This window comes from Xiphophorus maculatus, chromosome 4 (genome assembly GCF_002775205.1).
Source record: "Xiphophorus maculatus strain JP 163 A chromosome 4, X_maculatus-5.0-male, whole genome shotgun sequence".
Classification (NCBI taxonomy): domain Eukaryota; kingdom Metazoa; phylum Chordata; class Actinopteri; order Cyprinodontiformes; family Poeciliidae; genus Xiphophorus; species Xiphophorus maculatus.
This window is the reverse complement of record NC_036446.1, coordinates 8,974,393-9,223,190: the sequence shown is the minus strand read 5'-3', so window position 1 is coordinate 9,223,190 and position 248,798 is coordinate 8,974,393. Positions and strand designations below refer to the sequence as shown.

General features: G+C 38.6%; 7 protein-coding genes across 12 annotated transcripts; 4 read left to right on the top strand and 3 right to left on the bottom strand.

The window, feature by feature from the left end:
* Nucleotides 1–15,868: 15,868 nt before the first annotated feature.
* Nucleotides 15,869–48,173, top strand: kctd15 (potassium channel tetramerization domain containing 15). 2 transcript variants are annotated; one of them, XM_005796131.2, is made up of 5 exons: nt 15,869–16,720; nt 19,021–19,196; nt 27,070–27,214; nt 33,729–34,034; nt 44,660–48,173. In XM_005796131.2, exons 1-5 carry the CDS (start codon nt 16,712–16,714, stop codon nt 44,816–44,818), a joined length of 795 nt encoding a protein of 264 aa, XP_005796188.1. In that variant the 5' UTR covers nt 15,869–16,711; the 3' UTR covers nt 44,819–48,173. The 2 variants fall into 2 exon arrangements, with proteins under 2 accessions (XP_005796188.1, XP_005796187.1); XM_005796130.2 differs by lacking the exon at nt 15,869–16,720 and adding an exon at nt 16,736–17,055.
* Nucleotides 48,174–49,821: 1,648 nt separating this feature from the next.
* LOC102224043 (transcription initiation factor TFIID subunit 4-like) lies at nt 49,822–151,670 on the bottom strand. 5 transcript variants are annotated; one of them, XM_014472916.2, is made up of 15 exons: nt 150,260–151,670; nt 145,340–145,494; nt 139,816–139,962; nt 138,749–138,901; nt 137,583–137,705; nt 137,099–137,188; nt 136,474–136,683; nt 128,005–128,080; nt 126,979–127,093; nt 118,401–118,570; nt 113,130–113,260; nt 108,986–109,111; nt 101,084–101,140; nt 82,401–82,523; nt 49,822–53,127 (listed from the first exon to the last, which is right to left on the bottom strand). In XM_014472916.2, exons 1-15 carry the CDS (start codon nt 151,626–151,628, stop codon nt 52,954–52,956), a joined length of 3,219 nt encoding a protein of 1,072 aa, XP_014328402.1. In that variant the 5' UTR covers nt 151,629–151,670; the 3' UTR covers nt 49,822–52,953. The 5 variants fall into 5 exon arrangements, with proteins under 5 accessions (XP_014328402.1, XP_023188746.1, XP_023188749.1 ...); XM_023332978.1 differs by having other exon boundaries at nt 139,816–139,959; XM_023332979.1 differs by lacking the exon at nt 49,822–53,127 and adding an exon at nt 77,763–78,370.
* A 1,725-nt stretch (nt 151,671–153,395) lies between these two features.
* Nucleotides 153,396–161,350, top strand: lsm14a (LSM14A, mRNA processing body assembly factor). Its single transcript, XM_005796128.3, has 10 exons — nt 153,396–153,738; nt 154,752–154,915; nt 155,492–155,630; nt 156,036–156,227; nt 156,554–156,634; nt 157,269–157,445; nt 157,738–157,894; nt 158,064–158,090; nt 159,204–159,444; nt 159,630–161,350. Exons 1-10 carry the CDS (start codon nt 153,615–153,617, stop codon nt 159,651–159,653), a joined length of 1,326 nt encoding a protein of 441 aa, XP_005796185.1. The 5' UTR covers nt 153,396–153,614; the 3' UTR covers nt 159,654–161,350.
* Nucleotides 161,351–162,606: 1,256 nt separating this feature from the next.
* ss18l2 (SS18 like 2) lies at nt 162,607–164,688 on the top strand. Its single transcript, XM_005796127.3, has 4 exons — nt 162,607–162,754; nt 162,906–162,982; nt 164,366–164,450; nt 164,530–164,688. The coding sequence occupies exons 1-4, from the start codon at nt 162,686–162,688 to the stop codon at nt 164,584–164,586; spliced, it is 288 nt and encodes a 95-aa protein (XP_005796184.1). The 5' UTR covers nt 162,607–162,685; the 3' UTR covers nt 164,587–164,688.
* Nucleotides 164,689–164,877: 189 nt separating this feature from the next.
* On the bottom strand, nt 164,878–199,069 carry kiaa0355 (KIAA0355 ortholog). Its single transcript, XM_023332098.1, has 14 exons — nt 199,001–199,069; nt 186,223–187,599; nt 176,691–176,903; nt 175,896–176,036; nt 175,126–175,221; nt 174,860–175,021; nt 173,786–173,944; nt 172,271–172,368; nt 171,418–171,543; nt 170,269–171,344; nt 168,671–168,836; nt 167,105–167,242; nt 166,836–166,911; nt 164,878–166,731 (listed from the first exon to the last, which is right to left on the bottom strand). The coding sequence occupies exons 2-14, from the start codon at nt 186,709–186,711 to the stop codon at nt 166,408–166,410; spliced, it is 3,264 nt and encodes a 1,087-aa protein (XP_023187866.1). The 5' UTR covers nt 186,712–187,599; nt 199,001–199,069; the 3' UTR covers nt 164,878–166,407.
* Nucleotides 199,070–201,437: 2,368 nt separating this feature from the next.
* gpi (glucose-6-phosphate isomerase) lies at nt 201,438–210,457 on the top strand. Its single transcript, XM_005796125.2, has 18 exons — nt 201,438–201,627; nt 201,810–201,900; nt 202,047–202,115; nt 202,223–202,342; nt 202,428–202,511; nt 203,866–204,012; nt 204,170–204,241; nt 204,329–204,373; nt 204,450–204,503; nt 205,786–205,846; nt 206,160–206,203; nt 206,324–206,476; nt 207,692–207,821; nt 208,141–208,217; nt 208,445–208,573; nt 208,812–208,887; nt 209,709–209,775; nt 210,055–210,457. The coding sequence occupies exons 1-18, from the start codon at nt 201,509–201,511 to the stop codon at nt 210,176–210,178; spliced, it is 1,662 nt and encodes a 553-aa protein (XP_005796182.1). The 5' UTR covers nt 201,438–201,508; the 3' UTR covers nt 210,179–210,457.
* An 8,141-nt stretch (nt 210,458–218,598) lies between these two features.
* On the bottom strand, nt 218,599–248,492 carry wtip (WT1 interacting protein). The gene is made up of 8 exons (XM_005796186.2): nt 246,561–248,492; nt 237,494–237,595; nt 226,248–226,315; nt 225,054–225,116; nt 223,960–224,090; nt 223,726–223,777; nt 223,209–223,277; nt 218,599–221,936 (listed from the first exon to the last, which is right to left on the bottom strand). Exons 1-8 carry the CDS (start codon nt 248,053–248,055, stop codon nt 221,784–221,786), a joined length of 2,133 nt encoding a protein of 710 aa, XP_005796243.2. The 5' UTR covers nt 248,056–248,492; the 3' UTR covers nt 218,599–221,783.
* Nucleotides 248,493–248,798: the final 306 nt, after the last annotated feature.

Genomic DNA, 248,798 nt, shown 5'->3' with positions numbered 1-248,798 from the left:
TGAAGACAAACACCATAATTTTAGACGCTTGTCTTCAGGATCCTGTTCTGTCATAATCCAAATTAGGGCTGATGTTAAAGAATATTTTAGTAATCGAGCACTCTATTGAATATTTTTACGATTAATTGAGGAATCAGATTTCTCTCTCTCGTCATCACAGTTCAGATCGTGATGACGCGGTTCCATCAGCAGAAATGCTGTCCAACCATCGCGCCACGCAATTCAACAATACTTATTTGCCTTCAAGTCCTGACAAAACACCACACAATTCATCATCATCATCATCATCATCATCACAACAACTCATAGGCGTTAGTAAGAGCGCTGCCCACCACAAATAATGATCAGGGTGGAACACGGTTCGCTACATAATAAAACATAATTTAATAAAGCTTCGAGTGAGATAAATTTTCCTCGAGGAATTTTAATAATCGAGGTACTCGAATCATTCAAGGAATCATTTCAGCCTAATCCAAATCCTATGACCACAGGTAAGGCTAGAAACATTAACAAACCAGTAAATCAAGATATCTCCTACCTATCTCCAATTTTCTATTCTCTCAAACTCTATGAGTGGACATCAAGATGTTTGACTTCCTCCAATTGAGGCAGAGCCCAAAATGGAAAGAGAGAAATACGTAAGCTCAGATTTAGGAGAGCAACTATGAACTGTTACTTTGCAAACTAAAAGTCACGGTTTAATGACACCAACAAAATCAGTTATTTGCAAAACAAATGCTTAGACAGAGAAGTTAACAACCAGGCATACGCCTATTAAATCTGCAGTACATAACTTTTACAAAAATGTTTTTTTTTTGTATTATTTTTTAAGTATTTATTGAAACTGTCATGTTGTGATAATATGAGACAGATACTCTGAAAAAATTAAACTCCTTCATCTCCTTCTACTGTGGTTTCAAAAATGCACTGGTCCCAGTCAGAAACAACCAATCAGAGCCGGGAGGCGTGTCTTACTGATGTCAATCAACCTCCCCTACTCTGTTCAACTTACCATTAAAACACCTTACCAAAACAACTTACCATTACAGGAAAACCGTTCATCGTCAGTGGCCATGCTAACTAGCATTGGTGGCAGCTTATGTTGTGGTGAAGCATCTGTAGCTTAGCAAAGAGCAAGCAGGAAGGGGGTGAGCACAAGAGTGATTGACAGCACTAAAACCCTCCTCCTGTCTCTGATTGGTTGTCCCTGACTGAGTGCTGTACTAATGTAGGTAGTACTGGGAGCTCTGGGAGCAGGCAGAGGAGCTTCATTTTTCTCACAGATTATCTGTCTTATATAATACTGTCATAATGATAATTTTAGCAAATATGAAAAAATACATATTTTTACAAAAGCTACATAATGCAGCTTTAACTCACTGAGATCCTGTCTGGGAACAGTTCATATTCTGACACAACTATGACTATAATGACACAACTCCTTCGAAGTGTTTCTAAGGAGTCTTTTGTCATTTTTATTCAGAAAAGGGTTTTTTTTTTAAATAAAAACAACCTTTTATAAAACTTTGCTTAAAAATGAGAAATTAGAATTATTTTACAAAACCGATGCTGTTTGTACAAAGAGTAAAAGCAAAGTATCAAGTCATATAAAGACTTGATACTTTGAGAACAACCTTTCCATCTTGAGCATCCATAAATTAAATCCTCATATTTGAAGGTTTCTGTCTGCGACTCGTAAGTTGTTCCACATCTTTGTTGGCCCATAAATTCCCCTAACTCTGATCCCCATCAGATTTTTCTGTTGCTGGTAAATATTCACTCCAGCACAGGCCTGAGGTGCTGAAACCAGCTCTAAATGATTGTTTGGCATAAAGAAATCAAAGTTGTATTAAATTCCCTGAAGGTGCTCACATCATCTCACAAATGCATGTTTAATGTCTACAAGTGCAACTTTTTTATTCTGAGATGCAAGTCATTTCAAATTGCAGCCTTTATTCTTCCATCACATTGCTGGTGCTTGTCGGTTCTGAGGGAAAGGATTTGTTTCATTTCCATTCTGTGATTAGATCAGAGCCGGTACTTTACGGTCTCTGAATGTACAATCATGTTCAGAAACAACTCTCTCTGTGGCAGCAGCCGCATTTTTAAATCACGCTAGCATTTCATCTTGTAAGATGCCATTGTTTTGATAAGACAAACAGTGGTGCTCTCTCCTTTGTCGAGCTGTTTCTATGAATATGAGATCATGTGTGTGCTGCTGTGGCAGATGAATATTGCAGCATAAATTGATCAGACTGTAGAGTTAGAAATTGATTAAATGCTCAAGGCTTATTTTGGCAGCAGTATTGTGCAAAGTCGTGAGAGCACTTTGGGCGAAGCTAAAACTGCATGGAAAACAAAAGCCATCCATTTACCTCATTAGTGTGCATGGAAAATCTTGACATGCTTTGAAGAGAGCATGCTTGTGTTGCTAAATCAGCTTAAGGGCCCAGAGCAGACATACAAGAGAGGCAACCAAACATTTTCCCAAAGTAATAATCAACCTTCCCTCGGTTGGCAGGACTGACTTTGCTCTATTTTTCAGGCATTATTGTACTGACTTCCTCAGTTAATCTTCATGTTTGCCTTCAAGACAGCATTAACATGGCAGATGACAGGTTCCTGCTGATTCTCTGACGACAGCCCTCTATCACACAAACACAACACAGACACACATGTGTACTGTAGACAAAAGAGACACTCAGTCAGCTGCTTTCACACCCTCATGAGTATCAGCGCCTTTGAAAAAATCACCAACTTGCTGACAGAAGTAGCTCAACTTTAGGTGTTGACTTTTCAAACATGACTTTCTGTCAAGGTAATTGATAAAAAAAAGCCCAGGTTTATTTAAAATCTTTGAATCTAGGTCATGGCTCAAACTACTGCAGGGAAGGGGAGAATTTATTCCTCCTATTAACGATGTGAATACTTTAACAAAAAAAATACTTTTGTTTCTTTTTATCTTGTCTTTTCTTGTTTCTTGTTCACATTAGTGCTCAGCTAGATTGAGATTTTATCTTATTGGTATCTCAAACCATTTCTGAACTTGAAAACATTTTTTGGTAAAGTTTCTTGAGATGACATTTGTTGTGAATAAATAAACTTGACTGAATTCAATTGAACAGTTTTCACAGAAACAGTTCAATGCTGAAAGAAATCACAGCCATCAGGAAAGAAGTATGTGTACACTTCCCAATAATCTTATTTGGGTAAAAAAAAAAAAAACAATTTTTTTTTTTTTTTTTTTATTTATATGAAATAAAATAAAAGGTTAAAGTTTTTATTATGAGCATATTTAGACTGAAAAAACAAATTGTTTTCCCAGTTCCTGTACAGAGTCAATGCTAATATCACAATGAAGACTTTGAAAAAAAATTATCACCCTGCAGTTTGTCTGTTTTTGTCTCATCTGAAACCTCAATTTAGTTCATGGATATTATCTGCAAAGTGTAACTGAAAGGTCTTTATTCTCACGTATTAAATCTAAATAAATAATCAGTGTTTTTTCCCCCTTTTCAGTTGTCAGATCTGTTTTTATGCAGATTTCATTATCATGCATGCTGTAAACGCCACACATTCTTGAACAGTATTTTCTCATTTTTCCCAGGACATATGAAGCACAGCCACATGATGGCAGTGCTGCATCTGATATGCTACAAACTCCGAACACTGCTACTGCGTTTCCCAGAGCGATGCTCAGTCTTTGACATGGAGGTATGCACAGTATAGAAATGAGCACTTTTTCAACCAATTTGCCGTCAGCATCTGTCAGACTGCTATCTTGACACTAAAACATCCACAAAAGTCCTCTAATTAGGCTACACACTGAAATAGACATAAATTATGCAGCAGCTTTGATGAAGTCGAATCAATAAACACAGGTTTTATAATGAGGTCACGTAAGCTACTGTGGGCTGAGTGCTTCTTTAACCTTGAGGCAGTTTTGCTACTAAGCTGACACAGCTGTCAAGAAATCCTGAAACATTTGAGTTGATAAAATGCTGCATTGCTTTGCTTTCTCGTATTTATACCATCATGCCTCCCCTCAGGTTTAATGACAGCATATTGCAGATGTATTTTTAATATGAAAACACACCGAGAGTTGAGGAGAACATCTGGATGATGATGTTGATGGACAGGAGAAGGAAGGAAGGGCTCTGTCATGAGAGTGCTAGAAGAGAATGATTACACATCGCATGTTATTATTTCAAACTCACCTTTGACCCTTGCAAACCAACTTGCGTATTTTCACAGTTAAGACATCTGACATGGATGCTGAATGAATTAGCATGCTTTCATTTTATGGCATCAGAACAGAGGTGTGTGAGTTTTTTCTGATGATTTTATGCTGCTGTGTTTAACATTTGTTCCTGACTGTTCCTTCCTAAAAGGAGCACGGTGTTCCAGTATTGAATGCAGTGATGCAAACTCTCTTGGCTGTGCAAAAGGCACTAGGGTGCTTAGAAATGTGAGGAAGAAACAATTTAACAAGTAACTCCAATTTGTCTTGAAAAACTAGAGTTTTTAATATTAAAAATAAAAACTTATATCTTTCGCTATCTTTTGTGTGGATTTTGAGGAGAAAGGTATTTGGTGTGACCAACATTTGTTTATAGACCCTTTTAATCTGATGCCCCTAAATAAAGTCTGATGTAACCAGTTTCTAACAGAAGTTATCTAAATTAACTTAATAAGAAATATCACTGTTCTGTGAAGGCCTTAGCAGTTTGTTTGAGAGCATTAGTCAACAGGAGAACATTATGGAGACATAGAGAAATGTCAGAAAGGTCAAGGATAAAGTTAAGGAAAAGAAAAATTCTGTTCTGAAATCTTTTTGACAGGACAGCTATGACCCCTGCATTAGCACTTTTCTTCATCTCTCACCGATAAGCTGGTCAGAACTGATCAGAAAATGAGTGAATGAAAGTAAAAAAAAAATAATAAAGCTGCTCAAGCATTGATCATTACATTAGATTTAATTTGTGAAAAAAGGTAATCAGACAGACATAAATATAAAGTTAGTTTGTTATGTTAACGAATAAAATCACAAATGACTAAAAATAGCACTCCATGGTTAAGCAAGTAAAGACAATGGATGAATGGATTGAACATACTTATTCTTCTTTTTGATGACGTAATCAGAGGTGGGTTGAGTTGTCAGAAACTGTATACACGTGACAGTAGTGTTATTTCAAGATCATATAATCAGAAGTAAAATGTAAAGCAAGTAAATGTAACGAGCTATCAACCTTCTCTATTTAGAATGACTCAGGCGATGTTAAAATGCAAATTCTTTCATCCTCAATCATTCAGAAAATCCAGGCCCAAGAAGTGGAAGGCTTTACTGAACAACTAAAATCAGACAACAAGTTCAGGAAGGAGGATGCCAAAGATAAAGAACTACCTACATCCAGTTCTCGAGGGATACTATTCTGCAATTTTTAGCTGCATCCCTTTGAAAATACATCAGAATCAAATAAGTGACTTGTTACCAGGCTGCTGCTGAACTGAATAACCTGCTGATGAGGGATTTCATCCATTTTATTCAGGTGTTTTGGAGAACAGATGCATCCAAACATTGTTGAACTATGGCTCTGGAGGACTGGACTTGGGCACCCTATTAGGGTTTATAAGATAAAACCCTAATAAAATATGTTGAGGTTTGTGGGTATAATGTGACAAAATATCAAAAAATGGAAAATAATTTTAAAAGGTATAGTTTATCTGTATTCCTGAACATTGTATCAGTAACTGACTTTCCATTACAAATGTGCACAAGCCTTTTCAATATTCTGCTAATGTCAAATTTCACAATTGCAGTGTTTCTATTAAAAAGAAATGTGATTAAAATCACATGTGCATAAGTTTGTTCACAGGATAAGTCATTAAAAAACATCCTGCGTTATGATCCTCCAACTACTTCCTGTCATCTTCTTCTTTGTGGTTTTCTGCAGTGGCAACATCCGGTTGTTGATTATGTGAATCATGGTTTGCCAAAAAAAATTTCCATTGCGGTTTTGAGAACTAAACGAATTTTAGTGCGGCCAAAAAGCGACCTTATCCCACCATCAAAACTTTTGATCAAAAGACAAAAGTTATTTCAAAATTTGCGTGTTTCCATTAAACAAGTTTATTTTTCAAATATCAAATTGTGAAAAACTAAATGTGTGGGTTTCCTCACTCTTATCTCCCACAAACATCCAAAGGTTCACCAGCTTTAACCCTCTCCTGCTCCCTTTAAAGATTGAAGGAGCTTTTAATGAATCATCCTCCTTCTCCCATCTTGTTCAGAGCTGTGCCTTCCCTTCTTCAAGCAGCGTGAGTGATGAAAGTGACAGAAGAGACACCTGCCCTAAACCACAGCTGATAAAGGGGGCGAGAAACAACGAGGGAAGTGGAGGGAAGTGGGCGCCATGCCTGATGGGAGAAACACACAAGGAGGGAACAAACTTGCAGAGACTATCACTTATAGTGACAGGCCAGGAGGTGCCGTGCTATTAGCAGGCCGAAGGGCAGGCCCAGAGCACAGCCCGTCCCACCTAGGATGGATGGGCCTCTCTCTTGGGACTAAATTAATACTGGGAGTCGAGTGAATTGCTTTTGGAACAATGTCCTCCTAAGGAGCTAATCAGACAGGAGTTATCTAGGAGCGCCTGGAGGCTGGCTGCAGCGCTGTGGCTGCCTGGCAGACGGCAGGTGCACCACGCCGACTCACAGCAGCTCGCTCATGAGCAGGGCACAGTGTGGTAGTGTTCATTAGACAATGACAAAGTTTCCAAAGAGGAGAACTTCCAGAGCAAAAAAGGCAAGGCAAGGCAAAGCAAAGCGGAAGCCTGAACAGAAAGGTTCTAACCATGAATAAAAGAAAGAAGAAGTTTAATGTTCAGGTAAGATTTTTGATGATGTGGCATTAAAATGGATTTATATTCTGTGTGATTGTAAGGGGCTACTTTGCTTCTTCAGGATCAGGATGACTTGCGGTTTTTGAGGAATTCTGCTGTCCACCAAAAAAAATCAGAAGGAGAATGTGCGGCCATCACCTTGTGACCTTAAGCAGAATCTCATTGGGGATTTATGGCAGGACAAATGATCTGAAGCACATCACAAAAACTCAACCATGATGCTTTTGAAGTGGCCTATTCAAAGTCTGACATCTCAGATTGAAATGCTGTTGCATGACCTTAATGTATTTAATATCTCAGAAAGCAACTTAAGAAAGCATTTGGTTCTTTACTAAGAAATGTTTACATTTCAGTGGTTGATCTCATTTTTAGATACAATAAGCATCCACTTAAATAACATAAATAAATGTTATTTTACTCGAGGAACAAAACTTGACATAACGAAACTGTGCTTTCTAACTGAAAAAAGTTAGAACACCCTTCAACCAAATTGGCACTATTACACTCTTTAGCTGAAATAACTTCATTTAGACATTACTTGGAAGTATCTACCAGTTCCTGGCATCAATTTAAAGAAAAGTTGCTCCACTCCTAAGTTTCAGCTGTGACATAATTGAAGAGTTTCCTTCATGAACAGGCAATAATCTCAATTAGACGTTACATTTCTTGATTTTCCGCCAGTTCCTGGTGGTTTTGCTGGTATATTTTGGTCATTGTCATGCTGTGGAACTCAGTTCTGCATAACCTTACATTTATTTCCAATTGGTATTTAATTTTTCTCAAGAAATGTCTGATAAACGATAAAATGAATGGTGTATTCAATGACATATGTTCACATAGCAGGCAAATGTGACACAAATCCAATAATTCAAGATTACATCAGTGTGAAAATACTTTAATTATTTCATTTTCAGAAGTTCTCACTGAAAGTAAAGAAACAAAACATATAAACAATTGGTTATTAGGTGGTTTTATCAACACATTCTGACACAACCGGCACTTTAAGGACATTCATGATCTTGAAACCCTAATGGTTTAGATCAGATCATATTCAGGTGTTGGAGTGTTTGACAGGCCTAATTACAATCCAGAATCTGTCACAAAACTTGAAAGATGTGTCTACTTTACAATTATTTTCCAGGAGAACTTGTTGTCTGTCACCTACTTTATTCCTTTTTCAGCAGGAGATGATGTCAAATAGTAGAGCAATAAACTGACAGGATTTCTGGCTCAAACTGACAACTCACCTCAGAGGTTATACACAGGAGTTAGACCTAATGTTCGAAACCGTCAGTAGTAGTTTTGGGTGCAGAATGGAAACTTATGGTACTTATGACCACTTATCACAAAGTGAGCGACTTGTTTTCTCACCTTGCATCAGGCTCTCCCAGAAGCAAGAAGTTCCTCCGGCTAGCTCCAGGCTCATTCCTGCCTGGATCCCCAAAGGATGGAGAACATATTCAGTGAACTGATTCACTGCAAAAAACAAAAACATCACAAGTGACTGGCCTTGTATAACTCTGTAAAAAACACCAGGAGGTTAGATACTTATACTATGAGTTATAGTTTCTCTGCACTCAATTTTGTACCATTAATATTGTTTTCTTAACTCTTTATTGTGAATTGTAATCATTTCCAAGATCCAAGATGCGATTCACAGGAATTATAATCTACAATTTAAGTTACAATAAACTCACACATTTTTCTGCCCTCCTGTTTTTAATCTAGCTTTCATTGTTTATCCTCTGCAAAATAATGCTTTTGTTGCCCTCCTCACCCAACCTTCTCTCCTCCTGCAAGTACATATTCTTGATCCAATATGTAGGCATTACTTTAATCAAAGTTTTCTTTAACCAATTTTAATAATAAATTGTACTTTACTGCTTTGTTTGATAACTAGGATCAATTTGAATGTATGTATAATCAGATTGAATTGATTCTTTTTTGGCAAAGTGCCTTGAGATGACGTGTTATCAGTCGGACTGTAAAAAGAAACTGATACCCAGCAACATCTCAGATGAAAAAGTTGATGTGTAGAATTTAAAGGTTATGAAACACTTTAAAAAAGTCAAACTGCTTTTGGCCCTTGGACAACCTTTATGATACGATATAATGTTCCTTTATTGAGAAATTATGTAAAGTAATATTAATGTAATTCATTAACTGGTTCTCATCATCTACAATTACAACTTGTTCATGTTTTAGATAATATCGACAGAGAAATGTAGCATATGTAAAATATTTTTTCATCTTGTTTGAACTAATTTCTGAGTTCAGATATAAAGTTAATGCACTTCTATGGTTAAAATAGCAATTATTTAAACAACTGTTTGGAAAAAAACTTATCTGCTGTTTATAAACAGGTGAAAATGGCTCATAATATAATTTACTTAAAGAAAATGTATCTTCCTAATGTGCTTTTTAAGAATTCATTTTAATTTTTTAGTTTTATTCTATGTCAAAACTGTGATATACAAGTTTTTTTTTTTTTTTTGCTAATTAAACAACTTCAGATCAATGGCAGCCAAATGGTTTCAGGTTTGTCTTAGAAACATTTATGCCACACAATTACTTGAAAATATGAATACTTAAGGACATATCACTTTTGGTTTGATTTTTAGACACTGTTTTACCCCCTACTGTTTTGTTTATTGGAAAAGAAATAACATAAAGACAAGCAAAACTGCATCACTCTATATGAAATTGAAACAACAAAGCAAAAGAAGAACAAATATCACATCTTTCGTGTATGAAAACTGGATTTTCACCAGCTAAAGTTGGTGGGATTGCATGTTGTGACCATAAAATGTCATCAGCCAGCAGCCTCAGTCCCTATCAGGCTGTCTGCTGCACAGAGCACTCTGCACTAGCCTTGGGCGCTGGCCACACTAGCAAGCACCCTTCCCCCCCTTCGCCTCTCTAGTCTCTCTTACTCTGTCTGTCTCCTTTTTTTTGCAGTGACCCACCCTTCCCTTCTACACCCACCCCCTCCGCTGTCACCCTCAGGGCGCTTGGCTTCCATAGTGTCAGTGCAGGGGCCTCAGTGTTGACAAAGCAGCGGGCCTTCAGAAGACACATCAAACCCTGTCCCTCCTCTGTGCTGTTACTGAGCTCCGCGAACAACAAAAGGACAGGGACTCCAGTTCAAATCTCAGCCCTTTATGGGACACAGCAACATGGCTGCAGACAGAAGAAGGGCCCTGGAGGAGGCCGAACGTAGTGGGACTTCCAAACATCAGTTCCAACCATTCAAGATAAAAACCCATGTTTTTTGACTGTTGTGATGACAGTGTTCTGATGGATGATTGTAAATATAAAGCATAAGTCAAGGCTGTGGGTTGATGCCATCATGACACATGCACTCTAATGAGGACTGTGGGTGCTCCGCAGTGCCAGGGACTTCCCCTCGAGGCACACAGAGTGGGGAGGAATGGTATGTGATGCATACCAGATGTGATCGGAGACATCACACTGTTCACGTTGTTACTGCTAACCAAATAGTAGCAGCAACCAAAGCAAAAGATCATTTTTCCTCTGTTCACACATTCAAGGCATGAAGCTGGATTCTCTGGAAGCCAGAAGCAGAATAACACATTTCACAAGATTTACAAAAAAAAAACTTCAGAGAGGATTACAGTTTTGGGGAAAAATAGAGACGGTGATGAAAACAGCAGCAGACGAGGAAGAGTGAGCTGGCCTCATCATGAGGATGAAGAGGAAATGTCAAACTTTTTAACATTTCTGCCGGTGTTTTTGTAGCATTCGTACTCTAGCATTTGAAAAAAAAAAAGCGTGTAAATGTAAAAATGATGATCAACGCTTTGCTACCTGACCACACAGAATTAACAGGTTACAGGTGTTCATCAAAGGTTGTACATTGGTTCTGTGATTAGAGCTTTAGACCACTTGATGGCAGCAAAAGAGATTATTTAACTAAAATACAAGATAGATATAAAACATCCTTCAAATGAGAAGATCGATGCCATTGACAGTTAAAAAAAACACAATTTGTGTTTTAATTTATTTTTCAGGCTCAACTAATTCTAGTTTAAAACAAAATAGCAGCAAATTATTGTGATTGACTCTTAAATCAACACTTGTCCTGGTGTGAGAGAAGTATAATAGACCACAAAAGAAAGAAAGATGTACTTATGTATTTACAGTGGTTTTGAAAAAGAATTCACACATCTCAAACTTACAATTACAAACTTAAGTTGGGGTTTCATGTTGTATACCAGCACAAAGTAGCACAGACCTTGACTGTCTACCTACATTGATAGGTTGTGCAAAGAGAACATTGATAAGAAAAGTAGCCAATATGACAGTGGTATCTTTGGAGGAGCTACACCTGTAACTCTTAGAGAGAAAATCTGTTGTAAAAGATTTAACTTTTTGGTCAACATGAGGCTGCACTTCTCTCTGGGTCCACTATCTCCACAGTGATACACAGTGGTGGCAGCTTCATGTTTTGTGAGATGTTTTATTAGAAATGGAGATTGTCAGATTTCATAGGAAGGTGTCAAAGTCCAGATGTAAATCTAATCAAGAATCCCCCAGCAGAGATTTTAAAGGTGAAGCTCTCCATCAAATCTGACTGAGCTTGAGTTGTTTCTCATAGAAAAATTGGTAAAAGTTTCCGTCTGTAGATGTGAAAAGAATTACATTGAAGTTTGTGGTGCAACAGGACGACGTATAAGTTGTGATATGGAATCTGCCTAACATGCAGAATTTTGTGTTCGTTCCATTTCTCTGTTAATTCATGTTTACTCAGTGTCTCAATCAATCACAGGAGCATATTCAAGGCACTGAGGAGAAATCCTGACTGCCTTAGCGCCATTGCCGTTCAGCCTGTTAAAGTAGAATTGACTCATAACACCATCTCTCAGAAGTATACAGATAGTAAACACTCTCTTTGTGCTGCCGCTTTTTCGGAAACTTAATTGCTGGCCTTAAGCACTTGAGGGAATTCTGCATTGTGCTTGTTAGGTGTTTGTGTGCAACAAAACGCATGTTCTATTAATAAACTGGCACCCTATTACCCCCTCCCCCATTCATCCTCCATCTCTTTCGCTCTCTCTCTTCCGCTCTCTCTCTCTGAAATAATGAACAATAAGTGTCGCTGCTGCACCTCAGACACACACCAACATCAAGCAGAATGTCAAATGGCTCCAAGAACCGAGCGATTGACAGCAACCGGATCCACAAGGCATGCAGATGACTTAAAGCGAGTTCTGAATGTTCTTTTCAAACTTTCTCCACCTGCCAGAGGGGAAAGTACAAGTGTTGATCGGATATGATAAGCTTGAAAGACATTCTTGCAAATGCTCGTATTTAAGGGGTTAGCTGACTGTAATGTACCTACTGTTTTCACCTAAATGTACAGTATATGAGACACTTGGTCTGGGTGAATCAAATAATATCTGGTAAATGTCCTCAAGGTTTGAGCCTCATAGGGGAAAAACATTAGAAGATGATACACTTAGAAATGAAGCTGTTTGTTGGATGCTTTTGACAAAATATCTAAATATATTATATTCTTACATGCACTGACGACAATACACACATGAATGTCTAATTTTAATCAAAATGCATTGCTTCAGGATAATCAAGTTCAAGTCAGGATATAAATGTATGGAGCTTTTACGTTTGTATGTACAGTACAAATTAAAACAAATGAATGAAACAAACATGAAAACAAATACAGCAGGATTTCAGAAAGATGTGTATCTGGAAAGATACATCTGGTGTTATGGGGTAAAAACTACACATTAAATAAATGGAAGAATTACTGGACTCTGGACACTATGGGAGAACAATTTTTAAAGTTTTCTACATCTACTGTAAACTTGTTGACTAATAGTGCGGCATCATGATTACAAATTGGCTAGATTACAATAAAGTACCACTAACTGTACTATGTTCTGGAGTTCCCTTCCATGCTACTAAATTTGCTCTAGTGTTTTGTTTTTTTACAAGAAAAAACTTGAAGTTATTTCTGTTTCTAGCAAAAGATTATTCCGTGGTCTGTAAATGTTCTTGTAGTGAGAGAGTGATTTCAATTGGCAGCACTGAGGATGCAAATAAGAAAGACTCCCTGATAGGAAGTAGAAAAGCTCTAGAGCTTTCTTTTTGCTGCAAGAACAACGCTGGAAGCAGAGACAGACATGGTGATGTCCTCTGTGCCACTTTAAGCAGCCGGCACCACTAATGGCACCTGCTTTTGGACCTAGAGGCAAAGTTATTACTGGTATAGGGTCATGCATTAATTCATCCATGTCATTAGCATATGAAGTCTGAAAGAGACTTTGATATTTTGATGGATTTATGCAGCATCTTGCTGCAGATTAAACATCTTAATTCATAATTATGGAGAAATCAATATCAGCCCTTTCATGCATGAATTACGACTACTTCATTCAATATTATTATGTTTGTAATCATTTTTGATGTAGACAAATAATTTTCTTTTTAAACATATTTGAAATTATTTTCAGAAGCACACACAAGAAGTTAAAATGCCTGTTATATTTTAACATATATGTGAAAGGGAAATGACTAAGCATACTTTTACATGTAGATGAAACTAAAATGTGGCTAGGCGCTATCCTAATATTTTTTTTACTAGCAAAACATTCCTTACCGCTGAAATAAGCCACATTTTTACAGTAGTGATTGCAAGTGCAGTTTAAATATGGTTCATTTGTTCATCTGCATGTTGTTCATAAATGATTTACCAGTAGCTACATTTGGCATGCAAAGGGCAAATACTTTGGAGTAACTGGGAAAATATTCCAAATGTGCTATGCATTTCTGCCAGACTATTGGTTATGTGTTTGAAGAATGTTTTTGCATGACTGACCAGTAGGTGGCAGTGTCTAGAATAGCACACTAGAGTCCAATAAGGTAGCTAATATGCAAATGTACCACCCTCGCGCAGAAGAAAAAGCTTTTAAGTAGCGGTCCGTTGTCGTAAAGGGTTAATTGTACTTTAGGCTTAGAAATGCATTTGAACCCGTGTGTATTCAGCGGGATAATCCTTTAATGAAAACATTAACAGAGTTGCACCTGCATCCTGGGGACCAGACATCAATAATCTCATTACTTAGACCAAATTAACGTCAGCTCTTTCTTCGTTCTCCTTGTTAAAGGAGGGGGAATCTGTTTAACCCTTTACTCTCCTCAGGTCATGGTCAAGAGGGCAGATATTTTGGATTTTTTTCTGAAATCTCAGAGCTGTATGCAAATACTCAAGATGACCTACTTCCTCCTCTCAGACACTGATAAAATCCATAAATTAAGGAAATTAACTGATGGGGCCTGGGGCCACTTTGTAAGCTATTTAAATCTTTAAATTTACAACATCCCTGCATACTTCATGTAATTGAACTTACTCCAGGCTTGTTTCCTTTAATGAGAGAAAAAAAAATCTGTTTCTCCCCCCTACAGTTTTTTACCTCTGGAAACAACAAATCTGAGCCAGAGGGTTCGACGCGGGAACGCTCCGAGGCGTGCTCAGGTCCCTCTAATTATACGAAAAGTTGGCCCGCCTCTAGCAGAAACGCATGCTCACACTCCTATCACCACGGCTGTCATACATCACTAGCAATATCGCTTATTTTTTATCATTTAATTGCTTCTTTTTTTTTTTGCAAAAAGACAGGTTGTAATGCGACAAAATCCCCAAACGTTCAGTGGGGGGGGGGGGGGGGGGCTCCCATAAACATGTGGATGTTCATGCAACATCCTAATGAAGTGGATGTTGCATGAACAAGTTGCAGTGTTTATTCATTTATGTTTAAAGTGCACTTATTATACTTTTTACAACTTTTTGTTTCCAGCGAGCTTGAACAGCATGAGAGTTTGTTTAATTTAATGTCCAAAAAAGTAAAACATGTTTTTAAAAAAGTTAAAGTTCAAAAAGGGAAGGTTCGTGCAGGGACTTCTGTATAAAGGAGGAGGAAGTCTTTTTTTATTTTTTATGATTCAATACGAGGAAAGACATGGGCACAAACAACAACCAGGGGAGTATTGCAAGGTGAAAACTACTGCTGACAAAAATACTTTTGTAATAATAACTGCAACCATCCAACCAAGCAAACTCCTTGCTGCTTCAGGACTTGGACAACTTCCTGTGAATGGTGACATGAATTCTACCAGAAATTGATCAACAACTCATCCAGGAGGTCAAAGATTAACCCAAAAACCACGTCATTAGCTCTGACGTCATGTGACTACAATTTGTTTGGTGATCTGAAACATTTAGGTGTGACATATTGAAAATAAAAACAATTGTGACAACAATTGAGTCATTAAGGGGAGTAAATGTTTAGCAGTTCTGTGTGTAAATGTTGCCTGGTATAAAAATCTAACAAATTAAATAACTCACAGTGATAATAACTGGCAAGATTTTTGGGTAACACTTCATTGTTTTCACAACTCTAGAGTCCACGGAAGGTACTGCCTTGAAGAGTCCTCGCTAAAATCCTGTTCAGGGTCAAAAGAGACTAAAGCTCTGACTGCTCCGCGTAGATCCTGTGGACCAGTAACAAGTTTCTACACTGGTTGGCGCCAAATATCAAGAAACCAACGTGACACCTCTGGAACGAAGCTGGTACAGGGTAATTACTGGGCTCAATGCTGCATCAATTATTCACAGTTATTTACCCACAAATAAACAAACACACAAATAAATAAATAATCCTTTCCTAAGGTGCGAACACCTGCTTCAGCCACTCTTTCTCCTTCTTCATTTCTGCGCTCGCTTTATGTCACTCTATGCTGGGTAAAATACAATAATCAGCCTCTATCTTCTTTTCCAAAAAATAAGAAAAAAAAAGTCTGGAGGCTGCCTGGTTTTTCACTTGGGAGAGAGGAGGAGGAGGGAGTTGAAGAGGAGGGGGGTTCTGTGCAGATATCTCCATCTAAGCCCTGCGCTATAATTGAAATGGCGCATTTGGCTGCAGGCAGGTTGTGCGGGCGCTTTCTGCAGCAGCATGCATGCATGTCCATGAACGTCATTTGATTTTAATGGCCTGCAGGAAATTTGGCGTTACAACTCCAGACATTAAGGCAGGAGAGGGAGAGAGGAGGAAGGAGTGAATGGGGGAAGAGAAGGGACACTGAAAGATATTGGCTCAAGGATATCACTTCATTTTTACATTTTTTAACCTGAGACTTTATCAACAAGTTATATGCTGTCTGAGTGAAGGACTATGGCTGCTTGCGTGGTTTAAAACTTTCCATTCAGACTGGAGATGGAACTGTATTCCTTTTAGCTGGACTGCCTGAGGACCTATTACATCAGACGAAATGACAATGATTAAAATCTGCTAAATCTAAATCTGAATCTGACACTTCACTGTTTGGATTCCTGCCCTCACTCTAAATCTCAACTTCACGCCGCTCCACTTTTTCCGTCAACAAAAAAAAAAAAAAAGAAGAGAGTTTTTCTATCTGTGAAGTCATAATTTGAGGAATAGTGGGGTATCACGTTCTCTTCCTTGAGAAAATTGCCCAGGCGAGAGAGTGGAGTTGAGCTAATTGTAGCCTAATCCCCGGCCCAGAGGCGCTCGGGCAGCCCGGAGCGAGAATTTTCTTTTTTAGCTCCGCTCTGTTATTTAGAGAAGGATTATTGGCTTTCTTTCCTCTCATAACAAACCACAGGGGCAGTTTTCATTTAGGCAAAGAAAAAAGACAGACAAGAGACAGGAAAAGGGAAAAAAACCGGGAGCAGGATTCCAACAAGAGCGCACATTTTTTACGCGTATCCGAATAAGAGCGGAGAAGGGGGGAAGGAGATCATCTCATCTATGTTCAAGGTAAGGACGCTTCCTGTGCGCTTTGGTACAAAGCAGCTCCATGCGGACAGGTCGAGACAGCCTTGCAAATAGAGCCTTTAAAGCCACAGAGACTCCCCCCCTCTGAGAGCAGTCGACTTCGGCCACATCTGAACGTCTCTGATAGGAGAAAAAAAAACCAAACTATTTTGCGGGATTTTGGTTTGTAAAAAAGAAAAAAGATTCGTGTTAGCTCAGTTTCGGTGCGGGGAGCTGGATGCGTGTGTAGTTTTTGGAGAAAAGATTGCGGGGGTTTTAACAGCTGGGACTGACCGCCGGCACGGATTTCATCTGGACTCCCTACAATGTTTGAAACGGTAGGGTGACTATTATATCACGGAATCCAAGGCTTTTTTTTTAGTCAAAGTGCGAGCTTTGCGACTGCGCTGAGCTGCATGGGGGCTGCTGCTGGGAGTGAGGAGCCAGCAGCTGCGTTTTTTGTCTTTTTTTGTTGTTGTTTGTGTTGTCTGAACGAGTGTGAGTTTTAAAATGCAGCAGGACATTTCACGTGTATATTCGGCTTTTAATTGTGGGGCAGCAATGAGACGCCATATTGAGCATTTCGGAGATTAAAGGCAGAGCGTAGGCTTGTGATGTTCGTGCCTATCGAGCTCTTTATGTTTTCAGCCTCCCGGTGGCATTTTTGACAAGAAAATATGTCTAAATTATGAGACATCCGAGTTTTGAAAGTTGTTGCTGTGGTTTTGTGGAGCGATCTGCCACATATTGACTGCTGGTAGGTTAGAAGAAGCAGTTTAAGTAAAAAAAAAAAAAAAAAAGACTGTGCTGATTGAGTGTGATTAGCAAGGCAAGAACGTGAATTATGGGTCTAATTTTCCATTTGTTCTTTATGCAAATCTTTATGCGTGATGTAGGTTTACTGACCGGACTGGTGCGGTGGATTTGAGAGAGAGAGAGAGAGAGACAGAGAGAGAGAGAGAGAGAGAGAGAGAGAGAGAGAGAGAGAGAGAGAGAGAGAGAGAGAGAGAGAGAGAGAAAGAAATACCGGTGATGGGACAGGCCCATGTGACAGGAGCAAAAACTTTAATGTTTCTCCAATTTGTTTTTCTTCCCCTTTTTTGACCTTGAATTTGAAATGCAACCCAGTCCCCCCGTGGCGTCTCTTTCTGAGCCGTAGGGATCATTTGGATTCCTGCGCAGCTGCAAACTGATCAGTTCTGTACGTTTACTTGAAGTTTTCTTTCGTATTTTAGATATTTATAAAGTTTTTGTGTTATTTTAAATCACAGTCAACCGTGCCAGGAACTCTCATCCTTTTATGACCTACAACTCGTTGCTAAAATGCTGCAAATCGTGATGAGGCTTTCCAGACAGCAGGGACGCATTTTGTGGCCACGTAGTGGTGTGTTGGTGAACCATTTGCGCGCAGGTTGGACACTAGACCCTCTCATCCAACCTCTCCTGTTCCTCTTCAGCCACTACCAGAATCAAAACTCGCCGTGGTTGGAAATATTTTCAAAGCATTTAATCAGTTAATCAGTTTCAGCTCACTTTTCTGGCCAGTCATGCCACAATAAACTCCCAAACACCAGGCGTCTCAGAATTCTGTCAGGGTTTTTTTGTTTGGTCTTTAATGTGTTGTTGTGTAATTCTCTCCGGAGTTTTACTCACAGCATATCAACTAACTGATCATTGCCTGTCTTGTCCGTGCGTTTTGTTGCGATCTGGTGCGTTTTTACGCGCTTGGTCCCTATAAATGCAGTCACGTGAGAAGCGATCACCTGGGAGTTTTGTGCATTGGATGAGTGTGTGTGTGGTGTGTGTGTAGCTAAGGTAAAGTTGCACCCCCTAACTTCCCTGCACTCCTCCCGCTTTTACTCCCTTCCGTCTCAGATTGGTGCTTGGTGCGTCTTGGCGCATCACGTCTAACACATAAGGCGACCTTTAATTAGAATATTGCAGCAGCAGTTTATTTTATCCCCCTGGAGGCTGACACCTAGCATCACCCACACCCCTCCTTTTCTCTCTCTCTCTCTTTCTCTCTCTCACTCTTCCTATCTGTCTATCTCTCTCTCAGCCCTCTTCTCTAATAAGCATCCTCCTATCCTAGCCCGCGGTGCTGCATGAAAAGATGCAAACATACTTAATTAGAGCGGTGGCAATAATTTCCAAGCTAAATATGCGACCAGACAGACATGGAAGTGATCTGATAGCATTCAGAAAGGATATACCCTCTTCTTCCCTGTACAGGCTCACTGTGTAGTGTTTTCCGCCCCTCCTTTACCTTTGTTCCCATGGCTTTCCTCTACACTTGCTTTCAGGAGGGAAGAAGCATGTCACGGCTGTCTCTGACCCGGTCCCCGGTCTCTCCCCTGGCCGCTCAGGGGATCCCTCTGCCGGCTCAGCTGACCAAGGCGAACGCCCCCGTGCACATCGACGTCGGAGGACACATGTACACCAGCAGCCTTGCGACCCTCACCAAGTACCCAGACTCCAGGTAAGAAGGGTGCATTTATTATCCCTTTTTTTTTTTTTACCTGATTGACTAAGTTCAGTGAATTAGGTTTTTTAAAAACAGCAACTCATTAACAACTACTGACAAATGAACAAGTGATTACTAATTATCAAACCCATTTAATTCAATCAAACAATGGAAAACACGCACTTATTTAAAATCGAATAAACTGATGGTATTGTTTCTTTAATTGAGGAACCGGATATAAAATTATTTAACCAGCGTCACTGTCGCTCAGCTGCTGTGTAACTTCCACAGTTTAACAGCAGAGATGCACTGATCGGGTTTTTCCTGGCCGATACCAATTTTCTCTGAGTTTTTTTGTTCTGGTTCATAATAAGGATTATAGCATACAAATAGTTTAATAGTGGGGGACGTTTTGACGGGGAAAAAAACTATATTGAACATCATAACTATAAATCAAATCATTTGCTTATGTATTTTTAAAATGAAACTTTAGAAAGAGCCTCTGAGTAAAATATTTTTGCTGATCAAATTAAGGATAGAAAATTGTGGATGTTTTTTTTTTCTTGAGTCATTTATTGAATAAATAATTTTTTGCTGTGTTTTATTTGCTGATTTATGGGTCCATTTCTGACCAATTGAGCAGTGCACTCCTGTTTCAAAACTTGTGAAGCAATGTATAGACATTTTAATTCCTCTCTAATCTGAGCTTTTAAACATTTAATTTGATGGTTGTTAGATTGGTTTTGTTATTTTTACTGTTATTAAACTTAATATGTCTCAGTCAAGAACCCATTGAATAATAACAAACTGCCTTCTGAGGTCAGACGTATCGGTCTTTGAAATTTTTATTTATTAATTTATTTCAATATAAACTCAGGCTCGTGAGGATGCTACATATTGACCTTTTGCTGATTTATGATCGGTTTTATTATTGTTATTATCTGTACTTTAACACTGACTTGGCCTCAGGACAATTTAATACTGTCGAGTGATTTAGTAAATAATGTTTTAGCCTGTGCTCCAACTCCTGTCTTACTTTCTGTTTTCTGCAACACAGGATTAAATGACAGATTAAGTTTAGCAGGAAAACTTTTACTTTTTGAACTCCAAGTTTTCCGCCAGACAATCTCGTATACATAATAATAATAATATTTTACGCATAAATTTAAGAGAAGAAGGAAAGGACAAGGTTTGATGAGTAGCAAAATTGATTTATTCTTTATTCTTTCTTTTTTATTAACATAAATATTCTTTATTTTTATGACCAGTTTTTAATGTCACTCATTCCTGAAACCACCTTTCAATGCTATCACATATTTAGGTGAGATAAAGAGAGATACAATAATTTAAAAATGCTGTACAATTTGTACCCCAGGAACTAAGCAAACATATTCAAACATATTATTGAAAAAGGTTATCTTTGTTTTTGAAAATATGAATATACAGACTATTATCCTAAAATGACTAAAGACTTAAATTTCAGGTTCTGGGATAGCAAATAAAACTTCTTACCTTCTGTTCTAGCTTTTGGTTTTAGTGTCCCACTCCACTTTTTATAGTGGCCCACATCTGGACATAGCTTTCTTTAGGCACAGCTGCCAATAAAGCAGTTTGATACTGGCTCTTCAAGGTTTTAGCTGGGATGATTCAGATTTGAAAGAACTAGTTGAAATAATCTATTTCATCTCATTATTAGCTCCATCCTGAAACGGTTACTCCACAATCCATAGCTCTGAAAGCAAACTAAACTAACTCTGGAGCCTCCACTGATTCGAAATGTCTCCCCTTACGTTTTACAGCGTTTATGTCTAATGCACAGTGTCATTTGTTGCATTGTAGTGCCTTCAGTTGTGCATCAGCTGAGTCCCCAGTGGACCAAGGTAAACATGCACCAGAGGATTTGCCAAATTGGCTACAAGAAAACCATCCGTGTAATCCCTTGGTAATAAAATTATGATATTCAGTAAGTCAACTGACAGAAAATCCCTGACAGCTTATTCTTTTATCCCACTGCAACATAACATGAGTTTAAAAAAAGAATGAAAGACAACGTCTCTGCCCAGGCAGCAGTTTAATGTTGTGTTTTTTCTCATCAAGATGATTTCCTGCGCACACTTTCAGCTGTACTTCAGGTTCATGCAGTGGGTAGTTTATTGTTTATGCTGCTGTGCTTCTCCACTGGTGTAAATTTACACCATACAAAGAAGTTACTAAAGCGGTGACACACACACACATACACACATGCATGCACAGTTCAAAGTCAGCACAAAGCCAGTCGGAGCATCCACACTGTGCTTTTACAGTGGGAGTAAAGACTAGATATCAGTGGAAGTTGGTTGGAGCGCTCTTTCCTCTTCCTCTTCTTTGCACACATGCTCCTTTCCTTCTTTTCTCTCACTCCCTCTATCTGTCTCTTGCTGTTTCTTTCTCACTCTGGATCACACACACAAACACACGCACATATGCATACACTCATTGTTTCGCTCCCTCTCCCAGCCTCCTCAGCGTACAGTTGCCCTCAGGGCTCCACTTTCCACTGAAGCCAGAGGAAGGAGGGGCCCCTTTTGTGTGAATTAGGATAATGGCTGACAGCAGAAAGCAAAACAATTACACTGGCATGAGCATGTGTGCCGCGCTGAGCCGCGTTTGGTCGAGCAGGGCACCACGGGCGGAGCGCTGAAAACGTGACAACCGAGTGAGAGCGGGGCTAAAAGACTTTTGAAGTCGCTGATTACTTTTAATAGATTGGCCCCTAAATAATGCAGCGTGCCAAGAGAAAGTTAGTCTAGTAACTAATGTGCGGATATTCATCTTCTTCTGTGTGGGCCATATTAAGGGACAGGGGTCATGAAACATTGATGTGCACTCTGTGTAGCTCTCACAGAGGACAGCCTCAGCAGTCACTCGAACAGAAGCTGAAGAAATTAGGGGAAATGTTCCTGAGACATAGAAACTGTTCTGGACATTTTTATTTTCCTGTAAAGTTTTTAGTGGGCAAAAGCGAGACATCAAGAAAACATTTGTAGTCTCTACCAATTGACCTGACTAATAGTGAGATTCTTCAGCTGATGTAAGCTTAAGCAAAAAAAACAAAAAAAAAAACAGTAATTTTCCTCCATTTTTGTTGTATTCTACTCTGAAATGTTATCTAACAACATTCAGGTGTTTCAATGCACCACAATTAAAGAAAAGTTGTCCGAGGTACACTCTGGAAGTTTTCCCACCTAAACAACACTTGTGATAAACTGGTTCTTGTGCTTAGCTCCAACTCTTTGTTCTTTTCTGGCACCGAAAAACTGATGCCACCTTGGCTCCAATTGTAGGCTGGAGCAGAGGAAAGAACTGGAGGCGAAATTATAAGAAGCAACAACCAATCAAAATGTAAAGATTGCAATGTCTAAAACTTCAATGCTGCTATTGTTTTTCATTTAGTAAAGTGTCAAAAACAGTGAGAAACAACAGCTTTAACAAAACTTTAAAATGAACGTTAATTTTGATATCAAAGTCAGGGTATCAAAATGTGCTTACAGTCTATAAGCTAATCCCATAAATGCAAAATCAAACTCTATTCTTAAGATTGTAACGCATCACTTAAACATATCATTTATATGCTGTAATCCCGAAACCTGTACCTTTTTAACAAAGTTAGTACATACTTAAAAATCAGCTGAATCAAAAACTATACTTGAGTTATGCCTTCTGGTGGAGGATCCAAGTGCTACAGGTGTTATCTGTCAGTTTTATTAAATTTAAATAAGTACATATAGATATAAATTATATTATCCAAAGAGAAATATATAAATAAACAGATATTAAACAAAACAGCAACAGGTAAAAGCAACAGAGTCATTCAGTAAATATTAAATGTCTATTAAAAACAAATGTGATTTTCTAATCATATAGTTGTGTGTTTTACTGGTCACTACATAGGATGATTTGTAGCGGCGTTTTGATGTGTCTTACCCTAAATACTAAAGTAGAAACAGCTGTTTATGTTTAGATTTGGTTGTAAAAATATGATTTTTGTTTTAAAGCACCTCTCTTTGCTGTGATCCTTATCTATAATTCAATATAAAACTGACAGAGGATCAAATATTTAATGGATGAAGTATTTGCACTGATGTAGCACTGTGGCTAGGAGTTGCCTCTGTGGTTGTGGAAAACCAAACCAGCTAAGATTCACACCAGCCTCAGTTAGACTCAGCATCCTTAATTGTTTAATTGTCATAAATATCAGATTAATTGTCGTAAATATCAGATTTGAACGAAGGACGAATTAGGAATCAGCTGATTTTAACCATAGAAGACGTGTCGTTGTCAGTGTTGATTGTTCTGATGTTTAAAATGGAAAAGCATTTAGACTTTGAATGAAGCTTCAACTTTTTATATCTGATTATGTTTAATATGACCATTAATTATTGCAAAATAATAAAACTAATATTTTAATTGAGATGATTTAACCATACCGAGGTACTTTGTTGGAAATAAATTTCAGTTCTTCAAACATATTTTCATATCTAGCTTTACATTGTGATCAATACATTTTGTTTCTGGTAAAATACAAATTTAGTAATTCTTGGCATCATTGTATTTGTCAATAAGCTTCAAGGACGTTTTAGAGTTTATATTCTTAAAATCTGCTATTTTGGACCAACGCTTTCTTGTGTAGTATATGTTTTGGTTAGTTTTTTAATTTGGGCATTTGGTAGGAATATTTTCCCCTTAAGTAACTTAAAAACAGCGCCTTTAGGACTGATGACTGTTAATGTAACACATACAGTCATATCATGGTTATGCAGTAGGAATAGGTTAGTAAACCTTAATTGGTCAGCTTTTTGATGAAAAGTTTTAACTACTACTTGAATTAATGGGTAGTGGAGAAGAGGGGTAAACCATTGTGCTTTAAAAAAGTAAAGCTACTTTTTAAAATCTGATTTCAAGTTCTTGTTTTTGAAGAACCGTCCCTTAATGACTGAATGACTCAGAATCAGGCAGGGCCACCTTCACTTCCTGCTCTCTAGTTTCCATCTTTTAGAAACCTTCAGATGTCAGAGCGATTTGACTTTCAGAGATCTGTTCGTGTGTTTGTGCTCCTCCATAGTGAGTTATCTCCATTAGGTGACCGTTCGAGGTTTAGCTTCCTTATAGCATAACAGAAACGAGGGCAAGGTCTTATTAGCACAACATCAGAGGGTGATCTGCTCTCTCTCTCCTTACAGTGGTCAATAAGACAGGAAATGCATGATATCAGTTCAGTCGATTTGCCATTTAGAGTTGCTGTCTGAGATTTAAGCGTTCCCTCCATGTGATAAACTCAAACACCCAGCTTCTTCCTTCTCTCTGACTCTGTTTTTATTTAAGTTTTACATTTTTGTCTCAGTTCACCACTCCTTCATTCCTAATCTTTGTTCTACTCTGTTTTCCTCTCTTAGCCCACCCCTCCCTGCTCATCTGTCTGCTCTTTTTTTGTTGTTTATCTCATCTCTTAATTTTTCTACATAACCACTCCCTCACCCTTTTCTCACCACCTACCTGTTAATAACATCCCCTCCGTTCATCCCCCCTCTACTCACCCCTCCAACTCAGGGATTTAACAAAAAGGGAAAAAATGAACCAACAGACAAGAGGGAGTGGTGGAAAGGGAAAGAAAAAGAAAAACAGGCAGCATTTTAATTGCTTTTTAAAAAAAAAAAAAAAAAAAAAGTGGAGATGAAAAACAGAGTTAGCCTGGAGGGGTATGGTGAAATTCTAGCTGGAAGAATTGCAAGACCATATGAGAAAGGAACACCTCGGGCCAAACAGGGAGATGAGTATTGGTTTTTTATAAAGCATTTTGCATCGATTTCCAGAGAGAAAGCAAGCAAGGGAGAGGATGGAGACGGGGTGCGAGAAAAGAAGAAGGAAGGAAAGAAAGAGAAAAAGAAAGAAAGAGAGACGGAGAGTGAAAAAGATGAAGAATGGCAGGAGGGGAGGGAGAAGCGTCTTTGCTTCCTCACACAGTCGAGTTAAAGAAAACAGAGGCGGCTAGTTTGACTTGATCACTCAAGCTAAAAGAATTCATAAGACACAAGCTGGTTGTAAATTCAATAAAGTGAATTTGTGGTTGGAAACACGACTGCTTTTGGTATCCTGACATTCCTTCTCTATTTTTAGTGGAGATGCACTTATCAACCTTTTTCTTTGAGGTCTGAGCTGCCAATTTTGAACAGTTCAGTTTTATTCCCTGAAGAAACATCTATTGCTTGTCCTTCGATAAGACAGAATTTATGCATCAAAATATTTGACCATAATCTTAGTCTGATATTTACTAAACCTAAAGAAGTCAAATGAAAGTACATGCTGCAAGTTACAAACCAAATATGTTGAAAATGTAAAAAGTAGGATTTCTCAGCATTCAACATTTCAATCGTCAGAGTCAATCTAGAGAAAAATTGGCTGACTGACTGGAACAACTTTAATTTTAAGTGTCTCCAACTAAGTTTATTAACTCCAGGACTGAAGGAAGCATCGGCTGGCCAATTTGTACATTTCTTTTATGATTTCTCTTGTCACCACCGGTTTGTCAGCCAGCCTGGAATCTGTTGATATGATTTAAACCCTGATTACTTCAAAAAAACCAAAAAATAAACAGATAACGATTGCAACGCAGTGGCCTGCCAAGACCTCTTTGTCAGTGAGCTGCAAATGTGTACTGAATTTGTAAAAGTGGTTTCGTGCTGCAGATTGTCCACATTGTTTATTCACACCAAGCAGACAGTTACAGTTAACGGTTAAATAAGGATATGTAGCAACTACAAATGAGCAAACAGATAAAGTGGAGGTGTTTAGATTAGATTATTAAAGTGAGAGTTGGACCTGCAGGACACCCGCATGAAGGCAAGGGGTTGGGGATAAATATCTGTTCATGGGTATCTGGAGGCGTGGGCCAGCACTGTGTGATGAAAGTTTAAAGATAATAACAATTTCTACTCTTTGCCTTGATGAGCCCCTGTAGCCAACATCAAATAAGGTCTTAATCATGCAGTACACTGAAGGACGGAGGGGGGGGGAATCAAGATACTGAGCAGCAACAAGTGTCTAATTACTAAAACAAAGTTGGCTATATTTAGGTGAATGCTTAAAAGTCTGAATCTAACTAATGTTTTCTTGTTAATTATCATGATTTATAATATGTAAAAAAAAAAAAAATACTGCAGTATGTGCAATGTCAGAGTCATTCACTGAAATGTATCTTTGTTGAGGTTTTTTATTGGGTGTGCATGTCTGCTCTACAACATTTACAACAACATATGCATTTTCAACATATTTAGTTATTTGTTGTTTTGCTTTTTGCTTTAGGGTCATCTCTCTCTTCCAGTGGCAGATTTGTTAAACATTTTCCAAATTGCAAGTCAGGCCGCTTTGCATACAGTAGAGTGCTGCTACTAAATTCTATTTAAATTCATAAGAAAGTTAAACTGTAACAGTAAAATATATTTTTTTTCCGCATGCTTCCCTCATTTTAGCATGTGGCCCTTCCCCATTTCCTGCCTCTGATTCATTTGCACCCCTCTGACAGATGGAATAATAGAGCTGTAATGCTACATTCATACTATTAATTTCTGTAAGTACACGCAGCAGACGTGTGTGTGCGTGTGTGTGTTGTTTTAATCTCTCTGCAGAAGGGACACTTCAAACAAGTCTGGAATGGGGGAACTGTGCCTTAAGCCCCTTGTTTCAACCTGTGATGCTAATGCATTTCAAGCTTAGTGCTAATAAAATTGAAAAATAAATGGAGGGTAATTGTTTCATGCATTTGAAGGGAGCTGGCTCATTCCATTATGTGGTTGTGTTTGTGTGTGCGGCTGTCTCTCGGCGTGTGTGTGTGCGTGTTTGTTTCAATTTTCAGAATCAGTCGCCTGTTCAATGGCACCGAGCCCATCGTGTTGGACAGCTTGAAGCAGCACTACTTCATAGATCGGGACGGCGAGATATTCCGCTATATTCTCAGTTTTCTGAGGACCAGCAAACTGCTGCTTCCAGAGGATTTCAAGGTATTTCTGGATTGTGTGTTTCTGTCCGTCTGTCCTGGAAAACCTGAAGTAGTTAAAGGCATAAGTGATTGGAAAGTGAATTATTTTAGATTTTATAAAAATGACACACTTTGGTTTACTCACGTTTGTCCTCTCAAGGAATTTAAAAAATATATTCTATTCAACTACAATGCTCTGCAAAATTGTGCATAACATTTGAACTTTTTAGCATTTTATTATTTTACTGCTGCAAACCTCAATGTATTTTTTTAAATGTGTGTAATTGTCTAACACAAAGTAGAATATATATTTTTTAATTATAAAGTGGAAGGAACATAGTTTTGAGAAATAAAACTGTTTTGCATTATGTTCTGCCCCTCTGGGTCCATGCAAGGTCAAACAATCAATCAATCAATCAAGTTTATTTGTTTAGCACATTTCAGCAACAAGACAGTTCAAAGTGTTTTACATCATAAAAAACACAAGAATGCAAAGTCATAAAATACAACGCACAGTAAACCAGTAAACATTACAATTCGTCAAGTTCCTTCGTTACACATCAAAATGTCGTAAGCAACTAAACAGAGTTTTTAGTCAATCTTTTTGGGCACCAGCTTCAATATCTACAGTATATCTACACAATAAAACATCATCCAGTTTTCTGAAGAGTTTCAATGAACAACAATTTTCAAGTCTTATCACACAATTTTAATTGTATTTAAGTTTGAACTTTAACTAGGCCACTCTTTTAATACATTGCTATGCTTTGCTCTAACCATTATATTGTTTGGCTTCATGCTCATTGTCCTGCAGGAAGGTGAACCATTAGGGTGAAGAAGATTTCTTTTAGGACTTCTTCTTTTAACCTCCACCATGTTCACATGAACTCTTTACCATCTTCTTGGTTCCTTTTGAAAAATTCATCCTCAACAAAGTGCTGTTACTACCATGTTTTACTGATGCGTTCAGAATTCATATGCAATGTTTCTGTGAAACAGTGTTTTGTTTCTCAGATAAAATGTTTAATGTGGGACTGCACAGCTGGCAGCACTGTTGCCTTGCAGCAAGAAGGTCCTGGGTATCCCGCCTCTCGCCCGAAACGTTAGCTGGAGATAGGCACCAGCTCCTCCCGCCCTCACTAGGGACAAGGGTGTTAGAAAATGGATGGATGGATGTTTAATGTGGTTCTCAGCTGACTGGAGCATCTTCTTCCACAGGTTACTAGATTTTTGTGGCCTTCGTTCAACAATTTGATTTTCTCTCCACTCTTCCATAAGAGGCCAGATTTGTAGAGTGCACACCTAATAGTTCTCATACAGACGTATTCTTCCACTGTGGATATCAGTGGAACCTTTCCACAACTTCCTCGGTCTTCATGTTGCTGATTACTCACTAATGTTCTCGAACAAACTTCCAAGGGCTTCAGGGAACAGCTGTTCTTAAATTACACACTAGTGGGCTTTATTTGCTCACACTCAGATCTTTTTTATAGTTAGTTGATCTATCACATAAAATGCCAATAAAATACATTGTAGTTTTTGTAACATTTCTAAACTGTGAAAAAACTTGACTGATATTGTTCAGTTTAACTGTGAATGCATTCATCAGTGCACTGCTCCTTTACACTTTATGAACCACCAGATCCACTTAAGCCTTACTGAGAACTCACACTGGGTTTGTGTTTCAGAGCTTGATTGATGAAGTTTACTCTAAGTAGAAACAGGCACCATAAATTATAGTTTCTTATCACACTTGGCCTGTATTAGCCAATCCAAAGCTCATGTTCGTATCAACCAAACACACACTATCTAGTTGTGTATCAAATAATGTTTTGCACATGTCAGTTTCCTATTGGTGATGTTTTTCTGTACAACAGCACATCTTTTGAAATGCACTGCATATAAAAAGTAACATTTATGCACAATAGCATACTGTATATGGCTTTGCATTAATGACTATGCCTACAGCTGGATCCTTCTCAAGGTTTTATTTGGTGCTACGGTTTCCTAGGTGTACACTTCTTTCCGTTGCGCAACCTAAAGTGACCTTTTCACTCGTTCATCTTTCCCCACAAGGTAGCAAGGCGAGGCCAAGCCACTCAGAGCCGGGGGCCTGCTCCCTGGGCCCCATGGATAGTAGGAACAAGAGCCAAACCTCAGACAACAGAACATGACATGAAAGCCCTGCATATTTTGGCAGAGGATTGCCTGACTCATAGCTGATTACTTTTTTCCTTTTGCATCCACTCTCCCCTTTGCTGCTCTACCCTCCCCTCCCCCTTTCCCTTGCTTTCTGTGAAGTCTTGACAGTCCAATCAGGCACCACGGTTTACACAGAATGCGTTAGACTTCATTGTTTCGACTCATTACGACCCACTCGCATAAGCCTGTGTTGATCTGCATACCTTTCAATTTGCGTGAAGCCAGAAGAAAAAAATGCAAATAGTGCGAGGCGGAATTGAGCATGTCCTTATCTGAACACAATCAGGCTTGCCGTCGCCGCAGGGCCGGGTCTGTTTCTGCTGCTGGCAGCCGCGGCGCAGTGTGTTTTGCTAAATCAATGTGAAAGTCTGAGCAGAATAGGAAAAGACTTTTTTGCAGCTTCTATCAGTGGAACAAAATATTCCCTATTAATATCCTCCCCTGGACTCATTATTCAAACCACAATTAATCAGGAGAGTGTAAGCAATGCTCAGTCACAGGGAGGGCATGGTTTAAAAGTGGAGCGAGTTAGTGGTGTTCATGTCAGATTATTCAGTTAAATCGACTTCTTCTTTCTTTATGTGTTGTGTTGTTATTCTTGCGACTGATCTGCATTATATGGGAGTTGGCTGTATCTTACTTACAGCGGCTTGTTTAATCAACATCCTGCAAGCTTCTACTTGTGTGGTTTTAGTCACTTTTTTTAGTTTAAGAGACACAGCAGGTCTTTATTAGTCAGACTCCCTCATAGTGACATCCTCCATCATTTTTCTCTCCTTCTTGTCTTTATCCATCTGTCCCTCCCCCTGTCCTTCCCTGAAATGTTGCCTTGCCGTAAGGCTATCAGGTCGGATCATTATTTTGAAGCTCAAACGGGCTGTCTGGACACAGGATTGGGGGATGAATTGTCTCGTAGAGCTGGCAGCATTAACAGCAGCTTCAGCAACCAGGACAGAGCTGTTGGCCTTGTCTCCCTCTCATCCTCACCTCAGCACTTAGGATTACTCTGTTGTTTTCTACGCTGCTCAGGATGACTAAAGTGCCTCGCAGACAGACCCCTGTTAAAAACATATCCATCCATGGCTTCAGACCTGTGAAGGATGAGGAGCTACACTTTGATACAGAGAGCCGCCTGAAGGGAGGCGTCTCGCTATGAGTTTTGTCAGCAGCAGCAAGAAGGCCGACAGAAAGGGGGAAAAAAAGAGAGAAAAAGGAGGAGAAAAAAGGGGAAGAAATGGACCCACCATTCCTCGTTCGCGATCTGAAATCCTAAATATTAGAACTTGAGCTTAAGATGTGTTGCGTCAACTCTGAGACCAGATGGAGCTGTGTTTGGGTGTCGCTCCCACATCTCAGATGAAGGCACAATTCAGATGAAGGGGTGAAGAGTGACAGGATGTGACAGAATTATGTTTGCTGCCATCTTTTGTTTGTGTGTCCTGCAGTAGGCAACAGAGGTAAAGATAAACAAATGAAACACTATCACAACTACAGTGCTTTTAAAAATGTTTAATACCTGTTTAGCTACCACCACAATCCTAAATATGTTTTATTGAACTTTAATGACCAGCAAAAATCAGTGCCAGGTATTTTGAAGTTGGCACATTGTTTCCACATTGCTTTACAAACAAAATTTCAAAAAGGAGGAGGGTGTGCATAGGTATTTAAAGTCCCTACATATAACACTTAAGAAGTCGCCTAATTAGTGAATAGAGTCCACCTGTATGTTACTTAATCTCATTATAAACCCAGCTGTCCTGTGAAAGCCTCAGAGGTTTGTGAGAGAACATTAGTGAACAAACCCAAAGACCAAAGGATGCAGCAAACAGGTCAGGGATGAAATTGTGGACAAAATTTAACACATAATTAGTTTATAAAACAATTTTCCGAGCGTTGAACATTTCATAATGTACTGTTCAATTTATCATTTGAAAATTGTAGATTTTCAATGATGGATTGAAAATCATTTGAAGATGGCAATGCTGTAAAACTACCAAAACATGGCTGTTCACCATAGCTAACAACCAAGAGGTTTGTGGTAACCGTGGGAAAGCTGCATAGTTCCACAGGTCAGGTGGGATAATTTATTGACAAGACAAATATTCTCCATGAAAATACACTTCTAAATGTGGAAGAAGCTGACATGGTCAGATGAGTCTAAAAGCAAACGTTTTTGGCCTAAATGTGGACAGAAACAAGGTTTAATCATATCTCTTCTACGATGTCTGTCAGATGTCACAGATGAGACACACGTGATTTCCGTCTCAGGTGATTTCACTGAGACGGAAAAAATGGGCTCAGTTTCTGGATGTGCAAATCCGTTAACAACATGTAGTGGATTTTAAAGAAAAGTAGTTCAACAATATGTCGAATCAGTTAGACTAAAAAGCAAAAGTACTTCTGCAGCATTGTACTTGTTGCGTTCACTGGATGAAGCATATACAATTCATCATAAAAAATTTGCATTCTTACTTTTCAAAGGTTTTTCGGATGCTGTTGTACCTCATGTTCTTGTTTGGCTAATAAATATAAACAGACAACGGTTCCAGCATGGATCTCAACAACATGCGCATAATGTAGAGAAAATATCTGCGTGTCAGGGATGACAGTTCACAAACAATGACTGGATTAAGCTGTCATTCTTTTTCCTTCTGAGACACTAATCAGAACAGAGATGGATTAATTACTGATTGTTTAGCAAAAAGATTTGCAGGGTTTAGGTGTAACCTAATTAGATCTTGTTCTAATAGGAGCTTAACATCTCAACACAAACCTTATTAACATAACCCCTGATATTCCCAACCCTCCCACCCCCCTATATGAGGAATCTATTAAAAGGCTCCTTGGCTGATGACTGTCCTCATGTTCACTTGCACATTTCTTACTCCTCCCCTGTATTTTCTATGGTAGTGGTGAGTGATGGTGCCATCTGGTCTTGTGGGAAATTAGAGGCAAGCGCACCGGGGCAAATGGCCCCCAGCTAGCCCTGCCCAGGAGTGAGAGGGAAGCAATCTGCTGCAGACTGTCTGCACACAGGAATGCACCATCACACTTTGCTGGAGCACCACTGATGGCCTTTCTGGAGTCAGCTAGCCAAAACATGCTAAAGGCCAGCACTGCTCTGCCAAGAGCCGCAGTGGAGGAAAGCTGCTATGCTTTGTTAACTGAGAATGTTGTCCTGCTGGTTGCAGGCCATCACTGATCATAGTTTATTGTTTCTCTCTGCCGAGGATGTGTTGCCACTCCTGAAGGCAATTAAGTTTACATTTTGGCTACGTTCACACAGCACATCTTGAGCTGCAATTCCGGTTGTTGCTGAAATCCATTTTTTTATGCTTGGTGATTCATACCACTAATTAAACCACACCGCAATGAAACTCCTGTGTGAAAGGTTTACGTTCCCAAAGCGACATGCATGTGCGGAAGAGGAACTCTGACATCACACAGCAGCGCTTTGTTTACGGAAATAATAGATAGAGCCGTTTATGGATCAATTTTAAAGTTTATTCAACAATGAGAGCAGAAAGTCACAAGACGATAACAACATAAAACGAGTTAATAACACGAAAGCGTAACTAATAGCAATGATCCTTTGTGAAGCATTGACTGCAGCTTCTTTAGAGAAGTCTGTTTAGATATGTACACAGACTTCTGTGATAAGTTCACAGTCATAGTTTTCAGCTGCTGTTTACATCCTGATGTACTGTTTGTTTCTTCTGGTGCAGAATTATGATGCATGTCTCACATCAATGACATAAAAACTGGATAAAATGTATCATGTCCGTTAAGACTGCCGATGTTTCAAAAATAATCAGATATGTATCCAAATTAGTGCTGCATATGGAAGCGACACAGATCCGATTTTTTGAGGTGGTGAAAAGATCACAATTGGGTCGTATTTACCTGCTGTGTGTGAACCTAGCCATAATCTCCTCAAAATGACTTCTGTTCTTCTGCTTCCATCTGAGAAGTTCTCTCAAGTCCACACTGCTCTCATAACAGGAGAAAACCTGCAAAGATATTGAGCTATTATGGTTTTCACTACTACTGGAAAGTACTACACAAAAAGGTACAGAAAGTAGAACAGTCTTTCTTAAGTATTCTTTATCATTACTTTGTGAAAGAGAGGCAACAAGGCCACCGATGCTCTTTAAAAACACACACACATACAGTGTAGCCTCTTAATATTGCTTAATATTGCACAGCACTGTATTGTTTTCTGTGTGACCTTGGTGAAGAGATGTAATATAGTGAAAGATGGTGTGTTAGTAACACATATAGCCAAAAGGACTGTAACTCACTGCTGTAACTTAGATGTTCATTTGTCTGTGCAGGACTTCCACCTGCTGTACGAGGAGGCCCGTTACTACCAGCTGACGCCCATGATCAAGGAGCTGGAGCGCTGGAAGCAGGAGCGCGAACAGCGGCGGATGGCACAACCCTGCGACTGCCTCGTGGTCCGGGTCACGCCCGACCTCGGTGAGAGGATCGCCCTGAGTGGGGAGAAGGTCCTCATAGAGGAGATTTTCCCTGAGACCGGAGACGTTATGTGTAACTCAGTCAACGCCGGCTGGAACCAGGACCCAACGCACGTTATCCGCTTTCCTCTCAACGGCTACTGCAGGCTCAACTCCGTGCAGGTAAGGCATCAAAGAGAGTATTTTTGATACATTACAGATATTTTAAAAAATACATACCCGCAGTTAACAGTCACGCATTTATCAAATTCCTTGGAATAAAAAAAACTTGAAATCTAACTAATTAGCCACAGTGTTGGTGTTCCAGAACGCCCACCCAGTTTACGTCATGCTCTCATTAATACAGGAAAACATTTCTGAGCAGCTTGAAGGAGGATGTATGTGCCTAGATGAGCTTTGGGCACACACAGTCATCATTAAAATGAGATTCAGCTTTAATATGGAATATATCTTAGTATTTGGCAAGAACCTACAAACAAAATGTAAAGATGAATTTTAGGAAAGCAAGCAAACAAAATGTTAGATAGCAATAGATATGCAACGTCTTAATATCACCTGCATTGATGTCATCATATTATTATTATTATGCAAAGTGTGTTTTAATTATTCGGTTCTTTAGGAATTGTCAAAAAATCCTTATTCTGTCTCAGTTTGTCTTTCTAGCACACAACATCAGAGCATTCACAAGAGTAATGTAACAGAAAACAGCGAAACCACCGCAGTCTCCTTCAAAATGACAGTTTTTGGGGTTTTTTGCAGAATTGACTCTTGATGCAGTTGATTTTTGAATAGTTTGTTTGTTTTTACTGCTGTGCGTGCTATATTTATATGCATTAATTTAATCACACAACTCTTTATTCTTAAGTAGACAGCTGGTAGAGTCTTTTGCCTGTTTTGTTGAAGCAGAGTTCATGCTGTTGTTGAGGTGCTATAAAAACTACCTCAGAAAACTACTTTTACAGTTGTGTTAACCACTAAGATCTGAGAGCGAAAGATCGAGGGGGAAAGTAACAGTCTCACACCACGGGCTCGATATAACACACTTAGGAGCCCACAGCCACGAATAGACTAACACACAGAGGAGCCTTCACCCCTGCAGCAGCCAGAGAGAGCCTCTCCGAGGCAAGCTGGTGCGCTCTGACACCTCTCCACCTCGCCCCCCTCACCATATACCCCCTGTCGGTGTGAGAGACCACCTCCAGGGAGGTGAGCGCAGCGTGCGGGACAAAGCATGTGTAGACTGCGGCCATGTTTTCCTGCAGAAAAAATGAAGAAGAGGAATGGAAAGGGGGGGAAATGATATGCATAATTTACGCTTTACTCCTTTTTAAGACACAGCTCCTTTTTTAAAAAGACTCCAATATAACACCGCTTAGGGCAATTGAAATACACGTATTGCATTTTTTAATACCATACTTACAATTTCTCAAACAGCCTAAACCAGTTTATACTTCCTTTATAGATTTTTAAATGACTTACAATATAATTAATTGGCCGCATCAACTAACACAACATTCTCCCACTCTGTTTACCAGGGAGACTGGTTATAGGATGTGAGCTCATCTGACTAACGCAATTTGAGAGGAGATTTTGTTTTCTTTGTTTTTTCCGATCTTTGTTTTTTCCATTATGAGGTTGCTCCTGAAAGTGAGGAGAGCTGAGATGCTCCTGTCAGAAAAAAAAAAGCGCTAATGGCAAGTGGAGCTGGATTGTCAAGGTTTTACTGGGAGCGTCTCCCAGTTAAAGAGGGATAGACACTCCTGTGTGGTATTAGGAAAACCTGTTTTTGTGGTATTGTTGTTTGATATGATTAGCATTACAATAGCCCTTAAACTTTTTCAATCCTCAACCTCAAACAGTTATATTTTTATTGCGTTTTAATGCAATAGGTCCACATAAATTCAAACAAAATAGCTTTAAACTTGTTTCACAAATAAAAATTCAGAAAACTGTCCTCCAATTCAGAAGTCACCTATCTAACGGGTTTAATTTTAGTTTAGTTAAAGTTAAATTTTAGTTCAGCTGTTCTGTGAAGGTTTCAGAGGTTTGTCAGAGAAGCAATCAGATCATAGTTGAGCTTTTTGTTTTACATACATGACAGAAAATATACACTGTGCATCACCTTGAACATTTCCTCGCAGTGAAACACGGTGGTGGCAGCATTATACTGTGAAAATCCCTTTCTTTAGCAGGGACAAGAAAGCTGGCTACATTTGTCTGGAAGACGGTGACTTGAGATCACGGCAGGCGTTTGGCTTTCAGTCGGATATCGACATGTCTTGGTTTTCACAGATGTCCTTTGTTCAATATTGATTAGCTTGAGCTATTAGCAAAGAAGAATGGGCAAACACATCTTTTTGCAGATGTACAAAGCTGAAAGAAGCATTCCCCAAAAGACACATGTCTATTATTTCCCTCCACTTCATAATAATGCTCTACTTTGTTTAGACCTATCACATAAAATCTCAGTAAAATACACTGAAGTTTCTGGTTGTAATATCACAAAGTTTGAAAATGCTAGGGTAATAAGTACTATATTATTTGTATGCAGAGCATTAATGTATGTCTGTAAAAATATAATTGCTTACTAAATATAGCATCCAAGCAGCCCACTGCGACTGCGATTTTGCACACATTCATATTGCAGTGACAATTATGATACAATATGCTGTGCAGCCCAAGCAGTGGCAGTTGCATACACACATATACAGAATAGGTTCATTAAAAAACCTAATCAGAACAGATGCAGGGCCTGGCTCAATGAGTCTATGCAGATAAGGATGTAAAGAGCAGATGGAGCCGCTGTTTTGTTTTGTTGTACGGGTAAATTTTTCTAAACAACTCGCTCATTATGTACTGCAGGTATGAGAATGTTTGCTAAATATTTCTCGTCTTACATGCAAGACAAAGAGCCTCTGATCTGATTTCAAGTCCAGGCGTTAACCCTGAGGAAACGGGCTCACCACCCCACCCTGCCTGCAGCGTGAAAGTGTGAGAAGGGTGTGGATCAGAAAACCTGTTAATACAGGAGTGTAAACATTTTTGATGAGAGTTTTGAGAGGAAAAAGAAAGATGTGTGAAAAAAATCTTAGATCATCTGCAGAGGTCTGGGTTTTATCCTGATTTCATGAATGCATTCTTTGAGCTTATTTAAAAAGTTACAAAATTGGAATAAAATTTAAATATTGAGTCAATTTCGCCCTGCCTTTTGTTCTTCTGCATCCAAATGTGGGAGAGTGCGAACAAACAACTCCACCTTGGCACGTGATTCTCCATGAAGTCATGACTGGAATTTTGTGAATAATGCGAACCACCTGCGTTGCTGTGTAGACCCAGCGCAGGGAAGCAGAAAGAAAGGAGGGAAAACATTTAACCTAAGAGTCGCAGAGGTGTACAAAGACGCGTCCCAGCTCTGGAACCTCGGCTGCTGCTCCATACATCACCGTGATGAAGCGCTCAGATCACACCAGAGCCAATCCGTCCTTCATCAATGTGACAGCAGAGGCAGAAGTGGATAAGGGGCCTGTTCCCCCCTCCCACTGCCGAGGCAGGGTACGCAACATGCTGCAACACCCTCTCACATGTCACTCTGCCACTCCATCAATCCTGAGTCGGCTGAGTAGGGAGAGCAAAGCCCATCAGAGCAGACAAGGCCACACAAACACCTCCGCAGCGCTCCTCGGTGGCCAGAGTGGCAGAGACAAACTGTAATACTGCTCCAGTTTTTAGCTCCCTTTCTGTGGCTCCTTGGGTCCAACGCAATGTGAGGCTGAGCAGGAAGCTGATTGCTCTGACAGGTGGAGATGTTAAAAACCAGATTCCTCTGACTCCTCCGACCCTTAAATAGGCCAGCCTTCATATTAATATTTAAATATCTGAGTATCCACACTTACACACACACACACTAAAGTTTTTAACACTAGAGAAAGACAACACGAGTAAATATAAAAAAACAGTAATTAATGGAAAAATATTAAACTAACCTTGCCCCATGTGAAAAAGTTTTTCTCCCCTAAATCTTAACCTAATTGTGCCTAAATCAAAGGCAACAACTACAATAAAGCATTGGTGATAACTGGGAATGAATTACGGCCCACTCAGCCACATCAGAGGGTTTTTGGCTGTTTAAGGTCACGTCTCAGCCCCTCAAACGGTTTTATGATTCAGCCTCTTCAGTACCATCATTTAGGTTTTTTTAATGAGCCATTTGGCTGTAGTCTCATTGTTACTCTTTCTATTGAAAAATTTGCAATTTTGCCAGTTATGGCAAGTTGTTAAGAATCAAAAGCATCAAAACAGCTTCAAACCATTAAACTACTACTACCATGTATGACTTTTATTGTTGTCTTCATTTTCTGAATGGCTGGGTTAATTTTACATTTGAGGTAAAGCGACACTTACCTGTCAAAAAGTTTGACTATTGCCATTGTCATACCACAGAATATTTTCCTAAAAGTCACAGGAAGTCTTTTAGCAAATGTGAGATAGACCTTTGTGATTGTTTTGCTCACAACTTGAAACTCCCCATTTTTGCGGTGTCCCCTTCTTACTGACGCTGATTGAGGTGGGTGAGACCTGCAATGCATTTCATGTTGTTCTGGGTTCTGTTGTCGCTTCCTCCACGAGTTGTTGATGTGGTTTTGGAGGAAATTTGGTTGATTTCTCCATTGACAGATATTAGCTTTTACAGTTTTTTTTTGTTTTTTTTACTATAGAGTCCAAAGCTTTAGACAATTCCAGATCAGGTTATGACGTCTTGATTTCTGAGATATTTTAGCCTACTTCATCTTGTCATACAGGTTCTATTTGTTATTTTTTCCACTAGATCTTGTTTGGCTTTTATAACTTTTTTCCCTTGAAAAGAATTTTTTGTAAACTGTTTTTTGTACTCATCTTATATTTGTCTAATGTAATTAAAAATGTAGTTGATGATGTGAAAGATTTATGCGTAAAGAAAAAGATTTAAGCGTAAAGAAAAAGTAAAACAGATTAAATTTGTGGGGGTGCAAACACTGTTTCACCACACTTTTTTAATCATTTGCATCTTATTGTCGTTTATTCATTATAACCACGTTATAATAATACTCTCCACATTATCATCTTGGGTTTATGATGCCACCCCGGTATTATTACTGGCTACTCATTTTGACACCCACTTAAAAACTTTCTATGGAAAAACCAACCTGACCTTTCTTCGACTCTGATTCTATACAGAGTAGTAAAGTTTTATAAATTTGAAATCTAAAGAGAAAAAAATGTTCAAATTGATGAAACATTTTCAAACTTCATGTAAAATTCTATGGATTTGTAAATGTAGACATCAGCAGTGAAGGAGGTACTTAAATGTTTTATTTGAAAGAAAAACGCAATTCAACTTTTACACATTTTTTGGAAAAGTCCAATAAAATATTTTTTTTTCTTAATAGAAACGAAACACTGAACATTACAGAATCATATTGCTTAGTTACTGTTGATATATTGTTCCAGAGAAAGTAGCTTTTATGGTTTATAGTAGTTTTAAATTCAGATCTAAAACGAATAAAATGTAAAGCAGCTTCACAATCCTTCTATGCAGTGGGATATGGAGTTAATTTTAAATTTTTCATTTACACTGACCTAGTGCTTTAAAGAACAAAACTAATGACAGTAAACTTTTAGGAAAGGGATGGAAACCATCAATTTCTCAGGTGTGGTTTGTTAGTTTAGTCAGAACTTGAATAAGTCCTCTGGCAATTCGGATTTCCAAAAACATGGTGATTGTGGACATCTTAAAGCGTCCATTTGCTATAATAAACCCAGCTCATTTGCTCCAAGCTCTGTCTGAAAATACTCCACAGTCAAAGTGCTTTTGTCACTGGTGAGTCGTAAAAAAAAAAAAAAAGCTGGCACACAGCTTGGAGAATTACAAAGAGCTGGAGCTTCACCGCTGCTTGATGCCAGATGCTTAGGCTGCAGTTAACGTTCCTTGTCGAGCTTGTGCATTGTTAAACAAAAGCGCTACCCCCTCCTGAGTGCAGCAATCATCAAAAGCTTCATCCTGCGCGTGTCACACGTGTCAATCAGCTCTGAATCCTGGGCCACAAGGAGCGCCCGCTCCTCAGAGGTGTTCAGTTTGTCTGTGCGCTCCGTCAGCCATTAATATTGCATCTTGTTCCCGTTTTCCAGTCCTAAGACTCGTCCGCTTTGATTCCCGCTTCACCCTCTTTGCTAAATTCCTTGGAGGGGCCAATGTTATCCCCTCTCTTCACAACAGTGGCTGAGTGGCAGCTCATTCACGTGGTTAAGTATGGAATCGTTTGCATTTGTTTGGAGGAGCCATGTTTCCAAATCACCTGGGACAGAGCGTGGAAGACGCTTTTAATCAGTTTCAGTCTTACAAGCAGGAAAAGAATCAGACAGAAGTAATGAAGTCTAACAAAGAGCTAATTTAGTTCTTATTACATACATCCTCTGCAGTTCGATCCTGATTTCCTGCACTTAGTACAATATTTTCTATATTCTGCACTGCTTTATAAAAGTGTTCACATTTTGTCACATTACATATAATTATGAATGCGTGTATTGTGATTTTATATGATATTCAAAAAGAAAGTAGCTGAAAGGAAATAAAAACTAATAAAAATTTAAAAAGGTTTGTGTCCTGATGTGACAATGAGGTGCATAGAGCAGCCTTGTGTCAAAACTGTATTGAACCTCTATTAACTAAAAGTGCAGCGTATCCTCTGGATGATAACTCAAACTCGGACAATTCCAGACTTTAACTGGACCGTTACTAAAGATGCATATGCTTTAAACTAAACTATGGCTGTCCAATTGGAAAGGCCAGCTTCCCTGTCACTCTTGAGGAATGCAATCCCACATCATGATGGTGACACCACCATGTTTCACCATGTAATTCCATAATGGTGTTAAAAAAGTGCTAGTTTTACACATCAAGTGCTATTTTTCATGCAGGTCAAAAAGATTTGTTTTTGTCTCATTTGGCCACATTTGGAAGGTGAATGCTTTTTTAGAACAAACTTAGAATCCAGAAAAAATTCTTCCAGAACAGGAACATTTAGTCTTTATTATTACTTAGAAACTGTGGAGTACTCATTACTTTTACAAATTTAGAGGACACTTAGGAAGTCCAGAGGATACTTACTTACTTACACTTATTTAGCATCCCATAACAGGGATTAGAACTTGGAACCCAGAAAAACTACCTTAGCAATTACTTTTTAGACTCCTATTCTTCCAAACCAGAAAAGGAATTAGACCAGAAGTTACTTACTTATACTTATCTACCAACCCTGAGTAGGAGTATCTAGTTTAGTTACTTTGGATCAACATTATTAGCTTTTTCTTCTTTCATTTGGTTTGTTATTTTGTTTGTATTTCCTTTTAAATCCTGTAAAGCACTTTGTATTGCCTTGTTGCTGAAAATGTGCTATATAAATAAAATTGCCTTACCTTACTTTACCTTGTTTTCAACTGTGTTTTATGATCAAACCCTGCTTTGATCTTAACACCTGACCTCGGTCTGTTTTTTAGTCCTCAGATTAAATCATACACAGGTGGATTCTATTTATTTTCTAGGTGACTTCTTGGGGGAAAAAAACAGTGGTACAAAATCTTGTTTTTTAAGGTTAACAGAGTAAAAGGAGCGACAGACAAATGCAGGTCTGTAGCATAATTTCATTTTAAAATACACTGAAATTTGATGTTGTAATGTAAGAAATATGAAAAAGTTGAATATATTTGCAAGGAACTGTAAGCATGTTTTGTTGCAGCCTACTAGGGAGTTCACATTGATGGACAAACTAGAATTTTTTTTTTTTTGAAAAACTGCTAATGAACATTATTTCTATATCATGGAAATAGTTGTCCTCAGACTGAGTCTTTATCCAATCAGGTTGCTTGTGCAGAACTTACAATTTGACTTCTTTGTTATGGTTTTGCTCAAGTGAGCTAGGAAAGTAAGCAGGGAAATCTGCATAAGTACAACATAAGCTGGGATGTGGAGGCCTGCGGTCACGAGAACGTAGTGCAGAACAGAGCAACCAGACATGTTTGTGCTTTTTAACGCGGCGCATTCCTTTCTCTTGTCAGCAGGGATTGATTTCAGGACATTGTCCTGTGGACATCAGAAGCCTCAGCTTGGAAATAGCCTAATTATTCTGTGTATTGTTTATCCCCCTATGGCACTAATTCACTGTGACAAAACTGAACGTGAACTTTTTTTATGGCATCTTATAGTCATTACAGTATCCTTAAATCAGTTACAACCATCTATAATAATATCCTTAAGTCTTTTGTGCTGCGGTGCGTTAATCATAAAAGTGTTTTCAGACTATCTTTATTGATCAGGCCCTTCTCCTCTGTGACCAAATTGCGCTGCTGAACACGATGGAGTCCCACATGTGTTAAGAGATGATTGGGAGAAAATGCAATGTGATGCAATGATCAAAGAAGGCTATGTAATATCATTTCCATAATCGTTAGGCTCCTCCGTCGCCTGTCATGGATTCTGGAGTGTTTGATGCTTGGGCAGGTCTCTTAATTAGCCACCCTCACCATCAGCTGTCTGCCGCCCCTTCTGTCTCACAAATTACTGAGTTTGTCACCGTCGGATGGCCAGAGGATGAAAATGGGGGAGGGGGTGGACTCTTCAGAGTGGTCCGTTAAACTTACAAGCAGCACATCGATCCGCATTTTGGTTTTAATGAAGACATGCATGAGCGGATGGGGGGGCTTGTGGTTTGCTCAACAAGTTTCTGTAAGTGTTTATGTGTGATTTCTACGCAAGGCTGTAGGCCTTCGACTTGGAGGTCCAAAAAGCTCACTTTAGCCAGGGAAGGGGCTCACGATTCTGTAATTACAGAGGTCTTCCTTCACTGTGAGTCTGCGTGTCAGCGTGTGCAAGCTTTAAGAGAAAAACTTTCTGTTTGGATGAACCTCTCTGCCTCTGTGTCTGGCAGAACGGGTTTGCCCTTGGCGAGACCTTTCATTTTCATGCACTGCACACTCTGTTAAAAGGAAGGGGGAATAAGTAAATACACACTACTTCTCTCCCTGGGATTTAGATATATACTCTCTCCAAAAAATAAATAAATAAAAAAATAAGCTGCATCCCACACGAATTACAGCAGACGAGGAGAGAAAAGTGATGCAGGAGTTCACGTGTCTGAGTGTATCTCTATTTAGTGGTGTGTGTAGGTGTGCGTGCGGGGGCGCGTGCGTGTGTGTGTGTGTATCAGGGTCCAGACTGGAGGGCTAACATGCATCCCCATCTCCTGCTCGCTCCTTGCAGCTCCAGCGCTTTGTCCTCGCACCGATCAGCCACATCTCCTTCCTCATCCTCATTCGCCGCACGTCGTTTCCTTTCCCTCTCTCGCTCACGGACCTCACTCCTTCCTTCACTTCTTCCCTCACCCCAGCCTCATTACTCAAATTAGGAGCTCCAGTAATCACCACGCTGGGCTCCAGTCAGGCCCCTTAACACACTCGGGCTCTCCACATCCCTTTGAGCTCCTCCTGCCCTCAGCTCAGTGGCCGATCCGGCACGAGTCGCATAAATATTGCAGAGGTGGTGTGATGTTGGGAATGCCCTCTGGTTTTTATCACTTTCTGTGATTGGATTGAGAAGAGGTTTAATGGCATGTGCTGCATGTTGGAACTGATGACTATCTGAAGAAGTTCAACACTCCTCTCACATCTATTTTCTAAATATTAATTTATCTCCTATAACTGATTGGTTGCTCCTTTAGAGTCTATACAGTACATGGCTAAGATCTGGGGAAGAAATTAGAGAAAAAGCAGCAACATTTATATAGAATATGTGGCATTATTTGCTTAATTTACTCCCCTGATCACTGTATGAGTTATTTAACTGAAAGAGTTTCAGCATGAGGCAAAAATTAAGCTGCAGAGGAGGTTTATGTGCTTTAAACTTTAATTACGTTTCCAGAATGACCCTTGAGCTCAAATATTAACCAGCCTATACTTCTGAATCACAACAAATAATGTTGCTTATAGGGCTTTAAAGAAGGGCAGGAAGGGTAAACCTCAACACAGGCACCCAGGGTTCGATTCATGACCTTTTGACCTTGTGCTGTATGCCCATTTCACATCTGACTGCTGTCAATAAAAGTCACTAGCGCCACAACATTACTGGCAAAAAGAAAAAAAGCTTTAAAGAAACCAAGGAATTGTTAGGGATGCCTGCATAAAGCACTTGAAGTTCTGCCATTGCAAATGCAAAAAGGGGGTTTTGTTAAACTCCACTGGGACTTAACTGAAGTCAAGTTTGATTGGACCAAAAATTAGCTTTTTATCAACAAACTAACCTATCTTTGGGTGTATTTTCAATGTGAGGTTTTGCTGGTGCAATAAAATATGAATTTATTTTCAGGTTTTTTACCAGGGGGTGCCTATAAATTTTCTTCCACCTGTTTAGTCCCATATCAACACCTCTAAGTAACATTAATTAACATGTGATATTATCAGCGTGAAGAAGCGTGATTTTAATTAATTTCTGTTTTTATAACAGGTCTGGCGTCACACTATTTATTTAAACAATCATTTTATGTTTTCTCTAATGCTGATCTGATATAATTAATGCTCTGAAGAAGTTTGTTTTATTTCACTTTGCAAAAATTAAGCAAACAACACCCAAAGCTTCAAAATTAATACATTTTCTACACAAAGTTGCTTACTGTGAGTTTAACACAAACATCAGTATTTTAGAAGTTATGAGTAATACGCTTTTGTATTCAACACCTGATCATCTTTTGACTTGTGTGCAGGTTCTGGAGCGTCTTTTTCAGAAGGGCTTCAGCGTGGCGGCATCATGCGGAGGCGGAGTGGACTCGTCCCAGTTCAGCGAGTACGTGTTGTGTCGTGAGGACCGGCGGAGCCTCTCAATCAACACTCCTATCAGGATAAAACAGGAACCCCTGGACTAGAGATTTTTTTTTTTCGGAGGTGGAGAAGGACTGGCAACAAACCCTCTCCTCCTCCTCGTCCTCCATCTTTTCACACCGCCCCATTTCACCTCCACCTCCCCCCTCTCTGCCCCAGATGGACCACAGCCTCCGCTCCAAGAACATAACTAAGTATTAGCAGAGGCTTTTAACCTCACTGACTCTGCTGAACTCCATGGGGAATGTAGGACCAAACAGAGGAGAAAAGCATCAGCGGCAAAAATTTTTCATTCTGTTTGAAAAATACCCAAAGAATCTGTTGGACCGTCGGGTGCTTCGGCATCTCACAGCTCTCTGTTTTTAGCGCAGATTTACCGACTGATTTTCCCACAGCTACTTTAAGAAAACAATGTACAGCAATCTGCACCACCTCTGTCATCCAGTCCTGTTTCTGTGGGACCAGCATTCGCTCTGACTGGTGACACAAGGAGCCCACTGTGGCCCAGGGAAGCTTTAGCAGGCAGGATGTTTTTAAGGATGACAAGATCAGGACATCATATAAATTTGTGAGGCCCCAAACCCCTGTGACCCTGTCAAACCTCAGCGGACTCAGCATTGTTTGCTAAAATGTTTCTGTTTTCCTCGCCCGCTTTGCTGTTTTTTATCATCACATGGTGTAAACAATTATTATTAATAGGATTATTTTTAATGTCTCCCTCTCCCCACCCCCCTTTCTCCAAAATGAAGGATGTACGAACATTGTATTCATTAGGCTTCGAGAGCTTGCGAGGGAGCGTTTCTTGGCAATGGCTGCAGCAACTCAGATGTCTGCAGGCTATGTGGCAAAAGCAATCTGACTGGCAATGAAATCGAAGCCAGAAAAAGTCCCATTGTTCGAGCAGAAATGGAAGAAAACCTCGATGTTTCCACATTGTTTATAGTCAAATGGGTTGTGCACATAAAAAGAAGGCTGCTCTAAAATTTCTGCTTATTTGCTATAAAATAGACTGCACCATGAAAACATCTTTACCCCCCTTTTTTTGTGTAAAATTTACTGCTTCAGATAATTAAAGAACTTTTAATATCAGACAAAAAATACCATGAGTAAATGCAAAATACAGTTTTTAAATGATGATTTCTTTTATTAGAAGAGAAAAGCAACCTAAAACAACCATTTAACTGGGATTAATCACATTTTGGTTTTATTTTATTAGCTACATCTAGCCTTGATTACAGCCAGACCTGTAGAATCAAGAGAACCTGTCCAACAATATGAAGAAGGCTGAAAGAGTTTATAAAAGCAGCACATCACACCCCGATTAAAAGAAATTCAAGAACAAATGAGAAACAAAGTCATTCACATCTGTCACTCTGGGAAGGGCTACAAAGCCACTTGAAAGGTTTCTATGACTCAAGCAAACCATGAAATTCATCCTGAGAAATCAAATTCAATGGGAGAAATCCCAGGTGGAGCATTGAAGTGAGATGAGAGTCAAGTGGAGCTACGTGGGAAGGCTAGGAAAGATTCAAATCATTGCAGGCCTCACTTGAATCAGTGAAAACGAAAATTCATGATTCAACGATAATAAAGAGCCTGGCTAAAAAAGAAACAAAAACTGTTGGGGTAATTACCTACTCACTCAAAACAAGGTTGTTTTTGATCATTTTCTATCCCTCAATTATTATAATAATTTTAAAAACAGATTTTTGCATTTAGCATTGTTATCTTTGTCTAATGTTAAAATTACTTTGCTGATCTGAAGCATCTAAGTATGACCAAAAAAATTAAAAAGAGAAGAAATCTGGAGGAATGTCTGATCAAACTGTCTCCTGTTCAGCACAAGTTTTAGAGCTGACATTTAGCGTGTCTCGGAATCAGCAGGAGATGTACTTTAAATGCTTAATGTTTGTTTGCACTTGACGAAGTTTACCACAGACCTGCCTGGTCCCACTCTTTCCGAGGAATCATTACCGCCCAGCAAACAACAAGTCAAGCTGTTTTACGTTTAGGTGTACGTTGGGATTAAAGTACTGAAAAACATGGAGGAAAATTAGGCATCCAACAGAACAAACTGTGCCAGTTTGGTGATTGTACAAAGATCAAGATGTTCTTTGAGCCGCGCTGCATTATTTAAAACCGTATGAAGGATGCAAACATTTGATCCTCCAAGTCCTGACAGTTCTGTTTGAATATTGTCACTTCTGAGTCCAGATTACTTCAGAGGTTGTTCACACATTACATATGGCAGAACCTAAAGTTGAACTGCTCTCCCAACATCAATCTGTTGTTCACAAAGAGGCGAGTGGGTGGCATTTTAGTCGCTCCTTCTCTTCTTCTCTTGCTCTTACACTCAGCATGTCTTCGATCAAAGACAAGCAAGAAAGTTTTTACGCTTTTTATTTGTGCATAACTTAACTATGCTGTTTCTTCCATTCCAAAAGCCGGAGTTGAAACAAAAAAAAGCAGCTTAACTCTGATCTTTGTTGGTGCTGGCAGTTACTTGATTTAAACTGGGTTTGTTTCTTTAGTTTTTCATTAAACTTGGGTTCTGCAGTCTGAACAGGAGCAGAGAGTGGATGAAGTTTCTCACAAAGCAACTCGTCTTTGTTCTGATTTTCTCCTTTTGGATCCAGTTGCCTCAAAGGGAATGGTCAACCATGCTGTTTTTTTCATGTGGAGAGGCATGTCGGGCTCTCTCGCGGAGCTCCCCCGGCCCCTTCCTGCCTCCCCGTTTACAGAACGCCCTCCTACGCCGGACCACACCGCAACAAACCAAACAAACTGATGAGTCAAAACACAAGCAGGCTCACAACATGCAAGGCAACTCGACTCTGCAGCTGACCTCAACTTACTTTGGTTGTTTTTACTGCTGAAGGTAAAACCAATTTGTGCTTCAGTAATGTAAGACTTAAGGCACCTCGTATTACCTTTTAGGAGCTGAAATTTGCGACTTTGAAAAAGAAAGATGCTCCCTTTTAGATATCTCGACGCATTTGGAACAACTGGACATTTTTAGAACATCTTCCCTGTTGTCGGCCCTGTTCAGATGAAGCACTCGTCAGTATTCACTGCTCCTCCAAGGCGGCTCAGTTTGTACAGTTAATGTGTACTGAATTATCAGGACTTGTAGGCCTTATGGGACCTTCATGCTTTTGAGAGATCTCAAAGCCACTTCACAGTAAAGAGTTAAAAGAAAAGTCAGAACATTACATTGTGTACATATGGATAAAAAAAATAAAAACATTTCAAAGCATATAATAAGGTGCAAATGTATATTATTTAAAGTGTTTAAAACAATTAGACTGTGGTATTAAAGGGCATGTGTTCATTTACAGTGTCTCCATTTGACTTTTCTTGCATATTTGCGATAATAAAAGGATGTACTGTATAAATTAACTTTGTCTCATTCACTCTTTTAGAAAGGTTGATGGTTTTATAACAGCTCCCAGCATCTTGCACTGTTTACGGCAAAAGTATTTACAAATAGAACTTTGTAAAGTTACAACCACAAACGCCAATGTATATTTTGCATGAAAGACAAAATAGATGAAATTTGACAGATATTTGTAGAACCACATTCTGTTGCAATTATGGCTATAAAACGTTTAAGCTCTTTACCAGCTTACAAAATATAATACTTCATTTTTCTTTTCAGAACAACTCAAGTTCAGTCATATTGGATGGTGTCTGACCTCCAGGTTTCACAGATTTGCCAGATATTCAAGTCTGAGCTTTGACTAGACCAATGTAATACAGGGATATGCCTTTACAATGTAGCTCTGGATTCACGTTTAGATTTTTGGTTAACCTCTGTCCCAGTCTCAAGCGTCCAACAGACTTAATTCGTCTTCCCATCGACGCTGACCAGCTTCACTTCCCACTGCTAAAGTAAAGCATCTCCCTAGGATGATGCTGCAACCACCACGCATCAAATGATGTGATCAGGATGATGTTCAAGATTTGTATATGGGTCACAACGGGATTCTTCAAACTTTAAATGGGACTTTTACAGATTTGGTTTCACTCTTCAATAAATATTTTTGAGTGACTAACAGTAATTACATTTAAAAATTATCCTCCAGAAATAACACGGTTCTCTAGCTGCCATACTCTTTCCATTGCTACACAATGGGTTGAAAAATGCTCTGTCAGATGTTTGAAACTGGGGACATTGCATTATAACCCTGCTGTGCTTTGAACTTCTCCATACCGATGTCGCACGCCAGACAAACATCTGAGATCTTCATAAAACATCTGCACTTATACTGAGATTTAAATGAAAAAGAAGGGACTATTTACTAATTAGGTAACGTCACCGAATTTTTTGAGGTGGCAGCTTGAATGGTTCAGAATACAAATAAACTCCACAGTTTTCAGAGTTATTAGTTGTCATTTTCCTTCAAATTTATTTTTGGAAATTTCTTCCAAAGATTCACAATCAGCTATAATGACTGTCAACATCTTATTTCATATAGTGCACCTATGTTATGTTATGCCAACCTGTAGACATTTTATTACCAAGTATCTTTACTTCAAAAGTGTTTAAGCAAAATCTTCATTGTGCTTTTTAAAACTCAACTCTAATAGATTTAGACTGAGATCCAACATGATGTGACAATTCACAAAGAGGCAGAGAAAAGCGTTAGAAGTGAAGCATGTTCCAGTTGTGCAATATTTTTTTGAGAAGTTTTATGTAAAAAAAAAAAGGGGTGGGGGGGACAGGCAAGTTGGGATTTGCAAAAGATCCTGGGAACTTGTAGTTTTACAACCCAGAAAGTGATAAATAAATGTAATGAATCCATCTGCAAATAGATTTAGGAGAAGAGAAAAATATGCTTCAATTCAGGGGTGTTTTTTTTTTTCAACAACATGAAACAACAGAATGACTGTACAGAAAAGAGCTGTGAATAATCTAAAAAACTCAAATAAATTAAACTAAAGAAAGTAAAAGAACAAACGACCCTGGAGCATTTTTACATACCCCACATTTCCCTCACCTTCCTGTTTTTAATGTAAAGAAGCATTTAGACAAAGTCAAGATCGCTCAGTTTAGTAAACAGCTTATTTATTCCTTTACAAAATAAGTACGAATACGAAAGTTTTGTTTTTTCTCACACAAACAGGAAATTTTCAAGATATGTACAAGAGCTTACCAAAAATAACGTGGTTCTAATAAACATACAGTTTTGTAAACAATATTTACAAATCATCCTTGCAATGTAATGCTATTTCCAAGAGCTGTTTACATCAGAATTATTGTCTTCTTATTTTGGCTAAAAAGCTGTAGTAGTAGTAGTAGTTGTTGTTGTAGTAGTAGTAGAAATGTCCTCTTGTGAAGCCATCGGAAACAATACAAATCATTGAATAAAAAATGTAACCGAACCAACCACAAATTGTTAGTGCTGTGCTTGTTTCTAAAATGTTTTGGACTTCAAATGCATGAGTTAAACATAAAAGCCAATCCTCCCCCCCCAAAAAAAAACATATGGTGAAAACTGACAGAACCTAGCAATAGTGCTTACTATTTGCTATAATACATCGACAACTTTGAGCTGTCGGGTAAAATAGATTTTAAAAAGTGCTGCTTAAATTTATGATGCACAACAATTGCTTCAAATATCCCCCTGACCCACATAGTTAAATAAATTTTCAATCTGCCAAGAAAAGCTGCATAGAGGCCAAGAAATCTAGTTAAATATATATAAAAAAACATACTGGACAATATTACATAATACAATTAGGATTGTTTAAGGATAAAAAATAAAAAAGGCAAATATTTAATATGGTATGTAAAACATTTTCTGTCACAGAGATCAGTCCAATGAAAACGAAAAACTAATCTGGAATCATAAAACTGCTTCCTTCTATTTTTTCCACTTTACTTTAACTTACAGCTGTTTCTCATTTGGGTGAAAAATACAGAAAATACAAGTGCTGCACACCATAACAAATATCCTGCCTTTTACCATTCAGTCACTGTGAAAGCTCGGGTGAAAGGACAGAACAGTTAAATATGTTTTTTAAACATTAGATGATGTACACACGATAAGTTGGGAGACATGACAGAGGAATGTCTGCTTGCCTTCTGCTTACTTCACATTATAAGATGATACTGACCCAGTCAGCAAGGTTGATTAAAGACTGTCTGGATTTGTTAAGTGGTCGTTGCAGATAACTGCAGGAGGATGAGGAACTGGGGGGATTTGTCATGTAACGATACTCTGAAAGCACGTTCTTTTACAAAACATCAGCTTTTATAATATTCACACAGAAATTGTGATAAAAATATACATGCTGTAAAATAATTCAAAAAGAACTATTTACATATACAGCAAGGAAATGTAACAGAACGATGTTACGGGTGCATCTTAGTGGCTTTGAAAAGTGTTTTCATTCAATTCAGATCATGTATTAATATCAATTCATTATACACAGGAATGTATTTCAAATATGTATGTTAATTTTGATGATTATGGCTTACAGCTAATAAAAACTCAATTTAAAAGTCAAAAAATTAAAATATTACATTATTATTATTAATGGACAAATAAATTAGGACAAATTCCTAATTCAGAAATGTTACGCTAAGCTACAAGAAGTTCTTGCTACAGAAGACAGGTCTTCCCAGAGTGCTGCACCAACTATATCAATGGAAGGTTTAGTGGAAGAAAACACTGCAGAAGATAAAAAAGAAACTGGTGTAGCTTTATGTGGGTTGTGAAGCAAATCCACACTGTCAAAAAATGGTTTGTTACCATGTTATTGCTGGCCAGCAGTTTTGCTAAACGTAAATGCCTTAGGCGTATCTGCAACCTCAATAATCCATAGAACTATCCTTGCCCTGAATTCAGCATAAAACTAATTTAACCTACAAATATAACAAGACCTTTTGAAAATGTATTTACGTTTTTCTAGAAATTAATACTATAGTTAAATAATTACTACTCTGACATTTTTACAGAGCCACCATTTTATTTTTAGTTTTTTAAAAGAGAAAAACATAAAACTTTTGCAAAAGAGGATGGACACTATTTCTCTTATAAGATGTTGACATTTGTAGAAAATTATGCAAATAAAGCACAGAATGTTTAATCTAATGGCCACAAAAATAGATTAAAATAGCACTTTTTTTGCTTCCCTTCCATTCAGCTTCTCCAGACTAGTGGCAGCAGCAATTAGCAAACACCAGATGGAACTGCATGTTTTCTAATTTTATCACGCAAACTACTTCTCAATCCATTGCGACTATGAACGCTAATAAACAACATAATGGAGAAGCATTGCTGTGCTGAAGGGGAAGCATCAAAAAGGGTAGGAGCTTCATAAAGAGATAGATACGGATTTAAAAGTGTCAGAAACGTCTGATGCAAAGTTACATTTCTCTTAAGTTATTTTTGACATAAACAGCATTTTCATAACTACTGAAGGTAATATAATTACTTGATTGTGCTATAAAATGGCAAAATGTGCCCAGAGAGCATATGTAACAGTCCCTTTAAAATACTTTTTTGTTGATATTATTCAACATTTGAATTATCTGTAAGCCATAATTGTCTAAATTAACAGAAAGAAGTGCTTCAAATGTATCACATTGTGTAAACTGAATCTATCGAATCTTTCAGAAGTAAACTAACAGTTCAAACACCTTTTGATTTATTAAGATGCATCAGTATTTGGAACCTGTTCTCTGGAGTAAAAGTCCTTAAAGTCTCAACGTTTGAGCTCAGTTAGACTACATTCATGGAACTGCGTCAACAAATAGCTCACACAAAATACTAGAGTCTGCATTGAGGTGTGAAAGTAACCATCTGAGTCTGTAATTCCTACTTGTATGGTTTCTGAAGGTTCCGATACCAGTGTGAACTAATAAGAAGCAACCAAGAACACATGGAATAGGTTTGGACATCCTTCATCTACCAAATCCAACACAAAGTACATGACATGGCCTTTAAATTGAAGGATCTAACTACACACTGTGAAGCTAAACGGAGAGCACAAGGAACAACAACATTTAGCTTTTTTACTAACCCTCTGTGTATTAAAAGCTACGTCGAACATCACTACAGTACATATAGAGACACAGAGCAGAAATATTAGACCTGATCTGAAGGCACGTGGCTGGGAAGGAGGAGGTGGAGAAGGTGGAGGTTGAGGTGGGTGCTGAGCAGAGCAGAGGCTACTTGAGCAGTGCACGGTAAAGGAGAAGGGAGTGGGCAGTCTCTCTCTCTTGCTCCATGTAGAAAATCAAGTCCCTGAGGTTGACGCGGGTGATGCGCTGTCGAGTATACTGGCGAGATGAGGTGGACGGGGTGGAGGAGCATCCTGGGGAGCCGGCCATGCTGCTGGAGACCTGGAGACAAGAAGTTCTCCGGTGAGGAGGAGGAGGATGTACAGGGCCTTGCATAACAATTCATGCCATTTGACCTTTTACTCATTTTCCCACATTACAATCACAAAGTGAGACATACACAAGGGGGTGAATAATTGTAAGGTGGAGGGAGGTAATAGTACCAACTCTGAAAAGTGTGGTGCATATATGCACCTGCCCTTTAATTTGATACCCCAAAATGAAATCCAGTGCAATCAATTACCTTCAGATACAGTTAAAGATAAAGTAGAGGAAAATTGCAAACTGCAGAGATATGGACATCTAACTATTGAAACGGTAACTGTTAAATTTTCCTCCAAATATAAACAATAGTCAGTATGGCCCAACACATTTTAGATCACAAGAATAAAAAATAAATAAATAAAGTTACAGTCCAAGACTTTATCTGTTTTTGGAGTAATGGATTCTTCCTTGCTGATTGGCCATTCAGACCAATCAGCAATTGTGATAAAGATAAAACTAATCAGAACTATTTATTACTTTTTTTAGGTAACTGTATGGCTATGACTCTATCACACAGCAATCATAGCCCCACAAAGTCTTTAGGACACCAGTAACATAAAAAAGTACAACTTTTCTCACTAAAATGCACACATTGAAAAAAATAGTGAAAATAACAGTCCCAAGAACAAGGACAGTTTTAGGTTTTTTTTAAACAGCATTAACTGGAATTTACTGTGACAACAATAAATGAAAAGGTTTTCATGATAAAAACTTTATCAAAATAAATGACAAACAATACAATAAATATCCACCCAGAGCCAGGACATTGGTCTATTAGCTTTTGTTCTAAGGTTGATACACACATTTTGTACCAAAACAGAATTATTTACTCATGGAAAAAGTGAGAGCTGTGCTACACATCCCAGTAAATTCTCCTCAACACCAGTCTGTGCTGAGTTCAGTGAAATCGCAAAGAATCTAAAACTTCTGAAACAAAGCATCTTAAACAGAGACAAAGAAATATGTTTGGCCATAATCCAGACAAACATTTCAAACCAACTGCATGGTGGTGGAGGGCTGATCATTTGGGCTTGGTTATGTATGTTGAAGTCTTTGAGTCTACCATGAGTTCTCCTGAATCCCAAAGTAATCAAGAGTCGTGGCCCAGTTAAAGCTGGATCACCAGCAGACAATTATCCCAAACAAAGCAGCGAATCAGCAACAGTCTGACCAGATTAAAGTTAAACGGTCTAGTTAAAGGTCAGACATCAACCGACCTGAAAGGTTGAGGTGGGACCTTTAGAAACTTTAAAATAAGCACACATCCACTAACATGAACTGAAGAAATGGTGTAAATAATGTGGTCAAAATTTCCATTTAATCAATCAGCATTTTCGTCACCTTAGTCTGGTTTTTAAAATTGATTAATTATATTCAGAAGAATTATCTGTACTTCATAGCTCTTGACATAAATAAAAAAAACACTTTAGAGAACCCAAGTTCTGTGACTACACTTTCTAGAGGTAGATATTTATTTAATGTTACTGGTATGAGTTCTTTATGAAAACTAAAAACATTACCAGTTGTAATGTTTATCTCGAGGACATTGAGACTATTCTGGTGAGATTTTTCTAGCCCTGGTGAGAAAAATCACAGGGCGCGTTCAGTCGCAGGGCGTTCAGAGGAATTCATCCTTATTTTCAAGGAGGTCTTTGTTACTATGCAGGGGTTAAAGGAAAAACTATTTATATGGGAAAATAAACCATAGGAGTGCGCGGAATGGAGAAGTAGTTGTGTTTCCAATTGACGATATGACATCATCTTTGTTGAATGGCAAACACATTGACAGTATCAATAGTTAAGAATGTTGTGGCCTCAAAACAAGTATACACTTCAAATTAGAAAAAAATTTATCCCCTCTTGCAGAGCATGAATGAGATCAAAAGATGGCATAATAACATCCAGATATTCAGGTGCATGCTGAAACCTTTTCTTCAAACAAAGGGAAATAACCAGGGAACCACAGCCATTGTCAAAAGACACCTTATGATGCCTGGAACACAGAAAGATTTGCAATCCAAACAAACAAAGCTTCTGACATAGATAAAAACATCTCATTTCAGACAGCAAATGTTCACTTATAGGAAAAACTCTGGAAAAACAGAAGAAAGAAAGGAAGACAGGACACAAGGAAGCAAAGAGGGAATGAAGGGAGGATGACACAAGGATACAAGTTTGGAAAAGACAAAGAACAACAGAGAGGGAAAGTAAAGCTAAAAGAAAGAAAAGACAAGTTAGGAGAAAAGACATAAGGAAAAAAAGGACAAAAATCTGCAAATTTTAAAAGAAGAAAGGAAGAAAAGACACGAGACCCAAAGAAGAAAAAAGGGGGGGGAAAGGAAGGTGAAGCAGAATGATGTAAAGACTTACAGAAAGGAAAACAAGAAGGAAAGGAGAGAATTAGGAAAACTACATCACGGAAAGAAAGGACACAATGACACATCAGAAAAGAAGAATAAATGTAAGATGAATGGACAGAATACAAAAAAAAGAAAAAGAGCACAAGAAAGAAAGTAAAAATAAACTGAAGGGTGGAAGCAAGGGCACAACATTTAGACAATGGAATAGGGAACACAATCTGGAAATACAAATGTATACTCTTATCCAAATCTGAAAAATACTTGATTCAAATTCCAGACGTTTCCGGACCTGATTTTAGCTTATGAGGACAAAAAAAACCTACAGGGTTCTCCAAGAGAAGCATTTGTCTTCTTGCTGTAAGTAAAACAAGTTTGAATGTGAAAAGAAGTAGCCATAAAAAAGATGAAAGGCAACCACAGAGCAGGTAAAAAATGTATAAGACGGCTTTATCTTACATGGTCATTCAAATAAATTCAATCTATTGTGTTGTGACAAAAGCGTGCTTTTCATCAGGGTCAGTATCTGCTGAGCCACACACTCCTTCACAAGCTGACTGAACACACAACCTATACTCACAGGTCAGAAAGACACAAGAAAAAATGTTCAGAACAAAGTTTATTCTGGTAAAAACATTTCATACTTCACAAGAAATTCAAATGCAAAAATTCTTGAAGGTTCAGCAGAAAAGTGGGACAGACACTACAGCTGCTTGTCAACATTAGCCACACACACACTTCACATTTATGACCAATAATGCAAGAGTACATGAGAACAGTTCTGACCAGACATTCTGTCTAGATCAGGCAGTAAGACGAGCTAAAACAAGGTCTGCAAGAAAATGATGACATCATGCAATTTCTGCCTTTCGTGTTTATTTACGTCATGCATGTTATTTTTCAATCTTTTGTTCTTGATTTTTTTAAATAAATTTTATTAAACTTTTTTTAAACTTTATTTTACAGTTTGAGTTTTGAAGAAACCCAGAACAATAGAGTGGTCAGTAGTGATTTAATTAAAATTGAAAAAGAAAATAAAGCTATTTTACATAACGTTTTATCTTTTTCCATGACTTTCTTGGTTTGTTTTCACTGAAATCAAAAGCTCTGTTGTAGGTCTTTGTATATGATCCAGAAAAAATATGAATAACGTAAAAATGAAAGTGTATAGAGAAGATGAAACAGGTGAAACGATGCATTTACTTTGGGACAAATCCAGCAAGTGCCCACTTGAACCCAAGTGGAGAGAAATAAGACAGACGTTTCAGTCAGGAACACCCTCACCCAATTACATTGATTGCAGCACTCTGTAAACACACTGTACACACCAGCTTTAATTGCAAACATACGATGGGTTTGAATTTACAGGAACCAAACCAAAACCCTCCAGCACCCGCCCTCTCAAATGCTTGGTTGTGCGTACAATATGTATGACGATGCCGTGTCTCAGATTTCCCCTCGGTAAACTCTCTGACCCCTGGATATGACTTGACAAGTGAAGCTAGTCAGGCCACTGTTGCTGCCAACTTACTTTAGCAACATGTATCATCTTCTGCTGCTGGTCGAGGGGCACGTGGGTACAGCCAGCTCATCGTTGCCCCAGGCCACACCAGACCCCTTCACTCTGGGGAGTTACCCAGGCCTAATCAGGTCAATCATGGCTGACCACAAGTGAAAGATGGGCCTGCCTACTGCCATGCCAATTACTGCCACTCAGGAGTCAGGCCGACGACAGGGTCAGGGATTTTTTCCAATCAAAGCCATCCATCCACCTGGACAGATGTGCAGAAGTAGCCACAGGCGGCCAGTCGGTGCTTCCACTGAAGTGGACGAAGGTAGGTAGTGCACTGCAGCTCCCAGAATGCCTCATTTCCCTCAGGGAAAAGGGCAGATTTTAGTGAAACACAGACAGAAAGGTCAGGGCTTGTCCAGGAATTCTCACAAAACGGCATCGTCACCCTCTCCTTCTGTCTTCATGTGTCCTCCACACCAAAAAAATAAATCAGGGCTTTTAAGAAGTTGGCCTAGTGTATCTATGGAGACCAGCCTTTTCACCGGTACATGCAAGGAATAATGTGGAGGAGGCACAGCGGATGGGCGGGGTAAACATCGAAGCTAAACAAAGCAGATGGCTGAGTGTCAGTTAAAAAGGAAAGTGAGACATCAACAACCACGCTCTCCTTGTCGCTAACAATTACATACCAACCATGTTTGAAATTTGGTGGAGAACAAAGCAGGCAGCCTTTGTAAGTTTCGCAATGGATGAAAAGGAAAGGCAAGGAGAACAGAATATGCAGGAGAGACGCATTACTGAGACAGCAGGGCAGAGTAAAAAAGCAATGTCTCAAAATCAACTTGGCCAAGTAAGATCCATGAGGCAAAAAACAGCATCTGTCATTTTATCTGTGATGGCTGCTGCAAGGCAATATGTCATATGACATATCCGTCGTACAGAATGTGCAGAGATACTTCAATACATCTCTTCAGACGTTTGACTTGTTCACATGAGTGGACATGGAGAAAAAACAGAGGATAGAACCTAAGGAAAGCACAGCTTTAAAGCCTGTTTGTGTTAAGGCCTCATAAATGCTTTTAGTCTTCAGCAATTTAGGCTTTCAACTCGACAGTCTGTTAATAGATATCGACTCTACACTTCTGTTTGCAGCTACTGTGATAATTTCAGACCGGAATTCACTGTACAGTAGGTGGAAAGTCATATGTAATGCTCCCTAATGCAGTAGCATTCATTTGCACAGTGAATGGACATTGAGTACTGTGAGCTAACTCAGCTAACAGAAGACTTAACAAAGGTTTCCGTCGTGGGAGCGTTCCAGAGTTGAGTTTAGTGCAGAGAGATGAGCTTACACTGAGAGTTTTGCGTCTGCGTTGGATTTTCCTGCTGTTTCCTGAATCCTGTGGACCGAGGAACTGGTGAAGGAGCTGAAGACATCTTGCCAACTGGGACTAAGGAAAGGTGAAATTCCAAAAAGGTTCAAGATTTTCCTTTGGAGTAAGGTACCAAATTCCACGCTTCGTCATCACATCAGGCCTGCAACGGTTTTTTGGGGGGGAATTATATTTCAGTTAATTATTGCCGGCTTAGGTGAACATTGAAGTGTGGGCCCACATTAATTAACATAGGTTTTGTGGAACCAAAAGATTGAAACATTTACCATTTCTGTGAATTTATTATTGTGTTCAATATATGTTCAAAATCTCAAACAGGTGTGTGTTTGATTTCTTGTAGAATAGTATTTGGAGAATATTATTCTAGCTCAAAGCTATATTATTGGATGAAAAGAATAGAAAAGTACTGGTGTATTATTACTCTAAAGTGAAACTTAACAAAGGGTTAAACACGAGAGTGTTATTATTTGTAATTTAATGGGTTTAATGAACTCAGGGGCCCTTACTTGCTTCAGACCGGTATAGTTGGGCTACACAGGTATAAAACATATTCTTTACCGTTTTATCCATGTACAAAATAATTCAATAATCTGACTTTCACAAAATCAGAACAGGTAGATTAATAAATGTGCAGTGCAGTAAAATCTGGATATTTTGGATACGATTTAGTGATATCCTAGCAACACTGTAGTGTGGTAATATTAGTATCTTGAAAAAGTTGCAGATAAATAAGAGTTTTTAATTTTTCGCATAAGTTGTAGCCGCCTACATTAGACTTGTGACTGGGATCAGATGGTTTTAAATTGAACAGTCTTGACCATTTTTTGCTCTACCAACAAATGCATCCTCCTTAGAAATGAAGCCATTTTTAGTATCTGTGAGTTTTTATATTAAAGGAAGGACTGAAATGGAAGAAGCTATTTTAAAACAAATTACATTTTCAATCACATATCAACAAATGTCTGCATTTGGTGCAAGAGAGCAAGACTCAGTAGGTAACAGGAAAGCTGAACAAAGTTAATTTCAACATTTGTTATGAAAGATGCTGGACTTGGAAATGTTGGGAGCCGTTTGGAAACCTCAGAGTTAAAGTAAGGAATCTAGATGCTCAAGAATGCACACACAAAGAAACACATTTTTGCAACACTGGCTGCACTAATAGCTTAATTATAAGATGCTAAAGCTATTTTACAATATCAGTTTTTGTTTTAAATGAGGAAATGCAAGTTTTTCTACAACTGCTCTCTTACACAATGCCATATCTCCTTTTCACCTAATAAAAACAGTCTATATTTTGAATGCACTCTTACACCTCCATATATTATAGATCCTAAAGAGGAGAATGAATAAGGTATTGCTGTTGGTGACTTAAAGCTTTATAAGCAAATCTATAAATGAAATCCCATTTCATGTTATCAGAGGAACACTGACCTTCTATGTTCAGCCTTGGAAAAGTTTAAATGCATTCAGACAGTTTATTTGTAATGTTTTCACCCATACTTGGTTTTACTACCTTTACTTATGACTCCTTGTTTCCAGTAGTGAATTGGCAGCAGCTGTGCTTGCATGTGTCTGAATTTTCATTCACTCCTTTATTGTAACAAAAAAAAGGAAAGGGTTGGTGCGGAAGGGCAGCAGGAGAAGTGGGGCTTCTTGCTGATCTGTGGCTTTGAACCTTGAGTGGCACCTGTGCCTTGATGCTGAAGCCAATATTGGATTTGGCCCAGGTCACACCTCAGGGCGGTGGGTTAATGGCCCACTTTGCCAGGCACACAGAGCCGCTCGGCCCCCGTGTGGTCCAACCTGCTGCCTCAGCACTCCCCTCCTCACAGCAGAAGTTACTGAGAGAGGCTGTGTGGTGAGAAAGTGTGTGCGCTCGCTGTTTGTGCCAGTATCTGAGAACACACCAGCCAACATACTGCGTTAACTAAAACTGCGACATGGGAAGAAACCATTGCTCAGCATTCACATCTGTGGCTAAAGCCAGGCTCCATGTTTATGATGTTATGCTACTTCACTCTTATTACTTTGATGGTGAAAAATCTTCAGGCAAGAAGGACATACAGTATATTGCACAGACACAGATTACTGACAAATAAAAAGTTACAAAGAATGTAATAACGGCAAATAACTCGGTCACTCTTGACTTATCCTGGCTGCAAATGTTGCCTTTAGCTTCCTTGTTTTACAAACCTGTGTGACTGACAAGCGGCATGCGAGTTGTCTGACTGAAAGACAGATTTGCTGACTGACAATTTTATCAGAAGAAGTGGCTGATTGAGTGACTGGCTGGGAGCCTGACTGAGTGACTCATTTACTGACTCCCTGGTTGACTGAGATTGTGCCAAGAAGTAAAGCTTTCCCACATGTTCTCCTGCATGCTGCATTTCAATCGAGGAACGCTGCCTCGTCCCCTTCGCTGTGTTTACAGTGTGTAGCCCAGCCGTGGGAGTGCAGCCCCACTCTCGGCCTAAAAACGCCTCTCCTACGGCCGCCATTAATCAGCAACAGAGACTTTTGCTCTCCTCTCTCCCTCTCCAGCTCTCTTGCCTCTCCCTTTTTCCTCGCTCCTCTACGCCCACAGACATGCTGGATGAGGCCATTTTGAAAGAGTTAACAGATGTCGGCTGATTTGCCTCAGGCCTTCTGACATTGCCCGGGTGATGTATTTGATGTGGAGTTTATTCAGCTCTAATAAACGTATAAAGAATTAGAATAATAATTCACAGATGTACATACCCAGATTATACGCCACAGCCTCTCTTTGAAGCAGACAAGGCCGACAAGATTTACTGAAACAAGCATTGGATGAAAACGGCTTTGGTTCAGTCTACTGATCACCACTAGAGATGCTCTGATCCAGGATTTTTTGGTTCCATTCCGATAATTTAATGTTGATATCTGCCGATACCAATGCTGTTGATCCAGAGCATTTTTAGGCAACGGTGGTCTCTCCAAGTAATTTCTTGATTGTAAACATTCCTTCAATGTGTCAAAGTCTTCCAACAGGCTGTCCCATTATGACATTGAATCCACTGTTTTCTGTTATTACTGTAACAATTCAACCAAACTCACCAATCTAAATGTTTGCACAAAACTCATACTGTTGTATTTTCTCATTTGAAACAGTAAGTTATCTCAGAAAAAGCTGATTCTAAGTGCTAACTGTATTGACTGGCTGCAGACTCCAATATGCTTCATGCATATGTTTAAAGGGATGACATTATGTATTTTCCAGCCACATAGAGCCATTTTATAGAATAATCAAGTAACTATGTTAGCTTCAGTGGTTATAAAAACGCTGCCTATATTGAACATAGATTGAAAGAAATTTGACTTAGCAGGATAGCCGTATATGAAGGCTTGAAATTGGGCCTCTGTCTCTTTAAGATGCTCCTACTCTTTCTGACACTCCCCCTTCAGCCTGTCACCACAACAATGTTTCTCCATGATGCCGTTCACAACCGTTCCTAGCAGATTTTGAATAAGAAAGAGACTGTATGATAAGCTCAGCAAACGTACAGCTCCTCCAGGTGTTTGCTAATTGTTGCTGCCGCTAGTCTGAAGGACCTGAGTGGGAAAGGTGGAAGTTTGGCTGGAGACTGTAGATCCAGGGAGGAGCTTTGGGTGAATAGGCAGAACTTTGTAAGAGCAAGCGTATTGGGACTCCCAAATGGCTACCACGAAAGATATGAGTTTGATGAGGGAATAACATTATAACATGATATGAAGCTCAAAAAGTCAATTTTGCAAAAATATTTACCTTTAAACTTTTAGTAATCTGCCAGATGCAAAACATTCATCTACTACACTATTCAAAATATGTATTTAAATACAATGGTTAAGATTACTATGTATATTTTACTGAAGTGTACAGCAATATTTTCAGCAGCAAGGTTAAAGACTCAGAGCAAAATTAGTCAATTTGCAAAACATAACCACCAATTTTGGATTGGTGGCTTTAACACCAGCCTAACCCTGATATCCAATCCAAGAATCACATTAGCATCTAGCCCAATACCGATACCAAATTGAATTGGGGATACCATTAATTACTACATAGTTATCAGCACTTCTAACACCAAGGCGCTGTGTCTCAGCACTATGACACAGGTGGCCTTTGTTCCTCACAAACCAAGCTTTCGGGTCAAGAACCCTTAAGTAATCAGTGCCGTTTTTTTACTGCTTTCCCCAAAATGGAAGCAAGTAAAGTGCATTTGCTACATCTGTTTTTTCTTCTCTCAAACATGCTTTCGCTAATTTGTCTTTTTGTGATGGAAAGAAAAACAAATAAAGGGCACACAGAGGGAAATAAAAGAGGAACAAGAGTGAGGTCTGGCTTTCTGATCATTGGAAAAGGAAAAAAAATGGGGGAATTACTCTCAAAACAAACAACTTCCATTTGCTTCACAACTAAACAACAACAAATCTCAAAAATGGCCAGTTGTAGAGTATCTTAATACCCACATAAACCATAAAAACAGCTACACAGCTCCATGGCAATGCATAGCAACCGTGCAGAATTTCAGTCAAGGAGAAAGAAGGCAAAAAAACACCTTATTACTTCTAACTCCTGCAAGCCATTTTGGTCTCCAAAGGTTTTAGAGCGCCGCAGGCCATGTGTCTGCAGTGTTTCGGGAAATGACTTGCCTTCGCACGAACACTGCTATGTTCTGCAGCACTGCTGCCCCCAGCATCCCCGCTCAATTTCTGTTTAACCCCTTCCTGCCTTCCCTCACACTGACTCACTGCAACAGAGAGCTCACACCCAGCACAATGCTGTCACATTGTTTAGCCTCCACCAAACTAAGGCAAATCAGACCACATTTTAACACATTAACTCCACTTCTAATTTGTCCGCTTAAGCATGTGATGTCTGTTAACGAAGAAGGGTTCAGGAGAGGCGTAAGGTTACACGGGAAAGGAAAGGATGAAGAAAAAAGAAAGCTCCTGCTTCTTTCCACTTGATCTACTACAACGTGCGACATAGTTTGCACACTTGAGTGTGTATCAACGGTGGATTAAATCTGCAAACTCGTTGACACAACACATAATTAAAACATCTTGCTCGAGGTTAGGAATTTTCTAATTAGTAGTGTACTGACAAAGCTGCAATTCCATCGCCCTGAGTTTCAAAGTCCACAGGTTACTGCCAAGATGAAAGCCGGCCCTGGAGCGCAATTCTGCAGGGCTGCTCATACAATTCCTCAGAAGACAGTCACAGGGTCACCGAACTAAACAGCATGCTGCACCCGGAACCTTGCTTCCAAACAAAGAAACTTCAAACTTTCCTGCCTGGAAACACAATTTCGCTTTTGTTTCGCCACTCTTTTTCTTTTCAACCGGAGAGAAACAAAGAAATCCATAGGAGAAAACTAAGAAGTTGTGTTTAATCTGTTTAATTAAAATATACTGAATAGGGTGAGCTAACCGACTTGTTATAAGTATCACAAAGGCTTTACAGACACGATGCATAAATAACTGTTTTATCTCATGAGTTAGGTTATGTTTTGGGGTTTTAAGTTATCTTATTCTTTCCATGTTGGTGTGTTATGGGTCTGTGTTGATTCTCTGATTTCCCATTGTACATCCAAGGTGCAAAGAGTTGGGACAACTTTCTACTTTTCTTTAACTGGTTTGCAACTTTGCTCTCCTACGCTCTAAATTAATTTTTTCTCTTATAGATCCTCTTCAAAGTTTTTAATCTTGGATTGGCTTCACAGCATCTGCAGGACTTCCTGCTGTGCAGTTTGTTTGTTTTTTAAGCCTGTATTCAGATCTTTCTCACCACTTTAAGATATCAAATTATCAAAACAGTTTATGTTACTGTAAAGTTTATATCCAGGTTCATCTATGGAGCACTTTCAAGATGACAATGAGACAACAGACCCAACAATCAAGCAGACAAACTGAATGCTGCAAGTACTGAGTGAATATGCTGCACAGAACAGAGACACACATTTCAGTAGGGATAGAATTTTTGTATTAACACATCTGTATCGAAAACCTATCTGCAATTAAAATAATGCACATGCAAAACAATGCTTAATACACTGTTAAATACAATTTATCTTTTACATTCATGTATTAATAAATATTTGCTACTTGCATGAAGACCATAATCCAGTAAACAATCAGAGAAAGGCTTTACTAAATGTTTCTTTGTGCTTTCCACAGCAAGGATACGAGTAGCTGAGAAACCTCTCAGTTTGCCTGATAACCTGGTCAATTAACACAGGCCAAGTATCTTTGACTACATAAAGTATCAGAAGTAGAACTTTTGCAACATTAAATATTCAAGGCGTTTCATATATAAAATGAACCCAATTAGAGTTAAAATAGGAGAAGTGTAATGAGTCTCTAGTCAGAATGCTTGTCTTCAGAACTACTCACTAATGAGCCTATGTTGGTTTTCCGCACTTTACTTTCAATGGTGTGGCACTGTCATTTCAGCTGGTTTTTAATTTTTAATTCAAGTTGAATGAGAGGGCGGTGACTGAGTTAATAATCAAGGCAACGGGGTGTTTTGCAGCCGATGGATAGCTGGGAGAAGTTGCCAAATGAGCCTCATGGTCCACTCTTTGATGTCTTTGCGAAACGCTTGCAAGTAGGAACAACCAGTTAACAAAAGCCTATCAGTTCAGAGTGGTATTGAGCATAAATGACCACAATGAGGAGAATGCTTCCTGCAAATGGCCTAATTAGGGAGAATAGTAGGCTGGCAAAGTGGTATGACACTGAGATTGTGCGTAGTAACACACACTAAACTTGAGAATGAGATAAAGCATCAAAAGACAGGATGGATCCCTCCACTCTGCAGACATGTACTCCGTTCTGAGCTGTCACTCTTCACATGAACCCTCCTATGAGCAGTGACACATTTCACTTAACAACAAAAAGAACTCACCAAGGGCCCACAGCAGACACCCTAGTAAAAGGATTAGAGAGCACGTTTACAGCGAGGGATCACACTATGCGCCGGCCCTTGATCTCAAATTGATGTTAATGGGGCCATTTTTGACATCTTTTAGCCATCCCAGACTCAGTACCAGTGCCGCTGACATTGGTCCCAGTGCACCCAGTGTGGCGTCTGCAAACTACATGCTGCAGAAAAATGGCTGTTCCAATTAAGATCCAAGCTCTTTTGGGGAAGAGGGTAGAGTTTCATGTTTTATAAAAATGTCCCAGAAAGACGAAACGGAGTAACTGAGAGCTACTGTGACCCCCAGTGTCATTCTTTTTATCGCACTTAAAACGAATGCTTTTAACAATCTGAGTATTTATAAAAGTAATGCAAATTTAATACAAATGACCTACTTGTCCAATACTTTTCTTTGCAAGCAGAAAGAGTGGTACATTTTGTAGTTCAATGACACTGAAATAGTTTTAGGGTTCTACAAGATTAGGAAAACATGCATTTATGTACTGTTTAATAGCACGATGATGATGACAGTCAAGTTAAGTCAAGTGAAGTTCAACTGTAGAGCACATTTCAGCAACAAGGCAGTTCAAGCATTTATATCATAAAGACATAGTACAGTATCAATTGATGACAAACTCACAACAATCATCAAGCAAATATACATCAAATATATTAATCAATGTTTCAATTACCAGGCAACTCTAAACAGGTGGATGTAAAGCAGTACTTCTCAAATAGCGGCACACGCCCCCCTGGGGGGTCGGGGCGCGAGAAGCAAGACTTTACAATTGACTTTAATCACGTTAACTGATAAACAAGCCTCCGGTCACTAGGTGGCAGCAGTGTTCAAACTAATCATCAGGCTGCCTCTTCAAGCCAGTAGAAGAAGCTACACAAAACTGTTGTAAACGAAGCAGCAAACAAACAAACAACGGAGCAAAGGATAAAAGCACGGATGTTTTGACATATCTACCGTCATAGAGGAGCGATGGAGAAGTTTGATGGTGAAAAGAAAAACGGCAGCAGAGGTAAAGCAAGTATGACGGAGTTTTATGGCCAGGCTAAGAAATTTTTATTTTCAAATACAACAATACAGTCATCATGTACTACTAGGACCAAGTCGTATTAGCAGAATAACTTAAATATTGGCAGGACAAAGACGCAATATTGCAGAAAGAAAGTCGTTAAATTAAAAAGCTTTGTGATATGTAACGTGACCCGCTCAGCAAGTCTGGTTCTTACTATTAAATAAAAAGTTTGAAACAATCGTTTCAAAGTCCTGGGGCTGAAAATTTGCTTCTGATGTGCTAAAACATTTAGTTTTAGCACATAATTTACTCATTTGTTAAAAAAAGTACCAACTATAACCTTACAAGACCCTCAGTATTCCGCAATTTAGTGCAGTATGGTGAAAAGTTATAAAATTACCACTTTTTTCCTCGTCCAACTTTACTCGTATTTAAAACCCAAATCAAAAACTCAGAGCCCAGCTCTTATACTCCATCATAAGCCAGTAACTGTAGCTCTCAGAAAAAGGACAGGAAGTAGAAACCTATCTTTTTATTGTTAATGCAAAATGTTATGCACTTTTCATCTCTTCTCATCTGACAAGCTGGAATATAATCAATATTGCTGCAAATTTTTCCACAATAAATGTTAACTATATATCTTGTGAAAAACTAAACTTAAGAAGCTGATAAGTAACCAATGCTTATAGTTGTAAAAAGGTTTACTATATTAAGTCTAAAAACGCACATGCCAGTGAATCATTTGCACGTATTCTCTTTCAAACTGAGTAGACTTGATTAAATGCTACTCATTCACTCAAACTGATTTTGGAAATTATTTTGAGGGTTAGAACAATAAAACTGCGGTTTTGATAATAAGGTCATACAATGCTGGAGCCAGTTGTTTGTACAATAATTTATTAAATATGAACAGATTTGCAATTGTATTTAAATTCTGGGGAGGGAGGGCACGAAAACAATTATGATCCCTAGGGATGACAGAAAATTATTGAGAAACACTGATTTAAAGGAACTTTGTGTTTCAGCATCTTTGCAGTTTTCTGGAAGTTTGTTCCAGATTTGTGATGCAAAGAAGCTGATTTCTGCTCTGTGTTTGGTTCTGGTTCTGGTTCTGGGGATGCAGTGCAGACCCGAACCAGAAGATCAACAACAACAGATCTTTAATGCATCGTGGTGCTAAGCCGTTCAGTGATTTATAAACTAACAACTGTATTTTAAAGGCTATTCTCTGAGCTACAAGGAAGCTGGAGTAAGGACATTACAATTGGGGTGATGTGCTTTATCTTCCTGGTTTTAATCAGAACGTGAGCAGCAGAGTTGTGGATCAGCTGCAGCTGTCTGATTTTTTTAGGCATACCTGTGAAGAAACTGTTGCAGTAATCAATGTGACTAAAGATAAACACTTGGATGAGTAGCTCCAGAATTTACTGAGACATTAGTCCTTTAAACCTAGAAACAACAGGAGAGGGCAGAGGTGGTAATTGTCTTTATGTATCTCTTAAGATTCAGGTCTGGGTCCATCACTACATCCAGATTTTGGACTGCATCCTGACTCTTGATCATTCCTACTTAGGTCCAAAAATGATAACTTCAGTTTTGTTTCTGTTCAGCTGGAGAAAGTTATGGAAAATTATTACCCACATTTCCCCCTCTTAGCTTTGTTTTCCATGATCAAGATTACCCCACCACTTTCCATGACCCTAAGGATTTTGGCTAAATTAGGCACACTGAGTTCATCCAAATGGTAAAATTTACTGTTTGCATGCAGAGCGTTAATGCACGTCTCACTTAAGAATTTTATTATAAAAAAATCTTTTTTTTCAGTAATTCAATACAAAGTTATGCTATGAACAGATTAAGAACAGACAGAAAAAGCCATTGCTAGAGAAGATTGCTGTTAAAACTATTCTATTGAAAAACTATTCAGTGGAACTTGAGCAGCAGAAAAATGTTAGGGTTGAAAAAAAAATGCAGAAGCAATAAGGGAGAGCCAAAGCTTTGAATTTTGAGGATTGGTCAGCAAATCACATTCAACAGCTTGGAGGAGATTGAAAAGGCATGGATATTGGCTGTTGTTAGTGCTTCAAGAGCCACATTACTTTTTACAAGTCACTCCTGAACCAGACAAACACAAGCATCTTACTTGCCTACGGATAGAAAAACAAAAGGGTTGTTTCTCAGTGGTCCAATGTCCTCTTTTTAGATTATAGTAAATTTTTAATCTGTTAATTAAAATTCCAGTTTCTGACAGATGAGTGAAGAACAGAATTGAAGTCATTCAAGGTCCAGTGTGAACGCCTTTGTGTACACTGATATTGCAATGATGACAGCCATTCTATATATAATGCAGCTCTTCAAGGTAGCATTAATAAGAAATCCAGTTGATTGTGGGGGTGAAATGGGAGGCTGTATTGTGAGATTTGTTCCCATTATGAGTTTCCTGAAGGTTTCATTCCTCCCATCAGATTCTCCTTCCACAGGCCCACAAGGCTTCCTTCCTACCTGCAGAGGATTTTGGCAACCTGATTTAATATTTCGCATACAACAGCATCCTTTTTCAGCAGCTGTGTCTGTGTGTGTATAGCGCTTATCTACATATTGACTCGGTTTAAATCCACACCCTTGTCTGCCATAATAATTGCACATCTCATAAAAGAAGGTGCTGAATGCTTCCTCCACCTGAGGCGGGCAGCCGTAGGAGTTGCCCACCGGCGCCCTGCAAACAGGCCGCGGGCCCTGCCTGGTATCCAAACAGCTCCAGCATTCGCACAGAGCCATTACCTTCCACTGTGTAATGGCGTCTTTCTATTAGGTTTCAGCTGAAGAGAAAATGGCAACACAAGAGCGACTAAATGTGTTACTCTCTAGTGGAGGAACAAGGCATTCGGAATAAGTTGAACATGTGATAAAGGGTGCTGAGGCTTGTTTGATGGGGAGAAACACATAATGTAATACTCTGGGCAATCCAGTGGTGCCTCCAAGGGAGGACCAGGTGGGGCTTTGCCCCTTCCCCTTGAAAAATGTTGGACACCCCTCCAGAGAATCATGTTCAACTGATACAAAGACATCTTATTCAATCAAGACATATATATATATATATATATATATATATATATATATATATATATATATATATATATATAAAGCTACTCCAAGACGAACATGTTGAGTCACAATTATTGTATTTAAGTTGAATCTGTTGCATCATTTTATCCATTTAATTGATTAGTTTTATAATTAAGTCGATACTTTTTTCTTTTTTTACTTTGTATTGCCATTAGTCTATTTGACAGACAGACTGACAGATTTCTTCTTAGTTGTGCCACTTATATTTTTTTACTAGGCTGGTCTGCCCACCCCAATGAAAATATGATCTGCTCAAGTTTTGGAAACAACCCAAATTGACAGGCAAGTAATAAGCGGCCACATCCAGCTATGCACAACTTCCCCAAAGTTCTGTCACTGGAGTCTGTTCATTAGTCTGACAATTACATAATTTATGCAGTCTAAAAAATACATGTGATCATGAATCAAAATCAGAATGAGAGGTTAGGTAACACTGCATACCAGTCGGCACAAACACCAGTGGAGCATTTGATAAAGCTAAAAATATTTGCCTTTATCTGTTCGTTCATATCTGATGATATTCAAGCATCTGAATTCTGCTGAGATTATTTGTCAAAAACGGCTGAATTTTACAGTTAATTGGCCTCCCTAATTAGCACAGGATGTCTAATTCCCATTGCAGTCAGTGTGCTAAATGGTAAAGCTTTAGCGGGCGGATGCCACTCCTTCCAGTTGTAGAAGAAAGGCTCTCTGTGCAAGCCGAGCTACCACTGTACATTACACACTCAATGATCGATTCTAAATCTTAATTAGGGAAAGGACAAACAAGCAAAGAGGCTTAATGAACTGTGTACCTTGTCAAACAGCTGGATGATTATATTTATTGAAATATATGTTAAATTTAATGATCTGGGCAATTAGCTGCATACCCCCTGTGTAATCTCTGAGGGACAAAAAGGGGCCAGGGAGGCAAATACGGGGGCCACAGACCTAATGGAAAGCAGCTGACAAATATTTGTCATCCCCAGAGTGCTGAAAAATGCATCAGACGATGTTGCGTTTCAAAATCAAGATGTCAGAACGGTAACAATCCCTGGTGTGCTTCAGCCTCATGCAGCCAGCTGTAACACAGCTCTTTCCTGCACTCTCAGCTTGGCTGGGACCTCATTTTATTTAACGATCTGAGATATTCTACAAAAACAATACAGAAACATAACAAAAGATTTCTAAAAGTGGGCTCAGTCGTCATTATCAGTTTCTCTTTTTTTTTCCTTTTTCATGGCCATCCATTCCTAACTTTTTTTTTTTTCTAAATTGGTCAAATGGAAAGCGAGGGGGAAAAAAATTAAGCTGAGCCGAAAAGTGCGACTTGGATTTAATATTTTATAATTGCCAAGGGACATTCTAAGATCAATGAATTTTTGCCCGGGACGCACATCAGAAAGAGATGTACTTCAGTCTTTTTAGGGAACATTGGTCTATTTAATTCCAGTGTCTGATGCATGAGAAATATGCCTTCCTTGGCCTCCTTCTTCTTCCCCGGGCGCTGCTGCAGGCAGACATTACCACTTTTAATGGGCCGCCATGAGAAGAGGCAAGTCAGCCAATAACCCATCCTCACTAATGGATTGCTTTGTTTGTTCTTTTCCATTGTTTTTTCTCTAAAACTAATTTTAGATGCTTTGTTTTCCTGTTAAAAGACAAAACAGGGTATTGTTTTACAATACTTTGACAGAAACAAAGCAATAGGAATGAATAATTGTCAGAAAAAGGAGCAAAATACTAATTTACATAACCCTCTTCAACTGTGATCTCTATCCGGCTGGTCAGATGTTTGGATGTGTACAACTCACTTACAATAAATTAGTTACACATTTTCTAAAAATGCTGCATTACTGCATAACATGAAACCTGAATAACCATCAAGTGATGACTTTGAAGACACCTGCTCTATCTTCACGACTGAGTCAGCCCCTTAACTGCTTGTTTGTTATACGACCCCCTGGGAAGTTGAACATCAATCTGCCATGCCGCTACACTGATGAGTGGGAGTCAGCAGACGTTAAATATCTGTATCGGAGCTAGCATGAAATAAAGGTTGTGCAACATGCAGCTAATTACTGAGAATTTTCTCAAAGTCCTTTGCAAGGACAGCTTTTTGTAGGATATATAAGGATCTCTTCATTAAAACAATAAAAATTGCTTCAAAAAAATAATTTAAATTCAGAAGATGCAGAAATGAGTCAATTATGATACAGTAAAGTTAAGGTTAGTGCTCAGTTAGGGTGAAGACTGAAAAACATAATAAATCAAGAGTTTAGAAAAGAGGAGCTACTCTTTATGTTGTGACTTTTTTTATTCCATATTACCCTTGCTCCTCCCTCATCTTTGGCACTTCACCCCCTTACAGATGAAAGATCTCTGCCAGGTGTTTATTTCTTTCTCCATTTATAAATCCTGCCAGAGAATGAAGGATGAATAAAGTATAAAGCTTAAAAAAACATGTTTAATATAAGAAGTTCCTTGAATAAGCTGTAACAGAAAAAACCCTCCAGTCTCTCTAGGGCACCTCTGTGTAACCTTCAGCGGTTCCATGTTGATAACTTCATTAGCAGCTCTTGTGTTCCAAAATTTTAAAGTCATTTGGTAACGTTATCACAAGTTAAGAATCAGAAAGTGGCAGGCGAGGGGGCTTGCATCCCTCCCAGATGGAGGATATTTCTGTACTTAAAGAAAGGCAAAGCAGCGACTGAGGCGTTTTCAGAGCTTTTTCCTATGAGAAAGTGAAGGCGTAGGATGAGCAGAGACGGTTTGCACAGTGCGGTATAGCATAGTGAGGGGCCCATGATGTTAGGCTGTCCCCACGTCCCTGGCCAGCAGGCTAGCTAGAGAGCCAGCCATTACTGGTACGCCTCCACGGAAGCAAGGCAGAGGGGAAAAAATGCAGCAAATTTCATTCCTCAGAAATTTAATTATATCAAGATTAACAAGGGAGGTAATTAATTTCTTTAAGATGAGTATCTATTAATTGCCTGGGGCTCAACTTTGTTGTCAGAATCGTATATTTAACCATTATTCTAGGGCAAAGTTTTGCAGGCAAAAATGAGGGGGTTCACCACTTTCCTGTGAATATAAACATATAAAACTTTCTTATCTAAATAAAAAAAAATTGTGTTAATACTCCTATGTTAAAGGACACACACACACCCCTACGCACACACACACACACACACATATATATATATTTAAATTCAAAGTCATTCAAAAGAGAGTGGCACAAATGCTTCAATTTTGCATCATTATTTTAACTCTTTAGGAGAAGGTATCCGTTTACATGAATGCTTGGATTTGAGTATTTGTGGATAACAGATATATTTTGATTTTTGGACTGACTACAAACCGAAACTCTCCATATTACTGAAAAAGCTCTTTAAAAGTGGAGAATTCAGGATGGAGTTCTGGAAAGAAACCAGGTGGAGCTATAATCCTTTAATACATGAATCAGAATTTCCACTGAAGCATGAATAGCTAAAGTTGATCTGTTTCACCATATCCAATATGACAATTAGTGAGGAATTATGTCTTCCAATCTGCACTTTTACCTTTATATGAAAAATGTAATTATCGACAAAATCATTGGCTTGGCTTAAGTTAGGTTAAGCTAAGTAGTTAGCTGGTCTCTCTTGACCTTCTTTTTTTATTTGTTTTAAAAAAATATAATTATAATTATAATAATAATAATAAGAATAATAATAAACATTCATCTGATGTAAAATACACATGGTTTTGTTTCTTGGGAATTAGTAATTAGTGTTATTAGTGGGAATCAAGCATCTGGGTCAACAAATTATTTTGTTTCTGAGTTTTAATAAATTTTGAGATTGATTTATGATCTTAAACTTTAATGTATCTGCATTATCTAAATGACAATGATTTTCTCTTAAATGTGTAACAGCCCTTCATATAGTTTGACCAAATTATTTAGTCAAGTAAAGAGGAAACAAAAGTAGTTCACACAAGTGAAGGCTCAACCAATATATTCCTCTTCTCATGTGAGTGATGTGGTTGAATTTTAATTGCTTTAAACTGCAGCGCAGCGAGCATAAAGCAGCCATGAGAACCACTTTGCTTTGCATTGAATAGGGGGAGTAAAAATTGGCAAAGTGCATTGTGTGAAAGCTCTAAGAAGACATGGCATATGGCCAAGAGACCCAAAAAGCTTTCTAACCACTCAATTCTGTCTGCTTTGTGCCCACAGTGGATATACTCAATTGCCTTAAGATGTGAAGTCAAACTAACATTATAAACATCTTGACATGATGAAACCCATAGCAGCCTCTATGTGCCCTCTTTAATCTTATTTATGCAGTACATACAGTGGAAAAGCCCACACAGGAATCTTTATGTTTTATTAAAGTTTGATATAAGTCAAGCTAAAGTCATAGCTACACATTCTATCCTGAATTATGTAAATAAATACATCCACGCTATAGCTAATAGACAGTAAATGTCAAGGCAGCCAAGGAAATTAGCAGAGACTTCCAAATGAAAAACAGCAACAGTGGAGCTCCACATTTCATAAAAACAAAGTTTAGTTAGCTGTCTTTTCCATCTCAAACAGAACCAAATAGGTTCCCAACGCAGGGTAAATAAAAGTGGACATCAGTGTTTCTTTACAACTTTTTAACCAAGTTCTAACCAGAATACTGAGGGCAGAGCAGTGGACAACGATGGAATGGAAGGGAAAAGATGGAGAGGAGGAGTCTGATTTTCCCTCTACCACCACTCAGCTGGCTTGTTTCCTTCTTAACCAAACAGCCTGGTTGGCACTGGTCCTCCGAGTCCTCGCAAACCCCCTCCCTCCAGCTCCGGAACCGTCGTACTCTCAGAGTTTCCTGTTTGTCTGGTTGAAGACCTGGCCGTTTTGCTCCCAAGCGGCACATTGCGAGGGACAAAGGAGGAGGGGCAGGCGAAGGAGAGAAGCACAAGACAGAAGGACAGAGGGGAGGTTGGCGGGGAGAAGGCAAAGGGAGAGACACTGAACACTCCCGAGTTGGGATTGATTTACTTCATTAACCAAGATTACAAGTTTAACTTACAAACCAGAGGTCAAAATTTCTCATTAACAAGGGGACCGTGGAGAACCTCGGGGCTTGGAGACCACTCTTATTACTGACTACACATTTCAATCTGTCTTTGATGTTCCATGTCTGCCTTTCTACCCCCTCTTTCCCCCTCCTATTTTTTGGCAGCGAGGTTGATTTTAATTGTAGCTATAGAACAGAGCATAGTTTGCCTGTAAGCCAGCCTCCACATCTGTAGTGAGTGGAGCTTTAGTGATATTGGGTGCAGTCCATAGCTTGGGGCTAATTTTAATGGTGCCCCCCCTCCCCTCCTTCTCCTTCCTCCTTCATTGGAGACTCAGATTGTTTTCCACGTGATTCCTGTTAATTTAGCTGGAGGAAAGGGCATCAGTTTTCCTTGTGCTTTCCCCCCCTGTTCTCCCAATGCCTCTCACTCTATTGCCTCACTCCTTCTTTCTGATCTACAGCCTCAAAGAAAGAAGGTGAAATGAATTCAAATGGAAAAATAGACTGTGCTCACTATTAAATTCCTCGCCTACCTTTGTCCCTAGCATTGCGCCTGGTCGAGACAGATAGGAGGAAGCTTACGTGGCTGTACAAACTGGGGCAATTTAGCTGGTATTGTTGCTTTTACGTCAACAAACAAAGCTCTTCCTTTGATGTGATAAATGGCCTAAGTGCCTGGATGATAACTCAAAGCTCATAAATGTGTCAAGGATATTTCAAAGCACTAGGCATGTTAAACACTGCAGGACATTGTGCATCAGGGTAATTTTTACATCTCAGAACCTTTAATGCTGCCTAAGATGCGGAGAGGAGTTTCCATCTGTCTTACAAGCACTCAAAATACAAGCCACACAATTCAGATAAGATTCACCACATGGGAGAGGAGGAGATCACAAGATCTGAAAATCGATACGGGGGAAATGAAACAGTACAGCGTTCCAGTCATGTTAAATGTGTTAAAGGACAGAATTTAGCGAGTGTGATACAGTAATCATTATGGGTACAGATGTATTTGGCAAGCTTTCTCACATCCGGAAAATATTTGACGATATATGGCAAACACACCACAGAATGTTTTTATGGTTTGCCAAACACATGGTATAGTAAGAAAGCAGATATCCCATAAGCAGATACTTACAGCTGGGCTCCAGAGAACAACATAACACTTGGTGGTGATAATCATACATAAGACATTATTTTTAATATCAGTTCAACTGTAAATCTTTTCTTTTGATCAAAATATGAAAATGTAAAGGTAGTTTTACAGCATTCACTCAAAACCCATTTTATTATTATGACTGGCTACACATATCAGGTTTGAGCCCCTTTTGCCTTCAGATGCAATATGGTTTCTAAAACTTTCTTCAGAGTTTCTGGTTCTTAGCATGATAGCATTGTCCAGTTGCATTGATGTTGTTAGTGGCTTATGCACAAAGTGAATCTCCTTTTTCCCCAACATTCCAACAGGGCGCTGCAGAACTGACATCTGGTGACTGTGAAGGCAACTGGAGTTCAGCGAACTCATCATCATCAGCCATGTGATTTGAGCTTCATGATGCAATATCCTCCTGGAAGTAGCCATCATCAGATGAGTACACTGCGGTCAAAAAGGGATGGACATGACCAGACACAAAACTCAGCATTGCTTGACTGGCACCACTAGCCTGAGCAATTGTTGCAAATTCAATTCATGCTGTTTCCACCAAATTCTGTCCCCATCATCTGAATGTTGCAGGTGAAATAAAACTCAATGGACCAAATTTGGTGAGTCTGAGCAAATTATATCAGCAGCTTTTTGTTCTTAGCTGACAGGAGTCAGCCAGTGACCCAGTGTCACTTTTTGCTGCTGTAACCAATCTGTCTCAAAGTACAATGTGTTGTGTATTCTTGATACCAAAGTTGTCATAAGTGTTTATGTGAGCTACAGCTTCCTTGAATTTCTAACTAAAAGAAACAAGGGCATCACAGCATTTTCTGTGGGCCCATTCTTTAGAAAAATGAGACATGTCCACCTCTCTTTCCATTCTGATGCTCAGTTCAACTTCAACAAATCATCTTCACCACAAGTAGATGCCCAAACTAACACTACTGTGTGAACAAGCAGTTGAACGGGTTTACCTAATAAAGTGGTTTTGAGAACACCAACAAGAGGTTGTGCTCACAGGCACTGTGGATGGAGGGTCATGGTAGGGTTCCAGAGACTGGTGAATCATTAGAAAGCTGGCAATTAGGAAAGAGGCTTTAAAAAAACTCTTAATATGCCATGCTTGCTTTAATGACGGAGTAATGCTTGAGAAAATATATAAAATAGAGTGAATATAAATGAAACTTTTAACAGAGAATTCCCCAAATAAAAATGTAGAAGTGTAATAGAATAGAATAGAAGTACTTTATTCATCCCAGCAGGGAAATTACTTTGCAGTTACAGCATAGAGACAAGACAAGAGACAAGACACAATGACAACGTCCGGGTGTTGAGTCTGGAGTTTGGCTGTGGCAGAGCTGATGACGTCACAGGCCACCGCTGCATCAGCTGATGGGGAAATGTAAACAGCGATCAAAATGGCGGACATAAACTCCCTCGGTAAATAACACGGCCGCATTCCCACAGCCAGAAGTTCAATGTCCGGGCTACAAATCTGTTCCTTCACGTTAACATGACCGGGATTACACCACCTCTCACTCACATAAAGTGCAATCCCGCCGCCCCTCTTCTTCCGACTCTTGGAATAGTCCCTGTCCCCGCGCACCAAGGAAAATCCAGGGACCTCCACGCTGTATTCCGGAATAAGCGAGTGCAGCCAGGTTTCCGTGAAGCAGAGATACTGCACTCCCAGTACTCCTTCTGGGTCCTAACCAGCGCCGTGAGTTCGTCTGTCCTATTTCTCAAAGACCTCACGTTCCCCATAATGATCGCCGGTACCGTTGGTCAGCGCCGTCTCCTCTTCTACCTCCGTTTAACTCCAGACCCGCAGCCCCATCGTCTCCTCCGTAACTCCTCCGGGACCACAGGCCCGTCTCCGGGCAGCAGCAGAGGCCCACACAGCGCAATCAGCCGTTCACGCGAGCAAACAATGCCGCTACTCCGCTTGGCGAGGTTCTCCACAACCAAGAGTATAAAAAGTAGCAGAAGAACGCGGAGAACATCGACAGAACCACATCCAGCCATTGTAGAAAGCCCAACTGATGATCCATGGGTTCTTCAAGCACGGATCCTTAATCGGTTACAGCAAATATACACAGACAAACACACACGACGGGAGCTGCGTCTGCAGGCAGCCAGCTGCACCGGCGCCATCTAATTCTAATTCTAATTAGAATATGTTTATTTACTAAAGGTAATAATTGGGTGGGTGAGACATGAAGGATTAGAACAAGTGCAGCAAAGTCAACTACCAATTTTACCATATTATGTTACAATCGGGATGGAAGTGGGTTTTATGGAAATGAATTTGAATCTATGGATTGCATTTACTTGATTTGATTAGATATTCTTTATTGGAAAAATGGTTCCTATTTGCCCTAAAATGTCACTTGTTGTGAACTGGTAATATGTAAGTAAATGGGATTAAGCTGAGTTTCACCACGTACCTCTATGTGACCCCCTACCTGTGCAGTGACCCACCACTGGGACCACAGCAGGTCCTCCAGCAGCCTCGGCCATTGGCTCTTTGAAACTAATCTGCCCTGCGGAGTCCTGTAAGACCCCCTTTGTTACCTCCTGCAGACTGGATCAGGCTGGAGACGGACTTTCCAGTCTTGACAGGCTATCAGTTTCACAGCCCATGGCCATCCACATCCAGGCGCAGGCCCGAGTCCTGCAGAACCACCCTCAAATTAAACATAGGGGGAAAGAGTGGGGGTAGAGTGGTTGGGAAAAACATATGGAGTAAAATGTTGTCACCTGAATTTCCTCGAAGTCATAAAAAAACCGAAAAGAAGTGGTGTGAATATAATGAACAAATGGTAGGAATAGTGAAAAGGAGAATTTCAACAGGAGCTCTGCCTCTTAGTGAACAGAACAGGATCTCAACAAGACCATTATCTGATTCCTAATTTGAGCTCTGGCACAGCACTGAAGGGCTGCCTTTGTCTGGGATTAATGCGGAAAGCTCAGGATGCGATGTCAGAGGGAAATAATCAGCGTGGGCCCTTCATAACGTTGGCTGCTTGTGCTCCTGGCCAGGGCCCCCGGCTCATTTCTGTGGAGATGAAATCTATGACAAGCCCCTCAGTGAAGCTGAGAGCAGGCAACAGTCCAGTAACACCCACAGGCCTCCAGGCATCCTGTGACCCCCTTAGAAAAGTCACATTCACTTTGCTCTGGAGAAGGGAAAGAGAACGCCGCGGGGGCTTCCAGCCCATGTGAAATGAAGAAATGTGAGGAGGTGAAAACGAAGTGAAAATAAGTTAAGATTCCTCCTCCGCCCCCACTGCAATAACTCCAGAGGAGGGGCACTCTGATTTCACTTCATTATGCCTTCTAATTAAACGTGCACGGGACATTAAAAAGAGAAATAAATAAACAACTCCTTAATGTATATTAATGCTTATGTTCTGTAACTGCGTTTAGGCGAGAGGTTTGAGAAAGCTTTTTTTTCCCTCCTTTCTTTAAATGCAGCAGAAGGTCGCCGGCTAATACCCATCAGGGTAAAACATTCTGAAAGAGGTTGGCACTGCACTCAAGGACCAGAAGTAATGTTTTTATTTTGTTATTTATGCTTTTTTACCGGGTGCATTACTATGCTCCTCTGCAGCATGCTGCTGTTAAGCGAAGGATGCGAAGATGCAACTCGATAAGCAGGTTATTAAAATGACCAATTGACATTCAATATTCAGCCTTATTTTACATTCATCATATTTACGACGAAATATGTGGAATTTAAATGTTTCTCCTGGTGCCTAAAGGTAAATGTGACTCGCTGCAGCAACCGTGCATAACTTCACGTAAACTCATGTGTTAGAGAAATGGGATACTTCAGTCACTGCTTATGGTGCTTCAAACAGAAGACGTTTTTTTTTAAACAACAGCTTAATTACAAACAGACTTGACACGTCACACTAAAGTATGTCAATGTGTTGCTTCTAAAAAGTACTTCCTGTTAGTCATTTCACTTTATTGTTACTAGGAATTTGTATTGTTTGCATTTAAATGCAGGTCTTAAGTGTCTGATGATAAACAGCTCAAAACTAACGATGTGGGGAAAAAATTACTTTGAGCAAATTCAATTTAGTTTTCAGGATTATCATGGCTTCGTTAAAATGTGTTCGAATATGTAAAAATCGTATAATGCACTCAAACCTAATATTTTTTTAACTAAACCTAAAATAAAGAGAATAAAGGAGTACAATGGTTACTGATGCATTTACAGACTGAAAATGATTAGTAAATACCTAATTGTTACTGTTGGAGTGTTTGAAGTTTTACTGAAATATTTCACTATATAGTAAATTGTGAGAGGATTAGAATCTTTTTATTATTAGAAAGTCAGATTTTCTAAAAAAAATAAAATTTGAAAATGTATTACCTACAAGTCGATATGGTAAATATAAAAACTTTAAACACACAGTACGTTATTGTGCTAACACTTTGAACAGATAGTTTGAGGTTAAAACCGATAATTAACCATAAAATTATTATACCTTTTGGTGCTTTGGCACCTTTCCCTCCTGTTCCCAGTTAATGATAGATAAATAAAGATTCAATCATTTCAGCACCTTATGTAGCAATAAAATAATTTAGTCTTTGTAAAAATGATCTCACAAATCTTTCACATCTCCTTTTAAGCCTGCAGTCAATTTTCCAAGGAAACTTCTTGCTTGGTTTGATGTGTAAACCATTCAAGAATTGTGAATATACCCAAAGTGTGTTATTCGGTCATCACGTCCACATTTGTTCAACTAAATTATGAAGTTTGTGGTGCAGTCAAACCTTTGGGAATATCAATGTATGAATGTGTGCATGTTTGTTAGTGTGATTAGGTGAATGTGGCTGAAGTTTAACCCGTTTTGAGTGGCTGGTTCAACTGGAAAAGTAACTTTTGAAAGTGTAGAAGAAACAGCCAAATAAGTTTTTTTTTTTTTTACATAATGGAAAAAAGAACTAAGCTTGATTAAAAGGTTGCTTCTCAGTACAGATGCTAGTTAATAATATTTCAGCTATGTATTTGCTGATACAGCAAACAAACAAATAATTTAATCTCTAAATGCCTGTCATTCATAAGTGGGGCTAAATGGTGAGTAGGAAGTGAAATCATTCTATTACACAATATTTCTATCATAAACCTGCAACAAACACAACTTACCCCTCAGCTCCCTTTTACCATTTATTCTTTACAAGCAGAGACTGGCGGTATTATAAACGGACTTGAGATTTTAAAAACACTACATCATCAACATCAGTATTACTCCTTCTAAAAGCTGGAGTAACACTCTAAAATCTTTTGTTTAAGATTTTAGATCTGGCGGCCGGTTGGTTGCACAAACCATACATCGTCACTGCATCACTACCTCAAAATGTGAAGCCACCTTGACTCTGTACAAGGTAGCTGATGAGGGGCTGTGGAATAGAGTGTAATCAGCTTATTTCTACCCTCTTCACTACATCAGTTCTTTTACAAAACACACTCTGATAGCAAAAAGGAGCCGTAATCCCATCTGGAAGTGTTTTTTGAAAGGGGGTTATGATTCAGGTCTTTGTTGTGTTGAAAAGTAAATATCTGCTAAAGCTTGAGACTCTGCACCATGCAAAAAGTTTGATTGTTTGACATTTTGTACACCCATTTTTTTGCTTATCCAAACTTGTCTCTTGGTTCTTTTTCCGGAAAACACACTTACAAAATGATGCACTCATTATGTTGTCTGACTCCTTGGTTACTTAAACTCATAATTTTGAAAACTGTGGCTAAATAGTTTAACCTTTATTTTATTGGAATGGAGAATTTATCAAAGTCAAAGGTGTTTTGGTGCCCTGTCCTCTTTAATGACACTCATACCTTCTCTTTTGATGTGGTTCTTGTAATGGCTGGCGTCGAGTGACCGAGACCACATTTTACCATGGTAATACACACACAAACAAGACTTACAAGGTGAAACCAATACCAGCCACACCATAATGATTAGCAGTGATTCCTGTTTGAACCTAAAACAATATGTGCAACTTTTTTTTTTTTATCAGTAAACAATATCATTTTCAGGAGTCAGAGAAGGTGAAATGGCTAAAAGGTCAAGGAATGCATCAGAAGTGCAACATGCAGTAAATACTGATAAAATTCCTCAGGTCTGAGTCCATTAATATTCAACATGCTATAAACTGAAATCTAAAAACTTTACTGACTTTGGTCTGAGATTTTACCAGCAACATTAAAGGTGATTACGCAGTTAAATCATAAATTGACAAAAGTCAGCTTTAAATGTTGTCGGTGGGACAAGATGTGCTGTTGAACAATACCATACTGCATCAGAAAACATAATTTGCTATTGATCATGTAATGAAACAGAAAATAGTAGCAGCCAAACTGAAACATTATGATTATCAGTAAACAGCAGAAAAAAGGTGTTTTATGCAGTAAGCAGTCGCAACTGCTGGCTGCCAAAAATTGTCTAATCAGTAACAACACCATACCATATTACTTCATTATTGATTCATTGTCTACAGAACAATATGACAACATAAAATAACACTTTTACCAGCTTTACCAATTTTGTGCATTCAAAGTTTTATCTGCAGGACAACACTATAAATTAAAGGAAAAAAGTCAGCTGCTTTAGATTGAAACACTTGTGGCAAAGGACCTTGTGAAACCATTTAGTAGCAGCATCTAGAGAGACCATAAAACCCTTAATTCGTTCCAGTTCTTACCTCAGTCCCTGATGGTGTTGCCCCTGGTGAGTCCAGTTTGCGTTTTTTTCTAGGTCCAATAGCAGCTAGTGCTGTCAGATTTGCATCTCTTTGTCTCATCTGGGCCAGCTCTTGTTGCTGCATCTAGTGAAAGCAGAACACACATTTTATAAAGTTATGTTTTGCCCTGCATTTCTCACAAGATTTTCTATTTATTTATAAATGCAGACCCCGCCCCATCCCAGGAGTAGTCACACTACTTGAATTTTTTCATGTTTTAGTATTTTACAACAACAAAGTTTTATGCATTTAGTTGAAATTTTTACAACACAGTGAAACATGATTGTGAATTGGAAGAAAAAGAATACCTGGTTTTGAAAAACATTTACAAATAAAAATTAGAAATGTCTTAAGTGCAAATGACAGACTACCAGTTTATATATATATATATAATCTGGTGCAACTGCAATTACCTTCAAAAGGGACCTAATCAGTAAATAGAGTCATAAACCCAACTCCTCTGTGAAGGCTGTGGAGAAGTTGACAGCAGGGTTAGGTTTTAAAAGAATATCCTAAAGCAAAGTTCAATCCATAATATGAAAATGGTTAACCAAAACTGCCAATCTGCAAAACTTTACCATTCACCTAAACTGATAGGCCTTTCAAAGCCATGGTTGTACCGCTGTGGTGCAACAGCACTGCAACCATTTAGCTTTAATACATTTGACTAAAGGCACAGTTAAGGTGCTGCAGTTCCTATTTAAGCAGTAGATGGAATTACAGGTAATTTTCACCTTTCCTCAACAACTGGTAAAAGTGTCTAAAGAAGAAGTGCATTCCTAGTACACCTCTAAGTACAAAGTTTAGTGTCATAAGAGATACTTTACACAAGTCTGTCAAATATTGCATTAACATATTTTGTGGGACAACTGTGACACAATGTTTAGAGCAAGTTAAAGGTAAATGGAACCATACAGAATCACAGAAAGGTAAAAACATAATAACAAAAGATAAGAGCATAAGAAAAAAATACTGCACAGCTAATAAAATTGGCATATGACTAGTTTCCCTAGAAAGTCTGGTTCATTCAGGAGGTGTCCATAAGAGTCCATAACTGAACTCTGATGTGGACCAAGAAAGCAAAATCTAGTCTTCCTAAAACCCGTCTCGGTTTGGTAGAAGTGAACTTTGAGGCGGTTCAAATGCATATGTGGATGCAAGCAGACCGGAGAACACTCCAAAAGCAGAAAGCGAACTATAGCGCAGGGCATTCTGGGTAAGTACAACCTGAACAAATATGAGAATCTAATTAATGCTAGCGGGAGAAATGGCTTGTGGTCTTTTAGCAAAGTCAAAAGAGAAATCCAACAACTGCTGAAATCTGATGCTAATGCATTTTTGTTTACATTTTGTAACAAATAAATTTAGCTCCTGTCTTCTCTTGAAAGTTTCATGCTGTTTCCTTTGGTGGTTCTTGGTGCAGAGCCACCACAGTTGAGGGAGGGAACATGATTTTTCAAAGGGTTTGGTTTGTTTAACGCAAAGCAGTGTAAAAGTGAACCACAGCAGCTGAAAATTTAGCAAATGTTGCAATTTTGCTCCCTAGTTGAACCAAGTCTACTGGACTATCAGGTGTGAAAACACCCTTGAAGACAAACAGCCAAAAGTACCAAGTAATTAAGATTAAAGTCTAACCCAGTCAACGAGTGCAGTCTGCTGTCAATTAAATCGCTTCCGCGCAATGCATGGTTTTTCCCAGCTTATACCACCCCTCAAGTGGTTACGAAAAACAGGGAGGAGCTGCACATGATGTGCAAATAGACAGATCTGGCCACGGCTGACTATGAAAGAACTGTTTAAAGCCACGACCATGGAAAAGCGGCTAAAGTGTGTCTTAGTATTTTCACTAAAACATTTAACACAAGAATTACAAATGTTTAATTATTTTAATAAAATTTTTGAACTTCCTGACCAATAAAGGCAACTAAGTTTTGTAAACACAACTAGTGAGAGGAAGAATATTAAAGTGGATCAAGAATCAAATAATAAATAGAAACAAACACGTGCGACTAATGTTTCTGCTTATTCTCTTGTATCGTGAGAGCAGAATGCTTGCCTGATCAGAACAAAATGGAAGACCGTCGTCAGCCATTAACGGAACACAGAGATTGTGTGTGTGCAGTCACATAGCCCTGCTCTTTTTTGATTTTTGCAGTTTGTGATGTTTAAGTGGGTGGTTGGGAGGGGCAGTGCCCAAGGTAATGTCATGTTTAGCTGCAGGGCTGTGGGCGGACCCAGCGTCGCTAGGAGCTGCCCTTTCCATTGGGTGGAGGTGTGATGGCCTGAGGCAAAGGCACGGAGGGTGCCAGAGCACACACACGCACACACATACACGTGCCTATCAATCCTGGCCACAGCAGCACAGGGAATGCCTACCCACCAGCTTGCCTGTGTGCCTGCCTGCTGGGGGAGAGAGGCCTGGGTTGGAGCGAACAGGGACAATCAATTGTGCGCCTTGATGTCTTTCATGTTCTTTTATGTTATCTCTCAGCATGTGTTCGCTGGGCACTGGTGTTTGTGCGAGGCATGTATATTGTCTGATCAGAGGAAAAAAAATTCATGTTGCTTTCAGATGGCGTTTTGTAAAAGGTTGCTTTGGTGTACACCATCTGATCTAAAATGTGCATGCACTTGCCTCTGATTTTTTCCTAAAACCCTGCTGGCAAGGCATGCCCTTTAGGGTGTTGCCACTTCACATTTAGCACAGCGGAACTGCTGAAAGATTCAAACACGCTGACAAAGAAGGGGAATTAATAGCAGCTGAATAAATAAGCCTTGTTTACTTATTCGTTTTACAATAGACGTCTACAAAAAATCGGGAATACATGAGAATATTCATGAACTAATAGTAATAATATGGATAACTTTCTGATGTTAATTTTAATAACTACATATTGAAGTACATGAGTTACAATGCGGATGTTGTGGCTGGACAATCAATCTTTGTCCCTAATGTTATTGGTGCAGATTTTATCAAGCTTTGCCATAAGAACCAGATAAATATTTTCGAGCCTGACCTTAAAGAATCCTACTGCAACGCACGCAGCAGGAGAGGTTCGCTATCTCCCTAACGGCACCAGGATGCCGGCATCTCTGGCTGGCAGTTGGCACCAGGCATGGGCTCCCAGCGCCCAAAGCAACTGCCTGCAATTTCGGATTTATGACTGCATGATAAATGAAGACTTCATTTCACCATCTGCGAGTCTGCATTTCCCGTCAGTGAAGAGGACGCCATGACACTGGGAGACTGATTTCTGATTTCAATCTGGTGCCATGAAGCAGAACCCACCATTTGGTTAACAACCAACATGAAATATGTTGCCTTTCATGCTGCGAAGTAACACAAGGAGCTTTTATTTACCATGTAAATTAGTTTTAAGTTTTTTGTAAATTCCAACAACAGCAGCTTTTAGATATTTTGGGATTTTGTGGTGATAAATGAGAAATCCGTTTTATATTCTCTCTGTGCTCTCTTGGAGTACCATGTCACCGATGTTTAACAACAAGTACAACCACTGCCAGTAACTAAATAAAAGGTCATTACTAAGAGCAGTACCAGACGGGAAGAATAATCATGTGGCAGGATGCATACATTTGCCAGCTCCTATTAATGATGCCAGATAACCACCTGCTGATCTGAAGTCACTTAAATACCAATGGTTCCAGTCTGCCTCTGTGCCCTTTGCAGGCAAGGAACTAGGACTTGTAAAGTTATATTAACAAAGGTCAAAAAATGCAGAAAAATTGATCTGTGGTTTTGTCAGGAACAGGATTTGTCTGTACCTAAAGCACACTGTTATGTGACAACATTTTGGTCACATAATAAAATGTACTCATGTAAAAATATGCAATTTTCTAAATAATTTTAAATAATGTGTTGTGTGTATCAATTACCATTAATTAGCAACTAACACATTAGGACACTAAAAGTCTTTCTAGTGCTTTCTGTGCCTATTAAAATTGACATCAGGAGTTAATATTTACAGATTAAATTAAAATTTAGCAGCAGCATATAGTAGCCCCTAAAATAATTTATACCCTTCAAACAAATTACAATTTTCTTGCATTACAATCAACGTTTGATGTATATGTACAAGTTTCCACCAACAACTTTCAGGTCAAAACGTTAAATTTTTTCTGACCTGATCAGAACACCTTCTTACATGTTTTGTCATGTCCCCTTACATGGGTTGGAGCAAATTGCAAATAAGATTTCTTTCAACAATTCCTTTCTTTTTGTTGTTCTTTTATAAATACAATTTCTTGCGCTGAATTTTATTAAAGGGTAGAGGAGTAAAGGCAGCTGCATTCAGAAGTAAGGCGCTCTTTTCAGTTTTGATTTGTGAAAAATAGTTTGCAGTTGTTATGACAAAATGTGAAAAGCTTCAAGAGGTATGATAATATTTGCAAAGAGCTGTAGGTGTTGGTAAATTGCAGAAAATTCAGCACCAGTCAAATCAGAAGAGCTGGTGAAAAACAAACTAATATGTGAGTTGAAATAAAAATTAAAGTTTTAGCATATGCAAAAACATTTCCATTACTAAGTTTAATACATAACATTGGAAATGAAAGACATGTTCACTCAGTTTCATAATAATATTATTTGAAATTAATTATTTAGAATGAAGGTTTCCACTAAGTCCCTTCATGAATAAATTTTGGAACTACATCTTTTACATATTAAATATCATTTCTTAATTCATTTCTTAATTCTTTCTTTTATATACAGTGGAAAGAGTAAATAGCAAATAAAATGTATATAGCAATTGTTTAATGCATCTTGGTGTATTTAAAACTCATTCTTACTCTGCACTTGTACATTTAGTGGTTCAGAAAAAAAGTCTTTCCAGACAAAAACAAGAAATAAAAGATTTTTCTTTCTTCACAGAAAGCAGAGCATTATGTTCCCTTATGATGCAAACATGTCCAAAGTACAGCAAGAACCTCTCTGATATGGCTGGCACAGGGAGGGAGATGAGCTGTAGGAGCAGTTATGGCCAACCTGCCGTTCGCCTTTTCTGCTGTTTCTAACAAAGGCTTTCCTCCCCACCCCTCTGTCTGGCCTGGGGGGCTGCTTACGGCCCTCCAGACGCTTACAGACAGATGTCCTTGGTAGAGCAGAACATGCTCAGCTTGACGTCACAAGCGGCTGTGGGGCTGTGAAGGAAGCTAAATGGCTGTCTGCCTTGCAAAGACCACAGTACGTAAGGCAGACCATAGGGTTTAAATTGATATATTTCAAACCCTCCCCCATGAAAGCTGTGGTTGAACAGCAACCAGCAGGATCCTTATGATTATGCAGACTTGACATATGCTACATTTGTTGAACGCGTTTATTAATAAAGGCCATTGGTAGAAAGCGAGTAGTTTAACCAAGGTTAGGTGGGGAAGCAAGTTCTTAACTTTTACAACACACAACACAGTAGCCTTCAGGCACAGTTGCAGGAGATTGTATAAAGACTATCTGAGTGTCAGTTCTCAGGAAATAGAAATAAGTTTTTATTATTTATATACTGTAACTTCAGCGCTAAACTAAACCAACATTCCATTGGTTGGAGAACCAATTTTTAGACAGAGTAGCACAAAGTGGTTAGGGATAATAAAAAAATTAGCTCACATACGTATAGTTGGTTTAGTTGCATGTTTTACATTTGCACTTCTGAAGCCTGAAAAATCAAACAAAATGCTATCGCCACATTCATTTTCTTATGGTATGCTGGTATATATAGATTAAAGTTTACACATTTGGTCAGATTTGGAGAACAAAGCTAGAAAATAAAGCTGAGATACTCTCCCAAAATAAGTAAACTTAAAGCTGTGTCTACTGTAAATTGAATATATTAGCTGAAAGAAGCAGAATATCCGATAGGTATTTTTTACAGGATATCAGAGTCCCACTATATTCTCATGTACCCATATCACTGTCAGGCTGCAGGTATGCTGATGATTGTCAAACAGTACTGATAACACTGCCTGTCTAATTGCACTGCTTTAATGCTTTACAAAAATGCAAAACACTGTTGAGACTTCCTTTGACCGATTAAATTTTTTCAGGCTATGGAAGCTGAAGGTGATTAAACGTCTTTTAGAGATTTATCTGAATGCCTCAATAATATCTAACATATTCGGAAAGGATAATTGAACAAGGTGGTTTAACAACAAATTTAGCTTTTTAAACACAAACTCCAGTCCAATTTCTGAACATATCAAAGTACTGAAAACGCACTAACATATCAAAATCTTCTTTCCTGGTGTAACTGGATCTCAGTGTTGTGTTTGATAAAAGTAATAACAACAAACTTACTGTCTGTTGTAACCAATTTACTGACAGGAAATTGATTAAAATCTAGCAGAATAACACTTTGTGTCATTTGGAATTATAGAAAATCACAAGTGAGGTCCATCAAGGTTCCTTTCTCAGTCAACATTTATTCACAATCTAAAAGCTCCCCTCTCATACAGCACATGTATGACATCCCTTGTCATACATGTGCTGATGACACAAAGCGATAATGCCACAATAAGAAATATTGTGCTTACTGCCAACACAGACCCCAGTTATTGAGTAGTCTCTCCATCATGGATGTCTGCTATTTTTAAACAACTTATGATCTTACGACAGCTTCACCTTCTGTAACATTTTTAAACCGCATTCAGAACAAAGTTTCACAAAATACAGTTGAAACTGGAAGTACACACACACGGCATAATAAGACACAAAAACCTTTTTTCGCTCAGTGTCTGAATTTAAATCTGACCAAATTTCTTTTATTTCAGGTCAGTGAGATTTACTAAAATTATCTGCCCCCAACTTCTCCATATGATTGCGATCGTGGCTTTGGATGGCCATGCCAAAGCATTGACTTTGTTGTCCTTAAGCCACTTTATAACCAATTTTTTTATTGTACTTCCTTTTTCCTCTTAAGCAATTTGAATAATGTTGCATATAAATGCTGAATATGTACACGGTTAAACCTTCATTGTTCTGCCCATCAAGGACCATAACAATTAGATCATCTTTGTCAGATCAATAGAGCATGTACTGTGTTCAGTAGATAGTGTTTTAGTAAAGCTGTTTTAATTTCAACAACGCCAACATTAAATTCTTGCACACGTTCCTTTGTGCCAGCCTCCTACCCCTTATCAAGTGTGTGTTGACGCTTTATGTATGTGTTTAATGTGCGTCGGTAATACATGCATCTCATTCACCTGACACCCACATGGGCAGCATTACGTGAACATCTGTGAGCTACGTCTTCAGGCATTTCTTCATGCAAAGTGCCTGGCAGTTAATTTGCTGCAGGGAAGAGAGGCCATTTGAAGCACCCAATAAGGTTTTCCTTTCCCATCTGCACTCTTACTCTCAAAAGGGCCAAAAATGTGTTCTAGATGGAAACATGCATGAATTCATCACATCTACTCAATAATTATATAAAGGAGAGTTCCTCAAAATTTATTTTATAGACATTTCAACAAATTAAAACATTGTGAAAAAACAAATTTAATTCAGTTATTCAATTCAAAACTCATTATATAGCTTCACTGCACAAATTTATATGCCTCACGCAATTTCTGTTATTTTTTGCTTACAGCAAGGGAAAAATTAATATTTCTCAGAAAAGGATTTGTAAGCCTGCTGAAAACTATGTTCAAGTATTGTACAGTACATATGTTCGGTTCATAGTTGTGGCTCCTTTTGCATGAATTGCTACATTAATGTAGTCTTCATGTAGATGACAAGCTGCTAAGGAGTTAAGGTAGTGCAGGTGGCTTTCTGACTGAAGTGTACTTTTTTTGTGAGTAAGTCCTGCTGAAAAACAAAACCACTGAGCAATATTAGTCAATTTTCTCCCTCGTTCGGATAAGACACTTCTCAAAATGTGTCTGATTCATGTTGTGAAACATGTCCTGGATGTGTTTGTGTGTGATGCCACTGACTCCAGCCACAGTCCACGCTTTGTGCATCTCCCCCAAACGTCTTTCTTCCACTCAACTACACCTTAATATTGTTTTACATAGAACTCTGAGGAGTCAGTTTGTTTAGCAATGACCTTCAGTGGACTAATCTCCTTGACGAAGCTGCCTGAGACTATCCATCAGACAGCTGTCAAGTCAGCAGTCCGATTTTGTATTTCTGCATTAAAAACAAGTTTTCTACTAATCTTTTGTAATATTCACATTTTCATTAGCTTTAAGTCTACGTCATCAAAATCAGCAGTTGAAATATACCAATCTACATAAAAAAGCAAATCTATACAATGTGAGTTTCACATTTCAACAGAATTACTGGAAGAAACTAACTTTTCATCAATATTCTAATTGACTGAGATGCACCATTTTGTTTACATGCCTTGCCGTCCAGAACATTGAACCCTCCCTCTCCACCCTTGTATTGTGTGAATGGTTCTGCTTATCCTGTCTGGAATTATAATATTTTACTTATGGAGATGAATTCAAAATACATGCATGAACTAACAGCCATGGCATAATCTGTTCCTTTTCTTCTGAAGCTCCAAGATCTTCCAGGGACCAGGACCAATTATTTAGAGCCCTCAGTCGTCCCCGAAGCGAAGGTCATTATGTGAGTGTCACTATCATGACCCAGCGGTTTTTCTTCATCTGCAACTTACTTTATAGGAACCGAACGACATAAAGGCATTTTGAGTGAAACATTGGATTACACTGAATTCTGACTTTGAAGTAAGTTTTATTCCTATTAATAACATTTGTAATTCACATTTGCCAAAAAAAAAAAAAAAAAAAAAAAAGAGTTTAACAAAGAAGTCAAAAAACGTTGTTAAGCAAATTCTAATGGCGTTGTACTGAATCGGCAGCGGGAGCGTGGCGATCATTAAAAATACTGCTTATCCAAGGGAAAATTTCCTGCTTTAAATGTTCTCGCTTTGTCTCATTCTATGCTTCATCTGGAAGTCTTCTCTGCCTGTCTCACACTTTCTTTTTTTAAGATTCTCCGCTCGTCACCTCCTATTGATCACGACTAATTTGCATCCAGGAAAAGATGAGAACTCAGATATTCACACTTCGAAAGAGGACGATCTCAATGATTTATTCATTTCCAAATCAAAAAAAAAAAAAAAGGAGTGAAGGTAGATGAGAAGGGGAATCTTCACAGGCAGCAGGCGACTAACAGGCTCTGGGGCTGGGCTCTTCTTCCCCACACTGCCTGCAGGCACATGGTGTGCAAGTCCTCCTAATTAACAAGGTGAATCATGCTGCCGCTCTCTAATTAGCCAACATGACAATCTAATGGAAACATGCAGGCCAGGCTGGCACACTTAGCATCACCTCACGAAGACCCCGGCTACTGTCCTCCCCGTAAGAATTTGACAAAAGCAACACCTTAACATTCAAACGTACAGGAGAACAAAGTAGGGCACAATGGAACAAGGAGGTGTATTTTATGAAAAGGTCAGCAGGGAAAAGTTCGCAGGCACAGGTAAGCTAATCTTCCCTCCTTTTCTATCCACATGCACGTGGTGGTTGTTGCCTAACTGAAACATGTCCTGCCTCCCTCCTACTCGTATACCCGGCACAGGAGGCTGACACCTCGCCACCAGCGTAGCTCAGCCCGCCCAATTCCCCTGTCGCTGGAGTCCCAAGGAGTGCTCCAGCGCACAAAGAGAAAAGTGAACCTACAGGCTTGTGCAGCAAGTAGACGAGTCGCTATCTCCCTGTGAGGCAAAATCTCCTTTTTTTTGTTGTTTTCCTTCTCATTACAGCACTTTGTAATATTCGAAAACACACAGGAACACCAAAGGTACTTTTAAAGCCTACTTCTGTTTTTTTTTTTCCTTGTAATATGTCTTGAGGTTAAGAAAAAAACTGAAGTTGAGACTTCAGACAACAAAGCAACAAATAAAAATAGGGTAACAGTGTATTATGTAGTAGCCTGCATATCTGGAAGACAAAACAAGCCATTCTTATATGGTAATTAATCTGTCTTTGTCATTGTTTTGTACACAATTAAAATAATAGAAAAATAAAAGAAATCATATGAACTCAAAAGACACTAAACTAATCAATCATTATTTCACACATAAAGGGGGATAAAAGCTTGCTTCCCTTCAGCAGAGCATCAGTGTGTGTCTATTGTGCGAGTTGCTGCAAGTCCAGTGAAATTATTGCACTGTGTCTTTAAGGCCAGAAGACAAGAACATAACTATGAGTCGGGACACACAGAACAGCAGGAATTCTGTTTGAAAGTCGGCACAGAAAGAGAGAGAATGTGGAGGAGGGCAGCAGGCTTTCGCCCTCAGGCCTACCTGATGGGCGAGAGCGCCTCTTTGAGCAGAGCGGTTTGTAGAGGGCCAGAGGATGAGAGCCTATGAACTCCCAGATATAACCGGTCTAATGAAAACTACGAAGTAGCTACATTGTCCTCTGACACACAAGAATCTCTCTTTTGCGGAGAGAAAACGTATAAGGCTGTAGCTGATAGGGATTACAGTGTGGGTGGATTCCAGGATCTCCATGACCCGATCACTTGTGAAGGAGGCCAAGCTAATCAAGACGCATATGTTGGTGTTAAAACCTGGTGGATGCTTCTCGATCAAATGGTAAAGATTTAAGTGATAGGAATGGTGTACAGAAAGTCATATAATCTAACATATTATGTTTATGCAGTATGAGAAGTCACATATGCGTAGGACCGTGGAAGGTTTATAGTTGAGTTCAGGCAAGATTTGAGCAACACTTTAGTATTAAACTGGCCATAAAACAATACCAGACTTTAAGACTTTACATCATATGTTACAATACAGAAAATTTATTCTAAACAAAAGTGCTACAAAGAGCAGGGAAGCACTCACCAAGCCTGTCACAATAAGTAATTTTGCTGGACGATAAATTGTCGCAGAACTTATTGCGATAAATGATAATATTGTTGCTTTGAGATCATTTTCAAGTTATTTAATGGTGAAGGCAAGAATAATACAAGAGCGCTCTCTCAAAGACAAGTAAACGTTAGTTTCTAACAAACATTTAACTTTGGAACTGGAATGCATTTTAATATCCAAAATAAGTGAGCAAAATTAAAACAATAAATAAAATAGATACAGAAGTATGTGTAAAGAAAATTGTCCTTCAAGATAGGGTTAGTTGAGGCCAATGCCAGACTGAAGACTTACATCATCCACTCTTTGCTAGAAAGAGTGACACAAGAAATACAATCACGCAAATGGAAATTATTGAGGTCATTTTAATTATTCATGCGATTAATTGATTTATTGCTTATTGTGACAGGCTTAGCCCTCATCATGTCTTCTTTTAAGATCTTTACACATAACTGGACAGTCAGTGAAAGAACCAGAGTCAACCATTTTCATATCCACTGCAGCTTGCAAAGTCTTGCCAAGCTACTTAAACCATTACACTCTTTCACATTTTGACACACTACAACAAGAAACACAAATAAAACATTAGTTGTGACACGGGGCAAAAAGGTTTTGTTTTTCTAAATAAGGAACTTAAATGTGTGACAAGCACCCTGGTAAAAGGTGGTTCTGCATGCATGTTCATCTTTAGTAATTTGTTGCTAAATAATGTGCTCTGTCTGCAGACCTGATGCAAGCATAAGTGTAACATTGTTTCAGATAAACAGGATAATTCATAAACGCTGTAACCAAGACTTATATAGACTTCCTTGGACCCTGTCCAGAGAAGGGCAGTTGTTGAACATATTTTTGTACTTTTTACCTGTCTACTAGTATCAACTACATGAAGAAGCACTAGATCCAAAATGATGTTTCCCAAGGTGTTCCACAACCAACTAAGTAGAAATCATAACTACCAAACTGATGAGATTGTTTATGACCATCAGTAATTAGAAAATGACAGAAACTTTTTGAGCAATTGTGACGACATATACAAAAACTTCCACTAATGAAAAGTTGTGAAAATGGTCAGAAGCTTTCTTCTATTTGAAATTATTTTTAGGACAAAGGAATCATTTGCATCCCAAAGTGAGTTGACTGTATTCTCTGTGACTTCTCTGGAACACCCAGCTTGGGCAACCCTCTGCTACACAGCTCATGTGAACATCCTGCAGAAATATCAATGTTAGAAAACAGTTTGTTTTTGGTGGACTCCAGCAGGAGCTTTCGGACAGTTTTTGGTCAGTTGTGCAAGCCTATTTGTCTTCTCCCTTTTCCGTCGTCGCTCTTCTCCTGTCCTCTCTCCACTCTTCCTCTTTACCTCACTCTTTCCTGGTGTCCGGTTGTGCCTGCAGACGTGGCTGCAATGATAAATTTATGGCTGCAGTGTGTCTGTGTGTCTGACATTGTGATGTATCTCTACTGGCCATAACTCCCTCTCTATCTTTTAACTGGTCCCCGAACCCCACAGCCTCCGTTTGCTTTCCATCTCTTTGTCTTTGTCTCTCTGTGTCCATCCCTCTCTTTTTCGCTTGGTCTCAATGCTCGAGTACTGATTCCCCCCCTTACTTCTGCCTTAGCACTGGGAGAGTGAGAACACAGAGACCCAAGACAACAACAAACAGGAACTGAACTCCACAATTTGCCCATTGATTTTCACTAGGGGCTTTTCTGAAATAGCCCATCTGACCTTTTGGCCAAATGGTAGTGAATGGAGGAAGCAAACTATCTCTCACGCTACACCTCTGCAGCAGCTATGTGACAAGACTGCTGGTTACAAAATTTTGTTTTCACTCACTGGTGAAAATCTGCAAACCAAAGTCAAGGCATAGCTACATAAATACATAAAAAATGTTCCAGGACAAACCTAAGGCCTAAAATAATCTTTAAACTCCTGAAAAAAAAAACAACTAAATAAATCTTTGCAGCTATAGCTTTACCATTTTTGAAGTTTACTTAAGTCTGGGGGTTTGGTCTGAAGTACAAGATTCACAAAGACAGTCGTGTGGTGTTGCAAAGTGTCAGTCAAAACGGTGATTGGAGGCGTCTCTTCATTGGATTGCACAGCTTTACTGGTTCTTGCTAAAGTTTGATAGGGAGCACATTGTGGATTTGCATGAAGCGGGTGGCCATATTAAGCAAATGCCCCATGGCCAGCCAGATCCTCTGATCTTTCCCTATTTGAACAGGGATTCACTTGAATTTCATAAGATCACACAACCTTTCAACATACGAAGTCTGCATTTTGTGAAATTTTTTCATTGTTAAATTCTCTGCAATAAATTAAGTCTGACTCTGGATCTGACAGACCCTCCTTTTAATCACTCACAGCTGAGCAAACAACACTTCAGATATTAGGATGTCACTTGGTTACGCTAAGCTTTCATCCTACACTTTGTTAATCCATCCTAGGTGTCACTAATATTTTCGCCGCAAATATGTTCAGTATTTTATAAGTCTAAAATTAAAAACTGTTGTGCATTTAAATTAGGTGTTTGCAGAAATATAAGATAAAATACTGATTTGTGTAGAAAAACTGCAGCAATTAGGCATCTGGACTTTTAAGGTGACAATTTTCTAAACAACAAAACTGGCACTGGAAACATATTTAGAGACACAAAAATTGCCATAGGGGGGTTTAAAATGGTAATGGATTGCTAAAAAGATAAAAAGATATACATTGTAAAAAAGGTTTCTGTAATATATGAAGGTCGCTGATAGCTGTTTTTCAGTTAGCACTGGCTGAGGCAAAGTTTGGTTCAGGAGGTTCTGGTACTTGAACAAATGTCTTCGCAGACTCCAACCCGTGGGAGAAGAAAAGCTTAGAGAATCTTACTGCTAAAGTAAAGCTGCAAGAAACAGCAAAACACTGGAGGTTATCTTAGGACAACAGTCACAATGACATTTTTGGAACTTACTAACAGATTTATGAATGTAGTTTTAAATATGCATCTTTGTTAAATTTTTGCTGCAGAGATTGTCTCATTAAACTGGGTTGTTCCATGTTGTTCTCCTTCACTTTTAGTTGTTTTTGCATTATTGTTAAAGACTCATCTTCAGTTTGTTCTTTATATTACAAATTTCTGACTTTTCCCTTGGTCTGCTATGCAGTGATAACTGATCAGTGTGTTTGCATGAGATTTGTTCAAATAAAAGCAACTTTGGGTGGCCTAGGTGGGTGTAACTGTGTCGTTAGCTGTGGGTTTTGAGACATAGGGATGCTGGCTGTGTATTGGTGCTCTCAGTTTACTAAAGATCCGCAGCAAAGTGATTACCTTAAGAGTGTTGCTGTAGTTGCAACAGCAAACAATTTTGCGTGTGGCTCTGTCAGTGGTGCTGTTTTAGGAGTAGCTGCATCTCTTTGGAAAGGAGGAAGTATTTAGATAGTTATAATAAAGAAGTCGACACTGTGAGAGGCATGGTTCACCCCTTCACAGCACTGTATGTAAAAAAATCTTAATACAACAAAATGGAGGTCTAAACTTTTGGTAATTGGTCAATTTTGTACATTGTCATTTTACTTGGGAATATACTACAGCTTCTTGATATATATTAATGGGTGCAATATTGCTACTGCAGAGGAATGCTTGTACACAATATTTACTAAGATATTCTATTTCACTCGGCATGAATGAAAATTCAGCATGCCAGTAACAATATTGGCCAATTGAATAGACTAAACTGCCCTTGATGCCCTCTCTGGATGTATATATTTAGTGGTGAAGATGGCAGTGCTCAGAAACAGTAGTGGGGATACTGAGAAAGGAAAAGAAAAAAAAGAGTTAAAGGGGCAAAACTATGTATTTCACAAGGACGCAGAGCCATTTTATAGCACAATCCAAGTAACCATGTTACCTTGAGTTGTAAAAATGTGCAGGCCCACATGTTTACTAATTGCTGCTGCTGCTAGTCTGAAGGAGCTGAGTGGGGGACTCTAGGAGGAGGGGTGCTCTCTTAAGAAAATATGAGTTGTAATTTCAATATTCAATATAGAATGATGCAGTGAATATGTCTTTCAGAAAGGATTGGTTGAGTACTGTGTGTCCATCTATAGTTTGACCATATTTTCAGTAATATTTTTAAATAATGATGTTTCAAGTTCTATGCAATCTGCCGACAATTTATTTTTGAATGTTGAATATTATATTAAGTTGGCCCATACCTGAAGCAAACATTTGGTTAAAGAACATTACAGTGTGATTCTGTCTGTACGATTTGATGGTAGTTTGGTGGAGGCAGTGGTTGCTTTGAGCAGAGGGGCTTACAGAGAGGCTGGCTCCTCTGGCTGTCGCCTGGAAGAGCAGCTCGGGCTCATTATCCTGATGAAATTTGCGCAGATGTGTGAGCTGCCGACAGACTCTGCAGTGACACAAACAGCCAGCTCTGTCCCCTTGAGCCAGTCAGGTGATGAAAACCGGAGAGGCGCGGTGGCTGAGAAACGACGGCCATTAAGCAAAACAGAAAGAGGTGAGGGATGCTGGAGGAGGGAGGAGTGGGGGGTGTTTGTGTGTGTCAGTAAAATGGGTGGGTGGGTAGTTACATAAAGTAACCATTTCCAATGAACCTTCTTAAAATTCCTGACGAAAATGAAAATGTGCCACACGAAGACGGCATCTCTTCACGACGCTCTAATCTGGCCGTATCCAGACGACGAGCGGACTGCCACTTAACAGGGAGGAGATCCACTTTGATCACATGGCCCCCCCCCGGGGGCAACTATCATGATGCCTATTACACTACTTCATTTGCATATGTTGGGCTTATGGGTAGCCTGAGATCTAGTGTGAATGTTCAAAACTGCAGCAGAGCTCAGTGTTGCTAGAAAGAAATGTTTGGGACAGATGAAGAAAAAAGACAAGAGTGCTGGAGGTGCAGTAAGAGAAGCCAACTTGTCATTCAAAGGTCACAAGTTCAATAACCGATCAGTAAGGGACATTAGAAAAGCCGCAAAATAGAGTTGGAGACGCCAACACTAAATGGGAGGCTGTCAGGTGGAAAAAGTCTGGAAATGTGTTAGCCCAAAGTAGTTTGTCAGCTAGAAAAGTGCATACATTCCCAATATACTTTCCCTGGATGAATGAAGCATTTTCTTTTTAAGAGTAAACTACTTAGGAGAAACCATGCTGGCTTCCTAACTTCTACATCAACAACAACAGGTGAGTTTCGCTTGTTTCATCCTTCTGCCTACTCAAATTTCTCTACAGAGGCTCCACAGAGTGCTCTTGATCCTTGTTAGCGAGCACTGACAACACCAAGTGAAGATATTCTGGTGTAAACACACCAGGAAAACAAGAAAGCAAACTTGTGGTGTGAAAGAGCCGTCTTGTTTGCGTAAACAACATTAACCATTCGCTAAAAGATGTGTAGTCTACTTTCTGGAGCTCCACTGGGAATCCATTCAATTCAAAACCTGTAGTTGAAACAAAGAAGATACATCACTATCCTATCAAAAAAGGAAGTCTGAAAGAGTTGTTAATTTACAACACCAGTGTGGGTGTCATACCTGGGCCCACTGGGAATAGAGGGAAGTTTTGTACTATTTTCTACAGCAAAAAGTTAATACGAAGCATATTTTAGTTACCCTCATTCAAGCATGTTTTACAGAACTGTCTACCTGTTTGCAAGCAATTTAGCATTTAGTAAATGCTGCGCGAATGCTGCATGGTTGGGTAAGCAGATCTGCCAAAAGAACTGACCTGAAGCAGGAGTATTTGTAGAGTAGAAATTAGGAGAAATATCAAGAGATTGTGCTGAAAAAAACACTACATGAAACATACTGAATATAAGCTGAAAAGTGGCAGCAAAACTTAAAACTTATCTTGTTGATTGGTTTTCAGTTGAATTTTAGCAACTGTAACTTATTTATAATTAATTTAAGTTTTACTTCACTTTTGGATTGGTCATATGTAAATTTTGCTGTAAGCAATATAATCACATGAATTCCAGCTCTGAATCTCCTCTTTCTTGGGAGTTGTGCATGACAATGTGTTAATTAGGGTTGAAACGATTCCTCGAGTGATTCGAGTACCTCGATTATAAAAATTCCTCGAGGAAAATTTATCTGCCTCGAAGCGTCGTCAAGTTATGTTTTATTATTTAGCGCACCGTGTTCCGGCCGGGTTATTACTTGCGTTACCCAGTGATCTCACTTCCGCCTGAGTTGTTGACGAAAGCTAAGCGTTAGCAGCATAACATCCAGTTTTCAAGTTTGACTTGGGAAGATTTTATTGATTCATGATAATGTCTGGGTCTTTGTCGTTTTTTGGGGGACCAATAAGCATCCTTAAAATGACTGGTGGGATGCCTAGAGTACGGCAGCTTTTCTCCTCACGGAGCTGCTGCCTGGTGGCCGTTGTTCAGAGCGAACGGGAGGGAAGAGCGCTGCAGGTGTGTTTATACAGGTGAGCGGATATGAACACTGCGGGCGGCTGCGCATTAGACAATTAACGTAAGTGTAGCTTTACGGACGAACCGGAAAATAAATTTCATATCATCCCGGTCTCAACAAATGGATGTCATAGCGCATGGTGGCGGCACGTAGCTGATAGATGTGTTTCTGTGTGTGACAAACAAAGGTGTCAAATCCCGTCACTAATGTGGACACAAAAGCTGAAAAGGTCTGGGCAAGATGAGAGTTCATCTGTTAAACTGACTGAAGATGAATACATAAACGAAAAGCTGGAGTGTAGACATTTTTATAAGCTCATTTGTGAGCCTGCCTCTTTACTATTAAATTGAATTTCTGTATAACGTTTCTTCAGGTTAACTTAGAAAGTGAGCTATTATTGTTACAGGTTAATTTTCTAAACTACAGAAAAGTTATTCTTAATGATGCTCAAATATGAAAAATTGGACTGATGTTGAGATCTGATAGTAATACTGCTGTTATGTTAGATTTGCCAATGTTTTTTTTTTTTTATCTGAATACTCGATTAATCGTATGAATAATCGATAGATAACTCGATTACTAAAATATTCATTTACAACAGCCCTAGTGTTAATATTGTGCAAGACATTCAAAGTCCCATTTTTCCTGTGTAGTTCAGTCATTTTTGTTGCCAACACAAACATTAGCTAAGATTAGCAACTACAAATTGCTACAAATTCTAGCTTACATGCTAGAATTTGTCAATTTGCTAATGTTGCCTACCAAGACATAAACTGAGTTGGTATGCCACTAGTAATTTAATTTAAATTTAAATTTAAACTTAAATTGTAAAAATAATATTGTTATAAATAAGTGAAGTCATAATCATAATATCCTGAAATAATGTTGCTTTACTTTAAATGTTTAATATGTACAGGTCAAAAAAATATTTGAACAAAAATGATCTCAATAATACCTTTATTTTTTTTTATAAATTTTATTCATTTTATTTTATTAATAAAATGTTAGGTAAGATAAAACTAACTTCATTTGCAGAAATTAGGTGCAAAATTGTGAAAATTAGACTATATAACGCTGAAATAATGCTTTTAACCTGATGGAGAGTTTATGTATTTCTCCTATAGACAGAATTCAATAACAAGGAGGCTTAATAGATGGAAAAAATGCAATAGGGTGGAGGAAGTGGAGCATGTCTTTGGTGTGCAGAGAATCATTTTCCACAAACTGGCATCAATCGGAGCGAATAATTCCTCAAACTTTTTTAAGTCCGACTTTAAATGGCATTACATATGTAGTGAGGCATGAAAAATTTATGCACTGGTGTCGGGGAAATGTCAAGGGTAATGATCTCCGCAGCAGCTTACCTCCTTAGCTTTCTGTTTCAGTCGAGCTTGTTCTGGGTCCTCTTGCCTGGAGCGACTCTGTGGAGTAAAAAAGGAGGGACGGGGATGGGTGGAAGGGACACAGGTTAACAGCTGGTTTAAGGAGCCCACTTTCCCAATACACACGCACACTTTTGCTACTCATCTGTTGCTGTAGCAGCAAAAAATAGTGCAAAATGGGAACAGGATACAGAGGTGTCAAGGACATCATATCTGAATACAGAGAAGTGCAATGGAGCACCCCCTGGGGGGCAGTGGCCTTTAAACCTGCTCCAAATCCAGCCCTAAATAAGCTGCTGCGGGGGGATTCTAATCAAAAGAGGTTATTAAAAAGTCTGCAGGAGCCAGGATGCACACACATGCATACACACACAAGCAGGGGAGAAGATGTTGGTGAGTGTCAGTGGCAACGACTGACTGTGTGTCACTGTGTGTGTGGCAGTGTGGCTATCTGTGTGTCCCTGGCGTAACAACACAGCACTTCTATTTTAATCAGCCACTATGATCTGGGTGAATGTACTTGTCCCTGGAAATCCTTCACGACAGAGCCAAATGCACATGTACAGATGACCACTGCGGGCAAAACAGGATCATCATGGCACAAGGGACTAACTGAGGGTTGTTTGTGAGTGCAGGCATAAGGTGGATCTTTTTATGTAGCAGCACTATCCAGAGTCTGCTCTAATAATATTCCTGATACAATGTCTTTTAAGAGTGCTGCCGACCCTTGACAGTTTTTATATGCTGTCATGCAACAATCACAAATTGCAATGTCTTTTTAGGACTTTAATGCAAAATTAGATGCATTTGAAATAGGGGTGCACTGATTTATCTGCCAGCCGATTTATCTGCCAGCTGATTTATCAGCGCAAACTTCCTTAATTTTGGGAGATTGGTAATCGGACAATACTCATGTGAAGCCGATCTAGTCCACCAATCTTATCTACATCTGCAAAGGTCTAAAAATCAGCCACTGTCCTCTTATGCTCTCCTGTGAGAAAGGTTGTACTGATAGAACGGCTCATCAGATCATATCTGCACATTTGCATTTTCATTTCAGACAACTGACTTTTGGCATCGACCAAAATCGGAATCAGCAGGTCGGGCTTTATAAACATCTGTAATCAGCAATGGGCCAGAAAACTGGAGTCGGTGCACCCATATTTTTAAAATATTTTGCAAATAAAATTCTGAAAGACTTGCAGAAAGAAATTCTTAAGAAGTTCTGTTTGCAGTTTGTCACAAGATGTGGAAGGGAAACACCAGACATGAGGAGGAAGGTCCTGTGGTTACAAGAAACCAAAATGTAGTATTTTGGCCTGCATGCAAAACACTATAAACTAATACTGAGGTTAGTGCCACACAAAGTGGTGACATCATGCTGAGGTGATTATATTTCAGCACAATTACGAAAACCTGACAATTGTTGATTTGAATATGGATTTTCCCAAATAAATAGTACGGTAATTCTTGAAGAGAAAAAAATGCCTGAAAAATATTTGAGATTGGGTTGGAGGGTCACCTTCAACCAGGACAGTTATTCTAAACACCGAGCCACAATTACATGCCTTTGATCCAAGTAGAATCATGTGTTAAAATGACGCAATCAAAGTCCAGAGACCGAATTAAGAAACATGTGGCAAGACTTAGACTTTAATATTAACAGACTCTCCATACAAAATGAAGCTGTGCTGCAAAGTTGGTAAAAATTTCAACCTGCAGATGAAGCCGGTAGAAAAACGGTGGAAGTAAAAGGTATTGACTCGAGAGAGATCTGAATACCTAACTTTTATCAATTTATTTTAAAAGAATTTTATTTATTTTGGGTTAATATTTATCACATAAAACCCAATAAAATATATTAAAGCTTGTGGTTGTAACTTGTTAAAATATGAAACAGTTAAAGATTCATGAATACTTTGGAAGGGACTATGTTTGGCAAACAAGATATATGCAATTATTCATATATTAGATATTCAGTGTCAAAGGGATCATAAAACTTTATTCCTTGCCTGCTTTCAACAATGGAGTATTAAGGCCTGTACTAAGAACATTAAAAAGAATATGAGAATCGAGTCAAAATTACAAGAATTAAAGTCATAATATTATGAGAATAAAGTCGTACAAAAATACAGTCAAAATAATATAGATGCAGTATTACAAGAATGTCATAATATTACGACTTTATTCTCATAATTTTATGACTTTATTCTCACATTATTAGGACTTTATTCTCGTATTAGGTCTGCTTTATTCTAGTATGACTTTATTCTCTTAATATTATGACTTTATACTGATATAATTATGACCCTATTCTCGTATCATTTCAACTTTATTCTTGTACATTTTATTCTCTTAATTTGATGACTTTATTCTTGTAATTATATTTATTTATTTCACTCTTAGTATGGCCCTATTACTCTCTTGTAACTTTCTAGATAATACAATATTTAACCAAAAATCCAGATTTTCCATAGCTATTCCTTACTACCACCTTTCTTTTTCTTCTGACCATCTATTATATCACATGGATGGAGACGAAAAACTCCTAAGCCTTCCTGCTAATTGACTTTACATATATCAGGCAGTCCACATATTGGTCGGTGTCTCAACTGAGACTAATGTGTTTGCCCTCCAGTGGGCCGGAGCATCCCTCAAGTCCTGAGTCATATTTTAAATGGCCGGCACAGTCGAGGGAAAGGCTTACTGTGAAGGAGGAACGGTGGGAGACGACAGTGGAAGAGATTATTTCAATGGATTTCTAATTCTGGGAGCCAAATTAGCGGGTGCTGAAGCAGGAGACATGGCGAGCGGGGTGGGAGGAGGAGTGGGAGGGGTCGGTACAGATGGACTGTTTACAGAGACCAGCGGTGCCACTGGCACACTCTGCGTCTCCTCTGCCAGCTGCCCCGGTTTCTCTGCTTACAGCAGGGACCACAGAAGAGAAGAGATGAGGACTGGATACTGCTATACATGCAGATGAGGTTTACTGCTCTTCACTTAATGGATGGTTGTGTAAACTAGCAGTGTTTTTTATGTTTTCATAAGTCGGTGATAGTGCAATGCATTTGGTGGCGTTTTAACCCCAGTTACGTTACTTTGTTTTCAGTTTTTCATCTATCTGTTGCCTTTTCTGAGGCCAGTACAGTCGGCTGCTGTATTGACCAGAACCCTCATGTAAAATACATTTTTAACATCAAAATAATCCCATTAAACTAAGGGAATTCAGTTAATATAAAAATGTTAAGTGGAAGGAGAGAATATATGGATATCTACATTTTTTTGGAGAAAAAAAACCTGAAAGTGTTCACCACAGTCACGGCACATCTAGAGACTGTTTGCCAGTTCTTCTGCTTAAAATAGCTCAGACTTAGCCACATTAGATGGAGAACATCTATGAACAATAATTTTCAAGTCTTGCAACAGATTGTCAGTTGAATTTCAGACTGAACCTAGGTCATTTTGACAGAATATCCTTTTATCTACAGGGTATCAAACTCCAGTCCTCCAAGGTTGAAGACAATGTACCTTTCAGGTGTGTCCAATGCATCCAAAACAAATGGCAAGATTAACTCCTCAGCATGCAGTAAATGTGTTCAGTCCTTCTGTTGGACTAATTATTTGATTAAAGTGTGATGAGGCATCTAACTTTGCAGGACAGGAGTTTGACGCCTGAAATTTAAACATTTTATTGCAGCTCTGGGTGGATGTTTGTGGTCTGTGCTCACTTGTCTTCTTAATACTCTAGTAAGGCCAGATTTGTGGATTTCACAACTAGTCACTGAACTGTTGTTAAAAATTGTTTAAAACCATTTATTTTCCTTCCTCATCATAGTTGTGCACTGCGTTGTTAATCTACCACATAAAATTCCATTAAGATATAAAGACGTGTTGTGGTTGCACGTAGCATGACGCAATGTGAAAACATTCAAAGAGCTGTCAATTCTTTTTAAGACACCACACAAATAGTCCGCCACAGTACAAAGTACGTACATTGTTTAAAATCAATTGTTTTTCTTATCAGGATTTTAAAAAATGACTGCAGAGACAACTATCAGCATCAAATCCCATTGACGTTTTTGTCATGACTTAGGGCTTCAATTCAGGCACTAATGCTGGGAATGTTGTCAAAACTAATTGATATATTTTGATTTACCATAAAATAAAATAAAAACATGGAGTCAGATCATTTTAGCTTTTCTGCACAACAATCTTGAGAACTCTGTAGAACCAGTGTTGTTATAATGTACTGCAGGAAAACCCATAAAAAATAAGACAAGTCACAGGCTAGCATTCTCCTGGAACCTAACAACAATGAAGAAGAATGGAAATATTTTTAGAGAGAAATATACATCAAAATTTGAGTTCCAAGAGATATGTATTTGATATATGTTGGTTAAGAAAAAGAATTAGGTTAGCTCTGCAGCCCCTTTAACTGTAAGTTTGGTGCTGAATCCTTTTTTTGGACCATTAGCAGTTATGTTACCCACCGAGTTAAAAGCCAGTTTACTAATGAAACAGTAATAACTACATATATTTGCCCCTTTATAATGCACAATTAATGTACAGAAAGCCTGAACACACATGTGCAAAGCTGTGGTATTTTCTCAGCAACTGCAAGTGGAACAAGTTGTGTAATCATTACGCAAAGATCTGCTTTCCAAACTTCTCCTTAAACCAAAACGCCATGGCAACAGGAGCCAAAAAGCCACAGATATAGCTGTGGGGTGAAGTCAAACTTTCCTCTGCGACTCTCATGCAAACCAAACAGCCTCAAGTGTAGCTCCTCCAAGAAGGACCAGGTTTCATTTTGAGGAGTTATTTGCAATTGCTGTTAACAAAACAGGATTCAGTAGACAAAAAAGTAGAAGATTGGAGTGTTTAATAATGCAGAGCCATAGGGAATCTAAAAGCTTTTTCTTTACACCATTCTTTTTAAAACAAAGCAATTTGGAGTTGTAGTTTGTGTTGATGCCACGGCTTTTTTTCAAAACCGACCAGCAGGAATGTTATGGTTTTTCCAAAACACATAAGATAACAAGCAGGTCTTAAGGTAATTTGGTCAAAGTTCAACGACGAGGGGATTTTTCTAATACCCTGCATGGAAAGACTGGAGTATAATAATGCAATTAAGAAAGTGAGGTGTGCTTTTAAGAGAATCTGTACTGTGGGACCCCAGTCCCATCAGAAATAATTAAATTAACCTACCTTTCCACTAATGTTGCACTGCAGGGCATTTTCATTTGATTTTTTTTTTTTTTTTTTTGGTCTGCGGTGAACTTTCTAAATTTGAAAAGAGACAAATGGCTTCTCAACAAGAGACAAATAAGGATACCAGGCATGTATTACAGCTACTTAAAGCATACAGAACTCATATTATGTATGATTTTTGTGTAGAGATGTATTTTTATAATAGATCTTTATTATCATAAATAATAATTGATAATTGGAATGATACTGAAATAAAAAATTTAAAATACCTTCACTACAAAATAATTTAAAGCATTCATAATTGCCACTTATAATATTTTGTCCTGCAAATACATTCATGATTAATAATATATGTTAAGGTTATTATTTCCTACTTTATTAGTATTTCTAGAGCCCCATAAATGAAGAGAGAATTTGTCCCAAATATACAAACTCCTTAAAATCCATTTCAATTACAGCTAATAAAGGACAGACTATAGTTTTAGATTTTTTTAAGTAGATCGTTTTTAAGTATTTCTATAAACTGAGACTGTAAGAGACATAATTAGACTGCAAGTGTCTCTCAATAAATCTGGATATTATAGAAAACTATTTTAGCAATCCAAACTGTGAAAATCATATATAAGTTCAATTCATAGAGTAGTATTTATCAAGGGCTTAGTTCCATTAATTGTGATGATTCAAGTTGCAACTAAAATTACATGAAAAAACAAAATATTATAGAAGACTAATAAAATGTACTACAGAAATGTCAGTCTACTGAAAAACATGTCTGGGGCTCCTCTTGCACAAATCACTGCATCAATGCGGCGTGGCACGGAGCTGATCAGTCTTCCTCCTTACAATACTCCACAGTTTGTCTTTGAAGTTTAAAGTCAGATCAATTTGATGACCAGTCAAGTACAACGATTGGTCACCAATTAGTAGGTGTTGCTACTTATGCCAGTTATTGGTACATTTGATAGTATGGGCAGAAAATAAAATCAGCATCACCATGCAAGATTGTTATGGTGACTTTGAACTTGAAGAAACACATGTACCTACATAATGACATCACCAAAATCATCACTAATTTTTGAAACTTCATACTGGATCTCAAGCAAACTGTAGAATTAGCTGTTCTTTACAATCCACTCAGCACTGTGACTTTTGCATCCTTTCCTGCAACACTTTTTTTCTTCCACTCAGCTTTCAATTAATATACTTAGATATATATTTAATATATTTAGCACTCTCAGAACAGCCGGCTTCTTTAACAATTAGCTTTTATGGCTTAACATCCTCCATGTGTCAGTGACTGTCAGCTATTACCTGTGACCTGTAAGCCATATTTATCAAAATGAAATAAATGGTTAAACATTATCATTCTGCATCTAATAAGTCTACACAATGTTTAATTTTTGATTCAAATTACAAACTTGAATTGAATGCTTGATAATATTTTAACTGACTCACATGCACCTAGCGGCTTTCTGACATATAAAACATAAATGAAGACCACAGTTGTGGTTTGCAAGTAAATTGTTATTAATTATAAGTTACCAGATGCCTATGCAACGTTGGAGAAGTGTATAGGAATTCTTAAAAGCAATAAAAAAGTCAGTGTAATATAAAGTTCCACGGATTCTACTCTTATCCTCAAGTTTTAAAACTAATACAAATGCAGCATCTGTTGATTCACCGATCCTTTTTCCCCCCCCAACGCCTGCACAATGACTCCAAGCTACAGGTCAAATACAGTTTTTGACCACAGAAAGCTCAAGCTGTTACTGGAAGACCTTTATGAAAAAAAAAAAAACTTTAGCTTGGAGTCAGTGTGTGGAATTTTTTTCATTGACTTTCAAATTGCCTCACACCTCCTGTGAGCACCTTCCAGATTTTTATGCTTCATATTTTCTGAGTACTCTTATTTCTTTAAGGGGTCATCTGTAACATAATTGTTAATCGACATCTTATTACAACATTTTTCATAATCAAGACTTAGTGTTATGTAATTAATCGATGCATGAAGGCATGACTTTTTCATTTGGCCTTAGCTAATCATTAATGAGTGTTGTTTGTTTTTTTATTAGAAATGTAATGTGGCTGACTTTCTGAGTAGAGCATTTGTTGATAAAAGCTTTTATTGGAGATGAATCAATCAGTTCTTTATACTGGCCGTTCTTCTTTCCATGTACCACAAAAGAAGAAAAAGTCGAAGAATTACAGGATTTTCCTAATTTGTGCCTCAAAGAATACAGATTTTTTTAAATGATGTTGGTTGATATGTGAACAGGTTGAACATGTTGGGATCTACATTTAATGCATTTAATGAAAGAAAAGAAGAGTCCAATTTTTCAGCTTTAAAATGCAGATCACCCTTCAGAGCTGACTGATGTCTGATCTCGGGCTAATTGACTGGTGCAGAAACACAATTTGGATTGATAAGAGTCCGGTTTGTGTGCTGGATGGGAGTTTCATGTCATATAAATCTCAGCCCTCCCTCCTTGCATCCAGGGAAGAAGCGCCAGGACAGAGGAGGCCTGGGGCCATCAGTCTGGGTCACCTCATCCATGGGAGTCACACTCTAATTCATCTGTCAGAGCCGACACGAGAGCAACATGCACACACATGCATGCACATGTCCGTTGTCACACGTACGCACAAAGCGGGATGGAGGTGATGGTAACTCACTTTAGCGGCTTTCAGAAGGATCTCTCTCTCCTGCTCGTCCTTCCTCTGCTTCTCGATCCTCTCCAGCTGCTCGAAGAAGCGGAGCTGCGACCGAACGTCTGCAGACTGTTCGTAGCACTCGTCGTCCTGGCAAGCAGACGGAGAGATTACAGCAGCGGCAGCATTACGACAATGACATATTGAGAAGCTACTTCTTTGGCTCTGGTTGGATTATTAGTCAACTTTAGAACAGATGACAGTAGCTAATAAAAATATCTCTGAATCAGAGGAAAAATTCCTCCAGAATATAACCAAACGTCACAGAAATATTCTGGTAGGCATTACTGAAGTACTGTCATCTTTGAAAGATGAAGATTTCATCGTCCAACTGGCTTTCTGTGTTTTGTCAAAGCTTGCATCACTGCTCATGTAAAAGAAAATCCACTTCTGATGCAAAAACTTGAGGAATTACTCCAAATGCTGACCTTTAAAGCTTGATCAAACAATCATTATTGTTCAACATGACATATAAAAAAAATATTCACTTTGATGTGAAAGTTAGAAAGTAATTTTATTACTTTTACATTTGTTATTGTCACCTAATGAGCATACTGACATGAGACAAGCTGAGAAACATCTCTGTTTCTACATGGTCATATCCTAGATGTAACTTCTGCAAAGTCAGCGACTTGATGCAGTCATCTGGATTTTCTTAGATAGAAAGGTTTTTAATAATTTATGTCATACACTAAACATGACTGCATTGTTTAATAGCTTGGATCAAATTGGAATGTATGTAAACAACTTTGAATCTTTTTATAGGATTGGACTGAATTGATTGATATAGAAAATCTGGAGAAAACAGTCTAGATCACCAGTGAAGAAAAGGAGAACAGAATTGTGGATTTGGACACGTAAGAATGAGAAATACTGCAAAACCTTTGGATTTGATGGAATAAATCTGAGGTTTTTGAACTATTGATGTGTTTTCCTGCTTTCACGCGTTCAGTTGAGGCTGAGATCTCCCTCATGCTGACAACCATGTGGGGAAAAAAGTTTATTCATCAGTGACAAAGAATAAAATTATTGCTCCTTTCAGAAGCTTTCATTTTCCAAAATGTATTTATTTATTTACTTTCTAGTGAATTTTGTAACACTATTTTTATCACAATAATAAGTGGCTGGATTAGGGTGCTGCAAAAAAAATACTAATAAATGTGGACAAATGTAGTTTATTCTTAATTTATCTATATGATTTTATTTTTGTTGTTGAAGAATAGAATTCAAATAAATAAAACAGAATGTGGGTAAAAAATAAAACAAATTTTATGGGTTTAGTTAACTCACTGTGGGCAGCTGGGACAATTTTTAACACTTGGTTTCTGTGTTATAACTGTCTCTGGGTGTCAGTAACTTTTATCTCTGTTAATGTTCATGAGTCCGTATTCAGTTTTATTCTGACTTTCTTTAGTCTTATCTAAAAGAAGCTACTAGTTAAGTCTTGAAAAGTATTACGTTGATTAACAAAACTTTCTTGTGAAATTAGAGCCACTGAGAGCTAAAAAATTAAATATTATACAATTAATTTTGGGCTGAGCTGCAAGTAAATCTAACATAAGTAATCTCATCATTACTGGTTGTTGTAGAGCTTGAGCTCATCCATAGATCAGATTATGACTTTTGAATATGAAGTTTAAGAAACCCTGTTTTACAGCCAAAAGCCACGTTTATATTGTATGATTAAATATTTGGTTTCAATTCATAAATAGAAGAGAAAACCTCTGAACACATTTAGTTTAACAACAGCAACAAAAATATAACTTAACTCAAACCCAACCAGTCTGCACGCATCCCCACACATTGCCACACAAACTTCTTCTATTTACAGACTCTTCGCTTCATCTCCCATGTGGCAAATAGGAAGGCAAACGTAAAAACAACTTTTTTAGGTCATCAAAAGTTAATAGGATAATTGCTTATTTCTCCCTATGTGACTGCACGTCTCTGATGCAGCTCTTATCTCGTGTTGCGCTTTATTTCTATGTCACTCTCCTCTCGACTTCCGCCTATATGTGAGTGTGTGTGTAGGGGTGTGTTTCCATAAGGGGATGAGAGGAGCTGAGTGGCACAGAACACAAAGACACATCAGAGGGGGCTTTTCACCAGCACCCCCCACCTCCACCCCACTCTTCTGTCTCTCTCATCCAGCCTCGCTGCTCTTTGTTGCAGAGCTGAGCCTGCACTCTTGCCGTAGCTCCTGCTGAAGCCCGGCTGCTCTTTAAGAGGCCGCTTTGTCTTTTGGTCTTTCTCCATCGCTCCCTCTCTCTTTCTTTTTTTCCGCTGATGTCAACAGACTGGCTTCACAGAGCTCCGTGCCTGTCTCTCGAGCACACCTCATTTGGAAAACCACAAAAAAGAAGAACAACGAATGGAGAGAAGCGGCGCAAAAACAAGAAGGGGACAACTGTGCCAATGCTTTCCCTCCCGCTGCCTCGGCATCAAGAAAAACATGTTTTCAAAGTTTCCCCCCAGTTCTTCTCACAATGCAAAGACATTACCTTGTTGTGGAGATAGATTTTGCTTTAATGTAGACCAATTAAATGTTGTTATATGACTATATTCATCAGATGTGAGGGGCACAGTCGCCCCTAATGAGAAAAGCATGCAGGTGTACGTAGACGAGCACTTTTTTTTAGGTTTTCAGTGACTGAGTAAAAACTTGCAGCTCTCTCTTGGTAATAACTTGAGGACATTTAAGATGCTCTTGCTAAATTTTATGTTTGCATTAGTAATAAATGAAAATTAGTTTTGTGATGTGTGGATATGGCCATATATAGCAAAGGAAAATGCTGCAAAAGCTCAGTGAAGTTTCTTTCTCCATTGTATGTAAAACCATATTTATTCTGAATATTTTCTTCTGCTAATGTGGGTCAGAAGCTGCAAACACATTGTGCCATTGGACTTTTTCACATTTTGTTGCAACCAAGCAAGTTAAAACCTTAAATTTTATGTAACAGACCAAAACAAAGTAAGACATAATTGGAAAGCAAAAGAAAAATCACACATGACTTGCATATTTATTCTATGAAAGAGGGAGATTGAAAAAGAGAACTGACTTTAATCTCAGAATTAAAATTTTTTTGCAAAGAAAAAGCCAGAATTCTGAGTAAAAAAGTTTGAAATTTGAGGAAAAAAATATCAGAATTTAAACTTTTCTCTGAAGTTTTGAGGAAAAGATGCATACTTTTCATCTTTTCATCTAGATAATACAAATATTATCTATATCTGCAGGTATAGATAATATTTATATATTAAGTTTGAATAATTATCATCTTAAATTTTAAATTTAATTTATCTATAATAGATCATATTTATCTATACCTGCAGGTATAGATAAATTAAATTTAAAATTTAAGATGATAATTATTCAAACTTAATACCTCCCGGGATGAGGAACATTAACTTAGGTTAACTTTACAGCTTCATTAACTGCAATGCCTCCCTCACCATCCTGAACAACCCTATCTACTGTGTTTCTCACACAGACACTGTATGGAAGGAGATTATCACCACTTCTTTGTTTATGATTAAGTTGTTCTGAGAGCTTTTTAATTTTAATCAATTGCGGTTTTATGTCTGCTTTGTTCTGATGCAACAACTGCTTTTAAATGTGCTTTAAAAATAAATTTGATTTCACTTTGGCAAACTGCAAATGGGACTTATTATGGTTTTCGTTCAAAAATGGCTCAATTCTCAGCACGCTCATTTTTAGTGCACAACTAATAGTTGTCAAGTCAATACTTTCTCCCAAGTGAGCTTTGGCTCTCTGCAGCTCCTCCAGAGTAACCGAGGGCATGCCGAATTGCTACTTTAATAAAAAAAAAAACACAAGTTGCTTATAAAGTAAATAGAGAAGTAAGTTGGTTGCACTGAATTTTATGAAGGAATATCATAGTAAAAGGAGCTGAATACAAATGCATGCCACACTTTTCAGCCTTTTTTTTTTTTTTAAGAAAACAGCAAAAGAAGTGTATTATTTTCCCTCCTACTTCACAATTATGTACTTTTATGTAATGTTGTTGTGTCAGACAAAATCCCAATAAGACACATTGGGTGTTGTGACTGTATAGTTAAAGCTGCAACTAAACTTTGTCAAGACATTTACCTTACAGGAGTCGATTCGATGCTGTGCGATGATGGAAACCTTTTGTACCACAGTTCGGAGTCGAGACTGTGCAGCGTGTGAGATGAATGTCACGGCTTCCATGGGAACCTCTGTCACTCCAAACTTCTTAGCTGTGAAAAACATTTAAATATGGTATATTTACTATATAACACTTCAAATAAACACAAAAGACCCACAACATACACACGTCCATATCTATTGCGTAGCATCCACACACGAGGATAACTACAGATTATCCAGGGCAATTAACTTGCAGATGGAGGACTAATCACATGGAAAAGTTAATTTGTTTCACAGCCTTAGTGTGAATTCCAGAGTGGTTTTATTAACTGAGCTTCTACCAGTGTGGAACTGACATTGACCATCTCTTTCTGCAGAAGGATAATTTAGTTTCCTTGTAGCAAAATTCATCTGAAGACATAACAAAAGAGAGGAGGACAGACTTTGGTAGGGTTAGTATCTGTTTCCAACCTCCTTTTAAATTATTCCATTAACATAATTTTCTCTCTGGCTCCCTTTTAAGTAAACCACACCAATTATTTAAGTCAGCCGAACAATACATACACTCTTCAACTGCTCAAGCTTTGAACAGATGGAAGAAGCCCTCTTGCTATTATAATTGCAGTGGCAACACATGCGGCAATACCAAGAGGTCACAGGGAAACTGCTAATAGGATTCCACTCCCTAAGAATACAATCTTTCTGGGACATTAATATTTCAGAAAAGGTTTAGGAGATTCAGCTACAGAACGAGAGGAAAATTTCTGTGAGTAAAAAACAGTTTCTGGAGCTCACACTAATTATAACACTTCATCTAGAAAAAGAACAGACTAATGATCAACAAAGCCTTAGTGCTTTGGGTTTTACTCCAACTAGAGGAACAGGAAAGATGTTAGAAATACTATGCACCATAGTAATTAGAAATACAGGATTGCAGTTTTCTTGGGCAACTCCGATTTCTAACCTACCGATCACAAATGTTAAAACTGAAATCATAAATTAACAAAATATAATTAATCAATAATAGTTGGGGCACAAGGCTTTGCTGCACAACGTGCATGTTAGTTTGATAACTAGAACATTTCTGAAGAAATTTAAATGGGGCCTGCCAAAGTGTGCCCATCGGTTTTAACCCAGCGTTCTGATGCTAAAAATTAGCATCAACGCTAGAGTAAGCTACAATTTACTCAATAGCATGTGGAGATTGACAAGCACGTTGAGTAACATGGACTTACTTCATTCAGTATGTTAAAATTAGTATATAAGCTAAAATAAGACAAAATACTAATGTCAGCCTAAATGCTGCCAGTGCCATGTAAGGTATGACTAACATGTTGTCTTACATTGACTTCCTCCAATCAGTGTGCTAAACATAGCTAGGTTTAGCACAGCTATGCTGAATGAATTTTTAGCAAATTCATTTACAAAGTGAATTGTAAATGAATTCATTTACAAAATTGGAACTAGGTAAATATTACACAACTATATTTATTCCAGCTTTCAGTCGAACCTCTACACAAAACATAGCTAATCCATGTTTAGCACACAGTGGGGAGCACCCCTACACACGTTATCATACTAGTGATATATTATACTACTTTACAAGAATTGTGCAGTTGGTGAATTTTATATATATATATATATATAAAATATTCACTTTTCTGCAATATATATACATACAGTGGAGGTAGCAGCTTCAGAAGGGCCTCCCTTCTGAAACTGCTACCCCTGCGACCCGACCCCAGATAAGCCAAAGAAAATGGATGAATGGATGGACGGATGGATGCAGTTGGTGAATTTTGCAGAAAAGTGAAAATGTTTTTTTTTTTTTTCATTGGTGATAAATATATTATAAAACAAACATTCATCACAAAAGTAAATATCTTATTTATACTTCGTGGCACTTTGTTACCAGAAAATGTGCTCATCTCTTAGCAACAGATTAACAACAAATATTGTTATTGTTCAAAAAATATAAGATTTCTTCTGATCTTTTGAAATACTACTTACCACCTAACAAGAATTGTGGATTTGGTGGATTTTGCAGAAAAGTGAAAATGTTTTTCACTTTTACTAGAAAATTTAAACAGGGTCTGCCAAAGTTTGCCTGTTGGTTGAACCCAAATCAGGTGTTCTGATGCTACAAATTAGAAACAATGCTAAGCTTAGCTAACTTGTACTCATTACTATGTGGAGAATTATAACCATGTTGACGAACATGGACTTAGTCCATTCAGTATGCTAAAATTAGTGCTTAAGCTAAAATTAGCCAAAATGCTTATGTAAGCCTAAATACTGCCATTGACATGTGGGGTATCACATGCATGTTGTCTTACTCCATACAGTATACTAAACATAGTTAATCAATTTTAAAAAAGCTAAAATGGTTATTATAGGGAAAAGGCTAATGCTAACTCGTGCTCCGCAAGGCAGTGCACCAGTGGCTGGCAGTGAAATGCTAATATTTTTGCTAACGTTAATGCAATGCAATGCCATGCTCTGCAGGTTAGTGCAACCTTAGTACAACCTTGTACCAGGTTAGTGCACCGCAAGACACTAACTATAATAAAGAGTCATTCTATTGACGGTAGAATAATAGGCTTTTATTGTTTTCTTCCACTTCACAATTATGCATTGCTTTTTGCTGCTCCCTCACATGAAACCTCAATAAAATACATTAAGCTTTGTGACTGTAATAAGAAAAAATGTGAAAAACTTTAAGAGATATGAAAAGCTTAATGTTTTACTTTCATATTGAAAACAAACTTGAATTTATATGTTTTGGATCTGAAAGTGAGTTAAGTCTAGTTTAGCATTCAAAGCTAAAAATCACTTCCTACAAAACTCAACAACGCACTAAAGGGCATGTATCAACACTCTTTTAGAGAAACAAGTCATCAAATTAATTTATTTGACTTCTTCTCATGTAGTAGAACTTGTTTACACCATATTTTCAGAAAACATTTTTCAAGTACCCCTACATGTGCTCAGAGACCTGTAAGGCAGAAGAGGACTATCGTTACTTTGAGGAGTTTTTTCTAGAGAACCCCAGCTGTGATCTGGGTCCCTCCTCCCCATGTGGCTGGACAAGCCTGGAGAGCAAAGAGGGGAGGTAGAGAGAAGTTTGATAAAAGATGACTAGCATAAGTGTTTCTTTGCTAGGGATAAATGAAAGAGTGGAGAACAAACAGAAAAACACACTATAAATGTTATGGACATGGATGCAAGATATAATATTTCACCTCTGCCAAATTAAAAAAATATGGAATCCGGATATTTATACTGAAAAATGTTTTTTTATGAAGTAAGGAACGAATCATAATGAAGTTTTAGTAGGATCCTACTATAATAAACCAGGGCTATACAACAGACTGGAGCAGCGGCTCTTCCCTGATTGAGTAGAGCTGGCAGGCTGGGGGAGCCTCCCTTGGACTGCTGTCAGCTGTGAGCGCACAGAGACCAATCACTGACACAACAAAGCTGCATAAGTGCCACTTCCCCAGCAGGGGGCACCCTAGCCTCCTGCCCCGTATCATGCTGTGTGCTACCCCGAGGAAAAATTTATATTTTAAAACAACCCCTCTACCCCAAGGTGACGGGATAACAACCATGCCAAGAGTCCACGTAACGAAACATGACCTGCAGGCCCCCATGCTACACTAAAGATACTTTAATTGAGATGAAACAAAATGAGGGCGCCAGGCTCCCCGTCTTGTGGAATTACGTTGTGTGTTTTTTGATCCGTTGCACAGGAGAAAGATGCTAGGCAAAGTTTCATTTGGAGTAGGAACACCCATATAACTTTTTATACATTTTAGTGTGCATTCTAAGAATATTTAACGGCTTAACATGTTTTGGAGTTAGAAGTATTGAAAGTATTACACATAAACCAGTAGCGTAAATAATTTTTTCCAACATCTTATTTTAAAAAGTGCAAATTTTTTTCATACTGTCCTTTTTCTGACAAAAAAAATTTGTATAACCCTCAAGCTGTAAGCCATCATAGATGATAACACTGTACATTACCAAACCCTCTTGACACCCATCACCGTGTATCACTATAAACAGGGAACTGATTGACTGCTTTTACCAGGAATATATTCAATGGAGGTGAAGCATAGAAAAATAATGCAGCCAAGATCATCTGGGTAAGGAAGCAAACATGTGAAGAGTGCTGACTTCTGATTATCCCCTAAATATATATCTCTGTTGAAAATCATTTTTGCCTCAGGACTATGAAACAATTGATGTATATGTCGGAATCCATTAGCCAGAAAGCTGGGTGGCTGTAGGTTCAGGTTTGGAACCGACTCTATTCATCTAATTCATTTTTCCTGTAGGAAGGACAGTTTAAAAAATCTTAATATATACAACTGAATATCATCATCAGAAAGATGATAGGAATATATCGTCTTTATGTTGATGATATTTTGTTTCATTGGTCATTTTAGTCCAATGTACACAATAAGCTGTCTTTTGTGATGAAATGACTTACTAGCTACAGTATGTCACAATTACCTACAGTTAAACTCAAAAAATACCAAAACTCCTACTATTGCCCTGAGCAACGTCAATCTGCCAGAAAGGCCTTGGTGAATTAAGCTCTTCTGTTCAGTAAAGTCTTGGAAACATTGTTGTTAAGTTTGGCTCCGCTATGACTGTGGAGTCATTAGAGTCAATAAAGTCCTGCTTTTTCCAACACAGAAACATCACTAAGCTTTAACAACTGAAACACTGTGTACCATTGGTATTAAACTGCACTAAAACAGACTAAATCAAAACATCACCACTATGTTTCATTCCTTTAAAAACAACCTTTTTTTAGTCAGGGCGACAGTATGAGAGTCACTCTTCAAAAGACAAACCCATGAAGTATTTATGTCTGTGCCCGAGGTCCAGTAAGTTCAGTCAGCCACTGAAGAATTGATTAAAGGAGGTGAAAGAATTGTTAGGTGCAGCAAATTCAAACCACGTACAAACAAGAGAATATTCAGCCTCAGCTACGGAGGGAGTCAAAATCATCACTGTCTTTAGTCATTACACTCTAAATACAATCTGTCCCATGAAAAAAATGGCTAAAGACAGAGGTTCTAAAAAAGCTGCAGAAGATTATTTTGAATCTTACCAACATGTTAGGAAAACCAACAGAAACCTTTGATTTATAAGAATTTGGAGTTGCTCTGAGAAATCAACCTGGATGAATTTCATCTTGATCAACCCTTATCAGTGGATGATATGAACAGTTCTCACCAGTTTCCAGGATTCGTCGATGTAGCAAACCCGGCTGGAGAAAGGCCTCGTCTTTACACGACCGGATCTGCGTTCCCACCAGCTCAGAATTGGTTGCAAGTATTCTGGCGCTCTCCTCATTCAGATTCACCCCGGCCATGGAGGCCACATCATTGATGTCATCATCGTCTCTGTAAAATTTTAGATTAAAACTTAACTTTAGGCATTTATGTTAGTTACAGATGTATACGTAAAACATAATTCCAGCAGAACAAAAACCAAAAAGACACTGAAATAGGCTAAATACTAAGAGAATTACAGGATTTAAGCTGGTAATACAGCGCCCTCCTCTGATACGGACACCCCCAACAATGTATACAAAATCCTTAAAAATCATTCTGTTATGGGGCTTTGGTGACTCCAGGATGTCCTCCTTTGATGTTGTTCTCTAACAGTGAGGATTAGGGATTTTTTTTGCCCCACACCTCCAACCATGTGGTTGCTAAAAAAAAAAAACAAGGGTCGTCATTTAGCGTCATTTGTCACAGCTCCAGTGTTTGCGACCCTTAAATCATAACTTTGACTGCAGAATATGTACAGGTGAGTAGCTACTTATGTGAAGATACTGTATATTCTGACCAAGGAAGTTAAACACATATCTTTCTTACTTGAATGGCATGTTCTCTTATCTTTCCAGTTTTAAAAATTGGATTACAAATAAACATTTACATGCTCTGATCTTACCAACTTAAAACAAAAGGTATGAGTTACAAAAATGCTCCAGAAAAATGTGTTACAAAGTGCTCTGCAAAAGCATTTATATAATTGAAACTTATTTGTCCCACTACAACCTCAGACTTCAGTGTATTTCATTTATTGGGATTTATGACAAACAAAAAGTAGAGCGTAATTGGAGAATGAAAGTTATGAATGTTTTGGGGGGGGTTTTACCAACAAAGGTTAGTATACTTTGGCATGCCTATTGTATTCAGCCCATTTTACTATTAATCCCCTAAATAAAATCCCATGCTAGCAGACAGAGTCTCCCAATGTGTAATTAAATCTCAGTATAAATCCAGTTGTGAAAGCCTCAGAGGTTTGTTAAAGGACCAACAAACACACAAGGTAGGATAAATAAGTTGGATAAATTCAGGTACTTCAGAAGCATGTGACAAATATTAGTCATTTACTTCACAGACATGAAAGAGTGGCAAGAAGAAACACACCATCAAACAAAGCTACAACAAGGTTGATATTGGCCATGAAGTGTTGTAAAGTTGGAATAAAAAGTTAATCTCCTTAAGAAACTTGTGGATGTTTATAACTTGTGAAAACCAAAATAAGGTAGAGAATTCTCTATTTATGGGAGACAGCAATCGTTTTAGCCAACCAAATACACACAGAGCGGTAAAGTAACTTCTCTCTCTGGTAAGAACGGCATAACAATGCCATATCTTCACATTACTAACAGTTGTTAGAGGCTGTATTGACGCGTGAAAAACCATATATTCAACATTAAAATCCTCTTTCCCTATCAGTATTCATGTCACAACATTATTAACATTTACTCCTTGAAAAAAATATCTCAGGGATCCGGTTTTTTTCTCATGAATATTATTTGCCTGGGAGAAATTATGCATTAGTTTTTCTTTCCTTTTTTTTAGACAAGGATATACTTTGGTCATAATGGCACAGGCTTCTCATTCCAGGGTCTATTAGTGTCAACACTTAGAAAGGCGGGGAGATGAAGAGTGTTCGGAAGGAGTTTGCAGGGTAAGGATGCTCCTGAGGATTGGCAATAAACAACAGTCAACAAGCTCTATTTACACACCGCTCTGCAACACCTCCTTATGCATTTTCTTTATGCGCTGATCATTCCAGTTGTAATGTTTGCAATGTTTAGATGGTATTTCATTTTAGCAAAGACAGGAAAAAATAAACATATGGAATTCGTGCCATGGTCGTTTTACTTGCAGGTTGGGACGTCGGAAACATTTCCTGTCTGTATATTTTCCTTGTGATTTGACACCATGAAAAATCCCCCTGCGATCACTATACTTGGCAAGTAAGGATCGTGATTCTGGCCTAAATTAGCAGAGCAGTGACATGTTGTGTTTACAGGACTGGCCCAAAGCTAGCAGCAGATTTCCTGAGTGTCTTTGACAGAGAGAACAAAGACCTACAGAACACACACAGGGTGGCCTCCCGCCACTCACTGGCTCAACTCAGTGGTCGTTTACGTCCGTGGCGCTGCTGTAGGTTGGTGTGTGCGCTTGTGTTGCTGTGATGTGTATACAGGTTTACAGGGTCCAAGAGTTTATTCAGGCATCTTGGAGAGTGGGCACAAACCATCAGCCAGCTCCATCCTGCCGATGCCCTACTGCTTCTCGGTACTGCCGCAGAGAGCCGATATGAAACCTGACACCACGGCGGGAGGTTGACAAAGACAATTAGAGTAGTTCCCAAAACACCACACACTAGTACCTTCTCTCTCTTCCCTCTCTTGATTTTTTCCAACATTCTAATTAAACCGTCAGAGATAATCTACACAACATGTATGGAACTGTGCCGTACAGTATACCTGAGGATGCTGAGGGCCATATTTTCCAAGGTCAAAGGAGAGGCAGCCAAATCAACCACTTAAGAAAAGATTAATATGGAAAGTACTACAAATAAAAGCTGGTAAAAGTCTGCTATACCCATGTAGCTCTGTTCTCATTGAAAATATTTAACAAAAATAATCCTGAGGGTGTTTTCACACCTGAGAGTCCAATAAACTCAGTTTGATTGGGAACAAAAATTTTAACATTTGTTGCATTTTTAGCAGGTGTGGTTTGCTTTCACACTGAACTGTGTCAAAAGATCAAACCCTTTGAAAAACCTGTTCCCCCTCTCGCCTGTGGTGGCGCTACAACAGGAACGATTGAAATAAACAACAACTATTACTTATGTAATCTATGAATCTGCCCTTTAGGTAGGAGTTAAGGAATTTAAATTTTTGTGTAGTTTATCTAGAAGACCTCAACAAATCCTGCTGTATTTCAGATCATTTTCCTTTGGTTTCACAACTACGCGTTGATTTATCTCTACAGCATGTTGGTACAACTACAACTGTACCTGAAATCAAACAAAATGTGCTGCTTCATTTTGAACCTTCTCCAAAAAAAATTTACAGAATGCTCAGTCTGGTATCATGGTTACAAATGATATTACTGTGGCTGAAATCAAATGAAAATGGCAATGACAGCTCTTACATTAAATGAAGGGAACTAAATATTAAATTCTAAATATTCCAGATCATACCCCTGAACTAATAAAGAGGCGATGTAGTTAGCTTCCACAGAAGCTAAAGGACAACCTCTCAGTTATTGGTCAGGTTTGGCTCAGGGACATGGTGCTGGGGGTCACATGAATACATATGCATGCTGTTTCCATATCAAGCCTGTGTCTCAGTCAGGGCATGCCATAGGTGGGAGGACTGAACCTGCCATTTAAAAGTAGTGCGTGTACATGTGTGTGCGTGTGAGTGTATGGGGGTCTGTTCAGATCTTCTGTGTCCCCCACGCCCGCTAACACCCCCTCCCTGTCCCTGTGGATAAAGGTCTCTGAGCCCTTGCAGGGGGCCCCTGATTGATCCCTGTGACTAACACCCAGGCCATGCATGCTGTTGCATCTATGCTGAGAGAGATGAGCCACTGGAGTGAGGTATTCTCCTTAAGGCACCTCTAGGTTCCCTGGGCAGTTCACTGAAAATGTGCTCATGATCCGAATGGTTTCAGTAGTAGCGATGGCTAAAGAGAGGCCAAACAACTCAGCAACAAGCTAACAAGCACAATGTTTAGGAAGTTACTGGAATGAATTCAGGAAACCACCCACACTTGGTTTGCATAAAATACCTGGATAGGAAAGATTTTGGTGTAAAAGAAAATCTCAGAGGTGAGATGAGAGTCCTAAACCATCCTACCTGTATTTATTATATTTCAAATTCTTAGAGATCCTAAAAGAATTGTCCAAAAAAGCAAATATGGACATAATTATTATTGTTGCTACCCATAATCCTGATCTAAACTATTCCTTAAAATTTAACAGACAAATTTTATTTATGAAGTTTCTTCTTCACGTAAAAAGAACACCACGTAGCAGCTTAAAGGTCAACAAAAGGCAAAACCACAAAGGCATGGTGTTTCAAATTCACTGAAAAAAGTCAAAAATATTAAGCACATGTATGGTACCTTTATAAAGTATTCATACCGCTTGAATTTTTTACATGTAGCCATGTTACAACCAAAGGCTTTGATGTATTTTATATGCTAGACCAACACAAAATGGAAGGAAAAGGATACAGGATTTCCAATTTGTTTTACAAATACGAATTTTAAAGATGGGGTATGCATTTGAATTAACCATGACTGGGTAGGTTTGTAGGTACAGACATTGTTTTACAAGATAACCAAGCTTAGCCCTTCAACTTACTATAATGGCCCTCTGAGGTTTTCACAGATCTGGCCTCTGTTCACTACATAGGCAGCTTCTGGATGCAATTGTTTGCAATGGACTGCTTGTAAAGTGGTATGAATGCAAATATATGAATGGATTCTATCACATAAAATTCCAGTAAAATCAGTGATTTTAAAATCTTTACAAAGTTTAGGAGGTATGAATACTTTTGCAGGGCCATGTACCATGTTTATATTGTATTGGAAAACACACAGCTGGATGTACACCCTGTAGAACAAGGTTGGATTTGTGGGACTGAAACTGAGCTTGGCGTTTGGCAAAGGGCTAAGGGCTTCGGCTGGCTCGCCAGTGATTACAGCGGATGTTGAGTGTTTACAGAGGGAGAAGGGTGGTGGGATGGGGGGGGGAGCACGGAGACAGCTGCTTTCACTCTGCACTGTAAACCACACACACACGCACACACCCCTACAAGCACTTACACAGAAGGCTGTAGCTACATTGGAAACCCCACAAGCCCTGCAGTGAGTATGTGTGTGTTTGTGCTACAGCTGGCCCGCTGGGACCAGCGGTTCAGAGTGACAGCCATATACACATCAGGGCCGGGCTGCAGCTGAACACGATTCAGGCTGGGTGGAAGAGAGGCTGGTGGGTGCAAACTGACCAAGCCAGCTGTCAATGTATTTTTCTTACAGCCAAGTAGTGGTTGTATATTTTCATCTATTTGTTGCTGATTGCTATTGATAAGTCAAAAGATTTTTGTGGATGAACCCGTCTTTGTAACTCAGAAATTTTAGGTCCAGTATTCTCGCGTTGATCCATTTTTGAGTTGCGTGAATGAAATTTTACTTGACCTGAGTATATTAAAAACTGTATATTTTGATTGCAAACATTGACATTGCTAAAACTTTTAGTAAATCAAAGTGCAAATGAAATACTTTTTGAAATTTGTCAACTAGGGCTGCCACTAACGATTATATATATATATATATATATATATATATATATATATATATATATATATATATATATATATATATATATATATATATATATATATATATATATATATATACATATATTTTTTTTTTTTACAGTGGATATAGTATAATGTTTTTTACAGTGTCTTGTGCAAGTATTCCTTAAAATTTTACTGAGATTTAATAGGTTTTATACATAGTTGTGTAATTGGAACAGTAATGAAAAATGATACATGGTTCTCAAAGTGTTCCTTAATCAATAAAAAGTGTGCCATGCATTTGTATTTAGTTCTGTTGACCATAATACCTTTAAATGAAATCCAGTAGTGTTTCCTCCATAATTCATAAAGTTATAGATTAGTGTAAAGCAGGGTTAGCTAGTAAACATCTCAAACATTAGATACCTTTCACAGATTTAAGTAAGGCAAAACGGCAAACCAAGAGATGACTGTCCACCTAATGAAATGATTAGTGGTTGTCCATAGGACAGCTCATGAATCTAACCTTTGTGGGAAAATGATCATAATTTGGAAGCATCAAGAAAAACGTAAAAAAACGTTTAAAAAAGTATTGACAAACCACCATCACTCTTTGAGATGACTTGACCAACCTTGCACGAGAGGCTTATGTCTAAGTTAGTCTAAGTTTTGAGGGTGAGCTGAGGGCACACTGCTGTATTAGATTTATAACACAGGACAAAAGAAGTGCATCACTGTGAAACAGACTCCAGTCCAATAATTGTTTCATCTCCAATAATTGTTTCATCTCAATTAAATTGTCCACATAATTGTTGGAACCCAATGTAATTGGAAAAAAATATTAATTGCACAACCACAACACACACATTCACTAGAAAATGTCTGAAACGATGAAAACATTCTGATACAGCAGGTAATAGAGCACAACGAAGCCTGTGACAAAACAAAATGCAAACCAAGTTCAGCAAGTTTGTTTGATGAGAGCTAAATCTTTATGTATTGAGAAACATATACACAAAAATAAGACATGAAAAAACTGGTGAGAAAACATATTTGAGCTTCAAAACATTCATTTTCTTCTTTGCTTTTTATTATATTTTCAGCACCGCATCAAACTAATGTTGATATCAGACAACAATAATATGAGAAAACACAAAATCAGTCTTCGAATGAGCTCATTTGCCAATGGCAAAAACCATCCCAACCAAGCTGTCACAAAGTGAAAAAGTAATCACCTCCTCCAAGTTGTTTAATCAAGTATTAATTTATATTAATTAAAATCTCTTCCAAGTCTTCTTGTCCCAATTTGAAGAAATTCAAGATGAGATGAGAAATGGTCATTGAGGTCTATCAATATTAGATATTGAAACATCACAATATCTCCAGTTAAATCCTGCTCTATCTCAAGCACTAGCCAGTTGTGATTATCATGGATTTGTCGAATGAAATTGTGACAAATACTCTTAAATCACTTGTTGGGCAGCAATGAACTTCTATGCTAGAGTTCCAATGCAAAAATCACTGTTGACCTAAACGTACACAAAGGCCCAAAGTGATCCCCAAGACTTTGAGAAAATACTCTATGAATTGAATTGAATATGAATTGAAAATTCAAAAACAGAATAAATCTGCAAGTAGGGCTAGAAAATAAATTATTGACATTATATATCGCAACAGACATGTGATCAATATCAATAGACAAAATGTCTGATAGAATGTTCAATTATTTCACTAATCTCTGATCCAAAACCGTACAGCATTCTGGGGAATGTAGGCACAGAATAGATTAGCCTCTCAACCTCTCACAGCCAACTAGGCAAGGTGAAAGGCATCAACTAACTCACTCACTCTTTGGTTACCTAGCAACTCACTTACTTGTTGGTTACCTAGCAACACCCTGTTCAGTAACTTGCACAGCAGCAGTTTAAGGTTTAGCCACTGTGTCTCATAACTGCTTAAAAATAAGCAGCAATGTGGAAAACTGCGGATAAAACAGTAAATGTCTTACCACCAGTTTGGCAGTATTTCACATACTTAAAACAAAAAAAAAACCACTAATCAATAATTATTGATATCGGCTGATAGAAATAAACCGCTTATATCGTTCAGCCATATCATCCAGCCCTCTTTGCAAGAAGCCAAATACTGTGTAAAATGTGTTTATCAGCTGACCTTTATTAAAGGAAAATATGGTGCGTGATGTCAGGACGTGTTTCCTCTGGGACTGTGGTGCCGTGTGCGTTATTGGGTTCATGATGAAACCAGCTCGTTCATGTGTGGTGGGCCACTGTGATCACCGCAGGGGGGAAAAGGTCGTCAGTAACAAGCGAGCCTGACAGCTTAATTACCAAGGCAGCTAAAGATTTATTGGTTTATCAATCAGAGCCGAGGGCAATGCCTTTCCCCTCAGGAGACGGAGGCCATTACCATGAACCCGCTGGCCCATGTGACCCAGACTCTTCTTGTGCTGGCCCAGTCATGCTGAGGTCATCCTAAGCCTCCTGCTCCTACTCGAGTGTGAGTCCAAGCTTGAACTGCAAATATTCTCAAAGTCTTAAAAGTGCACGCCAGCAGGAGTACAAACAAGATGTAAGCAATGCAAACATGTACGTACAAACCAGCACAGAAATGCTGCACAAACAGAAAAAACACGCACAGCATAGACCACAAAGGCCAGCATGTGGGCGAGGAACCTTTTATCTTTGGAGACAAAGGCCCACCAGAAGCAGAGACAAGACCAGAGAGTGAGAGAGAAAGAGAGCAAAGCTGCAGGCATAATACCGCATGTCTGACTTAACCAAAAGGTATTTTCAGTACAGCATCCAGAATTTCCAACCATCTGGACACAATTATCTTTTTTCTAAATTAAGATTTAGCTCATTTGCAGTCCTGCCAATGACTTGTGACACTGACACAAAGAGGGCGAGTGTGAGGGTGATCTATTGGTTGGCAATGTGTTGCTATGTGATGAGCACGAAGAGAGAAAGGACCACCGATCATCCAGCCGGCCAGGCAGGCAGGCAGACTGGCAGGCAGGCAGCCAGGTGGCCAGGCAGGCAGCTCCAATAAACACTCATAGCCTTAGCTGAGAGAGTCGCCTGTAGTCATGGAGAAAGCTGCTTGATAAAATGCTGCCCCCATGTGGTGGCATCTGGGAATGACATGTGTTTCACACAGAGTCTGTACCTGAAAGAGCCTCCTCCGGGGTCGTTGAGCTTGTTTTTCTGATTCCCAGAGATCTGAACAGGCAGGCCCATGGGACTTTTGCCTGCTTGTATGATGGCTCCCTTCCCTATCATTCCTGTTCAGGAGAGGGGACACACAAAAACAAAGAAGGAAGAAAAGCTAAATACAAAAGAAAAGTAATATTATCACTGAAGTGTCCCCTTCTATTTGCATCAGATATCCTCCTGTCTAAGGACTACCTTTAGCTGTCTCTGTCTTCCTCACAGGGGGGGTGAAGAGAAGGTGGGGGGCTTAGATGAACCAACCCAGGTTGGCGTCGCTCTGTCAATATCACTGTGCTTCAGCGGCTCTCCTTACACTCCTAAAACGCATCCTGCTCCGAGACACGTTTTTCCGGAGAGGCACAAGGACTGCCAGAGTGAATTTAAACTTGATTTTAACAGGCATGTTCCTAGCCAAGAGGCGCAGAGAAGTATTTTTAGATCTATCCCCGCATTCCAATTTACGGGCATAAAACAACCTACAGATCTTTCACTGCAGGCGATCTTCGGAAGAGGGGTAGATCAAATTTGTATGCACCTCCGATCGTACACAGACACATGCTCAAGCGAAAACAGGTACACACACTCATTCGCACACACGCACCACTTGAGAGCACGCGGCTCTCTTAGGGGAGCGTTCCACTCAGTTGGCGTTGGGGGCGATATTTGCGGGCTTCTGTGGGAAGAGTGTTTGTGAATCAGTGTGAGTAAGCAGCAGCACAAATGTTTGAGGAGGCTCTACAACGGGGCAGGAAAAAGCACCTGTTCTCTCTGCGGCTCCTGTCTGTTTACACATCTTCCAGCCTACCGAGGGAACATTTACAGTTTCACTAATGGCAGCCTTAAGTTCAATCTATTTTTCTGTATCTCTAACTAAAAATGTGTCACCTCCCATCGCAAAGTTTCTTTTGTTATTATTTTTCTGAGACACATGAACGCTTCAGTGATGTCCAATAAGGTTGGAGATGCCCTGAAAGCATCTTACCTTGCGGTCTAATGGACTGTGTGATCACCATGGGCATCCGGACCGGACCACTGACAGTCCCTCCTGTCTTCACGCCCTAAGGAGAAAAACTTTATTAAAGAATTTTGAAAGAGAGATAAAAATCAGAAAGAGGAAAAGAAGGAAAATTTACAAACGTTTATTACGGCACAACTTTTTAACCACTCCTTCATTCTATAAATGATTATCCCTTTCAAGAGAAAATCAGCTTTTACCCTTTGCAAGAGAATAGGAATGAGAAACTGACCGACAGCTGCTTGTGTTTTATCTACTTAAATTTATCTGCAGGAACTGTCTTCGAATTAAAACAAAAGTGGTGTCAAGCATTTGTGCAGCACTTTTTTTTTTGTTTGTGCTTCTAAAATTTTAAAATATGGTGTCAATCAAATGTGCTGCATTTGAAGCAAAAATTTTTGTTTGTTATATATAACTAAAAAAACTTATATAAATTAATTGTGCCATGTTTGTGCAGGTAACATTTTGTAGCACAGGTGATTGACACCAAATGTGTTTGACTTTATTAATGTGGAGGGCTAGCTGACCTTAGATGACCTCTGGAAACACTTATTAAAACTTATTAAAACAAAACAAAAATGTTTGCAGCACAAATTTTGCTTCATTTGAAGAAGTTGGATCATTTAGCCACATGTGGAGGTTCACACTACCAGTTAGTCTAGTTCAGATTGAAATGAATTACAAAATCATCTACACTCCTTGTAATGGACTTTTTTTCACAAATAAAGATCTAAAAAGTGTGGCCTGCACTTATTTCAGCCCCTATATTGTGCAGTATTTGTTTTCCTCCTCAAATAGGTTTTGCATCTTGGCCACAGTTTTCAACATTGGTTTCATCTGGTCAGATCACCTTCTTCCACGTTTGTCTGTTTCCAATGAAAATGACTACAAACAAGACTTCTCATGACTTTCTTCTCATCATGATATCACATGCAAATGGTTTACATAATGTACACCTGTCAGCTGATTCTCCACTCTTTCCTGTGAATCTGTGAACAGCATGTCATTTCGGTTGAACAGTAATATTTTAGGTAGGTGAGCAGTAGGGCTTTTAGATAATGGACTGAAGACCGCTGCCTGTATTTAAAGTGTGTGATGTTGTTTTATCTCCTAGCCCTGCCATAAAACTTATTCACAACTTTATCCCTGACCTGCCTGCTGTGTTCCTCTATGATGCTGTTTGTTCACAAATGTTCTCTAACAAAGCTCTGAGGACTTTACAGAGCAACTGTTTACACAACTATTAAATTACACAAATGTGACTAATGAACTGGAGTGTCAGAGTAAAGAGAGCAGATGATATGTATGCCACAAATGTAATATTTTCATTTGTTTAAGAATGAAAACTATTCATTATTACATTAGACTTCAGGATTTTGGATGGCTTTGGGTTTGTCTGTCACATAATAATCCTATTAAACACATTGTGGTATATGGTTCTAATGTGGCAAAATGTTCATGCGTATCAATAATTTCGCAAGGTGCTCTGTGAGTGACCTATATTTGCTGGTATTTCCAGATAAAAAGGCAAAATGAAGTCAAGACCTCAGTGAAATAGTACTTTAGACAAAGAGGGGGAAAAAGAAGATGGAGCAGATAGAGTGGGGGGGGAGGGTGAAGGGTGCTTGATGCTGGGCTATTAGAGTCACTTCCTTCCTTGGTAGCAGCCACCGGCCGACCCTCTGGCTCAGCCATCCATTCCTACCATTTTGCTTCTTGCTGCATATTTTTTAGCCTTGTTTTCCATTCCCTGACACATGCTATATTACTGTTCAAGCTACTGAAAAAAGACAGAGGCTATTTTTCCCAGAGATCCACTGCAGGGGTCTGCAGGAGTGGGAGGGAAGGGTAAAAATACATTCATAATAGGCAGAGATAGCTAGTACCTCTGGCTAGTTGGCGACACAGTTAATACAGAATAAAAAAAAATAAAAGCTAGAAAAGGTAGGAAGTTTAAAAATCACAAAGAGAGGGGTTAACAGCAAACTACAGTACCAAGTTTGCATTTAAATTATGTTTAGCCAAATGTTGAGCTTGGATTTCTGAATATAATGACTAATGTATAAAACACAATTGTTTTTGTTAGTGCAATCATTTTAAATTAAAGTTCAATAAATATAAGTTTCATTTTGGATTTCAGAGGTGATCACTGCTACAAAGTTGGACAGTACTTTTACACACAGTTATTCTAAAAGATAAATATGTACTCTCAATTATAACTGGGCAATGATTTACAATATTTATAATCAAAATTCTAATTAAAATCTCAAGCTCTCCATGAAACATAATCTTTATTTGGTAAAGATTATGTTTTAACTTTATAATTTAAGAATACAGATTTTTTTTTCAGATTTTTTCCTCTAGACTTATGACGCAAGCATGTTTGTTGAAAAACCCTGTCAAACATAAGCACATGCAGTATATCATCCCAGTTGGGGATGATACTGTTATGCACAGTACTGTTATGCACAGTTCAAAAGTTAATAAAATTCTATCTTTGTTCACAAAATTATGATTTGGTACCACAAATGGAACGCCACACTAACGCATATCAGGTGTCTAACCCACAGGTCCTGCTTAAGGCAGATGATAAGTGAAAACTGCTGTTTTCATTTTGCTCTAAGAGCAGAACCTCGACTAAACCAATTCTTTGATGCTGGGATGACTACTCACATGATCCCAAAGCACACAATCAATCCCCTTTTTATTAAAATTTATCAAATTAAAAGGATATTCATCAGATAGAATAAAAATTTATATCTAAAAACATTTTATACATTTACTTGAATACCCTTTTTAAAGTATTCAAAACACCCAGACTTTGATTAATTTTGTCACAGTAAAAACAACATTTTCAGTGTTTTTTCTTAGGTTTTATATGTTTTGTTGGGATTTTATTTGTCTAGAGACTGAAGTTTTTGCCCATTTTTCTTTGAAAAAAGATCAAGCATAGTCAGATTGTCCCTGCTGCAGAAATGCATCCCCACAGCATGATTCTGCCACCACCATCTTTCATAGAAGCCAAGAAATGTTTAGGATGATGCACAAGTAATAGTATAGTCAGTAGATTCTCACACGTGAGATACGGCTCTCTTCAGCGCCACCAGAGTATCAGAGTATCTTTTTGTACTTTTTTTCTAAAAAGATGATCTCCCTTGTCCAGGCTTTCAGTTTTTAGAATCTGAATATTTTACTAAAGGGTTAGAAGGGTTTGCAAATAAAGACTTATGACACACGGAGATTGTTTTTTAAAACAAATTTGAAGACCTATTCTTTTTCATTTCACTTTACAAATATACAGTGCTGTGCGTTGGTCTATTTATTATATAGCACAATAAAATACCCTTAAGTTAGTGGTTATAATTTGACAAAATGTATAAAGGTTTAATTCTTCTTTGGCAAGCCATTGTAAGCTGTTTGGTATTAAAAGTATCTAAATCTGGCTGAATAATAAAGACCAATTTTATTTAGAAGCAAAGATGTGTACATTGTACAACAAAAATATGGAAAATATTCTGTATTCATGTGACATTTAGGGATTAAAATGAATGGATGTTTTTTATAAATCCACATTTATCTCAATATTTAGAAAAATAATCATGATCCCCATTTTGATTAGGATTGTGCAGCCCTAAGATGATCAGTGAAGTTAAGAATTTCCCAGTTTTGTTTTAGACAGCAAACCTGTCAGACTACAGTATTCTGTAGAAAAATCTGAGGCCATCTATCCAACTGCTGAAATTTGCAATCATTGCAACTGAATGCAATCATTGCAAAATATCTGCAACATTACGGCTGAAAAAAAAAAACACAGTAATGCGAAAGTCAAATTAAAGTCCAGACCTCTAACAAAATTATTTGTTGTGGTAAAATATTTTCCTTTATAAACAGCTACCAACTACAAACAAGTCTCAGTTGGATGAAGAATTGTGCAAAAGTGTGGATCAAAAATCCCCCTGACTGAAGTGAGAGTGTGCTGATGTGATATGGTTCTGTAGGCTGTTGGAGAATAAACTTATCCTGTTCTCTACACATCTCTTCTACAATGTGGGTTCATTTGAGAGTAGTGACCAGTAATTATACATCCCGCTATTCATCTAGTGCAGAATATTTATTAATTAAATATTGCCAGAGTACAACCATTTCCCTCAAACAAACATAGATGCACGAGTGCAAGCTTTTATTTCTTGCAGATTTTTCAAATTATAACATCTATTACCTTCTGGTGTTTGTAGGAATACAGCACAAATTACATTTGCTCCTAAATTTAGTTGCACATTTGTTAGGAAAAAATAGAAGGACAGCACATATCACACTGAAAATCTGTAAATTTGAAACCTCTTTGTTCAAGGATTACTTTTAGGACCCTTTCACGTGTTTATAAAGCTGTTCATAAGATGGTGAAAATCTATCTTATTTAGCAGAACTGTTCTAATATTATGAATCCTCCAGAATGCTCAGTCCTTCCAAAACCAGGCTTTAACAAGGCCTCAGTCATCATTATGGTCCACACTCAGAAATTTACTATGTAAGGACCAGCCTAAAGTGTGAACATTTTAAAAGAGAATTAAATGCATTTTTTTTTTCATTCCTACCTGCATAATGAATTAATCTCCTCAAATCTTAACTTCATATAATGTATCTTTTCAAGTGTGATTTTACCCCGAGTATTATAATAATTTTAGCATTTTAAAAATTTTTTCTATAATTCAAATTACCAATAAATTTGCTCGGACCATCTGCAAAACTGTAAATGTGTTTATGTATTGTTAAGTAATTTGTACTATAAACATCTTTATTTGCAAACTATATATAATTTTTGCAAGTTTCCACATACAGTAAATGTAACAAGAAAGTAAAATGTTATTAATATTGCACCTTTCAAGATATAAAAATCACAGTGTTTCACAGCAATGAATAAAAAAACAAGAGAATTTAATAAAAAGCAGATTTTAATAATAATGCTTTAACTGGCTTTTAAAAGCGGCCACAGAGTCCACCGACCTCTGAGATAACCTGGTGCCTGTCCATAAAGAGCTCTCCAAGTCAGTAAAAGAGTCTTTAATTGTACTATAAAATAAACCATAAGCCAATGTAGCAGCACCAAGATTGGACCCGCATGTGAAAACTTGGGAGGATTTTGTCAGAACCCTGGCAGCAGGTTTTTGAAGAATTTACAATCATCTAGGGAGGTTTTACTAAGGCATGTCTATGGTGGTTTGCAATAATCTAATTGAAATTAAACAAAAGCATGAATTATTTTCAGCTCAGGAAATGACACAATGGAGCTTAGTCTGGCAATACTTTTCCGATAATAAAAACAGAAATGAGACTTGACGCGTGCATCCAAAGGAAAAGTATATTCAAAGGTTATACAAAGCTTTCCAACAGTGGCTTTGCCCAAAAACCAAGAGATCCAAGTGTTTCCTTTGTCCAAGACATGCATTTTCCTGCTTCAAAAAGATAATTATTTCAGTTCTGTCTTCTGTTAATTGAAGAAAACGGTCTGCCATCCACTGTTAAATAGAATCTAGGCACTTTAGAAAACTGAAGTTTAGACACTTCATTTGGGTGAAATAAGGTTCACAACTGAATATCATCTGCATAGCTGTGATACGAAATGTATTTTAAGGTTGACAAAATGTTCCCAAGTGTCATTTGTTCTCAATCTTTGCCTTTCAATGGTTACGAATGAGAAAAATTGAGTTAAAGTAAGGAGGAAGATAAGGGAAAATACAGAGAAGAAAGCAATCAGGTCAAAGGTGAAACAGAAGATGAGAGTGAGAGTTGAGAGAACCCTGTAGTTTGCCCAAACCTTCCACTTGAACCAGGCTAATCTGAGTTTGACCTTACTTGAACTGTGTGAAAACATCTGCCCTACCGCAGAAGACCGCATATCTTCAGCTTAAACAATCTCATAAACAATCTGTAATGCATTACAGTTGTTTGGTGAGGCTACTGGTTTCTAGATGTGTGCTCTGCTGTTCATCTACTCTTATTATCTCAACACCTAGAGATAGAGTATACAGTGTGGACACATTACTGAGAGAAAGAGAGTCCAAGTTAATCATTTTGACTATCTTTGACTAAAAAGAAAAGGAGAACAAGTAGATAAGTTCTTCAACAGGAAACTAACATGTCTATGGTTTATTCAGGCTGCAAAACAGTGAGACAGAAAGACTCTGTGACTTCTTATCTAGGAAGGGGGGAATGGAGGACAGTAAAGTAGCTTTTTATTATTTTGTGCTTTCAACCTCTATCACGGGACATGATGAATATGGTAATGTTGGCAGCGCTCTGAAAATCTTGAAGTTTGGGTACAGATCTAAATTTTCTACATTATGCACAAAGGGACAGCTGTTTTTGTAATGCTAGTTCTGCCTTTTTAAAATAGTAAAACCGCATTTTAGGGGAACTGTTCTCTTTCACATCATAAACATTCCTAATACAATAAACCTCACAGCAGAAAAGCCAACATTGACATCAGCGGGTCAAAAATAAGCCACAGAGTTCTGATTGGTGAACTTTTGATAAAAGTTAGAGTATTATTACCACAAAGAGGAGTATGAGTTCCTCTCCAATTCTTTGTGTTAGCATCCAACTTTTTCTGCCAATTTTTTTTACAACACTTTTGACGATCTACAGCAAAGGGTTTGGTGGTTCTGTGATCACACACAAATATCTGGGAAATTTCAAGAGTGCTGATCCCTCTGAAAGACTTAACAATTCTTTATTTTTTTTGAGTGAGTTAAATCTGTTTTGGTCCCATTAGCCTTGAGGAATAGAGGCTGCCTAATAATTATGTACACCTTGATAAAAGGGTGTTGATGTCCTTAGGCCACACCTTCCTTCATTACACAAATACACATCACCTGATTAGCTTAAACCCAATAAGCATCCATGTTTATTCAGCGCGGATAGTATGCATAAAAATGATAATATGATCAAATTCCTCTCTTGTCTAATAATTGTGCACACAGTATAAATGTCATATGCAAACACTAAATATTAAACTTTGGAACAGCCAGATTTGGGCCTTCAAACTACAACCTAATTCTGTTCAATCTGGAAACATTCTCACTGATTGTTGGAGACAGGTGGAGTAGTGATTTGGCTGACCTTCACCACTGCTTCTTGTCACATGGCTGACAAGAAGCAGTCTTTCTGTGTTATTAAATATATTAAAAAGTTTGACTCTTAAAGGAGATCCTGTAGTTGCAGAAGGAGACCACCAAACAGTGATACCCATTTGATATCTGCGTGATTTGAATTTTACAAAGATTTCAAGCTTTGAGAGCAGCAAAAAAGAATGAAACCCATTATTAAGGTTTCTGTTTTCCAGCTATCTATTATGTCATGTTTAAATTCAGTGAAATGCAATGAAACTTTATTTAAACTCTATTAAGTTCTGATACGTGTTTGTAATCATAGTCCTGTTGGATCATCCAAGTTTTAATCATCCAACTGTTGATTTGGAAAGAAGCTCAAGTATTTAGAGGTTTAGTCTTTGGTTTATATTTTATCCACTTCGTGCAATGCATCAGTACCATTACGACACTTAGAATGATGCTACCATCATCATGCTTGGAAGCTGGTGACATGTTTTTTCCACTGAAACTTTCATCTTGACACCTCCAAACATATTTCTTGTCATGGGATCAAATGACTCAACTTTTGTCTCAAATCATACTTATGTCTCATTTTCTCCAGAAGGCATTTTGACTTCCTCAAGATCAAGTAACCAACTTTCTTTCCTCCGAGGGCAGAAGTTTGGGTCAGAATATTGAAACTTGGACAGAACTGGGTGTTCCAGCCAGACAATGATGCAAAAACACAAGAAAAGAGATTTTTGAATTATATTAGCATTGTGGAATGACCCTAACCTCAGCATGAATAAAAATGTAGCGACTGTGCTTAAAACCCAGGATTTGTGCCAGGAAACCCATAAATTTAAATTAACTTTACCACTTCTGATAAGAAGAGTGGTCAAATATCTAGCTAGAATGATGCTAGAATAGAAAGCATTTGGTTTTTCTGCAATTTATTGAGGTCCATTTATCAAAGGTGGGGTACTTTCAGAGATCTGAGTGCATTCATATCTATTCTTTCCCAATCACTGAAGTTTTGAGGGGAATTGCGTCATTACTAGACTCACTCTTAGATGTGATGCATTAAATCACAGAATTCTACATTCTCCAGCAAAACAATACAGCTTGATATAAAAACCCATCAACCAATAACTAATGATATAACAGTGATCCAAAGGATTTCCTCATACCCGCTTAATGAATTCAGGATGTCAAGAAAACAACACTGTAAGCGTTTTCTTCTCATGAGTCATTGAGGGCTTCAGTTCAATTTAAATTGGACCCGTGCTCGTAAACATGGCTGTCGTGTTTGTGTCTGCACCGGAGCACAGTTGTGCTCTGTACGTACCATGGCAGCTGCATGTCCGATGGTCCCAGCGGGCAGCACGCTGGCACCCGCAGTGGTGCTGACGCTGTTAGGGTGCCGTATGCGGACAGCTGGCCCAGCTACCATGGCAGGAGGGGTGCCGCCGGCTGCTGGTTTGACTCCCTGCTGCAGGGGCTGGGTCAGGGACTGCTGACTATTCAGCAAAGACAGCCTCAGGGCCGGGAGGCTCTTCTGTTGACGCACACAGGGAGGTCATGAAGATTGCAGTCACGCAGAAACACAAAGCAGCTTATACAGCTGTAAAAACAAGTTCACCAGCTGGGTATACTGGTTGTTTTATTGTTATTTATTAAACTATGACTAAAAGTGCTGCATGCGTATCAAACATACCATACACATCTGATATTTACTTGTGATAATAATTCAAAACTAAGTGCACTCTTCCTTCTACTTCATAATTGTGAGCTACTTGTTGTTGGTCTGTTACAGAAACTCCAAATAAAATAAACTTTGTGGTCGTAATGTGAGAAAATGTAAAAAAGTTCAAAGAAATGTCTGCTGCAGCTATTAATACCAGAATAAATCTATTTAGCCTTTTAATTTTAATTGATAGATTAAAAAAATATCCCAAAAACAAAAACCCCACCTTGAGAAAAGGCACCAGGTAAGGCTGTGGAGACGACTTGAGCTCAGACTGCAGCCTGCTGGTGAACTCTTCCGGTTCAATCTTGGCATCCTGTCGGGTAGAAAGGAGAGAAACAAGAACCAGGCAGATTAACACTGTGATTTAAGCATAATATGTTGAAACCCAAACACTTGCAAAGACAATAAGCCTTTCAAATCCCCATCCTAAAACCTTAAAGTATATTCTAAAGCAAAGGTTGAAAATTTATGAGCTCAAAAAGTAGATTTTGGAAAAAGTTTCATGCTGCCATCTACAGGTTGGAAATATTCAATACAAAACACACAAAAGGTCAAAGTTGACTAGTTCAATTAAGCTATTTACCACCTGAAGTTATTCAGATGTTCAAGAAATACCATTTTATTAATATCTGCCATATTAAAAATAGCTGTAATACACTTCATGTAATAATGAAGAAAATACAGTTTGTTTGGTTTCTCACACCCACCAGCAGATCCTGAACCAGAGCTTTGACGTTCTTGGAAGTCTCAGGAGATGGAGAGTTGTGAGACGCCAGCTTGATAAGTGTAGCCAGGAAATTCTTACACTTCTTCACATTTTCTTGCATCTCCTGTGAAACATAGTGAATATTTTTTACCATGTTAAAAAAAAAGGGAAAATAAATTAAATTAGAAAATAAAGATCAAGCTATTCTATCTATCTTTACATAGAATAGATATTTCTATCTAAGCTCATAGAATGTTTTGAATGTTTCCAATCATGTTACTGGTCACATGGATATTTATGCACTAGTGCGGATCTTTTTGAATTAAAAGTAATTTTCCCTGAGTTCATGTGTCTATGTAGATCTATGCGTTCCTGATTGCTTAGAGGGACAACTGCAACTAATGATTATTTTAGTAATTGAATAATCTATTGATTATTCTGACAATCTGTCAGCTAAAAAAAAGGCACATTCTGAAGATTTTTCATGTTTTTCCTGTTTTTGTGACACATTATGAATACATCAATTCTTTTCGTAAATAAGAAAATCAAAATCAACATTTTATAATGCAATAACAATAACAATGTCATTTCTTCGTGTATGCTTGATCATTAGTAGCAAAGGATGCATCTGCAGATAAAAAAAAGTCAATACAGTGTAGGGTTGAATTGTTGATTTTTTTTTTTTTATTATCGATTAACAATTGGATAGCAAAAGGTCCTTAATAGGAGACTTTGCTTTACAGAATTTGAACTGGTGAAGCTAAGACTACGGCTCTTGAGAAGTTTTAACTAGAATCCATTTACAGACAAATCTTGGGGTTTTTTTTATCTTAAATACAAAATATCTTTGGTATGGTTTTGGCTTAATTATTCCACTGAGAATATTGCTCTTTCAGCAATTGGCCTTTTTTTAAATGCTCCAGTTAAAGATTAATCAATTACTAAATTAGTTGACTATTGTTTCAATAACCATTTCATCACTATTAATCCGCTTAATCGTTTCAGCCTTACAAACAAGCAAGAGTTCATGTTGGCTGCATGTCCTTGGGTATGCACTAGTGTGAACGCATGGGTGCAAATGTTTGTGGGCATGTGTGAGACTCCTTGTCCATGCCAGGAACCAGCCAGGAACAACGCTGGCCTCCTGGGAAACGGCGGAGAACAGACCTGGGACACGACCGGAGCTCCGGGGGCCGCTGCGACGCTCGTCTGCGTCTGTGCCGCTGGCTGGGAGGTAGGCTGGGCCTGGGCCTGGGGGGTCATGACCATGGGCGTCTGCTGCGGAGCCGTCACTACCACGGTCGGCGCCACAGGGCCCTTCTGGAAGAGCAAGGAATAGACAGAGAGACAAACAGGACGTGACGCTTTGCTTGCAGCAAGGCCACAGAGAACAGGAGGCAGGCGCCAAGGCGCTCCTGTCACATCTGGTCTCCTGACTTCAGCGGACATCTTTTAACAGAAAAGGAGGAGGAGAGAGGAGGCAGTGACAAGCAAGAAGCTTGGAAACAGAGTTATCTATTAAACCTATGCCTGATGCTCACTCATGGCTGGCACCACCTTACCGGCACAACACTACAGCCTCTGCTGTAGTGTTGTTTTTTTTTAAATTTAATAATAAATGCATGAATGATTGACAAGAAAAAGCAGATATTGAAGCGTACTCAGCACTGCATCAAGAAGCTCTGAAGGAAACGACACAAAAACCTCTGAAGAAGACATGAGCGCACTGTCCCTCTTCACAAAATGCAAACAAAAATAGAATGGCATCAGATTTTTGTGGTTGTAAGATTTCTCTTTTGTCTTGAGTAAAAGAACACATCCTAGCAATCCCGCTAGAACTGCGCCAGGTCTAAATTTTAGGTTTGTGCTTCACACCTCCCCGAACAAACCAGACTTTCTAGGCAAATTAACTAGAGCTCAAATAAAGCAGACTAACCAGAGCCTAAAACAGTCTAGAAGGGTCTCTCAGCAACCAAAAGCCAACACTTCTATATCATCTGATAGCAGTTAAATAACCCAGAAAATAATTTATTGGTAAGATATTTAGAAAGCATAATAAATAAATTATGATTTTCCTTAGAGAGAGAAAAAAACCTCCAAGAAGTAATTCATGCAACACATCCTCTCAAAACCTCTAAAACAATGCCACATCCTAACATTGTTTCTTGACACGAGCTATCAGGACGGCTGCAGGAATAAAACATGAATTCATCATTCGAGGAGTGTTAGCTCACAGGGCGGAGTGCAGGACAAGAGGAGGAGGAGGAAGAAGAGGAAGAGGTCTGGAGGGCAGGGCTGGAAGGTGTGGGAGAGGGAGACGGTGCCATCTTGGCAGGGGTCAAAGGGCATGGCCTTGTGGTCTGAGAAGTTGCAGGAGACTGCTGGAAAGAAAAAGAGCAACAGGATAAGAAAAAGCCGGAGCATGCCTCGCAGACACGTAGAGAAAGGTCACATGGAGGAGAGAAGATGGTGTAAGCATGATGGCAGCAGTAAAGACTGACACAAAGCCAAGTTGCAGAGAATCAGGATGTCATGCAGGCACTGGCTGTTCCCATCATGTTATGTATGTAAATGGAAGGAAATTGTGGAACAAAGCATGTTGTGCTGGAAAGCTGGAATAATCTTAAAAGCAGGGTGAAGTAATCTGTTTCCTCCATCAAAGCTCAAATAAAAAAATGTCTCTATTAGATGATGGGACCCCAGTCTGAAAAGCAATTCACTATTCTAGCAGTTTGACAGCTTGCATCACAGGAAGACGGTTCAAATCTTCTGATCTTTCCGTTTTAAGTCGGGGAATCTAAATTTCTTTATAGTCCTTTGAAGAAAATCCCTGACATGAAAGAGAAATTATGACTATTTCACTATACGTAAATGACTAATTGTTTGAAAACACACTTTCTGGCCATGCGAAGCAGTATTTTTACTTCAGCTTATTATTTAGAATAAGATCACTGTTTCACAGTATTTACATACTGTGTATTTACTTACAGTATTTACATGCAAAAATGTTAATAGAAATAAAGAACATGATCTAACTGCTTTCATTTAAAAAACAGAAAAACCACATTTATTCCTCCCGTTGCTAACACAAACACATTGTGATTATTACTGCTCTGAAAGTGTTATCCAGAACATTTATCGTGCATTTGACATTGACAAATAATCTTGTAAAAATATAAATAGAGAATAACATAATTAGTGCAAGTTAATATTGGAAAAATAATTAGTTGGGCTATTTGCTCTTGTTGCCAACCCAATAGACGTTCTGCTAGCTGTAGTTTGTTTTAAAACTGTTAAGAGAGGCACTCCTTTAGTTTGGATACAAAGACTTGGTTTTTTGTTTTGTTTTCAGCTGAATCTGTTTTCCTTGTAAGCCAGGGAAAACAACAAGTGGGGGAAGTGTGACACCACGCTACTATATAGCCCACCTCCTTGCCAAGACAACCCAGGAGGCCTTCTGCTCTGACCTCTGTCACCCAGACAAGACCAAGAAGTCATAGAAATACCTCCACAAACACACGTGCTTCCAAATTTAGGCTCAAACGGGGCTACAAACATGTAACTGCAATACTTTTGAATATTGAAATGTGGTACAGTTTACTTTGAATTTTGGCAACTTAGCCACTTAAAAATGTACACATTATGTGAATCAAGGGAAGTCAGAGAGCATCCAACTGGCTAAATATAGTAATGGCATTAATAGTATGAATGACCCTTCAAATAGAATGACAATTTCATCCAAGCAAATATTGATATAGTGATCCGATACATTGTGCAGTTTTACACTCATTTAAACTGCAGTTTCATGCACACAGTGAAAACATGGGCAGTTTTTCGGTGCAGAAGTAGGATAAGAAAAGGAGGAGGGAGTTTCCCCTCCACTAAAAGTTTTGTAGAGCTAAAGAGTTGGGGGAAGTCAGTGTATGACGGATGAATGGGGGGGAGGTAGGAGCCACGGGGTGCATCCCACCCCCAGCTATGCCCCACTCGTGCACACTTTCACTCCCACATGAGCACACTGGAGAACCAAAGCCTTGTTAGCTTTTTAAAATAATCAGGCAGTTGGATGATGAATGATTTAACAGGTATGGAAGGAAGGAAGCTCAGGATGCCTTCCGTTTCTCCCCTCGGGCTCATAGGAAGAGTGACAGGCCGACAGAGGGGTTGAGCTCTGGGAATAAACACCATTCCCTTTCATTTCGCAGCTACTGCGTTTCCTGTTGAGATGGCAACGCCGCGGCCCACTAATTTGTCAACAGAGTGACTGGGAGAGGCGACGACAATCTGCAAGTCTCTTTTGAGCGGAGCATGTCAGGATGGAGGCAGGTTGGCTGGCTAGAAGCAAAGTTTTACTCTGAACTGGTACAGATTTCTATCCACAACACCCTGACCAACTTATTGTCTAACATTTAACAGTTTTTCTCATGAATATTTAGGTGAAAACATTTAATAAGAACAACCACTCAGTGCCAAAAAGCATAACAGTTTATTCTTTGAGGGAGCAGAATTACCTGCAAGGTTGTATTACGCACCAGAATGTTACATTTCTGAATTTTAAACCCTGATATTTGGCATTGTGCATATGAACCCAACCAGAGGATGTGTTTTTGAACATTTTATGTCAGTTCTACCACCTTCTTCTAATTCCCCAGATATAATCTGCTTTAGCTTTCACTAACTTTTGAAATAAAGCATAATGATATAAAATCAAAATATTGTCTTATCTTGAGGATACACAGAAATTAGGAGGAACAGATAATCGTAATTGTCAGAGAATAAATGCAGGACGAACCAAACTGGAAAAATTAAGTAATAAAATGCTGCCCTCTACTGTCAATGTTTTGTCTTTGCAGTTACCTTTAAAACATCACAACTACAAACTTCAATGTTTTTTATTGATTGAAGATTAAACTGAAGGAGGAGCAGGAGGAAAACAATACATAGTTTAATTTCTTGCTACTCCTCAAAAAAAGGTCAGATCTCTGAAGCTCATGGCTATTATTCAACCACTACAATTCTCACACCTGAGATGTGGATCTCTTCAACTCCTCCAGAGTTACTATGAATATCTTGGCTGTTTCCTGTTTTAACACAACATTCGCTCCAAAGAGGTTTTTATGGCTTGGGACATTGGTTTTGACCCTAGCTCTGTTTTAAACCTCTCAGACACTTTATCTTTGTTTTGTGTCCTTAGGTCACCAAAGTGCAGCTTGTTCATTAATATTCTAAGGCCGACATACAATAAAAGTATTTATATTAACTTCTGAAGAGAAGTGGTTACCCTGGATTTTATTTTGTGTTTTATCATACTGTAAGAGCAGCAAGCTCTCGCTAGTCTAGCCCCTTTAAGCTCCTTCGTACGCCACACATTTTGTCCAAAAAAGAGGTCTTTAATCCAATTGGTATGTATGTGTCTTTACTGGACATACTGAAGGGAAACATACAGATTCAAAAAACAAATAGAAAGTGATAGTCAAAAAACTGTTTTACTCTTGGGGTGTCAGGCTTCTACAAAAAGAAAATGCTTTTCATCCTTTTTAAACTAATTATTCAACAACCAGTCACAAAGCATTGTAATTGTAAGCTTAAATAACATACAATCCATGATGCTTATATTCTTCAAATAGCAGAAAGACTGTACGTCACAGAAATAACTCAAGTAACAATAATAACACTTTAATTATTTATATGTCTCCCACAATACTGAACAGGGATGGAAACTATTTTCATCTCAGTGAAAAATCAAGGGATATACAATTGCCTAAATTAACAAATAACCAAGAAATTAGATTGTAATTATTGAGAGATAAATACTTTTGGAAACATGTATGGACTCCAGATCCTCATATTTCATTTATAGTAATAACGGAAGCTTTAGATTTGACCAATAACATTATTATTAGAAATTAAAAATAAAAACACACACAACAAATGACTGAGGAAATTCTAAATGGTTTGTTCTGAATCATAAAAACATTTATTTACCTGGCAGGTGCTCTGTGTCAGTAAAACTAATCTGAACTTAGAGGACCTAAACATTTACCTACCTTGTAATTGAACACTATTACTTTCCAAAGGTGTGCACCCAGAAGCATAAGTTCCAGCTTCCAAATGAATGATGTATCCACAGGTGATAATAATCAAATTCCTATTAATGATTCAGCAACCCGTAAAATTTTTATGAGAAGACCCCGTGGAGTCATTATGAAGCCTTGAGATGTTAATTCACCAATTAATCTCAATTGAATTTATGGATAAAATAATCAAGTATATCCATTTGTTCTAATTAGGCGTTTTAAGATATCAATCACACTGCAATTAACAACTAGAGTTAAGCCGTGCGTTTATTCACAGGGTTCAGGCTCAACAGTGTGGAAAAAGATCAATGTTCATCAAATTCAATCAGTCAAATTCGTTTTCACAAAAGTCACCAACCACCAATTAACTCAGATTATGCAGAGCTAAAGACATTGGGTTACACCTTAGCTGTGTAACCCTTGCTCTCAAGAGCTAAAATTGGTTTTATGCCCTAATATAATATAAAAATGCACCTTGGTGGCGGAGTGGTTAGTGCGACCCACATTCAGAGGCAACGTGGCCTCGATGCGGCTGTCACGGGTTCGACTCCTGGACCCGACAACGTTTACTGCATGTCTTCTCCCCTCGCCTTCCCCCTTTCCTATCAGCCTACTTTGAAAAAGGGACACTATAGCCCACAAAAAGACCCCTTGCAGGGCGATAAAAAACAAATAGAAAAAAATAAAATAATAAAATAAAAATGCACCTTAAGCTGCAATGAAATGAAGATATGTGGGTTACACTTTACAAGTGTTGCATAGTTCACTTTTTGTTCCACACAAAGCAGCTGCTACAAGAAATAAATGTAAAGTTGAAATGAATTTAACCATTACAATGGTTGTCTGTTGCATTGGATGTTAGCTTAGCAGACCTCAAATTAGCAGCAATTCAGGGCAGCGCTGTATTGATTTACTGGGTTCCTACATGTTTCTTATGGAAAAAGGAGGAACGACATGTTGAGTGCAAAGAGTGCTACAAAAGTCTTCAACAGGGAAACAATGTTTCCTAAAATGTTTGTGATCCAGTAAGTTCAAATATCAGGAGATAATGGAGATTATAAGGTGGTTATAATTTGGCATGAAGGGGGCCTGACTGTGATGTCCCAATATGTCTATCAGTGTAAAAAAAAATATATCAAACACGCCCACCTTTTCAGACTGTATCTGGACAATGCTTGACAGCAATAAATTCCTTAAATGAGAATATTGGGCATGTCATTAGCACTTTCTTTAACAAGGTTAATATCTGGATTAAAAAGAAGATCAAGTTATGTTTGGTTAAGTGTAGCTACATTTACAGACCAACAAGCCTAACAAATTAAATATGTTTTGATTTGTTTTTTACAATTAATAGTTGCATTATTGCATTTTTTTTATATATTGAATACCTATATGTTTCTCAACTCAAATAAAACGATGCTGTTTCCGTTTCCACTATAAAACCATACAAAAAACCTAATGTCTTCTAAAGAAATGAAAATGAGATTTAAAAAAAATAATTTGAATGAATGTATATGAAAGTTACCAAAGAGCAGCATGCTTCCAGTTTTTGTCCTTACCTATAAACAATCAGATGATAGTGAGTGTAAAAGCAGACCATGCCACAGAGACATAACACACCAGAACAAGGGATGTCATTGCATCATGGTATCTAGCACTGAGCTCTGGAGGCGAGTCTCACCTGTGGAGTTGTTACTCTGAAGGACGTTCCCGTTGTTGGAGCAGCAGGTCTTGGGGAGATGTTGTTCTGGGCCTGGGCTTGAGCCTGGGCTTGGGCCAAAGCCTGCTGAGGAACCAACACCAACTGGCCCAATTCCGTGCGCACCAGCACCATTCCTGCAAGGCAGCGAGGAACGACTATTAGCGCTTAAGTCATATCAATGTTTAATCACACCAACACAGCCATGAGTAAGAAACAGCCAAAGGCCATTCCTCAATTATATTGTTGTATCTCAGGTCTCATGCAGTTTCCCTCCCATTTACTGGTGAGATCAATGTCTGAATTTAAGGCTTTTCTTACAACAATACCTAACAATTAAGATTTTAAATAGATTTCACATAGGAACTATGACACATAAAGGAGCCAAAACTGCACGGCAGGTACTTCAGTAGAGGTAGAGAGAGCTTTGAAATCAAAAGAATATGAAGAAACTAAACGATCATTAAGATTAAAGCATCAAAACAGTTATTTCCGCTTTCAACAAACTTAAAGAAAATGCCTTCTGTTAGTTAATGCATGTACACGTTGACCAATAAAACCAATTAAGGTAAAATTGTCTGATTCTGACCTCTGGTCGATTTACTAATGCATTTCTTTTTATAACATTGACAATTTGTCAAGGTTTATTGTAAATAAAGTTGACCATATATTCTGACCCTGTTATGGTACTGTTAGACTAAATTATTTTTTTCTGCGGTCAGATGACTCAGAGGAAGGGCAGCACAGAAACCCTTCTGAACAAGTAAAGTAAGAATAGTAGCACAATCAATAAATCTGCTCAATTATGTCCAAGAAAACATCTGTTCACTGAATTCTTTGAATTTAGAAAAACTATCAAATTCTCAGTTCAAAAAGCAAAACATATGTCCATAAATGTGGAATATTTGAAATTTTTTAAATAAATATTTTCTTTAAAGTATTTCAAACCAATGGGAAGTGAGACTGGAACAAAATGAATACAGAATAGTTGTACATTCTGCTCTCAGAGCGACTGAGTTGAACTGATAAATTCGGGGCTAGTGCCATTGAAGCTACATCTGGAGTCATCGGCTAAAATAATGTTGCCAAAAACTAAACGTTCTCCATCTCTTTCCATTAACTTTTTACTTTTCATAAGAATAGAAAGTCATTCTGTTTCTTTCTTGTGTATCTGTTATGTCTTCTGAAACCCCATCAGCCTTGGCACATGGTCGCTCGTATACTGAGCCAGGTTCTGGTTTTAGTGGAGATTTCTTCCAGTTAAAAGGGAGGGGTATTTTTCTCTCTAATGTTGATACATGCATGCTCAGTATGAGGGAGTACTGTAAAAGTGACACCTGTGATTGTCTACTGTCGCTACATGTTCGTCCAGGAGAAGTGAATGCAGCAAATCAGTGACTCAATGCAAACTGCGGGGTTTCCTTAGACGAAAAACTTTTTGACTAATTTGAATAATGAACTGAACTCGACTGCATTGTTTGACAACTGGGTTCAATTGAAATGTATGTATGACTGAAATAAAATTACTTTTTATAAAGTGCCTTGAGATGATCAAAATGATTCTGTCAAGTAAACATAATTAAGTTTGTAGTTGAAAGGAAGATATTTAGTTGATGGCAGTGAAACTGGTCTCACAGGCATCTAACATACAGTACCTTGCAAAATTATTTTGACTTTTTTCACACTAAAGCCCCAAATGCCAGTCTAATTCAGACACTTTAACTTATAAACCAACAGAAAATAGTGGATAATTGTTAAGTCAAATTAAAATAATACATTTTTTTCAACAGTTGTGTATGTATGTATATTCAGATCATTTTACTCTGATACACTGAAATAAAACACTGTGCAGCCAACAGCACCAGTAGTACCTGAATTAGCAAACACAGTGAGTCAATCTATGAGATCTTAATAAAAATGCAGTCCAAGAGGTTTGTCAGTGAAAATTTGTGAACAAACAGCGTCATGAAAACCAAGGAACACAGCAGACAGGTTAGGAATGGGTTGTGGAGAAGCTTAAACCAGAACTAGGTTAAGAAAAAACATATACAGCACTTGAAAATCTCATGGATCACTGTTCATTCCATCATCTAGTAATGTAAAGAGTATAGTACAACTAACCTACCCAAATACAATGGCCCAACTAAATAGAAATGCTAGGCAAGAAAATCATTCATTAGGAAAGCAACTAAAAGGCAAATTATCAAGTCCTTTGATAATTGCCAACTACAAAAAGACAGAAATTGGTAACTGTTTACCATTTTTCAATAGACTTATCCTTATTGGTGTTAATCAAATCCTCTTTATATTTCCTCAGGTATTCTGATGATTTGATCTGGTAAACAACCTCCAAGCCTCTGAGGTTGGAAGACCTCCTTGCCATCACCCTAATCTTTAGCTCCCTCCAGACTCTCTAGCAGTTCAGAAAATGGGAATTGTACATCAACATATTGTTACTTGAGAAGGAGTTATTATTAATCCAGAAGGTCCAGCAATTCTTGAGGCAGACTACTGTCTAGTTTATGACATTTTTGAAAAATATTTCATTAGTTATTTTTATTGAATATTTCAATTTGTTCTCTAAGTTTGTGTTGAAACAGATGCAATCATAAAAACTTTGCATCTGAAAGGCTTCAAATCTTAAACCTTTCAAAGAAAAATAATTTTTTTATAAATTATCCATACTAGCCAGTTCTATATCTGAAATTTCCTGTCTGAACTATTGAACAGGCTAATTACAATTAGCAATACAAGCTAATAACAAATGACACCTCTTTATTCTATGTCATTAAGCATTAAAGTAACATCTTTACTAACAGTAGTAGTGAGCTGAAAAAATGTCAATGAGATACACACTGTAGAAGAACAAATGAACTTATTTGCAATTATCACCTTATTTTACATGCAGATCGGCCAAATTGGATGTAGAGGTCAGGGTTGGAAGAAAATCTTGTTTCCTGACTTTAGGGCGCCTTCCCGCTTATTTTGTTTTACTATAAACATGTATAAATGGATAGGAATGCTTTTTCTGTTTTTATGGCAAAACAGAACAAATGAAAAAGTCAGTAAGGCAAAACTTTGGATATAGTGAAGTATTATGTGGAGAGGCATTTCATTAATGGCACCCTGGGCAATCCTTTGTCTTGGAGCCACTCTCCTTCAACCCTGGATAGCCCAAAGGCCTCGTAAATCTCAAACCGTGTCTAAAAAAGTGAATAACCAATTCAGGTTTAACCAGTCTAAGTATTTTTTTTTTCATTTTTGGACTAGATGTGATCAAATGGAGCCCAGAAAAAACTGAAACAGATATTTAATTTTAGCAATTTTTGCAGTATTAGTATTCACAGTCTACAACATTAAGATGTGCTCACTCCCCACTGAGTGGGGTGCAAATAAGTGATAGAAAAACATGGCAGAAAGGCAACATTTGTAATGCTTATGCTGCGTATGCTTATGAAAAATAAACTCACATTAGTAAGTTGTGTTGACTTTTTATTAATGTTGTCATATCCCCAGGAGTTGAGTAAAAGTTTTTTTTTTCTTTCAGTTATAAAAATAACTGAAAGAAGAAAAAGGCAGGAGTGGGAGCCATTTCCCAAGATGCTTAGCGGCATGTTTCTCTATCTTGTGTTGGACCGTGAGTGAGATGGAAATGTGTTACATTGACATGCTGTGTGTATGTGTGTGATTTAAAGACATTGTTCATTTTAATGTATCTGTCAGTTAGCAATTTTTAATGATATTTTGCTTACATTGCTAAGGTTCTGTTTGAACCAAATTATTGAGCTAAATTCAAAATGATTCTAGGCAAATTGCATTATCAGCTCAGATATTTTGTTCATCCAAGTTGATTCTAACTCTAAATAACTGACTAAAAACAAGTAGTTATTTTAAATTTATAATGTGAGTAAACGTAAAACAGGAGAGTGTTCCTGTTTAGGTAGGTGAAGGCAGATTCCTTACATAATGTGAAATATTTATTTGGTGTAAATTAAAGTATTAAGCGATAACTACTAACAATTGACGGTTAATGAGTTATCAAGTCTTAAAAAATAATGTTTAGACGAGGGGTGGGCGATATGGACTTAAAGTTTTATCACAAAATATTGTGCCACTGTTTTAATAACAATAAAAATGATGACAAGGACTATTTATTACCTCTTTTGTAGCTAACTGCATGGCTCCATAAACACAAATGATCCGCTCTTGAAACACATAACTATATTTCTAATACACTTCTTTTGGATAACGCATAATGAAGTGTGATTTATCACTAAACTGCACAAAGTAACTGCATTTAATCATATTTTCAAATTTATTTAGATTTTATGAGACTCTTTTTGGACAAACAGTGGAGGAAATAGTTAAACAGCAATCTTGACAATAGAGAGATTAATAGTTTGGAATTCATCATGACAATGATAAATAAAAATTCTTATCACTATAAGAAATTTTATGCAATAAATGATAAACTATACCATAAATGCTCACCCATGATTTAGACAACTTGCCTTTTGTTGTTAAATCAACTTGATGAACTTTAAAACCAAAACAATGCTCTACCCTTACAAAAAAATCCCATGAAAATCACATGTGGTTCATACAAATTTTTACATGTGAATGATGTGTGAATGATGTGAATCACATGTGAAAGCACATGTATACATGTGATTTTGGAACATTTCGTGGTAAAATCACATGTGATTCACATGTGATCACTATGGTTGACTTTACTTGCACTTTCAAGGCAGCAGGTGGACCTTCATTTTCAAATTAAACCACCTTCAATTAGTTTACAGTGTACATCTTTACAAGGGAAGACTAATCGTAGAGAACAAAGCGTTTTCATAAACACCAAGAAAAAAAGCACATTCTCTCCAACCCTCCAAAATAAAAGCTTACCCTGTGGGATGGTAAAGCCAGGGGGAAGCTGAATGGTGGTCTGCTGCTGTGAAGGTCTGACAATCAGCTGGGGGGCTACTATCCTCTGAGGCGTTGGGACCCCTGGACGGGGTTGAGACAGTGTAGGGGTGGCCACGACAGGTGTTGGAGAGGGAGCTGTGGGCCTGACTATACTCATGGTGGAGGTCACAGCTGTGGTCTGGACAGTTCCACAGACAGATGTGGTCGCAATGGCGGTGGCACACACAGCTGTTGTAGCGGAGCTCAGAGGCTGGGTCACTGTGGTGGTGGTAGGAGCTGCTGTAGTGGTTGTTGCTGGTGTGATAGCGCAGGAAGCAGACGGTAATAGAGTGTTTATTACAGAGCTCACACTACCAACCTGGCTTTGCGTTACAATATTGGACTGACAGTCGTCTGTTTTGGAAGCTCCGGTGTCCGTGGCCGCCTTGCTGAGATCTCCCGTGGGAGATGAGGATGTGGCGGGCTCTATCCGAGCACCCTGCTGGACCAGCGCCGAAACGCTGGTCCCGTTGCCGTTCTGGGCAATACTGGCTACGATGTGACTCGGGAGTCTGTGCAAGGCAATGGTGGGAGTCCCCCGGTCCAGAGCAATAGCCGACTGACCCACGGGGAGGTTTGCGTTGGACAGAGTGAACGTGGAAGTGTTGATGGCCGATCGAGTGGAGTTTGGCGGAGTTGCGCCCGGGTCCACGGAGCTGATGATGCTGCTGTCGGTCACTGCTGTGATGCTGCTCCGTCTCGTCGTCACCGCTGCGCCGTTCAAACTCTTGATCCGCGCGGAGGGGCTCCTTCTCGGCGTCGCGACGCGCTTCCTCGGAGCGCTGGCCTCCGCGGGCGCCTCACCTGTGCACTGGCTCACGCTGGCGCTCCGACTGGATGTGGTGCTGATGCTGTCCTGCGGGGATGCCAAAGTTGACACGCCAGATGCAGTCAGCGGTGTGATGGATGCTCCATGTGATTGAATGCCGCTGCTAGTGGCGTTCACACAGCCAGCCGAAGTGCTGGGAGGCTCGCCAAAAGAAGAGGAGCAGCTCAGCGACGGAGAGGTGACAGTTTTATCCGGGCTTGCGTCCTTAGAGTTCACCTCCTGGCGCATCTCAGGTTTATTCCACCGTCCAGGTTGTTGTTGTTGTTCTAGTGTTGTGGTACTCACTGGAGCTGGGAGCGTTTTTCCTAAGTGATGGTTAGCAGGGGCCACAGAGCCAGCGCCTCCGTTTTCGTCTGCTTTCCCCGCGGAGTTGCTCTGCCCAGACAGCTGAGACTCCAAAGAGCCCACCAGGTCGCTAACAGCCTTCTCATCCACCTCTGAAAAGAGCATATCTTCCAGGGGGTCGGAGGCGCCCGCCATCTCTGAGCACAGATAGCAGCTTTATAGCGGCCGCACCGCGCATGCGTGTTACTAGGCATTGTGGGAATGAGCCTAACGTCACCAGATGAGGGGGAGCTCTACGGGAGATTTTTTAACCCTCCTGGATCTCTTGACTCTTTTTGGTTGTTGCTATAATTTCATTTTTATATAAAATTATTGAGGTAAATGGCATAGAATGTGTTCAGGTTGTTTTTTTGGGTGCGAATTTTATTTATCCACGTTATCTGTTATTGTCACCTTCCCAAAATAATGGCTTAAGTCATTTTCTTTTTTTGCCAAAAGTGATGTTATTTTTTTATTATTATTATTATTATTTGCATAAAATATCTTTTGAAAAGAAAAAAGTTGATTTTTATTATTATTATTATTATTATTATTATTATTATTATTATTATTATTATTATTATTATTATTATTATTATTTGCTAAATCTGTTTGGGCAATGATATGACTTAGAGCATTATTTTACGAAACCAACAATAAGCAATTTGTCTTAAATAGAGTAAAAATATGACCTTTGACTTTTTGTGCCTGTGCATAAAAACTGACTCGCATTCAGAATGTTATTTTAAACACTACAAATCTCAATGTCTTTCATTCCCAGATAAAATTGCATATTAAGGCCATTGTAGATAGAAAAAGTAAAAGTGCATTTCCTCCAAAAAATAACTCAAAAAATTTGAGATTAATTTCAGGCATTTTCTTGAAACAACTAAAAAAATTCTGTTTGAAAGGACAAAAATTGCTTAAAAAAGACTCAGAAATTTCAATAATAATCTCAGAAATTTTCTACAAAAAAACATGGATGTTTGTGAGTTTCAAAAGTCAATAATTTCTGAGTTTTTTCTAGCAAATTTATGACTTAAAAAATGAAAAGTTCCTTATTTTTTTCTATAAAATTGCTAATTTTTTTGTCAGAATTTTTTTTTTCTATCTTTGACAGCCCTAATACAATGTCATACCTCAGAAACCTTCCTATTCCAATTTCATGTTCTATTGCTTTAAGATATTTTTCTTTCAATATACCATTGTTACCATTATTTAATACCCTCAGGAGATTCGGATTGTTTTTCTTTAATCAATCAAATTGATGGTTTCTGACATGAAAAGAAACATACATATTCCAAAAGATTAAAAAAAGTTCTAAAGAAATTATGTTTTTAATATACTTCTGATATATCTGCTGAATCTTTTGTGGTATTTGGCGGTCACATTCATACGTGGTACACACCATAAATTGCCACTTAGTACTTTAGTAGTTAGTACTTTACCGTGCTCTAACATACATATATGTAACACATGTTTCATATTTTGGAAAAAAAAAATTAAGTGTTTCTTCTGTTTGAAATTGAATGTGTTATTCTGGTGTGTGTGTGTGTGTGTGTTTCCATTTTAGTCTTTAAAACAACAGAATTTGCACCTATGTATTTTTGAAATATTGCCCATCTAATTACATAATTTTTTTAAATATTGCAAAATATTACAAAATGAAAATGTTTGGGTGCTGTGTGTCTCTGATGTGTGGTAATGGACTGCTGACCATGGTGTACCCCTCTTCTTGCCCAGTAACCGCTGGCGATAGGTTGACTTTTATTGACGAATTATCTTTTTTATTGAATAATTTAAATTGGTTAAGATACTCGATTATATGTATTTGCTGAAGTCCAAAATATTCTCTAAATCATGTAGTTTTATTTGACCAGCTACTCAAAAGAGAGGAAGCGTATTTTTAGAGAGACAATCTTTGTCCCAGAATCCTTAGCGGCGGGGGAAGCAAAAATGAAGTCGGCCATGTCGTGTTAAGGAGTCAAGGAACGGGACGAATGTGGTTCAGGGATAGCATCTCATTAGTTTTATGTTATGCAGTTTTAAAACATCGCTTCAGAATATTTAACATTTGATTTTGCGTCGGAAGATAAACATATTATTCAATAGCAAGCGCTTTAGTTAACTCAGCGGATAAAAATGAGCGGAGGAGGGACGCCGTACATTGGCAGCAAAATTAGCCTAATCTCTAAGGCCGAGATTCGCTATGAAGGAATTTTATACACCATCGACACTGAAAACTCGACAGTAGCACTTGCTAAAGGTAAGAAGACCCACCCAAATAGGATTGTACCTCTCATTCGGGTAAAATTTAGGCTTTTCCAACAGTAGTTTTATCAATGTGCTTCTTAACGCAGTTGTTTTAGTTAGCTAGCATTTTGCTAGCTGGCTAACAGGCTAGCTAAACTGTGGTAACGTTGTCTCTTTTGTTTACGTTGATTTCGGCCTTTTCTATAATCCACCGATGAGAGAGAAATGGTTTCAGAAGTTTGCATATTTATACTATAAAACATTTTTTGCCCGCTTGAATTATATTTAAGTCCGAATTCCCAGTTTTTATGAGATAATTGGGTTATACAAGTCACTTTTTAATGCTCATTAAGTTTAATCACGAACACAATTTTCAACAGGTTCCCCGTTGTATATTTTTAAATATGACGATGAACAGATTATGAACGTGAACCTTGTCTTAGCGGTCTAGTTCAGTGTTTAGTTTTAAGAATGTTCTAGGCTGGCCTCATCCATTGTTTTTTTTTTTAAATGTTGTCATTGATTAGGTCTGTGGTAGAAAAATATTGGAAGAATCGTTGTAGTTATGTAAGCAAGAGTTTCACGTTAAAACAAAAGGATGTAATGTTTCAACCATCAAAAGAACTTTGAAATGATACCAAGATATTAGGTCTGCATAAGAATTTAAAGAGCTGTAGTGTTTTTTCTCTCTCAACTTGTGAAACATTGTGACTCAAATTACATTCATCAGCAAATATGTACAGTTCGAAAAAAAATCAATGCTTGGATTGAAATTGTTTTAACTTCTAATAGTCATTTATTCGTCCAAAAAAAAATCACTTTTTTGATCTTTCTAAGTGTTCCAATTGGACACTTTTATGAGTACCCTGTACCTGCAAATACTCAAATATGGATTCTCTGTGTGTTATAAGTATGTTATCAATGCCAGGAGCGTAATTACCAATCAAGCGATCAGAGCTCAAATAATAGCCACAGATTCACTTATAGCAGCTGATTTGTGTAACTTTGCATTTTATTTCCAAACAGTTCGCTCTTTTGGCACTGAAGACCGTCCCACAGAAAGGCCTATACCACCTCGGGATGAAGTGTTTGAGTACATCATCTTTAGAGGAAGCGATATAAAAGACCTAACAGTTTGCGAGCCACCCAAAGCCACTAGCTCTCTTCCTCAGGACCCTGCCATAGTGCAGGTAAGTTTATTTATGTGTAGAAAGACTGTTTATTATGCTGATGGTCGTGGTTTCTGTATTAAACGCCTTTTGTCTTCACCCATGTTGATCAGAAAAGAAATGTATGTCTCCAGAAATGCTATTTTTCAGGAACTGAAAACAAAATCATATTGCTTCTAAAAGTAAATTCATGTTGTCACACACTAATATTTTACACTTTTCACTGTAAATGTACCAATGAACTCTTTACATTAGACGGATGTAAAAGGTGATCAACAAAATGGATATTTTCCCCCAAAAAACAAAGTGTCTAAAATGGAGGTAATAAACAATGTGTTAAATGGGCCAAAATGAACAAGATGTATTTATATGAATTAAATATGAATTATGAAATAAATCTGCTGTAAAAAAAAAAAAAGAGCGAGAGAGAGACCATGATTTTTTTTTTCAATTAGAACTGATCAAATTGTTTATAAGTAGTGTATGCAAGGTGGTGTATTGGCCATTTTAGACTTGAACACATTTATTTATTTTATTAACTGTTAAGCAATTTATTCAAAACATATGTGTATTTTTACAATTGTCTTTACATTTTAGTCATCAATTGGATCCTCCAGTTCAGCATCTGCACCATCATTCCGGTCAGCTAGTTCCTATGCAGCATTCAGCAGGGCTCCGGCTCCTTCCTACAACCAGTTTCCACCTATCGGGTCGCAGCAGTTTGTATCTACTGGAGGTCAGTCGCTGTCACAATTAGAGAAAAAAAACTACAAAAAAAACATTCCTTATAGTTAAAATCATGTTGCCAGGATGCACTATAACCGAATAAGTGTTTATTTGTGGTTGAGAATGTGTATAAACGTTGTCATTAAATAACAAGAGGCTGTGATTTTATCATAAATTACAATTTTAAGCATTTTTTACTAGTGAAGCAGATTTGTACGATAGATGGCACAATCAAAGTAAAGTCACCTCCATTGTTCACATCATTGCAGCAAATCAAAAGAATGAAAGCCTTTCAACGTTACAGTTTATCTACATTTATTTGTGCTCAGCGCTCATGTGTTGGGCAAAAACAACGGGATCTAATACAAAGTTGCACCAACATTAACTTAGATTTGCTTTTTCCTTTGCTGTGTAGGACGTACTAGTCCTCAGCGGGACTCTTTGGCTAAAAGTTCCCCAGTGGAACCGGCGGTGCAGGCTCCCCCGTCAGCTGCACCTGGTCAGCCTGCCGCCGTTGGTCAGAGGAGTCAGCCAGGAGTGACGGCCAAACCCAGCAGCTCCACCGCTGGCAGCCAGAAACCCCCTGATCTGCTCGAGCAGAAGAGAGGTGAGGCTTTAACAAGCTCATATGTTTGTGTCAGTGCCAGATATTTATTGATTTGGTTCATCCTGGAGTATAAATTGTAAATCCCTAAAGTTATTACGATCATGTGTTGAAAAAGTTTCTCTACTGACTTAGTCTGAAAGTTCACTCAGAGAGGAAGACGTCATTAAGCCAGGTCAAAGTTTGCGTACACAAAGATGTTAATTTTTGGGGGTATAAACTGGTGCAAAGATTCAACAGTTGTGTGTTTTGTTTTTTTCCCACTCACATTCATGCTTCTTGCTTGGTGGCTGTTTTCACTGATGAGCATCTGAATGTTTATTGTTCAGCTCCTGATGTTCAGAAGACTTCCCAGCCTGATCATGAGCAGGGTGCTGTTGAGAACCGGGATCCTAACAGGCGTCAAATTGGTAAAATAAACTTAAGCATATATTACAGAAATCAGTTTTCTCCTTCTACAGCAGGGGTCCCCAAACTTTCTCCTGTGAGGGCCACATAACTTGTCCCTTCTATGATGGGGGGCCGGGGTCAGTTTGTAACAGAAAAAGTGTGACGATTGTAAGAGTGCTAAACATAAAAATGTATTGTTTTTCAGAAAGCACAATCAAATAACCTTTTCTGGATTCTTCAGAGAACAAAAGTCAGGAAATAACACTATTTATGAAATAAATAATAACCAAATAACACTGGGTTCTCCACATAAAAAAAAAGGGTTAGGGTCAATTATATGCATGTATAAAATAGTTACTAACTAGTAGTTAATAATAAATAAAGTTCATTACTAAGGAACATTTATTTTATTGCAAAAGTCCAACTTATCAAATAAAAATGCACATATATGAAAATACTCTGGTATTGTTCAGGGGGCCGGACCAAATGTGGAGGCGGGCCGCATCTGGCCCGCGGGCCGTAGTTTGGGGACCACTGTTCTACAGTATTGTTAACAAGAGATTTTAGATATGATAGAGTCTGTACTACCATGCTTAGTGTTATATTTGTCAAACTTGCTCTATTTTCTAAATGTGAATGTTTTCCCGGTATTAGCTGGTGTTCAGTCCAACCGCCGCGGCCGGGGAAGAGGAAACCGCAGCAGGGGCAGAGTGAACATGCGTAAAGATGGCACCATGAAATTTGATGAGGACTTTGACTTTGAAACTGCCAACGCCCAGTTTCACAAGGATGAGATTGACAAGGAGTTTCAGAACAAGCTGAAACTGAAAGGTAACATTTCAGCTCAGAATGATGTTTGATTTAGCAGCTGTTAGCTACACCACATGATGCCTAAACGCAGCTTTAGGAACTCATTATCACCATCACCTTAGACTCAGGAGCAGGTTTACATCTTTCAGTGCAAAGCTGTGTACTTAAATAATACAAATGTCTCTCTGTATTATCCAGACTCTAAAATGCTAAAAAATGATTACAAAATTTGTTTTAGTTTAGCATATTTTTTCTTTTTTTTTCTGCTAAAGAAAAAAAAAAAAGTGTTGTTTCTAATTTTTTCCAAAAAAAGATGACAAACCTGAAAAGGCTCTGAACGGAGAAGAAACTGCTGACTCAGAACATCCAGCCAACGAGGGCGCCACTGAGGAAGAGGAGGCTACGATAAACACCTGCTACTATGACAAGACTAAGTCCTTCTTTGATAACCTGTCCTGTGATGATTCAAGGTACTACAGCTCACACAACAGATACGGCTCACATACATCTGACTCTGTGTGGGGTTGATTAAAGACTTGATATTTAACTGTATCATCACTGGTTTTACTTTATGTTCATGAAATTCATATATTTCATCATGTGAAACCGCAACTGACGTTTTGTTTTTGTCTCTTCAAGTAAATCGGGTGATGGCGGATTTCCAAGGTAAGTCAAATATTCTCAAGTTTCATCCTTTACTGCAGCGCCAAATTTTTAACTGGTGAACCGAGTCAAATCTCAGTCATTGTTTGTTAAAATTTCTCTGTAAAATGAATATAACCACATTATATTTGTTTTAGTTTTGCTAAAACAAATAAAATGATGGCTGTTTTTTTTTTTTTGGTTTTTAGGTTGTATTCACTCAAGGGAAGTCCCTCTGTTGTTTGGTCTGGACCAAAAGCAGACTTTATTTAATTCTTTTGTGCCATTTGCTTTCAAATTGTGCTTTTTTTAATTTCTTATTTTTTTGTGGACTATAATTTGAAAACAAAGCAATGCGGGTGACGATCTTTGCTCCCATTGGACAAAAATGATGGGGTGGGACAGGACACAGACCGAAAAAGTAAACAAACTCTGGAAGTTCTGCTGCTGCTTTTCTGTGGCGCACATTTGTCCTTGTTGTTATTACAACTGAAACAGCATTTTGAATTTTAAGATCAGCTCATACAATGCAGGTTTCACAATGTAATATTTCTAATTTTATAACTGCGTCAGTAAATGCTGGTTCAAGCCGAATGAGACCAGATTCTCTGCATTGTCTGACCCACAACATGCTGGCAGCAGCATGGCTAAGCAGAAAACAGATCAGATGCGACTTCAGTTCAGTCATTAGATGCAGTAACAGCATTAGCTACAGCGTTTTTACGATAATGACCTGCAGTGGTGTCTGGTGAAGTCCAAAAAGGCATGTAATTCCCGTTGTTGGTTCAGATTAACTACAGCCGAACATATATTATGTATTAAAACCAGAAGTGAACTGCAGCAGAGTTCGCCTGGAAGCGAGACCACCTCAAGAAATGGGTCTCAGTCCAGTTGTTTGGTCAGCACTGGATTTTGCTTGAGTGTATTTACACCAAGACAAAAGAACCAAGAAGGGAAACAAACTCTGGGCAGGTGTTTTGCATCTTACCATCACTTAAAGCAAAATGTGAACATTTGGAACCAAAAGCTTCCACAGTGGAAGCGGTGCCTCCACATTTTGTGTGTGTGTGGGGTTTTTTTTTCAGTTTTTTGCTGTTTAAAGTTAACAACTGTGAGCTGACTTTGTGTTTGTGTCAGGGAGCGCAGGCCAACCTGGGCAGAGGAGAGACGAATGAACGCAGAGACTTTCGGCATCCCTCTCCGACATCATCGTGGAAGAGGCGGTTTCCGTGGGCGAGGGTACATGGGGCCCCGTGGAGGTCGGGGCCGACCATCGAGCAGAGGGTTTTTTGGCCCACCGCGGGGGGCCCCGCCCGGCTTCAGGGGCGGATTCAGAGGTGGAAGAGGAGGCCGTGATTTCTCTGATTTTGAGTACAGGGTAAATATAACAAGAACGCTTAATTACTGTATTATCATAGTATCATGCTTTGAGTAAACTGCAGGATGTTTAAGTCTTTTTTTTTTTTTACTTTAAATCTATTCAACTGAAATCTAGTATAAAGAAAAATCTAAGACAAATCAGCTTTTTGCTGATTCCAGGTGTTTTTTCTTTATCTGTTCCAGAAGGATAACAAGGTGGCTGCGTAGTACTTCCATGATGGATCCACCAAGAATTGTAGCCACTTGTCATGAAATTATGCCCGTTGTAGAAATTTCCTGTGGTCTCTACATTTGACAGAAAGAATGAAGACATTATTTGGACACCAGCACCTCGGTGGACTGCCTGACATCAGGGGGTTTCGGCCCCACTCCCTCTCTCCACCTTGAGACTTTTTGGTTTCTTTCTCCAGAAGTTTTGTTGGAAAAATTAGAAGATCACATGTAAATACAAAGCTTTGGAGTAATTGCGTACTTTTGCATCAGTTGAATTCCTTTCTTACTAAAGTTGTCTTTGATATTGTCGATATTAGGAGCTGTACGCTCTTAAACTGTGAGCAGATCGCAGCCCGTGTGATCAATAGCTTTACTCTTCTTTTCTTTCTTTCAATTTTTGATATTTGTCGGCACCAAATCTGTCACCACTGCCTGTTGCACCGTGCGTTTTTCTGCTCAGTTAGGTTGCCATGTGTTCAGTGTTTTTACTTCATTAGTAGTATTTTTTTTTTTTTTACTTTGATTTTCTATGGAGTAGTGAGGCTTACAGAATCATAAATCAGAACAGTTTGTAAAGAATGAATGTAAAACTAGTTCAAACCAGCTGATTTTGCCCCTTTCGACTTATGTTGGCCCTCAGCCCTCCTGCGTCAGATGAGTTGTTTTCCTGCTGGATGTTTGAAAGGTACTGAGAGCTTTCAAATGCAGGCGTTAAAGTTCTTTTGTTCAGTATGTTTCACAAAGCTTCCGCTGTACAGGGATTTAATTTTGGCATAGTTAAAAATACAAGAAGATAATTTTTTTTCTAATTTGTGTTGAAAAGATGTTAATTATCTTACGTCTTGGAAAAAGACACTTAAGCAAGTTCTATTTCCCTAAATTTGCTGTTTTGCCAAAAAAAAAAGTCTTCAATGGAAAATTTGTCATTTATATGTACGTTCTTGTAATTTCAGTACTTTACATCCTTGTTTTGTTGTTTTTTTTAAATGTAAAGACGTCCCTTTTTGTTGTCGTGCTCATTGGTGTTTTTCCCCCATTATGTCAACAGGCAGCAAGTCACAGCTAAATGAAGCACTTGTAGTGTTACAGGAGTTGTTTACTCGACATGGGAAACGTGTGACGAGGATTCAGATGCTTTTTCTTAACTGGATTGCTGATAAATTGTAGCTCCATTTGTTGCGTCGTCAATGTGATCGTTCTCAGGAGTGAATTTATTTTTTTACCGACTCGTGAACAAAGGGACAAAAGGCTGGATGTGGCTTTTAAGAAGGTTCTCGTTTGTTTTTAAATCCAGTCCTCAAACTTCGTAGGGAGTGCCTTGAGCATGGTGGTATGATTTCTTTCCCTCGTATTTCTCCCATTAACTTAAATGTTACATTGTGACTGAAGTAGCCTACCGCTGGCACTACAAGGTGAGAATAGATCCTTTTTTTTTTTTCTTCAAATATGGTTAAGTTGGCAGCGCAGTAAATGTCTGATAAGGTTATTGCACAAACAACTTCTAAATGCACGATGGCCTGTGGAGGTAATTCTTTATATTGGCTTTAACAACAACCAATAAGATTTGATTTGAGCCTAAATTGTTATAACTGACATTTTTCATGTTTGCTACTCTTTCCAGTCACTGGAATTGTTTTCTTGGGATATTATCAAAATTGAGTTTTTACAAAAATAAAGAGTTGTACAATTTACATGTTGCCCTTGTTTATTTTGTTCTTGTTTGATTTTCCCTTTTTTTTTGCATTGTTTTATTCATACAAAGCCTTGATGTTCATGCACGGTTTTCCTGCTTTTCCCTCTTCAAAGGATCTAAACTCCTGTGTCTTTAACAGGTTACTCTAACAGGTTCCCCTTGGTGTAGATGTGTTCTTGACTGACGTGTTTTCCTGATGACCTGTCCAGGGTCTACCATGCTTTTTCCTTTCCTTCTTGATCAATGGAAGTTGTCTTAATTTAGGAAATTAGTGTTTGCTTAGGGTAATTTGAAAGATGTAGGTTACTTGATTCTTTAATACCAAGTAAAATTAATTTGAATCCACCTTTTTACAAAAATCTGAAATGTGTGGCTTGCATTTGTCATTAAATAGAACCCAGTGCAACCACCTCCCTTCAAAAAATAGGTTACATGGGTGGGTTCATCTGTTCTGTGAAGGTTTCAAAGGTTTGTTAGAGAAAGTTGAATAAGCAGCAACATAAAGATCGGCTACATACCAGATGATGAATTTTAGGCAAGTTTAAGGCAAACTTGGGTAATGAAATGTCTCAACTTTTGAACATCTCAAACCATTCAATCCATCATCAGGAAGAGTATGAAACAACTGAAAATCTACTAAATCTCCAATCTGAAATTTATGTTTCATGTCTGAATCCTATCTATTATACCTGCTTATCCTTGCAGGATCATGGGTTGCGCATACCAGGAAAATTTTATTTTCTTTTAATAACTTTGTCAAACATTTGCTTTCTTCTTCATTTGAAAAATATGAGCAATTTTTAATATGAAATTGTTTAACATATGTTGTGAGGGTTGTTTAGCAATTGAACAAAAGTGTTGTTCTTACATATCTGCGTAGGAATATTCCATTCCCAAATTTTTCTTTTAATTTTGAATTAAAATGTTAATATTTGTCAGGAATTTTGTTAATGATTCAGGGTGAAACATTTACTGAGAGATCATCTATTTCTCTCAGATTTGTCCTATGCTATCCTTTCTTTGTTTTTAAATTTAGCTGGCTGCAAATAAAAACTGGATGGTGATTTATTGAAATGTGCTTGTAAATAGAATAAATTAATTTTTACTTGCATAAATGCTTTAACGATATATTTTCGCATACGACTCGTAGGTCTTTTGTTAGTGGGCGCCGCTGATAAATGAACCATTTAAATGAGAGGCTGCGTTTGACCGTCAACCTTCCAGCAGATGGCGCTAATCCCGCGGATGCAACACGGTCATTTAATTCTGGAGGCGAAGAAGACGTGCGGAAGAAAATGCGCGGCCATCAGACGTAAACAAGGACAGTTCAGACATGTCGATTGTTTTTGTCCCTAAGAAGCTCCGAGGGAAGGCAAAAATCAACCAAGAAACAATACAGAGGGTAAGAAGCGACGCTGACGAAGCGGATAAAGCATCAGCAAGGATGCATTTAGCTTCCTGCTTAGTCTGAAAAGCTGATTCATGGCTAATGTAGCGACATTTTGGTCAGTAAATGTGACTATTTTATCTGTCTTGTGTTTTTTCTGCTGTAGCTACTGGATGAAAACGACCAGCTGATAAGATGCATTACCGAGTACATGCAGAAAGGACGTGCTGTGGAATGTGTGCAGTAAGTTAAAACGGCCTGCTGATGATGTTCATGGGTCTGAAGCTTTCTGACCCACACTGATTCACACCGGACTTTATCTCTATGCCAGTTCAATACTGACATACTTGAACGGATTATATTTAATGCATGTTATATATAAAAATCTGCTCTATTTGCCATTTACACCTTTGTGCCAACAGGCTCAGCAGATAGACAAACAAAGCTTGTCTAGAAACAAGAGGTCTCACTTTAACATAAAGTGTGACTGTTTCTGTTACATATTTTGTTTAAAATATATTTATTCTTCATTCAGTAAATTTACTCAAAGTGGATAGGTTAAAAGTAGCGATACTTCATACCAATATTGCAAACGTATAGTGTAGTAAAACTCCTAAAAGGATACCCCAACCCAAAAGGTTATTCAAGTTAATTTAACTAGTTGTTACCCACCGCTGTTTATAACCAAACATTCTATTGAACACAGATGGTGATTGAAAAACTTTTTTTTATGGATTTTGTTGATATCATGTCACTTTTCTTGGGATCCTATTTAAAAACTACAGGGATATTCTACACTTATTTCAGCTTCTGAAAAACATAGTTTAGGATTTGTAATACATTTATTAAAACAAACAAGGTCAATTGTAAGGCTTTGAGAATATCAGACCACCTTAAGATTAAACTATTTTGGATTACTGTAGTCTGTTATTCCACAGACTGGGCACTGACAAAACCTGGCATTTCTTCACAGATCAAGAACTGTGTTTATTATAATCTGTTATTATTATAGAATATTTCTGTCCAGTTTTGGGTTATCTAGGTGATGTCGTTTTTTAAGAAGGATCCCATGTTTGACGGTTTGATACCCCCCAAAAGCTGTAAAATGAGCTTTTCTGTGTCCACAAATAGAATTAAAGTTTCAAAAACACCATAGTATTTACAATTTGTGTAAAACAATCCAGTTGAAGCTTGAGGTATGTAAGATTAGAACTAGGACAGGTCAAAGGTTGAATCGAGTTTGTACATGCAATGGGATAGCCCTGCATGTACTATAGCCTGGTGGTTCTGTAACATACAGAATGTGACTTCCAGTTTACTCTACTTGTGCAGACATAAAAATACAATTTTTAAGGCTACATGCAAGACAGACCTTGTATTAGTCTAAAAAAAAAGTCTTAAAATTACTCTTTAAGGTTTTCTACATCAGACCCTGTTTTCTTTGCATATATATATTCATGTTTTTTAAATAACGTAACTGTATATTAAAGATTTAACAGGTATAAAATGATCAGCTTACGCTTGATCCCTTCAAGTAGATCTAATTTTCAGCTGCAGCAGATTGTAGTTATTAAAAACAGGAAAATAGCCCTTCAGTAAATCTAGTTTGTTCTGCATGTGAAACAGGTACCAACAGATCCTGCACCGCAACATTGTCTATCTGGCGACCATAGCTGACGCCAGTCCTGATGACACTCCACCCATCACAAGTGTAAGGAGAAGAAACTAAATGCTTATTAAGAGTGAAGCAGTGAGGGCTTATTATCCTCAACTCTGCTCTTTGTTCCCAGTGTTCACCCAGCAAGGCGTCAACACCTGCTCTTAATGGACACGAAGAGACTCAGTGACTGTGGGAGGACAGTTCTCATGTCAGAGGACTTTTATAGTGAAATAAAAATTTACTTCATTCATTTCCAGTATATGTACAATAAATGCCATTTTAAGTTGTTTCCAGGTGTGTGGGAATTTAAATGTGGAATAACTGGCTGACTTTTAACCTAAAGGAACAACGCTTTGCATTTCGAATTGCTAATTTTTTATTCGTTTTTTGCATTGCTGGTACACCGTGGGGAAAAAAAAATCAGTTGCCAGCTCAAAAGAACAATAAGCAACATAAGCCAAGCACCCTTCATCTCATCTTTCAGGGTAACATGTTTTTATTATTTTTCGCCATCTTTTTGTAGAAGCCACTAGTAAACCATTTGTACACAGCTGAGAAGCTAACAGTTACAGTCCAAGGTCTGTAAGGATGTCTTTTTAAAAAAAAAAGGCTGCAACAGTTAGGGAGATAACACAGACAAAAAGCAACAAACCCTATATGTTGATTGTGCAAAGCACATTAACTATAAAAAGATATATATATTTATATGTATATACAACAAACTATTCTCTGTAAACATGTTAAGTATGTTAGTTATCTGAAAACATGGTGTCATTTCATAAATACAGGCAACATTGGCATCCGCAAACATCACAAAAAGAACATTCTGGGCCTTTAAATGCAGCCCACTGCCATAAAACCAAGGGAACAAGGGCTGTAAAGAAAACGAAACCCCTTTTCACACAATGTTTTAGTGTTTAGCATGGTATATTTGGTAACCTTTGTAGATCAATGGTGTAGTTTTGACTGTAGGAAAGAAATGTGCTTTTTCACATACAGGGAGGTGGAAAATAATCATGTAATGTCAAAAATACTAACATACAGTTATGGTATAACATGTAATACAAAAATAAGATTAATACTGTCGATACTTGTACACAAAAATATCTCAAAGAAAACATTAGGTTTGTGGGAGTTAGTGTTTTATTTATTTATTTTTTTAAATTTCTGAGCAAAAGGAAAAAAGAAAAAAAACGCCAATTAGAGAGGAGGAAATAAACTTCATGTTCGTCAATAAGCAGGTCTCCTCAGCACCATTCGTCCTCTGAACAACGCTTTGGTTGGAAAATAATCTGCAAGTGCTATCAATACCAACATGGCACATAGATACAGCTATAACTCTGAACTCTGGTCAGTTGATGTAAAAGTAGTATATTTCTCTCAAATTCCACCTCTGCAGTGGCTTACTTTATTTATGCTGAGCCTGCTCAAAGCCTCTTGATAAAAAGAACTAAATATTTATATTTCAACTTCAGTATTTTACAAGCTATGAAACAGTAAGATGCTAGCTGTACTCTGAGTCATCTTGCATGAGATTTGGCAGTTACAGCTATGTAGACACAGTATACTTATTATGGGCAGAAATGAGAGCATTCCAAGCCCTTGTCCTCTCGTAATCCTCTCCCCTCTAGTCTCTCACGCACGCACACACGCACACACACATACACACATACACACACGCAGCTGCAGAAGCAAGTGGGTGACGGCCGTGCACGTCTCCAGCTCTTGTCTGAGGACAGAGAAACAACCACTAGACTAACTGCTGCCAGAATGACACATGCACCGTTCAAAGTTTAAAAGATGGCAGTTCAGAAAACATCAAAATACGTCTTTCTTTTCTTTTGATATGGAGATGTTTGACATGGAAAAATATAAATACAAAAATGCTGAGCCAGTGTGTGTACTTAACGTCGCCTCTGAGGCTTACAAATCTTCCAATTCAGTGGGTGTGGAGTGTAATGACGGGAGCTGCAGATCCTCAGCGGCAGGTTACTTTGGACTCGTTCGATCAGTACTGGTGAAGGTAGGAGGGCCGATGCTCGTGTTTGAGGGGGAAGGATTTGAAGCCCTTGGTCATGGGTTTGGGTTGTTGCTGCTGCTGCTGTTGTTGCTGCTGTTGGGTGAAGGGAAAACCAGAGGAGATCCCAGTGGAGGCGGAGCAGTCGCTGGCGGTCGACCACACGGGCGATTGCAGCATCTGCATGGAGTCGCTCCACTGGGAGGAAGGAGGCAGGTTCATCTGGTACAAGGAAGAGCTGGGATTGGGCATGGTGTGGGTGTGGGTGGTGTGCTGCCATGGCGCTTTCGGGGGCCAGGTTTTAGTTTTGCTGTCCTGCGGGGCAGAGAGTACAAATGAGTCACGATACGAGAAGAGAGGTCAGGATGAAGGTTTTTGACACTTTCAAACTGGAAATAGAAAAATGCTCGGCTTGTTACCTGGTTATCATCACCAATGTGATGGAGAGGAGGTGAAGACAGAGTGCACACCTCTGGCTCACCACAGCTGTGTTTCCTAAATAAGGATGGAGGAGAAGACATCATAAATTAAATTGATTTTTCATTCAAATTCATAATTTTCATCTTGTAACATTCAGTTTGTCCATTCTCATCTCACAGAGATGAACAATGTTTTATCCAACATATGACCGACACATGAGACAGTATTACTTATGAGCTTTATGTCTCTTTGTCAGTAAATATCTCACCTCCTTTGTTTAACCGCTGCTACGAGGTCCGGCCCGGAAAACATGGAGAACAGGCTGTCCCCATTGGCTGATGAAGTCTCGTCACTGGAGCTGGCCGAATCTCCCTGATTGGCTGACCAGCTGCTGTTTACGGCCTCCCTGAGAAAGCAGCCGCAGTGTTTTCATTACGCTCTTATAATAACTTGGGGCTTTGATACACAGGACCTGCTACAACCAAGTTAAAGATATCTAAGAGTCATGCAATCATTTAATAAATGACGTTCCTGCATGAGTTTCTGTAAAAGACAACAGAGCGGTTATTTAACTCTAGGTTGTTTTCCTGGATTAGTGTGTAAGAAGGATGGCGTCTCACACTTGTAGGTGGAATTAAACAACAACAACCACAATTAATGTGGCAAATGCCTCATGGTGTCAGTTGTATTAGGAATTTAATTAAAAACACTGACAAACATTACTGTGAAAGATAATGGACCGCTGGTTTAAATAACTCCATCTGCTTCAGTGCTGTAACGCTGTGTACAGAAGCATGACCTGCATTGCACCTAAATGTTTATAAGAGTCTTGGTGTTGTACATTTATAGCAGTATTTACATTTCTCTCTTGATTTCTTATCAGTGAATTGAGATTTAAATCACACAGAGTCAATATTCTGACTTGTTTCCATCCACTTTTAATCAATTAAGGCTTTCATGTAAAAACTCTGCATTTCTACAGACTCGATTTTCTTCTCAGTCATTCAAACCTATTTTCTAACGGACGGATGGAAAAACACAAGAAAGAAATGGATGCATGATCAAGAAAGGAGGGAAAAGAGGACACTGCTGCAGATTTGCTGTTGTGTTTAATGTTCAGCTATTGGACTGACGGCCTTACATTTGACTCTACAAAGTCCCCACATCATCACCACTCCGCCGCATGAGGTGCTTCTTGGTTTTCATTACCATGGCGCTTTGAATTATGGCCAAACATCCCATAATGCAAAGCTCATATCTGTTTAACAGGTTTTAATCCAAAGGTTTTGCAGCTCATTCAGTTGTAAATTTGCAAGTAGTATTTTAACCTACTGAGCGGTGACAGTAGAAACTAATTGTTGTTGTTTTCTTTTAGCAATTTCCATGAGCATCATAGTCAGAGCTCAGGATAAATTTGCTGAGACATTTACTCCTGGGAGGACTGGCAGCTGTTTTAAATGTTTCCTAATCATTTTTCTCACTATAGAATGGTGGAATTTAAATAGTTTTGAAATTTAGTTTCATTTTAAAATATTTCATTTATCCCAAAAGGTAATTAAATGTTTTCGTAACAAATATCATCCAAGTATCTTCAAACGGTCATTGTGGATGGTGATGCTGTCCTGCAATGAATCTGAAAAGGCCTCGGACTGAAGACTGTTGCTGTATTACAGTCTTATGATGTCCAGGCTGAGACAATATTTCACAGTAACATGTCTTTGATGACGCCATCTGCTGCCCAACTCAATTGCTTTTGCTGCTCCTCTTTAAGTTTTTACAATTTTTCCCCAGCAGAAAGTCAATAATATGGCAGATGTGCTTTGTAGATTCATACCCCTCACTGAAGTACTCTGGGTGGGACCAGGTTCTGTGTTGCTCATCAGGCATCGGCCAGTTGCTGCGCGTGTTGCTGGGGCGACGGATGTGCTGCACCTGCCTTTTCTGCTGCATGGCTTGACTGACGCCGGCAACGTAACGTGCAAACTCTGGGTCAGAACCAACTGCATGGGGGGGGAGAGAGAGAGAGAGGACGGTGGGTGTGTGTGTGTGGGGAATAAACACATGAGAGTTTCTGACGCCCTCAGCTTTTCTCTTTCATACCCCGGAGCTCAATCCATTTAAGCCAGACTGTCTACGATGGCAGAAAAATCACAATAGCCATAAGTCAACTCTGCACAGTAGGCTTCGACTGCAATCAAAAGAGTCTGCTGCGCTGTAAATAGAAACTGACAAGCCCACCTCAGCACATAAGCTCAATTTATCATCTCATCCAGATGAGGCAGTTGCTTGGCTAGATTATTCAAATTAGGATGGTGCATAATTACATACGACATGGTTACTAAATGGCTTTAAACAGCTTTTGTTTGTGATTATCTTGCCTTTTGTTCCCAAGGTTCTCCTCTCTGCCTGTCCTGTTTTGTTTATGTAACTGGATCTCTGCAAACTAATTTTCTTTTATGAGCCAAGAAAGACTTCAGATGATAAACTTTTAAGCTGATTAGTAAAACACCCAGAGCAAGCATTCAAGAGTTTCAGCTCAAGGCGACCACAAACCTTCTGAACATTGTTCTCCTGGTGCAACAGACCCCAAACATTTCATTTGTCTCCATCTTTATGCCACAATCAACAGGTTTTGTCCTCTGGACTGATGTTAGCATCAAAAGTGAGTTGGTTCAATAATAAAGCCTGAACCAAAAGCTATGTTTTTTTTCTAGTGGAAAAGTCCAAATATGGACATGTTTGTGATTTAGAGCAACATAAAGCAGTCAACTGAAGACAGCTAAATCAATACTCACTTTTTATTTATTTCAAGGTGAACTATTCATAAAAGACTTGATAATATCCCTTATTACTGTGGTATACAGACCAATTAATGGAAAGCTAAGTGGAAGGACAAAGTGTAGAAACTTTTGCAGTCACACTCTTATTTCAATCTCATTTCAATCAAGGCTGCGGTTATTCTTGTTGATTGTGCAGCTTTTTTCTGCCATACTTTCTCCTTCCACTAGACTTTCCACTAAACATGGAATCACTCTGATTAGCACAGACATTTTGGAGTTTACACTCCTGGTGGACGGATATCATGACTGTTTCCTGTACAACTGTCAGGCCAGGCTTGTTAGGTGAAGGGGCTTTGCTTGGGTTGCTAGGCAACGAGCCAGGCTCTGCTTGGGTTGCTAGGTGAAGGGCAGAGCTTGCTGATTTGTGACGTTGCATTTGGAGGTTTTTTAAATTGCTTGTTTTCCAGATACCAAAAACCATTAACTTATTGAGAAAAACCAGTTAGGTGTTTTTTTTTCTTTAAGAGCTTTGGTTGTTTTCAGAAGCAGTAGAGACCAAAATGGTAATGCAAAAACATGCTAAATGTAAAACCTGCGTAAACTTTTGTGATGCTCAAACTTCCAGACGGTAGATGGTAACTCGTGGCCTTACCTGCTGGGTCAAAGGGCATCGTGTCTCCCAGGACTCCAAACATCCCCTCACTCTGGTCCCTGTTGGGCCAAGTATTGTTGCGGGGCCCCTGTGGCTTCTGACCCAGCATGGCTGAGATAACTGTCTCCATGTAGGTGCTGTCCAGGCCCAGACTGTACAGGTCTGAACTCAGGTCAGGCAGCCCTGGGGACCCCCACTGGCTGATGGGACCTAAGGGGGACAGTCCTGCTGGGGGGCCTTGTCCTGCAGGCTGTTGCCCTGAGGTGCCAAGCCACTTGTTTGCCACCCTGTGCTGTGGTAGAACCTGTGGTGGGGTCTGCTGGGGCGGCAGCTGGGAAGGAGGAGCCTGCTGCTGGGTGATGGGCTGCAGGAGGTGCTGGTAGTACTGCAGGGCAGGAGGGGAGGGCTGCTGAGGCGGAGGAGGCTGCTGCTGCTGTGATGGGGGCGGCTGGGTTTGAGGCTGAGTCTGTTGCTTCTGCACCAACGGAGGTGGCTGAGTTAGGGAGTTAGACGGCGTCTGTAGAGCAGTGTAGGAAATGGACTGGGAAGCTGGTGGATGGCCACTGGGCGGCTTCAGCTCCGCAGGGTTAGCAGAGGCCACAGAGTTCCTCCTCTTCACCAGGGGTGATGCCTGCTGGGATTTGCCCATGTTGAATCCTGAGAGAAAGTCGATGACATCTTGCATCTCTTGGTCAGTGGGAAGGTTCTTCCCCTGGTCATCAGATACCGAGCCATTAGCCATTAGGTTTTGCTGAGTGGTGTCAGGCATGCTGGACAAGCCACCCATCTGTAGAATACTCTGTATCCTCCCATCGTTGTGCACGAGGCCCTTGGCCTTGTCGTCGGAGCTACTGGTTGAAAGCATGCTGCGGGATGGAGTGCTGGGGATGGAATAGCTGCCTCCACTGTTGGAGCTAGATGAGACCTTCTTGGCAAATTTGGAAGTCAGTTTAGATATCGTTTTTGGCAAACCACTGGAGGTTTTGGAGCTGGTACCCGTAGGCATGTCCGCCTGGCAACCGTATTCTGGGCTTTCACGCTGCAGCTGGATCTGAATGGTCGGCAAGGCCTGCTCCCTTTTACAGAGAAACACAAAGTGTTAACAAATGAGAAGAAAGAAAAATAAGTCTTGGTTCAACATCCTCTTACTTTCTCTCTTTCCATCTGGTGATGTCAAACACGGCTGTGTAAAGTACATCTACCAGTCCGAGGGTCTTCTCTGGATCCAGGCTTCGCTGGAGCAGGGACATAGTGGCCGGGTCCTCTTTCAGACACCTGAGCAGAAACAAAATGATGTTAACTCAACATGATATCCAAGACAGTACTGCACAAATTTTGTTTCTCATGGGGTCAGTTCTTATCTGAAACAAACAGTGTTGACCAATGTTTAGTTACGTCTTTGTGTCCATCACTGACGATAAAAGACTTTAGCCAAGGAGTGTCCAAACTTTTTGTCACATGGACAAAATTTGTCAAGTTATAAAAACCTGCAAGCCAAAAAATGTGTTTTTTCCTTCTTAACAATAAACTAAGATGCAGTACTTTTTTTTTTTTTTTACAAAAAAAACAACAACAAAAAAAGATTTAAAAAAAACATTCGGTCTATTCTGAAGAAACAAAAACAGGACTGAGGTCACTCTATCTTGAAAATGCTTCCTGTATTTAGCCAAGTTTAGTAAATTTATTAAAAGATTTAGCAGGAGAAAGTAATAAACCTGGTTGTTTAAAGATGAATACAGTATTTTCTATTATATTATGTTTATACTTTTGACTGATACTGCTTCAGTCCCTTCTTCCCCACAGATGACCATAAGCAGACACTGAAAAACTATTTCAAAGTGACATTAAATTAATCCAAACCCAAAAGAAACCATTTTCAGATAGATACGACATATAAACATTGTGTTCTTAGCCAAATGTATATTAAAGATCTCAACTGCTGTGGTTTTTAATCAACATTGCCTTAATCTAAAGTTTTAGAAAAATGTGTTGGTAGACCCACCATGTTGAAGGAACCTGGACCACCACCTTGGATCCCTCCAGAGCGATGTGGGGAGCGTAAGCCTCCTTATTCTCTATCTGAGCCGTATCAACAACCACCTGTTGAGGCAGAAAAACAAAACACCTCAATCAGCTTCTGACAGTGTGCAAATGAAAACAACTTCTCTTAACTATGCAGCAGCTGGACAGTATATAACCCGTTTTAGATTTGTCCGGCATTCGTTCACCAGCAAGCAGTGACAGGCAGGTCAAGGTGAGGAAGCCAAATGCTTTTTAATCAGACAGCGCCAAAGCGGCATGTCTTCCTGCTAGTGTGAGCAAGTCTGTCCACAAGTTCTCTGAGAGTGGCCTTGGCTCCTCGAAACCTATGTAAGCTGGGTCACAGAGAGGGAGGGAAGTAGGGAGGAGTCCATTTCCTGGATTGCAGGAAATGACTCCATTGTTTTTGTCAGAGCAGGTGTATCCTTAAAAAACCCACTTGGAGTTTTTCTTTTTTTTTTGTTACCAAAAAGAACCACACAGATAAACAAATGTCAATATGGCATGTCAAATAAATCCAAAATCACAAAGAGGGAGGGGAATATATATTGTATCCAGAAGATTACAGGACGTGTTAAATTTGGTTTTAATGTCAAATCTGCCCTTTTTGTGCGTTTTTCTGTTATGTTCCATTGTTGGATTCTACATTGTTGTACTCCTGTAAAGCATCTTTGAGTACTTAGAAAAGCTCTATACAAATAAAATGCATTATTATGTTTTATCCATTCATTTATATTTAACTTCATATACTTTTTGAACAACGTAATACGTAGATATTCATGTAAAAAAAAAGGAGTAAAGTTTCAAGGAATACAGTGTTAAAACAAAAAAAGGAGCTCTACTACTCTGCACGGACTGACAAGTATATGAGTAAATGCAGGCATTTTATAAAAAACAGGGACTGTATTTTATGTGTGTGTGTGTGTGTGTTTGTCCATGCATGTAGTGGTGTAGTCTATTTTCAGCTTAGAGACGATAGCCTCCGGTTAGGGGCTAATGCAAGACACTCATTCATCATCTAAGAACTGTTTTACAGTTCTAACTGAGGTGGGAGGGCTTGATGGGAACACTCTGCTTTTTTCCTGTGTGGTCGAACATAAACACAATGATGACCCAGCTTCATTTCGACTCCGTATTTTAACAGTAAAAGGTAAAAGACAAAGGGCAAAGAAGCTTTGTTTGCAGACTCGTCCAGGCAAGCCTATCCTGCATTCAGATGATAAAGGAATGCTTTCTGTCTTATGTGTGTCTCTGGTGTTTGTTTACATCTCTAAGCCATTACAGAAATCTGATATTAATTTAAATTAAAACAAAGAGCAAGATGGAAAGCTCGTAGAAAAAAAAAGACAAGGATTCAGCAACTATTTGCAGAGACCTGTTCAAAATAAACATTCGTCCCATTTACTTTCCACATGAGAACAATACAGAAGAGACTTAAAAGGCAACATGAAATGCATGAGAAATGTTTGCTTCTCACCAGACCAGCTTGGGCAAACAGCAGCTGGACAGCCGTCTTACAGGCTCCCCTCCAACTGGATGGGCAAACCTGATTGAGGACTTCTGTGACTGGAGACTCGTCCCTGGGGGTCATTCCGTTCTGTCCCAGCAGCTCTTTAATGAGCTGAAGCATTGTGTGCTGCAGACAAAACATGGATTAATGTCAACTAATGTCTGCTTTCAACTTCTGATGATGGTACACCAGAGATGGTAATAAAAAAATCAACTAGAGAAATTCTTAAACTGTGGCACCTTGTCTGCTTTTAGCAGAACTTTAAAAAAAAAAGTGGTATTTGTTTGGTAAATATGAATGAAAGGTTCATCTTGCAGTGTTTACTTCAGAAGTCCAAAGTTAGATATGTGAATGACTATATTTAAACAATGATATTCCAGCTCCAAGTTTGAGATCTACTTACTAATATTATCAGTGACGAGGCTTAGTAAAAACCTAATAGGAATCAGTTCATTAGCCTTTATAGAGATGTTTCAAAATACTCTGTTGCTGTGCACTTCCAGTCAGCAGGCTGAAAGAAGGACAGTATATTATTCCCTAACTTCTAAAGAAAAACTGAAGTGTTTAGAAATATTTCTGTTGGATGAAAATATGTTATTGTGTGAACTAAAGGAGCAGCCTAATGCTGTTATGACACTGCAGAAAAAAACACAAGCATTATTACTTGAAACGTTAGCTTCATTGTAGCTATCATTTTTGTAGCAGGAATACTTTTAATTTTCTATAGTGAAAAAAATACTGTGTCTACATGAAAACAAAAGGAGGCTGTATAGTACTGTTTTTAGTATTTAATAACGTATACATTGTCAAAAGTGTGAATAATCTTTGTTTTTGGCCACAACTATCACCAAGATTTTTTTTTTCCTGAGGTGGTATGTGTTGTAACAACTTTGAGAACCTCTATAGAAAGTGCATTGTTAAACACAGAAAACAACATTCCTTAAAACCTAGATTGACACATAAGACTAAAAATAGTTGACTGTGACAAAGAGGCACAACCCACTTTTTAAAGGTCAAACTCCTATTTTAGATTTTACCAACCGTTTTAAGTTTGAGGTTCTCTGCCGCTGATTCGTTGAAGGAGACCCCTTTAAGGAAGTGAGAACCAATCTGCACAGGGATGGTGGGAAGTTCACACTGGATGGGCTGGGAGGTGGTCTGCCTCCTGCCTGCCTGCTGAGCCTCAGCCTCACTGCAACAGCCCTTCATAAAAACAACCCAAACATGTTAACAGAACTCCACATTCAAACCTGAACCCATATCTTCAAACACTTTATTAACTATACGTTTGCAAAGACTGAACCCACCTGTAAGGCTGCCTCCACAGCTTTGGGGTTGAAATGAAAACCTGCCTTCAGTGCATATTCACTATGACCCAGGCTTTCTAAAGCTGCTTTGTAAGCCTGTATGGACAGGAAACACAAGTAGCAGAGTAAATACAGCAATACTTTTAGCAAATAACTTAGAAAACGTATGAGATTATTTCTTTCCATAATTCAATTCAATAAGTGATACTATTTAAAGTACAGATTAATTTCTTCTTTGGGAGTTATATCACTGTGTATTTATGACTGTTACTTATCAAAAGATTTGAATATTACAACAAATAAGACATGAAAGTATTTTTTCATAAAATCATTACTCCCATTGGGAGTAAATACTCCACTCCAAACTGTGCTATAACCAAGCGTCTTCATGGAAAGTTAAGCAGAAGTAAAAAAATGTGGTGCAAAAAAGTAAAAAACTACGATGGATAACTGCTGCCTTGAGAGGCTACCATTAATTAAAAAAAAATTCCTTACTACTCTTGTACAATATTTGCATTTTCTGTGAAACTTAATTTTGAGTTTCACAGAAACTCAAAATTAACTCTAAGAAAAATTTTGTTTTTCCAATTGAAGCTAAGAATCATTTAAACAAAAAAAATATTTGGAATACATTACTCTGTGTGTAAAGGTCCATACAACACAATTTTCACATTCTTACTGAAATAAATGAACTTTTGGATGATGTGCCAGTTTAACAACAGCTGTTTTAAAAAGTAAGGCTAGGTTTGATGAACATGTTGAAAGCATACTTGTAATGCGCTGTCAATCTTCATGTTGAGCTCCTTCAGCTGGTGTTCGGGGATGGTGGTGTTGTTGGAGCAGAAAAGCTGCTGAACCTGGAGGCCAGCCAGGCAGCCATCCCGGCCCCGTTCTCTCAGCCTCGCTGTGACCTGAAGACATAACAGCAAACAACTCAACAAACTCACTAGAGAAAAAAAAAAGAGCTCAAGTATGTTTAATTGTCAATTTGAACATCATCAAATATTTTTTTTGCTATAAATTGCTTTATAACAATAAAGCAATTTATACTGAACTGAAAAAAATATTTTCAGTTCAGTGTTTAAATCTTGTCAGATACAACATTAAAAAACAGGCAGAATATTTTTTTAGAGTAATTTAAAAAGAAAATAGTTTTAGCTTATATACTGTCACTCTATATGCAGCTCTTGTTTCCTCTAGGGCCAGCACTTTGCATGCCAGGGTTTAACAAATCAATCAACCTACTACTCTCCTCTTTGCCTCTCTGTATACAACACCCAAAAGGGAGCCATATAGACTGATTAGCCTGAGGATTAGTTGGGTCCTTTTACAGAACAGGCTCCCTTACACGGGTTGGAATTAGAGGGGCGCAGTCAAAGCAATACAGGTTCACACACACACACAGCAGCCCGGGAAATAGGAAATAGGAAATTGTGGCTGGAAATCACAAGGTTAGCATTTATCAGGAATGTATAACAAGCTGAATTTTCACTTCACACTGACAAACTCAATATTTTTTTCCCAGTCCAGACGTGGAAAAACTCCTGGGGCTAGTGGCTGCATACCTCAGCTGCACCTTTCCATGAGCGAGAGGCTTCTTCCAGCTCCGTTAGAGGCCCGAGGTCGGAGTTTTGGGAACGGGAGTTGACGCAGCGCTCTTGAGCCTGTGCAAGAGCCTCTGCCAGGCAGTTCTGGGCCACAGGCTGGACCTTTTGCAACGCTTGTGAAAGAAACTGGAAATGGACCTGCATCACTGTGACGAAGCACCGACCCAGCACCTGGACAGACACAGAAGCTATTTCTGTTACAGCACATCACCAGGAAAATCTATTTAACAAAATCAGGCAGGGCTGTTGAAATTCAACAACATGGACATCACTGGGAGAATTGTTAAATAGAGTGAATGGTTGGGAAGCCAAAGACCAGGCCTGCGACTAACGATTACTTTGGTAATTGATTATTCTACTGGATATTCTGGCAAGTAAACAGATAAGAAAAATTGGCATATTCTGCAAATTTTTCCATTTACCCACTTAAGCTTACAGATGCAAATTCAACTCAGTTTTTAAATTACAAAATAAATATTTTATTGCCTAAAATGCAACAACGCCTGATCATCAATACAGTGTAGGGTTGATCTACTGATTAATTTTTTTAATTAACCAATTAATGAACTAATTAAATAATTTAAAAAAAAAACAAGTGAAGCTAAAACTATTCCATTCAAGGAGTTTTTGGTAGAACATTTTACACAATGAAATTTTCTTAAATGCAAGATGTATATTTTGTATAGTTTTGGAGTCTGTACACTCCAGCTAATCTATTTCTAAATTAATTCACAACTATTTCAACAATTAACACATCACAAGTAATTCTATTAATAACTCAGTCTTATTTCCGACCATTTAGTAACACATGGAATATGACAATAATTGTAAATAACAGTTTTAGTTTTACAGTTTGGCTACAGCTGTTTTTTATTCTCAATAGTGAGCCCATTGCTTTTTGTAACATTTAGAAACATGTGTTACAACAGTTTGGCACCATTAAACTGCTGAATCACCTCTCACATTTGCCTACATTTGTAGCCACATGACTGTCAGCAGACTGTCATGTGGCTAATCTGTTTAATGATAAGATTATGAATCATTCAGAAGCATGTCGTCCTTTTACAAACTAATCAGTTCAAGTTTATTTAGGAGATAGTGATGCTTTTTTACTGTCTTACCATACAATGCCTGGCAAAAGTTTTCATACCTCTTGTCTTTACGATTTATCACGGTACAAGCGCAAACTTGTCAAAAGGTTTGAGATATTATGGTAGACAAACAAATTTCCAACATATTTTCCAACCAAAAAACTAAAGAGTGTTATGGGGACTTTTATTCAGCTTGCTTTAGTCTGAATAAAAATATGAAGATATAAGAGGTTTCATAGACTACAGGTGAAAAAACAGCATCATGACAATAACGGAACAGCAGTTTGGACTTGAAGAAAGAAGTTTAACTCGTCTGAAGCAGCAAGAAGCTTTAAATATCTCAAACACTATTCAGTCTACCATATGAAAATGCAAACCTACCAGGATCATGAGGTATGGTAAATCTGGAGGAGCTGGGGGAGTTCAGGTGGGATGCAAATTTACAAATTTTGCACTTTAGAAATCTAACAGTTATAAAAGAGCTCCAACAAGAAAGCCATCATTGGAAGAAACCCATAAGAAATCATGTTTATAGGAAACGTAAGGGATGATATTCATCAGCAGGGTCAGGGAAGCTGTTGGTGTGCGCAGCAAAAAAAAAATTAAATAATAAAATCAAGACTGGGACAAAAGTACAGCTTGTAACATATCAACTACAATGCATCAGCCAGAACTACAACAAAAGAGTTCACAATGAACTATTTTCTGACTTAAAAAGTCTTGGAAAATAAAGCATGAACTGGTGTTCAAAGATACTCCCCGTCTAATTTGACTCAGATTGAGGGATTTTGCAAAGAAGAGTGAGTAAAAATGTTAGCATCCAAGTATGAAAAGCTGGAAGAGACAGCTCTACCAAGTACTGTCTCAGGTGGGCTGAATAGAAAAGAAACCCCACATTTTTGTATTTGGAACTGAACAAATATGAAAAAACATCTATGCATTTCCGTCCAGTTCGCAATCATTTTTGTGAGATATATATAATTTTTGTTGAGGTATACAGTAAATCCCAAATAAGGACATTGAAGTTTGTGGATGTAAAGTGACAAACTGAGAAGAGTGAATACTTCTGCAAGACATTAGGATGTTTTTCTCTGGGGCAAAGGTTTTGGGAAAGCCCCTTCAATCTGAGGCCATGACCATGTGGTCAAGTTAAAACATACGCTTTCAGAATAAAGGTTTCCTGGACAAAAAGACTGTCTTTGTACTTAACTTTGAGATCAACCACGAGCTGCAAAACACACAAATCATCAGAATAGAATATATTTTTTTAGATTTTTAAAGCAAGAAAGATGATCTGTTGTTTTTCACTGAGCTTGTCTGCCTTTTTCAGTGTCATTAAAAATTCCCCACAGTGCTCTTCACAGTTCCTTTTTTCAATTTTAGCTTTATATCATCCTGCTATTACCAATCCCAAATTGCGCGTTCGTGTGCGGAGAGAATAGTTCTGCCTTGTTTGCTGGTTAGCGGGAGAGAAACAGGACACCACAGGGCCCACCATGGTCACAGGGTTTTCTTTTTTCAGGTACTTGCTGAAAATATCTCAAGAGATTTGCTGAGTTGTGAGGACGGAAATATGCTGTCGCGTTCTGACAGCGGGCAGAAACAACAGGACACAGCCACTTTTGGTCCTCAGCACCACACTTCATGGGAACCACTGTGCCGTGTAAATAAGGGGAGGCGTAAAATTCCACATGTTGGAAGTTTCATTGTTATCGTAACAAAACACGCTTATGGATCCATTACAGACGGTGGAATTCGCTGCCTCATTTGCTTTGTCTTTATCCCAACAAGAGTATTTCAGTGGTTGATCAGCCATCATTTCTACGGGAAATTGTCAGGCCATAAACAAAACAAAAAAAAATATCTGAAGTAACAAATGGTGAGGCATACCAACATAGAACAACATAATGTTTTGAAACATGTACAAGCTTACTTGCATGAATTTCTATGCTTTTAGCATTTAAAAATGTTAAAAATATATATCTTTGGCCAGAAGATGGCACTTGATCACATCATGAACTGAAAAGATTCTATATTTTATCCTCTGAGGATAATAACTGTTGGCAGCGATTGATTTAGATTTTACAGGATTGCCCAAAACATAGAAGGATCCTTAAATTAAAAAAAAAACAGCAACAATGTTGAAAATCAATCTGAACTGTGTGTGTGTGTGTGTATATATATATATATATATATATATATATATATATATATATATATATATATACCAGAGGACATACTCAAGACAATGAGACAGTCCAACATATCCTAAATAAGATAAAAATAGGATAAAAATACACAAACACACACTCTCAGATCAAAAACTAGTGTGAAAGCCTACAATAACCGAGCAAGTAGAAAAAAAAATGAGGACATGGCCTCAGCACAGATAATGGATAACACATGTTATTGGCTGTGCAGTATCTTACAGTCATGGAAAATATGAGAAATAAGGAGTGCAGCAGAGCCAAGCCGCTGTTGGCCCCTACTGCAACCAAACAAGGCCACTCATAAATCCAACACTTTAAGACTTCCATTTTCTGAGCACACCTGCACTATCAGAACACCAAATTTAAGGGGGTAATGTTCCTGAGATCCAAATTGCTGATAGGAAGTTTTATAATAACCAGATGTTTGCTTGGGGGGTTTTGACTGCCGTCTGATTTGTTGGGGGAGGAAATAAAAAGGCTCTCTACCTTAGTTGGTCAATGTAAACAGTCCTGCTGTGCTTTTTGTTGCCTTTTCGGCTCTTATTTCATGTTAGCAGCTTTAGACCCATCTTCAAATTACTATTTACTGCAGAGATTAGAAAAGCGTTGTTAACTGCTGCTCTGATCTGATAGGCTGAGGTACTGGGTCTGTGTATTAGAAACTATCAATGCAATCAGACAGATCCTTATCTGCAGGTCTTGATCAAGTCCATCACAATAAGGTGTCCCTCAAGGTTCTGTTTTGGGACCCTTGTTTCTGTTTCCTCAGCACATTTTTAGAACTTTTATACGTTACAATAAACTTTAAATCTGATAGCCTTTTTTTTTTCTTTTAATCCAAATAAAAGTGCTAAGATTATCAAAAACAGGACGCCTGAAAATCTTCAACTAAAACAAAAGAACATTTGTTCAGACACCAGACGAAATGAAACACTTGCTCCTTTAGTGTATGCAATATTGTTAGGTAAATTGTATGTTATCAAATATTTGTTGTTTCATGTGCCTTTATAATGTTCTCGTCTTATATGCCCTTATTTGTTTTGTTTCATCTTAGCATAAAGAATGTTTCTGTGTTGTTGAATTGCTTTGATTCCTTTCTCAGAAGGCCTCTCTGAGGAAGAGCAGAGACAACCGTTTTCAACAGGGTTATCGCTCAGCAGAAACCTCTGCATCCTTGACTTGCTAGATAGCTATAAAACCGTCGCCGCGAAGATGTACAACTTGCTCTGCTTTACCCTGTGTCTGGGACAGAATAATCTAGTGCAAGATACCATGTGTCTTAGTTAGTAATTGTCATTAGCACTGCAACTAAGTGATGAAGTGTTTTGCCCCCATCCCTTAAGAGTTGCAGTGTTCTCTGTGATAGGGACTCCGAAAGTAATAAAAAGAGGGGAGCGGACAAATGTGTTTTCAGAGCGGTTGGAGATTTGTGACTGGAAACACATCTCTATCCGTTCTCCTCGAGAGACAAAAATAATCTAACTCTCTTGTCTTTTCTGTGTTTGTTTAATTTGTCTTTAATAGATGTCAAACCTGACAAATATTTTCCGAAACCTTAGACTTAGACTGACTTTATTGTCATTTTGCATGCACAGGGTGTATACAGAACGAAATTTCGTTGCATACGGCTCAGGACAATGTTTTGAGGTTCCAATGTTGTGAGGTTACTCCAGAATAAAATAAAATACAGTATAAAATATGAATACCTTGGGGTATATTCTGAGTGAAGACGTATGCGAGATGTCCCTCGTTAATCTACGATTCTCCAAGAAGATGAAAAATAGGGTGAAAAAAGTTGAGCTCCAGTTTCATGGTCATAACAGAAAGTTATTATACATATGCAGATTTCATCAAGACTTCATTAGGTAGATTCATCATTTATGTGCCTAAATAAAACTACCCTGGAGTACCTAAAGGTTGTTCAAAGAGCCTCTATCTGGTTTTTGATATCAAGTCATCCGGGTTTTCAAGTCACATAGCTTCTATTTGACAGAAAAGTTACAATGGCTTTAGAGTACAACATAAGATAGTTTTTTGTTTTTACTGTGCTCTAAATGAACAAGCAGTCAGCAACAGCAGCTCCATGACTGTAGAATTAGAAAGATTCTGAACTTCCCAATCTATTCATTGGTATTTCAATGGGAAAAAACAGCAATGTAAAACCCAACAGCTTCCACTTAATCTGAAGAAAGTAGAAAAATCTTCTATTTTTCCTGGTTTACAATGGGGTAAACAAGTAAGCTCAGAAATGCTACGGCACCAATCTGTGTACCAAGTATGTTTGCACTTATTTAAAGGCCTGTTTCAGTTTATAAAATGTTGCACACAGCAACTTATTTATGAATGTGTTCCTCAGTAAATGTGTTCCTGAAAAATTTCAGTATTAGTCAATGGAAATTACAGCCTGCTGGGTCTCTCTCTATAAACAGATTTGATGTTTAAATTAAGAACACCACTTTAAGGTGAAAGCAGTAACATTGTGAAAAAAGATGTCAGAAGCTGTAGACTAATATGTCTGCCCATGGGGATGAGTGAATGTTTTTTAGATGTCATAATGCCTCTCTGATTGTGTTTGCCTTTGGTTTTATTTCTGTGCTTTAAACTTACAAGTTTCTCAAACAGACCCGAAAAAGAAGGACCTTTTCATGCATATTTGGCAGCAGTATTCCTCTGAGCTGCCAGAGAGCCACATTCTTTTTATGGAATAGAAGGAGGCAAAAAAAGAGAAGAAAGAAAGGAGACATGAGCAAAAGAAGGAAAGAAAGAGGGAAAAGCTTCACATACCACAACTCCCCAAACTCAACAATCTATTTGGTTCGTTTAGACGACCTCACAGTCTGTCCAGCTACCAGACCACATTCCATAAATGAGCAACGCACAAACTTGCATTATATCCTGCATTAAGTTAGTAGCAGATGATGTATAAACTACTTTATTCAACATGTACGTGCTATTATCAAACAAAAAACTGGACGAAAGACTGAACGGTGACTGTTGGTTGAAAATGACTCGTCACAAAACCACAGAGTTCAGTAATTTCATTGTGACAAGCTTCTTTCTTTGGAGCTATATCAAAAATGCCAACTACCTTTCCATCCACTGTTCTTGTTTACATGTTTAAAAAAAGTTTACATTTACTAGCATAATATTATTGTATGTACAGAGTGGTTTCCACAAAGGTTTTTATAACTAATAGCAGAGCCATCCATCTATGCTGAAACAAATGTCCCATTAATGCCAGGGTCCAGACACCAAGTGCAAGTTCCAAGTCATGCGGTCTAAACTTTCACAGACTTGGCCTTCCTCTAATATTTATCTGTGCATATTCACGACCACAGAGAGTCAGATTAACTGACTGCGGTGCAGAAGTGTTTCCTGTTTTGGGCTCAGCCACATCCACAGACGTTCTGCAGTCCCTCACCGGTCTTGGCTGCTGCTGCCCACACGTTGGTTGCTAAGTCATAGTTTTGTTTAAAGATCCTTGATCATGAGGGAGACAATTACAACACATCCCTCATAATTTTGTTCTGTATTATTTTGTTTTAGTAATGCAGACTTAGTGCCGTTCTCATTTTGTGGCTTCTTCAGACTAGATGGAGGAATATTACTACAGATCTACAGCCTTGGCTCAGCCAGTAGCCGCATAAAGAGCCAAAAGCACCACAATTTAAAACAGAAATCCTTAAATAGTTATATGATAACTTAAATACCCTTTGAAATAAATATGACGAATACTTTAATGTATTCGTTTAATGTGCAAATCAGTTCAAATTTGAACAGTGTGCTAAAAATATAATAATTTCAATACTTATTTAAACATTTCATGGCCCTCATCAAAGTCAGGTGTTTTTTGAGTTTTAAATAGAAAGTAAAGTTAGTCAGCCCGGATTTATGTACCTTAACTTAAGATACATCAATCCAAAGAATTAAATTCTTCAGATTGAATTCTATTTTGTTTTTTGGAGAGTTTTCCTTGTTTTTAGTGGTGTCTTAGTTTAAAATAAAATCTCTCCTGGCTTCCGGACTTGGGTCACCCTGCGAATCCACTTAACTTGGAGTCTCTATTTCCATCACAACAGTTTAATCTGTAAGACTGAGTAGAGTCTCGCAGGTCGCCAGCATGCCTTAAAATCTCCATTAAGCATAGGATAAACCAACAGACAGCAATCCTTCCCAAGAATTATTCCAGACGCAGCGTAGGTGTGGTGCCCACATAAAAATAGACAGACTTTATTAAACAGGTTCTATGTAAAATACTTTTTTAAACCATTACTAAAAAAAAAGGATTAGTAGCAAGAAGTTAACTTCAAATTTGACTTCTTGAAGCATAAGAAACTTGGTAAATTCTTTAAGCTTTTCAATCATTTGGTCCAGATGTTTTGCTGGGGCCCCTCTATGACTGATGTTGTAAACTATAATGACCCCATGCTCAAGGCTTGACAGTGTCAACATAAGTTGTCCAACCTGACTTCATGAACCCAGTGACCTGAGCTTTAAGTGGGTTGAACATAACCGAGATCTAGAACAAAAGCGCAAGCAGGGGTTTCCAGGAGAATTTCCTCCTAATTTGAGAGCAGCCCCTGCTTAGAGAGTAAAATGTAAAACTATATCTATACTTGGATCACTTTTACAGATACTGTTAGAAATTGTAAAAAACAAACAAACATATGTGTATCATATTTGAATCTCTGTTTTTAAATTTTACTAGAATAGTTATAACAAGTTATTTATTCTCCTATTGAGTAACCCTCATACAATATTTCACAGTCTGCACATCATCAAAAGAAAGACTGCAGAAATATGGTGCAGTCTTTAGGTTGGCAAAACGTGGCTTCTGTTCTCACATCCCTCTTGTTTTTCACACCTCACCCTCAGAGATATTGACACTGGGCGTGAGAACCTGGTTTGAGCCAGGAAACACTGATTCATAGAGCCAGCCTTATGACAGTGGGCGGCTAAGCATCTTTGCACCACATCTAGAAGATAAAAAATAAATGAGTTACATCATGTTTATGGTGCTAATCTGTTCTCTTTTTTTCAGTTTCAAAATAGTCACAAATTGGCATAATTGTTTGTGAAACATCAAAAAGCAATAGATATAATCACTGTGTTCTCTTATATAAGCCTACATATTTTATATTTTCTGAACAATCTATTCTATTCTTTGGATTGAATTTTATATGTCAAACAGAAAGAAATTCACTTGTTATGGAGAAATCATATATTTCTCTGTTGATTGCCTTATAGAGTCCCACAAGACTCCGTTCTTGAAACAGCTATGTTCACATTTTATAGTAAGGATTTGTCAAATATTTGCAGATATGTTGATGTCCAAAGAATGATTTTAATAACAAAAACTGTCCAAGACACATCTTTGATTGTTACATAGACTCTAAATCACATACAGGATGGTCTTTTACTTAATACTTTTGCTGTACTATAACCAAGAATATGTTATTGTGGCAGTATTGCTGAATTGTGATGATCATATCCACTGATTAATTTTCCTGACACTTTTCTTACCATAATGTCCCCATGTTGCTCCAGACTGCCAAACTTTTTCATCCTCAATTCTACACCCAATAAGATTGTAATGCTGATGCCTTGCATCTTTATTCTATACTTTTCCACATGTTGATTATTGTATAACCGGTTGGTCATTCTGAAATCAATTTAATCATAAAATAACATAAAATCCGTTCAAGAAAGCTTTAAAAGCTGTTATTTAAAAGTCTTTGTCATAGCACCTTTTGAACATTTTGGAAAAACTTTTAAAAATTTCACTCATTTTAAATATGTTTGCTATATAAATAAGCTTTTATAAGGACTTTCTCCACCCATTTTAGAGTTTGTTTTAGTTTTTTTTAGGACTGGCAAAGGGGCTTTAAGGGTGTTTATATTCTATCTTTAAAGGCTCATTATAAATTACATACAAAGAAACATCTTATCTGAGCATTAAACCTTTGTGTATTTAACACTATTGTGTTGTTAGGCATTGTTGTCTTCAGTCTGTGTGGGTTTAATGTGTTTTTTTAAATACATTTTTTAATGTAATACTAACCACCTGTCTGACAAGTTTAAAGGATTTCACTATGTTCATTTATTTGCACTCTCATTTAAATCAATAAATTAAATTAAAATATGGCACAAAATGTTGTGTTGAGGCTCTGATTCTCTATTCCCACATACCTCAACATCCTGCAGGCTGAAGTCGTTCTGGTCTTTAAAGTTAGCGGCCCCGACACTCAGCTCCATCAGCATCTTGGCAATCTCAGGCTTTATTGCTGCAGTCAGCCTGCTGGCCGCCTCCATGACGTGTTCCTGCACGTCCTTCAGTTGCATAGCTGCTTTGGAATAGTGAGAGTTCCTGAACACACTGCTGAACAGGTCTGTAAGGAAGGCGCTGGCCCTGCAGAACACGTTGAGAGCATCCAGATATTTGGAGATGCCTTGCTGGATGTCGGCAACAGCGGTCGTGGTGCCAGAGCCAGGTGGGTGGCAGCTGCCAGGAATGCCCACCCCAGTGCCCATGGGTGAAGAAGTCAGAGAGGCGCTCAGGGTCCGGCTCAGCTCAGGCATCTGGTACTGCTGGTGCTGCTGCACTTTCTGCTTGGACCCGCCAAGCAAAAAGCGACGCTTGTAGTCCATTTTACTTTCCTGTGCACTACAACAATACATAGGTGGTGCAACAGCACCGGAAGCTCCTGTCTTTCGTCGTCTGTTTTCCACAGAAAGCAGTCTGGGCCAGTCTCACAAAAACACTGAGTCCAAGAGTCCTTCAACTGGTCAAGTTAAGTCGAAAGACAGCTCAAGAATTCCACCTGCCAGAGGTTCATCTCAGTGTGCCTTGTAAAGTGGCAATAAAAAAAAATAAAATAAAAAAGTGTGATTGAAAGCCAACAGGCTGAGTAAAATGTTTACATGCAGCCCTGCTGCAGATTCTTCATGCCTAGCTTAGAGAACAAGACACACCCCAGCCTCTCGGTTTCCAGCTTAAAAAAAACAACTATCATAATAGAGAAGGAAAGGTATCACAGCAGAGTTTTAAAGTGCATTAACTTTCCTTCAGAATGGGAAAAATATTTCTAATACAGTATACAACATTCACATATGTATTTACATATATAATCTTATACCAGCTTTACACTAGTAAAAGTAGAAAACTCGTTTAAAAGCCGAAAGCAAAAAATGCATTCATGGAAAAAGACACACTGGTCAACAGCACAAAGGGGAAAATGACAATTCTTAAAAAAGCGAATAAATTCTGGAGTCAGAAGATGTGACTGTTTTGTTTTTAGTGGGAAGCAAAAAGGCAGACAGATCCAGTCCGTCTCAAATCCTTTTCACGAAGCAGGACGCTGCAGGCAGTGAGCGTGCGGCCAGCTGTTGGCTCTGTCTGCCTGTCTGAAGTCTCCCAGAAGCGTCCCGGTGTGTTCCCCGTCTGCTGGCTGAGGTAGATATTACCCACGGAGGAAACAAGTGTGCTTCCAGATCTTGCCGTTTTCTGCGGATGCAGATTAGAGCGATGAAAGCACAAATGTATCTGTAAGGCCTCTAGGTCATCTCCTGAGGGAGGAAAAGGCAGAGCAACAAAAGATAGGGTTAGCATCAAGTCAGAGAGGAAGGATGAGCTTCATCTCATCTGCTTCACTGGTGCATTAAAAAAACCTCATACACTCGAAAGGTCATTTTCAAAGTAATAAGAAATATTAATTATGTAATCACAATTATGAGTCAGAAAACACACTTGTAAATATGATTTATGGACAGCTTGTATGAAAAAATACTTTTAGAAAAACAGAACTGAGATAAATGTCTGACATGGATGGAAACTCTTTATTTCAATGACAATACAGTCATCCATTTTCATCTATTTTGCAAGAGTTTTGTTCCCTTTTTTTGCTGTAAGACAAAACACACTTCTCATATTTCATCACATTGTTGGCCACCAATCATTCAACATTTTATATCTAAATTCACAATATAACAACTTTCTATAGAGAACCACAACAAATAATTCGAATCTACTGCAATATAATGTAAATTCTATAGTTTTGCTTTAATAAACAATGAGGTATACAGCAGAACGGATTAAGTCCTAATTCTCTGAGCGCTGCAGTAATATCTTATTACAGCTGTGGTTTTAATGTTGTGCATTTCTAGACGATTACTAACATCTTTTTGCATCTCTGCAAGAAAAAAAAAACTTTCAAGCACTGTCTAATTTAGCAGAAAGCAGCTGCAGAGACATTCCTGCAAGACACCATTGTTGGAAATCACTGTGGGGTCTTTGAGTTTTACATAGTGGGAGTCACAATACTCCCATTCTCACTCATCCATCTCACTCTGACCTCTTCACTTGATTAGAAATATACTACTTTATACTGTCTATACCAAAGGGAGTTTAATCTCCATCCTTTTTTAAAGAAATGCAACTCAAATCTAACAACAAAAAAACTACTTGTAGCAAATTTGAGGTTTGTATGAGTGATGAAAGATTTTCTTAACCAAAAGCTTTTTTCAATGCTGTTCTTTTTCTCTATAGTGCAGATATTTCACTCTTAGTCATACTAAAATATTAGTTAATGGAACTGCAAACCATCCAGTCACCGAACACCAGGGCTTCTCACTCAGTGGAAAACAGACCATTATCTTCAGACGCCATGCTTGGAGCTCCCATGTTTGGGTACAAGTTAGAAAAAGCAACGTGCGTAAAGAGAACACCACCCCAATTTGATAACACCATCCAATGTGTCGTTACTGTGAGCTAAGCAGCTGTGTGGTCGTCCCACATGCGCAACAGCTTCCATTACACATCTCCACCAGAATGCTCCTGACCTCTAAACCTAACTTCCTTTTACAAACAGGGGCTAAGGCAAAAAAAATAAAAAAATCAGGCCACCCTTATCTGTCTGGGACCAGCGCCGAGGGAAACCACTGACCTTTTGAATGGACGGGACAACATGTTTTTTATTGTAACACTGCGTAAGTGTTGCTTTGCATCCCAATTATTATTTTTGAAAGTTCCTTTCCGGATACCTCAGTTACAGACACAATTAACCCTGATGTTATTGTTGTTTTGGTCTGCCTGTGATTCATTATCCAAATACACAGGATGTGCTGATCCAACAGGTCACATTAGTGCCATTATATATTTTGACAAAACGTAGATCAGATATCAAATGAATGCAATGCTTCAGGTTACAATGTTTTTTCATGTATTCAGAGGACCTTTTCCAATATAACTATGTTGCAGCTGTACTACAGCAATATCCTTTTCATTATATCCTAAAATTATTTATTAAAACTAGACATCTTTAAACTGATGATCCAAACAAGGACAGGAGTGTGTGATGGATAATACTGTAAAGGCATACCAAGGTGTCAGAAGAAAATTCTGACTATTTTTAAAAAAAACTGAGAACATTACCACCAGATTTCTACTGGAAGTATCTTTCAGCTTTGATAAAGCTGAAAGATACTCTATAGATAAAACAAACAAACAGCTAAAAGATTTAAAACATTCACATAATTAAAACCAACATATCTACATAATAAACACTTAAAACTGATTGCAGTAGCTGCAAAATCTGGATTTTTATTTTCCTGCCAGGACATTGACAAAAATTAATGAGCAGGGCGTGCCGTGGTGGCGTAGCGGTTAGCGCGACCCGTATTTGGAGGCCTTGAGCCCTCGACGCGGCCGTCGCGGGTTCGATTCCCAGACCCGACGACATTTGCCGCATGTCTTCCCCCCTCTCCTTCCCTGTTTCCTGTCAGCCTACTAACATATAAGGGACACTAGAGCCCACAAAAAAAAAAAAAATTAATGAGCAATTATTAAGGTGGTTGACAATTCAACTTAAAGGATTAGCAATTTAGGTACAATTACTAAGAAGTTTATTCTGAGACTCAGGGCAGCTATCTGGTGCAAGACTGCAGGCCTCTTAATCCCTAGGATTACAGGCACAGCCAGAATCTGCAAGGTGCCCCACAATGCCTGCTGGTTGACATAGTTAATAGGATATTAGCCTTCGCAAGGTAAACAGTAAACCAGAGCAGAGAGAGCCAAGAGCAATGAACTCTATATTTTACACATTCCCCAGATAAAAAATAATATCAAGCAAATAATAAATAAAAGATAAGTTATTCCTGTTGTCAAACATTAACGTACATTTATATGATTGGTTTAATCTAACAAATGGTTTTGACGATACAGTAGTGTCACCTCCACCATGAGAGGATAATCTTACAATGAAAAATAAAAAAATTCAAGCCATCAAACACAGAGAGATAACACACAACACACTTGGTAAGAAAATATAAATAAAACAATTCCCAACAACAACAACTCATAAATTTGAAAGGCTGTTAAAGCACCTGTCACCTGAGCCATTGTTGAAGATCAATCAAAGCAGGTAACCCTGGGACACATGTTTGTTCAAAAGGGGAAAACAAATCATGAAATGTTCAGAGTTCTAGCCCCTTCATGGTCACAGACACACAAACCACTCTAACATGTGGCAAACAATCTTCAGCTAACAATGTTAGCTAATCTTAAAAAAAAATAAAAATACACACCCAGTTTTATTACATGGTTCACAGCTTTAACAATCTAAGCCACAGTCCATTAAGCTTGAACACAGCAAGATTTCTGTTGTGAAGGGAACTCTACACTTCCTGTAGGTAACCTTATTAGAGAGTGTCAGTGGTCTACATTTCCAGCATTAATACAAAACCTCGTTAGCAGAGGTTATCCCTTAACAAGAAGACATGGTATCAATATTAATGAAGCCTCTTGGCTTCTCAGAATTGCTCTGCTGTCTGCCAGCCTCCTGTTGCAGAGCTCACACCCAAACAAACACGTGTGATGGCAGCGTCTCTGTGGATGCGCTGGAGCATTGCCAGCCCACTTCAACATCCCTCCTTGAACTGGACTTGCTTGGGGCTAATGTTAGCACTATTTCCCCCACTCACCAACGTACATGTCAGCTGCTCAACTTCAACAGGAAGGGGGCTTAGGTTTCCTTCAGCCAGCTCCCTGTCGCCACCAACAAAAACGTCAAGCATAGAGTGACACTGGATATGGATATAAATATGTAGTAAACCCTGTACCAAGAATGATTTCCTCCTGCTTAAACATATAGGTGTCTGCTTAAAGTAGTGCAAGTCTAGCAACAAGCTTCAAAAATGTCTGAGGGCACCGAAAGGCTTGGTCCTAACCAAGACTGCCTGACAAAAAACTGATAAAATTAGATGTGCACTAATTAACTCATCAGAAATGATTTGCAAATTTTCTCCTCATCGATTGGGACTACTTTCTATTATCTAATGATTATAAATCTGAGCAAACAATGATCAGGGGCTCCTCAGGGATGATCAGATCACGGAGAACTACATCATCTCTTTTAGTACGTATGCTGAGAACGGAGACACTGATTTCAGTATCTCTAGGCCTGTTATGACAACAAATATCCCTAGAAGTTAAATTGTTGTTTTGAGACCATCTTCAAGTAACATATTGATAATGACATAATGCAAATAAAAAGCACACACAACCGAAACCATAAGTAAGATGGATTATAATGCCTCAGCAAACAAAATTGATCTCCAAAGATATGAATAATCACAATGGAAGTTGAGCTCATTGTAATTTTAATTGATTAATTGCAACAGGCTTAAGTGCCATCTAATACAATCAGTCATTGTGTCCTTAATATTAAAGATGAGTCAAAATTTTCTCCCATTTAATGAAGACGGAAGTCGCTAATATTGTTTCCATTAGTGAAGGATAGAAATCAGCACAAAACTAAAGTCAAGGAGTCTAAATCTGGACAGTAGCCAAATATGTTAAATATTGTAACGTAACTGTAAAAGATCAATTTGTCAGCTGCAACCTGTCAGATTATTAAACACCATGAAATTGTATCACAATAGTTCTTAAATTTCTGCACCCCTTGTTTGTTGAAATGTAGGTTTTAAAACCCTGTTGTTTTAAATGAGGTTTAAAAACGGTGCCGAGTTGCTTATTAAGAGTTGCTTGTCAGGTATGACTCATCGAGACCCCTAAAGACATCAGAGACCTGTTAACCTAGTTTTTCCAGGACTAGAAATGCTCCTCAGCTCCAAGCTTATGTACGGCTGTTAAGTCACAAGAAGGTGGCCTCATAGGTGGAGATGGGGCAGCTGTTACAAATGCTGACAGCTTCTTATCCATCTGCCACTGTGAGGCAAACACAAGCCCTCAGATGATTTAACCACAGGCCCAACATTAGCTCTCTCATGAAGTCTATTTTGGCCTTCACGGGCAAAACAGCTGCCATAGAATCCACACTGCACTGTTTTTAGATGCTGCAATAGGTTCAGTTCAAAGTAAAAAAAAAAAAAAAAAAGTTCTCCTCTACATCTGTTGTCAATGAAGCAAAGGAATGCAATTCCCCAGAAGCCTCTTCATGTGGATTCAAACAAACACAAAAAAGCAGTGAAGAAGAAACATTAAGTGTGAAACCTTGCTGCAAAGTATCAACATCAGAACAAATATGCATCAATGTAGTAACTAGGTTTGGAAAGAAAAGGCAGAAAGATGGGGATATTTGGCAAGAGAAGCTTTACTGAAGGAATTCGGAGCACAAAAAAGGTCACAGTAAAGTCTGACAATCAGCAGACAGGTCAAGGGGGTCAGTCCAAATGACAGGACAAGTGCCGTGAGCAACTGTGTGACAGGAGTGGAGCCAGGCTCCTTCTTGCCCACAAAACACAAGGAGTGTATTGTGGCAGGTCCAGTCTCCTCATACCAGCACATAGAAAAAAAAAAAACAGACTTGTACATGCAGCTGCACAACTTTGTGAGAAGACAAGAAGGAAAAGGCTTTGGCTGCTATAAAATATTAAACAAGAATTGATTTTTTTGTAGTCAGCGTTGTGTTTATTCTGGATTTTGGTTTCGACGCTTCTTGTCCAGATTTGGTTTTACTCAAACAACAAATTCTGCTTTTATCTGATATTTGTCTTGCAGTTTGGAACTAAAAATATATTTCTTGAAGCTCTCTGATCCCAAACCCGTTCCACTTGCTTTTAATGAAGCTCAACCTTCTTTTTTTTTTTTTTTGGTAAACTACAGACAAAATCAAGAGTGAAACTGTTTGTAGTGCTGCAAAAGACCAATGCACATACTAAAACAAGTCTATCTGTTGAACATATTCAGCTTTTATTTAGTAAATAACAATAGACTAGCAAGGAATAGTACGTAGTACAATTGACAGGGGCACAAAGGGAAACCACCTGATAACGTCTCATCAGATTTGAATCAAGCTGAATATTTGAATAAAGCATAAATGTCTTTCAGCATTCACCAGTGAGCAAACAGAATAATCTCTGATATCCTCTCTAAATAGCGGTGTACAATAGAGTGTGCTTAGCATGCTCAACCAGTGGATTTCAACAAGTGAGAGCTGTGATGAAAGGCTCTGACGTCAAATCCATTCATGAAAGTCTGGTGGTAGCCTATGGGGATGAAAATGCTTCCCTTAGCCTATATCGAGCAGGCTATATTCTGGAGTTACAATTCGTGTTGCATTCCAGCCACCAGGGAGCTATATTTTTAACCAGCACAAAACTAGACTGCTGATGTATTCTTACACTTTCTTAAAAGCCTAGTGAATCACTAAAGACTAAGGAATTTATAAGCTCCATTGACTTTTGCTGAGCCCGAACTCAAATATGCTCAAGAAAAAGCATAAACGCCGCAGTGTTTACTGCAGGGGTTAATAAAGATAAGCATCACATTCTCTGAGAGCAGCCCTGATTTTTGTTCTGCAGTATTCGGTCATCTCCGATGCACGAGCAGTCACGCATTTCTCAGAGAACATTTGACTGCGGGGCAAATAGCCGACCACAAGCTAACACTGAATCGGTCTCCCAGGAGATGAGAGGGAGATTTCCCAGGCCACAAGCCTTCACCCCCCCACCGCCTTATCTTAAACCCTCTTGCTGCTTCACTGTGTGGACTAGTGTCTTCTTTATGCCTTGGAAAATGCTCGTTATGTGAAGGAGTAGGGAGGTATAGAGAGCATTAACCAAAGCTGCAGCCAAAAGGCCCATGGAGGGACTGCAGAGAGCTATGGCTCAGGTTTGACAACCTTCAGTCATGCACTCCACAGGTCAGCTTTTATGATTCCAACCATTTATGGGGCACAACACAGAGAAAGACAACACTCCACATCACCCTGAACACACCTTCACCCCCATACCAACTTTCAAATTACAGTTTAAGGTGGAACTAAAGCCCCTTTAGATCCTAAACATACAGCCAAAGCTACAATAGAAGGGTTTAAAATAAACCATATTTGTATGCTAGAGTAGCACAGTCAAACTCCAGACCTCCTGCTTCTGAATAGCATGTTTATTTCTATGCACTCAATACTTGGTTGAGGCTCCTTTTGCATGAATTAGTGTATCAATGCAACGTGACATGGAGGTGATCAGTCTGTGGTTCGGTGTAATTGACGCCCAGGTTGCTTTGATAGCAACCTTCGGATCATCTGCATCGTTGGTTCTCGTGTCTCATCTTCCTCTTGACAGATCAGGCCAGTTCACTGTCCAATGAATCACAGTCAACAACACCATGGCCATTGAACCAGCTTTTGGTTCCTTTGACTGTGTGGGCAGGTGCAAAGTCCTGCTAGAAAATGAAATCATATCCATAAAGCTTGTAGCAGAAGGAAGTATTAAGTGCTGTAATATTTCCTGGTAGATGTCTGCTGTGACTGTGGACTTTAAGAAAAACACATCATCACGTCATCAACAACAGCAGATGACATGGCACCCTAAACCATCACGGACTGTGGATATTTCACACTGAACTACAGGCAACATGGAAGAACTTTTTCTCAAGACTTCCTAATAACTTTATTTTCATCCTAAAAGAGTAATACGGACCACTAACCAATAGTCGAATTCTTTTCTTTCCTTAGTAGCCGATGTGTGGGATTCGTCTGTTCATCGTGGTTCTTGATGTACAGACTCCAACCTCAGTCCACGCCTTAGAAGCTCCCCCAAATTCTTGAATTTTCCTATTCCTGCAACACTTTCTTCCATCAACTTTTTATGTTCTTTGAACAACCAGCTTTTTTAACAATTACTTTTTGTGGCTTACCCTCCTTGTGGAAGGTAGCATTGGCCATTTTCTGGACATTTGCTTAATCAGCAGTCTTCCCCATGGTTGTGTAGCCTACTGACCCAGACTGAGAGACAATTTAGAGGCTCAGGAAACCTTTGCAAATGTCTGGAGTTAGCTACCTGATTAGGGTGTAACACCATCTGTTTCCTGTATTTAACTTTTTCACAATATTCAAATTTTCTGAGACGTCTTAATAAAACAATGCTTCCTTTAAAACAGTGTTTTCTGGAAGAAGTAATTTTCTGTTGGTAAAAAGATTGGCAAAAGTTAGGAAACCAAATCTGGAACACTTGATTTAGTACTGCTAAGGAATTCAAAATACCAACATAACCTGATTTAACCCCCGTCTCCACTCCATCTCCCACTGCAGAAGTCACCTGTATAATCTTAAACCGTGCACAAACAATGACACTAGAAAGCTCCTTTGTTTAAGGAAGCATCCCTGGAACTCCACCCGAGGCAAGCGCAAACAGTAATCTTGTGACTCTATGTTGACTTCCTCACACATGCATCCGGATTGAATATAAGACTGAGGAAAAGTGTCACTTCCAGTCGTATCACATGCTGGTGGAAAAACATGAGGCTGAGCAGCACTCCAATAGCTAACGCTGGCCTAACCTTTCAGATGACTGTGCCACCAAACACACTGAGCTTAAGCAGAGACAGGAATTTTACAGAGCCAAGCACGAACTTCCATGACGACACAACTAAGCCAGATGTCAACACAAGCAGTACGCTCGTGGCTTTTATGGAGGTGCACCAGCTTTCCAAACCCAACAAAAACAAGGAAATGCCTCCATCTTTAACAGTTTTATCTCATGCTAAATCTAGGTGTTTCCTTTTGGCATCAATTAAAACTACAACTGATACGGTTAATATAGTATTAAACTAAATTTAGTCTAAAAGCAGAAACGTTATAACAGGCCTTAGACTGACCAGGCAACCTCACAGTCATTTACTTTTTGACAGTGGGAGGAAGCTGGAGTATCTGCATGGTGGCACAGTTAGCACTGGCGAATTACAGCAAGAAAGTCCAGGAATCAGATCCCTGCCAGGACCTTTCTGTGTGCCGTTATTCTCTCCATGCATGAATATATTCTTTCAATTATAAAAATGTTAACTAAATCAATTCTTCAATATCTGTTAGAAAATCATAGCTGCTTGAAATAACCAACATTTCCTTAAAACAACTAAAAAAGAAAAATCTGCAACCAGTATAATCACAAGAAAGCTCCTAGGTCTAGATTTAAGGTGTTGGCTTAAACAAGATTCTTGTGTTATAATTACCTCAAAAAGAAAATTTACTGTATTGAAACAAATGTTTAAAATAAAAAATGTGTTAACTGGACATAGCTGTTTTAATTTAAAGCAGAAAAGCGACAATTACTCTTTCTACAACAAGCATGTTTATGCTTAGGATAATGTTATCAATGACATTTGTTTATTTTAACTGATACAAAAGCTTGGATACAACAAATAAATATTTTCTAAATTTAGCAGTTTTGAAATTAATAAGCTTATTGCTCAGAATATTACACTTTTTTCAGTTCTGCTCTTCAAAGGGCAAGAAGTACAAAAACCAACATTTAACATTTAGAGACTTTACTAGAAATACATGTACAACTTTGGTAGACTTTTTGTTATACAAAAACAAACTATTATGCAATGTTTAAAGTGCAAATACAAAACTAGAGTGAAAACTAAGAAAAAAAACTTACTAAAAACCCAAAAGTACAAAGAAAATTAGTTTCATAAAAACAAAATGGTGATGGTGGCAATCATTTGTTAGTTAAGTAGTACATAAGATATAAAGTGAAATCACACAAATCAGAATTAATTTTCAATTCCGCAAGTGAGAAATCTAACCTCATACAGAGAAGATTATTTAACTCCAAATTGTCACATGAACCCAGTTTACAAGTCCTATTGACTGCATCACAAGTTACTAAAACAGTAGCTCTAATCTCCAAATGGTTAATCAGTCCACTAACCAAGGCTTTTACCCTAAAAATAAGACATGATGGGTGGGGGTCTGTGTTATTTTGCAACTGTAAATATTTTAAAACAACAAACTTTCTCATTTTTTCAGCCAACTAATCAGAAAGTCCACACAGTTGGAGAGAAAACTTCTGTCAGTTTGGCATCTCATTAAATGCACTTTATTATGCCATAGAAAATGTTCCACAGAAAATTTTAAGTTTTGAAACCTTGGAATACTTTGATACTGGCCCATGCATAGTCTGTAACAACCGGTGGATTTTCAATAACTCCACTTCAACCACACCCCACATGGTGTGAAGAAAAACTAAAATAGATTCTACAACTCCACAAATAATTTCATCCGCATATGCAACTGCTTCAAATGCAGAACTAACACTATTTGCACATTTCTAAGATATGCTCTGCATTATTCTTCGCAGTAGGGATATGTGAAAAACAGCCCCCCAAAAAGTCCATAAGCGTTGTGGGGCACATTCCAGATACCGATCTATGATATCGGCGCATATTTCAACACCTGTACGGTACTGCTGCTCTCTACATGTGACTTAAACCAGCAAGGGCACTCCCACGACAACACCACCTAATGCTTCGGTGTAATCCTAAATCTTCAGCTAAGCACAAGACCAACTATTTTGTTAAACTTGTTCAAATTCCAACGTTTCTTTTGCGACAACATCACTATTTAGCAGGACGATGTGAGAGAATCCCCTCAAGCGCTCCAAGCCGGTTTCACCGAAACTCTCTGGGATGACATGGAACCAGTCATGGGAAGACTATGTCGCAGCTATTAATAAGGCATTTTAACGCCCTAAATGCAGTGTCGCCGGGAAGGCTGCTGCGGTATCAGTGCATCATTGGGACAACCGTTTGAAGAGGCAGTGACAGCGGAACGCCGAGGCCTACACACACGGTCCGTCCACGGCTGGGTCCGTTGACACTCTCCCGGTGGACACACACAACCTCCAACCCCCATCTGATAGAAAAAAAATTATCACCCGAATTCAGTTCCCCCCCCCCCCCACCATCAGCCGACTAAAACTGTCAGCACGACAACAAAATGTGCCGCGACATGACGTAACCTTCAGTCTTTGTCACCCGTTTGAATAACGTTAACCTACATCTCGTTTTTTTTTTTCCTCGACTGGTCATTGCCGACACATAACTTCAGACCGAGATCGCCCAGGTCCGTTATCGGACACAACGACTAACTCTCGGTCGTTTGCCGAGGAGGACACATCCTCTCGTATTTCCTGCCCTGCTTCGGCTAAACGTAATCAAGATGTGGATGAAATCTGAGGCAGTGTGTGCCAGTGACAACAAAAATAAACGAGAGCGCCAACCGCTCCTCCTTCGCTAGCCTTCGCGGAGGCGCTTCATCAGCAGGCATCATGTGGGGTCTTGGGTACTAAGAAATGATCGTCGATACTCACAGAAACTTAAACTACATCCAAAATTATGCGGGAGATTCATTCCCGACTCCCCGTGGAAATATAAGTTTGTGATGGTAGCCAAAATCGCAAGTACGCTTGCGTGAGTGAGGTGCGTCCGATAATAGACGCATCGGGAATGCATCGGTACTAAACAGGCTAGCCACGAAGCTAAGCCAGCAACTGTTAGCTAATCAGCTAACCCTCTGCGACACGAATGTAGGCGCTGCGAGAGAGAAAAACGAGCAAATGCTGACGGCCAGGGGGCACTTCTTTATTGTCTGTCGTTTTCATCGTGAAGAAACCTAACAGCTTCCATAAAACACACCAAAAATGTTAACTTAATCAAAGCATAGCTCACCAGCTCTTGGCATCCACCCTCTTGACAGCGAATTCCCTGTCTGTGTGTGACCGCAGTCAATTGGGAGTCAATAAGAATAAGCACTTCCGGTGGATCTTTTAAAAATAAAACCGATATTTGTTGTATAAACCGCGTTTCCTGTTAGTAATTAGTAAGGTATATTTGAGTTTAATTACCTTATATCTACAGTTTTTTTAATCAAAGTAACTTAATTCTAATTGACAAGAATAATTATAGGCTATTGTTCTATCTATCTATCTATCATCTATCTATCTATCTATCTATCTATCTATCTATCTATCTATCTATCTATCTATCTATCTATCTATCTATCTATCTATCTATCTATCTATCTATCTATCTATCTATCTATCTATCTATCTATCTATCTATCTATCTATCTATCTATCTATCTATCTATCTAATTATTTTGGGGGGTTAAAATTTACAAGCGCTGTTCAGACAGGATTTGGTGTGTTCATATGAATTTTGTTTACTTGTGTTTGTGCATTTCTATAATGCTTGTGGTGATAAACGGAAATTTGTAACACTTTCCCACAATTCACTTCCTTAAACTACGAACACTTCGCAGGCTTTTAAATATGTCATTCATGTGATTTTATTAATATGCAACTTTTTTTCCAGGTACATTTAAAATATATCTCATTGATATATGAGTTGAAGCAAAGGGCCATTAAAAAGAGTCGAACTTTTGTCGCCCTCTATTGTTCAGAAATTGATACCACACTGAATTTTGTGCTTGAGCAGAGTCACCTGGGAGCATAGAGGAGCTGGGGGGGGGGGGGGGGGGGGGGGGGGTTCTCCTGTCTGTTTAGTATGAGAAGCAACCGTGTCGTGTCACAAAATGATAATAGTCACACTAATAATAATAATAACAATAAACATTTTTCCTACTCCAGTCTACACACCCTTAAGAATCTAAATAAGAAATAACTTCATTCCCTTTTCCCTTACTCCAGATCTGTCAAAGAGGTTTCAGCTTGATGTAGTCCTGCGAAAGCCCCAAATTAGATTTAGGTATCAGGTTATCAGTAAAACTTTTTTTTTTTACGCTGAAATTTCTGTTCCGTCGTGATTTTTATTTTTATGTTTTTGTTGATTTATGTAATAGTAATTTAGAGGTACAGTTGTCACCACAACATAAAAATCTTAAATTCAGTAACTTTTTATTAACTCTTTAAAATGTAATATATATATATATATATATATATATATATATATATATACAGGGTTTCTAAATAGAAAATTACAATTATTGGCAGTCCATGCAATTCCTGTAAAATAAATGTGATTTGAGCAATTTGAAATGTTCATTTTTCTGCTATATGAGATAAAACAATTTTTGAAAAGTCCTCCAAAATGCAAGAGAACATGCTATTTAAATGAAGTTGGTGTGGGTTGGTTTTTGTGAGTCGGAAAAGGACAAAAGAAAAATTTAGTACTTGTCTAAACTTGCTCATGAACTGAAGTAGGGGCTGAATATTTCAAGAGAATCAGAACTGTGACAGTCAAGGCTGGGCTGGGATCTATATTTGTGTTGTTGCCAGGCACACAGATGGGGATAATATTTATACTGTCATTGTTTTTTTTTGGGGGGGGGGGGTTTGTTTGTTTTTATTTAAATGACATATTAAATAAAAACATCTATGAAAAGCTCAATGTGGAGGTTAGTTTTTAAGTCTCCTAATAATTAAATCATCGAAAACAACAGAATCTAAAGTATTTCCAAAACAAATGGTTTCATGTATGGTGGTGAACTGAAGAAAAAGGAAAAAAGTAATGCTTGAACTATTTCCCTGTATGTGTGACTGATGGTGCCATTCTTGCATATAAGCTCCAGTGCATGAGTTCATACACTGCCACCTAGTGGCAAACTAGCGCAAGTTCAGAAAAATGTCAACTGACTGACCCTTAGCCATAAATGCTGAGTATCTCTGGAAGAACTTGCCACGCAATACAAATGGCCACTTTACACATGTTTAATGGTTTTGACTTCTTATTCATTTGGATCTAAGCACAGTGGAAAATATGAAAAGTACGTTAAAAAAATATTATTTTCATTATTAAAGATTATTACTGTCACACAGATAATCATAATCCTTGCATGAAACCTGATCTGAAAGATATGATTTTACTTGCCTCATTAAATGAACAGTACTTTAAAAAAAAATAAAACCAAAGAATTTTCAGCTTTGAAACCAACATACCAAATAGAGTAAATAACAAGTTTTTGTGGTTTGCGGTCTGAAAAAAGAAATAAAAATATGCATTCTAGCCATTGCATTTTCAGACTACTGCTGCCCTTTAACCTTAGTGTGGAAGTGTTAAACATGTGAGCAGCTGGTGTGTCGTGTCTCATATGGGCGGGTCAAATGAGGATCTAGACAGGGTGATCTTCATAAAGCTTTCGCCTTGATCTGCTCGCTCCCACTCAGCCAGGATAGTTGAGCACAGCCGAGTACAGCAAGCCTCCCTTCTCAGGACAACATGGGACTCACTCAGGACCCCAACTTTCAGAAGCTGCAGGACTGGTACACTGCCCACGCCCTGAACCTCAATGTGAGACACATGTTTGAGGCTGACAAAGAGAGATTCAATAAATTCAGGTATGTCTGATTTGATAAAACTCAGACAGAACACAGCTGATAGATGTTAAGTAACGTCATATACTATTATAACTTTGTCACCTTAAAGAAATCAGATGCAACACAGCGGCCCAAATCAAGAAGAAAATATGAAGCTGTTTGAATGTTGAATACTTGTAAGTTGTTGCTCTGCGTCCTCACAGCCTCACACTCAACACTGAGGATGGAGACATTCTTCTGGATTACTCAAAGAACCTCATCACTGAAGAAGTCATGAAAATGTTGATTGACCTGGTAATTTGAATTCTAGTTCTGTCTTTTCGTTTTCCTGATAATCATTTGAACATCAAGCAGCAAACTTTGAGATAATTTTGAAATCGAAATGTAACCACACTCATCAGTTGCACCTTTAATTTTCTGTTACTGATTTTTCTCTTTAGGCCAAGTCAAGAGAGATTGAAGCTGCTAGAGAGAGGATGTTTACTGGAGAGAAGATCAACTTCACTGAGGTGCACTTTGGTGATCAGTAACAAGCATTTCTGAACTTTAAAACTTTGATAAAACCAGCTGCAAAGGGTAGATAATAAGTCATTGTGTATTGATCTTGCACCTGCAGGGGCGCGCTGTGCTTCATGTTGCTCTGAGGAACTGTTCCAACACGCCAATCATGGTTGATGGCAAGGATGTAATGCCTGAAGTCAACAAGGTTCTGGAGAAGATGAAAGGCTTTTGTCATGTGAGTGCAACCAGAAGTCGGGTAGGAATTTTCAAAGATTTTTTTCACAGGTGGTTTTTGTGGTAACTGAATGTATTTGTTCCAGAGGGTTCGCAGCGGGGAGTGGAAGGGTTACACAGGAAAGGCCATCACAGACGTTGTAAATGTCGGAATTGGAGGATCAGACCTTGTGAGTGAATAACATCAATCAGACTAGCGTCAAAAATGGTTATGTGTGGTTTTTGATTTTGGGCATGTGGATCATTGCTCAGGGCGCCATTTCATCAGGGAGGAACATTAACAGTTTGAAAGAACAGGATATTTTTTTTATGTTCTAAAGGTTTTTGCTACTGCTCATTTGCATGTCAAATCAATCTCTAGTTCACAGTTCTAGCACTATAAGAAACTACAGACATGCGTTGCAGCTAGCTGATGACACTGAAGTTGATATGTAATTTCGAGGTTTCTATTTGAAAATTCAAGGGCAATTTCACATGTTTTAAGGACTCTGGGCTGCATTAAGTTATCTCAAGGTCAAATTTCTGGACTGTTGGGAACAAAGATTATTTAAAGCACGGGGTGAGACCTCTGAAATATTTTATTATTTTTGTTTTACTTCTTGAGTGATTGCTAGCATAAAATTGTTTAAAAGTTTGTGTTATTCAACTCTTACAAACAAAACTATTATGTAATTTATGTGAATTTTACATGATACACCAACACAATGTTGTGCTTAATCCTGAAGAAAATAATAAAGGGCATAAAAATTAATAAATTTACAAATAAAAATCTGAAGACTTTATGGGTCATTTGTGCTTGGCCCATCAGAGTAAAAATCCAAGTCTTTTCACACATCATGTGTCCACTATCTTTGTTGATAGTGGAAACTATCAACAAAGATAGTCTCCACTCACCACCAGATGATTTTGTTCTCCATCCAGTCTCACCTCTCAGACTGGATGGAGAACCTTTGTGAACATCAGTTTTCAAGTCTTGCCACAAAATCTCAATTTGATTTATATCTGGACTTTGACTGGGCCATTCTAACATATTAATATTCTTCTCTACATTTCTGATTGTATGTTTAGGGTCATTGTCCTGTTTAAAACAGTTTTTTTTCACCATAGACTTGTTTTTGCAACTCTGACCAGTTTTCCTGCTGAAAGTGTCTCCACAACATGATGTTGCCACCGCCATGTTTCACACAAGGAGGATGTGTTGAGGGTGATGTGCTGTGTTAGTCCTCCTCTACACATAGCATTTTGCTAGTAGACCAGCATAGCAGAGCACCATTTTTCTTTTTCTGTCCCCTGTATGGTTTGTGGCAATATAAAAATAGGACTTCTTATAGCTTCTCCTCTTGTACTCATTTCACTTCATAGTTATGTGCAAAATTGTGTTGGTTAAATCAATCAATTCAAAGTCAAACATCCTTTGTTGATCCCAAAAGGAAAATAACTGTTGCTGAAACTCATATAAATTTACTATTCTTCAAAGAACCACAAATATCTGAATCTGTTTCTGAACTCTGGTTTGAACCATAGGGCCCTCTGATGGTGACTGAAGCCCTGAAGCCTTACTCAAAGGGGGGTCCCCAAGTGTGGTTTGTGTCCAACATTGATGGGACTCACATTGCCAAAACCCTGGCTCAGCTCAATGCTGAGACAACTCTCTTCATCATCGCATCCAAGGTAGCTGGATCACCTCAAGTCAGGATCTCTGAAACTGAGAAACATCAAACTTTTCACATCAAAAAGTGTTGCTGACTTTCTGATCTGCATTTATAGTAATAAACCTTCAAAGCATGTACGTGACTGACTGATAAGAAGCCACTGACTCTTTTTACAGACGTTCACCACTCAAGAAACTATCACCAATGCTGAGTCAGCCAAAGCCTGGTTTCTTGAACATGCCAAAGATGTGAGAGAATAAGAATGCCTTCAATGTGCAATTTAGTGTTAATTAATTGATATCCTCTTTAATCAGATATTTGCTTTATGTCAACAGAAAGCTGCTGTTGCTAAGCACTTTGTTGCTCTCTCCACAAATGCTGTAAGTTTTTCCTTTCTTTGCCAGTGTTCCACATTTTGAAATCTGTGTCTGAACTGTTCTGTTTTCTTTTCTTCAGCCCAAAGTGAAGGACTTCGGCATCGACACGGAGAACATGTTCGAGTTCTGGGATGTGAGTCCTCTTTAACACCCTCGCTGTGTGTAGCAGCTCCCCTTTTCTTTCCAACACTGTGACGGGGGATTTGAGCGGCTGCTATAAATAAACTAGACTTTTGACCTGTGAAGTAGGTGGGACAGAGACTCTGGAGAGCAGCTGCTGGGTAATCAGAAGCCCCTCTCTTTAGATTCAGTTATTATTGGTAGTAACCTTTCGTCTTGCAGAGGTTACATCAAAGGTCAGAATTACTTTGAGCTACATTGTCGGTATTTGAAAGGAAGAAGCTTCAATGAGGCCTTTAAAACTCAGAGAAAATGTGCAGATATGCAATAAGTCTTTCCACTAAGAGTAAAATATGAACCTTTTTGAACATAACATTGAAAGTTTATTTTGTTTAGTTAATTAAATGCACATATTGAAACTCGTACAGATTGCATATTTGTATGATTTCAAGAAATTTAGCAATATAAAACAAAACAAAATGTTTCTTTGAAAGTTAGAATATTACATTAGACCAATAAAAGAATATTTTAATACAGAATTGTTCTATGGTTGCAATTTTATAATTTCTCCAACAGACTGTCAATGACATTCACCTCAAGGAGAGTAAGCCACAATAGCTCATTGTTTGAAAAATTATCTGAGGATTCCTTTATGCAAGCACAAACATGAAAAGTTGAGTGGAACAAAAAAAAAGTGTTAGAAAAGGGTATCAAGCAGCAAGGATGCACTTTGTATTCTGCGCCTCTCCACCACTATGATAGAGTTTTGGATCTTCATTTCCAAAAGGCAATTCATTTGAAAAGAACTGAGCAAACCCCAATCTTATGGCCCTAAGCCACAGTCCACACCTTATGAATCTCCTACAGGCCTTCGCATCAACTGTGGTTTCTCCTGTTTCCTGCACAACTTTTCCATCCACACTTTTTCTTTCCACTCAGCTTTAAGAAAAAAAATACTTGGACACTGCACTGTGTGAGCAGCCTGTTTACACCGTCAAATCAGCAGTACCATTCCTACATTAAAAATTATTTTATTATTCTTATTTTATGCCATAATTCTTTCGTAATGATTAATACAACTTCACTAGCTGTGAAAGTCTTCATAAAATAAAAATAATTTGAGATACACCACTTTGTGTTTATTGAGTCCACATGAGTTTCTCTTTTTAGTGAAATTACTGAAATATAAAAATTTTCATTATATTCTATTTTATTGCGATGAAATATGTATTCAAACATGACTTCTGAAAGAGCTCAGAAAGAGATTACATTAATTTATTTTTTCTTTCTTCTAGTGGGTCGGAGGTCGCTTCTCCTTGTGGTCTGCTATTGGAATGGCTATTGCTTTGCATATTGGTACGTACTAGATAATTACAATCCATAGTCTCATGTTGTGACAAAAACTCAACATCAAATACAGGTATAGTTGGTGGTTCCAGGTTGATACAGTGTTTTAGGTTCACTCTGCTGGACACACAAACGTCTGCAGAGATGTATAATAGGATTTTTCTGATCTCAGCATAAATAATTCAGTACAGCTGCAGTGCTGGATTAACCAACCCTGTCGGCCAGACTGCGCCTGTGCTTAACATTCTGCTCAGACTAGATCCAGCTGATGTGCAGGAATTTTCCCCATTTATCCAACTTCTCTGTTACATTTTCTCATCAGGCTTTGACAATTTTGAGAAACTTTTGTCAGGAGCCCACTGGATGGTAGGTACACCATGATGAACCTGTCACCTCTCAAATATAGAATAACTATTCTTAGGAGTCCTTATGGAGGGGGCTACTGAGCAAAAAATGTAACATAGCTTTTCTTTCTCTTTGCTGCAGGACAAACACTTCCGTTCTGCTCCGCTGGATAAAAACGCCCCCGTGTTACTGGCTTTACTGGGCATCTGGTACATCAACTTCTTCCACGCTGAGACACACACTATGCTGCCCTACGACCAGTATATGCACCGTTTTACTGCATACTTCCAACAGGTCTGTCTCTTGGATATATCAAAGACAATTTTTAATGTTTCTTTTAAATTTAATGTATTTATTCTGGACTGTGAAAAGGAACATCAAAAGAGAAGATGAACTGCAACAGTTGTAGCCACTGGTGAATTTTCATCTGTATATTTTAGGGCAGATAACACAAAAGGTGGACAAAATATAAACAGAAAATAAATTCATAAAAATAACTAATAATTGCCAACTCATGATAACACCCTCTTGCTAATGAGCTTTTTTTTTTTGTTGATTTTGTGAAAGAAAAGTTGGAGATCCTCTCAAATTCCACTCAAAATTGAAAAGAGGATTGTTTTTCCTTCTTTAATTTGTCATGAATGGTGGATGCATACATACATAAATACGTAAGATACATAAACAAGACATAAACAAAAAGTAGAAATGCACAGAGTTTTTATGGCCAATGCCAAAGACTAGCAAAAAAAATAAAAACTACAGAAAATAAAATTATATGATAGAAGCAGCAGTTCTGAATCCAAAATAAAATAAAGGAATCAAATGAAGCAAGGGTCCCTAAAGTTTGATACACTTAAAGGCTAAAAATGGTGACAGCCCTCAGTGTGTAAGAAATAGAAAAACAAAAATAGAATTTTTCTTTTATGTAATTACCCCTCTGGAGTTTATGGACACATATATGTGTCTTTGTTACATGTCTGATTTGCTGCGACTTAGTGGCAAGACTCCGCCTCCCCCAGTCTCACTTTCAACTTGTGCTTAAAGTGCACATTTTAAACTACACACCAGTTTTTAAATTGTGTTAAGTGTAGACTGACTGTCAGAGATGATTAACTCAACATATGCTGATTATAATGTCTCTCAGATTGATTGGTGCACCTACAACTACAGAGCTTGGCAGAATACACCAAATACAACATTTAAAGGCAAATAATTTGCTTAGAAGAAAATAATGATTACAATACACTCTGAAAGGGATGAATCATATATAGCTGACAGTAAAACAGTAGAGAAAATAAGAAAAGGACCTAAAAATATAAACAAAGAAACCACAAGTCTAACCACAAAACAACAAGATCAGAAAACAAAAATGTAAATAACATCCAGAGAGCCTGACTAACCTTTGCATTATAGGACAAGCAGCACAAGCAGTTTCTATATCAAAGCCTACAATTATCAAGAACATTTTGAAGCATGTGCTAGCATTAAAAACGAGTGTTCAATGTTTAGGGAGACATGGAATCAAATGGAAAGTACATCACCAACCACGGAGCTCGAGTCAATTACCACACAGGACCCATAGTGTGGGGGGAGCCGGGAACAAATGGACAGCACGCCTTCTACCAGCTCATCCACCAAGGTAAAAACAGACACTGTTCCAGCTACATCATACTCAGTCTGATTAGATAAGTGTGCAGATTGTATTCTACCTGCACTGGTAGATGCTCGACAACAATTAGGCTAGGATCAAATCAACTCAATTCATTGTAATTTACATGAAAATGAGACAGTTTTTCTTTGGAATATAAACAAATATAAATGATAACATATCAAGTAAGTGGATTATTACAAAGTGAAACTCTGAAACAGATCCTTGACAGAGAGTTGGTGCATTCCAACAAGCTTTTCTTTTATGGGAAAATATTGATATTGCTTGACTGTAGCATGGTGCATTACAGGAACACGAATGGTCCCAGCTGACTTCCTGATCCCAGCTCAGACTCAGCATCCCATCAGAGACAACCTGCATCACAAGGTACCACAGAAGCTGTTCAAAGCAGCGATTCATTTATGTCGAGGTTTCAGTTTTGCGGTTTTTATGCAGACTTTTATGCATATATTCTTTAAGGAACTTTGATGAAAGAGATTGTGTTTATACAGAGTATTGAAAAGTACTGAAGAGTACTTAGCATCTGCAATTATTCATGAGGAAATCACAACAAATTGTGAGAAAAATTAAAATAGTTGTTGATGTGTCTTTAGATTTTGTTGGCCAACTTTCTGGCGCAGACAGAAGCAATGATGAAGGGTAAGACCACCGAGGAGGCCAGGAAGGAGCTGGAGGCAAGCGGCCTGAGTGGAGAGGCTTTGGAGAAAATTTTACCTCACAAGGTAAGTTAAATGAAAAAAACGGCACCTTTAATTTAGGAAGAAGATGGTGATATTTATACAAAATGCTTTACTACTCGGACGTTCAAGCAGCTGGCCACATAACAGTGTGTGCAAAGCCAGGAGAACATAGGAAACAGTTCCCCCAAGAAGCTGTCAATCAGGGTCACCCAGCAGCGTTTATGTAAAAAGAAGAAAATAGATTAAGTTAATCATAAATTATTCCCTGTGATCAACCCAGGTTTTCCAAGGAAACCGACCAACCAACTCCATCATCTTCAAGAAACTTACACCCTATACACTAGGAGCACTAATAGGTGAGATTTACTGATAACAAAGGCTTTTTTTCATATAAAAACAGTTGAATGATCGTATGATTATTTGTGTCATTTTCTATATGTCTTTTTTCTCAAATTGATTTTATTTTTATTATTTTATGATTAATACCTTTCTGTCTTTAATGATTTTAGACTCTTATCCATGAACTCGTCTAAAGCTGGATGAATAGTTGAATTCTTGTAAAATGTTAACACTTGCACTTCCTGACCAAGTATAAACAGTCAATTGAGTATTTCTTTTTTAAATTCACCAAATCTGAAATTTGCCACCGACACACATGCAAAAGATAATATAAAAGGAACAAAAATATTAAAAAGTCCATATTGCCATCAACTTTCTCAAAAAGGAAAATTCTAAAGGATATTTTTTTACATTTATTTTGGTGCTTCTCAAATAGCAATAAAATCCACAGAGGGTTTGTGTTGTAATTTGACTCTGTGGGAAAAGCTTCATAGGAGAAGAATGCTTTATAACAAAATGAAGACATAACTGTTACATTTTTTGTCAATTTTGTAAACGTTCTCAACTCTTATGCAAAGATGGTTGATAGACATGCAAAAGCAACAACTGCCATGGTACCAAGCTGCTGCAATATCCTGAGGAGGTTCAGTGAGGACACAGCACGCTGTTGCATGGTAACAGTCAGTCTGAAACTAGACTGCCAAATTAAGAAAGCATATTATGTTCTATTATCATCTGCTCTACTCTGCTACAACCAAAAATCCCCAGTTAGCAATGAGCAGACTAATACATTTCTTTCTTACTCAACTTACATTATTTATTCTGTGTTGTGTTGCAGCCATGTATGAGCACAAGATCTTTATCCAGGGTGTAATGTGGGAGATCAACAGCTTTGATCAGTGGGGGTAAGTTGTTTTTTCTTCCCACAGTCAAACAGGGAAAACTCACAAAGCTGCTGGCAGGTGTTAAATGTTCTTGAACCTGAGTCGGTATGTTTTTCTAATACTAAAACTTTTATTAAAGGCAAATTATAATGGTGCAGTTAACACTGGCCCTCCTAGTAATTTTCTGTACTGCTCAGCTTTAAGGCTGTACATAATACTAAACAGTAGCTAAAGAGATCTGAAAAACGCACCAGCACACTTAATGAATTCTTTTCTTCTCATTCATTACTCCACGGACAGAGTCGAACTCGGTAAGCAGCTTGCAAAGAAGATTGAGCCAGAACTCAAAGACACCGCAGAGGTCCACTCCCATGACTCATCCACCAACGGCCTCATCAACTTCCTCAAGAAAAATTTTGCCTAAGTTTGAATCTTTCCTTTGAACATGATTACCCTTCAGATCAGTTCAGGATCTACCTGGACTAGAGTCTCGCTGAGGCAGCTGGTCACTCCCACGCAGCCGAGCTGAAGCACTCCGTGTTTGTGCTCCCATTATGAATATTGTGAGTGTCTACAATTCTGCCTTTGCTGTGTTACAAAATGTAGTCAGTTGTTGCTGAAGGCAGAATGAATCATTCTCTCATTGTCTCTACTGCCGCAGGAATTTGTGCTTTTGAAATAAATGTCCTTTATCTGATCCTCAGTTGCACTCTCAAGGCTGAGTTGCTCAGTATTTACCTACAGCATGAGCAAATGAACCAAAAGTGCGTCAGAAAATAGGCCGTCACTAGATGTCACCAGAGAGCCTGGTTTATTTCCTGAGAGCAAGTCGGGCTCCCAGAAATTACCATTTGTTGGAACAAAAGTGCAAAGTTCAATTCGTTCGTGGTGCTTTCCTCCTCCCCGCAGGTCCCCAGACTCCACAGCATCCATTTAGAGAGGAAAAACAAACAGCATCTGGATCACAATCCACTCTTCATTGGCACTTCATCTAAACATCATTAAAGTAAATGGTTTGAAAACACATGCCAAACTTCCTGTGAATCTCTCACCAAAACATATGACCCCATGTCAAAACCATGAGAAAAGATGTTCATATAGAGAACATATCATTAGCTGAGATGCACGACACCAGCATCCCTCAACGTGTATTTTTGCATCGTCTCGGTCTCTTGAAATCTTCTGCTGGGTACAATTACAGAGCGTGTATGAGGACAAACACAAAGTTAAAAAAGAATCCCAGACCCCCAGACACCGCCGGGTTTTCACTGCTGTTGCCAGGCAACGCTACATTTCTTCAAGTCGAACTTGTGCTTTTTTATCTCCAGCTCTGAAACAAGATACAGAAAGAAACCGAGTTAGTCCAAGGATACCCTAACCATACGTCCTTAATGAATTGTTAGTGCGCATCAGCAAGAAAGGGAAGTGTTGCTGTTTGTACCTGTAGCCACAGAGTCTGAGTGGTGACTGCGGGGTTGAGTTTAACGAGCAGGAAGTAAGTCAGCATGAGGAAACAAAAAGGCCAGTGGAATCAAATTACAGCCTGAAAGCATGGATAACGTTCCACATGCGTTCCTGGCATGTTTGTTGTACAGTGTCTGTGCATATCTAATCAACTTCACAACCTGCTTCATGCTTTCTTGGGCTTAGTAGTCAGGCACTTTTATTTCCTTCAGATTCATCTGTCTGCCTATTTGAGGTTTTGCTCTGCCTCCAGTGCACATTTGGCAGTTTACAGCCGCAGTTTCATGTTCAGGTCAGAGTTTCAGATAAGTCTGAATTTACAAAATTAGGTAGTAATGGGAGAGAAACAACTTACCATTCCAGAAAAACTTTTTATCCATCATCATCGGTGGCTATGCTAACTAGCTTGACCATTCATTGCAGGCTCCATTGTGATGAACCGGCTGTCGTGTAGCAGAGAGCAGAGGGGGAGGGTGTGAGTAGCATGTACACAAGCATAATTGATAGAGTAAAAGCCCTCCTTCTGGTTCTGATTGGTTGTTTCTGAGACCTGTGCATAGTTGACAGCAGGACCACAGGGAGAAGGCAACGGAGATGATCTGTCTCATTATACTGATACCAACAAAGTGATAGTATTTGCAAATATGTAAAAAAAAAAACCCCAAAAAAAAACAAAGAAACCCCAGATATTTTATAAAAGTTAAATACTGCAGCTTTTAGAAAATATGATTACTTGAATCCAATAAATAAAATTTACCAATAAAAGGTTGGTAAGAGTTATGTTAGTTTGATTAATGGTCACAATCTGTCATGTTATAAAAGTCAGTGGTCTCAAAAAGAATTTCATAATTTTTACAAGTATTTATCCCCATACTTCTTGAAAATGTATTCGTTGTTGGCGCGAAATGGAAGTAGGACCAGGTAAAATAGCAATAAGTTTACTTGAAATGTGGATGAAGTGGTGAATTGACCCTGAACCCAGAGGACTTTTATTTTACTGAGATGCAGTGCTGGAAGCCGGTTCATGATTCTCTATCATCTTATATGATGCAGCTTTGAAAGTAAATCTCCAAGAAGAGGACTTACAGCCACTGTTGTTTATCTCTTTAGGTTTAGTGTAACCATGAAACCAGCTGTCTTCTCCTTCTAGATATGTTTAGGGAACATTTTTTCTTGTGGTGAATCTAAGTTCTGCAATCATAAAACCACGCTCTGACTCTGAGCCATCTCAATGTGCGATCGACAAGAGTGATAGAGAAACTCTGGAGAATGTTAAAAAAAAAACTCAGTGTCAAGCACAGCTTCATTTTTCCCACGACTACAGGGGTTATATAAAGAAAAAGTTAAGTACGTGGGCAGAGCTCAAGACTCAGCAGCATTAGAAGTCTGTTAGAGTTCAATAGGACCTCTTGGGACATCAGCTGACCACATGTTCCTAAGGCTCCCTGTAAAATATCTGCAGATATGAGCGGTTTTGTGTTATACAAAAAAGTGAAACATCATTTGTAAATCATGAGTAAAACATGTAAAGCTGTTCTTCTTATAAACTTTTTCAGTTGTTCATGAGCTTATCAAGATTCTTCCCTGTCAAACTATGAGAAGACTCTGCTTGTGTGGCCTGCAAGGATGTCCCTCAGTCAGTCATCTGAGTTTTCTTTTCCTGACCAGGAATCCATTCGAAGAATTTTTTGAATCCGCAGAAAAAGGCATAAATGGACCGACATCTGGCTCTTATCAGCATTACAATGTGAGAGATATTATACAAAAAAAAAAAAAGTACTCCCACGCTGGCTTCTGCTTTGGCTGGAAAAGCGATGCATCATAATCACAGCAGAGTTTCCAGTGATGGCTGAAACATCTTTTTTACATTAAGGCCTTTTGTGGTTGTGATCCGAAAGTCAATGTGAGGCGACACGACTGTGTGGCTTTTGTTGCCAACAGCCTTGCAGTGAGAGCAAGGTTTATGCTTTGCCATTCTGCTTTATGCCTCTTCATGGATGTGACTCAGTTCAGCTTCCATAAATAAAGAAAAAAGATCTTTTAGGAACTGAATCACTACTAAATTTTGTTTTCTTTATTTTTGTACAGGAAAAAAAATCTGTATGAGAAATGGGAACTGCTCTGTTTTAAGACAAGCTGCTAATTTGGCTCCATCGCTTTGCAAAACTGTTGAATTTTTCCTCATTTTGTGACTTTAAAACAACAATCATCAATGCATTTTACTGGGATATTATGTACGGTAATGAAAATAAAACAGTGCATGAAGTGATAAACTAGAAATAAACATTTCTGGTATGCATTTTTGTCCAACCCCTTCAATCTGATACCACAAGTAAACGCCAATCAGCCAGTTGTCTTCAGAAGTCACACAGTAAACAACTGAATAGAAATACGACAAGAAGAAATGTATTATTGAGTAAAAGCTGCATGAAGTTCAGTTTCCATTTTTCCCTCAAACCATGTGGAGAACACAGCAAACGTGTAGAAGAAGGTGATTGGGTCAGTTGAGACCAAAGGGTTTTTTTTTTGTTTGCTTTTTTTTTGGTCAACATAGAAAACACCATGTGTCCCCCTGAACAACACAACATCTCACAAAGTCTCCACTGTGAAACATAAGGTGGCAGCATCATGCTGGTGGAACGCTTCTGTTTTTTTCAAGTGGACAGGGAAACAGAGAGTGGACATAAAGAAATCATATAAGAATTTTTATTTAAGTTGCAAAAGACTTGAGAATGGGACAAAGTTTCACCTCCTATGTAAGTCCTGCTACTTTTAGATGTGTCTCTGCTTCAACACACCTGAGTGAAATAATCAGGTCATTAGCAGGACTCAGGAGAGCTTAAGTGCAAACTGAGTAAGTAATTCAGCCATTTGATTCAGGTGTGTTGGACCAAAGCTTTGTAAAGATCCCACAGACACGTGAGTTTTACTGTCAGTCTGACTTTCTCTGTGTTTGATAATTATTCTGAAGCTGCCTTCCTGTTTAAAATGTCCAAATCTAGATATCAGCTTTTATGCAATTAGAGCTATTTTACCTGAAACAGAAAAAAGTTGAGAAGTGTGGAAAAGTGTTGCTCAAGATGATACACTTTTGGAGGTGAAAGTTGCTAATGTGAATAACGGGATCTGTAATGTTCCTGTTTTGAGTCCTGCTGGGAGTCTTGGATATTTCATTTTCTTCTTCTTTCTTTCTTCTTCTAGCTGCTCTAAGTGAAGTGGATTCCTAACCTGATAAAGATTATATTCATGTTGCATATCTTAAAAGCCATAAATCAAGAAAAAAAAAGTTATGTTTAACAAAGGAAATTAAAATAGCCAGGAGCGCATATCATTAGTGATTATCCAGATAAAATCTTTTGCTTTACTTTTAGGAGAAAAATAATTCTCTCATTTAGTAAAAAAACAAGCAGATTTGAAACTGGGACATTTGAGACATATTAAATATTTCTGTTCTTATTTAAATCGGTGAGATTAAACTAGTTTATAGCAGAAATCTTTGCATAAAACTTTAGTGTCACACAGACAGACAGAGGGAAAAGAGAGGCTGAAATTTCAAAGGTCACCATCCACATATTTGGTGTGCATGAGGTAATCCTGTGGCAAACCTATTTTCACCTCTTTCCTGGCAGCAGGGGTACCGGTGTCTGCACAAGGGAAGGTGTTCTGGATTTCTTTTGTGTTGTTTAACAGAGCTCACCTCACAGCAGCAGGTCCCTGGGGAGAGGGGGCTCCACTGCCTCTGCTCGGACACAGGCACACATGTATCCACACACAGAGCTCCCTGAGTCACAGGGTGGAACCCTCGCATGCATAAAGGCTGCTTTGTGCCCCGACTGTTAGAGCTGTCAACCAACACCAGTGAGCTCCTCGCACTGAAACACCACTGTTCCCCCTCACAGGAGAGCTCGGCGAGTGGGCAGACTGCGCTTTTATGTACGCCCACGCAAAACGCATCGGCACCTCCTGCAATCTGCAGATCAGCGGCTTATAAATACAACTGTGACTGAACTGGGTGAGCAGGGTTTGACTTTTCTTTTTGAGCTTTAAGATAAGTGCACTTCAGTGGATGTAAAAGTTCATTTCATTTACATCTCACAATTTCCCCTGTTTTTGTGATGAGCTTGAATGAAAGTCTAAAAATAAATCTTTAGGGCAAAGAAGTGCTATTTGGAATAATTACCTGGAGCTGAAAATTACTAACTGATGTTCAGACTATCTGCTTTGATACATCTGACTTCTGGTATTTCGTTCTTCAATCAGTAGTCCTTTCCATGCTCATACGGCCTCAGAATTAAACATGTGAAATTAAATCCATGCCATAAGTTAAAGAAATCTGTCTGTAGACCTGGAGGAAGATGTAGGAAAGTTTCTGCAGCTTCAAAAAAGATGAACTCAAAGGAGAAGGAGGACAAATTTGACAAAAATTTAAGAAGTCTGGATCCACAAGAGGCTTCTGTAACCTTTTGCAATCAGCAAAGAACCTAAGAGTTAATAAGAGTGGGATTCAAGGTCTTGCCAATGGACTTCAACAACTTGGCACTCTGGCAGAAAAAGGTGCTTTCTCCACTACTTTGTAAGTGCATGGAAAGGGAGCCAAACAATCTGAGATGAATGAGCTTTCGGTGAGTTTGCCATTTGACCCCTGAGATGCAGCCATGCTCCAAGCAGCAAAATTCTTTGAGAAGAGAAATAACACTGCGCTCGACTGCTGTCTAAGTAACTGAGGCAATATTTTTTCTGCTTCAGGTTCAATGAGATTCCTAAATTTGAAAAACAATCTTTTTTTCTGCTCTAACCTGAAGGAAAAATGACTTTAACTAGGTCAATCAAAAACTTTATTTAGTCTTTTTCATTCATTTTGAGATACTCAGTACAACTCCAAAGGTTACAGCAAAAGCAACCTGTTTTGGACGCTCTGTTTTCTCCACTTGTGGAAATGTGATTTTTTTTTTTTATTATTTGGTTTTAATTGTGTTTTATGGCACTGTTTAAATGGGGTCACTTTTGGTCACTGTTGCATAACCTGATATTTTTGGTTTCAAAATTTTCATGGCGATGCACATCAATTATGATAATTTGGTTAACTGGTGTTTTATTTTGGCAATTTTGCATCCTTCTGTAACCACGTCATGTGTCCTTGCACAGTGTAGGATACTTAATGTTAATTTTTAGTCTTTTTGGCTTTTTCTTTATAATCTGGTTCTTTTTGGGATATATTCTATAAAGAAGAGGCCAGATTAGTGACCCCACAACCCTATAGACCTTGAGCCTGAGCCTGATTGATATACTAGTATTACAAGTGTTTGATGTCTTTCCTGTTTTTTATAACTAACATTGGAAAGAGCATTTCTGATATCAGTCTTCTTCATGCCCCAGTTAGCCCAAACTTTGTACAATACTGCACCACAGGGGTGCAGTCTCTCATTTATCTCAACAATCCAGCGCTTGCATTCATTTTGGCAAATCAAAATAAATCTACCCATTCAGTGACAGCATTTTGTATTATTCTGCTGCTCAAGTTTTCATTGTACAAATTAATACAGATGTGCACCGATTGGTTGGCCACCCTGGTAAAGACGTGTGAAAATACTTTAACTAAAATCCTCTTGCGTTTCTGCAGCACTGTAATCTCACACTGACAAATATGGAAAAAAGACAAATCTTTAATTTGATCACATTTATTCACTTATATAAAAAAAATAATGTTACGAACTGACTAATTATAATCCCTGCTGCTAATACTTTGAACAACCACAGACCATCACTTAACACACAGGTGTCAAACTCCAGTCCTCGAGGGCCGCTGTCCTGCAGTTCTTAGATGTGCCACAGGTACAAAATGGCTTAATTACCTCCTCTTTGTGTAGATCAGTTCTCCAGAGTCTTGCTAATGACCTAATTATTCTACTCAGGTGTGGTGCAGCAGAGGCACATCTAAAAGTTGCAGGACACTGGCCCTTGAGGACTGGAGTTTGACACCCCTGACTTAACACTTTTATATTTCACAAGATTGAAGTGTACAGAGATGGAGCTGAACAATATTTCTAGGTTCTTCAGAATCCTTAATTCGCTTGTCTTCTCTTTTCTTCATCAGGCACATCTTTATTTAGATCTGGAGACAGAAGATTCTTGATTCTCTATCTAGGAAACTTTGCTCAATTTATATGTTTTGGATTATTATAAATGATGAAAAAATAGCAAAGATGATCCATTTTCTTATTTTAAACATATTGCAATTTACTTTAAGAATGTTTTAGTGGAATTTGGAAACCAAAGAGCCCCACAGCACCATACTTCCTCCACCATGCCTAACAGTAGCACATTTCTTTTCAGCAAATTACATTTTCTTTGTTTGGAGACAGACACACCTAAAGTATTTTACTATTAAAAACCTCAATGGAGATTTTGTTAAAAACATTTTAAACTGTTTTTCCCAGCATACAATGTGCGTCTAAGGTACATTTTTAAGTTGACTTGAGAATTTTTTTGAACTCTTCTACTCTGAAAAAGTTCCAGAGTAAAACTTTCACTTGTGTGACGTTTCCAGGAATGTCTTTGCACGGTTTACAAAATAGATCAGCACCAAGGGAACTGCAGTTACCCTGATTACTGTGAATCTGAATCTTTTTGGTGCATCGTGTTTATAAACATTATGTTCAATCCAATTTGGGTTCAGTTAAAATTTTTTAAATCATCTTAGTTGGTTTTATATATTTTGAATTTTTTCGATTCTTTGAATATAGGTCAGCAGGACTGGATCCCAGGAGAAAACTCTTCCTCACGTCATACACCGCTATGACTGAATGCATGGATCAAATTAGATTTGCCCTTGAATTGGGCAAAACTGCAGTTCTTCCCACATTTAATTAAACTAACTTTGCTGTGTGGGAGTCTTTCTAACAGAGGTCTTTAATTGCAGTTACAGATTTGACTCAAAAACTATTATTATATCATTTAATTGTTTTTACTGCACTGCTGTTATCTAAAGAATAAATAAACATGACCTTACTGAAAGATGATGCAAAAACATCAATAATAAAGGCCAACAATGCTACAGAAGCTCAGCATAGGCAGTGATTTAGTACTAAATTAATATTTCCCCTTAGTAATATTGCATGGGAAGATGGGCTGGTTGGTAACACTAAAACATCCATCGCCATGGAAACCTTGTTTTGGCTTCTGAAGTCCAAACCAGTCTTGACTCATAACTTTTCCTTGCACTTCATATTTGTGGGATTTGTCAAAAACCTTGAATTAATTCAATCACACTGACCTTGACAGAGAAATGCCCCAAGTTTTTGGACTAGGACTCCTTCTCTTTGCAGTCCAATTTGCTTCTTGAATCAATGTAGAGATAAGAAAAAAACAACACTTTTTACAGTTAGCTACAAAACCACTTTATTGAAAAAGCAGATTATGTCATCTACAGTTAAATGATACGTCCCGATTTTAATACATTAAATAACTTTAGACCTTTTCATGTTTAGATAAATAAATCTAGTCTCCTTTTTTAAATGAACCATCTAGGTAATCAAAACACTGAGCTGCAATGATGTGACAGGTGTTGAGATGTGCTTGATGGAACTAACAGTAGAAGTCATCTCTTTCCAAGTGATTATTTTTTTTGATAGGAAGCAAAATAAAATTAAAAAACTAGCCTCTTTATGAAATACAAATCAAAGTAGTATTTTAAAAAAGTAAATTAAGACATCTTTCAAGGGGATACAATCTGTTTTTGTTAAGTTTTTCTTGGGCAATATTAGATTAATTCATAGAATGCCTCGGTCTTCAAGTACAGCACACGTTACTTGAACCTTGCAAGAAAGGTGAGGTTGATCATACAGTTTGCAGTCATTTTCTTCTCTGCTTTTACAAACACTATATATTACATTCACATGATGACCCCTGCCTTCACTCTCTGTTTTAAACACATTCAGTAGTATTTATTCACAACTGAGTGTATTACAGCATTACAGTATGGGTCAGTGTATGCACAACATGGTTGGTGACATTCCCCCCCCCCCCGTTCTAGCTACAACCTCAGATGGGCGACGGATGTACTACAGAGAAAATTGGATGCATCGGTTCCAGCATCTTTTAATGTCATCGTCAGATTTTAACAGAGATAATCAGGGTCATCCTGCTGGTTGCTGCGCTGCCCTGCAAACACAGTGAGGTGCATGTGCCAGGGGCCTGCCACTAGTACACATATACTCTCTCTCACTATCACACACGCACACACACACATAGATATTTCAATCGGCTGCTTTTATAAGCACAAACCGTTGGGGCTCATCTGCAAAAATGTACAGAAACTCCATTGTTTGCTTTATAGTAAGCAATTTTAAATTCTGGATTCAAACCATTAACATCCAAGGAATGTTTAAGCGAGAATTGGCACAAGCAGAAATAAAAAGAATGTTTCAAAACTCAATGATATGTGACAGAAACAGTTTGACAATGGTTTTTTTTTTTTAGTCTAATGTCTTCCTATGGACTCATACACACACACACGCCAACACATAAGTGCCTGTGATCGCGAGAACACACACACACACACACACACACACACAAGCAACAATGGGTGGGGATCCCTTAAACAAGCACATGGGTGGGACCAGCAGCTCCATGATTTCAAGTATCCCCTCTTCCCACATAATACATTAGCAGACTGTGCAGAACGCAATGGGACATATGAGCGCATCTCAGTAAATTAGACTATCATTGAAAGGTTTATTTACTTCAGTAAAAAAAGTGTTGCACAACCACCCCAAAACTCATGTAGAGTAATTGCAAAAAGAATGGCATAATTTGGGGGACTACAATTATAGTTTTATAGTTGTTACAGAATAACCACACTTCTTTCTTTCACTCAACTTTCCATTAATATGTTTCCAAAATCCAATTTTCATAAGTAACATAAAAATGTTCTGAGAAACTGATTTTTTGAATGCAATATCTAAAAATATTAATGGAAAGTTGAGTTTAAGGAAAATACCTCAGCAGTGCTGATCACCTCCTTGCTCATTGATCCATTAATTCATGGAAGTATTGAGGGCATATACTGTACCATACAGTACAAGCACATACTTCTTAGTAGTCTGACATTTCTACGATATAAATCTCTTTTCAATCGGACCTAAATATTAATTGAACTGAATTTTGTTAAGCTACAAGCCATTATCCAAATTAACAGAAATAATGGCTTGAAATATAACACTCTGTATGTTATGAATCAAAACAATAGCAGTTTCATATTTAAACAAAATTTCTGAAATAAATTAACATTTTCATAATATTCTAATGTATTGAGATACACTTATGTGGACAATAGTGGACAAGTGAAGCTTGCTCATAGTCATGGATGATGTGATTTATATGACAAAATAATAGTGTTTGGAAATAAATGTTGAAGGAAAAAAATATTTTTAGGTGAGCATGCAGTTATGTTATTCAATTTTAAGCAGCTTCGTTAGAATTGATGAAAAGAAAGAAAGAAGCTGAATCCTGGAAATTTCCAACTCTTTGTTGAATATTTGGGTGGAACAGCTGTTTTGAGTCGGTTCCTGAATTTAAATTTCGAATGAAAGGTGCAGCATGCTGCACAGTTTGTTAAAATTACTATTTGGAGTACGCAAACATCAGCTTGGCAGGGATAAATTTGCTTAAAAATAACAAATTTGTAACAAAATGAACTGTGTCTATGTACTTAAAATAGAATAAAAGAACTGCAAGCAAAAACTACAAGACCCACATTTGCTACCTGTGGATCTCTGACCACATGAAGCGACTCTAGGAGAGATAATGCAACAGACCCAAAAGCTGCAAAGGCTTCAGTTACACCTCCAATTATGTCACGCTCACAGATACACATACATAAAAAAAATACAATCTACATCTAGGATCTTATGTGGAAAACGTCTGCGAAATATATATTCATATATAAAAAGACGACCTATGTGCATCTAAAGGTTTCTTTCTGTCCATAATATAATCATTAATTAAGACACTGCTTGTGAATCTCTCGAGGTGTCATCTTGGACATCTACTTGGAATGTCAGTCGGTTTCTCTGGGCTTGTAGTGCTACTGTGACGTTGACACGGTGCAGAGTCATTTGTATTTCTTCACAGCCCTGCGTCATGATGCTGGGGGTCCTTTGCATAGCCTTTTGCAGGGCTCTGTTTCAGTGTTGAAAGCTGCACGGAGAGAGAAAACACTCTGAAGGCACTGCCCATCTGGCCCGGCCAACGCCGGAGGCTCGTTCTCTCAGCTGTGACAATGCTGCAGTGAAGCTCTTCAGTCAAAGAACAGGAATTACAGGAACTGCTTCCTTAACCAGGTGAAAACGTCAAAGGTTGGTTCTACTTGGGGCCCTCTGGGTGAGTCTGGTTTTGGATTATGCACCCAAATGATAAGGAGAAAGAGAAGAATGAAAACCCTTTGTGTAGCTGGGGGTGCAGCGCCTGGAATCATGACCATGACTGCTGGAGGAGTGGGCGACCATCCCTCTTCACCCCACTGCTGGTGTCCTGGATCATCTCGAAGGTGGAGCTGAGTCTCCTTCCTACAATTCAGTCACATGGAGGGGGTAGTTCGGGGGCGGGTGGGTGGGCAACTTTGACTGGAGTCGTTGGATGTGGCAGTTGTGGCAGAGAAGGTGGCCTTCAAGTGGATAACAGCGGTGGCCTTCCTCATCGTTCAGCTGAAGACCACAATCCTGACGAAAACATAAACATGTCACAGAGATGGTCAAGATTCAGATTAATATTTAGCTTCTGGTGCAAGAATTGATACACTACATCATGTTACAACCAAAGACTGATGAATTTTATGTGCTTTTGTCTTTACTGAGTCAATACTTTGTAGAACCGCCGATATGACGTTAACAGCTTTGCAATGCTAAAAAACACAATCTTTTTCATAAAATAGCTCAAGTTCAGTTCAGTTTCCTTAAAGAACTCATTGTATAATTTAGACAGAATTACTTATGACTTCCTTTTTAATCATTCTTGCATTAAAACCAATGTGATAAAGTTCTCAACTAATAATTGCTCTACAACATGGGGTGGGGATCTGACCCCCTGGGAGACCACTGAACAATCAGCAGGAATTACATAAACCGGCGATTCACACCTGTACAAAAAGAGCTAAATGCATAAACTGTTAGTGCAAGTTAACTTTTAATGAGTGAATCAGAATCTACCCCATGTTAAATGTAAAATGAATGTCACCTGTCACCTAGCAACCCAAACTGAGCTCCAGCACTTTCATTTAGCTGGTTTTACCGCTGAATGTGCTGCACAATGGCTACTGAAAAAGACAGATGTTTTGTTGTTGACTTACTATTTAGAAACCATTCTTGTTGGTTGTGCAAGAAGCTCCACTTCTGCTTTTTAAAGATGTACGGTTTTATAATTATCTGTTTGCAGCAGTTTGTATTCTAAAAGGAGCTCAAAGTAGGTAGAAATGAGCAGAATAAAATCTCATTATCTAATGATTTTGTGCAACAAAATGTAATGAACATTGTTTTGTATAGCCCATAGCCCTGTCCTAACCTGTTCTATAAGCATAATAGGTCACCTTTAAATTACGAAAGGAAGCGGTGTAAAGGTGGAAGATAAGTGAGGTTTCACAACAAGCCCCCAGCAGAGAATGAAGCACTGGGCTGGAGTGTGCTCAGTCAGTGAGTCACAATGTTCAACTGCATCCTTGGGTGAGTGTCCACAACCGTGATTCATTCTCACTAGTGCAAAAGTCTAGTCTCACTTGTCCGAGAATGTGCAGTTCTCAGACAGGTTCAGAGCGCTGACTGAGAGGATGTGTAAATATGCTAACACTTTGCCAGTCAGAGTGGCATGGCTGTTTATTTGTAGACCCATTCATTCAGAGGAGCTGAATCATACACAGTGATGCTAAATTCATCACCAGTCAAAACAAGAGTATCACAGACTGGTCTTACTACTGCGTGTGAATGAACGCTGTGTCTCACCTCACAGTGGTAACACTCCACATGGTAGTCCTTGTCCATAGAAACAACCCGGATGGTCTCTTCAGAACCCTGCGAGAACAGACTCATAGTTAGGCCTTTCCTTCACACCAGACTGCTGTTTTATTAAAGCGACGGACAAAGAATGACTAACTGCTGCAGAAAAAAAACAAAAAAAACCCCACACACTGCTGTCTTCAATATGATGTAAACTAAAACATCACCTTCTCTGCTGCTCCAATAAACGTAATCTCTACTGTCCTAGTAATAACTGAAAACTTCAAGATCCTATTCATACTAATGCAATTATTTACATTTTTCATTTGCACCTCTTCTGTTTTGATCTCTGTTTTTTAAAAAGATAAATAAAAATCTCCAAAGCTCACTGCAGCAAAGAGTAGCACTCACCAAGTTTCTTCAACAACCGTTTATTTTACAGGATTTGTAGTCATCTTTACTAGAGGTGAACTCATCAGAACTCTAGTGATCATTTAAAACATGAGATAATTTAGCTTTTTACCTGGGCAGGAAGGATGGGCTGGTTGCATGAAGCACACTTCGGAGCAAAAACCCTGCATTGAAGAAGACCAGGTGTTATAACACGAGTTTCATAAGTGAACATGTGTTGATCTCTTAATTTGTTACTGTCCTTAATTGCTACCATGATGACAGTGGTGCAAATCAACGCTAACAGAACACTTTGCTAGCAATAATAACATTGTCTAATTGCAGCAGATGGTGACGTTTTCCTCACGTGTGGTAGTCTTTGACACAGTAGATGTTGTTTTCCACATCTACGGTGAAAGGCACTCCGTCTAACCCTTCTTTACACACAACACAGCGGAAGCAGCCCGGATGGTAGGACTTGCCCAGCGCCTGGAGTATCTGAGCGAGCACACAAGCAAGAACAAGCAAAGAAGAAGAAACACTCGTATTTAACACTTTCTTCCTATTAATAAGAATACACAGAGTGTGGTATGCATTTTATTTACTAGTTAGAAAACTTCCAACTTCAAGTTGGTTGCATTGAAATTCATTTATAGTTATCAGCGTAAAGGTGAGTGACTAAATATGAACGCCACACTTTCCAGAACCCATTGGCACATAAAATCACAATAAAATACACTTGGGATTATGGTTGTAAAGTGACAAAGTTCAGGGAGAGTGAATACTTTTGCAAGGCACTGTAAATTTAAATAGTATTATTTAAATAGTAACTACTTACATTTGTTCAGTTACATCTATTTCAGTAACCTTTTGAAGAAAAAAAACTACTTTTAGGAGTATTTTTACTATGCTGTACTTTGTACTTTTGCTTGAGCTATCGTATTATGAAGTATTTCGATTATTACTTGAGTAAAACGTCTGGATTCTCTACCTGATATGATTCTCACTGCATTGAGAACAAACTTATTTTAACCAAAAATTCACCAGACACAGACAAACACCTGCAGTCACCTAATTTTATATTGAAAGAAATCGATTTAGAAAACATTTTTCTTTTGACTGGTTTTGTCAGTTTTATAAAAAGGACAAAATCTTTACATAAAAACTTATATTTTTCTGTGAAGTAAAAAAAAAATCTTTAAAAACTAACATTTGCACATGGTTTTATATTTTGTTCTGTCTGATTATGTGATTTTAAATATTAAATAATTGATGTCTTGATCAGTTACTGAGTACTTGAGTATCCTTTTTACCAAATACTTTTTACTCTCTTGAGTAATTTCTTGGATGTCTACTTCTTACTTTTAATGCAGTAAAAATATGTTGCGGTACTCTTACTTGGGCACAATTTCTGGATACTCTACCCACATCTGTTCTCAAAATAATGGAGAAAGTTCTTACCATCTCCATGATGAGGTGACCACACACAAAGCACTTCTCTGCCGTCTGCTGGAAACCAGAGTACTGTGGGGAAAAACAAAGTGCACAATTTATTTCCTTCAGTACAGACACTTTAATAGATTTTACGCCAAACTATTGGCACCTAATACTGATTAACAGGAAAACTGATTATTCTCAGAGTCACCTATGGAGGGCGCTCCTGCGCTCTTTCATTCACACCAGGATGTCTTTGTCTCTCTGTTATCCACCGTCTCTTTCTGGGACTTTTTCAGGCCCGGTTAATAAAATTTATTTTGTGAGTGTTGATAGGGTGAAATGTGTTTTATAGTTATAGTTATAAAAACACTCTACGTCTTGCTGCTCGTTCCGTCAGACAATAAAAATGACCATCTGCAGTACACAGACCCCCCTCACCCCTCCTGGGTCACGACCTGATGACACTGAGGGCTCGGCAGAAGAGACGCAGCTACCAGGTGGAGGTGGGAGGTGTTGATGGGCCGCCCATCCCCTGCCCATTAACGCCTCTCCGAATCCACCATCTGCCACAAGAAGCCCACCCCCCATCCGCCTCCCGTCACCACCACCGCAGCCTGAAACACTCCCGCGGTGACGGGGCAGACTAGACAAGCCTCAGCCACAGGAAGGCGATTAGTCTTCATCCCGTCTTCTGGCCTCCAGCATCAGAGGGGTGGTGATGGTGCGGTGCAAAACAGGAATTTCAGTGTTTCCTAACATATCAACGAGTTAATCTTTAAGGGGAAGCTGTCTATAAACAGGAACCGTAGTCAGCAGCATGTGTTATGAATTAATCTAGATTATGAAGCTGTTTACAGGAACCAATTGGGAGCTTCAATGTTCTCCTCTGCTTCACTTTAGTAACTTAGTTGTTTCATTGTTTTAGTTGCTTTGACGTAAAAGTTTTAAACAAAAGTAACTTCGGGCACCACAATTCTGCCCAGCTAATCTGAAGCAGATGAGACCAGAAGCTGTTCAACACTTCTACCGAACCTCTAAACTGTCTGTGTGTGCAGCAAGAATGAGCACATGAGGGAAATTTGGCTGAAATTAGTCTAAATTGAGGGGGAGGTGCTGGAGATCTAATTACAGCACTTAAACGGTTTGTCTCTGCACCTTCTGTCACCTCCCCATGATCACTAAAGGAAAATCCATAAACATGAATGAGCAGGGACTCACCAGGAAGTCCTCCTCACAGTACACCTTCCCGTTGACGTTGTAGAAGGCCTTCCCTCGTAGCCTCCTCCCTGGAAGAAATCACAAAGGAAGTCTGTTAGTAGGAGCACTTAAGTGGCATGCCACTGCAATAATTATTGTAGTCTTATATAATTAAAAAAACACGCAAGATTTCAGACTGAAGTTGTTTTAGACAGCTCATTAAGGAGGAAGGATTGCAGGAAAATCAATGCAATTGACTGAGTTTCTTTAAATCTACAACCTTTTCACTAATGGACACAATAATATAATAATTATTATTATACTATATATTATTATATTATATTATATTCACAATCTATTACAGCAACATTTCCGGCGTCGGAAATGTTGCTAGTTAATTGTGTTTAATGTCACAGTTAGTTAAGAATAAGTAGAGTGACAAAGTGCTTTTGCAGTATATCTGGATGTGTGCCACAATACATCTCACTGCCTGTGTCTCTGTGGATTTGCCCGCAGCAGCAGGTCGGCACAGAGCAGATGGCTGGGGGTAAATTGGTCATTTTAAGTGTTCGTCTACTTACTGCAACCATTGATCCTGACACAACTCCATTCACACCATTTACACAATCAATAAGCCCTGCTGTTTTCCAAAGGTCCTGCTGTATCTCCCTGCTTATGTACACAACTGCCAGAAATACCAGCAACAATTGACATAATAAAGATGAACAGAAGTTGAAAACTATGATTATATTGAAAATACATTTTTAAGCTGCTGTTTTCAACCTATGTGCAAGAATTATGAATCACCTTTTTGGTATTTTAAAACAACAAGCAAGTCGCGGTTCAGCGGTACTGGGCTTGTACCAGTGTGAAGGCTGAATTCCTCTGGTCCAGCTTTCATTCACCAGAATCCGAGTTTGAATCCAGTCTGAAAAGAAAAAAATTCTGCTGCGAGCTGGCTTCTGCAGCCCCCCGCCACGCATCTCACACAGCCCGTCCATTCAAATTCATGTACCGGTGGCCGTGTTTCTCAGGCAGCACGATGACTTCACCCAGAAGCCTGGCAGACGAAATCCACGGATCTCATAAATCTGACTGGATTAGTCAGATTTAATTGTATTCCAGAGTCACCACTGGGTTTATTGGCCTCCCAGCATGGACACCCCCTTCGTTTTTACAATGAAATTTATGCAATTGCTGTATTTCAAATGCAGATCCAGTGTCAAAATCCTGGGAAATGGCGAGGTAATAAAGGACGCATAACCAGGTGGGGATGCACAGGAACACCGTCTGCACAATAGGTGAGATTTTTAAGACTCTTAGACTTACTTTTATTTTTTAAAATCCCATTTTGGGGAGCAAGATGAAAAGCGGAGTGAGAAGTCGGTTTGGTCTGTGGCCTCTGCTCTGCAGTTTGGGGTCTGGAAGGTGAATACAAAGGCCCCAGTTCTGATGACTATGTGGAGCGCTGCTAGGGGAGCGGGCCGAGTGAGCAAACGGGGACATTCTTTCTGTCTGAGGTCACTAGCTGGTCCCATTCATCCCCCCCCTGCACCTCTCCAGCACCCGCTCCCTGCCCGCTTCCCTAACTGAGAATAACGGAGAAAAAGGAGGGGGTGGAGGGCTCCGTGCCTTCTTCTCCCCCCATCCCTGTGGCCTTTTGTCACTAGACAGCGCAGCAGAGAGGTTGAACATCCTCAGTGTTGCAGGGGATACTAAAACTATCAGCTCTGTTTAGAATTTACAATTTATTTGGAGTCTTCTGGGAGCTTGATTTAAGAACTAAGCCCCTCTTACCGCTTAATGCAACTGGTTTTACTTCTGGATTAAACGTCCAAATTGAAATGGTGCTTGTGTTAAAAATTGACTTACTTTAGGTTTAATTAGTAAAACCAGTTTCTATATGGACAGACGGATGGAACAGGCTACAAAGTGTGGAAATACAAATACAAATACACCTCCATTCATTTTCTGTATTAATCCAAACCTGGAAGAAACTTCAGACTTTTCCAGATGGTGCAAGAATCCTGTGAGTGGCTGGTTAACATTCGAACTTCCCAGTTACCTAAGATCACCTGCTATATTCGACGGTGACATAAATACATGAGACGCTATCTCCTCTTGTCAGGCGTCCTCACACTGAGATTACAGTGTGCTTGTTCAGTCCTGAATACCAACATGCGCTCTTCTTGATGCTGGTTGCATGAAATATTGGATCATTCAGAAATCAGGCCTCATTCTGCTAATGCACTCATTTTGCTGTTGCCATGGATATCAGTTTTCATAGTATAAAAGTGAACTGATGTGTCATCATGGTGGAGGTATTATTTGTCTAAAACGTCCTCAGGTGCAGATTCTGCAGCTGACAGTGTCTACACGCAGTCCGTTTTTTTGTTCTTTTCTCCAGGTATGGACTTTCTACCCTTATATTATGAATCTCACCTGTATAATCTACAGGTGAGATTCATAAATTTGCAAGATGGTTTTCTAGCAGCACTGAAACAGTTTTAGGTAAATAATGTGATACTAACAAAATGTAAACAAAAATGTCAAAATTCGCTTTAGGTCTGCTTGGGTTTGTAAATTACCCTATGACTAGCAAACCTATGCACAAAATAATGCTTGTTTTGTTTTTAACATGTAACATTGTTTACTATTCTCTCCTTGGAGAAATAAACTTGAATTGAATTAATATTGTTTGAAAGAAAACTAGTCTCTGAACTATGTTGAGACATGTCTGTGGTTTATTCAGAATGTGAAAGAGCAACACCTGAAGTCTAACCTTGTATAATTTGTGGTATTTATGATACACAATAACCACATTCAATCATTTAAAAAATCCTACTTATGTCCTTTATGGCATTTTAGACAGACTAGTGCAGGCAGGACAAGGGAAAGGTCTAAGTTGAATTGATTTTAATATCCATAAACTTAAATGTTTGAGAAAACAGCAGGAACCGAAGGAACAACAAGAACTCATCAGTGAAGGAAACTGGTTTGGCAGAGAAAACAGACCAAAAAGACAATGGGAGAAGCAGGAGAAGGTAAGAGAACTCACTGGCTCTTAAGCTACTGGAAATGTGAATAAAAAGTGACAGGAGAACCAGGTGTGACTAATCAGGAAAATATAGCACAGTTAGGCAAGAACCCCAGCAGGGAAAATGAGGTGAGGCTGACTAATAACTACACAAATTAATAACAAGGGAGCTAAGCAACATGACAGAATAAAACTGAAACACACACTACATACTTACACTAGAATGAGAATCTAAACCAAAAACAGGAATGAACGGTACGGAAAACCATTGATGATTTAATAGCAATTCATTCTCAATACTCCAGACACTCCTCCTTCTTTGATTGGGTTACTGTCAGGTGGAGCAACATTGTAATTGAAATGTTGTATTGTTAGCTTGTATTTCTCTGGATTTCTGACTAAACAGAACCGAAAACGCTGATTCAGATGTTGGAAATTTCAAGTCGCATTCCAACATGCAGCATTTGTCAACTTCCTCGACGTCATATGCCTGGTGATGTGCTTCAACATGAGATGGATGTTTTTCCTCTGAGGAGGAATTTGTTGCAGGGTAGTTTTGTTTTTGAGAAAAGCTACATTTTCTATTTTTATTAACTGAAAAATCTGACATTGTAGATGCAGCGACTCTGAGCAGTTAACAGCTGAAAACGTGCAACCATACTTCTAACTGTGAAATCACGTTGATTAGCAAGAAAATACGTTAGAGGCTCTGAGCATTCAGATGAGGAGTATGGAAGCCTGCATTCATACTGACACAGCTCCAGTCACTTGATGCAAGTGAAACAAATCTAACAAATGTTTTCATTTATCTAAAAGCTTTACATCAACATATTTATGATAGTGCAGTCTTTCTGATTGCTTCCTATCTCAACTGAGGAAATAATGCTTTTAGGTCAATTTTCTTCACACATTTTACACACTGCAAAAACACAAATCTGGGTTATTTGGTTTAGTTTCTAGTCCCATTATTTTAGTACACTTTAAATACGATAAAGCTAACATACAAGAACTTTTCAGCAAGAAATAGGAGCTTGATTTAAGTCAGTAATTTCTTGATATTGATGAAAATGTACTTGTTAAGTGAATAATCTGCCAGTGGAACAAGACATTTTTCAAATATTATAAGTTAACATTCTTACCATAATAGAAGTTAAAATGTCTTGTTCCACTGGCAGGTTATTTTAAATCAATATAAAGGACTTAACACAAGCTCCTGTTTCTTTTTGAAAAGTTACTAGTAAGTTAGTTTTGTCTTATTTTAAGCATGCCAATATATTTGCACTAGAAACAGGACCAAAAATACTTGGAAACATTTTGTATTTTTTGCAGTGCACTCACTATCTGCTTTCTGCAGTGCATTCACAAACCAAAAGGCACCAAATACCTCCAGCCAGCATTTTGTATCAGCTTGCTGTTCCTCACTGTGCCTTGATTTAGCAACCACTGCTGGAATGTTTCACAATGTTAGGTAATGTTAGAGTTGCAACTTTAACAAAAGCAACTGTTAACAATTAATTGTATTACTGAAATCATTTACAAAAATATCATCACATAACACTGGACAAGGATAAATCTACCTGTGACATTCCTCCACTGTTTGTTGCATCTAGACACATTCCTTTTCTAGCTACCAGTTTTCAGCTGATGGTATTTTTTTACACTATCTGGGTAACTTGCACACTGACCTACTAATTTAGACTCATCAGCCTGTTTATTAGAGGCAAGAGGAAAATGGGAAGACTGGTTCAAGATGACAAAAGCTCAACACGTTAAACGTTGAAGGGCAGCAGGTGCCATTCAACGTTTCTTCAGACAGCTAGAAACAGGAAACTGAGATTAGGCTTGGGCACTTATCGTACTGTTTATCGTTTATCGTGAAAAACCTCTTATGATAATAATTTTGGTTTATTGTTGCCTTGTTAAATTTCAATTAATGATGCTAAATAAGAAACAAAACTGACAGTATTATCAAAAAAGCTTTAAAAAAATATTTTCACCATTGTCTGTTCCACAAGAGCATCAATAAATATCAGTACATTTGAAAATATGATTAAATGCAATTTCTGCATGCAGCTTAGTGATATAAATCACACTTCTTTAAATAAGTGGCGTCATGAAGAAGCCTGTTTTTAGAGAACAGTGTTTATGAATAGTGGGATTTTTAAAAATCATTTTCATCATTATCACAAAAGTACCACAAAATATTGCAATAAAGTTCTAACTCCATGTTGCCCACTCCTAACTAAGGTGCAGTTCACACAGCTTCACCAAAATTGGACGGTAACAGATTTGTAAAACCTTATCGAATGAGTCTTCAATTTTAGCTGTGACATTTAGATGTTTTAGGCTCAGATTTGGTGTACAACAATCCCCTGAAAACATGGATTCATCCTGCTTTGTGATAGCGGTTCAGGCTCCTGAGGGGTAATGGTTGACAATGAGTTCACAGTACTCAAGTGCTCTCCAAATTCACAATGCTGTGGAATGGAGGGAAGCCGACAAAATAGAATATTCTGATATCAAAAGTTATTTTTTCAGCAGCTGTAAGGTGAAAATCTTAATAATTAACACAAATAGAGGATTGAAGAACATCAGCTTTTGTGCCATTAGAATGTGTTAGATGATTTGAGTTGCAAAAGTGAATGAGCTTTTCAATAATTAAATACCGATTACTAGCTGCTGTGACTCCTTTTGAGCATATGGATTTAAATTTGAAACTGCAAAACGCATATGAGCCTTGATAATGTCATACAAACTCCAAATTTTGCAGAGGAAGTTCTAGTTGTTGCTTTTTCTAATGCACCAAAGGGGCTGAGGAGAGGAAGAGGATTAATGAGAGCTTCTTCACTTTCCACCTCTCTGCATTAGGGGTTTGAAAACAGATAATTTTTTGCTTTGAAGTCAATATTTTACCAAAGGCTCTAGTTTACCTATTTTCAACTGATCTGGGCTGCTGCTTCTACAAAACATATTTAAAATTTATTTTGCATACCTTACTGAACTGAATCAACTTGAGACTAAAGAAAGATGTTAATGAGGCTAAAGATCTAAAACATATAAATGATTTATTTAAATTTACCACTTTGGCTTAAACTAGAGGGAGCAAACATTGTTTGTATTACAAATCCTTGCTCATATATATGGCATTTCTCACACTTTCCAGTCTTCGGGTTATTATTTTACCCACAAGCCCAAACAAACCAGAAAGGTTACATAGAGGGTGTCAAAAACACACCATTTCTCCCGGCTCGTTAGCCACAGCTCACAGACCGTTCTCTCTGCTAATGAGAACGTCTACTCGTTTCCAGCAGGCAACAGACTTTTCGAATAGCATATATATTTAAAATCGTAACTGAGAGTAATTTATTGCTTCAGGATGTAAATATGCGGGATGAGTTTTAAAACAAATCAATCTTCCACTTCTCAGATTTAATCTGACTGGCATCAGCTACAGTTCGACACCCTAGTCCTCCTCACTCTAACACAGAAATGAGTAACTACGAGCTGTCCAGGTGATGCTAACTGGCTAACGAGAAGAAGTGGAGCGAGTGAGCAACATGTGTGTCATCATCCTGCTGGGTGGTCAAGTTTTATGTCTTTTGCAACTTCTAACAGATTTTTTTTCTAAAAATCCTTTTGCTCCATCCATCTTCCTATCAGCTCTGAGTAGATGTAGAAAAAACAAAAACATCTCCGCAGTATGATGCTGCCACCACCATGTTTCAACACTTCACAGAAGGGGTTGGTGTGAACTGTTTGTTTACTGATAAATTTGACATTTTGCATGTAAGCCCCTCTGATGCCACATGTTTCTGTGTTCTCCGCATGGCGAACAGTAACAGGTTACTGCCAGTTTTCCACTATGAACCGATTTCTCGTGCACCACTAAAGTATTTCATCTTCTTATGAAAATGTGGAAAAGTTCAAGAGATGTCAATACTTTTGTGAGTCTCATACTTCCCTGACTACCCAGACTCCTTCCCCATCATGTCTTTGTGCCACACTCTTCCTCCTTCTAGCTCAATTTTTCCAATAGAAATTTAGATTTTCTAAACTGAATTGCTTTGATGAAGCAGGTAAGGTACTGACCAAGGTTGTTTTAATTAACTAAAACTAAAGAAATAATGAAATAAAATTGAGAAAGCATTTTTGTTAACTGAAATAAATACAATCATAATTAATGGGGGAAATTTTAAACTAACTGGAACTATATTGTGAATTTATAAAACTAGTTAAAACATACTGAAATTACAGCTGTGACATCTTTTGTTTTCGTGATTATGAATCTATTTATTAGCCAGTAGAACTGATGTGAAATTATTATTTTTTTCCCACACAAGCAATTTACGTCAAATTACAGTCCTCCATATTCCTGGTGGTGACACGCTAAATTATGCTGAATTGAATAAATCTTTTGAAAATGGTATTTTCTCTTGGGCAATCGATGTATACATAATCACAATACAATACTTTGACCATTCTGCAGTTAAAAACTAAAGCTACTACTACGCCTAAGAAAAACTAAGCAATATTTAACTTAGAACTGAGAAAAACTAGCAAACACACTCTAAAAATTAATTAAAACTAACTGAATTAGACAAACAAAAAGTCAGAATGAAATAAAACTAAACTATAATACAAATTTTAAAATAAAACTATTATAACCCTTGTACTGACCACATGTAAATATTCACACAACTAAACTTCTAAAAAGGTAAACTATCGCTCTGGGACTTCAGATAAAAGTGTGCAACTCCAAGACAAAATGACTAGCCCCAAGCAACATATTTACTGCAATGCGTGAAAGACAGAAATCAGTGTTCAACAGACCCAAAACAACTTCCTCTTTTGTACATGTGGCAGAGCAAGTACACAATCATTTTGGCATGCGTGTGCCGTTTAAAGTGAGTCCATAGCAGGCCTGCCCTCTCTGATAAGCAGGTCTGGTACACTTTGTGACGGGATGTGCGTGTATGTGTGTGTGTGCGTGTGTGTGTGTGTGTGTGTGTGCGTGCGTGCGTGCGTGTGTGTGTGTGTGTGTGTGATTGAGGTCCTCCAGGGATGGGTGGCTGAAGTGGTGGTGGGGAGGGTTGCATTCTTGGCCATCTCATGAAAAAAGGGTGCAACCATGGGAGTAAGCCAAGAGGAGGGCTCAATTATGCATGGTTAAACAAAGCCCAAGGCTACCAGCGAGCAATGTCTCAGCAAACTCGGCCTCACTGTGGAGTTCCAGACTCCAAAAGGACTTCTGCACAAAAAAAAAGAAACCAAAAAACTAACTGAAGACATGAGAACGCAGCTCCTCATAAATCACTGGAGTGTGTTATGACAACTGCAGGCACTTTGAAACTAAACTTCTCAGAGGCCTGCAAAACACTGCATAAAAAGAAAACATTCCCATTTACAAGAGGTCAACTGATAGATTATGTCGTTTACGTTAGAAATAAACTATCCTGAGAGGTGGGTTAGCCTGCTAAGCGACTTGAATCTCCGAAAATGACCTGCTGATGAATCGTGGAAATGATTCCTCTGATAAACCTCTCAGGTTTCTGTTTTCTGTTTAAATCCAGATACGTCTAACACAGTTAACACTTTCAGTCTAGATCGGGTTCAAAGACCTAATGACACGATTTCTTTGTTCAATCATTGAAAGATGACCCCTAAGCAAACTGTAAAAGTATCATAAGGCTGATTAAAACAGCTTCCAACCGGACCTGAGGCTTGTTTTCCACAGAATACCTCGCAACCTCAGCAACTAGACACTCGGCATCTGGCCCCTCTTTCATTCGACACACAATAAATCGGAAACTATGTGGCTTTGGTTACATGTAAATTATAGCAGATCTTCCAGAGCCCAAGGGGTCGAGGTGAAGGATCAGTATACATGCTGCACATAAGAATGGATCCAAGCTGAAAGGCTCACTCTAACCATCTTCCTCTTGTTTCCACGGGAAACAGGAGAGGTGGTCCAGAGTTGGGTGAGAGGGGCGTCCAAAAAAAAAAAAGAAAAAGAAATGACAAACACAACCCTTACTGTACTTTGTGAAGAAAGAGAAAAATAACTAAATTTATTTCATTGCTGCATTATAGAGGAACATTTCTTAGGCATGAGATAGTTTTGATGTAAACTGTGAAACCAGCTTATGATTTATTAAGCAACACAAGCAGCATTATGTTTTATTTAAAATTAAAAAAAAAAACAAGCAAAAAAAGTGGAAGGGGATGATGTTTTTTCTGCTGCATTTGGCCAACTTCCCCATTCTTGTGATATATATAGAAGATCAGTTACTCAACACTTCTGCTTTTCAGTGTTTTACATTTCATAACGCCCCAAACAACTTTATGCATCCAGATTGGAAGAAAGCAGGAGTGTGAAATGTGACTTAGGGTTTCGTTGCTGAAGTAGGAAAGAAAAAAGTTATTACTATATTGCTTAGAAATAACACTTATTGCTGTTGTTCATCCTTCAAGGCTGAACAAATTACACTGCCCTCCACATTTACTGGAGACCATGCAATTAAATTTTTATTGAGTCCCACCACTAAGTTTTACAATTTAAGCTTTAGTTATTTAAGTTAATGTGTTTGTCTAGAAACTATTAATTAGTAATTATTTTCTCCAACTTTTTCCTCTGGAGTACAAATATGATGTGATACAGTGCCCTCTTCAAAATGGGAAAAACAAGAGAATAGACCTCTTATATTTGAAAGTCATTTAGTTTGCAAAATAAAGTTAAAAACAACTGGGAAGGTGAGAAATATGGCTGAATGAGGACCTAAGTTTATCTCACCACCTTTAAATGCTATCAGTATTAGTATTCACTATCAGGTTAATAGACACACACGTTCTACCGAGACAAAAGTAAACAATAGTTTCTTAAACTCTACTGAGACTTTACCTTGGAATTTGCTTAGAAGAGACAAAAATGCTGCTTATTTTGCTTCATTTTTAATTTTGCACTTATAAAAAGCCTAATGGCTCATCTTTAACTTTATTTTTGCATGTATGGACGCAGTAACAGATTTCTTTGGATTCATTAAAGGATATTATAATATATAGTATAGAAGACAAAAATTCCTAGATTTTATGCAAAAAATTGTTACTCGTGCTTCCTTTCAAACTGTCACAGAGCAGTGAATCCAATCCAACATCACATCTGAAAGACCCGTGTCTCTCTCACTGTCAATAGACTAAAAAATTTCAAACTTGATGTTGACAAGCAATGACAACAGAAAGCCCCTGCAGTGACTTGAATACAAAGTCAGCCACTTCTTTTTCTACAAGACACTGCAGATTGCTCACCCTCTGGAAAAAAATACTGTTTTTATTATTTGATTACAATTTGCTATTAATATTCCTTAATTTTGTTAAAATAACTGATTTAAACTAGTTAAATATAAATTTTCAGTCTACAGTGTTATTTCAAATAAAGTTATTTCTGGTTCCTAAATGCCTTTTGTGGAGCCACTTTTTCTGCGGCTTCTGTGGAGCATATTTGTAAAGCATTTCATATATCAGGGTGATACATAATATTTTATATCCTGTAGAAAATCACAGCGATGAATCAAAAATTAACTGACACCAAAACTTATGATGATGTCATTGTACCCATGTCAGTATTTTTGATGTTTTAACAAAATGAAAAGTTGTTTTTGTCTCTTTTGGCTGACATGCTTCATCTGAGGTTCCAAATTCGTCTCTCATTTGTGCAAACACTTGGCGAAAATTGCTTCATTTTGTTCGCAGAGCGTTATCCGCCTGCCCAACTCGAACTATTTTGACGGAGCTGTCTGATTGGGCAGAAGTTTGTTGCTGTGCTTTATGCAGAAATACAGTCACATATTGTTAATATTTCTGTTCAACTAGTTCACAGAATGTCTCCCGCGGTGAGAAATTATGTACCTTTCTACAGTTCTTCATTACTATAGTGAATAAATCACTATAGTAAAAAGACCAGTGAATAATTAATAACTCTTGGATGAAAATTGTCCACAGAGAAGGCAGAAAAGTGTGATGCTAGCTCCATTTGTAAACACAAAACAGAGTTTGTAGGGATGGAGCTGGAACCCCCGCAGGAACGACGAATACTGAATCTGAACATTTTGGATTCAGTAACTCTTACCCATTTTCTTCATTTATTTGCAGACACTGTAGTTTTAAAGTCCATTAAAGCGTCAATAAAATAATTGCAAAAAACTTTAGCTATGATACAGGTCGGCGTGTTACTCACCACATGAGCAGCAGGTGAAGCAGTTGGTGTGGTAGAGGTTCCCCATGGCCTGGCATGCCTGGCTGGCCCCGTACACACCCTTCCCACATTTCACGCAGATACCTGTCATAGACAATGGCTTTGTTATTGTCTGCTATGTATATTCTCAGAAAAAGCAGAAGAATAAAGAGATTAAGTTTTATAAGACAGCAAAACACAGTGCAGCTGTCACAATACAGACATGAAGAAGAATTTCTGGATGTACAACAATGTCATCCCCGACTTCTTTCTTGTTAGACAATGGGAAGATGTCTTTCTGCTCTGTCTTTATTTCTACTATCATAATTATTACTCAGCTTTCTGTGCTTCTCATTGCCTTTGAAGGCAAACAGAATTAGGAAATTCATAGGTTTGCCATTAAAACATACATTTTAACAAATTGTTCTAGACATGCAGCTCTGCTGAAAAGGGGAAGGAGTGTGAATGTTAAATCAGAAGAAATATTTCATGAATAAATTGAGACTCTGGCTGTACAAGGCTCCCTTTTGTCATTTCCATGCATTACATCATACTGTTAGAAGGCAGACGACTTGACGAAAGCGGAAGGTTACATAAAAAAGCCTTAAGAGGAAACAATGTGGATGAGAGGTGCATTCCAAAAAGAAAAGGCTGGAAGATAATGTTCCTGTACTTTTCATTTTTACAACAAATGTCAAACTGATTAGCCAGAGAGTCATTTTTACCTTAAATTTCACAAAGAATTTAACTAAACAATATTCACCCTAGCACATCAAACATATCAAGTTAATCTAACTAAATCAAAATCCTCTAAATCTAAAGACACTAATGTGCATCTCGACAACAGAATATATTTAAAAAGTTGATTTATTGCAGCAATTATATAAAATAGGGAAACATACTTTCCTTACAAACTGAGTGAAAACTTGTATTTGTATTGCTTAACCCAGAGGTAACTTTCTTCAAAAATTTGATTACAAAAGAACAACAAAAAAGACTTTTCATACCAAAATGTTTAACGGCCCTCACATTGATCCCAAAGCATATTAATGGAAAGTTGAGTGGAAGGTAAAAGTGTGGTAGACTAACTTCAGCCTTGAGATTAATCAAATTCTTACTATTTGAAAACTGACTTTTTGAAAACTTCTTGGGTTTCTAGAGTGACATCAGCAGGCCCAGGGCCGCCATCTTGTTTGACAACTGTGCTTTACATCTTCTATTTATTTGGACTTTGAATTTATGTCAACTACATGATGGAGTGTTAGGGCCAGACTACAATTTTTATTTTTTTCTTAACTACAAGAAGAATGTCATAATTTTACAAGAATATAGTTGCAATGTTAGAACAAGAAAATAGTATTTTTTTAAGAACACCTACAAAAAAAATTATAAAATAATTAATATGAGGAATGTTGAGCATCTAGTGAAGTGATACTTCATCTTTTAACACATTAGCATCAAATTATCAGTAGACTTTTTTTGAGTAAACGACTATTTTGAAGAAAACCACAGACTGAACTGGTCACATCAGGTTGTGCTTTTTTCTTATTGAAAATACTTTTTTTCTCATAATTTTAGGACTTCTAGTAAAATTGTGCCATTATTCTTTTAATATTATGACCATACTCTTGTAATTAAGTGAAAATTCTCATAGTCTGGGCCTATTATTCTGTCATACAACTCAAAGAAGGAATGGCTGAAAAAAACGCTGCTTTTAGAAAATATTTTCTATCACTTGTAATTTATTTTTACGACAAAAATTAGAAAAAAATTAGTTAAATCAGAAATTGGTCATAGTATTAAAAAAACTGAGATCTTATGTTTAAGCCACATTGACTAGAACAAAGTTCCTCAGAAAATCCCTTTTGATTTCTAGGAATTTTCAAAAGTTACACTAAAAAGTACATTGTTCTATGTGAGTATTTCTTTTAAATGATTAAATAAAAATAAATACACATTTCAATAATATTCAAATTTATTGAGAAGAACCTACATCTATTACACAGATGTCTATGCATATAGGTGTTTTTGCCAGACACTGGGTGATGATGCTCTGCTGAACCTACAGACAAAAAACATCCACCGTCCCCCACGAAGTAATCGGCTCCACAAACTACTGTCATCTTCAGTTAGCAAACAAGAAAGCAGTGTCTCACACGGTTTGATAGACAGCAGCAGCAGAAGCTTAACGATCTAAAATCTCTCTAACACAAGACAACCTTCATTGAGGTCACATTCCTCAGAGAGTGCAGGGTCAGAGCCTTCATGGGGTGAGTCTTGGGTCAGAGTACCCACAGGATGCAACATCGTACAAGATCCCAACAGGGGATCTGAATGCCAACGCCCCTCCCCTCATGTGAGGAAATAAATACATGCATTTATCATTGAAATACAGATTTTTTAGAATGCATTTGAAGCATATGCACAGTGCCAGTGATGATGTTGTGGAGCTGGTAATTATTTCGCAACAGTCCCAGTGAAAGTTGCGTTAAATTAAATACAAAACAAACCTTAATTCAATTTTTTCATTACTTCGATGAGCTGAAAACAGAGACGTGGAGACACTGTTGGAACATGTGTTTCCTGCTTTAATGTTTATAAGAAATGAATGAATAACAGAAAGCACCAAAAATTCAATACAACAGTCCACTTGTGTGCAGTATTTCAGAGAAGTAGTATCATATGTGTACAAACAAAAAGATGATGTTTCGACCACGCAAGCACCAGAGAGTCAGCATCTGGATGAACTGACTGAACTTGCAAACCAATTATACTAAACGAAAACTGACAGTGGCTAAATTAACACTCCTTCCTCCAATTCATTACTGCTCCCATCTGGCTTCAAAAAGTAAAACGGCACCAAACACAGACCTTTTAAATACAGATTACCAAAGGATTGGATTACGTCACAATAAGAACAACGAAACCCAGAAGATTATATACACCCATCATCAGTTGGATGTCATTGATGCAGAGATTTTGTAAGCATCAACAAGCTTCTGGCATAATTTTGTCTGGAGATTTCACCACTCTTTGTAGAAGGAATGGTAAAGCTCATTTGACTTTGGTGGACCCTTATTTTTTTTGTGTGCCATCAATGGCTTTGAAGTCAGAAATTGGGAAGGCCATTTCTATAAATGAGTTTTAAATCTGTTTGGGGTTTTGTTCTGCTGACACACACAGTTACTACCACCCAGCTGCCCTCTAATAGAAGACACATTGGTTACAATGTTCAGTATTAATATCGTATTAACTGTGAAGCATGGTGGTGATGGTGTTAAAATCATGCTGTGGGTCTATTTTGGTGACATTGCGCTGGAGCATTCAACAAGTGAGGAAACAAATTTATTAACTTCACATAAAATTAATGGCTATAAGTTTGAAACTTCAACAAAAACCCTTTCCAACAGGACAATGAACACAAACACATTAAAACTTATGATTTAGTGGATAAAGCAGGCAAATATGAATGATTTTGGCATGGCCTTAATCTCAAACGCCTTGTAAATGTGAGGACTGCGCTTGAAAGTCATTTCTGTACCAGGAAACAAGACAATTTAATTTAGCTATCAATCCTACCAAGGACAATGGTCAAAAATGCAGCCAAAATTATACCAGAAGGTTGTTGATGGCTACGAAAATCATGTGGTTGATGTGCAACATGCTAAGAGTAATTTAGCATATTGTATATTAGTTGCAATTTAATTTTCACAATTATTGGTTGTGAAATTGAATTAATCACCCTGATTTTAGGCTTCCTTGTCACTGGCTGGTGCCTCACAGGCCAAAGGCTGCAGGCCAAAAGGGTAAAGAAGGAAAATCAATGATTATCTGGATTACATCACATGTGAATCAACAATGATCCCAAAATAAACTCACTGTGCTTTATCCCCAAAGTTTTATGCTATTGTGCATATTTATGAATAAAATGTTTGAATTTGCACATGATTAACAATTATTTTTCCAAATATACGTAAGTCTGAAGAGGGGATTTTATTCTTATCCTCACATCTGCCAATTTCCTTTGCAAGTCACCTAATTAGCTAATAGATTCCACCTGTGTGTAACTTAATCTTACTATAAATATTTTTGCTCTGTGAAAGCCTCAGAGGTTTATTTGAGTACATTAGTGAGCAAACCACATCACAAGCCAGGGAGCACAGCAGACAGGTCAAGGATAAAGTTGAGGAGAAGATTAAAGCAGGTGAGGTTATCAAACAAAATACCAAGCTTTGCACATCTAACAGAGCTTTCCTGAATCCATCATCTAAAAATGGAAAGGGCATGTCAGAGCTGTAAGCGTTCCAAGACATGACTGCCCACCTAAAATTACAGCTCAAGAGACGAGGAAGACAGAAAATATTAGTTATTTACCATAAATCTGGCCGTTAAATGACTTAGCTGGCACTTGTATGTTTCCCCAACGTGAGACATGGAAGTGGCAGAATCATGTTATGACTTACTTTAGCAAGAATTCAGTACAAAAGACTTGAGACTAAGAAAGGAATTTATATTTCAGCAAGACAAAAAATAAAACCTACACACACAACCAGAACTACAACAAAATGGCTTAGGTCAGGGTCTGCACTGTTTTTTCTGTTGGGTTGTTTCAAAATAAATAAATAAAAAAAAAACACTTTTGCAAAAAAATAGGATGGACACATTTTCTTCTATGGGATGTTAATTCGCAGAAAATATATAAATAAATAAACGTATATACCGTCGTTGCCAACATAATGACAAGAAAATAGATCTAAAAGTAAATGTGGTGTCAATTTTTTGTGGAAATTCAATGCAATTGTTTCATGAAAAAAAAAGGCCTGCATTTGTTTTTTTTTAATCTATATTTAAAAAACTTCTAAATAATTTTTAGCTATTTTGGAAAGTCCAAAGGACCACTTGTGGCTCTGGAGCCACAGGTTACAGACTTTTGGTTTAGATTAAAGGATATTCGTGTTTTAGAATGGCCCAGTCAAAGTCCAGACTTATATTTAGGCAAAAATTGAAAATTGATACATATAGACATTTCCAACCAGTCTAAGTGACAGCGTATGCACTTTAGTAGAAGACACATAACCCAAAAGATTTACAGTCGGAACTGCAACAAAATGATGTCCTACAAAGCACTGACTTATGGGGTTGAAAACTATGTATTATTTTCCTTCCACTTCTCAATTACAGGCAGCTTTGAAGTTGTAGCGTGTCAAAGTGTTGAAAAGTTCAAAGGTTACACATACTTTCGCAAGGCACTGCATTAGAGATATGGATCCTATTATATCTTATTCTTTTGTATGGCTTCATTGAATGAATAATCCGTGGCAAACGATCTCCCACCATGACTCTTTGGCTTTGACTCTAACAACTAAACAGAAGAGGATGATTTATTTACACAGCTCCATCGAATTACCTCCACATCTTTCTTCCATCTAGCTGAAGCTCTGCTGCTGCTGCTGCTGTTACTTAACAACCCCACACCATGTGCTAGCAAGACTTTTGAATTTTCACGCGTCAACTTGTAAACATTAACAGTAAACGTGATTTATTGTCCCACATGCAATAAATCCTGGAGCGTCTCTGAAGTGAGGATGTGGTTATGGTCTTACAGGACAGGGGGGAAATCTCCCGAGCGCTCTTTGTTAGTCATTGGAAAACAGGATGCAGGATCTCTCATGTGCCCATGTCAGAACATGTAGATTTGGCAGGGACAGGATGCAGCGTGCACTCCATGGTTAAAAATAAAACACCATCACTTAACGCAACATACATTTGTGGCTTTCCCAGCCGTAATGTCTATGTTTCAGATGGCAGTCTGGCAGAAAGCACCCTGCTCAACGTCAGCGTATTATTCTTGTGAGAAAGCTTTATTGGTGTCAGATTCACATGTATTTGGTAGCTGAGCCTTTCTGGGGGGAAAAGGAAATATCACTGAAATCTAATACTGGAGATCAAACAGAGGAAACTCTTTCCAACTAACTGGATGTAATGACGGCACAGCTTGGGATTATGTAATGTTATTGGAATATATGATTAGAGTCTTACAAAGATTGTGTTACTTTTACCAAAAACGGTGTATGTGCCGTGGGTTGTAAGCAGACTTACGCAGCCTGATTCATCAAACTTTAACAGCCATCCTGTGAGATTTTGGCTTCTTACAGACCAAAAATAAGAACTCTGAGAACTTCTGCAGTGTCAGGTTTTGTTTCTACTGCATTGCTGCTAAATAAAATAGAATCTCTACAGATGTTTTCTTACAACACATGATGTATGTTCAAGGGGGAAAAAAGTGGAAAAAGTGGATTAAGTCCACTGTAACACCTGAGGTTTGACTAGGTTGAGGGATATAAGTATTTCATATCAGTCGATATTGATAATTATTGATTATTTATTTTGTTTTAAATATCTAAAATACTGACAAACTGGTGAGGGGACCTTTATACTTTCCAGAATTTGAACCAGGTGAAATAAATCTGTGCCACTTGACAAACTTTAGTTATAACAAATTTATAGACAAAATATTTTTTCTTGTGAAAATATATTTTTTGTACAGTTTTATCTGAATTAATCCTCTGAATATGTTGTTCTTTCAGCAAATGGCCTTTTTGGAGTCTGTATTCTCCAGTTAACAGTTAATTGATTATAGAATTATTTAATGATTATTTCAGTAATCGATTGTTCACGATTAATCCGATTAATCGCTTCAGCCAGACTTATATTTGTAATACAGATGAAAGGAATGAAAGGGTGCCTTTAAATTGATTTAAGAAATACTAAGACTATTTAGTTTACACATGCTATCTATCAGAACTAATGTAGCCTAATATTGCAACATGAAGATCTCATATTTACATTTTAAGTAAATCTAAAAGAACAACTATCCTCATGCATTAGTCTTTTTTTTTATTTGCAACTTTGCATAAATGGTAGTGAGCTCTTCAAACATGCAGCATATCTGAGGCTTCAGTGCAGCAACCACACTGCATGCTGTTGTCCACAAGTCAGCATGTGTGTGTCAAGCATGTGCATGACTACTGCCATTATAATTCTGGGCAGGTGATCAGACTTGACCCCCACTAACTATGTCTGGCCCGCCAGCCAAGATCGTGTGCCAAGTGTCTGGTGCTGCCCGACTCCCCACTGGCTGGTTAATGAAGGGCTTTTGCGGGGGAGTTGGGGTGGAGTGTGGGGCTGCTGGAGAGGAGGGGTGGAGCGGGCCTCACTCTGCTGCTTCATTTGCAAGCTTCCATCGGGCCCAGCTGTTGATTCACAGCTCCTCTGCAACCACAACAAACAGAGGCCACACAAGGGCCAGCCGGCAGCACGGAGCAGGCAGAGCGGGACCACTGGCAGGCATCGCTGGGGCCCCCTGAAAGAAGCCCCGGCGATCAATTTCTACACTGTCGCTACAGAAACAGAGCTGTCTCTATTGGGCTCAAACTGAGGAGCGTCTGACTGCATTCTTCTCCCTCCCTCCTCCTTTCTCTATCCATCTCTATCTATTACCACCTCCATTATCTCCTCAGCTCTTCCTCCTCCCAGCCCTCCCTCCTGTCTTCCATCTCCCTGCTTTCACCTGCTCTTCTGGAACAAATCCACAGCTGTCTCGGCTCACTCCGAGCAAGTGCACAGGCAACAGAACCAGCCACTGTTTTCTCACTGCAACCATTTGTCTGTCTGCAAACTCTAAAGGTAGACTGGAACTTTCTCAGCAATCCTAACATATTTGAAAGACAAAGTGTCATGATAGCGCACTGCGTGGCAAAAATGCTTTTTTTTAGTTCAGAAAAAAGGAAAGAGAAGGTGGTTATTTAAACAGCAAATGCGATTAGTCCAAAAATGTCTCTCAGATGGCACCAAGGGGATTGCTTTGAGCTTGGCTTGCCCTCACTCCTGTTCAGTAACTCCCAAAGTGCACTTGATTTTCAACAAACCCCAACCACACTGCTCCAAATGACAGAAGGGTGTGTGCTCTGCCAGAACAGAGGGCTCCATTCAGCGCAGTGCCGTTTTCTGCAAATGTTAGCTCTGCCAAGACATTAGCACTGCCCTACAAAGCGACTCTTATCAGCCAGGGGGTGACCTGTTAATGGTGATGTAGCATTAGCATGCTGTAAACAGACTTCGAAGAAAAGGTCTGCCTATAAATATCCTCTGACAGCCACAGAGAAACCTTGCTTAAAATCTGTGAAATTCCAGGTTTTAGTAGCGACTGTCAACATTGAAATACGTTACGGATGTTTCATGGCTTTTCTTCCTTTATGGTATCAAATCTGGTAGGTTTTGCATGCACAGGAATAAGGTCTCATCATCATTTCATAATTATGATTTAACTTTACTGGCAACCTGTTGGACTGGGCCTGTTCACCTCTGATCAGATTTCTAATCTGTAAAGCAACTTCATCAAAACAGCTTGTCTGAATCTCTGTCTGATGACTGTTTTAAGCTCCTTGTTCACACCCCATGCAAATAAAAGCAGAATTGAAACATAACTGAAGAATAAACTTTTTGATTTCCTGAAAAACTCTGACAAAATAAAAACAAAAAGGTATAATTAAAGATGCGCCAATCAGGTGTTTCCTGCTTAATACAGATTTTCTGGTTTACTTTCAGATTTGATTCCACATGTTGTAAACATTGCACACAAAAAAGAAAACAATGTGCTCTTTGCTCACTGATAAAATAAGGAATTAAAAATGTTCCCCTTATAGATCAAAAGCATATATTTACCTTCATAAAATAATGGTATTTCTTGCCAAAAATACTTTTTGGCAAAAGTAATCACCTCTTTCTTTCCAAAACATGTTCTAGGGAAGAAGAAAAAAATCTTTTGGCAAAAAATGACGTAGGCCATTATCTTATGAAGGTGACGACATGTTTATTGTTGATTGATGTCTTTATTAACCAAAATGAGTAAAAAAATACCTGGACTTTGTTTGATTGATTTATTTAACAAGAAATTAATCAGACAGGAGAATATTAAGGTTATTGATTATTGGCGCATCTCTAACTTAGATAAATAATTACAGTGTCTAATAGATAAATTGCTTGTTTCTCAAAAAGTCAACAAACCTACCAAAGTATTCCTTTTTCATGTGCATCTCCAACTCCTTCTCCAGCTCCAAGGTGAGCGCCTCCAGCCGTTTCTCCGCTTGGCTCGGCCCATTCTCTCGGCTGGGGGTCACCTGGTAAGGTAGCTTATACCTCTGCCCTAAAGAGGCCGTCTTTGACGACACGCCATAGCTAAAGGAGTACGACGAGCCGGCGCTTATCTCCACAGTCCCTCCCGCTTGAGCCAGCTGCGGCTGCGGTTCGGACACCGTCTGCAGACGGGTGCGAATCTGAGCCCCGTTAGAGTCTCCGAACTCCTGCAGTAAGGTGTCCTCGGTTAGACCGCTGCCCAGCATGGATGACCTGGGCGAGGGCATCTGCAGGTCCGGGTAGGTGCTCATTGACCCCCGGGAGCTGCGGGAGCTTCTGGAGCTGTGGCTGGAGATGCTGGACCGCGGGCTGACCACGCAGTTCGCCGCAGTCCCCGGCCTGGCACTCCCGTCCTGGCTGCAGATGCTGGAGCGGGGACTGGCCAGCGGCGCAGCGTGCAGCATCATGGACCCCTCCAAGTCATGGTTGACCACAGGCCCGTACCGCGAGTCAGAGTAGCTGGATCTCGGGCTGGTGGTGAAGGAGTACTGGCTGGCTGTGCTCGACCTGGGGCTGGTGTGTCTCTGGTCGTAGCCCATGCTGATGCCGCTGGTTCGGTTGCTGCTGGGCTTGCTGCAGCAGTCGCAGCTGTTGAGGCTGGTCCGGGGGCTGGAGTGTTTGCTCGTGTCACTGGCCGTGCTTGCATAGCTGGATCGAGGGCTGAGGATGCTGTTGCCCTCACAGTGAACCAAGCTGGACCTGGGGCTGGTGTACCTATCCTGACCCGGTACCACCAGGCTGGTGCGCGGGCTGCTGATGCTCGATCGCGGGCTGGCATGCTTGCTTTGCTCCTGAGAGGACAGGGACGATGCCAGGCTGGAGCGGGGACTGGCGGCGCCGTACCTCCCGTCGTGGCTGCTGGTTATGCAGACACTGTTGCACCTGTTGCCGGGCAGCGGCACCGCTTTGTTGAGAGGCACTCCATCAAAGGTGGAGCCGGTGCTGTACCTGTGGCCCTGCACCTCTAAGGAGTACCTCCGGTGTCTCTCGGACGTGCCAGAGTAGCACGGCAGAGCCACTTCGGATTTGGTGCAGCAGCCCTCCTCACTGTACGGAGAGTCTCTCTGAGGGGCGCAGAAATCCACGGGAACCGGCCGGCTGCAGTTCACGGGACGCACAGGAGCCGCGTTGTACACTTTATTCCCCGGCGTGAAATTCTCCAAAGTGTGATGCTGCTGGTGGAGCACAGAGGTACCATTCATCGGCTTGGTTTTCAGCCCCGCCACCGCCGGAGCGGAGAAGTCCAAATCTGGGTTTATCACCAAGTCCCTCCTCGCGTTGTACATCCCGTCTTTGTAGGCTTCGTACAGGGAAAGGTCCTCCATCAGGGTAGCGGCCCGGAGTCCCAGGTCCTCCTCATAACGCTCCATGTTGCGCTCCAGAGGCGAGAAACAAGTTGAAAGTGCGCTGCGCTCCACGGAGCTCTAATTGTGTTTCACATGGAAATCAAAACAAAACGCCGCGCAGCCGTCGCTCCTTCACGCAAAACCGCCGGCCGAAGCGCAAACCCGCACCACAAGCCGCATCGTCCCCTTCCGCTTCCCTCCCAGCGCCGAAAACCAAACTCTTTCTCACAGTATCAGCCGACAGCGACGCGTTTGTCAACTTCAGTTTTTGTTAACTTGAAAGGTCTTTACAGTCAATGGCGCGCTGCGCGGAGGAATTTCTCCTTGTTGGTTTTTCCTCTAGATTTCCCTTACAGCCGCTTCAGTGGAAACTAGACGGTGTTGGATAATCCCATATTCCACACATATGCTTCTTATTCTGGTATGTGTGCAGTGAGAGCAGAGGAATTGAATTTAAAGGCGTGTTTACGCGGGGGACTCGTTCGCCTCTCTGGAATGTGGGGAAGGAGACGGGATGCGATGCGCCTCTCTGGAATGTGGTTAATGCTGCAGAGAAACAATGATTGCGACCAACTCAGCAAGGGGCTGCCCGAGTCTGAAGAGAATAGTTTAGAGAGAAGGGGACATCTGCATTCACCCTGTGCAGACTGAAATACGCCACAAAGCATGCTTCACCTGGTCCGAGTCCTCCTGCAGCAGAAATGCCGTTCACTCAACAGAGATCAACAGGAGTTTCTCTGCTTTTTTTTATTTCTCTATTGCACGAT

Coding starts and splice junctions, on each gene's coding strand:
- kctd15 (XM_005796130.2), top strand. Junction 27,215..33,728: donor TGCTTCCAGAGGATTTCAAG/GTATTTCTGGAT, acceptor TTGTCTGTGCAG/GACTTCCACCTGCTGTACGA. Junction 34,035..44,659: donor GCAGGCTCAACTCCGTGCAG/GTAAGGCATCAA, acceptor ACTTGTGTGCAG/GTTCTGGAGCGTCTTTTTCA.
- LOC102224043 (XM_014472916.2), bottom strand. CDS start 151,628: ATGGCGGGCGCCTCCGACCCCCTGGAAGATATGCTCTTTTCAGAGGTG. Junction 139,963..145,339: donor TCAGAGTAACAACTCCACAG/GTGAGACTCGCC, acceptor TTTTCTTTCCAG/CAGTCTCCTGCAACTTCTCA. Junction 138,902..139,815: donor CTTGTCCTGCACTCCGCCCT/GTGAGCTAACAC, acceptor TTGCTCTTCCAG/AAGGGCCCTGTGGCGCCGAC.
- lsm14a (XM_005796128.3), top strand. CDS start 153,615: ATGAGCGGAGGAGGGACGCCGTACATTGGCAGCAAAATTAGCCTAATC. Junction 156,635..157,268: donor TCCTAACAGGCGTCAAATTG/GTAAAATAAACT, acceptor TCCCGGTATTAG/CTGGTGTTCAGTCCAACCGC. Junction 158,091..159,203: donor GGTGATGGCGGATTTCCAAG/GTAAGTCAAATA, acceptor TGTTTGTGTCAG/GGAGCGCAGGCCAACCTGGG.
- ss18l2 (XM_005796127.3), top strand. CDS start 162,686: ATGTCGATTGTTTTTGTCCCTAAGAAGCTCCGAGGGAAGGCAAAAATC. Junction 162,983..164,365: donor CGTGCTGTGGAATGTGTGCA/GTAAGTTAAAAC, acceptor CATGTGAAACAG/GTACCAACAGATCCTGCACC. Junction 164,451..164,529: donor ACACTCCACCCATCACAAGT/GTAAGGAGAAGA, acceptor CTTTGTTCCCAG/TGTTCACCCAGCAAGGCGTC.
- kiaa0355 (XM_023332098.1), bottom strand. CDS start 186,711: ATGTATTGTTGTAGTGCACAGGAAAGTAAAATGGACTACAAGCGTCGC. Junction 175,222..175,895: donor AGATTGACAGCGCATTACAA/GTATGCTTTCAA, acceptor CTGTCCATACAG/GCTTACAAAGCAGCTTTAGA. Junction 173,945..174,859: donor AGAACCTCAAACTTAAAACG/GTTGGTAAAATC, acceptor TTTTGTCTGCAG/CACACAATGCTTCAGCTCAT.
- gpi (XM_005796125.2), top strand. CDS start 201,509: ATGGGACTCACTCAGGACCCCAACTTTCAGAAGCTGCAGGACTGGTAC. Junction 204,242..204,328: donor TTCTTGAACATGCCAAAGAT/GTGAGAGAATAA, acceptor TTATGTCAACAG/AAAGCTGCTGTTGCTAAGCA. Junction 205,847..206,159: donor GGCTATTGCTTTGCATATTG/GTACGTACTAGA, acceptor TTTTCTCATCAG/GCTTTGACAATTTTGAGAAA.
- wtip (XM_005796186.2), bottom strand. CDS start 248,055: ATGGAGCGTTATGAGGAGGACCTGGGACTCCGGGCCGCTACCCTGATG. Junction 237,596..246,560: donor CATGAAAAAGGAATACTTTG/GTAGGTTTGTTG, acceptor TGTCTATGACAG/GTATCTGCGTGAAATGTGGG. Junction 224,091..225,053: donor GTCACCTCATCATGGAGATG/GTAAGAACTTTC, acceptor GTGCTCGCTCAG/ATACTCCAGGCGCTGGGCAA.